We start from the raw sequence: 285,424 nt of genomic DNA, 5'->3' as shown, positions 1-285,424 counted from the left end.
CTAAAATGAAGAATGCATTGTTGGTATTTTTGAACATGTCCCTGCCCAAGGACCAATATATTTCTGATAGGATGAGTGTGATGGCAGCAGTTCTCTGGGACTTGTGTCTCCATCTGTTGCTGCTGTCTTGACTTAAGGTTTTCTGGTTTCAATGAGACAGTGGAAATCTGACCTCCCCGACACTGACCTCTTCATGTGCCTCGTGTCCTCCTCTGAAAGCCACACCAAAGTTCAGCCTCTGCCTTTCCTTCCAAATGCTCCCCCTGCTCTTGTGACAACCCCTCTCAGCCCAGTTTTGAGCTCTCAGCTTGAGATACCCCTTCCAGCTTGTGGAGTCCGTCCTGCTGCTTGGCTCCTCCTGCTCTGCCTCTTGGATACCATTGCTCAAATATTTTTCACTGCTCTTTGCAGCCAACCAGGTAATCTCCTTGCTGGGCTTTCTCCACAGCTGCAGAGCCTCGGCTCTGGTAGGGATTTCATAAATCCAAGTATGTTGGAGTACTCATGAAAATCTGCTGAGTAAGACTCTCAGGACAGAGAAGGAGGACATATATTGAGGAAAATGGAGATAAGGATGCTTAAAACCAGCCTTCATAAGCATCTCAACATATAATTCAAAAGTTTAAGGGTTCATTTAAGAGCTTCCTGACATGGAAGGCATCATAATCCCCTCAAAACTCAAAGCATTTGAGCAGCCCTTCACTGCCATAAAGTGAAGGTGAAGCAAATATTCAGCATGATGTGATATAAAACCTAAAATGCTGACATGTAGGATCAACAATGAAATTTTGTTTACATGCCCCCTTTCAGTGCCCATAATATAGCACTATTTACAGCTCTCTAATCATGATTAAAAGGCAACTGTAGCTTGGCTTCCCAAATGAGATTGTGAATTTTTTGCTGCTAGAATTAATTTTTTACTCTAATATTTTGCATCTGTTTAAGGTATTCCATCATGAGACTCCAAACTGCTTCAAAAACAATGAAAAACTCATCCCTGCATCGCTATGAAGTAAGAAAGTACCTATATTTTGGCATAGAAAAAAATGAGGTTAAGCTAAGCAGGCCTGGCAAAATTTTGTTCCTTACCTGCCTCAGAGCAGTGTTCCTTTTTTTTTTTTTTTTGTATAAAGAAAATAGCATTTAGTTTTTAGGGGAGTTTAACATATTTATGTTTATGGATGAATTTTCTTGTGTCTACTTCAGTAAATTTCAAAAATAATTTCATAAGGCTGATCCAGATCGATTGCTACCAGGCCCACCAGAAAACCTACTCTGATTCTTTTGCACTATCTATCAGAACACACCATGAATGTTAATGTTGGATCTGCGGTAAAACAGCATTCGTGCTTTTAGCTCAATCCCATTATGAATTAAGCTCACATCATACAGCCGCGACTCCTTGCAAATCAGCTGGAGCATCCTGAGTCTCATCATTGTGAAGACAAAGGAACTTGCTGTGTGCAAGATGACAGTGCCTATCAGATGGTTTGCTGAAAAGTAGGGCAGTAGTTCTCTTCCCCCTGGACTGTGATATCATAGTTTGATTCATACCATCCTTTTTGAGTGAAGGTAAGTAAGCTACTGAGGATAGGAAAGATGGTGAATTCTGGAAAATGAAAGGTTTATAATAAAACGAAAGAGTTATAATAAATTACCCAGTGCTGCCGCAGAGTGATCTCTTTGGACGTCAGAAGAGTGAAGCCTGGCTGACTGTACCGTAGTATAGGTGATACATCTGTTTTCCTTGCATGTAACACACCTGAAGAACAGTCTGATTAGAGAAGGGTCCATCAGAACAGTCAAGAGATGCACCTCTGCTCTAGCTGCATCAGAGACACCTTCTCACACAGAAGGGCCACAGCTTGTGAGCAGTTCAGACACAAGCACAAGTTTTTACTTTCCTTTTTTTTTTTGAACTCTAGTTAGCTATGCATGCTCGCACCAGCTGGTGAAAAGCAGAAGACAAATATTGTATTCTGCCACACCTATTATTGCCACGTTTGTTAACACAAAAGTCTGCCCCTCAGCAGCTTCTGGATGACTTCGCAGAAAAGGAGAGATTTTCACAGCAGGGCAGCACTTTAACTTCAGACAGAAATATTACTCGGTGGTGACCGGCCAGAGTAAGGTCACACCGGGGATCATTAGGAAAATGATCAAAACTCTTGAAAGCAGCAAACCAGCAGGGAGCTAATGCTTTGTGTAGAGCAGTGTCACGCTGCATTCACACTTCGCACAGGGGAGCAAGGGTCTCCCTTCTGCTGGGAGTCTTGTTTTGCAAGCAGTGTGGATGAGACAATCAGTCCTTGCCCCTGCAGGTCTGCTTGTAGATGGCCCAGATGCTGCACAGTAAGCACAGAAGCTCTGCCCCTTCCCTGCCCCATAGGTCCTCATTTCCTTCAGTGGCCAGAGCCAAAAAGGGGAGTCAGTGGAGTCTGCAGCTCTTGGCTGTCTCTCCGTGCCATGGCACCCAACAATTTTGCTATCTTTCACCTGTGTAATTCCCACCAAGGTAGGAAAGTGTCTGTTGAAAACCACCCAAGAAATGTCTGACAACAGCAAGTTAAACCTGTATCTCATGTCCTTAGTTAGGACTGTGACCACTTGGTCATTCTTTCTGTCTCCACAAAGGCAATAGATTAGCACATCGCTTTTTATCTGCCTTCTGGAAGGCCTCTCCAGAACATCAGTGTGAAGGAATAACAGGCAGTGACAGCCTTCAAGAGAAGGGTGAGGACTAATACTCATTGCAAAGATGGCTGTTCTTCCAGTACTTTTGCAAAGGGGTGCCAGGCTCCAAAAAAGAGCCTAAAACATTTTAATCGGAGGCAAATGGGTAACACCAGTTAAAAAGCCTACAGTCCGCCGACTGCAATGAGTTTTATATCCCCCAGTAGCTGAAATTCCTCCTGAGACGTTGCCTATCTGAATACATCACTCAGTCTTGTAGAAAGCTCCAGGACTGAGGGATTCTTGCTGTTAGAAATTGTATCAAGTAACCTTATTGAAGATAAATGGTTTTGAACTTTCATGGCAACAATGATGAACTGTTTCAATGTCCCTGCAATGCAGCCTGAAAAATCAGACCTTTTAGACTAAGAAGTAAATTTTTTCAAATGAAAACGTGAGATTCAGAGCAGAGTTTTCATGTGGTCTTAAAATCACTTTCCTTATTTCCACACACTGAGTGTGTGCTTAGCAGAAGGGCCACTTCACTGACCAGTCAGGTCCTTTTGGTTTAAGCTCAAGAGAAGCTCATATAGTCTTACTTTCTCAATTAAGTGAGATCAATTTTAAAAGTAAAGTAAACACCACTAGCATGAAACAAGCCTGAGGAGGATTTTTCTTTTCAGAATGGACTACCTGCCCAGCTGACTCTGGGGAGAGCGCAGCATCTCCTAACTTTTAAGGATGAAGCCAAAGCAATACTAGGTGTGGTATGGAGTTGCAAGCACTGCCTATGTAGACCCTTTCTTCATGTTATGATCCCTCCTTCACCTATTTGAGATAACATATAACAGATAGCTAGCTAGCTTGACGTTTTGGATGACTATAATATGGTTCTTTAAGAACCTACAGATATTGACTGTAGGTAGAGGTGGTTTCAGGGCATGAGCCACCGACACTCCAGTAGGCTCACGGGTGTGCATGCATGGGAGGGATGCAGGAAAGCCATACGTCTTTGCTCCTGTCTTTCACAGTAGGAACACTAGATCTACCTGCAGGAATCAGTTTAGCTCTCTCTCGATAAACCCTGGCAAATGACTGGACCACAGAACTAGATTTCCTCTAATCCTAGAGGCATTCGGGCCAACAGCAGCTGAAATCAATGCGAGTCCCTCCCTGAGCGTTGAGAATTAAAACAGGATCTTGTGCAGAAACATAAGACCCTTTTGACCCATTATGAGAGGAGTCCTGTTTGTGGATGTAGGTTCCTCTCTGGGTTCTGACAGTGATAGCAGGCTGCCATGGATGACACAGCGTCTATCACAGTGGAGCCCTGATCCACAGAAGGGTCTCTGGGAACTACAGAAGTATAAATAAATAATAGAAATGCATAAAATAATAATAAAGTGAGTTCTTATAGGGCTGATAGCATCGTTAAAAGTAGAGCTGATGCCAAAAGCGATCCTTACTCAGTCTGAATTTCAGGTAGTGCCTGTGCTTTTGCCTTATTGAAATGTGGATGATATCTGAAAGGTTGGCAGACTCACTCCTACCCTGAATATTCAAAGAAATGCTGAATTAAAAACGAAAAAAAAGAGCCAGAGAAGTCCTGAGTGAAGCAGAAATGCACTGCTGGTGCCTTTGGACAGCAGGTTCTTGCGACATGTATCCTTGGAAGAGGACTTCTAGTAAGCGTAAAAGGTTGAACTTTGGCATGCCATAGCCCCCACTCAGTCACTTCTAGAGTTTTTACAAAGAAGCGTTCAAGCAGGACTGCAAAAAAGAGGAGAAACATGCACCACAACGTGTGACCAGTGTGAAGGCTGCCTAAAAGATTTACTCAGCCTCCTCTGGGTAAGGATCCAAATGGTCACTCTTCTGGATTGACAGAAGACAAGGACAGCCTCAAGTCTGAGGAAGACTGGCTAGATTCATGACAGCCTGTAAACTGCAATTGCTGTCATACAGCGATTGCATGTGATACCTCCTGTGCTGAAAACCAGCAGAGATTGAACCCAGACTTTCCAGAAATGTGGGTCTGTACTGGCTGCAACTAATAGGCCAGGTTGCGAGTTATGACAAACTCACCTACCCTGTAGACTGTAACGTAGCAGGAATAACTCATGTTGACTAGTGGATATGTATACACTAGAAAGTAACATTTAAAAAACATTTCTGTATCCTATATATCCTTAGCGTATTGAGGGCAAGCACTTAATCATGCTGTCTGTGTTTGATCCTCTCTCTCCTGTGTGTCCCAGTTGTTCTTCTTCTCTCAGCTAGAAACGAGGACGAGCTAGAGTCTTGTTACTAGTGATGCAGGTGTCCAGGACACAGAGGTCAGCACAGAAACACCACAGGGATGCCTGTGCTGGAGGGCTCATCACTGTGTTTAAAGAGCAACTCCAAACAGCAGACCTAAATGCTGAGAAGGCCCTGAATTTAAGCCTTAAATTCAGAGATCTTTCCTTCCAGAGAGGAACATCAGATTTCTCTGCTGTGCTGGCACAGTATAGCTCTTCTCCAGCACTGATGATGCCTCAGGTATAGGCTTGTGGCAGAAACCCTATTTACACTACCCAGAATGCAGCCAACCACAAGCCAGAACGATCCTTTCCAGTCATAGATCTGTGAAGCTATTATGGTCACGCTGCACTGCTGTGAGATGTGGGACCCAGCCACACACCAGCTAGCACAAATATCAGAAGCTGTCCTGCCATACTAGTCCCACCACTTCATTGGGTTAAGTCAGCTGCTCAGTCACCTTCCAATACTGAAGCTAAGTTAACGCTACATATGAAATCCATCTGCAAGGCTGATACGCTACCTAACTTTGCAAACCCCATTTTCTGCACCTTGCATTCAGTATATACAGTAACCAATTCTAGAAACACATCTTACCCTTCACAGTTAAGAGCTACCCTGCAAGTGAAGGTTGACAGCAGGACAAAGTGGCACCCAAGTCTTAGTCCAGCGCAGGGAGTGGCTGAGCTCATTAGCAGTTAGAAATGAGAAGAAATGGGAGAAGCTTGACAAGGAGACTCTAGAGGTTACCTCCAAAGGCTGGGGACATGCACCATTACCTACAGCCAACAAAGTGTCCAAGTGCTAATGTGACAGAAAAAGACACTCTTAGGCTAGAGATCAAGAGTTTTTTCTAGAACAATCTTTAGTTTTGATGACAATGCTCTGGCAGAAAACAGACTCGTCTTGGGTTTCAGACCTGTTCGGCTGGGACGCAGCCAAGAGCAGCATTTATTTACTACACGTAAATGGAGCAAATTGCCCAGGGAAGAGAGTCAATAAACATGGAGCCTCACGACATCATTTTCATGGAGTGACCTTTGAAAGTATAATTACCTGTTAAGAGAATCAATGGTGGTCGTCTCTGATCAGAGAAATGCTAACCAAGCCAGCTAGGGCACTTAATTGTTATGAAGCAGGAGTGTGTTTGTAGTAAGCTGTGTAGTTCGTAGCTGCTTTTGGCTAGCTCCCATGGGAAAAGTCTCAACAGGCCTAAGATCAAGAGAAATCCTTCTGACTCCTGAAGTACACAAATGTTTGGTCTCAGTTCCTTTAGGGAAAGGCAAGACTAACAGTAGTGAAGCTGGGAAACATTTTCATTGTGACTGCAATGCCTATTACTGACCTCTTATTATTCAGTATTGATGACTGCATTCCAATTACTTGGTCCTGGGGACATTTTGATTTTGATTACGGTGACATGTGATCCAGAAACACTCTACAATCCCTCAGACTGCAGCCTGCAGACTGCAGTTCCACCCGAAATACCTTCTTAGATATTGGATCACCATCCTCACGACAGAAGAGCTGTCTATTCCCTAATCATCCTAACTGGGAGTGTGAAAATCAGCTCAGACAAAAAAATCAGCTCCGGTTCCCTCTTCCTCCCACGCAGAACCACTGCTGATGCTGAAGTCTGAGCCCTTTTGCTGCTACCATAACCAGATGGTCTAAATCCCACTTAAACCAGTGGGTTCAGTGGTTCCCAGTGACTGAGACTGGACCTTCAGAGGTACCTTTCTAGCAGCCAGAATTTGAAACTCCTGAACTAACCCTCTGTGACCATCTCTAGTCCTGAGGCTCCCATCTCACCAGCATCTAAGCAAAAAATCCCTTTTTCTAACTCCTCGGGTGCCAAAGATCCTCTGCATAATCCCAGGACCAGATCAGCAAGGCAAGTAGCCTTGCCTCCAGCCCAAGCCCCTACAAAAGTCTCCTAATTTCTCCACAGGTAGCAGACACTTCCCTTCTCAGAGCTCAAAGGCCCTCAGCTCAGTTCTAAGAAATGGACTTTCCTGACTGATAAAGTGTACCCAAACCTCCCCTACGGGAACGGCACTTACCAAGTCTTCACGGATGAGAAAAATTCAAATGCCTGTTGTCCCCAGTGGGACAACGTTTGTGCTAGCTAACACAATGTACATGTTAAATATATATTATCACTCTCTGTAGACAGGGATCAAGGAAATTTTGAGTCACTCATGCTTAACCCTGATTTTCACTGTTGAGGCAGAGCTTATCTACACTGAGTGCTAATAAATTTCCAGAACTGCACCATTGCTGGTGTGCAGAAAGCCCCAACAGCCCAGGGCACTACTAAACTGTGGGTCTGCTTCCCTCATGCATCTCTCGTCAAAGCCTTTTCTAGGCTGGCAGCACTGTTATGCCTTCCTTGTCTGTGTGACACTTGTCCCTGCTTTTTCTGCAAGAGTTTTTTTGGGAACTGGATGCGTTTGACTATATAATTGCACAAGACTTCACCCTCCCCCAGTGTTGGGGGGGCTGTCCTTTCAGCCTTGTGTTAACTGCCACATGTCATAACACTGTGTCGTCACCCTGGACAGACACATTTAACCCTAAGGCAAACTAGTACAAAGGACTGCAAAGCATGCAACAGGCAAAAGAAGGGTGAGAGACTGTGAGATGGGCTACCACTCTCTATTAATTAGAAAGAAGCATCAAGCAGTGCGAGAGCAAGTGCTTAGAATGGAGCTGGTGAGGTAGCATGGCCTTCACTGAAGCTAGCTCAGGATTATAGAGAAGAAGAGAGTTTTTCTGGAGCATTATGAATCCATGATTTAATTACAGTTCAGATCACTTAATCCAAATGCTTAGCTTAACCTCCAAGATGCTGAGTTGTTCCCATCTCTAAACATCAATGACAGTACCTTCAAAAGCCCTCTTTTTATTCTAATATTCAAACAGTATCACTCTGGTAATGCCTCTAGAAAAATCAGTCCTCTAAGAAACTGAATCTGTTCCATAGCTATGTACATCTATGCCAAAAGAGACGCTTACTATGGCAAAGCTCCTAAACAACAGCTTCATTTAAGGTCCAATGCATAGCAATTCTTTCACAGGACTTCAGCCCGGAGACCTAAGCTTAAGCATTTTAATCAACAGGGAAAGACTAAGCGCAGGGTTGAAGATAAGTGCGGATAACCTGCTTTGAACCCAGGTTAAGAATATTAGATTGGAATTTAAGAAAACAAAGTGGCATAGAAACAAGTGAGAAATTCACTGTACAAATCCTAGGAAGTGTTTATTCGTGTACATTGGATGACATAACTTGCTTTTGTTAGAATTCCTATCCCGCTGCCCCCCTCAAATATTTGACATTGACTTAACATTTTACATTGCATGAAGTGTTTTACTTTAAGATGCAATGACACCTCAGAGAGAATCGCTTAATCAGAATGAAAGAGCAGCAATAAACCCTTCTATTGGTATCTGTAAAACTTTTCACAATATCTGCTATGAAAAATGCCATTAAATCCTATTTAGTATTCTTGGCTTATATCGGCTGCTTGCTTTGAGGGCTACTTTTATGAAGAAGGTAGTGCATCATGAGAGGGTAGAAATGAAATACTAGAAAGAAAAGAACAATTGCCAAAGTGTGCTGCCTACAAAAGCTTGCCTTACAATTTATTATTACCTACCTTCTACAGTCACACTCAGTTTGAAAAGTGACACCATCACCACAGCAGATACCAGAAGCAAAAAAACAAGCCCAAATACGCTCTCTGTTTTTCTGCTGAGCTGGATTCAGCACCATCTGCATTTGGTGGAAGGAGCCTGAAAACCCCTGTGGGAATCTGATTTTTGCAGTTTAGTTCTGTGTCTAATCCAAAGCCAATAACGTGGGGAAACAAAGAAAGGGGTTATCTGAATTTTCTGATCTTTCTGTCATATGACTAAAGAGAAACAACATGAGGCTGCTCCTCTTTTGCAGGCTTTTGGGATTTATTTATTTTTTTCTTCATTTTTTTCTCAGGTCACATCTGACAGGAAAGTAGGGTTGGGATATTCTTTAGAGCTACCCCATCAGTTGTCAAGAGCCTTCATAGATTAGTTCTTTAATTTCAGCCTGGTTATTTGCAAGATCAGAATTGGGCAAGAACCTTAACCCGATTGCCTGTCAATTCCTTTCAACATCAATCTTTTTCTTTGCTTTCTTATTGCCAGAACCTGTTTCAGGCTCACATGAGGCTTGATAGAAATTGCCTTGAATAGATCTGAGCGATCAAAACTGACCAGATGTGCAAGATGAATATTCATGGTCTATCGGAGCAACCTCGACTCTCTTCTCAGAGCCGGGTATCTCCAGCTGACCAGCTATCTCTCATACAAATCACCTCCTCATTGCAACTCTTTCCTCCTAGATCGTAGTTGTGAGGGACATCGAGGTTGTGTTAAATAATTCAGCAAAAGAGTGAAAGAAAATTTTATCTGCTCCAGATTGAAGGCACCTGAAATTGCCTGCCATATGTACATACAAAAAAGGGACTAGAAGGAAGAAAAACAACTGAACTTTCCCCCATGGGAAGCATGGATGTCATCTTACCTGATTTTAGATGCCTTGAAGGTAAGCGCCTGCATCTGCAGTGGAGGGAAGGCACTTCGGGGATGTGACTTGTTTCACCTATTTAGAGACCTGCTTGGGGAGGAAACGAACAGTGTTCTGCATTATTTACATCAACCTCTGCTCTTTGGTAGGGACTCAAATCTCCAGGAAAACTAGAAACCTACCTCAAACGCAGCAGCCTAGGGATAAATGGTACCATGTGCTTTTTCTCGTGTTTTATGTTAACAATACTAAATTCCCCTTACCGAACAGGGGAATTAATTCATTTAACAGCTGGGATGATCAAGAAGTTTCCGGACAAGCATCCTGGGCTGTGAGTTATCATCATTCTCCAGTTGAGCATGCAGCACAACCTTAGGCTCTCTTCCAACAAGCTCCAAAGTGAAGGACTCAGCCTCTTTCAGGATAAACAAGACTCTTCATGGCAAACAGGAAAGAACAAGGTGATGATGGGGGAGGAAGAGCTGGCAGTTGATTTTCCTCCACTTCCCCAAGAACGAATGTGCTAATGGTTGCAGAGCAATCGCTAATTTGAGGATGAGGCTGTTGTGCCTTAAAACACGAGGTAGGAAGACTCAGGGTACATTTCATGGACTGAAGCAATGCTTGGGGAAGACGGTGTGGTGCTTCCTTTAATATAGCCAAATTCATGCACAGCGAAAACAGGGGCTAAAAATAGCCCAGCATGCTAATAAGAGCCTGGTGTGCACCACTTATACAATGAGATTAGGATTCCTTTTGAAAATGCAATAATCGAAAGAGTTGTTTCATTTTGTTTCTGTTTGCTGCTACAAAGTGTTCAGGAACGTGAGGCTATTTGAGTTGTCAATTTTTTCTCCTCAGTCTTCAGAAAATGAAATGTTAATGGACAAAGGAGAAAATGACTAAAAGCAAGAGTTGCTTTATTTTCCCAGAGGCTGCTCGCACGAGATCAGCAAACACGGTGGCTTAGGCAGTGGTTTCGTAACATTCCAGCAGGATTTTCACACTGCCCGAGATGGGGGGTCCAGGTACTTCTCACCCAGAAAATATTTGATTTTACTCAATTTGTAAGTGCTGGGGGCCAAGGCATCCACATTTCCTTTATTCAAGTCACAAGCTTAAACATGCATCTTGCGTAAGCAGTGGCTTGCAAGCTCCAGTCGAATCTCTACTCAAGCCTGGGACATTTCTGCGGTCTCGCAGCACCCCATCTTTCCCGGATTCTCCAGTGTCCAGCAGGAGCATGCGTGTGATGCAGGCTTTCCTCTGTTGTCGGCACTGCTAAGAGCTTTTGGTCCTCAGCTTGGTTACCAATTTTCCTGAAACCCACCTGGCAGGTCCCTGCTAGCCCAGGACATGAGCTTTCATGGGACTCCCAGCTTCCCGGCTGGCCGGGCAGTTCATGTGTGGGGTCTCACTTGGGCTTTCCCTTGCTGAGGAGAGCCACAGTAGCCAAGGGCAGAGGGAAGGACCTGCCCACCGTTACCCCCCAACACCTACGCGCAGCACAAACGCAACCGAGCTGAAACCTAACCTCAGACGCAGCTCCCAGCACGAACTCAGAGCCTCCCCCAGCTCTGACGCACCAGGAAGAAGCTGCCCAGTGGTTCAGGCATTAGTAGGACATGTACACGCAGCAAGGCTGCACAAACCACATCTCTGAAGGAAACCAGGCTGAAAATAAGAGCAGGAAGCTAGTTTATGAAACGTATCTTTTTTCCTGTCAGAGAAAGCCAACTACTGGCCTATCGGCAGCCTATATCTGTGGACCATAAAGCATACAACAGATCAGAAGCTGTTTTCTGGCACACACACACTTGTCTCCTATAAATACTACCCCAGGACGGAGCAAACCAGGTATTGTCTCTTAATGTCCCCATTAAACAGAGCCACACAGATGGTAATTAATGCATCATGACATAACTAAATTATAAGAAGAAATTGCTGCAACTAGAAGTCACCACAAGAACAGAAGACTTCAGATTAGTATTCATTTCGAGATTGACTCTTCTTTCTTTGCTTGAAGAGCTAGGGACCAGCTATTCCACATTATGAAAGATTTATTTGTCTCCTTTCCTGAGTTTCAGGTCATAATGCAGCTTTGTTATCGCTAATAGGTTCATGCATTCCTTCCCTAGTGCTTTGTTCAGTAATAATACTTACAAAGCAATAAAAGGGAAAAGAAAACAGAAAAAAAAAAGAAAAGATCCCCTGTGTCATCAGCCTGGGGTAGGTGAATGCATGTGTCTGTGTGTGTATATAGGGAAGAGGGGCTGTTTATTGCACTGTCCAGCACAGAATGAAATAATTTATGTACCTTCTACATGCTAATGTATCTTTCATTTAGCTAATAAACTGCATCCTTGTATAATTTAGCCAAACAATGGAGCTGTGAGAACACCGCTACCAATCTTCAGAAATCAACTGTGCCTTTTCAAAAGGGATTTTGTCCTTCTGTGAATTGATCAAACTTGACAAGTAATTTCAACCTAATGTTCACGGCTATCCTCTTCTCTCCTCGCCATCTGTAGGTGAGAAATCCTATTTTCTGGAAGTGACAGGGTAATGCAGGAGGCTGCAGACGTCTGTAGAAAAAGAAGTGGTTTTCCCAGAGCTACAGGCAAAATCAGGATATAATCAGGAAGGATATAAGCATGGCTTCTTTTCAAATAGTTGGTAAGTTCTTTGCACCTGCAATTGCTCATATGGAGTCATGATTTTTGAAGTCACCAGGCGTAATGAAAGCAATTAAGAAATTAAAATGTCTCTGTATTTAGAACATCTAAGTGTTTAAAACACAATGTTGGAAATGCTCTAGTGGAATAGCTTGTTCCTGTTAACAAATATAATAAAGACTCTCAGAAGATATTCATTCTGCAAACTTATTGCATCAATGAAAACTGCATTACAGGCAAAGAGACTGAATGTAAACTCAATTTGCTTCCAGAATTATTATAAAAATGTCAGCTTTGACTGAACGCTGTTCAGTCCTACATCAAACAATGTGGGATAAATTGGAAAAAGGGAAGTTATCATCCAGCCAGGGTCACTAACATGACTGAGATTAAGCCAAAGCAATTTGCGCAGCTGCAAGAGAATCTTGTGCAAATTTTATTTTCCCCCAGAAAGTACGATGCAAGCATCTCAGGGCCCTTCTGGCTGCAACACAACACTTCAGCGAATATAAAGCAGCCTCCGTGCGCCAGTCAGTGGAGATCCTGGCACCTCCAGGCCAAGAGTTCCAACAAGGAATATAAACCTGTCCTTGTGCAATCCATATAAACAGCACAATGCTGAGGGAGTCTTTCATTTTTTTTTCTCAGAGAGCTAGAGTCTCATTTGAAGGTGGATAGTAATGTGTGGCTGACAGGGCTAAGTGGTGGCCCACAGGTGAATTTTGATGCAAGGCCAGCCAGAGATCTGGCTGACCTGCATGATTGTGCTAGGCATGAGGGATGGCTGGAGAGTGACAATTCACCTCAGCGTCATGAGAATTTTCGAGGTTCTGAAATCTACTTTATTTTCCCATTAGAAAAAAAAAAAAAAATCACGACATTTTGAATGTTTTTGCAACAGGGAATTATGTCAAAATAGATTGAAAAGGTCATTCAGAAGATAGAAAAGGTCAGGTCTTTCTTTGTTTTTCCCCTTTGTTTTTCTCTCTCATGGATATAACCAGACAGTCCACTTCAAACTTCACTTCAAAGCATAATGGGAAAACAGTGAATATATAACTAAAGAGGTTTTTTTCAGAAAAAAACCTGAAAGCTGTCAAAAATAAATTTTTTTAATCATGAAAACATACTGCAACAATCCTAAGCATCTTTTCTTCCCAGACATCCCAGTGGGAGAAGAAATTAAGCCCCTTTATGTTATCAGGTAGGTGGAAATCGTGTTAGCTCCTGCCCAAGAAAATTATCTTCATTTCAGGGCCTGATCGCTGTTGGGTCATGAGGGCCATGGGATTTTCTGATTGCAAAAGCCAGAGTTGCACCACAAGGGCATCAGCAGCAGAAAGTCAGAGGAGCAGTGGCAGGATCCGTGTGAGCAGAGAAACAATATTTCTTGGTCAGGGAAGTCACCGGAGTGGGATTTCTGGGCAAGAAAAATGTTTCATGTGGCTTGTTTCTATTTTGATAAGGGGAATGGGATTTCATTTCCGTTCTCTGTAAATAAATAGTGATTTGCTCCAAATGTATTAGCCTCCACTAATGACATCACTCCTTTAGGTAAAGGAAAAACAAAACAAAAAACCCTTTATATTTCTTTATCATTTTTTGGAATCATCTAATCCAAGCAAATGCTGTTTTTCCCTCTGAAGCCATTGGTCATCCTGAAGTGAAGAGCGTAAGCTTGTGGTGAGGTCCTGAGGAGGTAAAAGCCCAAGTAACCCGGTGCCTTGCACATCCTTTCTGCTGTACAAGAGAGCCGTCTTAGCCCCTATTGCCGGTTGTCTCAGCCTAGGCATTTTCGAGAAGGAAAGCACAAGGCAAAGGGAAAGGAAGGGCTCTCATTAGTGCTCAGTCTTGTCTGGCAAGAGGCGCCCTTCGGAGCGGTGCTGGGGACAGGCAGCTATCCCCAGCACTGTGACGCAAGCTGCTCATCCTCCTGACCGAAGGAGGAGAGCCAGAGCACATGCTCAAATCACCAAATGACTCTAAGAAAACCCTAATGTTTGGCTCTCTCTGTTCTCTTCCAGGCCCCACATGTTCAGGGACAAAAATTTTGAAATAAGGTAGGAGATAGAAAGATACACAGCTCTATGCCTGATCTTACAGCAGGCTGAGCACTGACAGTTCTCATTGCAGGAATTTCATGTTAGAATGCACAATAAATCAGATTTTTGATGTGAATCATGTAAATAAATTGCTGTCTCATCTTCCCTTACTACTTCAGAGAGGCAGAACTCATTGATGAGGACGCAGCTCTCCTCTCGTCTTGTCTGTGCCTGCGTCCGTTTCACGCCAAACCTCCCCCGGAGGGTGGGATAGGATATTTGCTCAGATCAGGCAGGGCTGGAAACGCCATCTCCACAGCCAATAGAGAAATGTTCTTTCACTCAGTTCCTCTGATCTTCTGGATTATTAAGGGGAACAGGACAAGAGTCCCATTTCACGGAAACCTTCATTTTGCTCTGAAAAGAGGGGCAGCAGCCTAAATTACTGCCAGTTTCCATAAAGCCATAGAAGTCTAGCGCTATCGACAAGATAAGATTCAGTCCGAGGCTCCTCATTATTCAGAGGGATGGGAGGATATGGAGTCGCCAGAGTAATCTAAAGCAGACAGGGAAAGTCCCCGGGGCTCCTCTGATTAAAACTGCAAATCTTACAACCCTAACCCTAATTCCCTGCTGTGGGAAGGGGAGATTAGCCTGGGTCCCGGAACAGATAACTCTGTCTTCTTCTTAAGTTACATGTTAAAGTTCAGTCTCCTCCCAGGAGACAGAGTGAAGGGATATTGCTTTTTCTCACTCTAATTAGGAAAGTATAAGGGAGTAAACATTGCTGATTGCATAATAACTTGAATAGCAGATAACTTGAATAGTGGCTGCCTTTGTGCTGTCTGATTGCTTTATTAGCACGCTAAGCTTACCAGCACAGCTAAGGAGACTGAATGAAGGAGGCCTTTTCAGCTCCTTGGGGGTTATGGTCTTTTTCAAGATGCTGAAGCAATCTATCAGCTTCTGCTCCTTTTGCACTGGTGTAGATCTGCAGCAAGCTGGCTGGCTGCCCCAGGAGAGCAGCCGGGTGCCTGGGCACCACCGGGACATTTGCTTCCTCAGGTCCTGCACGTTCCTCCTGCCTCCCCCTTCCCGTCGACTCACTGGTCATTAGGAGCAATTTTTTTTTAATGAGATTATTTTCTGCATGATCTGCATGCACCAGGGGTGATTCTGATCTCACTGAGGATCCTGATTCAGCCAGTTCTTTGCTTCCAGAAAAGCCTACTTTAACGTCAGCAGGACTGGCTGAGAAGGCTGCTTTCCTGACTAGCCTCTCAGGTGGGAGCATCAGAGCACAACTCACCTCAGAGGATGCGTTTACATCTTTTGAAACAAAAAGCTCAAACTTTGCAGTCGGGATCTGAGATGACTTACATCCTCCCTGGGCTGGAGCAGAGGGAGACCTGTAACACATGCAAAAGCCAGTGGGCTAAACGCTTAGATGCTTAAATGTAGCACGTGCTTAAGTACCTTCCCCTCTGAAGTCTTCCTGGAGTCTTTCACTCCATTAAGTCCCTAATGAATTTATGCCTAGTTCACACCTCAGTGGCAGGGGTATTAAGCTTCTTTACACAATCGGTGGTGCAATTCAGTACCGGAAAAAACAAAGAGCATGGCCCTTTTCCAGCTCCCACTGATGTCAAGGATTTCTTCTCACAGCAAGACACATCCTTGATGAATTTCCCTCACTCAACTTTTCAAGGCACTTCAGAGACAAGTGAGGCTCAGCAGTGCCTCTGTAAAGGGCACTCTGCTATTCAGAAGGAAAAGGTCGGTTTCCAAGGACCAGGTAAGAAACAGAGGAGCCCTCCTGATGAAGCCCAGCAGGGACTGTGCCCTCAACCATCGAGCAGGGACCCAACACTTTGTCCTGGCAGAAACCCACAGCAGCGGCTTGGCAGAGCAAGCCCCACCGAGTGGCACCGGGGCGAACCTTGCACTTGTGAAACGATGCTTCACGGTGCAGCTCCCGGTAGAGGAGCCAAGAGAAGACAACGAAGAAGCAGGCTGCATTAATGTGACGCTTCTCTTTTGTCACGCAGGCTCTGACTGTGCTCAGACGGAGACAATAATAACTTGGTGTCATTTTGTTTCCAAACTAAACACGGATGATACCTTTGAGATCAACTGGGAACCCTGCTGATGCCTTTAAAACACATCCATGGGAGGAATACAAAGCATTATCAGTAATATTTCTTTTGCACAGCATAACAGTGTTTTGAGAAGGGGGGGGGGATGCTCATTAACAGCACAAATGTATGAACATGTGTTTTCAAGCTATTAATATAATGGCTAATGTTAATGGAAATATAATAGAATGAAATGCTTTTAAAAGTATGGGATTTAGCACAGTCAGAAAAAAAAAGACATTAATGAAATTTTAATGAGAAAATCAGCTTGCAGTAATTTTACAAGTAATGATTTATTTCCATCACCTGAATGGCCTGAATAGCTTTGTCTTTGGTGGGATGCATTTACAAGGTGTGCTCCTGAAGGCAGTGAACAAGGCATTACAGGCCACAGCTATGACACTCCTGAGAAAAGGACATGTTTGGAGGTTTTACTGTCTACCTGGAGGAAAGGCTAGAGCCTGGCCAGATCTTTTCCCCTGAAGAACGGGGAAGGATCTTAGACATGCTTTGGCAATTGGCTGCCAGTCACTCATGATCTCACATCTCGGCTCTCTCAGTTTCTCCTTGCAGCCACCTACCCTCCTCCTTGGAAACAGAGTTGAGGCTCTTGACTTTTAGGTAGTGCACTTTGTTCTCTAGAAGCATGTGCCTATTTATTAAGCATCTTATTAGGCACCCAGTATAGACCCAATAAGACATCGGACCTTATCATTGCACACACATACTCACACCTGTCAGAGGTTTCCAGTTTGCTATGAAGCAATGAAAGTTGAAGTCAATCACCTTGATGAAGTTACTCACCTCTGTGATGTGCTAGCACAGGAGGACTGTCGTAGCTTTTCAGCAGTGAAGCCAATGTGGAGACAGGGAAGGGTTTTGGAAACAGAAGAGATGGGATGGTGCTAACAGGGCTAGAAGGGCCAGTTTTCCCCCTGCATCAAGAGAGATGCGTCTCCGCCAGCTTGAGATGCCAACAGAGCAGTTGTTTCCAATTGAGCTGGCCGCTCTCAGCTGCCTGTACTGCCCCTGGGGAGAAACAGGCACATTTAGCCTCTGACTCATCTGACCTCTTTTGGATTTCTACGCTAGGAGGAGACAACTCACACCTTAAGGTGCCTATTTCTCTTCACAGAGGGTGAAGGTGACCATCTCAGAGCTTGAGTTCTACTCCACACCTGGCAAAATGAATCTGGCCAGACGTGGTTAAGCCTCACAGGAGCCTCCTGTGGAAAAGCCAAGTGTGTATATACATACACATCACTCTTTGCCACTGAGGGTCTCGAGAAGAGAGCAAGAGAAGCATATTTTCAGGGAAGGATCTGAGTGATTTCCATCCTGTATACTGCAGTTGCAACTTAGAGAGCTTGAGTGTGCCCTCTCTCTCGCCTATAGTAGCGAGGGGCTCAGAGGCAGGAAGCGGGGGACAGCATCACTGCATTCCTCTACCTGGTTCATGTCTCCCTGAACCCGACACTGTTTGAGAAGCTGTATCTAAATAGCATAGTCTTAAAGGACATAGCCTCAAAAGAGACATTTCTTACCTTTCTCTGAGTTTAAAGTCAAAAATATCTTTTCATCCACTCTCAGTCTTGCAGCTGTTACAGAGAAATAACTTCTCGATAAAGCAAATTGTCTCTGGTCTCCCCTAAAGTGCTGGATCATGGAGAAATCCCCCATGGCAAAGAGCTCCTCCTGTCTCAAAGCTCCTGGTGCCAGACACTGCCGGGATGAGAGTCATAGATTTTAAGGCCAGGAGGGAGCTAACTGTCTAGTCTGAGCTCCTTGAAAGAATAAAGTGCCATTCGATTTCACTCAGTAATTCTTACACTGAGCTCAAAACTCCTTGCCAGGCTAGAGCATACATTTTAGAAAGACTTTTTAGATTGCTTTCCGAGTTCACCAGCAAGACTACAAGATGTGAGAGTATTTAGGAGTTGTGTTGCTATGGTGCCCTCTTTTTTTGTACTAGTCACGCTTTGCAGCAAAAGTAAACTTCGACTCTGTCAGACTTAAATGATTCATTAATTTTACGTTCAGTGCTCTCTCCACACTGTTACCGCTTACTCAGACAAATGGTGTATAAGCACAGAATGTGGGTTAGGTACCTTGTCAGGCCAAAGTCCAAGCAGTATGCTATTACCCGAGTTTTTCTTTTTTATGTTTTTCCATTTTGGATTTAAAAAGGTTGAAGGGAAAATTGGAAGCTGAACCTTCATGCCTGAACCGCAACCATTGTAATGCACTGAAATAGCTCTTACCACTTCGAAATTGTCATACCCATGAAATCAGGTGGACGCCTCTAACGTTCAGAAGTTGCTCGAGCGATTCGCCATCATTTTCTTTTCCCCAGTGGATTTTTTTATCATTTGCTTTTGTTTATTTTCTCTCCAACGTACGAGGAACTTTAAAATTAAAGTACTTCTCTGAGGGGAAAGGAGTGGAGGAGATATTATAATTTATCTGAGCTGCAAAAGCGGAAGGGAAAAACACAGCAAAGGTATTGTTTGTAACCTGCCCTTTAAACCAGAGTATATCACTCTAAAAGGTGTACCATATTGTAAGGAACTGTTAGTGCCATTTGCAGCATTGCTTCAAGCTTGGTTGCTTATAACTTAATGTTTCCAACAATTTCTACCTAAAAGCAAATTGCTTATTAGGAAATAATGTGGCAAATATGGATCATGCTGAAGAACTTTTTAGCGTTGGCATAACATTCAGTCATGAAGGTGCACTGAAATTGTGGGGTCTTGCAGAGCTCTCACTTTGCAATGCATGCAGAACCAAAGCGATCAAGCAATGTATCACTGAATCACACCAATTTTCCTGCTATTTCTCCTGTTAATTTTGTTTCAGTGAAATGTAATCTCATAGGATTTCATTCTAGTCATTGCCATACATAACACAAAAATGGATTAGTTAAAATTTGTCTTTGTTTGTCTTTTCATTTCACCAGCTGAATTTCCAGTGGCGTGAACTTGTTTGCTTTAGGTCCTGATTTAGCAGAGTACTTAAACATGCATTTGATACTCAATGGGTTATTAGTAGAACGGTTTGTAAGCATTTGCAGGATGGAAACAGCATGTCTGCTCTAAATCTTTCCCTACAGTGATGGGAAACAAATGGAAATGGAAGCTGATCAATTTTTTGCTGTCCGTAGCATTTTTTTAAGTGGAAAGCTGGACTTTCGACCAATAAATTTCATTATACTGTGAGTGAGAGATCTCTCACCAAGCTGTATAGTCTAAAAGGTGGATGTTTGCTTCTAAACCAATTGTGGCTGCCTTCACAGCCAACGAAATAAGGTTTTCTGCAGTGCGGCCACCAGTTATCGTGCTAGGTGTCCTTGTTGTGGGTGCCTGTGCTGCACCCAGTCCTCCCCACGCAGCCACGGGGAGTGTAGACAACAGCAGCACAGGGACATTTGCAGCCTGCAAGATGCATCCCAACAACCTTCCTTAAGGATAAATCCATTTTTTCCTTGAAACTTGAAAACTCCACATTTTCAGCTTTAAACTCAAATGCCTGATTTCTTTTTTCAGTGAAAAATTGAAGCCGTTTGATGATAATAGGGCACTTCTTCCTTCTCAGTCCATGTGAAAAAGGCAGGTAATCATATCAAGTTGTTCAGCTCATGGGATTTATTTGTGTTTGCAGCACACTCTGAACCTTCAAAGTATTATTGGATCCATGTTTTAAAGACTGTCCCTCAAAAGCCTTTTTGTTGCATACTTGAGCTTATTGTTGTCCTTTGTAAACATCCATGAAACCTCTCTTGTGAGAAGTCATTACTTGTTCATTCCAATACCCTTTTAAAGGGTTTGTAAGAATAAGCTATATGCACACACACACACACACACACACACACACACACACACACACAAACACATATTTACGTATATACATATTTTTATATTTTTAAAAGCTTGGAATTATCTCAGAAATAGATAATCTAAAAGAGAATTAACTGGGCATGAATTGTGCCTCTTCATCTTCATTTTTCCTCCAATGTTTACATATGCACAAGAGCCTTGTTTTCAATGTCTCTGCCTGCATTAGTGACACCTCAGCCTGTTCCTACATAGATATGCGACAGCTAAGTCACAATGCTAAGGAAGCGAGAGGATTACTGTCTTCCCGAGTGACTGGGACAGTCACTGTCTGACTGCAGCAGTTCCTGGAGTATTTACTGACTGCACATGCTGTTTAGCTTGATAGCAGGACAGCCAGAGGCCAGACAGAAAACAAAGCAATACCGATAGATGAATAATCTGCCAAGAAACAAGGTCATTCAGGACCTGGGGCTTGGGCTCTCAGTGAGGCAGCCCAAGTCCCAGGACTCATTTCTCTAAGGCTAGAGCAGAGGATGAAGAAGGGCACCGAGCAGCTCAGTTGTTCTCTGAAGAGTGAGACGCAGTCATCAGGGAGCCAGGTCTCCCCGCCTCCTTCCGGGACAAGTTGAGCTTCAAGGTAAGACAGGCAGATCTTCAGACCTTTTTGCTTGCGTTAAAGTCCCTTTCATATTATGTTTAATTTCTGCTGTTCAAACTGAGGAACACTTCAGCTGAAGCTAGGTGGCTGCTCTCAATGTTCCTGTGACTGGAGATATCTTTTATCAAACCAGTGTAAAAAAAAAATCAGATAACTGTCTTTCATTCTCTGCCTTCACCCCATCTCTCTGAGACTAAGGGTGTTGCTGCCTGCCCGTCTGCTATACCAGGGCCTACATGGGAATAAGTCCTGGGGATGGCCAGTGGTTCTCTCTTATCCCTCTCCCTTTCTCTGCCTCCTTTCCCTGCTAAAACGTATATTCCTCTCCAGTAAAGTGGTGGAGGAAAAACAAGCAGTTATTGAGTCCACTTATGAATGAGAGGATGGGAGTGAATGAGGTAAAGGATTTGGGGGTTGCTGGTGGAGGGTGGAGAAGTACTTTGAAGGTTGCAATCCCTAGAAAAGGCGGTTGTCATCATGTTCTTCACCAAAATTCTCTCTTCCTGACACATCTGAAAAACTGCTTCATGCACGACCAGAACTAAGATGCCTTTTGCTTTTAGGAGGAAATGCTCTCTACAATCCATATGGGATTTGGTACATCAGTTTTGCTAATGTAGAAGTCTCCCTTTTAATGGAGAACTTAGATGGGCACAGACAACCATACCTGGCCGGGGACAGAAAACAACTATCGCGAACATCTGTTTAGAGAAATTACTGCAGTGCCATGTCTAAACAAGTCTGTTCTGCTGAGATGTAATAAAGAAGTTTCAAAGGAGAAAGCAGGTAGCACTAGCACCATACAGTCCTGAACCACTACGCCTCTGCGCTTCTGAACCTCAGCAACCTCATGCCCCACTGAGCTGGAGCAACAGATGCAGGACTGCACGCAAACCCACAGAGTTGCCTCAAGTTGCAGTGGTAGGAATCAGGGAGCTAAATTACTAAGGGGAAGCATTTCAAAAGGGGCCTGGCTTGGCCCCCTTCTTTTTGCTTGGCGATGCTTTTTGCCTGTAAAATTGCACCTCTGTTTTTTCTCTTGCAGAACACCTCTCTGTGTATTTGTGTCTCTCCCTGCTCTCCTTTACCTCAGCAAATAGCTGAAAGTGACATCAATTTTACCTGAGCTCGCATTTCAATTCCAGGTGGAAAGTGTCTGTGCGAAATGCAAGGCTGACCTTCTGAAAATGAGGCCCTGAATTACTCCTCTCTTGTATTTAACTTCCAATTTACCATATGGTGGGGAGATAAATTAGATAGGTTAATTAGAAAGCCATGGAATTCTGTTCATCATTATGCTATGCAATCATGGGTACATCTTGCCTTTAGGACTCCAGATATGCTGACATACCGTCTTTTCTGCATGCCAGCCTAACGGCATCTCCATCACAATAAAGAAGCGGGAGGGGGAGATGGTTGGAGTAGCCAAGCAAATCAGAAAAAACAACTAGCTAAATTGAGTGCTTTCTAATCTAATGCGTTTAAGTCATACTCAATAAAGCTTGCCAATGATCCCTGGCCTCTCTGCTGCAAAGATCACAGAGGCATCTGATTAGAAAAATGTACATTTTCTAAAAATCCTGTTCTAGAAAGACTTTCATTTCGGATAGCCAACACACGATTCGGGAACAGCCTTTTGCAAGTGTGAGGTGAAAAAGGCCTTCACCAACCTCACCCAGCCCCAGGAGTCCCACAGAAGCCTGTCTTACCCTGCTCTCTGCCTGCTGCAAGATGCCCTGCCAAAAGTAAAGAAGTGAAACCAAAATAGCTCTCACCATTCCTGCATTCAAATTGTTTTCTGAAACAAGTTCTGGACTGTGAAACACAAGCCTGGTTTTAGACATAAGCAACTGTAGCCACAGGTCCAAGGGTCCCCAGGAATCCGGTCCCTTAGCAACGCAAGTACTTCACATGTTATATGACTTGCAGTAACTTATCCTGGGAAAATTTCTTGGAGGTTAGGATGTGAGAGTGAGCAAGGATTTGAGGAGAGATTAGGAATATAGCAAGGAAAAGGGCAGCTACGCTGTCACATCATGGGCAGAGGGGCTGACCAAATTTGAGGTGGGCTGTCAGGAGGACAAAAAATTTGCATGGATTTTTTTGTAAGACTCATTTAAGTTTTATACCTGAATCTTGCGAAAACCAGGCCAGATGAAACCTTGGTTATATATTGTAAAAGAGTATAGGTCTTGCAACACGTGCTGATTGTTTGTGGCTGTTTATTTGCCTGGGGAAGAACAACTCCATGGACTGTTTGCATCCACTCTGTAGCTGTGTTTACTCCCAAGAGGAGCCAGGTTTTCGACTTACAGAAGAGCTGGCGTCAGTGCCAGAAAGCAGTGTTTTTCTTGGGCAGCCTTGGGCAACCTAATGCTCCACTGTGGGCTCTGGCGACATTCTTGAGCAGGGTCACTCAGTGCCTTGCTCCTTTCCCCTGTCTTGCCAGAGTACATCAGCTTGAATAACGGGCTGAATGAGGTGTCTGCCCTTCTAGAGGCGGGTTTTGTTTGCGTGTTGTGTTTCATATATGTTGTTGGAGACAAGAAACCTCTCAGGGTCTTTCAGACTGTTTGGGGATCAAGTTTCAGATACTCCTTCCTTTGGAAAGACCCAGCCCTACAAATAATCTTAGCTGCTGAGCACAACTTTACTTGCAGTGGTGATGTTCAAAGCACCTTCCACTATTACAGGCCAGCTTTCCAAACTGCTGCTGTCTTTGCCACCTGGAAGCATTGGAGGATATGTGAGTTATGAGATGTCACTGTTCAAGACATATCCTTAGGTTTGGTCGCAGAAGAACCACCAATTTACGTTAGGGAAAAGAAAAGACCCGAAGTGGCCTCCCTCACTGCAGCCAGCAATGGGCAGGGGGGCAAAGCAGAATAAAGGAAAGCACAGGGCCACTTCTTACTGTGTCCACTTCAGAGGTCACTCTCCCTTTGTCAGAGCTCCAACTCTGCCCTCTGCCCGCTTGCACTCAGGCCGGCAGGGTGAGATAACCTTCCTTTTTCAGTTCGACTGCTTTGGTGCCAGGCGAGCCCCTGCTCAGGCTTGATCCCCTCTCCATGGTGGATCCCATCAAACTGGTTCTTCTGGGCAGCTGCTGTCTCACTGGGCCCAGGGCACATGCTGAGGACCAGAAGATGAGCAAAGTCACATGGCCTGGGACTCTTCGCCCTGCACCCACACCGCCTGGAAATCCACCTGATGAGGAAAGGTTAAAGGTAGCTGAGAAGGTGCAGGGAAGATGTACAGCCAAAAGAGACTTTATCGTTTCATGCTAATGCACATGAAGAGCCCATAAAATCAGACAGGATTCTTCAGCTGGAGCTACAGCCCCCATATCCTTACACTTTCTCTGGAAAATTGGACAGGAATGACAACATGACCGGTAATATTTGATACCTGGAGAACCACTCAGTAGCCTAGGATCTGCAAATACGTTTAAACGAAGCAACAATCCAGCCTTGAAACCTGCTGCCAGACTCTGTTTTTATGTGCTCTGGTTAAAATGTTTCAGTGCAGCATTAATGTACACTGGTTTTACTGGGAATCAGACCGTAAACTTTAGTGCGGCATATGGTATTTTGTTGTACTAACAATTAGGTATTTACAGGCATGCAATTTTATGCCTACGGCTAGCTTCCTTCAAGTAGTAGTGGTTTGCACATATGGTGCAGATTTCCTATAAACAAGGAGCTTAAATGGAATAGCAGAGCACTGGCAGGTTGTACTGAAGTCTGATAGTACCTTAAAGAATTGCAATTTCTCCCTTGCTTGTTCCACCTTGGGGGCACGCAGCAATGCACTGCCTCTAACCATTACCTGCAGTGTGTCCCACAGAAAATACCTTTTCCATTCTGTTTATGGAATTAAATTAGCACTGCTATAATTCTTCCTTTACGATGTTAGAGAATATATAAGGAACCTGTTTCTGATCTCCAGCTGATGCAGATGCTGAGCACTTCCGCTATAAGTGAAATCTGCTCCAATCTTGGACGTGCTTCTTTGTTAAATGCTCTTTCACGGTGCCCATGAAGTCTCTGATTATTTAAAATAGTTAAAAATAGCTATGGGTGCAAAAGAGCACCTGAATCTTTCCTTACTCTTCCGAGAGTAATTTAGAGAACCTGACAGGGTTCATCATTCTATTCCTGATCAGTGTAATCTTTTACAATGTCAGCAGTTGAATATCAGCTAAACCAAGGGAAGATGACTACCCACAAGTTAGCTGTTGAAATAAAAACGCATTAAGCAATAGGCTTACACATAATTTAGTGCTGAACTTCGTTGGCTGAAATGTTTTCATATTTTAAGTGAAATCATGAACTATAATTATTAGTGATCTCTGAGACAGCAATCAGAGAAAGTGTTTTTTGCATGATGCAAGCAGCACAATCAAAAATGGAGACACCGCATGTCTCAAACAATCAGGCAAGGTCCCATTCTTATAATTAAATGTTACAGCCTTCCTTGCTTCTTCAAATGTGCTTCGCACTTTGTACTTCGGTATCCTCATGCCACCACCCCATCACTATTTATGGTACAACCACATCTGCCACAACAATGGAGGTTTTGAAAATGTTTTACCTGACTTTTAACAGATGGATGTTAATGGGATATTTATTTACAGAATAAAATTAAATCCAAGCTGAATCTTAATGCACAATTTACATAATCAGCTTTGTTCTGAGCTGGTGAGCTGTTTTCCCCAGCACTTGGGACTCTTCAGTCACAGCTGCATCAAAGAAACAGCCACTGAGAATGGAGATTAAACAATTTCCTAAAGCTAGAAATCTTGATGAGAATCTATTATTCCATATTAGAATCCCATAATTTCTCTAGACATTGCCACAAGATCAAAGATGTATGTTAGAGCTTTGGCATAGCCCAAGATCAAAAGAAAGAGATGTTCAATTTGCATTTAGAAAACATTTCTGTCAATTATACTTTTCTAAAAATGGAAAGTTCGGAGAGTTTACCTTGTGCACCCAAAACAACAAAAAGCCTCTTAACCCGGCAGCACAGAAGGGCTGAAAAGTTAAAGAGAACACATTTATAATGAGTTTGATGAGATTTGGTAGTGCTATTTGCGCAGTGCAAATGCAATCCTCCATCCTGTTTATGCTCAGCTCAGCTAGACTTTTGCCTCTGGCTTCCAGGAGCGCAGGATCAAACTAATAGACTCGATGATGAAAAACCACTCGGCGGTTCAATCCATAGACCCACAGCAGCCAAGGCTGCGGTGAATGGTTGTGAACAGCCAGGATCAGGCTCGGACCTCACCCCTATGGATTTATATCTGTGCTATCACTTTGCTTTCAGAGCGGCTGGTGCAAGAATTGGCCTGGGGGAGCCTGGTCGGTCGAGGGACTGGGCAGCTGATTTTGGATTCAGGAAATGAGTCGTTGCTGCCTGACTCCAACAAGAATGAAATAAGTAACCTCAGCCGAGAGACTTACCACACCTCCACCTCACTGTGCTTCTGTACTGCAAACCTGGCACTTTCCTGCTTCCCTGGGGTGTTACCCGGGTAAATACATTAACGGATGTGACCATCGCTCAGGCTCAGACTCTTCCCACCTAATCTTAGCCACTCTCTCCAGTCAGTGGTAAAAGACGAGCACCCCTGGAGAGTGATTCATCCCCTCTAAGATCTGAATTGCTCTCTGGGAAGCCTGTCTCTCTCCATCAGTAGCAGAAGCAGCCTCAGGTGGCTGTGTGCCTAAATTAGTACTCTCGTTTAAGTGTCTCCACTTAGGCACGATGAATCTGGGCTTTGGAAAGCATAGTAGCGCGCTCCCTATCAGATAGACAGCGGTCTGCTTTAAAACCTGGGAACAACGTCTATAGGTAATAATTTCTTCACGGAGCTTATAGCAAAGAATTGCTCAGCCCCACTCTTTGCCTCCCACTAGACAGTGGAGGCTTCATGAACATTGTGAGAAGTCTGCTTCCAAATCTGAAGGTCAAAAAGGAAAACAACCGAAGATTTTTGCCCTGACTCAGCATAAAGGTTAAGTGAATGAGTTCCACCATATTGTGCGTTTAAAAGTACTCTCATGGCTAATTCTCTGCTGAGTTGGGAGCTGGTAGCTTAGACAGGGCTGCCGGGAACCCAGACAGCCAGCACTGCGACAGAGAGGCTGGGTCCGTGCCTGTGCCACAGCTTTCAAAGCACATCCTAAACTTCATCAAACCACAAGCAAAACTCTGGGAACTCTGCCTTCGATGGGAACAGGAGCAAGCCAGGGGTCGGAGAGAAAGCTCAAAACACTCTGAACAAATTGCTAAACTGCTCCTTAGGGAGGAGCTGCGGAGACAAGTGCAAAAGGACAATCTGGGTGCTATATGAAGACAGTACAAAACCAATTGTATCAGACTGCCTAATAAGAAATGAGAATGGGAAAGTCAGCATTTGCACAGAGCCCAGCTACAGGCAGTAATCCAATTTACAGGGAAGCAAGAGGCGATGATGACCTTGCCAAAAACTCAGTTTTCCAAATATAGTACTGACAAATGAGTAGTGCAAAAATAAGTCCTAATCAGCAACAATAAGCAGAGAGAGAGACAGAGAGTTTGTCTCTCTCTGCAAAAGGTAAATCATGCAGCATAAGTGTGACATCCATCCATTTCAAAACAGAATAGTTATCAGTTTCCAGGAACTTGCAAATCAATGACCATCCTAGGCACCACTGAAATGATAAAAAATGAAGCTTGCCCTATTTTTCCCAAACTTGCCTTAATCTTGTCTTAATGAGTTGTTCCTGCAAATACCTACTGCCGCATTTTTCCACCACTCATACCATACATAGGCTGCGAGGGCTAGCCCAGCACTCCTCACCAACACCTGCTCTGAGAGGGGAAGCAGGATGGAGACATGTAGGATGCTGTGGCGGCACCGCTGAGGACAAGGAGTAGTAGCTGATGCCACTAGCTGGGAGCATGGAGCAAAGCCGAAAATGGACACCGCTTACCAGTGTCTCCGTGCAGTCCTGTGACTCTTTGCAGATAACTCAGCGAGGTATCACCATCTGTGCTCTCAATATCGGTCACAGGCTGAGCAATACCCATGAGCATCTGCTTTTCTCCCGTCATCAAGAAATGATCCTCCATAGTAGCCCTTAGCTCTGTACAGTGTGTGAGCAAATACGAGTAGATTAGAGATTTGTTACATTCTAGTATTGGAGTGTTCGCTTTTCCCATGGTTCTCCACCAGATTTGGCACTGAACGTAGTTACTGCCCAGCACAAGCATTGTTATCTCAGTACACGACAGACTCGAACAACCTTTAAGGCACGAGTCACTTCAGTCTTTCTATGAAAGATGCTAACAATGTATACCAGATCTAGACTTGTCATAATCAAGAAGATTACAGATCCAAAGCAGTGATCAAAGAGCTCAGAAAATCAAATTCCCTCAGGAACATTATTAGCATTCTGGAGGAGTAATATTTTCCCCTGAGTATTTTTCCCTAACTTTCTCCACAAGTGTTCTTTTGAGCTAAGCTCTGCCCAGGATTACTCAATTTTATTCACCAAGTAATAATTTTCCATCACAATGGAGAGATCTGAGCCAGCTACTTAATGAAGGCATCTCACATAAAGCGAACGCACAGCCTGAGGCTTGCAGCACAAGCTCCTGAGCTCATGCCACTTCCCCACACTGCCTTCGCTACCTGGTCACATGCCTCTTCCGCCAGGACTATCGCGAGCTCGTTACTCAGAGGGCAGGCTACATCCCTTCTCACTCACATAGCTCCAAACCAAATGCCTGTTTTGGAGCTAAGCGCCTTGATGGCATTTCTATAGGCAATAAACAGGAACCTCCAGCTAGTGACTCAGCTCATCCTAAAATGGATGTTGAAGATAGGTGAGATAAATCACAGCTTGAAAACATCTGTTTCTTTCTGCAGACTAGAAAGGGAGCCTCAGGTGACTAATGCAAACCTGGATGTCCAGCCCTGGACACCTAGTGTTAGGTGAGATGAAAGCTCCTAGACGCCTGGCAGAGAGCTGCATGCCCACTTTTCTCTCCTTCCTACGTACAGGGATACAGTAAGAGTCAGTGTTCATGCCACTGACAAAGGAGCAGTTTATTTCTTCAAACAGGACATAAATCACTTCGTTAAAACATGAAAACATGACCAAAGCTACTGACACTGTCACTAACTGCTCTCTGCAGCTCTGTATCAGGATCTTCATAAGTTCCCCCCGCCTGTTTTAACAAATATTACATCGAAACATAGCGAGACAGCTAGGAGAAAAGGAGCGTATCTGAAGGCACAGAAGCATGAACATGTTCCCACCACGGGATTGAGGTATTTAGCTACATTTATTTATAATCCTGTCATTAAGCGGGAGCAACTTACTGTCTGCACATCCTTTTATTAATGGTCGTTCTGCCAGGCCCTCTTCTTTTCTCCTCGTTCTGACGCACTCAGCACTCCTCCCTCTGCACTCCTGAGAGCTAACCCTTTACCTTTAAGGATGAGAGGAGGCTTGCCTCAACATCTTGAAGCCCTGAAAGCAGAAGAAAATGCTCCACACTTTAAGCCTCTGAAATAGACAGTATTTACCGGTATTTGGCCTCGTGTTATCTGAGTGAAATATAAGGTGAAAGATAATTCATCCTTTAAGTAATTTGGTGCCAAATCACTTAGAGACCTATAAACTATAGTGACAAGATATTTCTTGGGTTTTGTTGCAAGAGGTAAAGCTCACTGTAACCTTTCCTTTGCTTTACAGTAATGCTCCCTACAATTACACTGCAGAAATCTCCTTGCGGCTGTCTTGTTAGATTACGTAAAGATTCTAATATTCTGTCTGAAAGATTATGACAAATTGCTCTGTAGCAGGGGTGTCCAACACAGAGAGTTGAACACATTTCCAGACACACTGGCCACACCGGTTGAAACCGGATACAATTTTTTCACATCAGCATATCCATAGGCTCTGTCTCCTGTGTGAGCAGACCAATTCAAACTAGCATGTCCGTTCAGACTGTAAGCAGATATGCAGCCAAGTACCAATTAAGCCATGGAACAGCCACCAGATTACCACTTTTGGCAGGCTACTTGCTTGCTATGGGGCATATGAAAACCTGCATTGTTTGACAGTTTGGGAAACTAGGTGCAGATGATGTGGACCTGCTGTCTGATCCATTCACTCCTGCTACCCCACTGTGATGCCTGGGATGAGGGATCCTCCTTTATTCATCAGCACTTTGTAGCAGAGGGTTGGAGCATGACCGTGGATTGTAAGCTGGGACCAGCTTTTTTCACTGTAATCCTCTTGTGTCCCTCTTACCCTCCCAGGCTACAGCCGCATATGGCAATTCATCTGTGACAGAAAAACATGTCGTTGTCCCTGGAAACAGAGACCCCCCACAACCTAAGCAACTACGTGGAGTGGGAGACCTCTTTTCTCTCTCCCCCTAGATGACAGCATCACAGCTGTGGGCATACCTGTGACCTGCCTTCGTTATTTCTGGGCCTGTATCCCGAAGGCAGGTCCTGGTGTTGTGAGCCTTTGGTTAACGGTCCTGTTTTACTGAAGGAAGATAATGATTAGTTGTAGCTGTCCCATCATTTAGTCTGCAAACAAGACAAGTTGACTACTAAGCTGCACAAAATGCGAAAGTAAAATCAAAGAAAAGACATAGAGATGGAACTGCTGAGTTGGTATCAACGAGCAATAATTTGAAACAAAGAAGGGAAATCATCAAATATTCAGAGAAAAAGACTGTGCAAGGACAAGATATAAAAAAATTCTAAGAGAAGAAGCAGCGAGACCAAGGAGCAGAGGAGGCACTTCTCCACCTGCCCCACAACTGCCTGGGCGACTGAGCAGGGCTCAGTCCACTGGGTGACTGAGCAGGGCTGATGCAAGTATTATTTCTTAGCCTTGTAGCATGCTTATCCAAGCCCCTTCCTGTGCATCTGGCGATACTGCGGTATGCATGGTACTGCTTTCAAGTGTTCCTGTCCAAAGGAAGATGACTGAATAAAACTAACCCAAAGAGTGAGGATGATCGTGGTCTCTGGCCAAGATCCTGGATGTTTCCTCCTTAGAAACAGCCTGCCAGCCAGTCTGCATGTCAGTGAAGCCCCCTGAGAGATAAGACAAAGATGGAAAGAATAGGCATAAGAGACCTTCCTTAGTCTATATATGTCCTTCGGGAAGAGAAGATATTGGCAGTTAAGGTTCTCATGAAGAGAGAGAGTCAGGAGGCAAGATACCCTTTATCACCAACAGACACCAAACACTGTTGGGACTTGCTCTCCTCAATCAGCCGCACAGTAGGCAAAAAAAAAAAAAAAAAGATCTCAATGTCCTAGATACCTTCAAAAAATGCAGCCGACAGCAGACAGTGCTGCCTTCCTTGCATCAGGAGATGCCATGGAAATAACCCTAAGCTCTAAATCCTGAGATCTGGCCTCCAGCATGTTCTTTTACTACCCTCAATAACATCGAAAAGGCTGTGAAGAGTCAGGAAATTTGACTACGACATCACTAATCCTCTTGTTTTCAGAAAGATGCTTCAGATTCACAAAACTTTCAGGGGCTTTTGCTGCACAGGGATAGGCCATTATCCTTTCCCTTACGTTGTGATATGACTGAAAACATCAAGGCTTTTCGAGGCTAAGGTGTTATTAATGAGCTCCATTACTATACCTGTGCTGGTCCAAAAAGACCACTAAAGTCATTAGGCAATCTTCTTTTAGCAGTGAACTATAAATAAGACACTGAGCAGTCATTCCGGAAGTCCAATTTGTTAGCAAATAATAATCTCACTTGAAATCAGTAAGATTATTCAAGCGTACCAAAACAAGGCCATTTGAGAAGGATTAAGCCTAATTAAGATACAATACGATGGGGGTAATTTACAAATAACCGAGGCAGAAGGGGACGTGTGATTTCTGGTCAGTGATGTTTGTTTTATGGTACTGCTATACTCTGAAGTAAGAGATGGATTCTTTTCTTAGGACAAGTTTTAAACAAGAGAAAGAGATAATGAGGTAAGTGGGAATGTGGGAGCGAGAAAAGGAACTAGCAAGAACAGCGTAGGGTGCCAATTTTAGTGGAGAAGAGTATCCGCAGGAACTGCAGTAAGTAAAAGCCTTAGTTAGTTTCAAAAAAACACTTAGCATTTCCATTCTGAAAAAACATGGGAAGTTTTTACAGAAAACTCCTGTCAGGTAATGTCACTATTTTTCATTAATTGGAAATATTTCACTGCGGTTATGCTAGTATATAGTGCCTCATGGAAGAGGTAGTTTGGTTTTCTGTGTCCCGTTCTCTTCGATGGGCCTGTCTCCTCCGTGAGGCCACATTTCCCATGATTCATTGCTTAGCCTACGTGAGAAAGGTAAGGCTGGTGCATCGCAGAAGACATAGTTCAGCCACTGAGCTTGGCATCAAAAGAAAGGGACCAACAGGGCTCCAAACTCAGCTCCCAGTTGGAATCCTGGTTTTCAGAAAGTGCCTATCCCTCTGGTAAATATGGCCGTTCCAAGGTACCTCAGATTAAGTGAGAAAAGCATGAGCTATCTGTTGAAAATGTAGCCTTATTATTAGAAACTTTTAAAATATGCCGAAAAGCATGTTTTTCTGGGACTAGGCAAATTCATGACAGTTGCCCACTCCCATGTTATCAGAAGGGGAAACGCATCCAAGTGATACAAGAAAGTTTCAGAATAACACAATGTTCACCAGCTGGTTTTTTTCTTCAGATTCCACTGGGATTTTATTGAGTTCCTTGAAACAAGGAGAGGTGCTTTACAGGAAATTGAACCAGCAGGTTTAGCTGCAAGTTTCACATGTCTCCAAGCTGATATTCACTTGCCAGTATTTGTCCTGCTTCTTCGAACACTGGGGAAGTGATGGCACTGAGCTCTTTTTGCAGCATTTCCATTTGAGCTGTAATATCTGACACAGTGTTTTTCACGGCATTCAACTGCAGTCTCAATTTATTGTTCTCTTCTTGGAAGACTTTGTTCTCCTCCTGGAGAATCTGAATGTCCTTTTTCTCTCCAGAGGGAGCATAGTCCTCTTTCAGGGAGTTTTTCTCTCCAGAGGGAATATAGTCCTCTTTCAGGAAGACCTGGAGGGCTTGGTATAAGTTCTGGATGGCCTGGCCAATTGGATACTCACCCTGCATGGCTGGGGCACTCTTCTCATTCTGGGTTGGATTGGAGCTCCCCACTTCGTGTTCCTGCTGGGGGGCTAGATCAGGGTTACCTTCTTCTGGATCTGTGATAGTTTGAGTGTCTTTCTGAAGAACTGAGCTTGTGTCTTTGCTCTCTTCATGGACTGCAATGGCTTTTTTGTTTTTCCAAATGATGGGGAAAGCTTTATTCTGCTGCCGGAAGATCTCTAAAGCTCTGTTCTTTCCCCGGACAATCTGAAGAGCTTTGTTATCTTGGCTGATCTGAAAGCCTATGTTGCTGTCTGGGAAGATTGGGAATGACCTCTTTTCCTTCTGGAGGCCCTGATGAATAGTGTCATCATAAATGACCTTGACAGTCTTATTCTGCGCCTGGAGGCACCGAAGAGCCTTGTTTTCTTCCTGCAGCATGCTGTTTTCAATACGGAGAACTTTGTTTTCCTCCAGGAGTGCTCTATTCTCCTCCCAGATGCTCCATTCACTCTGTGTCTTCTTGCTGAAGTGCTTCTCGTGGGAAGCAAAGGGTGGCTGATGGTAAATTTCGTTCACCCATTTGCCATCAATAAAGATAAATGTCTCATCACTCAGTTTCACTCGTGGGGTGGTACAATCTATGTCAGTCCTTGTGCATTGCATGTTGTGGTTCATCAGATCACAAGCAGACATGGGTTTTCTTTAGTAAACTGAGTAAGTCTGTGTGAAAACACTTTCTCCAGGACTTCCACGAGAGGCCACTCTCCGTTGGTAAATGACACAGGGGTTTTGGAGAAGCTTTATCAGGACTGATAGAAAAGGGAACATAAATGCACGGAATTATTACCAAAATTCAAGGTCCAAATTAAATTACATTAGATAACAGAAACTAGCAAAGAAGTAAGTTCCCACAATCAACTGTGTTGCCTCCTTGACACTGGAAGGTAGGGAATACACCAGAAACATAGTTCATAAAATCTGAGAATACTGGCACTAGTAGATTTACCAGTGCTATGGCAACACCACGAGCTTTTATGCAAAAACCTTGACTCTCCTTTTATCCCTCTACCTCATTTTTACAGACATGTAAAGAGTTAAGATGTAAGAACACCTCAGAATTGTCCTTTCCTTGCTGACCAACAGGTAAACGAATACCAGAATCACAGGATGGCTGAGGGTGGAAGGGACCTCTGGATATCATCCAGTCTAACCCCCCTGCTCAAGCAGGGTCACCCAGAGCAAGCTGCCCAGGACTGTGTCCAGACAGCTTTTGAATATCTCCGAGGATAGAGAATAAATTAATTAATTAAAATAAATTATGGGGCTGGAGACAAGTTTTCAAAGATGCCTAGTAAGACATTTTTAAAGGATGAAAAAATGTCATTACTTTTGAAACTGGCCCTAAGAGCAGCTTTTTCCAGTGGATGCTCAGTAACCTTTGCTAACAAGAGGCCACAAAAATATGATGGCAGCCGTGTTTTTTAATCTTAAAATTGACAGCACCATCAATAGGAAGAACACAGAATGATATAGTGTGCACAGATAATTAAAAATCTAAACCACAGCACTGCGCCATCGGGACTGGAAGAGCTCTATTGCTCTTCACGTATTCTTCTGACAAGTTCCTATCAGCACGTTCCAAACACTGTCGCACTCCATACATAATTCTCCATCTTTCCTTCTCATTTCTCCACAGTTTCTCTTATCTTTGTATTCTTTGATAGCTCCATTACGTCTCTCACATTCTAGGTTTGCAATAGCAATGTGTCATCGCTTTTTTTACAGTTGTTCTGCCTCTTTCTCACATCACCAGAAAACTTATCACTTCAAAATCCATCCTGCTAAGTTGTACCTCCAATTCTTCTCATTTCAATTGCAGAAAACTCAGACTCATCTGTTCAATATCCTTTCTCTGTTTGTTCTGCCCAAAATGCTCCTGGCCAAATCACCTTCTAGTCATAACTAAACTTGGAGAAATGAAGGAATTCAGTGTGTTTTCATGAACACAAAATGCCAGATAAGTTTTATGCCAAAGAAAGTCTTATTTTCTGCAGTTCTCATCAAAATAAAATGTGTTCCCGTAAAAATAAAATACATGAAATTTTCAAGATGAGATGAGGTTAAACTGTTTTTTATAATAAACTTGTTTGAATGTCTTGTGTGTATGTATTTTTTTTTAAAGCTAAATCTCTGCAATGTGCCTTCTTCTAATTAGAAAAAAGAGGTTGGCTGTCAAATTTCACCTAGATCTACCCTCTTCCTCCTTGAATTCCTCCAGCTGCCTTACTGTCCCTTATGAAATCCAATTCTACCTGTTCAGCTGGTGAGGAGAATTTTACCTTCACAAACTTCATCTCCATACCTTTCCATAAAGTGTTAGGCGTGCTGTTGACACTGGGAAATGTAACTCACCAACTCCTCATCTCTTCCAGCTCTTTCATGACATTGTCTCCCAGCACCTCTGTCCTGCCATGGTCTTTCCTGTCCACAAAGTCTTCTCCACTGCTCTTTCCCACCCCTCTGCACTGTCTACCATGCTGCTTCCTGTTGTATTGTTTCTCCTAGCTCCATTTGGCTCCTGAAAGCCAGCATCACATAACTACTTCCTTCTCCTCCTCCTTCCCAAGTTTATCCAAAAATTCAGAAAATTGTTGGTGGTACTTTAAATCCCCAAACCCTTAAAGCGAGAGTGAGTTTTGGAGGGAGTTGCAATATAGGTTTGTTGCAATAATATGTGGTAGAGTTTGTTGTGGTAGGGTCTCAGTCTAGCTCTCAAGGTTGTCTTCTGCATCACTGTATGTTTTATCTCACATCAAACTAGCGTTTTCATTATATTGCTCTGCTAAAAAGGATTTCCCACAGTATGCAACAACCTTGCAATTTCAAAGTTCATTTTTTCCACTTGTGTTGTGCTTTCAACTGTGTATTTTTCCCTCTTACACTCCTCCACAGCCATTCCAACTTGCCCGATGTCCGCTTTCATGCTCTGGGAGCTCTGCACCCCTCTGCGGGAAGAAGGGTGGCGAACATGTCTCCCAAAACACTCCCTGACATGGCTCCTGCGATTTTGCAGGCCTAGGTTTTCATCAGATGTTTGCACCATCAACCCCAGGGCTGAAAGGAAAGTCAGCCAAGGAGAGAATGACCCCAGACGCCCCTAAATATCCAAATAAGAAACAGAAAATATAGGTATTGTGAGCCAAGACACACCTGCCAGTGAGTGGCTTGGGTAGGTGGCTAGAGCTGTTAAAATCACTTATATTTAAAGTGTTTATATGGCATGTTTTCAGGACAAACAGAAACATTTAATATATTCGGTATTGAAGGACATTATCTTGGGGACAATTAAACTTGACAGCATCTCTGTCAGCTCTTTTGCACTGCAGTAAAGATATTGACCCACGCTTCACAGAGGCATTTCAAGTTCTCTCAGGCTCTGTTATCATTTTCAAGTATTTCTGAACTAAATAATCCCGTAAAAAGGCTGGGGAACTGAGATGGGCAGGAAGGACAATTTTTTTGAGGGAAGCTGCACAAAATCAGGCTGAGCTAGGTAATTCAGCCGTAGTAAATGAAGCATTGACACATACTCACCTGCTTACAAAAGTCGGTCGTGTTCCCTTTCCCTGCGCTCTTGCCAAACAGCCCTGTTTCTAGCTGCTTTTTTGATTTGAGGCAAGAGGCTCAAGATTGCCCCAGCTTCTCCTCCTCCTAGCTGGTTCCCTGCCTGGTCCCGCCAGTGCCAGCTCACATGCATGGTATGTAACAAGGAACAAAGGCGCCGGACTGTGACACGACCAGCAGTCACCACGCACCGGGGTGGGGGTAAGGGCGGCAAGCATCCCCTGACGGAGAGTCGGATGCACGCAGATACCGCCTTCCCACAACTCACTTTTTGCTCTTTTGTCCTTGATTTTCCCCAGCAATGCACAGTTGGGTTATCTTTCACGGAAATGACCTTTCTGTATCTCAGCTCTCAAGCCCTTTCCTGAACCCAGACTTCCCTCTATCTTTGATGCTCATAACTGAGAGCAGTTTAAATAGATTGTTCTTCTATCACATTCTTTTAAAACATTTTTTGTTTTTATTCAGAATATTCAAATTATGTTTGCTGCTGAATTGGTACTGATGCTCAAAAATAACCTCCATGCGTGCACTGTGAGACCTGAAGTCACTTTGCAAAGAGAATTTGAGTCTGGAGTTTTTCTTTGACTATATGTTTAAAAGGAGAGTATCACTGAACCCTATTAAGAAGAAAACAGAATATGCAGGGCATCCATGCATTGTAAGTTTAGACGTTATTTGTAGCAGCTATTCTCACTTCTACATCTTTGCGTTTCTAATGATCTCATTTTCTTTGTTATTCACTACATCTTTAAGATGTAGAATAAATTTTTTTTCTAATCAAGATTCTTGAATAATAAATAGCGCTCTTAATTTCTTTTCCAATGAACATTACCCACCTGATATCAGCCCCAAGGTGAGTGTTATTGTTCTAGGAAGTTGCAGACGCAGTTCAGCTTTGGTGTTATGCAAAGATGATAAACTCAGGTATAAAATTCTTCTCTGTAATTTCTCCCTTGCTTTTTTTTAATCTCAGACAACACAGGAACATCACAGGTTACTATGGTAACTCCCCAGGGAACACTCTCTTCTTTTCAAGTTCAGGTATCCTGCAACGGAAAGCAGAAAAGTATCCTTAAAGGACAAAGGAAAATATTTTATCATAGGATGTTTGCGCCTAGTCTGCCATCAGATGGGAGCTCAAGGGTGCTACCTAGACGCAGCAGTTTTTAGGAAAGATGGCAATTTGAAATGGGTCATCTGTATTTTTGAAGGACTGAGACTGTGGGCCACTAAAACAGACCTTAGATGAATGTTTTAAGGTCTAAGAGCTGACTGGATAGTGAGTTAGTGGAGACAAGCACCGTGAAGTACTAATCAGAAGACAAAGCCCGTGTAATCCAGAACTACCAAGAACTCAGTTAGCAGTGTACCGTTGCCTTTTCTTAATTTTTCTACGCAGTATTTTCCGTAAAGCTGGATAAAGTTCTTTAGGCAAATCATTCATTTGCTAAAAACTGTGACTTCAAATACTAATGTATTTGGGCCAGATTTAGTGACCTGCATCAGACACATGTTCATGTATGTGAAGACATGCATTCAAATTGGAAATGCTGCAACAGTTCACTGCAGAATTTTTTATACCGGCTACGCAGATTTCTGAGCTGGACTCCCGAAAGAACTTAGATGTCATTCACAAAACTACAAAGGCAGAAATAATGCTGAGTATTTTCACCTCCCTGCCAAGATACAAATAACCCCTGCTCCAGGAGAAGGGTTTGAACCAACTTCCCAGCTGAGCGCTTTGTCCACAGCTTTAGACTTTTCAGTTTCTCCAGGTGAAGCTATTTCACTACACAATCAAATATTAATTGAGACCTAAGTCACGTCCCCCATCCTACTTACACAGCTTACACCAGACTATGGAGCCGTTCTTCCTTCTTTTCAGAGATTATCAGGTTCTGGGGGAGACCTTACAATCCCCACCTCACAATATTCTCCAGTTTCAGAAACAGCTCCCTGCTGAGCCGCAAGACGTCACAGTCCAGTGTGGGTCTCAAACGGGGAGAGAGGGAGGTCTGAACTGCTGTCCGCAAAGGCCTCGCAGGAAGGACGCTGCAGACCCTGTCTTGCCCTCCTGCCTTTCAGGAATGGGGACACCTACCCGTGGTAAAGCTCAGCCCTTTCTTTCCTTTGCTCTTGGGCTTAGAAGGACCTGTTAAAGTGCCTGCAATCGAAATAATCTGTTCTTTTAGTACAAGCAAAATGCTTCTTCGAAGCGGAGTACCTCCTCTCTTCCTCTCTTTTTACATGTTTTAGTCTGTAAAACTTTATTTTGATAAAACCAAAGAAATTCCCTTGCACTCTCTATCACCTCAAATGCATTCATGCCTCTAAAACTTTTGCCTCTGTTCATGTCCATACAGGTTGGTATAACTACACGTTCATCGATTATTCTCCTCAAGGCCATTACATCTTGAGGCAAATCCCATGGAGTTCCTACAAAGATTCTTGCATATTTCAGTGATTTTGAACCAGTTACTGACCTGGCTAAGTGGATAGAGAGTAAAAATGATGTTTTGTCTGTTTTGGAGACAAGTGAGGTGTCTGGAGGGAGATGCAGGGTCATCTCAGCACATTATTCTGCCCAGAAGCTGTGAACTTGATCAGCAGTGTGAAAGTCAGTAACGAAAACCTCCAGAACAGGATTTTTTTTTTTTTCAGCTGGAAAAATTGTTCGAGGAACACACCTATCATCACCTGTTTGGACTAATTGGTCTTCCAGGGACAGTATCGCAGCGCTGGTGTCAACATGCCTCTGCAACCCTCATGTGTCATGCTGTGCAAAACATCCTGATACTTATAGTCCGCTCTTTGCACACACGTGAACACTGGCCAGGGTGATGGGGTTGGCAGAAGGGTGGAATGAGAGGTGGAATTATCTCCTCATAAGCCTCCCTTCTGGTCCCAAATTCTTTGGGCCATTGGTCAAGTCATTTGTTTCCATGCCCCCATTTCCTCAGGTATTCAGTGAGTCTGAGATACTGGCTCTCTAAAGCGTGCTGCCAAGAGAAATTAATTCACGCTTGTAAACTGCTTTGAACATGAAGAGCACTGCAGCAAAGAAACCCCATGCACCACCCCTATTTATCCTCATAGTTGTAATACACAGAGTGTTTACAAGGTGAAGTAAAACATTTTATGTTTGCTAGTAAGGGACATCTTATAGAGGTCAGTTTTGGGTTGTTCTGTCTCAGATCTCATTCCCACCTTGCCTTCAGTCTACTTCAACTATGAATATTTTAAAAAGCATATCAAAACCATGCGCAGTCTCTCGGTCAATTCTAAGCCATTGCTTGTCAATGCTACTCCTTTGCATTATGTCTCTCTGATATATGGTCCTGAGCCTTGCCAAAAAATACTCACAGTCCAACTACTGTATCACCGTCTTACTTCTGCTTGATCAAACTTGACAGCACACTCCATGTTGCTGAAAAATCCTAGCAGTTGTTTATTCTTAAATAAGTACTTACAGTAATAATTATAGGTGTATTTGTTTCTGTTGTGAGAATCCTGGGAACCTCATCAAAGAGGATGGTAGTACAGAACTGACAATGTGCACATGGGGATAGTTCAGTCTTCCTCTCCACTAGGACAAATTTGATGGGGTAAAGTTGCCTCAATGTGCCATTTGTGATGCCTTAGGGTGCTCCACTGGCACTCTGAGGCATGGGTCTGCCACAGGTGCTGTGCCACATATGCTGGCTCTGAGCAGACATCTCTGATGCCGTTGGATGTCCTAAACAGCAATAGACACCAATGTTCAGGCAACTGACTTGAGCCCCTGTTGGCTTGTCAGGGAAGTAACACGCTCTAGGCTCTCATTACTGTATTGATTAAGTCTCTGCTGACAACTTGAGAGCTTAAACACTTCGCTAACCTGTAGATACCTGCGTGTAGACATCAAAAAGTAGATGTTTACAGCCTGGCGCTGAATCCTATCCTAATAGTCCCTACTTCAGTAGTCATTTGGCAAATACATTGAACACCTGATTAGTGCCCCCGACTCCCATAAGCATGACATGTTTTACTTCATGCCCTCTCCTCTCAGCTCTCTTTAAAGCACGAGATTCATCCCATCGGTTCAGCTCCCAGCTGCGCTTAGTGGAAATCACTCTTGGCCAGGGATGCCCACAGAGTCGATGGAGATAGGGCATCACCTCCTGAAGGCATGGGGACAGAAGCAGCCCCTGTAGCTGTCTCTCCCTGCATGGACTACGGATGAGTCTGTGGTGATTAACCTCCTAAATCAGGTGGGATGAATCCGGGTCCAGGACCCTACTAGAGCGCCCCAGTGCAGCTTAGTTCTGACATACACCATGCGAGGAAGGCATCGCCGAGCAGACAGCTGCTCTCTAGCCTTGGACCCCTAAATAGGGTCAGCTAAGCAGAGCTAAAAGACTCGTGGCTGAAAAAAATGACCTTATTCACAAAAGTTATGGTCATCTGTGCAAAATCCCCTCTCTCACAGCTATCCAGCAGCAGACTGCAAAATCTGAGGGGAAAGGAAAAACTAAAGAACATCCCATTTCATGTGCAAGGGCAGGAGCTGAAAGTCTCAAGGAGTGGGGCAGATAATGAGAGCACAAACTGGAGCTGTGATTTCCTGTAAACAGGCACAAAGTTTAGGAGCCAAGGGCATTTCGCCTCATTTTGAACATACTGCTTCTTCCAAATGACAAGCAGCACTGGAGGAAAAGTCTCACGGGGTGAGAGGAAAAGTTGTTGGTTCCATTTCTGACTGATAGGGAGAAAATTGAGAGTTCAAGCTTATTAAGAAATCTCTAATAGTGATTTATGGGATACTGCACATTTTAATCTAACAAAAAATTTAAAAAATCTAATTAGCTAAGTGTGTAATTCTGTATATTAATTGTCTATTAGTCACTTCTTAATTATAATGGAATGCTTATCAAATAACATGTGATGGCCACATAGTACTAATTTAAGTCATCATCAGACTAGTTCTTGCCTTAATAACGATATGCTTTTCTGAATCTAATCATTTAGTTATATTTTAAAAGCTGTAAAGCACAGGGAGTTAAGATCTTAAAAAATTAGTATCCTATTAGGATTTACTAGACAGTATACTATAAACAATGCTTCTTCTAATGTTGTTATGCAAGCAGACATGAAAGCAACATAAAAAATCCATTCAGGTACTAACCTCGTATGATTAAATGGTAGCGCATTGTGGAAACCTACCATGCAAGAAAGACATCTCTCATTTAAAAATGTTGGCAATCAATGCTGGTTTTTCCTGCCTCATGACTGACTTTACAACCCTAATATTCAATCCAGCTATGTACGTGTGTGTAGAATATCTGACATTTTTAAAGAAGGAGATGAGCCAAGAAAATGTGACTATATAGAACCACATTGATCTCTACATGCATCACCAGCAGGACTGAGTCTGCTAACATCTCCACCATTTGAGTTAAATAGGGTGAATTTCAGCAACAGCAATAATAGCAAGTTATTATTTTAAATACATGCATGCTGCAAGGAGAGAGCTATGCTGTCAGTGGGTTTCACTGCTGGTTACCGAGAAACCTGGAGATCCCAAAACCCTAAGTTCAGGTCTATCGGATGAACAATGTTTCCTAGTACTCTTCAGGCCAGCCCAGTTCCATCAACTGCTCTGCACCTCATCCTTGTCTTCCCTGGTCACTTCTTTTCCTGGCTTCTCCTTTTCCTGTAGCTCACAAAATACTGTTGCATTCTACAGATACTCTTTCCAAAAAGGGTGAGACATAGGGTCGCACTCCCTCCAATGTTAGCTTGTTGCATGCTCCCACCTATGCTTTGATTCAATTCAGCCTCTGCCCTCGCTACTCATTAATCAACTTGTTCTGCTCTCAACTCTGTCTATCAGCCACTGTTGCCTCATACTTCTGGAGTGTCTCAACATCAAATACTCATGTTTCATCCCTAAGACACTACAGCACAGCTTCTTATTCTGAGTTGTACCCACGCTGTAATGACAAACACTGCTCTGTACATCTCTTTGTCTTTACAATAATTCTTCTCCCATTTTGTTTTCACAGATTTGTGGGGGTAAATTTTCAATGGGGCACAGCAATCATTTGGTAATTCTGCTGAAACTCAGGTTTGCCTTTCAGAAACACTCTCCACCCAGCAGATTTCTGTAATGGTAGCTTTGTCAGTTGAATTTTCCAAGGAGCTCCATACCTAGCTTCAAGGACACATTTGCATGGTAAAATTACACCCAGGCTTTGACTGGAGCTAATAGGCTTGTGCAAAACAACTATCTTAATAATAATATGAGTAGCCTGAAGGATCTTTGAAGCCAATTGCTGGTCAGTGGCATCCACGTTTACTGAACCAGATATGCAAAATAGCTCAGTAAGAAATGAACATAGGGTCATAAGAAAACTCTAATTATAGAGTGGTGCTGAAATGAGACAATTTCAGGTCTTCAGTGCCACTGGCTTACCCTTTCTACTATGTATTGTGTTTTGATGGGTGATGGTGTGCTTTATTTAGAGGAACACAATTTTAACACCTGTTCATCCCAGGATTTAAATTGTTGCCAGAGTACTTTTTTAATGGCATGGCAGAAGAAGAGAGATTTCAGCTATAATAGAAGAGAATAAACAGTTATATCCTAGGTACTATTGTTAAGTACACCTAGGAACAGTTACACAGGCTATTTTGGAAAAGTTATGTAACCCTTAGGAATGATTTGCAGCCATAGAAACAGCTGCTTTTATTCATTTCCCTCAAACTTTAATCTGCAAAGTTTTTTACCAGTGAGATTGGAGGTTACAAAAGTTTCCTGTTCTTATAAAACTGCCTGCAAACATCTGTGCAAATTTCAGGTCAGTGTCTGTCCAAGTGCTTTGTGGTAACACTCCAAAATCAACTGGAGCCAGCATATGCGTACACAGAGAAATGCAATTAGAAAGAAGTAGGTTAAACTGTCTTCATACGTGTCAGGAGGATATCATTAACATTAATGTAGTCATAAAGCAGCACCTGCTGGCTCAAAGCAGCAAATCTTTGCCTGCTACCAATTAACTCTTCGAAAAATAATACAGAACAAATTTCCCTCTTCTCCCTCCAAGCACAATAACTTCTTTCCTGCTAAGCATTATTAATTATAATGTCTCTGCTTCTTTGCCTTGCTCAAACGAAGTCCCATCAGTGACATAAGCTTCATGGTAAGGTATAACTCAGCAGGAGCAAGTGCGAAGTTATTGGCCTCTAAAAAATATTATACCACCTTTTATTACCGTTGTTGTTCCTCACTGCATCTAGCTCTTTGTCCCTTAACCATTCAGAAAGAAAAAAAGCGTATAGATGACATCTTCAAAGCACAGGTCTCACCTCGGTGACAACAGAAATTCCCTGAAGAGGTTAATGTTACTATAATGTCAGTGATTCAGCAAGCAAAGTCTGAGAATAAGGACTAGGTGGGATGAGGTGTGTGATGGGGTGGGGGAGAGACACTCCTCAGCTACCGGTGTGATCAGTCCTGTATTGCTAAATGCAAACTGCCATGAGATTGCTAACACAACTGATGGGAAAAGTGTTGCAGGTGACTGTACTTCTGGGGCCAAGTGTAAGGCTCTGCGATCGCGTAGTGCTGTCTGCTACACCAGCACTTGGAGCCCATCTTCTCCAGGGCGTCCAAGCTATGTCAGCCACCCTCTTGTGCAAGGTTTCTGCTGTGGTGTCCCTGAGGTGCAGAACACCTGTAACATCCAATGGGCTCACCTACATATGTGTGAGATTTGGATCTCCAATTTGAAGTGTAAGGAAGGGACACAGCAAGTACTATGCAGACAGCCACATGACATCAGAACTACAGCTCTCATCTGTACGGTGTTTCCCGTAAAGTAAGTCATCAGAGCTGATGCATCCTTTGCCCAGCTGCTCGCCATCTCAGACACCATTAGGCATTACTCCTGTCCTACTCTGAACAACACTGGTTGTGCAAAAAGCAAAGCTAAGCATTTTCTGCTTGGGAAAAAAGACGATTCATCTCATTCCAGTTGTTAGCAGAGACGAGATGGCAGAAATACACAGTGGACATTAAAATGTTTTGCATGGTTATTCTCACATTTAACCTGAGTATTGTGACAGAAACTATTCGCTTCCCAGTTGCTTGTGCAAGGTACACATATAGATGCGACAGTCGCCCCATTAACTAAAATATCACTTTTCATGGTACAAACACTGAGACTGTATAATGTACTGATGTTACCCTTCCTATCTTACCAAAGCTCTTTTCTGCATAGATAGAGTATCAGGAACACGATTTACTGTTTAAACTTGTCAGCGCTCACCACTGAATGAACAACCAAGGAGGCTATTTCCCATATTAATAATGAAAAGACAGTAACAGGTCAATAGTGCCCGTCTAAAGTCAAATTGCTGTTAGTCCTTCGCTTGTGGAAAGCTGCACAGCTACTCCTCAAAACGTGTGCCTGCTTGCATGTTAATTAACAAGTTTGGACTGTACAGAAAAGAACAGTTGCCCAGGCTGTAAAATCGCTGCAAAATCCTTTTTATGAGACAGCAAAGCCCCTCATTAGCCATAAAATGCTTTGTATTACTCGCTACTGTGACTGTCACATCTTCTTGTATGTAACAAGGTACCTGGAGACTGTCCTCCTATTTCTAACTAAGATTTTTACCTGACACTAATAAGAAGCAAGCTGCCCAACACCACCTTTTCAGGGCAGAAAGGGGCAATCCAGTGGCCTGGGAGGCCTCATCTAAAACAGCTGAACTAAAGCCTGTCATAAGCTCACAGACAAGGTACATGCCGTCAGCCCGTATCTCCCTCACCTCACGCTCCAATATGGATTAATTTCTTCAAGTCTCATCCCAAGCACTGATGAATGACAGAAAAAGAAAGATATTTCTGTGGCTCTCAGTTCAATTTTATTGCGGTGCATCTTTATCTTCTTTGCCTGATCGATCAAAGATTTCGTTATCTGCTGTACTCTACAGTCTCATTGACTGAGTTCAGCCTTGCTAACCCCAAGCCTTTCCCTAATCATAAAGCTGGCTAAAAATAAAGATAATTTAAAAAAATAAATGTGGGGTGCTTTTCATTTGACCTATGGATTGTGAATCTTTTTAGAGGTCAAATTTCCTCCATACACCTGGGAGAAAGAAGGTTATTTTCCTTCTGATGAAAGCTGAACCTCTCTAACAAGAACATCATGCGAGTAGCTGAGCTGACAAGGAAAATGCCAGGTGCCAGGAAACTCATGATAAGGAAGAGCTGTTGGCAACAGGAAATTGTACTGGAGGAGCAGATTTGTTACTGGACTTGATCCAAACTGTTCATGGAATTTACAGTTTCTGTGTCAAATGATGAGTCACCTGTCTAATTATTTGTCTTTGTTTTGTCATATTTACTTTTATTCTGATTTTCTTCCCAGCAGGTCCTTTTCTAATAAATGGGGACTAAAAGTTGCAGGAGAGGGCCACACTTCCCAGCAAAACAGAAAAAAAGGACTGTAAGAACACCTCCCTAGCACAGCACACCTCCCTAGATGTTTTTCCCTAGCTGCTGCGATAGATCAAAGGCTGTGACTTTTCTATGCTCCTGAAACATCTTAGGTGTATACTGAGGCAGGAACTTAAGAGTTTGGGTCAGATTCTAGATCATTTATACACATAATTCCAGAAATGCTTTGTGCCAACCTGTATACCTGGGTTTGGATCTTCCTGCTTGCTTGCTCGTTACAGCCAAAAATGACATAAAATCCGTTTACGCTCACATGACTTAAAGTCTGGACATGTCCATCTGGGAAAAACCTAGACAGAATAGAGAAACCCAAGACAAAAAAAGAAAATCATTAGTTCACTTTAGAAGCTCCTTATGTATCTGGAGCTAGAGGACTGTGGAGCTGTGCCACGCAGGGTAACCTGTGAAGGTTTGACCGCACCTTGGGGGAATTTACGTGGACAGCCCTTACAAACTTATCATTTCTATTATCTGCCACTATCTCCATTTCTCTCCATGGCACCAGCATACACACCCGCCCCTAAACACTGAGCTCTTAGAAACTTACACCTCCATTTACACCTTTACTTACAACCTCACGTTTCCCTTTTAGAGGCAGCTCTAGGCAGTATTGCTGAAAGGCAACAATTCACATGCAATAAACATGCTTGAGCAAATGAGACCAGAAATTGCTTGCCCCACAGTTCAAATATGCCATTTCTGATGCACAACTGCCACCAAAGCATAGTCATATCTGGCTGATTGCTAGGGCTGAGCTGCTGATCTCCTGGGAAGCCTGCTAAAGAAACTACTTCTGCATATAAGGTACAGGTTAATATCAAGTACAATGGTATCAAGTAAAATTCTGTGGGATACCTGTGTTTTTAGGGAAGAAAAATATACGGCACTGGAAGTACAGACTCCCACAGAAATCTAAGGCAGCATTTCCTCCATATTCAACATATAAAATACCAGGACTTGGTAACGTTACACAGCTCTTTTCCAGAGCAACGAAACATTGAAAATCTTCCTCAGTAATAAAGGCAGAAGTGGTAGTGAGTTGAACTGAAATCTGGTCTGACCATGAAGTTTATTAAAAAGATACTTGTTTTAAATGCCTTGTCACTTGCATATATATATAAAAGAAATGAGAGAGTTGTTCTTTGTTATAGTGATTTCATTTTGTATTGTGCCAGGGAAACCACAGGCACAAGATCACATACATGTCACTGGGCAAAGCGCTTGTAATAATCATTTTCATGGGGAAAAAATAAGCACTTGCAGGATCATATATTTTATGTCGTAACTTCTGTTAATGCCCACATCAATCAGACTGTCAAAGCTGTTTACAGCCCATGCCTGGATATTTCCAGCTTTCAACATGTTATGTCAAGGAGAACCAGAATCCTTGAAACATAATTTTGTCTCTCTCTCTCTCTCTATCCACTGCTTTTTCCTCATCTTCGATTTCCCTGCTAAACTCTTTATATCATTTTCAGCTACTGCAGAATCCCACAGCCACCAGCTCATTAGCAGTGTCAAGATTACATTATTCCCCTTCTGAGAGACTGCCTTGGCTTTCCCATAAAACTTATAAGGACTGAAATCTAAAATACCTGAGTGGGTTCAGCTGCAAGTCCTTCCAAGCCAAGCTGCTTTGTTACCGCTTTACACATTACCTTAAAGCCTTTTTTTTTTTTTTTAATCTAATTCCTGGAATATACCATTCTTCTTACTTCATCTTTTTCTTCTTTTTTTTTTCCTTTGATAGCTCTAAGTTTGGCAAGCTATCATTTGCTGATTGTGAACTGCATCTCTTTTGAGGTTTGGTCAAAGTTTAGAACAAGCCTAAGATATAGTAGCCCATGAAGAGGTTGTGAGAAGGGTTGAAGCGTCTATATTTCTTCCTGTGAAAATTCTAAAGGCTGGAATTAAAAATGACCCTTTGCTCTGTATTTTTGCCCAGATCAAATTTGCTGGGAAATTCAAAGATTTATCTCCATGTATAGCATGTTCTATGTAACAAGGACTCAGGAGTCAAGTATTTCAGGCCACAAAGGCATAGCACTCTTTAATTGAGTACCTACTCAGCACAGAAAATTTCTAGGAACATCCATTGAGAAGAGACAAGCCCAGATATGTCTTTACACGGTATGCATATCACCATCACCAAATGAGGTTAACTCAGCGTGATGGAATGCCCTTAAGAGATGGAAACTGGACTTGACAACAAGCCAATGAAAAATGAATAGGTGCAATTTATTCAAAGGACAGAATATATCCCAGAGATTGGCAGGCAGGAAGGAAGGGAAATGTAGGAAGGAAGGAGAGAGGTCAAAAGCAATCCAAAACTTGTGCAGACAACCGAAGTATAAAAAACAAACCAGTACTACCCTGAGACCTTGATCATAAAGTTTAATGGCTTGTTATCTTTACAAAGCCTTCAGCCACATAGACAAAAGTGTCTGTTTTTCCTCACTTTACATCTTTACTCTTGGACACTTTCTTTTCCCTCTCTCTCTCTCTTTCTGTTTTAGTCTAAACAATATATCTGGTTTGAATGCAACTATAAACCAGACTGTTAACGGGGACAGAAGTGTATGCTGATTGAAAACAGCCCAGCTCCCAATCCCTTTCCAAGGTCGTTACCACTACCTGTTACACGTAACCACACCAAGCCTAGCACCCCTGTTCAGAGCAGCAAGGAGAGCAGCGATCAGCCAACTGATATGCTCTAAGGACAGCAAAGGGACAATACGTGTCCCAGAAATTTGCTGGGAATATAGAGATGTCTACCTGAGATCTCACGCCTTGGAGGTGTTGTCAAATATTGCCTTCGTTCAAGATTTCTATTAAACACTGGACAATAAAACGCCTTGATAACTTTGCATGAAGGGCATTGTGTACCTGACTGACAGTCTGATCAAATAAAGAAGTCAGAAAAACACTCAAAGTTTAGTTCTCACAAAAGTCAAGAAAAAGAATTGCAGTGCCTTCCAAATCTTGCTGCTAATAGGCTTTCCTATGCATTTAATGCAAAAAAAAAAGTGCAAATTCCAGTAGATCCCATTTTAAGTCACATTAGTGTTTTGAGATGCTTCATCGTTCTTCTCACTATATAAACTGCAGACTTTTTATTTCCCAGACTCTACTAATAACAAGCCCAATAATTAGGTACCTTTCCTTTGCAATCAGCAGTACAGCTTTCTGCTCATAGTAGAAAAATTATAGGGAGGGAAAACCACTCAAGAGCATAGGAAAGAACTGTCACTGGTGTAATGTGATTGGTTAACGGTTTCAAAAATGTTATTAGGAGAGAACAGGTCCTTAATTTCTGTAAGTAGCAAGCTAATAAAAACGTTCCTGTTCATTTGTCTGTCTGATTGAACCTCACTCAAGTTTTGGGTTCAAACTCATTCTCTCAGCCTGCAGTAGTTAAGTAACATATTTCTTCTGATTTCTTCCTTCTATACACTCACGAGCTATTTGTCTGAATAACTGGCCACAGATTGTTCCTGCTCATTATTGCTGGTCAAGATTTGGTTTCGATGTTTGATGCAACAAATGAATATAGAAAGACATGTCAGAAAGATTCTTTCCAGCTTTTTACACTCCTATTTTTCCCCAGTTTAGGAATGAAGATCAGACCATTACCTGCAGTTTGCCAGTTTCTGTTCTTTGATTTGCAATCTGAGAGGCCACTTGTCAGCAGGCAAGAACCAGGCTGTTATTTTGCTGTTTAGGAAAGTTATGGGTAGCGGCAGAAGGAGGCTTCAGTATAAAATCTTGGACCATTGAAGTCAAAACGATATCAGCCGAGTCAGGATTTTACATTTAAACGTATCTTGTCACTCTTATTAAAGACGCTAGAAAGAAAAGAGCAAAAATTGGATAATCCAATTACAATGCCTCCAGCAAGGCAAAAGTCTGCTCTTCACTGCCCAGAATGCCTCCATTAATTATTCTGTTGGAGTTCCTCTGGACCTGCTTTTCTGTTTAGAGAACTAATTTTCCCCACTAAGTTGCATTTGACTCCTTTTAAAAATGAATTTCATACCAGTGCAGCATCCCACTCTTCTCTCCAGTAAAACTCACTCTGGAGGGAGGAATGACAGCTCTCAGAGATGATCTTCTGCCTGACACTTACCCAGTAGTCTTTTCATCTTGGAGGTTTCAAAAGCCAGGCAGGTTATTTTCAGGGCCACATGTATTAAAATTAATGCTAAATCAAAAGGATTGCCTGCCGTGGAGCTTGATTGGATTTGGACAAAGAATGTTGTTTTCTGAAGTCAACCAGAGTGTAGAGCATTTTTTTCACCATCTAATCACGATCGTGAGAACATAAATCAGGAGAATTACAATGAGAGGGATTGATGAATGTGCACCACAGGAACTCCAGCTTCAATCCACTTTGAGGTCATCACTGAAGAAAGTCCTTTCCCCGAGCTGCGTTTCTACTGCCCGACACATCCACTCCTTAACTGAGCTCTTTTTGGTGAGATGAAAACTATACCACCTTTGCTTCTGTTTTGTCTAAAAACCATCTTTCCTTTCAACTATAAGATGAAGCCTGCTAAGTGCCTTTGCTTTAAAGGCTTCCAGTAATTTTTTTCATTCACTTACAGCCATGCTCTTAGTAATTGCATGTAAAGCAAAATCCTCAGGAGCACGGGAGCGAAGCCTGCAAGTGCATGGGAATTCAATCCTCTCAATATTTATGTTTAGCATTAAATACTTCATGCAAAAATAATGACTTTGACTCCTGAGGCCTTCCCTCTCTTATCTCAAAAACTGTTCATACACGTGCTCTGGGATCTCTATGTAAATATAAAAAGGGGATTAAGTTGTATGTGTAGTAAATTCTGCTTTTACATTAAATAGGTAAGAAGTAACTGAGGCCTTTGGATTAAAAATAGGTCCCTGTTTGCTGACTAGACCAAAGTATTCTTTCTGCTGGCTACCTGCCACGGAAGAATTGACATTTTCCTAGTGAGAAATTCAAGCCAATTATAAAATATATAGTATATTAGAGGTATATACTGTGCAATATATAATTTTGGTTTAAATTGCTGTGTATTAGGGAAGCCACCCGCCCCACAAAACCGCCCAGTGTTTTGCCATGGGAAGCCGAGCCCCAGCTCCCCATCTAACAGCGCCGTTGTCTAAGACAGGTTCTTCTAGATGTGTGTCCTCAAGGAAACTTCTGGGACGCAAAAATCTAAATTTTCGCCCTCTGGAAGAAGGGGAACACCGTGTTTTTGAGGGGAAGGGAGAAGGCCAGCTCATGGTGTCTCACGGCCCAGTACACCCCGGCTTGTGCCGTTTGCAGCCGGAGCCGGATGAGGATGGCGACCCCGGCGCTGCCGGGCTTCCAGCCTCCTCCCTTATCAATTTTAACTCCTTCCGATGGAGCGCAAAAGGTCAAACCTGCTGACATTTCGGTTCAGTTTTTATCGCTGCTCCACAAGGGCGAAAACCAGGCTGCGGCGTGGAGCTGAAGGGGGCGGAGAGCAGCGGGTTGCCTTGCCGGCAGCCTGGCTTTACCGTCACCCAGCTTGTCGCGTTTTTTTGTTTTGTTTCGCCAGTTGGCATTTGTTCCCTTCGAAGCAAAAAGCCGCGGCGGCACCGGGGAGCGCAACACGGCCGCAAGCCCGGCCGCCAGCATGGACAATCCCTGCGGAGCGTCGCCGAGGGGTGCGAAGAGACCGGCTGCGCGAAAACTAAACACCGAGGCCGCAGAGCTCGTGCCAACGCCGGCGCCTCTCGCGGCGGCTTTTTCCCAAGTGCTCCCTCGAAAGAAAGGTGGATTTCTTGCCCGGTGAATGAACCCAAGAAGCGTTTTTTTTTTTTTGCCCGCGTCGTTGGCCTTTGCGATTTCCCGAGGTCCTCAAGCCCTTCTAGCTCGGACGCCAGGATAATAAACAGCCTTATTTCACCGCTGGATGAGGGGACGGGGAATAAAAAAATACGATTCGGAGGGCAGCGGAGGTTATTAAACCCGGCCGCGGCCCGCTCGCGGGGCCACCCGGGAGCCGGCGCCCGGCGGGTTGCCGCGGCCCCCGGGAACCGCAACGCGGGCGGCTGGCCGAGCACCGCCGCGCCGCGGGGAGGCGGGCAGGGAGGCCACACGCCGGGTCTCCACCTGCCCCCGTCGGGCCCAGCGAGGCGAGAGGCGGCCGCGGGCCAGGCCGGGCCGGGCCGGGCCAGGCCGGAGGGGGGCGTTGAGGCCGGGGCACCGTTTGGGATGCTGCGGAGGGGCCGTGCGCTCGCCCCCTCTCCTAGAGGCTCCTTCCCAAAGAGGTAAATCCCACCCGGCTGGGGTAAGTCCCTCCAGCCTTGGGCTTCGTCGTGGGGGAGAGAGGTTTGGGGTGAAGCCCGGCTGCGAGTGGCAGGCGTGGGGGCTGCTCAACGCCACCACTGATTTTCCCTTTCGCCCCAGGGATTAAAACCAAAACACCACCTGAAAAATTCCCGGCAGCGTAATGGGGTTGCGGAGGAAGGTGAAGGCAGGACTGGGAAAACACGGTCGGGAGAAGGGAGAAATACAGGGGACCCTGCCCCATCCGGCTGTGCCTCCGAAGGGCCCAAGCTGGCATCGTCCGCCCTTGGCTTCTTTCCCGTTTTCCCTTTGTTCTGTGTGTTCGCAGTGGTTTATCCCTTTTTTTCTTTCCCTCTTTTTTTTTCTTTCTTTTTTTTTTTTTTCAGATTAGGCCCTTATAAACGTCTAGTTCAGAACTTGTAGTTTTAACCGACGCTCCTGTGAATATATCTATTTTCCCTGAGACTCACCATAGCATTTGTTGTTTCTAGATGCGTACCGTAGAGAGCACAGCATAAAAAAGAGGCTCAGTAAGTATAGTTTATTCTGTGGCGGGAGGGAGGATAAATCAGATGGGTTTTCAGGTCTTTCTCAATATGACTGCCTGTGAATCTGTGATTTATTTTGATGTAAACCTAGAGTAACTTGGCTTAGTTATTCAGCATTGCTGCAAATTTACACCATTGGCATTTCTCCGAGTACATCCTTGACTATGACTTTTAGCTCGGTGTTTAGGACCTGATGGGTTAAGCTAGGCTTTATGTGCCACATGTAAGAATTGCCGTTCTGATCTCTGCTGAAATATTTGGCTTTGGGGAAGAGCAGGGTCAAGCGCAGCGCTGCTCGGGCTGCCTTTTCGCGTTGCTCGGTGCGAAGCGAAGGTGCTTCTTCTAAAACCACCACCAGCGAACCACTGAAAGACCTCTGCGCGCTTGAGGGAATCAGGTCCTGCATGTAGAAACGAGCACAAATTATTCCTACCTGCAATTCACTGCAGTGTTAGAAATCAGAACTGCAGAGAGCAGTAACTTCAGCTCTCTGTTACCTCCAGCCAAACACAGTAAATCTCCCGCGATGCTGTTGGGCTAGTCCTTTCCACAGTCAGAGCAGGAAAGGGCTGGAACGGTTGGCAGCGTTATTCAGGCCTTTCTTTGCGTTCCGACAACCTAACTTGAGTGTCTCTTATGACGTAAATCCTAGAATATATGCTAATAAGCGTGATTTATGGCTTGATCTATTTCCTTTTATTGTGTCATATAATTGCCACCCTGTCGAACAGTGAGGCTTTCTGAAGAATATTCATGAACTGTAGCTCTGCAGTTGGGAGTAGAGCATGTGTCCTGCCTGTTACATGACCCAGGAGATGTGATCTGCTATGCGATTTTCAAGTGCCAGTGATAGAAGTTGACTGTGTGATCCTCCACGTGCCTCCTAAACAGGGTTAGTCTTTATGCCTATGTTATATAAATTTAAAGGAAGGGAAGTTACTTTTCTTTACTCTTCTAGTTTGCCTATGTTAGTGGCTGCAGACAGACGCAGACTGTGACTGCTGCTTACAGTTTGTTCTCATGTTTGTACCTGCAGGAATAGTATGCTATTATAAAAATTATAATCTTTATCATCTTGAGACTGGGCGAATTCACTAGGGCCTGGATCACAGTGTGTCTCCCATATTTTTACACATTTTCTATATGCTGGCTAATGCCCGCTGCTGGCTACAGACGCCTAGGAAGACTCAGTCTGAGCCAACGTTGCCATTCTGGTGCAGCCCAGCCTTTTGAATGCAGTTTTTCAAGCTGAAATACACTGCTGTGATGAGTCCTGCTGACTCTGTTAGACCTGCTGGTGCTTACAGGGCTTACTGGTGCACAATAGGCATAAGGGCTGCACAACGGGAGCCCACTCAAGAGTTTTCTGCATGATTTACAGCAACCAATTACTTTCCAAATGTCTTTGAAAGTGCAAAATGGAGTTATTTTAGGAGATCGTTTTTGCTACATGGTAAGGGCTAAACACAGAATTTGGAGATTTATTCTGGATACAATTGCAGTGGCAGCATTAGGTGAAACATTCTGTTTTCTTTTAACGGGCATTTTCTGTAATTAAAGTCTGTAACTGCCTTTCTCCATTCTAATTCCAGTTTTTTGTCATGAGAACTTTCATTGGAAATATATGGATGTTCAATGTATGTGGTGGTGTAATTAGGTGGGTCTAACTGTGTAAATATTTGAGCGTGAGTGTAAAACGAAAGCTTTCAAATGAATCTGTAAAAAAAAAAATATATATATATATATATATGTTTGTGTGTGCGTGTGTGTTTATGTGTGCATTTACACCACTAGGAAGTAGTCAACTACTTTCCTAACCATAGCCACCAATAGAAGAGCTTGGGACTCCTAGTTTTTTTATTTATTTTAGCATTGAGGCTGCCTCATCTTGAGAATGATAAATTAGGAAGTCTCCGTGGAATTATGCTTCATTTCTCGAGCAGGAGACAAAAATGATCAGTCATACTTTACTTTATATACTTTTTGGAGGGCGATTCTTTGTTTTTTCCGTTTTGCCCTTTGGCTTAACGTTTGCATGCTCTGCTCCAGAGAGAGAAGGAAAAGGCCCAGTTCATGAAGGAAAGTGAAGGAGATAATAACGTGAGAAGAAATTAGGCGTATCCTGTCACAGAGCTCCCTCCCTCTCTATTCTTTCCTTTCAAGAGCTGAAGATGAAACACATCAGTCTAGAACATTAAAGGATATATTAACTCTTCTTATGGATTTTCTTAGTTATCAGAGAATGTAGTGTCCAATGCACCTCTTCACCCTGTTTTATGCCATGCAGCTTCAGCCTTGCCGTTGGTTATCCCAGCGTAAATCTGCAGAAATGCCCCTGAAAGCTCTGGAAATGCGGGGGTTACTCCACAATGATATGGAGTGAAAAAAAAAAAAAGGAGAATCTGGCCCAGGAGAAGTCCCTTAGGGTGGAGTTAGTGTATTTAATGGACCTGCTTTTCCTTCAGCATTTAAGGACATGTGGAATCACACCAGCTCACCCGGTCTTTGCTCAGTGGCGTTAAGTCGTAGCTCTGTGCTTGTAACATTGCAGCGCTCACGTGTGCCAAGTGGCTCCAGCAAAGCCGGATGACCACAGTGACTGGAGCGCTCCTTCGGGGACCTCCATCCCTCCTGGGCAGTGGTTCCGCGAGCTCCTGAGACCAGATATTGCGTTGTAAAGTCCTGCTGCAATTTCCCATCTAAACAAAGAACAGGCACCATCAGATGTGTTTCATTGCAATGGACTAGAGAAGAGATTATAAATCCTGTACGATCAAGCAGGCATTGCTTGGAAGAACAGATTTCCTCTACAAGCACAGATATCTTGAAGATAACAAAGGAAAACAGAGGCTGACTAAACCTATATTTACCCAATGTTCTCTCTAGACCCACTGCAGTGTGGAAATTCCCCTGTAATGTCTGTATGTGAAAGTCTCTTTAGTCTTGTGTACATAACAGTCCTCTATCTTTTGGGATATGTGTAGGGAGCTTAGGATGAGAATTAATTTAGTTGACATTTCTCAGTACGATACGGAGTTTAATCCTCATCTGATGGAACTGCACTCCTTGCTTTCCACTTCTGTCTGGGGAGTTACAGTAGTGCAAATAATACAATTTCCCCTGGGATGATCTCGCAAGGAGGTTGTCATCACCACCAGTGTGCTCACAGCACTTGGCGGGGCCATGCCAGGGCCGCGCTCACCACATGTGAGCCACTGGGGAGCTTTTGCTGCAGGAGGTCACCAGCACTTTCCTGGCTGCTCCTTGCACCCAGCTGGGGACCCCAAGCCAAGGGCCATGGCAGTCCTGGGCTCTTGCTGGTGCCAGCGAAGAGCCAGGTGTGAGGGGGAGGGTTGTTACTTTCCCATGGCAGGAGGATGGCACGATAGCTGTGTCTCTCTCTTTGGGAAAAGGGAGACAAGGTCGGATCCTTCCACCATCCTCTTCAGTCAACAGCGACACCCTGCCATCACAGGAAAGTAAATTTGATTGGGAAAGGATGATTTCCACCAAAAGAAGGAACAAGGGTGTGAGAGTCAGGGATGAACACAGCTTGATTTTTACAGGGGATGACTGGTGTGCTCAGACTAAGCGAAACATGTTTTTTCATCCAAACTGGGCAGCTGTGAGGGGAATATACCCCTCAGGGGCTGCCAGGAGCCGGGTGGCTCCATTCACTGGGGGCTGTTCAAGCTCCCGTGAGCGCTCAGTTCCCTCCAGGCTCAGCTGCCGCTGACCAGATGCTTGTCTCTCGCCCCCTCCAAGGCAGGGCTGAGCTGACACTAACTCCACCGCCCAAAGGACCCGGATCAAATGAGGTCCTGCCACAGCTTCCAGCAAATATGTCATTTCTGATTGCCGTGGAGAATTGAAGTGCGCTAGTGGTGAGGCGGGGGATGAAAGCAAGAATGAAATAAATACAGGGGGCAACTATGCCAGCAAGGCAATTCCACTTTTATTAACATGAACATAATCATCACTCTTCCTTTGTCTCCTGATGAATCAGAGGAAATTGCTTCCCAAGCCTTTAGCCTTTCAGCTACTTCAGCTGTGTTTTGTATCTCTAAGATTCAACTATTCTGACTAGATTTCAGCATATTATTATGAGAACAGAAGAGCTACAAACTGAAGCTTCACAGAGGAAATAACCAATAAATGTTGCTTTAAATTCACTTGCTTTTTATAGAGAACTCTGATGTCAGGGACAGATATGGCTTTGGAGAAGATGCGTTGCTGTATTGCAGATGTGTTTGTGAATACTTAGTGGACAATCTCATATAACACTGTAATGGGCAGTTTAACATTATCTATTAGATTTTAAGCCTGTCATTTCAATGTGACTGATTTTTCTATTTAATATTGGTCTCCTGAACTATGAGCTTATAAAGCAAGAGCACTTTGCTTTGCCTGGTGGTAGTGTCTGGTCACATTAGGTAAATGTTTATTTACATTGTGCCAAAAAAGGTTGGCTTTTGTAAAGAAAATATGTACTAGGTCAAGTGAAACATTTGGTGGTTTAATATCAAAATCTCGGAATAGCTCACGCTGGAGAGGCAGAGGCAAACTTCCAAAACAGAAATCTTTAGTTCTGGCACTTTCAAAACATGGCATTTCATCCCTCTAATTAGCCATGGACTTTTTGTTTTGAGCATTTCTGTTGATGAAAGCCAGCATGCAAATAAAAAAACCTATTCAGAATTCAGTAAAATGCTTCATTTGATCCTCTTCAGTTTGCTGGAAAAGTTCAACATGAACATTCAAGTACTGCGTTTCTTCAAATTGTGGTGAAACTGCTGACCCATTAGTTGCACAGTTTTAGGGTGCCAAGTGCAAAGAGAGGGTCCTCTAAAAGCTCCTGTAATTCATGTTACTCAGTAGGACTGTCCTGATGAACGTGAAAGCTCAGCCTAGTAGGTACAGTACAAGCACAGAGTCAGAGGCTGCCACTCTCCTGAAGACTTTACCCTCTTGGATACTAGATTGCCGTAGAGGTAATTATCTCCTTTTGTGTGGAGTGGCACAGGGAGAATTTGAAACTCCATTTGACGTGCCTTTCCACCATCGGAAAATGAGTACTCTGCACTCGTATAAGCTGATTTTTTCTCTTTTGTTTTAGGGGATCAGGAAGATGAGGGGTGACAAGGAAACACAAATAAGATGTATATTAAGCAACAGATTCTGCCACTAGGCACTGCTGCTGTTGCATGGAGCCAGGCAAAAGGAAGGAAGATGAGCTAAGCCCATGTTCTAAGAGCTCTATCGCTCTTTCATTGGCTTTGAAATATGCTCATTTTGTTTGTGCTTTTATTAATTAAAATTCCTGGGGATTTTAGTCCTAAGAGAGCATTAAAAAGCCTCATTAAAACACAAGTAAAGGTCTTTAAAACATTCTTGAAAATGGAGAAGTTCAAGGATGGCAGCCAGCTTTAACTGGTGATGCTGTGAGACGTCTTGCCTAGGTGAAATTTAGCACCTGGCCAGAGGTGAAGAGAACGCACAAATGCAGGCCAAGGACCAGCCCCTGCCCTGCTGACATTATAAATGTGGCACAGGATTGCCCTAGTGCGCCCTCTGAGCTTGCCCAGATCCATGCATTGTAATTCAAGGTAAATGACAATTACAGGAGGTGAGAGTCGGGAGGTGAAGGTGATGCTAGGTTAGGAGAAGTGGCAGTTTGAATTGCTAGGTGAGACTTTAGTGTAAAACCTCAGGTCCTGGGAGGTGGTTAGTACTCTCTGATCAGCACTGGTGAGACTGCATCTGGAGTGCTGCATCCAGCTTGGGGGCTCCCCAGCATAAGAAGGACATAGACATACTGGAGTGAGTCCAGTGAAAAGCCACAAAGACAATGAAGGGACTCTAGCATCTCTCCCATGAGGAGAGGCTGAGAGCGCTGGAACTGTTCAACCTGGAAGAGAGAAGGCTTGAGGGGACCTAAGTGCTGTCTGTAGCTGTCAAATGGGAAGGTGAAGTAAAGACAGAGCCAGACTCTTCTCAAAGCTGCACGGAGGTAGGAGAAGAAGCAATGGAGACAAGCTGGAACACGGGAAATTCCAGAGAGCGATTAGGAAAAACCTTTTCACCATGAGGGTGGTCAAATACTGGAACCAGAGAGGTTAAATATCTCCATCTTTGGAGATATTTAAAATTGGACTGGACCAGGCCCTAGGCCCCCTGATCTAGTTGGGCTTACTTTGAGAAGGGGGCTGGACCAGACGACCTCCAGAGCCACCTTCCAACCTGAATTCTTCTATGGGTCCAAGACTATAAAGTCTTGGTACAAGAAGCAGAAGGACAGCAGGAGAAAGGTACGATCAGCAGACTTAATGACAACAGACAAGTTTTAAAGTATGATTAAGAAGCAGAGGAATCTTAACAACGTCGGTTTGTTACAATATAAATGATTGAATGGCTCATAAAAATGTAGAAATAGCAAACTTTTTCAAAAAACCTTGTTCTCCAAGGAGATGAAAACCAAACAATGTAATTATATAGTATGAAAATGACATATTTCCTGTCCCAGTAGCAGTGAAGGATGCAGTGTTAAACAGCCACTAGTAAAGACAGATGCTTTAAAATCAGCAGGTATAGATAGCTAGCCCAGATCAAATAGTGCAAAAAGAGACACCTTGGGGATCTCTCTGGGCCATTAGTATTGCTTTTCACAAATCCTGGATCAGAAGGAAAATTCCAAGGAACTGGTAAAAGTTGATACTTAGAAAGGATAACAGGAGAACTAAAGATGGTCACTAACATGAATCAACACAGAGTTAGGGAATATAGCTCTTGCCGGACCAGCTCAATAATTTCTTTTAATGAGAAGTATAAGTATGATGGACAAAGGGAAAAGTGTTGATACAATATGCATGTGCTTCTCTGTAGTGTTTGATTTGATTCTGCAGATATTTTTATTAAGAAATTACACTATGTCAGCTTTATGGATTAAAATAAGCCAATAGGCAGGTCTCAGGCTTATGGTCTTTAGCATAGAAGAAATTGGAACAGATGACTATTACCAGATCACCAAAACAGTGCTGGCTGGGAGCTCGTGAAGTCGCCTAGTTGGTGTCTGCACAGTGGATTGCACATTACCGCTCGGTGTTTCCACGTCCGTTCTTAGAGATTTCCAGTGATGGAGACTCCTCAGCCCTCTCAAACAGCCTGTTCCCATGCTTTTCTATCCTTTTGATGGGAAGGTTTTCCTTAAGTCTTGGCTGCATTTCCCTTAAAGTGTGACCACATCACCATGTGTTCAGGCTACCGTAGATGTAGAGAGTACACTAAAGCCTTTCTAAAGGGCTAAATTACTCCTTATTTTTGCATTCTTTCCATGCATTTCCTGGCACATACTGCCCCAAACCGTATTTCTTACTTTCACTGAGGCCTTCCTGAAGCAAAGCAGGGTGGAGGAATTATTGCCTTATATATGATGTGGCTGCTAAAACAGACACTGAGACTATCACAAGATAGCTGAAGTCTGGGTATTTCATGCCTCCTGCTTCTCCCCTTTCCGTAAGGCCTTTTACACATTCAAAGAAGGAAAGGAGGTTCTCTTGACATCATTTGATCCTGTCTAAACCCATACTACCTTTTTTTTTTTTTTATCCTTTTGCCTTCTAGAAGCCTTTCTAAACTTTCTAGGGGTCTGCAAATAAGTTGTTCACTTGCCTCAGTGTTTCTCAGAGAACTGAAGTTAGGCTATTGGCCTGTAACTCCCTGGCTCTATCTTTTTCTCTTTTTTAAAGCTGATCTCTGTTTGCCTATTTCCCTTGCTGATCCAAGTCTATACATGTGGCAGAGGACCCTCTCTGTCTTTTACCACACCACCTTTCGCACTGCTGCCTTCCACAAATGAAATGTGAGTCCCAAAGTTTAACTAACCTGAGTCTTGCTGGCAGAGACCGCCCTGCCCTTGAGTCCTAGAGACCTGTCTGTTGGTATTGCAGATTCACACCTGGTCATTGAGCAAGTTTCTCTACACGGTTCTGGTCTTTAAAAGGAGAATGCAGAGGCCCTAAATTAACGTTCTTAGCCACGTGCCCATGCAATAGCCTTTGAGCGAGATGTAATGCTACAATCCCAGCCAGCTCCCCTGTGGACATCCCACACAACAGGTGAAAAGTACGTTTGACTGAGCAGCTCCCTTAGCACCTGGCGAGTGTGCATCTGCGTGCGTGTGTGTGTATGTGCATGCACACATGCACAGTCACCTGGCAGAGATGTGGAAGGAGGGTGTTGCCATCACAGTACCTCGAAGACGATCCAGATGGGAGCCCCAAACCTGACATCCAGGGCACTGGCAGGTTTTTGACCTCTTATGTTGGGAAAACACCTGGAAATGGCACTCTCAGATTGTAGTTAGGCATACCAGAGGAAAATCATGCCTGATAAGAGCTGGCAGGGAGGGGTGGGCAAGTGAGGAGGAGGTTGTGAAACACTAGTTCTGCCAAACTAACCTTATTATTTACCCCTCCTTTCTGCTTGACATTAAGCAGGCTGAGTAGATGAAGGGAAGATGCAGACACAATTAACCAGATATTGCAAACAGCAGGGCGAGTTGCTTTCTATAACTAGTTTATATTTCAGACACACAACTGTACAGAATAATGCAATAACAAAAATAATGCAATATTTACGCAAGGTTTATTCAGTGCAAGTCCTTTGAGCACTGCTTTTGTTTGTCTTTATTTAATTGGCATGGTCGGATGGCCATCAGCAGGTCCAATTAAACAGATTCAACAGATTCCACTATATATTTTTATTTTTTTCTTCATCAGCACGTAGCATAAAACGTCCAAAATAATTTGTCTGAGCACTGGTAATGAATATAAAGTGCACTCTGTTCCAGCCTTCATACAGTAAATTTCAGCCATACAGCATTTTACAGCCAGTGCAAACTGGGTTAATAATGAAAATCACTGATGTAATCTTTAGTACAGCCTTAGAGGGGACTAGGGTTCATTGTGCGTTACGATGCAAGGTAAATACCTTGCTTTCTCATCTTTGGACCTATCTGAATACAGATAGTTTTCTGCACTATTCAGACTATTTGGACCTTTTTAGCTATCCTAAGCCTTGCTACTCAAGTGTTACGTGGAATCTATTTATCAAAATCCTACCTATGGGACTTAAGCATGCCCTTAATATTAGGTATTTGTTTAAGTGCTGTGTTGAATTGTAGCCTAGTAGAGCCTCCTGAAAAGAAAGTGATTTTCAATCTAATAAGGTTATCTTAGTGTGAACATTTTAACTACATCAATCAATATGCCTGTCAGGAGTAAATGACTAATGGGATTTCTCTTTTCTTTCTTTCTTTGTTACCAGAATGATGAATTGACTTTGCCTGTTGCTGAAGATTCTCATCTCCTTAATGCATTGCAGATATGTCTAATGGATGCAAGCTGTCAGGGTCTGGCAGTAGCCAGTCCCAACCAAAAAATTTTCCCCCTGGGAATATTTCATCTGATTCCAGCTCCGCTGTTCCGCTCCTCACAGTGGAAAATGTGAAAAAGCTGGAAAAGGAGTACACAAATTCTAAAGAAGTCTTCAATAAGCAGAAAATAGAAGATTATATTAAGCAGAGTAATCTTGCTCTCTCCAGCAAAGAGACAACTAGGAAAATTAGCAGCGAGCTTGTCTGGGATGAAGAGCCTGAAGGAGCCTCCTCGTCCTTTCCCACAAAGTGGAGTGAAGATCCCAAAGAAGTTCATTGGAAGATCTCTGAAGAAATTTCAAGGAAAGATAAGCTGTTAACAGGTATTTCACAGCAGTCTTTTAGTGGGAAGGAGAGAGAATTAGGCAGATGCCCTTGATCTTTTTTAAGTTTCTGTTTGCACACAGTAAATATGAATTTCACCCAGGGGCACCTAAAATATTGTCAGGGGGACATGTGCCTGACCTTCCCTGCCTGCCAGCAAGGGCTGCAGAGGTGTGGACTGATGGGCCGATTTGCACAGTGTACTTGGGCAAAGGTGCTGGGCTTTGAGAGCATCGTAAGGAGCACTAGCACCCAGATACAAATCCCATTTGTGGAATCTGTCAGAGAGCTTACCACAAACGCAAAGGGCTAGTCTAAGTACTCCGACTGGAAAAAAAATGGGATTTTATAAGTGACTTTATTGGAAGCATAGTGAAGCCAAAACAGAGTATATCTGGAAATCCTGACCCATTCGTTTTAGGAAATGAAGCAATACTTCCGAATTTCCAAGGTGTTCAAAATCTAAACACTGTGACTTAGAGTTATCTTGAAAGTCAGAGGTGCTCTGTTGCATGCAAATGCCATCAGACTAGAACGAGGTAATTGTTTCTTTTACTAGATATCTAAAGCTGTCTTTACATTTTTTTCCATATACTCTGCTTTTCATAATATTTTATAGCTCATTAAGCAGTCCAGCCAGCTTTCAGAAGCAGATAGAAGAGATAAAAATGTGGATAATCCATAAAAAGGATGAGCCTCTAAATTCCAGAAAAAAATGTATTTTCTAAGCACGGAAGAACTCGTCCCATTTGGGTTCTGGCTACGTGATTCTCCAAGCAGTCATAACACCGCCCGTCTCCTCTACTAGAATGTAGCTTGTTGCTGTATGCAGGACAGGGACACAGCTGTCCTCAGGGAGTGAGTAAGGAAGGGACAAGTGGTACAAGTCAGAATGGAAAGGTCCACTGGAAAGGGGACCATGCAGCGGCTGTGGGGAAGGGCCACTTATTCCCTACGTTCGGGAAAGCTGTCTTTATACAAAGGAGACTGGATCCAAAACTGGAATCCAGACGGGACTCCTTGGCCTTATTCTAAGTATCAATCAATTTCTAGAGGAAAGATTGGACTTTTTCCCTATTTCTTCTTTGAACGTGCTTGAACATGGTGAGAGGCGTCATGGGTTCCGCCTGCCTTTGGAAGGATAGCCTCCAGCACAGCCTGCCTTGGCACAGTCAGAAATGCACAGCTGGCCTGAAGGATTCAGCCTAGCCCTTAAAACAAAGGGTTACCTATTTCCTACAGAAGTCATGCATTATTCCTCTTTGGGGCTTGGCCAGCAGAACTGTTTTCTGCTCACTTTTGCATTTTTTTCAGCGTAAATCTTGCCCACCTCTGAGAATGAGAACAATTGACTGCACACACAAGCTTTATTTTTGAAGAGTTTTCCATATGGAAATCAAATATTCTTAGCAGATATTCATGAGCTGAATCCTTGAAGATAAATCTACCCCTGCAAGAGGCTGAGGATCTGAAACAGCCACGAGTGACTGTAATCGAATGCATGCAGAAACCTCTCTGAGTGCTATCCCAAGGAACTGCATGTTGGATTTCCACACCTTTTAACATGAAACTTAAAATTCAGATGAAATATAAAGTTTATTTTAGCCTATTCTGGTTCAGGGCTAGTATTTAGATACAAGTAGATTTGCCAAGGAAAATCAAATATAACCTTGGGAATGGCTCGTTTTGGACCTAGAGTGAACAATTAATGTGTCTCCAAGTTCATGGGGCTTCTTTGGCCTTTTTCAATCTCTTTGCATTGTTTTCAGTCTTTCGTAAGAGTGGCTAGTAAAATTAGAGCTGAAGCCTTTTGATGCTCTTTCTGGCTTCTTGTTACAATTGTGCCTCCCATTTTTCCATGTCTCTAATATACTCTTCTACATTTTCTCTTCCACCATCTCCTGCTGCCACCTTACTGTGCTGCACCAACATCTCTTCCTTCCTCACGTATCTCCATGCCCAAGCTCTTGCCCAGGCCTCTGTGCTCCCACAGACACCTCTCCTCTCTTGCAGCAGCTTTTTCAAACTCCTGCCCTGAATCTCTCCCTCTGTCCTCTCTGATTTCTTGAAAATAAATATACCTGGGATTTGGGCACTGAGATACTTTCAGTGACTATTGTTTTAGCTGGTAGAGTATTTGAGCTGAATGCAAATCTCTACCGATTAAGAAATACAATCACTTCTGTAGATGGGGATTGAAACACATTTGCTGTGCTCTGCACACAGAGGGAAACGTTTAACGTGTGGCCACTGAATTAATGCAAACTTAGAGGAAAAAGGTGCTGCTCTGACGGCAAGCCCCCTCAGGACACTTCATGTGCCTGACTGAGGTGTTTGGGCCAAAAATCCCAAGTATGTCCATCGCTCATGTAGCATCCTGACCTTCCTGCAGAAGGACAGCCTCTGGTCCCCTTCTCTCAGCAACACTGACAACAGCTGGAAGTACAAGAGAAAACAGCTGTGCAGTTCAATTCGGTGTCGTTACCCTTGTGCAGGCACACCGGCATAAGCGATGAAGGTGAAACGCCCATGGGAATACATCTTCCCAATGACTCAGTAAAACTAGGAGACCCAGAGAGCTCACAAATGAAAGCTGAATGGAAAGGCAAAGTAAATTAGCTTGTAACTCTTGTCCCTTCTTCCGAAGGGCCTGTCCTCAGTCTATAGCAACTTTTTCACAGCTCATTTTTGCGAGCTATTTTTTCACCTGCCTACAATTTATTGTACCATTAAAACAGATGAGGAAAAATGCTCCCCGTTGAGGTGGGAAGGCTTTATCTGACATACAAAATAATGCGATGGCAAGAAATTTCGAGGCAGAAAAATCCTGCTGTTCTACAGAAAAAATAATCTTTATTTTAAAGAAAGCTTTTTCTCTCCTCTCCAGAACTGGCGACAGATTCCCTGTCGGCTCTGCCCATTGGTTCTAAGCTGGAGGAATCCAAGTAAGGAGAGTAACTGGTAACATTTTTCTATATAATTCAGTCAAGTTAAACTGTATTTATGCTGTATGTAGGCTCACAGCAGGAACATCTAACAATTGGAGATTTACAGTATGTCTGAGACATCCACAACCTGGCAGCCTCTGCTGTATCTGCACTATTAATAATCTGGAAGTTACGTCTGTCTAAGTAATTATCTTTGGGCCCCTCGTTGTTTGGTATATTAAAAAGGACACTGTTAGCCTCTGTAGATCTAATTATTTTTCTTTTTTAAGACTGATAAATCCTGTGCAGCATTGGTAGAAATTGCTGTGATGTATGATTTTTATTTTGCAGAATGCGCTTTTATCTAGGGAGGAAAAGTAGGCCCCGATTCCCCAGCCGAGGTAAATCAGCGTAATTCCACCCTTCACTCTGCCAGTGTCGCTGGAACGATGTTGATTTACATCAGCCAGGGATGTAGCTCACTTCTTTTGGCTGTCCAATATAAATGTTAGACATATCTAATCTTTCTTTCAGGCAGAGGGGAGGAGAGAGAAGAGAAACTGAACAGAGATGCTTGTTCAAAAGACAGGAAAAGACCAAATTCTTCTGTGGTGTACTTTAAGTGGCTCTCAGTTCCTTGACAGTATTCCTTATCTGAGGATTTGAGGGATGTTTTGGCTTTTTTGCGTAAAGGTGTTGCCACAGCTGCTTAGCACCAAGGGGAAATGGATTTAAGAAGCTGTTTAAAGGAAGGCTCTGGTGTATTGCTACATGAACATCCAGCGAGATTTTTTTTCGTTATAGGGCTATAAATTTGTAACTTTCAACCTGAAGGAGTGTGGGCTCTATTTCTTCCAAAATTACTAAGTGCTGTGAAAGTGTTATGGTCTGAGGTAAATTCTCCACTGTGCTATCAAGGGAAATTGGTCGTAAGAGGGCTAACAGAAAGTCATTGGCATAAGCAAATGGGCTGCACAAATGCAAGAAAAACATTACTGCCAACCTATCTGATAGGTTTATGCTTTCCTGCAAGGCATATAACTAACTATTGCCTGCGGCTGGATGTGATCCAGGCGGCCAGCTCAGCAGTAGGATGAACCGAGCCTGCTGTTAAGGAGCCAGCTGTGATTTGGGCTGTCAGGATTCGAGCAGCCAGCTGTGTGCATGACTCCCAGCAAACGGCTGGGGCCATGCCCAGACCCTCGCTACGGACGTCTGCTTGGCCCCAGCACGCTTTTCGCCACCAACTGTCCCAGGAGCAAGAGTCTGACGAGCCGGGTAGTGGGCAGCTGCTGCCCTCTTGGTCTCCAAAACTGGGACTCCCGTGACATTTGGGTTCGATACCTGTCCTGGCTCCCCTAAATATGGTACTCCCCGGTTCTGTTCTCCACTCGTAAGACGGAAATGATGATGTTTTGCCACCTCAGCAGAGCTGGGAGTGTAAACGCACGAAATGTTCTCAAGGTGCTCGGATAGGAGGGCGGTGGAGGCACTGGAACACCTCAGCTCCCTTTATTCCTCTGAGGTTTTCATCCACAAATGCATTAATTTGTGTGTGCTGTGCCCAGAATCCTTTAAAATTCTTAGGCAACTAATAAAAAAGCAGTGATGTGTAACGGCCTCGTTGAATTACTAATGCAGATAAACAAAAAAATCAAAAACCCTCCACTCCTTCCCTTGCATCAGATCGAGTCCAGCCCCAGTGGCACTTGGTTCAGCATCATTTTTTTCATACTTTTTTTCATTTACCAAGACCACAGGCATCTTTAAATTAGTATGTCAGAGGCAAACAAAAAAATTCTCCCTGCATTGCATGGATAGAAGTGGCTGGAAACCTTGATAGCTCTGTGTCATAGGCTCAGAACAATTTCATAACTTGCCAGACAACTTCAAGTGAAAAGGAGGATTTCCAGAAAGCACCTTTTGTTGCTGGACATGCTGTGATAAGGGAGAAGTCTTTCTGCTTCCCATGCTAGAAACGGCACCAACGTAGCCACAGCCTGTATGGGATGCAGAACAAATGCCACAGTGCAGAGTGGAGCAGAGCAGACTAATCCCATCTGCAGAATCATGTAAGCGGAGATGAGCAAAATATGGAGTTTAGGACTGATACAACCTTGTTTAGTGTAAAGTGCCTAGTGAGCTAGAGGTAAGGAAAGTGGTAAGGCTGTCGAGGCTTCCTTGTACAGTCCCTACCAAAACTCCTTGTCTATTTTCGGTGCTGAGGCTGACAGTTACCCTGCTACCCTCTGCTGCCCTTAGCTTTGTGAGTGCATCTCTCCTCGCCACGCATTGCAGAGCCCTAACTTTTTCATTTTCTGAAATATGGCTCCTTTAAGGTGACTGATGTTTTCTGCCCAAAATAATGACAGCAAGAATAATCAGTAACTGCTGGAAAGCCTTGCCTTCCTAAATCCGTAAGCGCTCTTCTCCTCTGGCCGTAAACTGAGTTTGAGCATCCCACCCAGTGTGCCCTCTTTGCAGGCAGCATGTCGATGGCTTTCCTGCTTCCTCGCGCAGCAGTAGGCAACATGTCGAGGACATGACGACTCAGACAGAGTGGAGCTATTCCAGTAAATCCCTGGCTGCCGGGCAGGACTGTGAGTTAATTTAAAGCAGCCTTGTTCAACATCCTGAGTAGCTGGCTCTCCAAAAGAGCCAGTTTTAGAGAAACGAAAATGTAGGTTTGTCCAAAAAAGTGACTTTTTGGCATAAGTTTATTTTAAAAAAATACTCAAAAAGTAGTTTTTATTCAGCTGAAATGCTGATCTAGTTGTAGCACTTTGACAGGAGGACAAATGCCTTTCATAACCGATTTCCTAAGTTCTATCCCCTTCCTATTAGTCCATGCAAATCATCCATGGCTTTTTTCCTTACATCCAGATTTGTTTTACTTTCTGCATTGTTAGGGATTTCATGCAGAAATTAGCCAAAGTAGAACTGTTGGATCCAGAAACAGATCCAGCTAGATGTCAGTGAGAATCCAAGGTTAAATCAGGGCCATGCTCAGCATGTCATCTGATGAGGAAGTAACTGAAGAGCATCAGTGAGAGTGCCCTGAGCCCATATTAACAAAGACTGCTCAGTCAAGGCCCATCGAGAGCTGATCTTGGAGTGAGCTGAGGAAATCACCCAAAGGCAATTGTGGCTGTGTTAAGATTATAGCAGCTCTGGCAGTTAAGCATGGGTTTGAGCCTGCCCTTGAAGTCGATCTTGCCCACTGTCACCATGACAAGTCCTGACCTCGAGAGACCTGGAGGCACCTTCCTGCCTCCTGCAGCCTAGAGGTTGCTCCTTCTGGTTGCCACCAGCACGATGGGTCTCTGCAACCATTTAAGGTCACCCTTCAAGGCCAGAGTCTCCTCTTAGGCTAAGGCATCTCCTCCATTTCCAGCTATCCAAGTTCAGAGGGACGCTAAAGTTGCACTGATTTCCATGGGCACATTGGACACCTAAACGTTTTAGGGGATCCTAACCAGATTGTTTATCTGTGAGAGAAGCGCTACCCCCAGAAGTCACAGCACCCAGGAAAATACCCTTTCCAGGTCTGCCCCTCAGGCCACTGAGAGCACAGGACAGTGTTGTGGTCCTGGGCATGTGCCAAGAAACATATTGTCACCAGGCTATCCCAGGCCATGAGAATTTACTAAACGCTTAGCTAGCAAAACAAAAGGCATCAACTTCTTGGCTGTAGCTTTTTGCCAAATGATAGGCAGGTTGTGCTTCAATGCAGATGCCTTGGAAAAAATGTACAGTGCATTAGAGAGCTGTGACTCATAGAATAATTATCCTCATTTCTCATAGTTTATTAATAATTTAAACCCAATCTTGGTGTTATTGATCTATCATTGAATCGGAGATTTATTTCAAATCTGTAGTCACAGAAGCAGTAAATTTAATCCCCCTTCCCCTCCCACCTTTCCACCCACTAAACTCACTTTATAACTAAAACATGATGTTTGGGCTGTTTCAGTAATAGGAGAAGAGGAGAAAAGCTCAGACGGAGCAGAATGGAGCAGCCTTAAACCCACAGACGATCAAGGTGAGCAGCTCTAGTGTCTGGATTTTAATACATCTTTTGAGACCATACCTTCCTCTGTGAACGGTCTCAGTAGATGCTGAACAAGTCACAGGTGTCACTTGCTGGCATAAGCATCCCAACCAGATCTTAAACGAGTTTTGCCTAATTTTTAAATGGGTGCACTGTGATGACTTCCCAGGGTAACACCAGCTTTGCACATATCCCAGTTGTGGATCCCAGCCACACACTTTATCCTCTGGAAACACAGATATGATCTCACTGAAGTAAAAGCACCTGCAATGCATAGGCTGGGAATTGTGAGGCACACAAGCTAATCAGGCCTGGGCCTGATTCTAATCTTACATAAACTGGTGAAAATCTGAAGCAGCTGCCCCACTGTCTCAGGAGTATTGTGGCTGTAAAATCAATTTAAGTGTGTGCAGGATCAAGCCGAGAAACTGTAATGTGAAGGCTCCTACAGCAGTGCTCACTTGGCTGTAGCATCTGTCCAGGGCGTTCTCTGATATAAGCAGCAAGACCTGGCCTTTTAAAGGAGGCCAGAAATATAAAATAGCATGCTTTATATTTGTAAAGTGCTCAAAACAGTGATTTTTGTAGGCAAATGAAGTACATTTTTATTAGACCAATTGTTGTATGTAGTTGGGGTAGAAAATGTGCCTTTGGAGGCACCAGCGCTTCCTTGGGTCCAAAAGAAAAGAGCAAATGTGCCCAAAAGCTTATCTATTTTTCCCCCTATGTTAATGGATGCAACAGAAGATATTACCATCCCCTGCTAGCCCAACCTCACTGTTGTCCTTAGATCATTGCAGCTGTAACAACAGTGGAGTGGGGCTCTTGGCCATGGCCAAGGCTCCTGTAGCTATGGAAGTGTGTGATGGGGCCAAGCCGTCACAGCATTGCTCTAGAAAGTAAACGTGACCTCAGTATCACCAGGCAGAACACAGGTATTTGTGGGGTAAAGTGCTGGAGGGCACCAGTAAGCATGGGTTCCTCATGTCAGACGCTTCCTGTCCCTGTGGGAAAAATTCTGAGATGAACGGCAGGAAAACAAAACAAAATAAACTCAGTGTGGTTTCTAACTGAGTTTTCCAGAGGTGTCGTTCTTAATTAAATAGTTGTGGAGCTTGATTTTCTTTGGTTTTGATTTGAGGTTTTTGGCTGTTCCGTTTAAATTAGCTAAACATAGAATAAGACCAGTGAAATGCTTCTCTCCGATTAATCCCACAGGACAAGCGATGGTTCAGGCAGTAACTGGTTAGGATGCAGGTGCTGGGAGCTGCAGGGTAGTTTGGAGGGGAGCAAAGCCAGGGAAATTGGGGGCCAGAAATCTTGCGCAGCACTTGGCTCCCAGCACTGATGGGACTGTTGCGATCGCCTGGTCAGAGCTCCTGCAAAGCCCAAGCTTTCCTGCATCGCACCTTTCACTTCTGCTACCCCCAGGAGAGTCATTTGGCCACGGTTTTACCTGAAGCTGTAAATTCTTAGAAATTGTGGCTTTTCTGCACTTACAAACCAGTGACCCTCCTTCCTCCCCTGCCTCAATGAAATAGGTGGAGTGAGTAATTGCATGCACAAGTACCAATTACCAGTGCACGTGTTTTGAGTAACCATTTGTAAAGGAAACAGATTCAGTGCCTCACTGAATATTTAACCCTTCCTCCCACCATTTAGTTTCAAACTGTCAATTAAGAGAGTATTTTCAGTACTGAGCGTCCATTCAGTAGAGAAATTGAATATCTCTACAGGGTGCAGGTCAGTCCTACTCAGATAGCTCATACTTTCTGAATGAGGTGGTTACACAGCCCACATCCTCATTATCACCCAGCATATGACATTTAATGTATTTAAGTCTCATTGTACCCCAGTAAGGTGAGGAAGTACCTTTTCCTACCCCTGTATAAGTGAATAATTAGAGGATTTTACCCCCATCTCATCCCACCTGAGTCAGCTGCAAACTTGCCCTCCTCTGAATCACTTGCTGGAGGTGCCTGGTTGTTGACTGTATTATCGTCCTAATTTGGGCACAGGCATGAAATTGAGCCTCAGTAACCTGCTGAAGTTCACGCAGGTTTCTGGGCTCATGGGGCAGCATCCTTCCCTCTGGACCTGTCCGCCTGTCTCAGCCTTGGCCACACTGACGATGGAGGATCTTGAGCGCAGTCATTTGTTTTTAGCCTTTTCACCTGCACAGGGTGCTCATCTGCTCCTGGTGGCTCTCCCCAGCCACTACTGCTGTGGTGTCTTCCTAGGGCCTCCACGGGTGACTGTTGTTTCAATGCACAGGAAAGTAGTGGGACAGTTTTCTTATACTTCTTGTTATTTCTCAGCCAAGTGGAGTTCTTGACAAAGGAAGATGGAGGCCATGCTCACTGCCAAAAAATGCTCTGGAGCAAATCGTGTAGCAGGATTCAGATGACAGCTAGACATTTGATATTTATAGAAATTTAACAAAAGTTAGAACAACCTGCTTAGGCTGATGCGCTCAGGTTCCCCCCTAGGACTGGGAAATAACTTCTACCCTCTCATATTTCATAATTCATGTCTAACTACAAGATAGGGGCCTTTTTACCCCCTCAAAATGTCCAGGTAATGTACATTCAGTGGGCAGGATGAGATGGACCATCACCTTCTTCTGCCCGGGCTGTCCATAGTGCAGGAGTCCGGTCCTGGCTCCACGTGGCTCCTGTTAGCAACTGCAGTGGTGCAGGAGCTGTTTCAGCGCTGTATTCTCACACTGTGGGAACTTGTGCTTTTTTCCTCCAGACTTAGTGGAGTTCTTCAGTGATACTGAGAAATACTCTGAGAGGGAAGAGGGTAAGGAGACTACTGAAAATGAGAAAGATGCAGTAGGTGAAGAAGGAGAGGAAAATAACCAAACAGGACTGTGTGAGCAAGGTACAGTGTGATCTTTTCATTAATCACAGCAACTGTGAATTAAATCTGAGGTTTCTAAATGCCCAGCTTTGAAAATTACAGGCTAAAGCAAAAAACATTTTGTTTAGAGGAATAAACAAAGCATTTAAATTCCTTCATTTGCTGCCATGGGACAGAGACTGGCAATATTTGGTGGTAATGGGGGACAAGTGATTCTTTCTAGTCGTATCAGCCAGAGCCGTAATAAGAATGAGAAGGGAAATGTGTATGGGGCCATTTTTGTCAGGACACTGGAGGTAGCCTCCAGGAAAGGGTCAAGTAGATGACTGAGGTTCTGCACCTTACACTGGAGGTGGCCTGTTGGAGCCCTCTTCTTCCCGTGCTCTTCCTCCTCAATTTCAATGACTTTCAATTCTGCCGCATCTCAGGTGGGTGGAGTAGCAGATACCCCAGGAGGCAAGAAGAACATGTCGTTTGGAGAAAAAAAACATTGGGAAGGGGGTAAAAGAAGTAAAACTGGGAATCTGAGAAAATTAGCAGGAAATATGAGATCAAAGAAGGAAAACTATCCATAGCTGTGGGGTATAAATAGGAAAAAAAGAAAAAAAAAGTAAGACCCCAGGGAGGAAAGGAAAATGAATAGGAAATAGGAGAGAAGCAGAGAAAAGAGGAGGGGAAAGGTGGAAAAACAGAGGGAGAGAAAGTTGAAAGGGGAGGTGGACATGAATTAGAAGCAAAGGAGGAGAAGCAGAGGGAAGAAGAAATTTAGATGGCTAGCAAAGCAAAAACTGAAAAGTAAAGAAGGATCCGCTTCAGAGAGCTGGGGAGATAGATTCAGAAAGTTAATGTTCCTTGCCATTCATTGAAAGTTTGGTGTCAAACTATTACAGAAAATATTACAGAAAATATTCACTTTCTTGTTCTGTCTGGATAGCTACGGTCCGCAGAGAAATCAGACTGTGAAAGGCCTGGGATAGCAAAACACTTCCTTTCTGCTTGGGATAGAAAGCATTCATACTGGGGAGAGAAGGGGAAAGGTCAGAAAGATGAGATTCTTGCTTTTTTTTTGTTTTGAGTTTTTTATTATCACAACGCTACCACTGGCTTTCATGCACATTTCTGCACTCGTTAGGTAGAAAGGAGCTGCCCGAAGTAGGGAACATGCTCTGCAGTGGAATCTGCTCCAATACTTGCCAAAATAAATTGGCAAAGTCAGGGACAGAATTACAGACAAATGCTTGCCTGGGTTACTGCCTTTTGCCAACCCGAATGTCTTGGTTTCCTATCAATGGGTGCAGCAGCTTGAAATCTGCCAGAGGAGAATTCCTGGAAACCCCGCTCCGTTCCTTCCCCCAGCCCTGCAGCTCATTGCTGCATCCTTACTTTTGCTTGTCAGGCATTTATATAAATAGGATTAACATCTGCAGTTGCACTTAGCCAGGCTGCAAATTACACAGGCTATCAAGCCTTGTGCTTCAGGGCATACACTGATTACCATTGGAGGGGCAAAAATGAGTTTTTTCCAATAACAGAATATAGCATGATTGACTGGGGATATTATGGGACAGAGTGGATTAGCCTTTGCCATCAGTATCAGTTATATGTCATTACTGCCTCGAAGTACCAGACTAAGCGAGCCACTTCCATTCGGGCAGTGCTGGAGGTGGTTGGGTCCAGAATAGTAGGTCTGGTTGTTACAAACATAACTGTTTCCTAAACCTGCTATAAAATGTGTCTCCAGCAAGTTATACTCCCTACTTCTGCTGCCCCTCTCCTGGAAAGCGTGCTACAAGCCATAGGCTCATGGAGGAGCTCTTCCTCCCCTCCCTTGCCCTCCTATGGCTACACCCAGTAATTGCCATTTTTATTATAGGGAGTCCAACCCCTCCCATCTCCCTGCCCCTGAGCCCTCTGCTTTCCCCTAATTCCAATGATATACCTCTGGCAGTGGTTTCTTGACTGTAAGCTAAGGGCCAAATCCTGCTCTACAGAGCATATGCTGCAGTCATAAAACAACATCCCACAACTTGATTTTTCAGAAGCCCAAATCACACACAGGCTCTTGGAGTTCCCCATCACCACTCTGCTGTTTTGCAGTCAAAGTAAAGGCCATGGCCTACAAAAGCTGGAGTGTCTGTAGCCATTCCTGACTCTCATAGGATCAAGAGGCATCAGAGGAGTGCTAGGACTCTCACAGCACAAGGAGGCTGGCAGATGCGGAGGTGCTGGGGTATCTGACTGCTCTAGTTGCATTTTTGCATGGGCACAAAGCTGAGCTGAGAGCAGCACATGCTAAGACACAGCTGTATATAGAAGATAATATCGTCTTGACTGGCTCCAGCCAGGATTTTCCATCCTGCTGAGATTATGACAGATCAGCAACTTGTATGGGCAAAGGTCAAGGTGTTGGCCAGACAGTACGTTTTCCTTGGGAGAGAAGTGGAACAAGTCTCTAATCTGGATAGAGGCATTTCTGATGATTTGTGTCCTGGGAGTTGGGAACTCCTAACTGAAGGATCTCCCAACTACCGGACAATTCTCCGTACATTTATGGTGCTTCCAGATACATGTGAGAGAGAATTGAGGTCCGCATTAGTGCTTTATTATATATGAACAGCTTTGCCGACCCTTAACTTTTGGAACATCTCATTTCTTTTTTCTTGGCAGCAAATGATTGTCTCATTTGAATGGAAGTAAAGAGCTAGAACTGACAGAAATCTAAAATAAGAAACATAATTAGCAGCAAAACTTTTAATTCTCCATTCTAAGTCATTTCTAAACGTGTTGGTGCTTATTTATTGAATTTGGCTTGACGTTTAGACAGTTCCTTTTAATACTAATAGGGTTGATTACCACATTGAATCCTACTGCTTTGAGGAAACTGCTGCTTAATATTCAGAGCTGCCAAGTTCCTCCTGCACAAAAATACCTGCCTTTCTTCACAAGAAGGATGTATTATTCAGAGCAACCACATTAAAATAAGGCAATCGCCGGAGCTAGGAGTCTGAGATAACGAGGGCTGCACCCCCAGCCTACTGAGGCTGTGCACACCAGGTGGCCATAGGGTGCCCTGGCACTGCTACCCTCCACACACCTTCCCACACAGGCCTGCCTCCCTTTGCCACCTGATCAAAAGCCCATTTAATTCGGCTGGTTTCCATTTACTTCAGCAGCATTTGAATTGGGCTTTCTGATTATTTCAAGGTGGTTTTCTCTGTCACAGTCATCTATCTAGTGCTACCTCTTGAATTTCAAGCTTGTTAAAGCAGGGCTTGCCTGGGCTCTGCCTTTTTGTGGCTTCCAAGACGACTGTGTAGCCAAGCAGAAGTGATGCATATGTGTTTCATACAATTTTGGCCTGTAAATATCAAAAAGCAGCTTGACCAGGGCTGGCAAACTAGACTCCTAGGTGACTGCACCAAGAGAAGGAAGATCTGCTTCGTGTATCTGCACTTTCATCCTTGCCCCAGAACATCTGAGAAGTCTCCTCTGGTATCTGACACTGAAACCACCACATTAAAACAAGCCTCCTGGACTTTCAGCGATGACAGGACGAGGCCAGCCCAAGCTTCAGCACACTGAGAACCAGGATCTGGGCTTTTGCCTCGTTCATGTGCTTTACTTCACTGCCCAGAGGGGCACTCTAGGAAGACTGTGTTTGGTGAAGGATGGGGAGCACTGAGGAGGATTAGTGGATAAAAGGGGCAGCTGGAACAGGGGAGGAAGAAGAAGAGGAGAGCAAGGAAGCTGCTTGGCTTCCCCATGTTGCAGACAAGAGAGAGCTGGGGTTTCTTGCTCTTGTCCACTTGTGTTTTGAGCTCTACAGTCAAGACTTTCTTCCTTGTCATGTGCACTGAGCCAAACACAGCAGGGACCCCTTCTTAACAGAAAATCAGGGCCCAGAAATGGTTTTCTTCATAACAATCACCATCAGAGTTTCGTCAATGTGTGTAATGGAGCTTTTTGTGCTCCCTCCTCTGCAGATCAGTCAAACAGACAGATATCTGACTGTCCTCCTGTGTCAATGTATATCATCATTATTCCTTCCAAGCTGTTGCAAAAGAGCACAGGTGTCAATAAGAACAGAATTTGGTCTTACATTTACTTTAAACTAAGTTTTATAGGTGAAAATGGTAAGTTTTCAGGAAATCAGCATCACTTCCACATTACTGAGTAGCAGTGTAAGCATAAGGTTGCCTGGGAGATGCAGCCAGCCACCCAAAATACAGCAGGCTGGTAAACAGTGTGAGTGGCAATAACCTGACAAGCCAGTCTGGTTTAACAAGCTTTGCCAATAGCTACTGAGTGCAAGGAGAGTATCATGATCCCAGGAAAACAGATACTTGGGATCAGCAATTTCCCCCAGGGGGTGATTATCTTGTAACAGCCACTGCCCCTCATGCTCATTTCTTGTTGGAAATAAGGAACAAAGTTATGCTACTAGTTTCTATCCATCAGCTGGTAAACAGACAAGGTATGGCTTTTAAGGAAATCTTAGAAAGGTGCACAAGGACATAAATGTAAATGAGGTCCTGTTATTAAAGTGGTGTGTTTTCAGCCAAAAGTGGCACTTGCATATCATGTCATCAGCGCGTCCCAATGTGTATTTATAATTTACTAGGGGAAAACTGAAGCGAGCCACTCAGATTTGGATTGACCACTGAAGCCTCTGCTGTTTATTTTCTTTTTGTCGCTATCCCATCATTTGTATCCATGAATAATAAGCAGAGCAGGAGCAGTTCTCTTTGAATGCGGCCTTGGAACGATACTAAACAAGGTGATACAAGCCATGCTGAAGGAAAGCAAGCTTATTTTCATATAAAACAAGCTTGTTCTGGAACATAGCCACCGGCAGGTCATGTTTTCACTACAAAACGAAATGCACATTGAAGGCCTGCACGTAGCATTTGGTGCATTCCTTGATTTTCAGTTGCATTTCAGAATTACTTGGCCAAGGAATCTGTGGAGGTGACTTGTCCATGCAGGAAAGATGGACTGGATAGGTGTCCTCAGGTCCTTGTAATGGGAGGAGGCGGTTTGAATCTGGTTTCTGCAATGCGTGCCTTTTGTAACGTGTCACCGTACCAATAGGGGACAGTCAGGGCTCAAGTAACTTGAGGCTTTCCTCAGTCACTAGGGTTTGATTGAGGACTCTCACTAACATTCACAGGAAGGACAGAGCTCACTGTTTTGTCTTTCACAACACGACCCCAGCGGACTGCAGGGCTGACTGCTGTGATATCCTGTGAGTAGGGGTCACTGCTCTGAAGTGACTGGCCTGGACAGCAGATAAATGATATCCTGCTAGTTGCAGCTCCCTAACTTCTCCTCTACTGAGAGGGGTAGAGACTTTTGCTTTGGGAGTTAGAGAAAAAGGGGATCTAGGTCACTGTGGTTCTTGGCGGAAATATGTTTAAGACAAAAATCACGCCTGGGGTGCTTAACCTGGAATTCCACCAAGCAGCTTTATCTCCGTGATGCAGGGGGCTGCATGAAAAATGATGACAGGCAGCAGCAAAAGACATCCTTGGGCCATGTTTAAGCTGCATCGCCTTAATGTGAGAAATGACCTGGCGTGAAATGCAGGCCATAAGAATGGCTGCAAAGGCTCAGCCCAAAAGCACATCTTATCCCAGCATCCTATCCTGGATAAAAGCCAGCAGATGCTCAGAAAGAAATACAAAAATAAAGCAAATATTTGTTAATATTTCCCTGAATACTCTTTTATCCTCTAGCGATCTATGACTCAAACTTCATGAACTACAGATGGTGTCTTTGCATTTAATAGCCCTTGATGGATTCTTCTTCCATTGATTAGTTTAATCCCTAGTGAACCAATGTAAACTTCAAACATCCACTGTAGTCTATGTCAAGGAGTACCATAGTTAAAAATCTGTCTTGTTCCTTTTGAACTTGTCACCTAATAGCTTCCTTTGATGATCATTCCTTTTTTTTTTATTTTGAACAACACTGAAGAATGTGAACAGCTGTTCCCTAGTCATGCCACTCTTCCCTTCACAAAACTCTGTCATATTTCTTCTTCAGTCATTTTTCTTCCAGGATAAGAAGGCTTAATCTATTCAGTCACTCCACGAATGGAGGCCCTTTTATGCCTTTGATCATCTTCAATTGCCTTTCTCTGTAACTTTTCTATTTCTTCCATATTATATTTGAGATTGGTGAATCAGGAGTGCACAATAGCATTCAAGAGATGGGAGCCCACGGATTTATACAGCAGCATGATTTCCTCTGTTCTGCTCTCTATTCATTTCCTAATAATTCCTAGCTTTCTGTTTGCTTTTTTGATTGCAATTGAGTGTTGAGCTGACATTTGCATAGAGCTATCTATTATAACCCCAAGATTTCGTTCCCAAGTGGAAATAGTCAGCTCAGAGCCCGTTATTTTGTACGTAAAAATAGGATTGTCTTTTCCCATGCTCATCACTTTACATTTATCTACATCAAATTTCATCTGTGATTTTATTACCCTTTTATTCAGTGCCGTGGGGTCTTTCTGCAACTCTTCACAGTCAGCCCTTTGCCTTGACTATCCTGAATATCATCAGCAAACTTCCCTCAATATTCACTTCTATTTCAAGATTATTTATGAATATTTTGAAAGAATAGGGCAGTCTTTAGGCTAATTTAGCACCTTCCTCTTTGAAATTTGAGGTGCCAGGCCCCAGGAGAGGGAAGAAATGTAAACACTCAAGTTCTTTGGATGGTCATTGGAGAATGCAGCGTGCCTAACTGTGGCATCTCCTTCTCCCTGTCACACAAATAGACGAGGGGGGTGATGCAGCTTGCTGGGAAATGTGTTTGCCCCATCTATCAAGACTATAAGACACCGGCAGGAGACCCTCGGCTCACTCTTTCCCCTGCTGAAGCTGAGGCCTTGCTCAGATAGGTGTGCACAAGTCATAGGGCCTGAGGAGAGCAGGCAGGAGGAGAGTGATGGATGGAAAAGCTTCTTTCAGAGAAAATTGCCATGCACAAGGTCAGTACCCACGGCTTTTAATTAATAGGAATTAACTGGCAACTTTTCCTTACTATAAGCCCTGTCTGAGCCTGTTGACTTTGCACAAAGAAGTCCAAGGCCGGAGTCAGAAGATGAAGTGTCATCCAGGGTGCACAAGCACGAGCATCATGGGACACTGACTGCCCTCTGCGAGGACGAGGTGAGGTCCAGCTGGGGGAATAACAGCAAAACTGCCTGCCAGTTAGTGGGAAGAACCAGGAATTTCTCTGTCAAGCGCTTTTTTGTTGTTTTTTTATGGAGGAGCACCATCTTGCAATACTGCCACCTTGGAGGTCCCGGCTGGCGGAGCCTGGCAGTGGGTGCTGTGACCGTCACACTCTCAGGGGCCTGGGAGTAATTAGCTCAGTCCTCTTTATACTGAGCACCCACCACATTTAAGAAAGTAACAAGAAGGAGGAAAATCTTCCCTGTTTGCACACCATTTTCACAAGTCTCGTCCCTGGAAATCTCACCCATTCATGTATTCCCCCAAGAGGATAAAGGTGCTGCTGTTTGCAGAGGAGCGCTTTCTTCCACTTGGTGCTGAGGCACCTTTATTTGGGGGCAGAGGCTGGAAAGTTGCTGCCGTTATTTGTAGATAAAAGAAGTACGGTTGAGTGTCAGTTCACCACCTCAGGCAAGCACTAAATTAATTCACCGAGGCAAAAAACAAGGAGAGAAGCTGAACAGCTTCAGCAGACAGTTCTCCTTACCTGGCAAACAGATAAACAGAGGGCCAAACTTGTCACTGGTGCAAATCTAAGCTGTAGGGTCACACCAAGCGTGCACCTGATTGAGTGGATCTCAGCGTGTCAAAAATTTGAAAGAAGGGCCTATTTCCTCCTCCTCCCGAACCTTAGTCATTTCATTTTGTTATATTTAAAGTCAGGCAGCATATGATTTGTCAGCAATCTGGTGAGATGCCTTTCAGAAAAGACACGCAGCTTCCAGAAAACTGTTCTCTTGAGGTGGTTTGAAGCTGTGAGTGGTTTCCAGAGAAAGAGAGTGAGATAAAGTGTTTCTTTTCTGATACTGGAGCAAAAATTGCTGAAAAGTAGAGGTTCTCCCCTTTAACAGACTTCAACTTGAGCATCAGAAAAACAGGATCTGTTTGGCAAGACAAGAAAAGAGTAGATGTCAGTGACTCACACACAAAGTGTCTCTTGGGCTATGGTGCAGGCTGTATCTCCTGGCAAGAAATGTGCAGGTACATGATGTACCTGCTTCCCTACTCCAGGCTTGTTTCACAGCTCCTCAACGCAAAAATAAAGCTTCAAAAGGGGACTAGTGTCAGACCCCCTGCTATTCTAGCTATCAACCCTCATCTCCACTGACCAGGCAATACACTCAGTCTTCTAAACATTGAGGCAAAAGCTTCCATTTCCATTGGCTGATATCCATTTTTGTGTTCGGTCCGGGAATTAAAGCAGCAGAGCAGTGACGCTCGGCTTTGGGCCACTTGGCTATACACCGAGGCTCCCAAAGCATGGCCAGGACCTGCTCCCAATGCACAGAGATCCGGCTGCACCTGGGGAGCAGTTTGGCTCAGGTCTTCTGCTCTTGGCCAGACTGTACTTTAGCGACAGGGACTTCTCTGGCATGGCAGAGGGTTTCAGCTGTGGATTCATCCCTAACTTGCAGGCTATTTTCGTTATAGCTTGATTGAAAAAGTGTTGCGGGCTGATGATAGACAGAAAACCACGAATATCCAAAGTGAATGTTTCTCTCTAGAGGGGTGGGGTGAGCATTTGAGAAAAGTGGGTGTGAAAACTGGTTGAAATTAGTTTAATATAAAGACTTAGCTTGCCTGCAGAGCAGGTGCATCAGTCAGGGAGACTGCAATGACAATCTAATGAAAAACATGGAGAAGGCTTCACTGACAATTTTGACTCACAATAATAAAGGTAATGGGCTATATCAGCTGTCCTAGAATCACCTGTAGGCTGGACCAGTCTACTTAGGAATGCTCTTCTGCTGTACTAAAAGCTACTCCTTGGTCACAACCCACTAGTGTTACAATCCACAAATCCCTTCAAGTTATGACACAACCTGAGAGAAGCAAAATCAGTCAGTTAAAAAAAAATGTTAGAATTGTTTAAGTGTAAGATCTGAGGTTTGAAGGACTGAGTGGTGTATCACGTGCCAGCAAACCGCAGGTGAATTATACCAGCTTGGTCTTCCTGTCTGTATGGCCCTTGTGTAGCCATATGGTGCAAAAAAGCAGTCCCTTCAGCTGCTATTAAAAATTCCCCTTTTCATTCAAGCAAGTGGTTAGCTGGTGGGTCTTTGCCTTCCTCTTTCAACTGGAGGTCTTTGGGAGGAACGAGAAATAAATAATATCCCTTCTCATCACTGGCAAGGCTGATGAAGATTGTTTTCAGGCCTTGGCTATAATCAGAGCAGATCCTCTGTATAAGCAGTAATGGCAGCAGCCTGTGTAGTTGGGCCAGCACAAACTTGCAATGCATATGAAAAAAAAACAGAGTACAATACGAAAATGGACAGATGCCATTTATCAGTCATGGTGGCTTTCCTTCTTGCACAAGGGTTTGTGCTGTAAGCCAGCTAACCCAACGCTTGGGCCTGCAGCTGGCTGATAGAGAAGGAAGTCCTCCCCAGAAAGCAACCTGGGGCAAGACAGGGTGTCTTTAGGTAGCATCATTGCTCATAGTGAAAGGCATTGGAACAACTACTATAAGTACTGCAGAGAGGGGAAAAAGCCTTCAAAGCTAAACCAAACTTAAGCCGCTTTTGAGCAATTGACAAGATGGAACAGAGCTAATCATGAATGTTTCCATGTTAAAACGCAGGATTTTTCTTTCCAAAATGCAAACATTCTCGCTTCCTGAAGGTTTTCAGTATCAAGATTGTCTTAAAAACCGAGTGCGTCTTGTTTTTCAGTGTAGGTTTCTGAGGAGTTTTGTTTTCAAAGAAGAGACAGGAACTGTATTTCAAAAGTCTTTCTTTTTTGCGCTTTTTTGGTCACAGTATGGGTATTTCACAGGATGTTAAAAGAGAATCACATTAACATGTTCATATATTCCCATGAAAATCAATTCATAATTTCCATTGAGCTCTTAGGAAGGACCAGTGAACATGAAAACTGCATTTATTTGAGAGCATAGATAATTAAATATAACTTGAGTTTCCTGACATATATATACTTACTGAAAAGGAGGTTTGGGGTTACACTAAATGCAGTGGTTTTGTTTACTTCTATGGAAACGGTCTAGATTTACACCAAACATATTTCTAAAAAAATTAACGAAGTTGACAATGAATTTCTTTTGTATTTTGAGGAGAATATCTTAACTGAAGAATGCACAAAGTGTAAATTTTGCAGTGGTCTTGAAAAGCCAGTCCCAACGATGGTGGATCTGAAGGAACAACCCCATCAAAACGTGAGTAGCCTATACTATAAGCAGTCTTTTCTTGGCAATACTGTGGCAGCTATACAACAGCTAATACAATAACATGGGTTCACGATCCCTGTAGTAAAGCAACCTAACTATCAGATAGTCAAAGAGTGGGTTAGCGATCATGGGGATCATGGGAGAACAGTGGCAGGTAGGACTTTGATCAAATAAAATATCTGAAACGAATAGGCTACCTTTCCTCCTTTGGGTTCCTGCTGGCATGAGAGGAGTGTCACATGATAAGGTTACACCCAAATTTCGTCTGGAAAGATCCATAGTGAAAGTGGGAAGCTTCTCTGGTACAGTGCTCAGATGAGACATGTGAAACCTCTGACCCTTGTGCCCTTCCCCTGATCATTTCAAGGGCATGCTTTGTAAAAGAAGCCACGTCCTCGTTCCTCTCAACATTAACTTTTCCTCCCCTGTAAGGGCAGAAGGAACACTGTCCACAGCACCCTGTGGACCTCGGAAGCAGCCCAGGGAGAAAACCACCTTCCAAATACCACAGTGTTAGCAAGTGCCCAAAACAGAGTGACCAACTGATGCCAAAGGCAGAGAGAAAGAGAAGAGGGCCATAGGTGGAGAGGAGCTAAAAGGTGTTGGGGATGAGGAGAAGAGGGGTTGGCCGCAGGGGGCAATTTCATCAGAGCTGAGGCACTCAGCAGGATGATCACCTGGGGAAGAGCTCCCCGGGGAGCAGGGCACCAGGGAAGTGCACTCACAGATGGAAGGAGAAGGTGGCATGGCGCAATGTGAGCTTGGGTCTCCTGGAGGTGGATGCAGGTCTCTAGTTTAGATCTGCAATTATATCTCAGCTACATGAGTCCTCAGTAGATAGGACCTGGCTGGCTCAGCTTGGTGGTCTCATCTTAAATGATAGCCCAATCAGAAGGTCTCATTTCTGCACAGGGTCTCCCCAGGCCAGTTCCACCACATCCTCACATGTGCTGTACTTTGTAGTTCTTCTGCTGCAGGAGCTATAAGGAAATATTTGACACTGTGATCCAAGAGCTGATGAGTGAAGATGAAATAGAGAAAGAGATTGACATCGCTCCTCATGTTCACCGGTCCCAAACAGAGCTGCAATGGGACATCAAAGCAGAACTGCTGCGACAGTAAGGCATCAGGGAGAAATTAATCTGAGCTTCTGGTGGGAAGAGGGAAGCCCTCATTACCAGTTCCAGTCTCAGGGAATAAGGTGGGAACCTGTTTGTGATGTCCCACAGTAGGTCATGTGCATGGACAAGCACTGAGGCATCTGATGCTGGGCCTACAATGGTACCACTGGGAGGAAAAATCTATCACCTGACTCTGGGGAGGACATGCTCAGCAGACAGCAGCACTGACTGTTTTAAATATAAAGCAAGGATGGATCAGTGCTGCCAAGGCAATACTTCCTGCAGTTCCTCATACAGCTCATCTTTGCTACAGGGCCCTTAAAGAGGCATTGGTGGGCTTGATGAGGAGAAGCCAGAACTGAGTGCTCAGAAGTCATCAGCTGCTTCATCTCTGCTATCCTTCCCTTGAAAGTTTGACACTTGCGCATTAGGAAGCTCCCTAGAGAGAGGACGGAGCAGACACTTTCCCAGTTTGAGTTCGAAAAATGTATTTCCAAGCAAATCTCCAACTCAGCTTTCCCTCCCTCCTTTGAAAATATTTGGCTTAGTTCTGGGCCTCCCACCCACTGCACAGCCCCTGCACGCGGTCCCACCTAAGCCATTTTGATCCCTTTGCACAGCAGCCTTGGTGGACATGAAAATTATCTTCCTTTGTCTTCCAAGGCTGCCCAGCGGGCACAAGGTAGGATCAAGCTCTTGTTTAGCTTCCCGGGGAAGCGGCAGCCCTGGGGAGCACCTATGTGTGGCAATGGCTGAGGCACAGCAGCCTCACCATGCTTGGTGCTGAGCAACTTCCTAGGGCTCACAACTTTATATGGCAGGCAGAGGCTGATGTATTCATCTTTCATTGTTGTTTTCCCTTTTTTCCCAACTTATTGTTCCTCAGGGGTCTCATTTGTAAGTGCCAGTGTATCTACGGGAGTAACAGTCTGCACCAAAATTTCCCTTAGGTGAAGAGGGGTCATACAAGGCCTAAATGTCACTAAGGCCTCATATAAGGTCTCCAGATAGAATTTGATTTGAGCCTCTTGGGAAGGGTCTGTCTTCTGGCTGTATATAGGGCCTAGCACAAAGGGTTTCTTACCCTTACGGATTAGGGCTGTACATGCTGTCACGACCAAAACAGTGTATTTGGTGTGTAGCTCTTGGCCCAGCCTTCCATACAAGCTGAATTTCACCCTGAGGGAAGAGGGTAGGGTCTCAAGAACATGACATGCAGCTGATGCAAGGCAGGATGTCCCACCACATGTGTGGATGAGATGTGTGGGCAGGATGTGGTGAGGGCTTGGATTCATCTCACCTAACATCTGGCTCTTGCAAGCAGATTGCTATGCCTTCACCGGTCACCTGTAGCTCCCTTTGCTCCCCAGGTAGAGAAACAGGCATCTCTACTGCACCATTCATCAAACTTGCAATAAGATGAATCTCCCATTTCTCTTCTTTGGCTATAAAAGCTGCCTATGGTGACAAATTCAGATGCAGACATCTGCATTGCTTCTGGTGAATGCTCCTGATACAGCATCCTATGATTCCCCTCCCCCCCCCCTTAGATTATGTGGGTAGTGTCCTTAGCCAGCAATTTACTTATTTTTAACTTCTAATTTTTTGATCTTAGGTTAAGCGAGGAAGGCTTTGAGAACTACAGAGAAATATTTCAGCAGTATCTGAGATTTGCTGCCTGTGAGTACCTTTGCTAGTGAATCATTGGAATAGCTGGGTCTGATTTGGAGCCAGAAGTGCATGAATAGCATCAGGGCACTCAAGGGAGAAACAAAAACTGCAGCCCTTTGCATAGTAAAAGGTATGAGAATCCTAATTAGGAGTGGTCAGAGACCTTTCTAATTGCTCAAAACACGGGTCTGGCTGTAATTCCTTGCCTATGAATCCTGTCTTTTCCATGCGTATGTCTCCTGGCTTACAAGAGTTGTCTCCTGGTTATGGAGGAGACTTACTAGTTCACATCTAGCCCGTCCTTTGCTATAAGTAGTTCCCAACTACCCATGGACTGGCCTAGTTTCATAATCTTAAGCAAGGATAGCCCTTACTTCTCTTAGGAAAACCATCCTACCCTATTCTATTTAGGTTGAATTTTCCCTTTCCACTGGTTTCTCCTCAAACTAGGCAAAAGACACAAAAGTTCCTCCACACCTCCCTCTGTTAAGGGAGGTATTAGCAGTGGCCACCTCTGGCCGGCTCTGAGACCCAGGCCCAGCCCGGTGTCCCCAGCTGATGGACATGGCTGCTGCTCTCCCATCGGCAGGTTCAACCAGTGGCGAAGTTGAGCACGTACCCCAGAGACACATACACACACCCACCCACACTCCCAACCACCCACCCACCCACACACATACACACACATAGAGAGGACATGGACACAGCCTGCCACAGGCAAGGAGCTCCCCATACGATGCTGCCAGAGCTCACACAGCACGCGGGCCCTCAGACACCAGCTTGGCCCCTCCATCCCTCTGGCATCCTTGCCCACATCTGGGGCCCTTCCCCGTGACACAAACTCCTTCTCATGGCTCATCCAGGTGGACGTTTATCAGCAAACTACCCTCCACTCCCATGCACACCAGGTCGGGGAAAATAAAGACATTTTGGCCCCTGAGGCAGTTGCCCAGGCACATAGCACTGTGGCCTGCAGTCCTGCTCCATTGCTCAAGGTCTCACTTCGGCTGCTGCCCCATATTCACAAACTCTGGCTCTCTCCAGTTGCTGGCACCTCATCCTTGCAGCATTCACATACGGGGACATAGACCGAGATTACACAGAAAGATAGTTAAGAAAGTATTCAATAAGAAGATAGGATAGACTGCGGTCTACCTTCCCCCAAATTTCCTTAGGAAATTTCGCATAGTCCCACCAGCTCCCCTCTTGTCTAAAAGTCTTCATGTTCATCTTATTTCCTCCTTCTTTACAAGTCCAGGTTGACCGTGTCTGCAGTTTCTAATGGCCCAGCAGTTAGAGACTGGAGATTCTTGGTCTCTGTCATTGTCTCCGTTATCCCTTGTCTGTCAGGTCCATGGCTCTGTGTGTTTTGTTTATCACTCCCCCCTTTACTTATTGTCCCCTTTGCACTGAAAAGGTGTGTGATCAGGTGACATCATTAAGGAAGCATATGCTCTCACATTCCCCACACCCTTACACCCTCCTTCCCCTGCCCTAAATAATCTACAATACAAAGCTTGGAGAAACAGAGCTGCTTCACATTTTCCTGAACCTCAGCCTTCTAAAACTGTTTCAGGGGGCAAAATTTCATTTAGACTCTCAGAAGAAAATGAATACACTGTTAGACCAACGACCACTCCTTCCAAGAAGCATCGACCAACGTCAGCACCTCCAGAAGACCTGCTTGAGCTGGACCGTGATTTCGTTGCAGAGCACTTGAAGGTGTGTGGTAGCCTGTTGGATCTCTTCACGTTGCTTGTCATACAGGATATAAGGGGATTATATAGACAGCCGTATTGTGTCAGATATGCTTATACCCCACGAGAGTCATGCAGGTCCAGTCAAGCACATTTAGATATCACTTATCAGTTACCAAGAAGGTCCTGATTTAGCAAAACATTAGAATGTTTATCAGTGGGCACACTAAGTCGATGGGACATGCATACTTGTCACTGTCAAACGATGGACTTTGTCAGGTGTTCAAGTACACAGCTGAACTGAGAAGCTGACTTTGGTGTCCCTGGGGTTTTACGGGGATTGTGCCTGCGTACAAAGGGTTTTCCTTTAGGAACAACCTGTGCAATATCAAGGCTGAACTCTACCTGCCAGCCATCTCCTTGGACTCAGACCTCAGACACTGCTCTGCTCAAGCCTGCTTCTATACCACTGAGCTCCTTTACCCTCCAAACAAGGCAGTCACATTCAAACCACCGAAGGGGGATGGATCTGGGCTACTAAACTAGGAGCTGCTTGGGGGAATTCAAGGAAAAGGTTTCCCTAAGATATTCCAGCAGGACATGGCTCATGAACCATTAAGGTTGGCAGGGCTGAGGCCATTAGCAGCTGGACTCCATGCAGGACTCATCCTCTGGTGCCAGTTCTCTGTTGTTTGGTCTGTTCTCACTGCATTTTGCAATATCTGGCAGTGATACAACCAGACTGAGGAGCCTCTCAAAGACAGGGCAAATTTGGCAGCGCTGCAGCAGGGCTGCCCCAGCCCTCCCCTACCCTAGTGCTTTCTTTCTCTCTCCTCTCCCCCTCCTCTTCCTCTCTTCTCCCTCTTTCTTTCCAAACCAGAACGCTTTGCAGGTTCTGCAGACATACAAGAAAATTACCTGTGATTTATCACACAATCAGTGATTTTGTTGGCTTTTTTATTTTAGACATAGAAGTGCATTATACTGCTTTCCTCTCCTGAAATATAGGGGTAGCAAATCCTCCTGCCTAGGACTGCCTGTCTTGTTTAGCCTCATAAAAATTCTGAAAAATGAAAGCAGGAACAAGATTGTTAGTTTGTTGCTTTTTTGTTTCCCTCCATCCCTTACAACCAGGACATAATTTTTAGCTATTTTGCAGAGCCAAAACGTACATCTTCAGGTTATAAATTAGTGCTGCAGTTATGGCTGAAATCAGTCACTTCACATGTAAGAAATGCCTCCACCTTGGAGTTGCTGTGGACAAGTCCCTCTAATTCCCACAACAGAAGATCTGAGCAAGGCCTCTTTCCACATATGATAATTAGCTGTTGCTTTTAATGATAATGTTAAAAGGGAAGAGTAAACTCCCTGTTTCTCCACTCTAAAATGAAGCAAATTGCTATCCGTTCTTCTAGGATACGCAGACGGTAACGCTCCTTATTCCCATTAGGAAAGCATTAAACCCAGCTCCCTTGTAACGCTTGGAGCTAAGCCCTTAGTAAAGAAATGTTTCTATTTTTCCTGCAGCCACTTGTCAGTACATTACAGGATAAATTACTCACGTATCTGATGGAAAGAGGGCTCTTGGCAAATTGTATCATCACAGAGCAGCTAATAACATAAAATAAGGAGAGATGAGCTTCATACATGAAATGTGGAAACACAAATTAAAGGATAAGTTTTCCTCAGCTATTTAAAAGGCTTTAATTAAAAGCAAGCAAGCAAACAAATAAACAAACTTAGGCTAGGTGGAAAATGCAGTGTTGTGAAGGTTTTTGTTGATGGTCCTCTCACTTTGGCACCATTGAGGGAAATGGCAGAATTGGAGGTAGAGCAGGTAAGGAATTGAAGCAGCCACATCTCCCATGCCTGGTTCTCTCCTGGGGAGTAAGTGCTGGTGCTGCGCCTTCCTGGCCATAGTTAGTTAGCATGTCCTCCAGCATGGCAAGTCTGCTCCTGCCACCTGCCAAGATGTACACACGCACACACACCCGGCTCGCCCTCACCATGTCTGCTTTATTCCTACAGCACTGCCACTCTCTCGAGCCTGTTAGAAGATATTACCCTGATGGACAGACATTTCTTCTTCTTCTTCCAGACGGAACTGGTCAGGTTTAGTATCCAACAACAACTTATCTTACATAGGGAGGCAGTCATAAGAATATCCTATCCTTGGGTTATTTTCACCATGAGTTTCCTCCCTTGGGTTGACCAGGCTTGGGTTGTTTTCCCCAAATACCTTCCCACAATATTTTCTTGCAAAGTATGCTTTTGGTAGGCTTTAAATAGGCTCTTCTTTCCTTAACTTTTTGTCAGTTACCCATCAGGCAACATGGCCATTCTGATCACCTATACCAAGGGAACCCAGTTTACATACTTTATCCTCGAGGACAACAGGTACACGGGGATTAGAGCTTTCTTCGCGAACCGCGGCCATGCAGCATGCTGCCACTCTAACGGCCACATCTGGTAAGTGCAAGCACTGCGAGGGCCACCCTCCAGTGGCACCGGCGCGCCACAGGGCAGCAGGACCGGGCTTCATTTTTTCATTTTTGGGGGTTTTCTATGTGAAATACATGAAAAGAAGCAAGGGTTGTGTTGCAGCCCGCCAGAGCAGTGGGTTTTGTAGTGCTGCAGTAAGGCAATGAGTGCAGACCCTGGTGTACAGCGCAAGGGGAATAGCGCCTGCAGGGATAACGCGTGTTTTTTGACCCAGATGCCCTTGTCCAGATGCCTCGCAACCTTAAGGGAAGAGCTGGAGGGGACACCAGCTCCTTCCTGACCTGCTGGGGAGGCTCCACACGCTGATCCACTGCATCGCTTGGCACTGCGTTTCTCGAGCCCCCTGGAAAGCATTTCCTCGAGTCCAATTGCCCGATCTCTCCTTATGCCATCATCCCTTGTAACAGCCACCAGACACAGAGAACAGGCTCATTCATCTGTTTCAGGCAGCAGCCACATCTCTGAAGACTGTTAACACATCACTCTGCATTGTTTTCTTTTATCTGAATAACCCAAGTCTTCCCACCTTTTCCCCTCAGTCGTGTTTTCTAGGCTTCTCTTGTGGCTCTCTCCGGCCTGTCTGGTGTCAGTCCCTGAGTCCACTGAGCCTTGTCAGGGCAAGGTGGCGTCCTGGGACTGCTCCATCCTGCTTGTTGGCGATGCCCATCCAGAGACCGTCGTGATCTTGTCTGAGGTTAGCCACGCGGTGATGGAGGTGGCTTGGCAAGAAAACTCAAATTACAGAACAGGAAGAAGGGTGTATATTCTTTTCTGTCCTCTTAGGAAGTCCTAGGTGGCCACATTTGAAAAGCATGGGCTTATTATTTGTATGTGAGAGGAAACTGCAACAGCCAGAGTTATTTAGCTTGATGTTAGTGTTGCTTTTGGTTTGTTTCTCATATCCTCAGACTGCTCCTGACTGTAAGAATGACTTAGGTGAAAAATTTTTTGCAGCCAAAGTGATAATATGTGGTGATTGATGGCTTTCAGTAGAAACCGCTGCTTTTTGAGCTATGAAATTCTAATTTTTGACCCCCCCCTACTTTTCCCTCCAAAGTTTCCCTTTGGAAAGCCAGAAGCTGGGGGAATCAGTAAATCGTTTCTCAATTTTACAAGCCCTTCCCATGTTGAGACTAATTAGCGGATGTATTAAATGTCTAACTGGCTGTTACAAATCATTGTAAATAGCCTTTGCAATAACACTTCCATTAGACTACTGCAGCCCTGCTGTTTGCCTGCAGACACGTTGGTCTTTCATCCATCACAGAGAGCGTAGTTTTTACAACACTACACCCAAGTGATTGCTAGCAGCAGTAAAATATCATTGACACCCCCACCACTGCCTAACCCCATGTTTTGTACTTTTCCCTTTCACCCTCTCTTGCTATCCTTTTTTTTCCTGCCGTCGGTCTCTCTCTTAGTCTCTCTTGTCAGCAAGGGTCGCCACATTTTCTTGAAAAACACAGCAGCAGCTCCACGCCTTGTTAGGAAGTTTCCATCCATTAATTCTCCTTCTTTATTTGCATTTGCTGTACCCGGGCACTCCCCCTGCTTTCGGTCTCTGCAGCGTTGATGTGGAGAACAGCACTCCCTCCTTTTCGATGTCCACACTGGTGGCATCACCCCACCTCCCGCCCACACTCGGACATGTCTCTGGCAGCCTTTGGACTGCAAACTGCAGCTGTGCACCAAGAAGAAAAACGCTACGGTGGAGCAGTAAATCCCAGGGAGAATTACGCGCCGTGGTGGAAGTCCCATTTGCATCACACAAACCAACTTAGGGAAATGCTTGGGCTCGGAGCACTCTTAGCTCTGCCTGACCACATGCTTCCTACTCCACCATCAGGCCTTACAATTTCCCTTGCCGTTCTCCTCGTGTCTTCTGCTATTACCTTAAAATTAGCACCTCACTACTGCCTGTTCTTCCAGAGAAAGACAGCATGCAAGAGCAGAGGACAAGGGTTGGGGGCAAGCATAAAGGCAGGACTCATGCTGCTGCTGCTGACCAACGTTAGCCCAAACAGGCTGCCAGCTGCACCAGGCACGTTACTGCAGTGCTCCCTCGGTGTCTCCCAGCAGCCGTCAATTAAGGGCAGTGCTGAATACACGACCGTTCTTATATATTTATAAAGAGAATCCAATAACTTTGACTAGAAGAAATCACAAAATAAGCAATCTGTGGGTAGGCCATCTGTCCTGAACGCAGACCAATCCAGGCACGTCTTCAATCCGTGCTCCAGCACATCAAAGCTCTGATGTTAGCTATTTTTTTTTTTCCTCTCATTTCTTCTGAGCTGCAGTACAAGGTAATAGTGGGGGAGAAGGAGGGAGACTGAGCCGCTCGCAGGCATTTGCTGTGCTTGTCAGGGCTGAACAGCAGCATGGTGAGAATCAACTTCTTTACACTTTGACAGGAAACATTCAAAGTGACACATGCAATGAATGACAAAAATTCCCCTCCTTCAGCATCTGGGGGATATTTCAGCTCCCAGAGCCATCTACCCAGACTGTTACGAGATGGGGAGTATTGATTTGTATTTGTATGCTGTAGATATGGGCTATTTCCCACGTACGCCTACACTTAGTTTCTCTCTTTTGCTCTTTGGCAAGGCTGTTTCCTGCACGCAGCCACACATACACATGCACACAAACATAATCTATTTTTAGTATAAAGGTTGCCAGAGCCGAGGCAGCAGCCATGTCTGGTTGTTTGACAGTGAAAACTTTCAGAAGACATAAAAGTGCAATAGGAAGAAGGAGACCCACACGCATGCTCGGCCCATGCTCTACTTGGTTATTTTTTTTGCCCTTTAGGGACTTACTGTTTTCCTGGCGGCAGGCTAATTTCTGTAGTGTGTTTTTACTATAGGAGAAAACCTATTAAGAAAGCAATGGGGCCAAAATCCCCTCCTGCCATTTGTTCAAGCGCAAACTCACTGCCGGAAACTCCCTCATTTAACCATCGCACCCGACAGCAGTGACGGGTCCTCACAACCAAAAGCGCATGAGGGACATGAACGGCAACACGTTAAAACTTTTTAATTGAACTGTGAGACCACAGTTCTGAGCAAATGAACGTTTCCTTGCTCAGACTGGGGCTGTCAGCTCCCAAAAGCATAACCCCGACCCCGTGGGAAGCCCCACAACGGGCCTCCTGCAGGAGCATGCAGGCGCCATGCCAGATCTGCTCTCCAGCCCTGCTCAACAGGGCTCAGGTCCCTTGGGTGGCCTCGCGTGGTGGGGCTGGGGCAGGAGGGCCGTCACACTGGCCACGCGCCTGCTGCAAGCCTCGGCGCAAGGTGCTGCGTTTGTCCCCAGGGTTGCCCTGGATCTCTGCACCGGGATCTGCTTTCACCAGGAAGGGACGAGCCAAAAGCGCTGGAACTGGTGGGACTTCAGCCCTCACGTTCACAGCCCTCCTTTCCAGTCCATCTTCATGAAGCTGAACAGTCACATCACCATTAAAATTGTGGCTCAGGATCAAATTTGCTTAACGTTCACAAACCACAGCAACCGCATTCATTTCAATGTGGGCACCCGGCTCAAGGTGAGTCCCTACCGTGTTAGCGCTACCTAGCCAGGTCCTATTTACCAACTGAAAGGACAGCAGCAGCAGCAGCAGCAGCAGGGAAATGGCTCAGCTGCAATAAACCATGTTTGCTGTGGCCGCCGAATAGGACCGGTCACAAATTTTCAGGTGGAAAAAACACCATTTCATTCAAATTTCCTGCCTGTGTGAATCTTAATGAAATTCCCTTTCAGGAAAGCATTTAGATAAGATTGAAATGTTGTTGCTGAAGGGTAAGAACAGCACCTCTCTCAAATTCATTTTGAAACACTATTTCTTTTCAAAACATTTATATTAAATGTCAATACAAACACAAAGCTCGTGATTTTATCTAAAAAGCATTTCACTTAATATGAGCGGGGCATACAGGGAGAGGAAAGCTGAAATCCTTTGGTATTTGTTGCCATTTGAGTTTCCAACCTCTGACCCTTCCCTGGAGGTAGAAATGCTGTTTCCGCCAGAGCTCAGCCCTGCTCAGTGCTGGTGTGACTGTCCCAGCCTATTAGTGTGCATCCACATCCTCCGCTGGATGCAAATGCTACCGATCAGCTCCGAAATGCGGATCTCACAACACTGGCGCACGCAGGGATCCCCAAGAGCTCACGCTCAGCAGGGGGTTGTCGGCTCAGGGTGAAGGATTCAAGTTGTCTTCCCGAGTGCCAACAGAGAGCGGTTGTGACTGGCCTCAAAGCAATACTCTCACAGGCGACCACAGATTTATTGCTAATGGAAAGAGCCATTTAGGACTAGATCTGCAAAAGGGTGATAATGCCTTTCGCTGCCCAAAATCAGTACTTGGAACCGTAAAGAATTTGGACCTGGACTTCCATCCTCATAGTTCAGATTTCTTCCCTAGACCCACTCACCACACGGTGCTGTTAAATAAGGAGGGCTTTTTCCTTGCTACATTACTTCTGCACAACCCTCTTCCACTGAAGGAGGCTGGAGCTGTGAGCTTGGTCCCATCATCTCCTGTGCGCGTACAAGAAGTACGCAGCCCCTAGAAGGGCATCCACGGGGTTTGTATGCTCAGCGGGCACCCGAAAGGAAAAGACAGCCCAGGACACATGCAAAAGGTCAACTACAAGGGCAAATTTAACTCTGTAAGATAAATAGGTCAAGCAAGGGTCCAACAAGCACTTCAGACTACCACAGCACAGCAGAACATAGTTTTCTCGGCCTCTCTTCAGCATTAATGCTCTTCTCTTTACATGGGCTCTCTTTGCAGTTGAAAGACCCAGAGACAAGACACTTACTTAAATGGCCAGAAAGCGAAGAGGAGCTCTTCCTTCAATCCAAGAAGATTCAGCTCAGGAGCCTGCTATCCAACATACAAACAGGGTTGCATCGCTTTTGGCACCCCCTCCCTCGGTGAGTTCACTCCTTGTCTTTTGTCACCCACTATCTGCATGAAATGCTGAAACGAAGACATAAAGACTTGGAGCCACGTTTGCTTACACTGGCATTTCAAATGAACTTTTTCTTCATCAAGGCATTAGCAGTCACTTTGCTGTGAAAATAAAGCTCCTTTCTTCAAGTGCACAGTACCTATCTTCCTGTTTGCCAAGTCCCTACAACACCAAGCCCGTCTGTTTGAAAACACTTGATGGACTGCAGTGGTATTATAGTGAATGCACAGGACTCTGGAGCAGGAGATGGCTTCCCTCCTACAGCTGACAAGCTGAATTTACAGAACCACCTAATACTGACCCTGATCCATTGAACCTTCTTTGTCTCTCAACTAAACACATACACTTGTTGATGGGGAACGAAAAAGAGCAGTATGGGTAGAGGGACCAGGGCTAATCCAAGAGAGTGCCAAGATGAGGAGCCTCTTGGGTATCAAGTCTCTGGTTCTTGGCAGACGGTCAGTCTCGTGGCTTAGTGTCAGAGTCACAAACCATTAGTTTCCCGATTGAAAGGGACAGAATGATTTTTATTTATTTAAAGTTTACCCCTGAGGGTTTCTTCACACTGTTAAGGGGTGAAAAGATAGTCTCTAGCAGAGCCCCAATAAAACTAGAAAGAAGCCTGTAACAAGCTAGAGACCTCATGTGAGGGTTAGCTGCCAATTCTAGGCTTTACGTGGAGGAGACCACCATAACAGACTACAGCACTTCTCTCCAGGGGGTCAGCCAGCACCCGGCCATGCTATACTCCTCAGCCTCCTGCTGAGGTGCTGTTCCCAGAGCAGAAAACAATATAATTGGGAGACGACGGTTTGAGAGAGCACTCCGCTCACCTCACAGTAGCCCAAACCCCCCTTTTTGCTTTGTAATTTTATTTACTGGGCTCCTTTTTAATTGGGCATTGTCAGACCTGGGCCTGCTTAATGTTACCATATAATTTATTTTTCCCTTTGAGTATCTTTTGCTTTCAGCTGCGTTCTCACTTGCAATTTAACTGCTTAGTCTCAATTTGTTATTTCCTGATGAAGTTTTTAACCTCACTAGGCCAGTTAATTGGCTGTTACCTTGGTTTCTGTGATAGAATTTCAGTTTTCTACGCAAAGGGCAATGCCAAAAGACTAATTTAAATGGATCTGGCATCTTGCAGTCTTACTTGCCATCAAATCATTCGAAGGAACTGAGACCTCTAACCCACACTGCCAGCGCTCCTGTTGTACAAAAAAAGTGCGAAGGCCTGGGCAACTGCTTTGGCATTCACTTAATTTACTGAGACACAGAGTCCAACGGGTGAAATCTCTTTAGGATATCCCAAGCGTCTGGATACCAGTGACAAATTGCTGCCCACCCCCGTCAGCAAGGAAGAAGCCAAACCCACAAGAAAGCAGGGTCTTTCCTTGCAGTAGTTCATCCAAACGCCAACGTGAAAGCCAGAGGAAGCTTCCTACTGAGGGTACAAGGAACAAATCACAAGCCGCCGGAAGATGTGTTCCTATGAGACCAAGAGCCAGAAGAACAATATCTGGTAATGAGAAAGTATGCGTAGGTGAGCCTGTGAGTAACCAATCAACCAGAACAGCTATCATGTAAAATAAGGCCTGAATAATACTAGGGTTTTCTGCCATCAACTCCCAAGTTTACGCTTAGTAACGGCCAACTAGTTAAAATATGGTCTTGTATTACAATTGTAGTTTATTCCCCTTAATAAAATTGCAGCAAAGAGACCATTCAGTCACACAAGATCATTTTTTCAGTAAAGAAAGTACAAATTTCCTTTTATTATGACCATAAAGAGGGATTACTTTAACAATTAGCTGTACGTTCAGCACTCAGGGATATATCTATGCCAGATAAAGCCAATTCTCTTATTGCTAAAAAAAGGACATTTTTTTTTCTAATAAAGCACTGTGTGTGCTTACAGAACTTTTATTGTCTTTCTATTACAGTTATCTTGACAGAGAAGCCTCAGGATACAGAATAAAGCTTTACTCTTGGACCAAAATAAGAGGCAACATTTTTATTTAAAAAAATTAAAAACATTACGTTTCTAGTCAGATAATATAAAGCATCTTAAATTAATCTTTTGAAAGTATTTACACTATTTGTAAACGTAAATATCTGAAACTGTACATGTTTAAACAAATGTTCATATAGCAAACAGGCTGTAAAAATTAACTGCCCTTCTAATCTTTCAACCAGCAGGCCTAGAGCTGTCTGGGTGCTCTAGAGGTGAAAAGATTCCACACACGAGAGACTACTGTAATGGTTCACCCTTCACATCTTTTCTGTACAATGTATTAAATCAGTCATAACTCTGTACAGCGATCATGCAATCCTTCTGTAAAACTTTATAAAAACCTCAAATATACATATATTACAAGGCATTGGACATTATTTTACAGCCTATATTTCTACATAAAAGTAAAAAGAAAGGGTAAGTTTTCTTCCTCGTTAGTTCCTTTAGTTAATTTTAAGGAGTTATGGAAGGTCCTATAAGTACCATTTATGTACCTCAGCACCATTGCTGCAACACTTCTCTTGGTAGCTTTAAATCCTAACATTTGAGTCTCCAGCCATTTGATTTATAACAGCAAAACTGTTATATCAAAACATCACTAATGTGCATGGAAAATTCAACATAATTCAAACTCTAGAACAGGTTTTATAAATAAGTTAAAAAAATCTGCCAGGTAAGTCACCATATTTTTTTTTTTTGCAGTGCTGTACAAGACAGACTTATGCACTGAGATACTCTAAAGCCGCTTTTAATGTTTCATTCTCTTAATGGACAAACATTTAGCATTCAGCTTTCTGAAACAGTGTACCAATTAATGTATACTGAAACAAACACAGTGCATTGTTTACCAGTTACTGAGTGTTTCTCTTATCCCCCTGTTCACCATGGTGATTTGATGGTGCTTTCACATTTATTTCTGGCATCCCCCCACTTGTATTAACATTTATTCCAGCATACAAGCTTCTGTCCCATCCCTGCTCCACCGTGACGACAGCAGCCCACTTTGAACACCACAACACACCGTTTGATCTTCGGTAAGGCAAAGGAAAAAACTCTAACCTGAAACTGCAGTGCACCTGAGAAGCTCAATGCTTGCCTTTACTGTAAAGAATCTGAAAACACAGTTCCCTCAGAAACAACAGAGATTATATTGCACAGCTTTCCATTGCAAATCCCAGGCATTTGAGATTCTTTACATGGAATAGGTTAGAGCATGACCCTTCAGGTCAGACCTCACAGCTCCCCAATCACGAGAATATAAAAAGAATTAACATATCAGCTGTTTCAGGAAGTTCATGGAAAATAAAGTCTTCCCAACTAACAACCTCTGAATAACGTTCAAGCACATGGTGGATTACCAGGATTCTCAGAGGGGTTAAAAAAAACTGGAGCATGCCTACAAAAATCAAGTTGACATATCCAATGTGTTTATCTCTAAAGCCCTGCAAATACCTACTCCCTTCTCCATTTGATTTCCTGCACTTTATTTACAGTGTCTTTGAAAAGTGCTGCTTTTCACTGAATACATCAGCTTATTAAAGGAAAACATGAAAGAATTTTTTTTTAAAACAAACAAACAACAGAATTCCCACCTTGAAGATTTCTGTGACTGGAAAAGGCAGTAATTGAGCTTGCACAAGAATGACCAGCAAAGGATCCTCCTCTACTAAAGCCATCAAACAGCAAGACCATCAAGGAGTTTAAAGAACTAATTTTTTTCCCCCCCCGTAAATCAGAGTTAACCAGCAGAGTTTTAATGCAGACTGGACTGCACAGTGGGATCCTTTGTTTACTCCAAACAAACATCTTCACATCCCCTTCACTGCTTGGCATTCAGTTGAAATTTACTTCAAGCAGCCTCACTGTTGGGCTATTTAGACATCGATAAAAGTAAGTTCACCTAAAAGACAAAGCGAAAATCTAACATTAGACAGAACACGTAAGTTCAAGAGCTGATGTCTGATGCTTTTATCTTTAAAAAAGAATCCTAAGAAGCGCATAGCGATTTAGAGAAACTAGGAGAACCATTACAAGACAACTGTCCAAAATTTCCAGTCATGTCCTTACTCACAGGCTTAATATGCAATTGTTGATCATGCTGACTAAGTTCTTTCAGCAGCCACAACCTATTGTGTTAAGCCTTCTAAAAGAAGGCATGCATTCTCAAGGGATTCAAGAAAAAAAGTACACTAGCAGAAAACGACAGTAACTATTTTCTTCGGTATTTAAAGCACATCCAAGATCCTTTACAATACTTGTTTCTCCACAAATTACAGTATGGTTTTCTATGCACTTCAGTTTGTAGGAAAAGTGACCCTAAGGATCAACAGATAAATAGTGTTAGAGGAAGCCAACTCCTCTATGACAACCTCACCTCTTTTCAGTGCATCACTCCTACTCTGTGCTCCACGACAATTATCACGCTTCTCTATTCCTACACTCACGGCAGACAAATTCCTCTTAACAAAAAGTTTATCTGTTTAAATATTGGCAAATCGGGATAGTCATGATCCTATCCACAGTCACTGGACCACTAAGGTAGAACCTACTTGGTTTCCGTCAGAGCATCCTAATACAGAGAACTCTTAACCTCAGCCATCTCTGGGACTAAAGACCTTATTACACACAGTTAATTTTCTGTAAATATCTGTACATTTTCCCAATGCTATTTACTTCAAATGGACCCTTATAATATATTCCCACTGCTTCCTATATGCAAAAGCTGCTGCTTCTCATTTGTCAAAAGTAAGACTCTTTTTTGTATGTGCACAGGTGTAGGGGAAAAAAAAAAAAAAAAGCATATTCACTATCCCCAATCCCTCCCCAAAAAGATAAAGCCCAAACACAGATGAAGTCTTCCAGGTGATACTTTGCCAAGATATTGCACAGCCCAGCCCCTCAGCAACATCAATCACCATCTTCAATTTAAAAACCATCCTAACAGATTCATTAAAAAAAAAAAAACAAAAACAAAAAACACTTTTCACTGAGAGTTTAGAGTTCAGATTAACCCGGATCATCAAACCCAGGGCTTTAAGGGGATAAAAAGGAAAAGGATTCTGAACATCAAAAGTATTAAAATTAAAAGTTAATATTTTTTCGCTTTATAAATAAAGCCAGTTATGCGAAAGAGGGACTGATAAAACAAGGAGCTTCAATATATACCTGTTCCATTGAAGGACAAGCTATGATCTGGAGATCTTCATTACTAAATTCTTCCTTTAACAAAGCATGGAGTTTCTGGAACACGTGCTGAATGTTATTCTTGTAAAGGGGGACGGAAAAAGAGAAAAAGAATCAATATTGAAATAACTCAAAACACATCTCAAACATGAGCTAGAGTAAGCATGATGTACATGGAATAGCTATTAAGCGACCAGGCCAGGAGATGTGGCAGAGCTTTAAGGGGCTTTCCTCTTAAAATAAACCCCAGAATAGCAGCAAAGAAATACAGCTGGCTGTGAGACAAGAACTTCAGCTAAGATATGCTAAACTGAAACATTAAGTCCTACAGACTTAAAGCTTAAAGAACTCAAGCTTGCTTCTTCGTGAGGGTTCACAACGGGTCCTTAGTTGAATCTGCATCACCCTGCTTGCCACCAGTGCTTCTGCCCCTGCACAACCGACCAAGCTTAGAACAAGTGGGAAACATGCAGAATGAACAGTAACATCTCCTTCATAGGCTAAATACATGGAAGAGCAGGACAGTGGGTTTTTTTAATCTATAAACACACCATTTGTTTTTCGGGGAGGGGCAGGGGGGTTGTCATATGCCTTTTCAACAGGCTCTTCCCATCAGAGGCACCACGCTGACTGCAACGTTCTATTCACTGCTGTGTGTGCATGGCATTTATCATGCGTTTACTGGCTGCACTGCTAGCCTAGAATAACTCTATGTGTGTACATATACACACACACAAACAAGCTGAATGATCCTACAAGATGTGTTTAAAGTATTTAACTAAATTAAGACCCAACAGCTGCAGAGAGACATGCTCATGTATATCTAACAATACTCACCCTGACTGGCTTAAACAAAATGAATTCCGTATCTTTATTGGACAAGTATAATGACATGCTTCGTAACGTTGATGGCAGCTTTGTTTTTATTGTCTTGTAAGTGGAAGAGACCAGATCATTGACCTTTGCTGAAAGTAAAAGTAAACATGATTAATAGATGAGGATGCCCTTTCTGCTAGATGAAATCTACGTTCCAGAAGATCACCTCCACTTTACCGGGGCTGATCATAACCACAATGCAGACTGAAATGGAAAGAGATGGTGACTGGGCTGCACAGCATCATCCCATCATATGACCACAACACGGCAGACAAGGCTCCTTTCTCAGGATCTGCTCAAGACGTGATCCTTCTTTCCCTGCAGTAAATCCATCCAACCCATTTCTGCCAGCTCCCCACAGCCTCCAGGGGTTCCTGAAGTTGCAGCCTTCCAACAGCAACAATGGTCTACTTAGGCTTCCTTCTAGAAAACTTCCTTACCTGGAAAAGCAACTGCTGGGGAATAAATAGCGCTACTAAAGACATCAGCATATCACAACTTCTCCTTACTGTCCATATGCCATGTCTGAAAGAAAAAAGGCTGCACGGCCATCTGGATTATGAATTAACCAGACAGGAATCCTGTCTCTTGTTTCTTTACTGCTAACTATTTTAATGGTTTTACAAGGTCTTTGCTCAAGGGGTAGGCAAAATACATATTTCATAGCTTTAAATCCCCAAAGTTAATATTTTATTTGTTTCCTAAATTTCTACAGTATCTAAATTTTTTTCCACCTACTCCTACTTCCCAGATAAATGACCCCAAGAAATAGCACAAGCTCTGCTTCTATCTGCCTCTACACACATAATTATCTCCAAACAAATGTTAAAAATACTCCTGAACAAGCAGGAAATAAGCAAGAGCTCAAGTTAGCCCTTGAGATTGTCTGAACTATGCAGCAGCACTGAATTATGAATGAATATGGCTGGCTTTGCATTTTAAGAACACGATGGAACACAAGGCTCCAATGTACGAGCTGGAACAATAAGATTTCTCAGTGCCACGCGGAAGCACAACTTTGCAACATGAACAGTGAAACAACCCAGGAACACCTTAACTAGGCCACACTACCAAACATTCCTACAAAACATTTGCATTTGAGTTCTTAGGAAGAGAGAAACAAAGTTGGATTCCATTTTCAGACAGTCGTAGAAAAACTGAAGAGGAAATAGTTAACAACCTTATGGACAATAAAAGGTTCAATATAGACTCATTTTTTCTTATAAAAGCAAAAGCCTTATCTTAATGTAATCAAATAATTCCTTAGGCACACTCTGCTTTCAGCTGTGGAAATGCTCTTTTCATGCAAGAACAGTCACAGCCTGAGAAACGCTGAAGTCATTCATCTTCTGCATCAATTAAATGCATACTCTGAAGTTTGCCAGAGTTTGATTTAGAGGAATCTTAAGACATTTAAACTAGAATACAGGACAAAATGCAAGCCAAGATTTTCAAGAAAAAGGTAGGGAGTTCTTAGGTACTCAGAATTTTCCAAATCAATCACATTCTCAAAATCCGCACTACATTTCCCAACTTTTCAGCGCATTACTTTTTAGAAGTCACGCACAAAAGCATACATAAAGACGAATGACGTTCTGAAATACTTTAGTTTCCATATAATGCAGCTTAGATTGCTCTACCAAAAACGATGACTGGAAGGGGTCTTTTCTCCATTTGAGAAATTTTCAGTAGTCTCAAAAAAGTAAATGTGTGTGGCTTTATTAGCATACAAGCATCTCGGAGGTAACATGAAGAATGTAAAAACAAAGCAAATACCTGGCTGCGCCCAAGGTTGCTGGGAAAGGCTGTACTTGGGACCTCCTTGCGTGGCCATTGTTTTTAAAGCAGCCACCTAAAACAATCACAATCAACAAAATGGTACGTATTTCTTTCAGTTGAAATCACAACAACATGACCCAGGTACAATTGTGCAAGTCTTTCATGCAAGTCAATACTTTATTGAATCTTCCCCGCTCTCTCTTTTCTGTGCCTTGGCTTAACAATAAAGAGGGGAAGAAGCTTGACAGAAACGCAATTCAAAAATACAATCATGATCACTTCTTCAAAGTAAATTCAAAACGAGATGAAATTTGCAAAGATACATAGGCACGTAGAGAAACCTCAACAGGGATTTATGCGTTAAAAGTTTAGGCAAACTCCCCAAATTGCCAGTGAATAAAATCAGGATCACTTGGACAACTCTATCAATCTCACCAGTTATCAATCTATATTTTAGGCATCTTAATGGTCCCTCATCCCAGTACTACAGGCATCAGTAAATCTAATTCTGCAGTCTTCTGAATTCTCAAAAGGCAGCAACTGGCACGTTTCTACTATCCATGCAACACTATAGCCCCAACTTCTGAGATGTTATGCTATAAAACCACTCATGCTCAGTACACAAGCTTCAGTTTCCAGAACAGATCCTGCTGTGTGATTTTCTCCAGATGTCTAGGAATCTGGAGTTCTAGAGTAGAGTCTAGGAAGAACTATATTGTAAAGCGATGCCTTTTTGTTCCTGGCCCCTACGATGTCTGATCTTTCCACCTAAGTCTTGTCAGGAACTTCTGTTACAAACAGGACTTAGGAGGAAAGTCCTGCTCAGCCAGCATCTTGCTGGTCCGAGGCTTGCTGAAAACTGACAACCTTTAACAAACGTAACAGCCTTACTTTAAGACCTCCCTTGAAAGCTGCATGACCTGAGACTGTTTTTGGAGGCTTACAAATTCAGTAAAAATTGGATAGTAGGCTTCCTTCTGTCAAATTTCACAGACCTGATTCAACTCAGTGAAACAGAAACATCTTTCTTGATGAAAGAGTATAAAGAGTTGCTTTTAAAAACAAACTGTGTCTCATTCCTTTGATCCTTCAGTCTCAAAAATGCCTGGACAATTCTTGTTGAAATTTAAAAAGAACTATGACCTTATAATGGGAAATGCAATCATCTTCAGCTAACCAGAAAGTACTAGCAGCCTCTCTTATATCCAATTTAAAAACTAATTCCCTTGACCCACCAGTTTTTCAGTTAGATTAATAAACACACAACACCTTTGTACCTTTGTCATGAACTCCTCCAGCTGCTCTATAAACTGCTTGGTCTGCTGCTGAATAAACTGCTCACAGGCTGATTTCAGATGACGATCTACATCTTTTTTAGAGTCAATATAATGTTCTCTGATTTCTGGAGTACCCTTGAAGAGAAGACAACAATTCTCCCCTTTTTATTTGCCAGAGATCATCGCCCACTTTAATGACTAGATTTTTCTTATGCAGTTAAAGACTCCGTATTACCTCCAGTAAGAACTGTATCAAGGCGTTGTTGCTGTTTAGCCTAAAAAATCTTGAAACTGTCTTTGGGTTCAGGATTTTAAATGCTGCATCTGTGAAACAAAGTCACTCACATTGTAAGCAGAAGGCATTGAGCTACAGGCATTTAAAACATTGATCACTCATTTACTCATTAAAGTGGCATAGCATAATTCCCCCCAAAAACATCAGGGATCCCACTACTGTTAGGTGTGCATGCACAAGTACACACGCACAGAAATGCGCAGACACCCACAGTTTGAGCCACTATTTTCTAGTTGTACACGGTTCTGAGTATGGTAAACCCAGTTCTAGTGGTTGCACAGTCTAAATAGATTAATACATTACCTAAAGCAACAACTGACTGCTACTAGTCGTAATTCTACCAGCAAGAAATTCTGCAAGCCCTCTTCCGTTTGTAACTCTATCTACAAATGAAAGGGACTTCACGTAAGTACCCAGTTAAGCAGTTAAAGACAGACAGGCAGAATTTGGCCCACGCTGCCTTGGAATACCAAGTATGGTTGCACAAAATAACCTAGAACTGTGTGATTAATTTCTGTAGTTAGGACTAAACAACAAAACATCTAGGCTGATAACAAGTTCACGTTTATGGTCTCTGCAAAAGTCTCAAAAAGGAAAAGCAGTAATGTCTGCAGCTAGCACAAGACACTAAAATTATTCCTATAGTGTCAGAGGGATGTCATCAACTTTAAATCTAGTCAAATTGGGGTGGAGGGGGGAAATATCAATACATATCAATACAGTTTCAGTAATACCTGTGGCCCCAATATCATTCATTTCTCATCCTACATCTCAAACTGCTTTCTAATTTTAGTAGTACTTCTCTGCCCCTGCTGCTGTATAAAGCAATGGGAGGAAAAACAGATGCAAGACTGAAAGGAGCGCTGCCAAAGGCATTAAACAACGAGCAAATACCAGGCACGTAGGCTTGGCACTAAACTAAGACTCTGCACTCCTATGTAGTTACAGGAGGCAGCAGAGGAAGATTCATTTCCTTCTCTGAGTTACTTCATAGAAACTACACCGATTCCAGAAAGAGCCAAAGTTCTTAATTAGATGCTTAAGAGTTAATCAGTGTGAAAACCTCTCCCCACTGTGTTTTTCAGTTACAACTACCTTAGCATTATACTATTAAGAACAAAAAAAAAAAAAAAAAAAAAAGTACGGAAGCTTGACTTTTACATTAAGCAACGTCCCTTCATCTATAAATACCAAGTTATATCTACGTGCAGAAAGTTTGGCTAGAAGACAGAAAAATCCCTGTCAACCACGTTATTTTACTTCCACAACTCAACAGAAATATAAAGTCTTTAGAGCCCTACCAGCCTATGCTATACTATGTTAAGAATTAAGCACAGTTTACATCTTATCAACCCCCACACGCAGCACAAAGTGTTTTCCATTACTTACCACCACCAGCTGCAAGGCACTGGCTGGCACAAAAATTTATTCAATTAAATAGAGAACAAACTTGTGTGTCAGCCAGGCTAAGACACCAAAAGGATGTATTTACCCTTTAACCTCCAGACAACTAGAAACTACTCAACAGGTAGGAGGTTTCATTGATGTTCAAATGCAACAGGTGAAATGGTTAGTGCAAGAATTTCTCATTTCAAAGTTAAAAACAGCAGCATATTAGATAGCGGAAAAGAAAAGTTACTTCTTCAGCTTTCCCTTCTGGAATGGAAGTAAAACTTGACATGCTTCTGATTACTTTTCCCTTTATCTTCACAAATTTGAAAATTCTGCGACCCTTCACTTTTCCGTTGACAGGTTTCTTCATGCATTTCACAATGTAAGCACAGTACAGTTTTAAAAGATAGGGCCATTGTTCTGTATTTGCCCTTCCTACAAGAGGCGTGGTTGCTTCGTAAAACTGTTCAACAAGGCTGCTTATTACATGTGCAACAAAAGAAACCATCCTAAATCAACTCTCTCAGAAAAGTCTGGAAAATCTTAATTTATTCTAGGCAAGTCAGCTATGTATTTTTAAATTAACCTGCTAAACAGCAGTAACAAAAGATACTCTTCTTTTAAAAAGTCAGCAAAGGGGAGAAACATCTCTTTGCAACGGAAATGTAAATTACTTCGCTGTTCTTAAAGACTGCAAACATAGGTCAGATCAACAGCAAAAAGCACAGTTAAACGCATTTCACACAAAAAGTAAAGAACTTGTTAGATACATTTTGAACTGTCCTTAACAGAGGGCTTTTTTTCATTTTTTGCTTCAGAAAAGAAGAGAATAAAGCAAGAGATTAAAACATGCACACAGGTCATTGCAGGTGAACATAAAATAAACCCAAAACTTCTGCTAGCACATCAAGGGAGGACAATCCCATCCCATTTTGCAGCCAGCAACTGTTCAGTACCTCTAGTTTTCTTAAGGTCCAGGGAAATTTCCTTAATGGTGAATTCAGTGTGGAAAGGAGCAATTTGTTCACGAAGAATCAAAAGATGTTTTATTAAGAAAAGTTGTCCATCAACCTGGGTCTAAAGCACAAGAAAAAGAACATGCATCACATGTTATTTTTTAAAAAAATTAAATGAACAGCAGTTTCAATATCTCCACTTTTATCAGTTACTTATGATAACAAAATTAAATCTAATAATCTTTCTTACAGGTTTTTTCCGACAGTCTGCAGCACCATTAACTATACTCTGGGACCAACAAGTCCCACTTCTGTACTAGCCTAACACATTTAGTTCTAGTGAAGCAGACTTTACTCACGCTCCTTAGAAGAATTATACAGCTGTATTACCAAGTCCATATTAGGCACAGGTTTGAGAGATTATTTGAAATATAACTTAATTCTTCATAACTTCGTTACTTCATATAATTATTTCAATTAATTTATAACTTACAGTTGAAAAACATCAGGGTTGGATGATTAGAAAAAAATCAGGACAGATAACCAAGGTTATTGCAGAAACATTGACAGCACTGTTGTGCAAAGGTCTTATGAGGCATTTTTCTCATATCATTAAATGTAAAGCCTAGTTAATTTCTAAACAGTATAGCAAAGACGCAAAGAATAAAACAAGGCCAAGTTCTCACCACTGCCACAATCGGTTTTGCACTGCTCGTTATTTTAGCTATGTGGTTTATACTGCATGCAGCTTTTAAAGTTCATGGCTCACTGAGGTAAATGGAGGAGGATTCGAGAAAACTTATTTGCTTTGCAAGCTGGAAGAGAACTTTTCTTGACATAACATTGTTAAAAGAGTAAAATGAGTTTTAAATTTACAGTTTTAACAAATAAAAGCGTCACTAAAAATAAGTGGTGGAAGGGTTTTGAGTGTCCTTTTGTTTGTTCATTTGTAATTCTTACATGCATTATTTCAGCTGATAATATTAAATTAACATGCATCAAGAGCAAAGGGATACAGATCCCAGTCCTGGGCCAACCTGTCTAGAGCTCACTGCAGGATGAGTTTCAGACTCTGCAGTCAAAACTAACCTGATGTTGAGTGCTGAGATGAATAATTAACTGTAGAGCTCTGTATCAATTACATATGAATGGGTTAACTGCTCAAGTTAAAGGAAATGTATGGATTTTTTTTTAAGATACGCTTATAAGATTTCGTTTTTAAAAGGACACTGTCAGAAGAAGTACTTCAAAACAATTCTTCACTTCTAATAGTAATGGAAAAAAGTTACAGCCGCTAAGTGTTTACTGTTTATTTCAAATTATCACATTTAGCCTATTAAGACTTTTTTTTTTTTTTAAGTATCAATTTCACTTCTTGGCTGCTAGGAATTAGCAATTTGGTACATTATTTTAATTAAAGACACTGCAGCAGGAAAAAAAGGTTTCATCCAATTAAAGTTACATTTAAGGCATAAATACGTTGGTGAAACTGCTTCAAAATCTGAGGAACAGATGAGAGGATACCTTTTGACTATAGACAGATCTGACCAATGAATACTTATCAAACCTCCTCAAAGTTGTTCATACTTAGAAAAATACTTGAAAACTAAAAACACAGGAGAACGGGGTAACAGGCAATGACAACGAAGAAAGATAAGGAGCAGAGATTTCCAGCAGAATTTTTCTTTAGGTGTCACCTGACTGAATTCCTGTCAGTTACAGCAGCCTGCAACCACGATTTGCAATTCTGCTTTTCAGACGGGCTTGCATACGAACCTTTATCTTTGTTTTGTTCTTTGTTTTGTAATATCTTACTATAACTAGGGCTAGCAATTCCTTCAGATCTCTGGGGACAGAGTAACATACTTTAACAGAGATTTCAATAGAATTCTGAAAAACTACTGAATTGCTTTTGGTATACACGGGGAAAAAAAAATTACATCCAAAGCACAGATATTATATCCAAAGCACACCTTATTTTTGCTGATAGAATCTGCAGCTCCCAGCAGCGAGTGAATGCAGGCAGATAAAGCCTCTTGCGATAATCCCTGAAACACTGCCCTCTGCAGGGATGAAAACAGACAAAAAAAAAAAAAGTGTTCACAAAGCTTAAGCAGAACTCAGAGTTGGGGCTCGTGAAGTATATGCTTACAGGAAACAAAACTACAGGGTAATTCACTAAGAACACATTGGCTAAATGTAGTAAAACAGGATGGAGCCTTCAAATATAAAAGCTTGCTACAGCACCTAGTTAGACTGGATACAGGTATACGCTTAGGCAAGCCCAGCTAGTGACATGGTCAGTGACACCCAGTGCATTCACAGGTACCTGCACAAGTAACGCTCACTGGGTAACCCTAGATACTTCATGTGTCAGAGCAGCGGCGTGTGCAATTTAAACTTGCAAGAAACGTGAGAACATTTGAGTGAGCTTAACCCCAAGCAAAGTCAGATTACCTCAAGTTTGTCACAGGTTAGTAAACAAACACGATAGCTGCCATGGCCCAGTGACACAGAATAACTCATTAAGCTGCAGCGACTAGATCATACGGCTGAGCCGTAGTGTCAGCACAGCTGGCCTCCTTCTCCCAGCAGTCCAAGGCAGCAGTCCTGACTGTCCCCAGAGTTGCCAGTACTTCATTCATTCATTCCTTCTCCTCTCGAGAGGAAGCAGGCAAGCCATACCAATTCCACTAGGATATCCCAGGGCAAAGGGGAAAACAAAAACAAAACTAGACTCTGCAGACGCACCGCAAATGAGCTATGCAAACAACTCAAAAAATAGCCTCTCCTCCAAAGGCCTGGTCAGAAACATCAATGGTAAATACTCATTTACATTAACAAGGCCCATATATTAAGTAATAAGGTATTATTTACCAGGTAAGTAAGGTAATAAGGCAAATATTTTCTAGCTTATTTTTAAGCAAGTAACACCTTGGCAGCAATTCACATAACATCTCTCAACAATATTTTGAAACGCATTAACATATATTGAATAAGATAGAACACATAGAAAAGCAAAAAACACTTGTAGCGAGTTCGTCAGAGGCTTACTAGCCTTTTATGCTGGTAGGTGACAGACAAAGTCAGATTTTAAAGAGAAAGTCTCGAAATACTGGTGAAGCAAACACTGCATTTGATGTGCAGATTCCTACTGCCTCAAACACTGGCGAATGTAAACAGTTGTTTAGTATACACATCAGTTTCCTAAATTTTTTAAAGCTGTAAAGATGTGCCACAAAAAATGGAAAACATTTTGAAAATGCAGAAAGAGAGTTATCATTTTTAATACCAGAAACATCACTTAAGTGTGACGTCCTGCAAAGCATATAGCAAGAAACACATTCCCCCAGTGGTTTCAGAAACAAGTTCACTCTCTGTAATTGACCTAGAACCATCTACTCTTTCCTGTCTCATTCTCTCATCTCACGTGATGAGTACCTTAAGCATCAGAAACTGAAATATCTCTGTAATAGCAAATGTTATAGATATATAAACCAGTGCCTTTTTTCTAATTCTATAAATACAACATTGTCTTCGAAAGCATGACCTACATTTGTCAGTTTACTTGTTTTACATAAAGATAAAGATACCAGCAAAAAGACTAATAAGAAATAGCAGAGGCCAGTAGTTTTCCATTCCTAATTTAGATTAAAATATTTAGAACTGGTGCTATGCGCTTCATGACTTCACTTGAAACACTAGATAAAGAAATATTTGCGTACATCTATGCATCTGTACAGTTTGGAGAGGCACACTAGAGTCCTTCTGACAGTAGGATACCACATCCCATGCAGATCTGCTGGTGAAATCGTCGTCTGGTGCCTGGGATTAAGAGATTCCGCCGAACCTATTTAAAAGTAAAATGCACACAAGAAAAAGTTATCCAACTGTCCTTTCAACTGAAGGAGACTGCAATATGGACTGCACTTTATACTGACCCCTATATTAGCCCCCTGTAATATTACTATATTACATATTTTATTGCACCAAAATAGCTTAGTTTTTTTTTTTTTTTTCCTTCTCAGCAGGTCAGAACTAGATTCTGTGAAAGACATGAATTTGCTTTCAGGGATGCCCCACCTTTACCCTCTAATGAATTAGTTTTACAAGCATGTCTCCAATGACCCCCCCTGCCCCATTTAGCTCAGCAGCTGAAAACGGTCAGACAAACAATTTCTGACAAAAGGTGCATAGGAGAAAGGGGAGTTCCCATGGACTCAGAAAAAAAGAACAAAAAATCCCATCAGTTTTACTTCTTCAGGCTTTTCTTTCTGCTGTGGATGACCTTACAACAACTGCAAAAGTGCAGGGTTTAGATATCATGTTAATAAAGTCAAAAATGATTTTGTCATGGGGTTTTTAGCAAACATTAGAAGAGCCCACCTCCTGGACAACCTTTAACGTCTCTGTACGCTCAGAATGAATTTTCCCAGAACCTGACAGATAGAAGTATTGTATTATTCTCATTTTCCCCTTGGATGTTGGGAAATGGCTGAGTCAATAGCATGATAACTTTGATTCCTATTTGCAGCCATTCAAAAAAGTTAAAGTTTCACCTACTGAAGGGATAAGCCCTTGCGTGGTGTTTGTGTGATCAATGTGAGAAGTGTCTAAAAATAGTATCTTCTCCCTTTTGCAACAAAAAATTTATTGCCACAGCCATGAGAAGGCCTGTCAGACCCTGGGTGCTCTGTGTGAGGTTCCTAAGCTACTTGCCAGTCACTTCAGCTCCTTCTGCAGGCACTGAAAAGGCAGAGGCACACCTCTAAGGGGTGACTAAACCCAATCGTCTCAGACATCTTAGAACGGAGTGAAGGATACCATATAGGTTCGTCCCTTCTCCTGCAGGCAGATGGGGTCTGCATGACTTGCTGCCTGCCTCAGGCTGGGCAGCATATGAACCCTGCTCATCACAGGGTCTGTGGATTCGAACTAGAAACAGGAGCAAGATCTGTGCAGGCCTTGCAAGCCAAAAAGCAAAAAACTGCCAAGTAATCAAAAGGAATATGAGAAACAGCTGAAAGAGCTAAGATAAATGCTGCTGGGAGACAACACCGTCCTGATAAATGACAAAATAAAAGGAGAAATTCTTCATGGGTCTTAGACAAATATTTCAAGGGTTGTAACACTCAAATGACTGACGTTAAAAGAACCAAATTTCACGGCATTTGCTCCCAGTTCACTGTAATTTACAGACATGTGGGTCACATATTTAAGAAGTCAAGGACTGTATCATGAATTATTGCAATAGCTAAACACATTCAAAGAAAAAAGTCACTTTCGCAATTAAAGGCGCACACAAAAGAAACTCCTGAATACCCAAAGTATTCATTTAACAAATGAATTTTGCTTGACAAACCAAAACCACCCTTCTTATCTTAGCACAGCTAACAAACAGGAGCATCCTTAAGTACACACCTTGGTGGCAGGGACATTTTGCAGTAGAGAACATAGAAACTCACTTTTATACAAAGTGTTATAAATGCTATCAACTACAGAAGCAGCTGCTTCACAGAATGGATTACACTATAGCACCCAAAAACATCACAGCCACCAAAAACTAAAAATAAGTTGCTCCTCATTCCCAAATGTTAAGAATCCTGAGACAAAGTTTACTTCTCAAAATCTCTTCTCAAGTGCTCTGGTAAATTACCCATTTAAGATACATGCAAGTTTCTCACTGACGGTTCAAGTTAATGCTCACTCACCATGAGCTTTGTGCATTAATTTGGCAATATGATAAGCAAATATATCTCAAGGCATACCAGATTTAACTAAGCTGCAGGACTCCGGATCTTCTAGCCGGACATCTGAAAATGAAGCTTCAGATGGCAGCTTCTTCTGTTCATCTTTTAAGCTCTGTGCAATTTGCTGCAAAGGAAGACATCATGTAATTTTATTTATTTATTTATTTTTTTTTTTTAAGAAGCAGCATTACACTTCTTCGTTTAAATTGACAAAGCGGTATTAAATTGTAAAATAAGTCTCCTACACTCAGATCAACAGTATTTTAGAGAAATGAAAACACAACAAAGACAGCTTCTAAAACAGTAGCAGAAACACGTTAACAGCAATTTAAGACTGAGAAGCGTTGTACAGATCTGTGTTAAGTGCAGTTCTTTCCATTTTGCCCATTTTTACTGATCCATAAAGATTAACCAGTCAAGCCACCTAGAAACACAAGCTCGAACCAGGGGAACCCAATTCAACACTTTCGTTCAATTGGATTTCATATAGATAATCTCCACGGTGGCTTTACTCCCATGAATGTTATGTGCAGACAGCCCTGAAGTGCTCTCCAGTTTACTCCCTGCAGGAGTTCAGCAAAAAGCTTTCCTAACATTGCTCAACATTTTTATACTTCAACCTTTTTCACCAATTGGTCTGCTTCAAAGCAACTACAGGCAGTAAGAATGAGGAAAGAACTACATTAATATTTGAGCAGAACAGCATAAGCAATAGCTCTGCCCTGTGCTTTTAACATTTTAATAATTCAGTTATCCAGACAAAAGGTCTCTCTAAATAGGAAAGTTCTGAGGCTTCAAAGCGATCAAGCAGCAAAACGAATCCCAAACAAGGTAAAAAACAGTCTTAGGAGGACATACAAAGAGTAGCGTACTTCTCTTTCTACAATGAGCTGTAAAACTCATTTTCTTCTTCTCCTTAACTGAACCGTTATAGACTCCTAATCAGACAATAAGGCCTGGCGTAGACGAGGATGCTGCATTGCTTGCCTGTACAGGGGTAACTAATACAGGTTCTCACAATAATTTTTTCCTCCAGCTAGATTGATGCAATTTTAGCAAAAAAACCCCAGCAGTCCTAATAGTTTTAATAGTATAGTTTTTGGTCACTAGCCATCACGAACAGACGGATCACATCTAGCTGTATTTTGTGTGGTGAGCTTTTCAATTACTTGTTTTCACTTTTCCTTCAAGAACTTTTATTAGTCATTAAACTTTCAGAATAAAATGCATGGATTCCATAAAACTCACTAACCTAGGGATTAGGCGCTTTCATAAAAACCTAGGAATTTCATTTATAATCACTCAAACATAAACCGTTAACATAACAACAGTTTTAAACATAGACAGACAAGATTGTAACAATATAAACTCAATACTGAGAAATTTCTCACAATGCCTGTCAGGTTAGAAGCAAGAACTGAAAACAATAAGGTACAGTTACACAATGTCCCTTTCTTCAGGAACACAGCCAATATACATAAAACAAGCTTTATAGGTAAGGAATGCTCTGATTCTGAAGTCAAACAACAGCTTCTCTACTGACTGGTCAGCTGCAAATAAATTCTACAATTTTCTGAGCACCACCTGTTATTCTGGTGGATAAACAAGGAGCAGAACAGAAAAATGAAGTCCAAATCTTACTAGTAGACGCTGGAGTTGTCATTCTTACTCAGCTCAATCCTTCAATAGCTCAGGTCTCTTTTTATGAAACGAATGGCAACTGTTGCTGTTCTTGGGAATTTCTATTATGTCTAACCCCTTCCATGTAATACTAACTTTCAGTTGCATATCAAACACAGCTTGCTCTAGTCAAAGACTGAATTAAAGACTTCTATTAGCACTTCTTTAATTCTGCGAGTAGCTTCATTCTGAAATCTTTTATCACTCCTATTATTCACCTTTTAAAATAAGTAAAATTACTTGGATTCCTTTCCATAGGAACGTTGACTCAGAGGACTTAGAATTTTCTGACTGCTAAAGTGGCTAATAATAAGAGCTTGAAAAAGGTTACTGGAACCCACTGCTGATCTGTTAAGTTATCTAAAGCTACAGTCAAGCCTCCTCACAACATCGTCTGTGTACAGGGTGCACGCACGCATACCAAACACTAGCTGACCAGTAATTCTGAAAATACACCCGTAGCTAACTGCACCTAAGCTTCTCTCTCAATAAATAAATAAATAAATAAATTTTTAAAAATCTAGTAATAACTACTACTTACAAAAGTAAATAAAAATTTTTTATTATGAGAGGAAGAATTAGAAGCTACTAGTTTAGATAAAGTTGTGAAACGTGAGAATTACAGCCAGTTTTGCTGAGCTGGATGTAAAGTGTCCTTTGACACTGAGTTTGGGATCATAATTTAAAATCAGCAGACGCCACTTTGATAGTGCCAGTAATACTACGTACGCGTAAAAACTGAAAAAACCCATCTGCAAAGCACTATACTACACAACTGTATATGCTAGCTATAAAAAGAAATTCAAATTAAGGATAATAAATAAACTGATACCTCCATCATTTCCAACTTGTCGGGATATGCAAGATCCCCTGGAGCTGGCTTGTAGCCTATGATATCAGTCTGAATGTAAATATGCGTCCTGTAGACAAGACGCTCTTGTACATCCTCTAACATCTGCTTGACACCAGCAGCAAATGCACCCAGTTGTTCAGCTGAAAAACCAAACACACAAAACACCCACAAATTGAATTTCATTACAAAAAGAATTCTATGACTGTAAAGGTTTCAGTACCTCATATAGAGCTGTCACAAAAGTGATTTGCTGCAGAAGTCAGAAAATCTCCGGAACAGCAGCACGCAAACAAATTTATGAAATATCAGGAATTACAGGCTTCGTTTGGAGTCACTTCAGCTCTCTAAATCTTCATCAGACTGGGGAAATTCGATCTCAGACTGAAAACCTCCACCACCATGTTAAGTATTCTGACTATTTGAAAGAGTTGTCGGAACTAGAAGCAAAAGAGCAGCATTTCTGCTTGGATACCAAACCTACGTGCTTCTTTGGTTTTATCACACCCAATGTCTACAGGGTCCCTGGCAAGACTCGAGAAGCAAACTCATCTACCTAACCCAACAGAACAGATGACCCAGAACAGCTCAAGTCCTGTTTTAGAACTACTTTATCAGCCTAAACTTAAGGAGTAGAAAGTCTCTCCTTAAGATTAGCCTAAAGACTATGCTAAGACTTCTGCCTCATGCCCAATAGTGTTACAATTGTACTGTCAGGAAAATGAACAATTCACGATACTGGCACAGTTTCAGAGATAATGAGTTTCTCCGTTTTGTATACCAACCACCAAGTATGATTTCTATTCATTGCTTGTTCAAAGTTAGGACTGAAATGATTCCATTACGCGTTGGTAAGGCTGAGAAAATGAGTTACCAGACTTTTTATGACGGTCAACCCACTTCTATGAGACCACGAACTCTGACACTTTCTATGAACTACATAAATTCCTCTGCTGTCACCACAATTTTTAATGTGTGAACTGCTATGCCAAGGAGAGACAGAGATAGGAAGAAAAAAAAATTAAAAAAGCCCCACACATCACCATATAAGTTTGCACTGTTTTTGTTTCATCATCGTTTATACAGAAGGCTCTATACGAATGAGTCAACCGCAGCAATTTATTCACTTGAAAAGATCCGTTTAAATCAATCCTGGTACACGTATAAGCCCTGGCTGCATGGGTGCTTACATTAGTACAATCTATACGTAACAGGACTCTACAGCACTAGTGTATTACTTTAAACAAAATAAAATACAAACTTTGACATTACAAGCCTCTCTATTATAAATAGAGAAACTATTTATTTAAAATAACCTTGCCTCATCATTGAGATGTTTAAGATCCATTAGAAAAGAAACAAAAAAAAATCCAGGGAGTTATGAAATTTAATAACAATTTTTGTCGTGAATTAGGAAGACAGTTAAAAACCATCAGATTACACCTATGACCTACCATTGTTTTGTACATGATCTTCAAGCATCTCATTTTTGAGAATCCCACAGAGTTCAGACAGAGTCTCTAAGTGAATAACGTGGATGATCATTGGCCTCAGAACATCATATAAGGAAAGACACAACTTCTCCAAGAGTTCACTATGAAGAAAAAATAAAACACAGCATGACAAGCCACACTTTCAGGATCCCAAAATACTAAACTAAAATTATATCACAAACTGATTCTTTTACGGCATTTTTTTTTTTAAAGTGAGGGCAAGAAAGCAAATGCAACAGAGTATCACAGAGGTCCTAGAAAGCAGCTGCTTAATAAACAACCCCCCGAGATCCTGACAGCTCTTTTAAGAGAGACAGGATACCAACTGCTTAAAACCGGGGTAGAGTTTTGAATTCATTAACAAAAGGAATGCCTGACCTCTCACAAAGGGAAGATGTTGCAAACTGATTTACCTGGCTTTTGCATAATGAAACGTCCCTGCTGAGCTCAGAACCATCTCCCTGTTCTCCCCTTGAGAAAAGATTCTTCTGATTCCAAGTATTCAATGGTTTATCAGAACCAGGAACACAGGAACAGAAGCTTGGCAACCTCTACTGTAAGTATTCTCAGCATCTACTGCAACTATTCTCAACACTGTGGCACACACTTTCCAACCTAACTGAAGTTATCAAACCTGTACAAAATGCAACAACATCAAAAATTCCCACTTCTGTTTATTCACTGAATACTCCTTTCTTGTTCAAAATGATGTGTAACTAAGGACATGTGTCATATTCACTCTCAGCTGTATTTGTCACTCCCAATGCTCCCTTTACTAATCATGTATTAGCTGATAATGCTGTTGACATTATATGAAAATTTAAATCATCTCCAATCAAACAAGGAAGTATCACGCAGTAAGGATATTTAAGTATTTATAGTTTGGTACAGTTTTTGGTTTACCACAGTATAAACAAAAATCCTTAACTTCCTTGTTTTGTTTCATTCTTTATGCTCCAGAGGAATTTCTGAAAGGGACACTCAGTTACTTTCAGAGCATAAACAAAAAATGAATGTTCGTAGGGAAAACATTTTGAATTTGTCTCTTCTGTCTTTCTACAGCTTTAGGAGCAACTTGATAAGATAGTAACCCTCCTCATGTTAAAAGCACCAACCAAGAAGAAAGTTTCAACAGCCTAATTAAACAACACTATCTCAGATCTCTTCTCTTGTCCAGATTTTGGTAAGCTCTTAGATCTGTATATAGACACCTAACTAATAGTCCTTCCGAGCATCTCATCATTTTAGAGGAAAGAGGCTATTTATTATGCACCTAGGAATAGCCTAGTATGGTACCTACTTTTCAAAACATTCCCTTCAGAATAAAAATTCAGATGTAGGCAAAAAAGGGGAGTAGGTTGTTATGACAAGGAATATCAACTTTCCATCAAGATTCACAAATTATCAAAAGTCTATTATTATTCTTGGTTTGAAGTGCAACAGTGATGAAATTTTCTGCCTGAACAGTATTTTACACTGACTTCAATTAAGGACATTTACTTCAGGAGTTGGATTAAGTTAGGTGAAATTGGGTTCTTCAGCCAATTCAGTTAGGTCACCTCAAAACCATTAGCATGTCCAGCATAAGACCTCAGTTTTTCAGAAAAGAGCTCCTTCTTAAATTGAGCAGGAAAAAAGAAAAGGCAGCATCACAATCACAGCTACTTATACTCCCAATAAAGGAGTGACAGAGTTGAGGGTAAAATTACTTTTATCTTCTTGAGATGTACTTTTAAAAGTAATCACTTAGCAGATCCTAGCGGCAAGCATAGCATAGTTCTGCTCCTCTGAGCATCCTAAATTAGTTCCTCCATGACTGTTTTCATATCCCCCCTCCTCCCAGGCTCCTATTTAGAGGAGTATTCCTCCAAGCTCCACTGAATTTCTTGGCCTTGGAGTCAGTCGTGGGTTTTGGCTATCATTTAGATCTCTAGCAGTATGGCTCATTTCTAGTGAGCCTCTATGCGTTTCTCCTTTTCTTTTAGCTTTAGAGGACAGGGAGGATAGCGAGCAGTACTTTTTCCAGGTTACACTTAATATCAAGGCGGTGACGCTTGAGCTGAGTAAGATAATACAACACTCAAAGCCGTTGTCTCAGTCATAGTAACAAGAATATGTTTTATTTATGAACTTCATAGCAAGGGAACATGACCTGACCAAATTTTAAAAGTAAATGCCATTAAAACATATCAGCAAAATGGAGAAGGGGAACAATCTACTCAATCGCAATGGAGCTTTGAAATCTGAACAAAAAAAAGCTCATCATATTTTTACAGTATAATTTTTATGCAAGGACAAACACCCTGTCTCTCTTCCAGATCTAGATCCAGATCAGATTCAGATACCACCATCCCGAGAAGTCTGCTACCCTGCCTTTAGTTCAGGTGATAGACAGAAAAACGCAAATATTCCTTGTCTGTAAAGTCCGCTCACTAATCCTAAATCCCCGATGAAAATAGCCAAAGTTTATCAGCTTAATTTCACACTCAAGTAGATGAAAAGCACTTCTGCAATTCACTGTGCAAACCTTGGCATGGAGACAACATGAAAACAGCTGAGAGCTGTGCAGCACTGTAAACTTCTACGGCTATTTCTGTGTGCCTATCTCTTTCGAATCATCCACACTATTTATGGATAATTTAAATTACCAACTTTGAAGAAAAAGAATCCCAAGAACATCAAAATCCAAAGCATAAAGTAACGTAAGTTCTTTTTCTTGCTAGTTCTTACCAAAAAACTGCAATACAACTGTATTTGCCATATAACGCTGACTGCTATTATCACAGCATAGTAAACACTAAACACAGTAAAACAAAAACAGCATGTACCACCTACTCCAGTTTTGGTGTTGGCTTTGTGAAGAACTCATTGTAAAGCTGGTGTTCATCCTGGCATACGTGGACCATAAAGGCACAACCACTTCGCACCTGTATTCAAAGAAATACAAATACTTGATTATTAAACGATTTTCCTTGCACCAATTCTAAAGGAAGCATTACAGATACTATCAATACAGCTAGGATTAAATTGAAGTTTTGTGAAATTCAGAATTACTGAGATCAAGTAGCAAACTAGGGACTTAGAAGATTTTACTAGTCAAAAAAAAGGCTCATCGTGCAACTTCTGTTCCTTTTTGTTTCTGGTAAAATTTAAGTAACCACCATTTATGTTTTTGCAAACACCCTTCTGTAAGGTTTGTTTCACAACAGACACAGAAGAATCTTCCACAAAACACACAACATTAACAAAACTGAAAATATTAACAAGAATATTAACAAAATATTAACAAAATATTTTCAATATTAACAATGAAAATATTAACAAAAAAATTCACATGACTTAAAACCACCAATAAAACTGACAGTTCTACATGTAAGTGGTTAAATTAAACAAACGAATTTTGCTGAGAGATGAAAAAAATGAAAACCTAACATAACCCCCAAAACACACTCCGACTTTTCCTACCAGAGCACAATGATCTCTGTTGTTCTGACTGGTTAATTCTGTAACAGTGCTAGCGATACTTGGACCAAGCAAAAGCTCCCTCTGGTCAAGGTAACACTGATGGATTTCATTGAGAAGTTGTTGATACCTGGCCAAACAAACAAGAAATTAAAACAGTAACTGCATACTGAGGCTTATTTCCTGCTAAACACAATATTCATCATTGTAGACTTGAAAGAGGAAATTGTAATGTCGACTTGAAAATTTTTATTTTTTTATTTTAAATTTTTAAAACTTTATTTTAAATGAAGTGTTAAACATAGCATTATAACAAAATATAAAGAATTTGAAAAGTTAAAATATCTGAACAGAAATTACATAGACATACTCACTCTGGCATTTTCTCAGATCTTTGCTCTATTTGCTCAATAAGAGTCTACTCAATAAAGAGAAAAAAAGAATCATCAGTAATCAAATTTCTCTAATCACTGGAAAGCAATTTGGAAAATTTTTTCATGGACAGCTAATACGCAATGCTTGCGTTCACTAGTAACAAACTCATAAACCCATTTTCATGGCTTCCCTATTAGCAACTAGTTCCCAGTCTACTTACTCTGACTTTGGGGGCAGCTGCTCTGAATTTCACATAAAACAGTGTGAAGGCGTTATCAGTATTTGGCACAGCTGAAGGATCCTAAAAGAAGAGATGAGTAATTCATTAAAAAAGAAAAAAAGCTGTATTTGGCTTCTAGTAATAACTGGCTCAGATGATTAGGCTCTAAAACAGGAAATTGGTTCTTTACATTTATATTCTCAGTTGAATAATTCTTCACTGCTTTCCACCCAGAAAGACATGCTTGTTTCAGAACCCGGATAAAGCCAGATGGAAGAGCAGAACCAAAGACTAAAAAGTCTCACTTTTAGAAGAAGTGTAGAAGTTACACTTTCAGAAATTACTCTATTCTCCATTAGAGATAATGGCTTTCCCTGGACCTGCTACACTTCCACAGATAAACAGCAACAACCAGTAGAACTGAAATAGGACAGAAATCGCTCTTTTATGCATTAGTCTCGGAGCTGAGAAGTAAGTTTCAAGTGGAATGCCAGGTTTTGAGGCAGTGGCCCCTGCAGCTCCTAAACTTAGCTAAGTAGACCACTAAAACTGGAATAGATTCTCGCACTAACAAAGCAAGCACAGACCCAATTTAGCCACCAGGCTTTCTTCTCGTTATCCCTACTAACCTACAGAGAAACAACAGCACCTCTCCCTTTAAACACAGCGAGAACAGAAAAACTCTTTCACCGCTCCTCTTTTCATCCTACAATCAACCTGACTATCCTCTTCTGCAAACACAGATCAAAATTCCCAGATGCTCACACCTACAGAATAGCAAGGAATGCCAAGACCTCATCCGCCCCTCTGCAGTCCTCACCAGACCTCTTTTGTGTTCCAGTAGGAAATCACATCACCTGCTCACAACTGAAATCTCATTTGGTTCAGTACTGCACTTCCAGCAGAAGTAAAAATTAGATGTTTCAACAAAATATGTAAAACACCCACATAAACCCATGTAGATAGGAAGGGGGAAGCAATCTGTCTCCTAACAGAGGTTTCCTCCCTAACTTTTAACAGCTAAGCAGCAGTTCAAACCCAGAAGTGAGAGGTTTAATTACTTTCTGTACACATGCCTAGAGATATCCAGTCTTCACATGAACTCAGCTCAGCCATAGCAACCCACTGCCATCAAGCCAATTCCTGCACCAACAGCAACAAAGTACAATATTTTTTTAAAAATTAGAAAGTAGTTTTGTACCAAACATCAAAAACATTTAGAGCCAATTAACCAAGATCTTCACTCCAAGAGTATCCTTTAGCAACAGTTTCCATGAATGTTGTCTAAAAGCTCTTTATTTGCATCAGTTCTCAATTTCACCACCTTTCGGTTTCACTGGTTATCCCTCACAACACTTAAACTTTGAGTTATAACAGGACTGAGCACAAAGCATACAACTAACTGGAAAAAAGAAAGCAAGCTGGTAGAACAAAGTAATTCACTCTCCTCCTTATCCGCTAAGATACTGCGGCACATGATTAATCAAGTTTTGACGAGACCAAAAAAAAAAAAAACATTCCTTCTCTTCTCCCACTGGAGTTAGTGGGAGTCAAGCACCTACCTCTTCCCCGTAACTCTCAAACATCATCGTTAATATTTTAAAACTGACCGAAAGATACTGCCAAAACCAGTAGGAACTTGTCACAGTTACTCTGCAGCTAGCACAAAACATTGCAAACTTATCAAAAGGAGATATTTAAGTGATTAAGAGCATCCCAAAATGCTTGCCGCCTGATAATCAGAAAAGTCATGTCATGAACTCTCAGGTTTTCACTTTTAAACAGGTTTTATCCTACAATTCCCCTGCTCTTGCCTTCATCCTTCAAGCATTCCCTGCAATGCTCCATGTCTCCTGCGCTGCATTCCCAAAGCGGACCCCTCGCAGTATCCAAGTTTTTCTTGCACGTTCCTCTCATTTCGCAGCACAGGTAGTTTAGACTATGGCTAATGCACAGTTACCAGTGTGCACACTGCTGCAGGCAAGCATGCTCTCTGGACCAGCTGGTTGCTGCCTCTCAGCAGTTTTAACTTAGATGCTTACCTATTCCTGGCTTTCGGGGAAGTTGCTGCTCATCTGCCAAGCCTTCAATTTGCAGGAATTTTTTAATCTTGTACTCATCATTATGCCTCTGTCAGATTTGGCTGAAACTTGGCCAATCAACATAAAAAACTGCGGCATGGAAGATAGGACTGGCCTATTTTCACATGCCACTGACGACACCCTCCTTCCTCCTCCCTCCCTTCCCCAAAAAACAATAGAGAAGAAAACTGTCTGTATTTGAACAGACGTTCCAGTACAGCTCAAGTTACCATTTACTGATTTGCCTTACCCTTTTCATTAACTGGCTTGTGAGGTTCTGTAGTGTGTTCACAGTGTACGTCTTGATCAGGTGCATAGCTTTAGAAAGGCATTGCTTAAACTTTGTCAGATACACAGGATAATCTTTAAAATTTGGCTATAAGAAATAAGAAACCAATTTTAAATATGAACAATAACAGATAGTCGCAAAATACAGCGAAACTTAAGACACTTTTTTACTAGCTAGAAACGCAGTTTGTACAAACTGAAAGTGGTATTTCATAAATATTAAGTAGAAGAATAGTAAGTATAATCAGTTAAAACACCTCAATTGTATAAGCTGCCATCTTTGCTTTCTTACTGTATTTAGCAGAGAGACTATTTTACAGGAAAAGAACACCAAAAAGTTTGAATAGATAGTGTTGAAGCAATACTAAGATTTAACTAAAAAGAATATATTGAATTACTTACATGTGAAGAAATATATGCAATACAATCATCAAGCTTAGCCAGCATGGGAATGAATCCTTCACTGTTCACAGATAGCGTAGGGGAGTTCAATTTCTTTGGAAAATAAGACAATGCATCAGTTGCAAGGAACCAAAACAACTTACTTTTAGTCAAAGTTTTAAAGATTAGTATACTTTCACTTTTTAAGACTATTAAAAGTGAAATATTACTTACTGTGCTAACATTTTCCAGCTCATTAAAATAAGAAAGTTTCTGCTGGATGTTTTCAGCCAGGTCTACAAGTTCTGACTATTCAAAAACAATAAAAAAAGATAATCAGTAACTCAGCAAGTAGTTTAAAATTTTAAAATAAAGTCTTCAGCCAGAGCGATTTTGGGGAGAGGGACCCCAAAGCCGAGACAAAAAACTCTCAGCACACATCAGTGTTAACTAACTCTAAATAACCTGCATCTAAATAAGTACCAAAAAAAATGGCAGAACGTAGTAGTAGTCTCTCTCATCAGAGAAAGACATATTACTCTGCACGGTGTCTTTAAAGATGTATATTCTATATGTTTTTCAGCATTCCACAGGTACTGTTGCACACAAATAGCAGGCTTGTCACCACTACAAAAAACTGATGAAATCCTGTATTTCAGTATTGGAGCCTTTAAAAATTCTCCCTCAACCAGTTTTGAGTACCTCCCATAAAAACGCAAAAAAAGTCCATGCAGATTTTCAGAGACAGTGACTTTGAAGACTTTAATTTACTTGCAAACCCTGTTTCTCTGTGCATCAAAACAGCACTCCTGAAAACCTGCTGCATCCAGCAGACCCTGCAGAGGGTCAAGAAGCATGCAGAACAAACACTGAGGATGGTCAAAAGCTGTTGGGATTATATTTTGGTCTGTAGATTATTTTTGTCCTAACAAAAATGTCTGACAGCCTACAAAAGAGAGGACTTTACAACCGATTTCAACGTTGTAGCTAGTGTTTCTGATTATGACTTAGGAGTTTAAGGCCTTTCTTCTATCCGTTCACCTAGAAAACTGTTTCTATTTCCAAGAAGACGGATAGTTACCACATAGCTGAGGATGAAGGCAGCACATACTAACAAAAATTTGCTCATCTCCATTGTCCAAAAAGACAACAAAAGCATATTCTCTAGCATCACTCTGTTACACGTTATTTATTTTTTAAAAACATAGACTTGTTCAGATTTCGCTATGATTTGTTAACAGGTTAATTCCTACCTATTAAGCATGCAATGTCTCTGCTATTTACTGAGTGCATTCTTCCCATATTTAAAATGATTAAACAGTTCATGAGTAAGAGCAAAGATAAAGTTCTACGATTCTCCGCCCCGCACACGGAAAAGCAACAATTAAGATTGGTTTTGGAGCAGGATCATTTATGACGAAAAGCTCTCAAAAGCTCAAGATTTTTATGTATGCTGGATCATGCTTCAACAGCCTTATGTTACCAATATTTTGAGACCTAAACAGGCATCTTCATTATACTACTGTTGGAACACCTCATAAGGAAAAAGAAAATACCTAGGAGATAAGCTGGTAACATAAAAATCTTTCCCCTTGCAAAAATCAGTGCAAGCAATATGAATTACTAATCTCAATACAGTTTGTGCTTGTCAGGCATCAGTTACAGAAGCCAACATCAGCTAGCTACCTTCTTGACTGAAGTGTAAACCAGCACGTACTGAACAATTCATGCACAGAGCCTGACCCTCCAGCCGGAGGTGAAACAAACTGAAAAGGCAGTCTAGCGCAAAGGAGGGACTGTCACCACAGCTCACAGGTTTCCTCAGCCTAAGAAAAAGGAATTTTACTTTATGGTACCTGAGAAGCTCCCAGTAACCCTCCCAGTAAAGATTACCTGCTCTTTCAAAAGTTGTTCACAGGCTTCGTGTAGCGTTCCTGTCTTTGTGGACACAAAAAGATACTGCTTCTGCAATGACTCCAGATGCTGGAGGGCGCTATTCACATCATTCAGTATAGCATCGCACTGCTCCTGAAACCCAGACAAGTAATCCCTCATCTGTCTAGAGAAAGAGAACCAAAAGACAACAAAAGTAAAATTTCACATTCTGTATTTGCAAATTCAATGGCCTACAGTGACACTGGCACTACCTTTCCCTGGCAGAAACCAACTCTCTAGGGAAAAAAAGATCACTTGCACGAAGCGAGTGTGCGCAATAAGCAGACATCTCCAGACCTGCAAAAATAAAGCCATAGGATTTGGAAGAGCCACTGTAGTAACTCCAGTTCCCTGACATCCTTACAGCAAGTCTACCCAGAAGCAAGCAGCACGCACTGTAGCTAGTCTAGACACGAGCGCACACAGTGTCTAACTGGACAGCACAAACATGCTGACTACTGCAGCCTACTGCTACCAGCTAAATTCTACCTGCCTCGCTTTCAATAGGGGTGTTAATTTGGGTTTCTTCTTCTACACAACTTTCAATTTTCACTTACAAATGATTTCTGCTCTCCTAAAATAGCTACAATTAACCAGAGGGTTCAAAAGCTGTCATGAGGATTGAAAGAGGCTTAGATCAAACAGATTCAGTATCTGATGTCACCAAGTCTGTCTAAAGCTCAATGCAGATATAAACTCTAATTGATTATTAAATATTTGCCAAGCATTATATTTAAATAAGAAGTAATTTGAAACGAATTACTCCTGGATGTCAGGTGAAACGACCGTGTTCTACCTTGCCATGTACAAAGCAGTATGTAAAACCACAACTGTCTTATACAAACCGTTAGTGCACAGTTGGCAGAGAATTAACTCATTGTCCTCCTGCTCCTCTGGCCCCCTGCAGCTAATTACAGAACGGCCAACCTACGAGCCACTCTGCACCCACGATACACCAAAGTATCTATGTGCACTACAAATGGCTCAACTGCCAAGTGTACAGGTGCCCTTTTTTATTTAGGTTGTTAATGATCTAAACTCAGCATAAGCTTAAATCTCCGCTTTTAGGAAATGCCATGTGCTCAAGCGTCAAAATAAGAGAGGAAAAGAGAGAGCACGTTAAACCACAAAAACAGGACAGGGGAATACAGCAGGGTCTCTTTGTAGCCAAGGACAAGTTCTTAAAGTTTCAAAATACAGGCCATTTTTCATAAAAGCCATTAGCAAATTCAGCTGAGCCATTCAGCCACGCTTCAGATAAGACTCTTGAGAAGCAACTGCGAAAGTCAGTGGAAAGGCATTCTTCCGGGCCTAGTGGAAGAGTTAGTTAGACAGAAATAGATGAGAATGCCGTGCCTCAAAAGCGAAGTTGAGCAACATGTCAAAGAACACTGGAAACGTGAATACAGACTCACAGACACAGCCACCGGTGAACTAAACTGTGGCAGCGGAAATTATTACCAGCCGCACCTGTTTACCCAGTCTCTCCGTCACAGGATGCCATTTCAATAGCGGCTGTTGAAAAGGCATGCGATAGCCCTTAAACTGCCTTTGTCTACAGCCCAGCCTGTAACTCAAAACTAATTTCAATTTGTCTTAAGGTAGCATTGGGCAGTTCCGAAAGAAAGCTGTGCTCCTTTTAACTGTCCTGCCACAAGTCCAACAGCCTTCAGGATGGGACGTACAGCTGTAGGAAGAAAATACTTCAGCTGTTCCAATACATTTCCCGATAGTTTAATTTGAACGTGTGCTAACGTTATATGGACAAGATGAAGGTCTTCAAGGTTCAAATTGTTTACAGTGAAAGAAAACGAGGCAGAACACATACCTGTACTTTGCACCTTCATCTTGATCCATCTGCGTCTGTAGTTGAGCAAACCAGGAGAAGAACTAGAAGAGATTTTACGGTGTCAACATCACAGATCTTATGTACAATAAATTAGGAAAAAATAACAGATCTATGAAACAGGAATTCAGAAGATAAACTGCATTATTTCTCTTGATAAAGATAGTGAGGTTTAAGAACTTAATTACTAACCAAGAAAGCAGAAGAGTAACTCCAACACTAAAAGCTAAAAAAGGAAAGACTGAATTTCATCTGTTCTTATTCGCATAAGAACAAGGCTGCCACATTAGCAATCGGGGGGGAGGGGAAGGGGGACTGATATTTCGTCTATTATCAGCAACATCACCTTACTGCAGTGATGCCTTACCATCACATAAGACTCCACTCAAAAAGGGGAAAGCATCTGCTACTAAAAAGCTAAGACTTCAACTATTTTGTTTCAAGTTTCTTCGTATACCTTGAATACCGATAAAATAATTTAACCACCACAAGCTACGCATGAGACCCATAAATTCCAATTCTTTGAAAAAGATTCCAGTAACTTTGAGGAAATTCAGCACAATTTACTTGCTGTGCTGTTTCAATTCTTTCATCCTGCTTACCTGCTGTGCTGTTTCAATTCTTTCATCCTCCATCCCCAGTATGGCAAATCCTTTCATAAGAACATCCTCTGTGGATTCTGGCACCGCAGCTGTCAGCGTAACAGTTAGCGACTGCGACGTCAGACTGCACAGATCCTCAATCGGAAGCTGCTCATGAAAATCCAAACTTTGGTTAAATAACTTACTAAAATAATTATATTCAGCTCAACTACAGTAACTCAGTCCACAGCATCAATTTTCAAAAATCTTATTTTAGTTTAAAAAATAAATAATAAATATAATGGGCATTTTATAAACCTGTGCAACAATAAACTAACAGCCAGCATACCAATATATTCAGAAATACCTAATACATTTCTTCAGCTACACTCAAAAAACACAAATACATACTTATCTAAATGCCATGTAGCGTAAGAACTGAAACTGAACGTACAGATATCTGACATTCTGACAAAGCACACGCCAATCTCCAACTGAACTATATATCCAGACAAACGCACTGAAGTATCCGAATACATAAGAATTCAGAACTCATGTAGAAGCAAAACCAAATATCATTATTGTTTGCACTGGGCACCACCACCGTGGCACAGGAACTGTCAGATTTTTCTGCCAGGTATTCAGAGAAAATTAAAGGCTTAACAGCGCTAGAACTCATTCAAGACATTCATATTCTTTCAAACACTTCTTAATGAAAAAGTTAAGCTAAAACAAAAGGCTGTTCTAGAAAGGCTCTGCTAAATAGGCATTATTAGCCACAACAATATTTTTCAGCTGGAAAAATAGGGGAAAAGGAACTTCAGGGTAATCTTGTTCAAATATAACTAGAGACTGTTTATTAGTTTATATTGCAAAACGAGTTCAAGAAATCAAATTGTGTTATATCGTTTCAATTAGCATACTACTTTTTGATTCACGGACAATTAAAGGATGTTTTCTCTATTGCTGAGAACATGAGTAATAGGAAAAAAGAAAATACTTAAAAAAAAAAAAAGTAGTAAATCCTTATATATCTGGAAAATTACTCACTTAGTAAAATATTCATTGCCTGAGAATGTTAGTCTGACATAGAAAGAACGATCAGCGTTTCAGATATTTGAAGACTTGACCTATCTTTTTCAATTTCCACATATACCCTCCAAAAAATATATCTGGATTAAAAAAACAGAGTCAGGATGAGTAGTCACTGATAATGGAATTGAGATTTCAATTAGATTTCCATAAGTAAAAATTCAGTAGGCAGGACCCTAATTGTGAAGTCAAGAATTGATTCTCTTATAACTACTATAGAGAAACAGACAAGTCCATCAGAGCGCAGTCTTTCAGAAAAGCTGAGAGCCACCATCCCAATCCACGTCAGCAGGAGCCAAGACTGGTTGGAGCCCTAAAACCTCCCGAAATTCCAACTGTCCTAACTGTGCAAAGGTGTTTCAGATCCTTAAGAACATCCTCCAATAGCAGGAAATCCTTCTATAGTTATTTTGGATGTTTGCCAGTATTTACTTTTCTGCAGTTACAAACAGCTTTCAGAAGAGAGAAAACTGGAAATTAGGAACAGAAGAACAGGTTCTGAAACCAAACAAATGTATTTCAAGAAGGAATGTTTCCCCCCCTGCTTTGTTATTTAAACTTTCAAACACTTGTTGATACCCAACTTTGTTAACTTTACAGTACTATAACTTACGTTACAATCCTATTCAACTAGAAAACCCCTCGCAAAAAGAGATAAGTTATAAAGGCCATAAATTATGTCTTCTAACAGCAAATCAAGTAGTTCCTATACGTTTACATAGCAGATCTTAAATATGCTATTGAAAGTTTAATGTGCCTTTTTTCTTTTGGTAAAATAGTTTTTTCTCACTATTTTGATTTACATCAAGAAATTAAATAAAATCAGAGTGGTGTATCTTCTTAGCAGGATATTAGCAGCGCTTAAATACACTTTGCCACTAATTTTCTACAGGAACCAAGGAGTAAAGGAAATACTATAATGTAAAAATATAGCTTAACATTGGACTGAGCTGCTTAAATAAAAGCAGCTCAAATTATCTTTAATTTAAGAGGGGACTTAATCTAATTTATTAAACAATTGTTTCCCAATGCAAATCCATACAATGTTGATTTCAGCACGGCTAAGAAACGCAAACACTTCATTCCTCCTCCCCTTGCAGGGATCACAGCCAGGAAGCATTCATAAATAACTCACCAACTTGTTAGGGTTTCTTTAATATTTTATAACTGTATGGGAGATCATGTCTTCTATTGCAATAATGAGCAAACTGACTCTTAACAGTACTACTAGTTCTCTATAGCACGTCGATTCATTCTTAAGTTGTTACAGAAAATAACATTGGAACCAGGAGTTGATTTGGATGAGAAAGGTGACTCAGTGGTTAAAGCTCTAAACTTCAAGAGGACAAACTCTGATAAACTAAGAGAACCAGTTAGTGAACACAACCAGTGCAAGGAACCCATGAACGCTCTTTTTTCGTTTGTCTGTTCGTTTGTTTGTTTTAGGAGAAAAGCTGCAATAACTCCCTAAGAACCCTCCTGCGAGGGAGGGTGGTCGGGCACTGCGCCGAGCACCGCTGAACACAGCGCCTAGGGAAGGGGAAACGAAGAGAGCGAGCCTAAGGAAAGGGGAGAAACGCTGGCGACGAGCGAGGGAAGGCGGCTTTGGCCACCAAGAGGGGAGAACGCGCTGAAGTGCCGCTCCGAGAACAAGGCTAGAAGACAAGATACCCTTGAGCCGTGTGAGGAAGGGGGATGGCGCTGGGGGCCGCGCAGCGAGGCCGCGGAGGGCAGCGAGCCCCCGGCCCAGCCCCGCGGGAGAGGCCCGGCCCGGCCCGGGCAGCCCCGAGCACCCCCAAGGCCGGAGCCGGGCGGGCCCCTCGGGGGGCCGGGCCGGGCCGGGCCGGGCGACGTGGCGCCTCGCGGCCGGCAGAGCGGCCGACAGGGCCGGGCCGGGCCGCCGCCTCTCACCTCAGGCGGCACCGGGAGGTTCTCGGCCGCCGCTTTGAGCTCCAGCACCGAGTCCGTCTGGCGGTCGCTGAGCGGCGCCGCGGGCTGCGGGCGGCGGTCCCAGAGGCTCAGCTTGTCCCGCGTCTCGCGGTCGGCCAGCTCCGCGGGCGGCGGCGGCTCCGCCATGCTGGCGCGGGCGGCGGCGGCACTTCCGGCCGCGTCCAACGGCGGCGGCGGCGGCGGGGGGGGGGGGGGGGGGCGAGGAACGGGGCGGAACGGCCCGAGCGCGGCGCCGCTTCCGGGCGGGGGGGGGCGGGGGAGACGCGTTCCGCGTCGCGTGGCGGCGATGTCATTGGAGGGGAAGAGAAGTGCGTCACCGAGGAACGGGAAGGAGGGGGAGCGAGAGCGGGCGCGCCCGGCCGGCGGCGGCGGCGCTCAGCGCCCCCTGCAGGCCGGGCGGGGCGGCTGCGTCGCCGCGGGGGCGCTGCCGTGCGCGGCCCGCCGGGACCCCCGCGTGATTGACTCAGCGGTGATCCTTCAGCGCTGCACGCTGCCACAAGGCTCGTTAACTCCCGCGGCGCTACACGCGTCAGCTCCTGCGCTCAGTTACCCACGCGGCTATAAAGGAGGGGATTTCTTGTAACGATTCATTTATCTCGCAGTCCTGTTTTCTGCGCTGCACTTCAGCGTCCTCTCACAGACGGAACTGATTCCAGGATTAAGGTCTGTGCCACTCTCCTTACGTTTTGAAGACAAATTATCACTTACCGACATGGTTGGGGAGGTTTTCTCCACAATTCCTTCTACAGAGACCTTGCCATCCCAGGAGTTATCACCAAAAAAAAAAAAAATGCATGCAGCTTCACTTGGGACAGAGGGGACAGATCACGCTTGGGACAAGCACCCACCAGCTGCACTTGCTGCTCAAGCCCTGCTGGGCCCAGCAGCTTTAACGAGGCGGGATGCCAGCCACGGGGAACAGGCCAGACCCCACTGATCCTTCCTCCTGCGGTGCCTGACCTTTTGCCTAGGTACAAGCCCCTTGGCAGTGTTTTTGATCTCATTTAAGCTAAAGCAACAACCAAACTGTCTGAAATAGGAAAATGACACGCACTAGCATCTGATGTAGTTTGACACTGCAGTTGAAGCCGATTTAACAGCTGTCTGGCACTGAAAGAGGCAATTGTTGTCTGTCCCCTATTTCTACCCTTCCCTTTTGTCAGCATTGGCATGCGTCCAGCCTTGAAGTGGGCCAGTTCAGGGAGCCAAACCGGCAGATACTGCCAAAATGTGAATTGTTAGCTTTACTGGCACACCCTCAAAGGGTCAGGAAAGCCTCAACAGTAACACAGAGGCAGGTAAATAGGAACACCTCACCCTTGCCTTCGATTTTGATAGCATCTTCACTACAAACCACAGTACTGGAACTGGCTCTTACCCCATTTTCCACAGCATCACCCATTAGCTCGAGCTGCTTACTCACCATGCTGCACAATACTTTGCTATTGAAGTAGACTCCCTTATCTTTTTTTTTTGAAATAAACTTAAGTCTTTTATCATTACATATCCAATTACCTAATTAAGGCATGCCTGAAACTGAAAAAAAAAAAAAAAAAGAGCTGGAAGAAATAGCTTGAGGTAGTCTCTGCAGCAGTCACCTGCAGGTGAGGTGCTGAACTCTTCAGTTCCCTAATTGGATGCCTCTGGCACTTTGCAGTTTATTTCACAGGCCATCTTGCATCTCCAACTTCCTTAAAGGGTAACAGTGCAGTATGTTATTGTACTGTTGTTCTAAAGCAATGAGACCTGCCAGTTCAGAGTTGTTTGTCACAGACTTGTTGCTATCAGTCTAATAGTGTATGAGGAAGGAGAGCACCTTTTATTCTTGCTGTGGCTATTAACCATATTAATTATGAGCCCAAGAACCACATACCTCCATCCACATTGGCACACAGCTTTACATTACATTAGGAAGAGCCAAGCTTGCCGATTGAACAAGCTACTGCTCAGCCTCCCTCTTTTCCTGCCTCCCTCTCACTGATCCTCCTCAACTACACTATCCAGGCATGATCATGCTAGAGCCCAAGCCTGCCACCTTCTCTTCCCCCCCCCCCCATCCATCTGAGCTTTCCCACTCAATTCTGCACTTCAGCTGCAATTCGATGCACCACTACCTGCAAACAGCCAAGATGGTAGCAGAGTTTAAACTTGAGCATAGGCTCAAATGTATAATTAATATCCTGAACAAAGCAGTATGCCCAGACTCCTTAAAGGAAGTATGAATACTAGAAATCCACAAAGGCTACAAGTGTAATATTAGCAGTAAACATTTATCACTCAAGTAATCAACTAGACTAAGCGCTATCGTATAAAACCAAGTTAATTGCTCTGCTGAGGACTGAGCAGTCTTCACTGAGTGGGAAATTATCTTGCAGTTTAAGACACATGAAAACAAGGAAAGCATACAGTTAATGCCTGTTATTCAGCTAGTAAGCTGCAGGAACATAAGCTTTTAACTACAGGAACTGCAGTCTGACTTGGCTAAATAACCAATTACATCATACAGTTTAATGCCAGCAATGGTTTTCCCTTGTTATCTTAAGTATTTCAAGAGGCCCCCTGGTTTTGAAACTTAGAATTTGAAAGCAATTCTTCAGAGTGATTCGTTACATAAGTTGTAAAACTTTTAATAGGCTTAAATGCAAAACATATACTTTAAATCCTGTACAAAAATATTTACAAATATTTCTATTAAAGCATAGAAACAGCTGTACAGAAAAACTAAGTGCACATGAGCATACCCATATACAGAGAAAACATTTTTGTGCCTTAGGAAAAAAAGTGCCTTGTGCATTTTAAAAATTCACTTTGTGAATTCAAAGTTAGCAATCCAGCGACAACAGCAATTTTGAAATTGCAATAAGATTACTTTAAGTGGAATGTATAATTATACAATATGCTTTAAAAGACATCTTAATATACTGTGTCACAAAAATGCAAATCTATGCCCCCTGCTTTGCTACCTTCTGTAAACACAGCAGCAGCATCCTACAACTTGCATGTCATGTACTCCTTTGCTTGGCACTCAACACCTTAAGAACCTTGACAATAACTGTTCAGCTAATGGCACTGAAGTTCTGATATTCATTTAAATCAGAAGGTCATGTTCCAAGGGAGTCGTGATCGATTTCTACAGAAAGTTTAACTTGTATGTAACAGTAACTTGGGCCTGTTTGCTAGAAAGTGCTCAAGAGTTCTGGGCTTGGGAGTTTTGTTTCTTTAAAAAGGAAAGTAGCCTTTGCATTAGACTTGCTTTTTTCCTGGCGCTTTTGATTTTTACATAGGCACCCCCATTAATCAGCATGAGCAGCTCAGTGCAAAGCTTGCATCTTTCGAAAGATGCATAAATAGCCAGTAACTGTTACAAGTCATTCTTCCCAACAATGGAAGAAACATGGAAATTTTCTCTGCAAGACACAGATGAGTATGGACTTGTTTAAATTTCATTCCTAAATAAAGATTTATCTAGGAATGTTCAAGACCCTCCCCCTTATGCTGAAAGCCAAGAATGATGCATTTGAAAAAAAAAAGAAAAAGAAAAAGCAACTTTCCACCACACTTTCAAATGAAGTTGGATTACTCCCAGCAAGTTATGTTGACATCTTAGAGTCAGAATACAGTTAAGCTCTAAAATCAGAAGCAGATTTTTTTCTGCAGCAGGTATTTTGCTAAACTGAATAGCAAAGATGTCTAGCAAAGTTTATATCTTTGGAGCTTCTAAAGAGCCATTATTGCAGCCACAAATATTACACATTCAGAAGACAGGAAAAGCCCTGTTCCTTGGCACTACCCGTCTACCTTCAGAGAAAGATTGTTCTTTCCCATTAAAAAAAAAGACCCTAAAACAAGCAACAGCAAGAACACTTTCAAGTTGCAATGCAGATCTTCACGTTCAAGAGCACTTAAACAGTTGACAAAGTATTCCAGTAAGTTTGGTTCAGTCTTGGAAGTAGTGCACAGCATCCATCAAACCATGTGAGAGTTGTTACAGGAGCCAGTGTTTGTCTTGAAGTCACTTCTAGGAAGTCCTAATTTACAGTAATCTTGTGATGAACTTCTTTTGCCAGCATCTCAGACAGAGAAGGTACTCAAGAACAATTTAAGTTACTCTAAATTCAAACAGCACAAACAGAATTCATAACAGTTCAACACATCAGAAGTCTAATTTCTTCAGCTGTTCATATGTCAAAAAGAACTGAAGCAGTTAATTAAGGAAAAGTTTCCTATTTATTCATCACTCAGTGCAAAGTACTCACTTCATTCTAAGAGACAGTGACTTGTGTGTGAAACTTCATTCTGCTGTTAGGTCCCTTGCATACAATGCTGTTGACTGACCATGCTTATTATGCAATACTCTGCAGAACAATGAAACTTGCCTCAGGGCACTGCTGTACATTAAAAGCTTCAAGGCTAGTGAATCCAGTTTTGCCCCTTCCTGTTCCTAAGGATTTTAAAGAGAACTGAGGAGGCAGGAGGCCATATTATACAAGCATTAGATTCTTGAGTCACTCAGCTTTAATAGCCTAAACCAGGTTTGCTTACAGGAATGGTGTTATTACCACCAACTCATTTAGCAGCCAGCTGCTTAGAGCCCTGTGAAATACAGATTAACAGCTGTGCGAGACAGACTGAAATACAGAAATATTTTATGGCCAACTGCCAGTTTTACCTGTCCTGGAGGTAACCCCCACTCCTAACTAGTCTGGCAGGAAATTGAGAAAAAAAGTGTTTTGCAAAGAGATAATATTCCACCCTGTGTAATGCATCACATACATGGAATCTGATTGAAAGCAGTTGACTAAGGAAATAATGAACTAAACATTCCACTCAGAGAACATTTATGGTAACATAATTTCCATATGAAATATTATCTTCAATGATCTATTAATACTTGCTGTTGTACAGCTAGTTAAGAGTTTTCACATACCTTTGAAAAGGATACAATAATATTCCAAGGACCAAGTCTCAACCAGTTTGGCCAAAATCCTTTATATAAAGCAAAAAAGCCTTCATTCTTCCACGTCTGGAAAAAGCAAGATCAAATAGCACTTACAGAATTTTGCACTACTGAGAAGTCTAGATAGCATCACAGATAAAGGGAGCCTGCACCACTGAAGGAAGCCTTAGTGCCACTGATCTTAATGTAAAGATGTCGTCTGTTCAGATAGGAAGTGTTTCACTTTGTAATTAGTAACGCTTGCAGCATTAGTGTACCCCAGCAGAGAGAGAGGCAGTCTCACATTTAGTACCCAATCTGAATTTGTCCAAATCACATCCCTGGACTTCTCTATTCAAAACCTTGAATAGAGCTGCATATAAGCCTGCTGCTTATACTAGGCATCCTTGTGAAAGATTTTAACTTGTTTTGTGGACTTCAGAGTCACACTGGGCAAGTTAAAAATATCTACTCCAATGCCTCTTCCTCTTTTCTAAGCCAGACAGCTATCTCACACTGCCATTCAGAAGAATAAGTGCCACAGTTTATGCACATTTATCCCACCTCTTGCTTTAAACTAAAAGGGGGAAAGAAAAGGACAAAGGGGGACAGCCAGGGCAGTTCCACTCTCAGCTTGCGTGAGAGTAGTTAAAAAAGTTAGTAAAAACTTGTATGTGCAAGTAATAAGATAAGTGACTGCAGATTTGGTTTCCTGCATCAAGCTTCCCCTAACTTGGCTCAGGTTTCTTTACTTTTACTGCAGCATCCCGGAGACAGGAGACACGCATCCAGCCCCTTCTCGCTGCTCATCCCTTCCATTTGACTGGCAGGAGCTTAGCATGGCAGCATCCTATGACGCTGCATAGCAGAAGGAACGCTATTGCCAAGCAAAGGAGGTATTTTGCTAAACTGAATAGCAAAGATGTCTAGCAAAGTTTATATCTTTGGAGCTTCTAAAGAGCCATTATTGCAGCCACAAATATTACACATTCAGAAGACAGGAAAAGCCCTGTTCCTTGGCACTACCCATCTACCATATGGGTACATTTACCATAGTAAATAGCCTTCAGATACTTTGCAGAATAGTGACTCTCATCATCCAGAACTTCGTTTTCTTGAAGTTCAACCCATTAAGTGCCAAAGCCAAACTTTCCTTTTCCTGACAGGATTTTCTTCCCTCTACCAGCATCAAGGAGCAGTCAAACTCCCTAACCATTAACTAAAGCTTCAGCTTGTGATAGGAAGAGGATCTGAACAAAACTTTCCCATAAAAAAGGTTTAAAGTCCGTGTGTTCTGCAGTCTCCTTTGTTTCTAGAGAGAAGCTTCATAAGTCATGACAAGGCAGGACTGAGAACACCAATTTACAAGCAGGATTTTTAACTCGTCTGATTCCTTTACACACACAAAAAAACCACACACCCTGTTTCTAACTTTCCCCTCAGCTAGCAGTAAGGTTTTTGCAGCCTTTATTCCCATGAGGGAATCTAGATCTCTTGCTCTTTTCTGCTTTGTCCAGTCAACAGCTAGGACACCAACAGCTTCCTATCGACTCTTCTCTATATGCAGGACCATGCTGCTCCCTTGCTTTTACCTCATACTCAGTTCAGGGACTGAAGAAGCCAAGGCAAAAAAAAAATCTTCAGAAGACTGACATTGCTTTCCATTATCCAGAATGCAACAGAAAATAATCAGATGCCCCAGAAAATGGTGTTCAAGAACTAAGTATGAAGTAATAGTTTCTTATAGTGTTTTAAGAATGTTAAAACTAAGTAAAAGACAATACCACCAAGAGATTCAGTCTTCTGATGCAAGCACCAGACAGAAATAAAGTGCACCTGCAGTACATACACTACACCAACTGCCTTCCTGCCATTCTGTCAGGACAGTAGTGACTTTTTAAATCAAATGCATTATTGGCAATACAGCCCTTTTGAGGGCAAGTTAAGTTAAAAAAGCATCTTCAAGTGTTACATGCATTAATTTCTAGAGGACTTTAGAACAATTTCAAGTTCCACATCAAAATTCTTGCTTGATGATACAAGCTTCTACTTATGTTGGTATGCTAACTGTACTTACTTGTAACAAGCAATCCAAAGTACCCTTGTAGCTTGAGTGTGTCCCATTTCGTTGGCTTTGCTGATTCATCATGCGTGTCCTCACAACATCAACTGGGTTAGATGCAATGGCTCCAGCTAATCCACACGTAAAACTTGAGCTAATGAAAGAAAGCTTTAATGAAGCTTGACCTACCACATTTAAAGATGCATAAGAATTCCCCAAACAATGCCAGAATAATGAGTGCTTTTAATGCTTTTAGTTAAAAGTTATATCAGCTACTAGACACTAAAACTAGTCTTCATTTACTATAAAGCATCGTTCTGAAGTCTTGATATACAGACCTTGTATACAGTTCTGTATGTTTGAACAGATGTTTATGCATCTGAGAAAAGCAACCATTCAAATTGAACTCTCTAATCTGAATTTGCACAGCTTAATGGTTCAGATAATCTATAAAACAAAATTCTGTATTGATTTTTCAAAAAAAAAAGCTTCCCCGTTACATGCTACAATTTGGGATACCACTGCATTAAGAAATATATCAGAAGTATATTTACATCTGGTTTGACAAAACATAATTGGACTGCTGTTTTATCTTCCGAAGAGCTCAAATTTAAAAGATTTCTTTCCTACAGTGAATGAGAACTAACTAATGGTGAGTTATGCAACAGACCAATGTAGGCAGTTACAGCTATACAAACTTACACGAAGTGAGTATATACTGTGTCTCCCATAAATCCAGACATGATTATGTGCTTCTTCATAAGATCATACACTGGCAGCTCCACTCCAACAACGATAGCTGCTCTCTGTGCTGTCAGGGATACTCCCTGGCAAAAAAAAGAGTATAGCTGAAGGTTAAAGTAGCCTCTGAAAAGCCTCGCTTTTCTAATACAAAGCATATACCAAAGTGTGTTAACGCATTTAAGAACGTTGTAAATTCAAAGACCTTGATTTGGCACAGGTCTTAGACACATGTGCTCATGAAACGTTTAGGTTCAAATTAATAGGTAAAGCTCTTTCCCACATTGAATGGCAATTTCAGTTTCTTATGCTACTCCATCTCTGCTTAGCCTCTAGCTTTTCTTATATCAATGATCAATCAAGATGAACAGCCAGGTGGTACTAGCTCTCCTTACTTAGTCAACTCTTCCATTAGTGGTAAGGAAGATGAAGGGAAAAGCAAAACTGAGATCACTATACTTTTCAGAGAAAGATACACTAATAGAAAAATATTTGTTTTTTTAGCTGTTTCAGAACAATATTCCATTATTGCACTCTTCAGTTGTCATACAGTCACTGACTGTAATTGGCATAAAAAACCCTATAAGACTGAGAACAAGAACTCCTGCGCTAGGAGGGATGTTCATTAGTACCTTACTTCTAAATGCTCTTTAGTATTTTTGAAAAGAACAGAACATACAGATGGAGAGGCATTTTACGCATGATTCCTGAATTAGTCCTACAGATCATTAGCCTAACTTAAGCCTCCATGTTTGTTCTCCTTTTTTTTAGAAGTAGGAGCAATACTTCAAGGTAAGACTGACAGTAACCCTCTGTCAACAGGCACCGTAACACCAGTGGTAAGACAGTCATGACAAGCTACATACATCTTGGCTATTGCTCTATCCATATTTTGATTGGAAACACTGCAGAAATACATAAAGTTCAGTTAAGCAAGAATTAAGAAAACACAGGATAATATTTCAGGATAAATACTTCAGGAAAAATAATTCAAAAAACTTGCCTTCCATAATCCTTTAGTGCCTTCCTTTTGGTAGATCTTTATAAAGTTGCCCATCATTCCTCCTTGTATCATACTACCTTGGGCTTGCATTCTGATCTGAGATTCATTTGAAGATCAAAATAGAAAATAACTTTGCAAAATATAAGATCAGTAATAGTTTAGTACAGTTTTATCATCATTGTGAATTACTATCTTAAGTGAAGTCCCCTTGAATACAAACTGATAGCTGATATTACCATAACCATGAAGCAATCTTTGTAAATCCGTTAGCTATCCTCTGCCTGCAGCTGCTAATTTTGAACGAGTATGTGGTGTAGTTCTTAGCTGCATTAAGTCATTTCTATTTCTATACTCGTCTCCATTTAGACTAGACCAACAGATGGATTCTGCAGGATGTCCTTTATAACATTCTCACGGGAGTATCTTAAATTGAAAGGTTAAGAAGATTAAGGTTTCAGCTAGTAAGAACCATCTTTGGTCTTTTGGATTTCTGACAATGTCCTTAGGAAGCTGCCCTTTTAACTGTCAAATATATATATTTGGTGACAAGCAAGTCGGAATATAGACATAACTTTGGGAAATAACTAGTTGAAGCCATGTTTGAAACAAATGAAGTTATGACTAGAAGCAGCCACATAAGTCACACGTTAATTTGATAACTTAAATGTCACTAACTCCCTTTTGGTAGCTGGAAAAAGGTCCTCCAGTATCATTAAACTAACAGATTCTAAAGAGGTAACGGTTTCACAGATTCAGTTCAAATGAGTGATAACTACTGAAGCACTATTTCCAGGGGCAGTGCACTACAAAGCCTCTAACAGAAACAAAAAGAACTTGACCTATCAGATTTTCCTCAAGAATCAAACCACCCAAGCACCAATCACTGGAATTGTCACCTCTGAAGCGGTCTTTGCATATTCTAAGCTCTGGAACCATTCCAGAGTAACAGTATTACAAGAAAACTAAATTCCCATATGAAAATATGCAGAAGGGCTTCCACACAAACGCTGTGGCACAAAAGTTACAGTAACAGCAATCTTAATGATTTTTTTCCAAAAAAAAAGCACACAGATCCAACTACCTCCCTAGCCATGAGTTTCCCAGGACATACTTCTAAATAATTAGTGTGGACCAGAAGGAGGTTCCAAGAATTCAGGACATTAAACTACTTTTTTGAAAAGGCAGTAAGAGATGAAAATAATTGATGTTACAAAACAGAATCCCACATGCATCAGCAGATTCCACATTTCTTCAAGGAGAAAAGGACAAACTACTATTACCTTTAAGACATCTGTAGGGTTGGCAATAGATGATGAAATTACTCCCGAAAGAACACCACATACAACGTTTATTGTCAGGGTTTCATCTATTCCATGAACAGAGAAAAACAGTTTAGTTGCAGATGTATAAAGCATAAAAGGTATCATGGCAGCATGATGCTTCCCCTCCTCTAACTAGAGGGACAGCTGACTACAGAAGTCTTAAGATCTGCTCCGAGACAAGTTTCCCTTGCTGGCTCACTTTGTTGTATTTGGTACATGGCATTTCTTCTCATAAGACTTATTTAAACCACTGCAATAAGACAACAGAAAAAAACACCTTCTAGCAAACCAGTCTAACTAGAATTGAAAAAAATCCTCACCTTCTGGATGCTCAACAATCATTCTTTTCAAACTTTGGTAAGTGCCTATTTTTATAGTTCCATATGAAGCTTGGCGTAGCATTGCAGGTGCAATCCTGTAAAAATATGCAGTAACAACATTTATGGCTTAAAATTGTCAAAGATTGAATGATTAGCAAATACTTTAGTGTGGGGGGAGACTGACCCCAAGACATCTACTATTGAAAGGTTTGTTCATTTAAATTTACAATTTAAACTCATTGTAGACAAAACAACTGTTTTATGTAAGGACTACAAGAATATGAGGGAACAGTGGAAGGATTATTTTATAGCAAGCCTCAACGTGTGGTCTATAAAATAGCAGGCAAACATGTCTGAAGTAACTTCAGACAAGTTTTTGTAAGAGAAGCGCATGCATTTAGTCACATGCAAAACAGAAAAATGGGCTGAATCCATGTTCATTTACTCTTCCTCCTAACTGAAAATTAGGACTGCAGCAACTCTGCATAGAATAACTTTATACATATGTATATATAGTTAAGCATATGTGTGTATATATCTTCTCTATTTTAAAATAACGAATTTCTGAGCTGAAATGCCAATGTAGAATGCAAAGACTGAAGTATTCTAAGCTTGAGCTTTTAGTTTCTTAATTCTTTGGGGAGAACATCATGTTTTCTCCGAATACCTTGTAAAAACTCAAACTCAAGAGTTTAAGTACTATGACTTATGCTCATTATCAATAGATTGTGCAGAAACCACTACCATAAGTCAATTAGTTTATTTTACCCAGAGTACAATGCTTTCAATCCTTCCTCTTTGCATATTCTCACTAGTGCATGCACCATTCCACGGTAGCGGATCTCTTTATATTTGGCATCATTAACTTGACCTTGAACCTGCAGACGTGTCTTGGTCAGATCAATTGGGAAAGTACCTTAAAAAAGAAAATTGGGGAGAAAGTCTGTTCAGTTAATCAAGTTCTTAGCTAACCACAGACAAAAGACACATGAGAAACTGCAGCCTCTATTACATACCAAAAATATATAAAATTGCTCCTGAAAAGGGAAGTACATCATCGCTATTACCAAGGCTTCTTGTTGAAGATTGTTAATTCTATGTCACCTTGTTTTTCTAAGCCAAGATCAGAAGCCCCACCTGCTTCCTACCCATTTGTTTTGCGTTCAGAAAAGCTATTATGTTCTCAGGCAACCCAGTGTTGCCTGGTTATAAAAAGCCACACCAAATGGGACACTACAATCACAATCAATCACAGAATTTGTAATCTTTCAGTGTCTTTGAGGAAAACTTCATTAAAATGAAAGAAATAGATACTATACATCAAGCTATACAGATTCTAATATAGGATTTGAAAAAGCAATAGCAGCAGCACACGTTTCTACTACTGCTTTTCCAGGCCAATGCCATTGTTCATATTCTCAGTCTTTCCTTTATAAAGCCTATAAAGCACAAGCACATTCCACCACAGCTTCTCCTCTACTAAAGGACCACCTCAACATTCAGTACTCTCACCTAAACACAAAGAGGAATCAGAATAAGCCACCTCCTTTCTAATCAGGTTTCTCAGGAAAGCATGGCTTCCATGGATTGCCCATCTTCCCCAACAAATTTTTTGCACTATTGGCCACTATCAAGTCAAGTAAGGTCTCAACTCAAGTTTGCACAAGATTCATGAAAAGAGATGAGGTAGAAGACAAAAAACAGAATACTAGTTTTACTTAGAGAATAAGTGCAATGTAAATTACATCAGACAGACTCCGTCTGTGAGTCTTAGCACAAGACATCAGGCTACTTACGAAAATAAATAGTAACTGCTTTAGGAAAATACAGTTTTCCTTTGTTTTCATATATATATATTTCAAGCAAGATTTAAAATGATGTTAGTATTTCAGGTTTGTCTTTAGATTTGACATTTAAGTGTCAAATGCATTATTTCACCGTAACTATTCTATGAGATACCTATTCAAGACAAAGGAACATTAACTGCAACGCAGCTACTCCAAAAAGCTAGAAGAACAATTTGACTAGCTAAGAGCTTAGCTTATGTACTCCAGCAAAACAAAGGCTGCATAGACTTATGAGCATTGTCTCTAAACAGATCAAACACTGAACAAGAGAGGGAACAAGCCAAAGGGCAATGTTTGTATAAAAACAAGACTGATGAGTTTACAGAAAAGCATTTCAACATTGTAACAGTGTTCTGAGCAACTTTCCAATTGGTAGTGGAGGAAAAACTCCTATGTTCTGCTCCAAAGACAACCATATCATACAGGATCATTGATTGACCTGATAGAACCAAGCTTGTTTTAGAAGGGACCCTCTGAGTTAAGGAAGTCATGTAAACAGTTAAAAGAAATGCTTACCACATTCTGCAGTGATTGATGCTAAACCTCCATAGATGAATGGCTTCCAGTTCAGTGCTGACATTACTGATTCTTCTTTCTGTGAAAGACAATAGTGATTTAAAGCTTCTACTAATAAAGGTAGCTTTATGTAAACACATATGCATCTGCAACATTTGTCAATCACAGCACTAGGTGGGGTGCATAGGCTAACATTTAATATAACTTTGTGCTTTATTCATTTAAGCTGGACTTTCCAAACATGCTAAGGGTAACAAAGTATTTATAGTACCTTTGACAACCAGAACAAAGGTAACACTACTGCAGAAAGGCATCTGGGTTCAAATCAGTGTCTCTTGTCTTTGGGCAACCGTTATCCTCATTGTGAAATGTGAAAGTAATTCATCTTCCAGACATGATCTTAAGGAGCATTGCAATGAATAACTTCCAATAGTTTTGACCAAGCTTAATTTAGCTTGATTACATCCTGGAATCAAGTGGAATTTTAAGACAGTCATTACTACACTTCTGTCCTTCTTTCTGGTATCAAGATTAACATGTACAGAAATTATGGGAATACAGTATACTCTGCTTCCATTAAGGCATTCATTCTTGCTAATGTTTCATGAAACTAGTGTGTGCAGATGCAGAAAGCCTTTTAAAGTAAAAAAAGGCTCTTCCAACTTACAAGTCAATGAAGTGACTTTGAGAAACAAGTGACTGCAAACGGTAAGTAATCTGTGATATATGCAAGAGGCTAAAGTAATCCAATGATAATCCTGGAAGAGAGATGAGAATTATAAAACCAGATTAGTCCAGCCCATTCAAGATTGCCCTTCCCACAAATCAGTAGGTCTCTTCACAGCTTCTCTTCCCCTTACTCACACACACTCTCCACTTCCATTTTCTATAATATCCTCCTACATCCTCGGATTCTACAATCTTTTGCCCATGAATTTCACAGAATAGCTGTATTTGACACTGCACTTTGATGGCACTTCCAATTCCTGTTACTTTTACTCAGCTGTACCACCTAGCTGAAAAGAAGTCCCAGATAAATTAACTGGTTATTTGCCACTGCTTATTCTAGGGATGAACCTTCTTTAGCCATTTCCTCCAACCAGAAGAGCCAATAACAGAGTGTCCAAATTAAGTTAACAGAAGGTGCACATACTGAGCACACCTGTAGTTACTGTAGAACTACTTTTCCTCCATTATCTTTATTTTATGTCAAAAATTACTTAGTCTTCAGTCTGACACTCAAAAAAAAAAAAGGATACAGGAACTCAAAGCACACATTTCAGATACTCAAACATATCAATAGAAACTCAGCTCACTCTTCAGACTACTGAAGAGAAAACCACCGATAAAGTAAAAAAAAAAAAAACAAAACAAAACATACACACACAAGAAAGGGCAAGCAAGGGCACTCGCTATATTGCCCAAAGGGGAGCAGCACAGAGATCAGGAACTACTGGCAGACTATGCCAGCTTTCAAATATGAAAGCAGTAGAGCCACATCATACTGCACCAGCAGAGGCCACTTCCAACTCCAAGTACCTTATATTCCTCTGTGCTGCCATGATTTATAACGGACCCATGATTAACAGAGACAGGGGTAAACTCAGTTTTCCCTGCCACCAGCTACAAACATACCCCTTTGCTTTTAACAGGCCTTATTATCTAAATTAAAAGTACCAGTTAACTTTTCACTTTCAACACTGAGATTTTCTGTTTATATAGATTTACTAGTACTAGCTGAATGAAGCTCAGATACACATAGGATACCTAGATACAAACATTTTTGGAGAGTACCTTTCCCTTGACATATCCCAAGATTAAAACCTTACATATTTGCTGTCAACGTTTTACCTCTGAAGGCTTACAATACTAGTCTTTGCCTGTCATTTTAGGCCAAACCAGCAACTTTGAGTCTTCTCATTTATTTCTACCTTCCATCCCTTCCATACCTACAGGAAGAAATGCAAAGTGGCAGAGCTTATCTCAAGCAAAAAAAAAAAAGAAAAAAACCCACACACCCCCACACACAAACAGCAGCTTTGCTCCTTCTCCTCAGCTGTCTTATTTGACATTTTTCCTCTTACCCAGAATTTCTTCCCTACACTGGTAAGAAAAACAGTCAGCATCTCCTTAGAAGAATTTCATAGTAGATGCTTGAGTTACAATAAATTTTGAAAATGGAGTCCAGCCATCACTATAGAATAAATGGATGTACCTAATTAATTAGAAGGAAAAAAAAATTGGTCCTTACAAAAAAATACTGTTATTCCCTGAAGCTAAGCGGACCCAGCAAGGTGGCAGAGTAATACTAATCCATACAGGATATTGCATTAGATTAATGCAGGGAGTCCTCCACACACTCTTTACAAAAGTCAATGCTACTTTGACTGCTTTCACTTGGCAAAATGATAGAAATAAAATTCAAAGTTCAAGTTCAGTAAGAGAACACATTACTGAAAACAAATAGAATCCTGTTAGAGAATTGACTTCGAAAGTCTAACACCAAGTTCTTCACTGGTTAACCTTAAGGCTCACAATATCACTCATATTTTGCACAACATTAAAATGGATTTGACCCTTGAATGCTACAGAAGGCTTATGTTAGAGTTATTACTCCTAAAGAGTTAGTATCTGTAATACGAGCATGCCTATATAAATATGATTAAAGACTACTTTCTGACAGTGCAGCTCACACTTAGCAAAGGCATAGCACTTAGGCGTCCTCAAACCTGATGCCGTCAGATCTAAAACCAGCGGCGACTAAACTAAGCCCTAACAAAACACGAGCTTCTGTAAAGACATAGAAGTCAATGAAACTCCCCACAACCAAAGGCATTCCCCGAGAAGCACTGCCCATCTATGAACACCTGTAGCCAGAAAGACACAGCAACAGCTTCTAGGAGATGAAAGGCAATAACTAGCACGTCGATTAACTTCCTTTCGGCGATGAACAACCAAAAAAAAAAAAAAACCGAAGCCCACCTTCCTCAAGCGTGAGTACAAGCTCAAGGGCATCAGGAGAGCAAAAAAGAGAAGCGAGCGAAGTTGTACGTCGCTACCCGGGAGAAGAGCTGGGAAAACCCTGGAGGGTGCCAAGCAAAGCTTCCCCACCCCCACAAAAAAAAAAAAAGCTAAAGGAGGCTCAGGCAAACTAACATGATACACATGGGGCGGGGAAATGCCTCTGCCCGGTCGGTGAGGCGACAGGGACCGGCGAGGCGCACGTGGCCGAAAGGCCACGTGCGCCTCGCCGGTCCCTGTCGCCTCACCGACCGGGCAGAGGACAAGAAGTGACACCCAACGTCCCTTCTTCCCCCCCCCCCCCCAAGCCTGAAGAGACGACTGCAGCCACCTCCACACTCACCACCGAGGCCCGCCCGCCCGTCCGCCACCTCCCGGAGCAACCGCCGCCACAACGACCCAGCAGCCGGGCAGCGCCTCACGCCTTAAAAAGTCCTGCCCTCTCCCCCGCCTCCGCCGCCGCCGCGCCTCGACCCAGCCGTTGGGCCGCGCCCCCGCCTCGCAGCCGTTGGGCCGCGCCCTCGCCTCGCAGCCGTTGGGCCGCGCCAGAAGCCCCGCCCCGCCCTCCGCGGCCGTTGGGCCGCGCCAGAAGCCCCGCCCCACCCCCCGCGGCCGTTGGGCCGCGCCAGAAGCCCCGCCCCGCCCTCCGCGGCCGTTGGGCCGCGCCAGAAGCCCCGCCCCGCCCTCCGCGGCCGTTGGGCCGCGCCAGAAGCCCCGCCCCGCTCTGCTGGGTCGGGGGAGGGGAGCGGGAGGGCTCACGAGATGGGGGAAGGCGGCGCGGGATGGCAGGGGGAGGCTGAGGGAGGGCGCGGAGCCGTGGTGGTGAGGGGTGGTTTGGTTCTGGGCGCCGCGGGGCAGGGCCGGGTCGAGAGGTGCCTACAGCCTGTTGCCGTGAACAACGTTTCCTCCTGCCTACAGAGCGGGAGGAGGGGGCTTGGGACGGGCAGAAAACCCAGCTAGTGAAGTCCTCTTGGCCCTTCTTCCGGGGCGGCCAGAGCCAGCGCTGAGCCGTCCTGGCAGAAGTTTGTCTCTGCGTTGCTGGCCTTGAGAGGCTCCTGAGTGGAAGGGCAGGCGGGTTTTTTCCGCTCGTGTGTTTGACGCTGCCGTTCCAGGCGACTGGAACTGGCATCTCAGGTATTTCGGTGCTGCTGGGTTAATGGATAGGTCACTCGCCCCTCAGGCTTTCTCCTTATCATTCACTGCAACAAATTGATGCTGTCCTTCGGTTTACAGCTGTACCGCCATCTGTGCTGCCCGGTGACCCTACACCATTTTTCTGGGTTAAACTTCCTTAAATCAGTGTAGGAACCACAGACACATGTCCTGCAGAGGAGCAGAAAGAGGGAACGCAGGTTTAAACAGACAGCTCCTTTGCTCTTAGAAATACCCTCTTGGGTGTTTTTAATTAAACAGCTCCTCAGATGATTTTTAGCATGGGGCTTGCGCAATTCTAAATATGCTTCTTTGCGTTACCACCACTGAAAGTGTGCGCACAATACCATAGCTCTATGCTGCATTGCTTAATATGATTATATATCTGGTTCCCTTCCCAAAAGATCCCTATGCATTTTACCAAACATCAGCTGTAGCCACCATAGTGCAGCCCTGTCAGAGGAGGAACGTGGGGGCTATTTAAAAGGGTAGCTCTCAGCCTCTTGACAGGCGGCAGTGACCCGTTCCTTAAGCCTGGAAGAGAACCAGCACCCGCCCGTTCCCTTGGTTCAGAGCCCAGCACTCCCTGTGAAATGGCTCAAATAGCTCTTTCCCCGCTCCACCAGCCCTGCCCCAAAAGGCAGTCTGTTCTGACAGCTCAGTATTTTTCCTTTCCTGACTGAAGGGAAGACATGCCGGTGGGATCTACCTGGATAGCGCAGCCCCACTGCTGCTGTCACTCAGCTGCTTCGCAAGTACAGGGGGATGTCTTTCCCCTGAAAGGGAAAATTGCCCTTCGGTACTGCTCCCTCCACTAACCTCCAGATAAGGCTTGCAGTAGAGGAACTTTATTTAAGCTTGCCAGCTGGTGGAGGAAGGGGGTAATGCCCATTCAGCTCTCACTAGGAAGCTTGCTATGGCCTCACAATAATCTATTCTTGTCAATAAAGGTGTCAATCCAAAGTGTGCAGTATTTCAAAGTTGTCTTTGCAGAGGGGTCTCACAGAATACCGATAAAACTCAACCCCCAGAATTGGTACTCCTGTTCATACCCACTTCTGAAACTCCGTAGTAGCTTTACTTTCCAGGTGTTTTTTATCTACAGCAGAGTGGATCTTATTTGAAGTCAGTTTCGAATGGCTCCTTTCTTTGTTCTTTTTGCACAGACATCATTTGGACTGATTCTAACTCTGAAGGATTTTGCAGGACTGCCGCTTCTGTTTCCAGACGTACTAACTTTCCGTCCGACTTCCCAATTTTCTCCTTTTGAGAAGGACTTCAACTCCAGTTTGACCTTTAGTTGTCCCTGGCATTTAGCCAGCTGCTTCTGGGGTTGTTTTTTTTTTTTTTCAGCTTAGATGCAAACCGGTTCTTGCTCATATTTTACAGCTTGCATCCAGTGACATTTCTTAAGTATCTGTTAGTACTCCGCCATGTACTTCTGACAAAAACGGAATTCAGACCAACCTCTGCTACTTTTAGTGACTTTTGTAGAGGTCCTCTGAATAACCCCCCTCCCTGTGTTTCCAACCCCCATGCAATGAGATACTTAGTACTTTTTTCAACAGCCAATAAACTCTTTCTGGCAAGCTGCCCTGGAGTCTGACATCAGAGCCATATCACTACTAACTGCCCAGTAGATGACTTTGGTGCTCAGCATCTTTTCACATGTCTCTGTGAGACCCGTGTGAGCTACAGGTCACCCAGTCCTACAGCAATTTTTCCAAAAGCCCATGCTTTTCTGCTGAGGTGTGCAGGGCTAAGGTTTGATTGCACAGTTCCCAAGCCCCTAATCTTACTGCTCCTGAGTTCCTGCCCACATTTTTTTGTTTCTGTTTTAAACAAAACAGGGCCATCCTCAAACAACTCCACCAAAGAGCTCTGCTCTGATTCTTGCTTCACTATGTTTCATCTACTGCCTACAATGGAAAATCATTTCTCTTCTGCTCTCTGCAGCGGCGAAGACAGTTTTGCCTAGAGTCCTACTGCTTAGATGAATAGTTAGTGAAGTGATCCAAATGGTTACAGCCATTATTCAAACTGGCTTGTCGTTTTGTCACCCACTCATCACTACCAGTTTCCTTTGTCCAATGGAAACTTCTATACGTTATTAGTCAGATAATTCATCTGCTTTGTTCATGTCACATTGGCTGCACAGCGGAAACAAATCTGGCGCGTGGAAGTCAGTCGCTCCCTGCCCTGGCACAGCTTTTCCATCTTCTGTGTTTGCACTCTCTGTCTCCTGCTCTGACCAGCTAGTATTTACCAAAAAGCCTTTACGTTTTTGGAGCTGACTTCCTGCACTACTCCAGATTGTCAGTAGACTTTGGTATCCCAGTGTTTACTATCCATTTGCCAAGAGTTCAAAATCTCAGATAATCAGTGCTCTGGTACAAACAAGCACATAAAAAATGTTGTCTCTGGATCATCAGTTTTTCTTGTCTCATGCTGGGTCCTCAGAAGCCTTGGTTAAGCCTTCATGGCAGGCCAGGTGCCAGTAGTCTGTGCTGCAGTACTGTTCGTGGTCCAGACCTTCATCGTTCTTCTTCAGTCTATAACCAGACTGATCTTAGCCAGCATTTCATTACCTAGGAATAAACTCAGATGATGAAACACAAGTGTTTGCAGACTGAGTCCTGCAGGTACTTCCCTTTTATGTTTACAGAGATTGGCCACTTCCCTCACCTCACTCTCTGTTTGTGATTCTCTATGTTTTGAATATAGTGAGATTCTTCCCGTAAGGCAATAAGATATCCAACAGTCATTTCATCATAGTAAATATAGCTGTCTTCCTCCACCGCAGAGTGCTGGCAAGTTAAATATATTGTATTTTCAGAGAGCAGTAGAAAGTTAACATGTAGGGGAAAATTTAATTAGAAAAAATGTAAGTTCACATGTAGATAAGAAAGGAAGGCACAGATACAGGATAGGGAACAACTAGTTAGGGAGCAGCATGCAGAAAAGGGGTTAATTTGACTCTCAGTCATGCAGCAGATGACATTGTTGGGAAAAAAAAAACGCAATATGCTATTGGCATGTATAAAAATATAAGACATGTTAAATAATCCTTCCACTGTATTTGCCACAGGCAAAGTCTCAGGTGGAGCACCATGTCCAGCTCCATGTGATGCGTTTCAGGAGGGGTGTAGACGAGCTGGAAGGATTGCAGAGAGGAGTTAGGAGAATGAGGAGAGGGCCACCAAACATGATTTGTGAGAGAAGGTTGAAACAAGGAGGCTTGTTTGTTTCCAAGAAGAGAAAACTGAAAGTAACCATCTTCAAGCATGTGAAAAGTGGCCGCACAAAGGAAAGGAATAATCTGTTCCCCACAACTTATATTAGACATTAGAAAAGACTTCCTAATGATATGGACAGTGAACTGCTAGGAGAGACTAACTGGAATGCTTGTAGAGCCTTTGGCATCACAGCTTTTAAAAACTGTCAAGGCAGCTTTTTATCAGGAGTGGCAGTCTGGATGATCCTGCCCAAGCATAGGGACAGATTTCCTTTTCCAGCCCTTTTTTTTTGGTAATTCAGTGACATGTCCTGCTCCAGCTTCTAGCATGTGTCACAAAGGCATACAATGCCAATACTGTCTCAGAGTTTCTAACTGGTAACGGACTCTGCTACACAAAGTTCAAGGTGAAAGGAAAGTGAAATCAGGAATAACAGTAAATGCAGTTGCCTAGCCTTTTTGTCAATAAATATTTTTGAATATCTGATTTGGGCTCTTGCGTTGGCAAAGTCTTTGCCGTGTCCTAGTTCTGTGGCTACAGAATGAGCATGGTGTTTGCTTTTAATGTTTAGAGGTGATGTATAGGTAATGTTTAGTTGAAAGTGCTGAGGATAGTTCTGGGCTTTAAGTGGAAGATCGAGTGGGACGGCATGAGTTCCCAGCAAGGCAATTCTAGTTAACGTAAACCTGTAATCCACATGAAATTTTCTGAAAGTGTTGCAATCTTCCAGCAGGTCCCAGGAAATTGATTTTCCTTCATTTCTGAGACTCTCTACAGACATAATAATTTCTGTGCGTCAGGGAAAAGCAAGGGCTGGCTTCTCCGCAAAGGAACGTGAGCCAGGCCTGGAGCACAACACCAAGGCAGGTGTGAGCAGTGACATCACGGGCAAGGAGCCGGGATGTGGTCAGGATCAGAGCCAGAAACAGAGCTCAGAGTCAGACATGGCCCACGGATCACCCAGCACGTCCGTAGTGATGAGCGAGGTCCAAGGCCAAGCCAAGAAGCCAAGCTGACAGGTCAGGGCCACACATGCGGAGGTCTGAAACTAGGCACAGACATAGCCGCTGCACGCCTGAGATGTAGCACAGGTGGGGGCTGGCAGCACAGTAGCAGCTTAAAAGCAGTTCCCAAGGGCAAGGAGAGGCAGGTGCTCCCTTCTAGTTTTCTTCACAACAGCTCGCACCAGTGAAGGAGCTGACTTTGGACACAGCCCACTAAACTCCTTAACGTAGCCAATGAAACTCCTAGAAGCGGCATGCACTTTGGGCCCTGACACTATGTATGTCAGAGTGCTGGATCTAAGAAGTTATTTGAATGAACAAATGTTACAGATTCTTAAATGGGAAGGCACTGCAAAAGACTTATCCACAATATTTTCTAACTGCAACAGGCGATCAGAAAAGTAGGCCGTTGTCCTCTGACTGTTTGCCAAATAAAGATCAGTCACAATCGCTTCACAGAAGCTTTCATCCAGCGTGGCACTGTGGCTAAACAAGTAGCAGCTGGAAGAAATGATGCCAGTTTGAATGCTAGCAGATGCAAAACAAAGAAAACCAAACATGTTTTTATGCCCTACTAAAAGCCAGGCAGCACATGACACAAGATACTGATCTAAACTTTCCCACAGTTGATGATCCAATGTTGAATGAAGGATAGAGAATTATTACTCCAAAGTATACCTCAAATTCCTTACTTGGCAGTACTCAACAGCCTGGGTTAATAGGAAGCATCTGCTGGGTGAAATATGCATTTGTGCTTCACAGTCCTGAGAAAGTAGCATTGCAGCTGGAGTAATTTTGCAATAGCAGAAATGCTACTCATACAAGACAATGGACAGTCAGATGAGGGAGCCGGATAACCCCATGCAATGTCCTTCACAACGCAGAATTAGGCTGATCAAAACACAAAAAAAGCGAATAGGAGGATTTCAAACTTTCAGTGCTGTTACTTTTTTAATTTAAAGCATGCAAAAGAGCCTCACTATTCTCTTTCCTGATGTCTAACTTTTGATAATATTCTCACAGTGCTTATAGTATATTTTGTATTAAATCATTACCTAAATGATCTGGCTTTTCTTCTGTTTACCACAGCTTGGCTTTAGGTAAGCCAGGTTTTCCTATCAGCATGTGAATATTGTTTCCTTTTTAAATTTAAAAATGTACTTTACAAAATGATGTAAGATGCCACGTTTCAGCAGCATCAGGATCTTTTGGAAATAAAAAGCTTTTGAAAAGATAGGGCACTTTTTAGAAAAATACTTTATTGCTTCATAAGCGTGCTGATTCACAGCATGAAAACACCAGTGTCCCAAAACTAACACTGTTTGGCCAAGATAAGCTGATTGCCTTAATTGCTGATTAACCTTGCTGGAGAGCAGGGGAAAACAGCTGTAGGATTTTGTCCTTACGGTAGTCATTTGTCATCAAAAATACATCTTGGGTAAGTCACCCAGGATCTCTAGTGTGCACTGGGATTCCTTGCTGATGTCAAACTCTTGCAAGGCAGCACCCACAGGTAGGACTCACATCTGCGCTCACTTGCAGCACTGGAGCCTGCCATAGTGTGGAACTGTGCTCTTCCAGGGGCTGAATGGGTACAGACTGAATTGCTAGGTGGCACTGATGGAAATAGGAGAGCTGATATGCATTCAAACACCTCCCTCCATTCCCCGTAGCTGTCCTCCTCCGCAAGGAGTCCAGTAGATGCCAACTTTCGGATTCACTCGTGGCTTACGTGGCAGCCCCAGCTTGCGTGGCAAAGTGCCTCGCAGCTGCAATGGGGGTATTCTGCAACATGGCAGCACTGATGTAACATTGCCAAAAAGAAAAATAGACCTTTCCCTTCCTACATCTCCCTCCTCTTCCCGGACATGGTTCTGGCCCTTTGCACACACCTGTGATAGCTCTTGTCTGCCTGGGACTCAGATGCAACTCGCTAAGTGTGCAGAAGGTACCCATCCAAAACCTAGTCCTTTGCCATCTGCGTGAACTGAATTGGCTTTACATTGGCACCAGAGCCAATATAGCAGAAGCAGCCGAGGTGTGTGACCTGGAGTGGGTCCACCCTTTTTGGAAGCATCAAACTATTAGATTGGCTCAACATCTCACAGGACGTAACCATATTTTGCTGTGCCTGGCACAGCAAAAACATTTCAGCATTGCAGTGTGCATACTGCCTTTGCAGCCATGTCCTGATATCTCTGACCTCCCAGCTGGCTTGCAGTGTGGACAGTAGGCAGCACTAACCACTAGCCTTCACACACAACACTCTAACCTTCCCTACCTTTTTCAAGGTGAGAATAGAGACAGCAAACCAGGCAGAGCCACTGTGCAGCCCAGGTCCAGCCTGCATGCCTGTGGTTGGATCAAATGTAGAAGATCGTCAAAGAGCTTGGGATGGACTTCTTCAGTACAGCTGAAAACACACTTAAGAGTCTAGCTAATTCATGCAGGAGATAGATTGGCCTTATTTAAGAGTTAAATTCATGGGGAATCCAGTCCTGTAGGATCAACAAACCAGCCTACACATTTCACTGTTTTTCATTTCAAGTGTAAAGTCAGGGAGAGGGTGAAGAGAGATAAAAAATCAATTGAGAGAGATGCAGACGAACAAGAGAAGACAGTGTCAATGAAGGCTGGGACAAAAGACACAAGGAGAACAGACATGGATAAATTGTGCCTAGTCTTACATTGGCAGAAATGAAAAGAAGGTTTTCGCAAGTGAAAAGAATAAGGGCTCTTTGGAAAACAGATGGATTGCTGGTTCTGTAATGCTTATGACATGAAGATTAGGGCATTTAGGTGGCCTGTTCTAGAGGAAAGCACTACTGGGGAGAACTATCTCCCTTGCCAAATACTGAGAGCCAAAATGCTGCAAGGAAAGTACCTGGAGGCTGAGCTGAACTTCTTGGAAGAAGTCCCAAGGGATCTAGGAAAGTGGCAGCACCATGCTGTCACACCTCAGGAGGCCCAGGGTGGACATCCGTCAGCCCCACTTGGAGAGCAGACCTTAGCAGTAGGTTATGTGTTGCCCAGATGGAGTTAAATTTGGGTGAGTTGTAATACCCGTAAATTTTATGGGAAACTAGCCCAGCTCTTGCAGTTCTGACACATCCTGATTTCATATGGTTCCCAAAGACCTTCTATATCCACTGCCTTTATTGTTTTATGTCTTAAATTATAGTACACAGTCCCTATCCAGAAAAGCTTCTGTAATATATTATATGTGTATGAAAATTTGGTAAATATACAGGCTACACAACTTTTTTTCGTCTGCTTCTCAGTAATACACAGGTGATAGCACTTTTGCTGATGTGGATTGTCACTGCAGACTTCATAGTAACACTGAATTTTGCACTTTAATAAAGAGGATGCTCTGTATTTCTAACACCTTGGAGTGTGGAAGTGGTTCCAGAAGCAGGTGAACCCCAGAAGATGGCCTTTAATCAATATGTGTACAGTATCGGAAAGAAGTGGAGAAGTGCATTAGCCAAGAGAGAGCAGTGAGATGTACAATATAGATGACTGATTTTACTCTCCCTATACTATCTGGCAGATAGTACAGGGGCTTAAATGGGGTGGTTACAGACTAGGCAGGGAAAAGTCACAGCAAGGTGTAGACTCCTGCAGCTCAATCTGGTTTATCTGAACAGGGCAACAGGGCTTATTCAATTAGCTCAGCAAGTCTCTAATCAGCAAAGAAGATCTTAGTTTAACCACTGCCTGCGTCACTACTGCAGAAAGATACAGCTCCCAAGCTGAGCTGTCCTCTCATCCAACCATGCTAACACATAGTTATGTGTCAGCTAAATGCTAACACCCCTAACTTCAAAGGATATCAAGTGACAGATTAGTTGTGTATGAAAAGCATTATAAGCTTAGCCAGACTTTTGCACTGGATACCTGCCCAGAATGGTTCTAAGATTTTACTTAAGCCTCTATGGCCTCTGCAGCACTTCTGCGTTGTGCTGTGATCCCATACAAAAAGTGATGCAGGACAGAGCTGCAGCAGTAGTTAGACCTCCAAAACTTCCCTTACATGTTGCAGGAAGGCAGCGTTAGGATCTGAATACCTGGCATGCTGTTACGAGTGTAGCACTTCTCTTAACAGGAAAAATCAGAATCAAGACTCTTATGATCAAAGTCGCTCTGTGCCACAGATTTTTATTTTCCTGTTTTGCATTAGAAACAATGGGAGCATTTTTGTAAATAACATTCTTGGTCAAAATTGATCTACCCAGAACGTTCAGCTGAACAGTTTCTTTGCTTCTTAATTCTTCTAAAGCCTCTTCAAAATACATCAGTTCTCTGGAAAACGATTACCAGACAGGCCACAACATTTTTTTCTCCTGTCCAGTGGTCTCTCTCACAAGGGTTTTAGCAACTCTGGAGCACATATGCCAAGTTTGGAGACATTTGTCATTTGCTAACCCGTGGCAATGGGATCAGGTTCTAAATCTTCTCACTGTTCATTCAGAATACACTTGAATGCTCTCATTTTCCCATTTTGCTTACTTCAGCTGCACTGAAACAACTGGCAATGTAAACGTTAATGAATGCTAGACTTATTAAACGGACCTGGGTTTGCCTCCAAGCTTTAGCTGATCTCTCTTGGCAGTGTACTGCAAGGATGATTGGGAAGCCAGACCTTTGCTTAAATTGGAGGGCAGAGGTGGAAGGTTGATTATTACTTTGTAAAGTTCCCAGGGCAGACGTTTTAGTGGAGAAAATAGGAAAAAACTTCCATATCTTGAATGAAAATCAATGGCAAAGTAATATCCCTCTCAGTTTTTTGTCAGGACACTAACAACTACTCATGCTAAACCAAGGGTCTAACCTCGCTTCTTCAAAGGGGGAGAACATTATGGCTAGAAACCATGATGTGAAAATGCTTCACATGCACTGCAGAAGATTGAGCTGAATTTATAGAGCAGCTGATCCTTCCTACTGTACATTAAGCCTAGAGACATGGTGTTAACACCAAGTATTGCACTATAAAAATAGAAATGTAGGTTCGAACTTTGCTCTGAGCTCATGTAGGCTTTACTCTGTCTATTCTAGTTGACCATGGCCAGTGGGGTGAGGAGTCAAAGACAGCAGGACATAATAGTAGTCACTTTGAAGTTTTGATGACAGAGACTGGCAGGTTTTATCTTACTAACTCATTGGGCCATCTTAGCTCCAGTGTTTCCATTTCAAAACATTCTCCAGCATATACTGAAATGTTTGCCATCATTGAATGTCAGATATCCAAATACAGATACTCTCCACCCCTCTCCCAACCTTACTTCATACTTGAAGAAGTGCTTGCAAGCGTGAACTTTAAAAGATTCAGGCTTCCGAGGGCAGTCAGGAGCTCTGTGGGATGGGTAAGAGTATATAATAAATCTCCCTTCTCAGAACTGCATCTCATCTCTCCCTTCCCTTGTTTTGAGCCCAGGTTTGAACGGCTGAACTTCTCCCAGAGTAGCACATGACAGAGTGACTTTGTTCCAAATTCCAAAACTGGCTTCCAGAGACCTCTCCAGACCAGAGATGGGAGCCAGTGCAAACAGCATGACCTTACTGACGGTCACTCTGCACTGGTATATTAAGAAGTAAGCCTTTTCCTTTCTGCTTGGCACCTCCATAATTACATTAATGGCTTCACGTGTGACTTATTGCAAGCAACGTAAAGAGGAAAAAATACAGCACCTACAAAATAAACGTGTAATCACAAAAAAAATTGAAGAGAATGCAAACTAAAGCTGTTTTTATATTTGTAGAGAATGCACAAGGGCCTGTAGCAAATATATCATGACTTTTGGTAATACAGTGCTGTATTTTATATCAACTGTACATGAATCATGAATACTTTTTAACATAAACCTTGTCTGTGGAATACAAACTTACTATGCCTTAACACATTCCAGACATTCAGCTCAAATGCTCTTCCTTGCAGAGCAAGCATTGAAGAACAAGCAGGAAACCATAAAAAACTGTACCCCAAATTTTGCAAGTCTTCAGTGGTTTGGTTGATTTCCGATCATTATACTCCATTATCATAAGAATATGTTTGAACGCAGTCAAAATAAAGCCCTGGTGTCACTTGCTGGAGCATGCAAAATAAAACATGGCATTGTAAACCTCAACTCTTGTCTTTCAAGCTGCATGATTAAATAATTTAACAGTTACGCTCAATATTACTTCTGTATCACGCACCAGACAAAAACAGAACACAGATATTCACCATTCCTTACCTCTCAGATTTCTACTATACATTCGCATTAAAAGCTTTAAGTAAGCTGATCACTGGTACACTCTCCATGAGTTATAAATGCAAGTCCACGTGTGCAATACACGCAGGCTGCAGCTTTCATTTTTTTAGTAACAGAATTACATATGAGCTAACATCAGTTAACACTGTGTGCGCATTAATATAATTTTTAATTTCTTGAGATAGATCTATGAATGATAACAGTATTGTTGAAATACTGTGGGAATAGCACAAAACTCCCCTTTGTACCTCCTGGTAAATCCATGGCTATTCCTTGTCGCAGTTTTTTAAGCTAGTAGGTCCTCTATATTAATGGTGTAAGAGGACAAATCAAAGACTTCAAAATTCAGCAAGAACAACAAAAGGAATCATATTACATAACCTTTCCATGCTAAACACCTATTTTACAAATACTTTCATAGGTACTTAAAGAATAGATCGATCTACTCACAGCAAGTAAGTAAAAGGCAGGCATGGATGTTACACAGAGGTGCAAGTATCCAAGCTGCTTGTCTTTACTTATTCAGGTTAGGGTCTGGCTGCAGTAAACTTCCAGAAGAAAAAAACGTGGTTCTGTCTGACAGACTGAAATTGCACTGATAGTGAAAAGAGGCTGGAGCAGCGCCTGTGTTGTTCACATCTGTACAACTGGGCTCAAGAGGGGGGAGTACAATTCTTACGGGCTTTGTAATACTCAGCCCTCTTTCTCAAGGCTTTGGAAAGGTCTCATCCCATATACTGCACTTCAGTGCTGCTAGTAATGTGTCTTCACAGGACTTTTGTGAGGTCAGACTTGCTGCCTGCAGGCCCAATTTATGAATAAAGGGACTGAAACCAAAATATTGAAGCCCAAACTGAGTGCAAAGATCAAGACCTGAACATCACAAGATGCTTCTACCACCTCTGAGAATCAGAAATAAGTTACCGAGATTCCCAAATACAGATTTATAAACTCAGTACTGAACGCCACAGAAAGCAACGCTGCTGCAGCAGGCCTGGGACATGGAACTTCCAGGATGTCATTCGAAACCCAGCCCTTTTTCCGTACTCCTCGTCCTGAAACGTGTCTATGCGGGGCCAAATGCCAGACTCTGAAAACAAACCTTACAACTCTAAGAAAATCAGACTCTTGTATTGGCACCACTGACATATTTTATTATGGTAGTATCTCAGGTTCTCGTTATCCTTGTTGAATAACCATGATCTTCTCCATATCTTTGTTTCCCAACCTGTGGAAGAATGTATTAATAATTTGTCACAATTACATTAAATCAAAATGGAAGCTAGAATAAAAAGCCTATGTAGTCAGTATAGCTACCAACTGTAGTGGCTGTTTCAGGAATGGAGAATACCAGCAAGAATCAAGGACATGATGAACAGTAATTTACATGGCGCTTAATTTTAAGTGGGCCATAACAACCAGAAAGTCCATCCTTTGTGTTTGGGCTTTTCATGTGAAAGCCTCAAAATGAATGGCAAGTAAAAATCACTGCCACTGAGCTTCTGTCTATGTGAAACTCCAATTAGTACAGACACATTGTACCCACAAGGCTGTTTCTCTGGAAAAAACTGACCCTCAGGGAAATAGCTTCCTTGTAAGCCAGGACTGTGTGCAAAAAAGTGACATGAGGCCTTTTGTGTTTACTAGCAGAAGGACTGTTCAGTGAAGCAGCGGCGAATCTTTTCTTTCTGTCAGCGCTAGTCTTAGATGAAGCATGTGAGTGTGGGCTTTGGATAAAGGCCAAGTCCTTAAATAGCACTGGCTGCCAGCAGAGAAAGCTAAAGGAGTAGATAATAAACTCAGATTAACAGAAGAAAGAAAAACTGTCTGCATTTTCATGGCATTACTCTTAAGTGGCTCACCTCCTTTCCTTTGCCCTACCACACAAGAGTCCTTCAGGAGTTTGAAAGCAGAGGGCAATTTCTGCTCTGCTCTCCAGGGGCCAACCATTGCTTTGGACAGCACTGGCACACCAAACTCCCTCCCAACTCTAACTGTGTGTCTGCAACACCCACTGTAACAGAACCCAACTCCTTAAATTCTCTCTCAGATGTTAAGCACAAAACCATTCATGAATGATGAGGAAATGCACCAAAAGACAAACAGAATAATTTACATACATTTGATGCTCGGCATACTGCATCTGGTGTGTGGTTTTCATATTCATGCTGTTCTCAGTGGAGAATCATTTTGCTTTGTGCTATAAGAGCATATGCCCCTAAGCCTCTTTCTTTTCTCTGTGTTCTCTTGCTCCTGTAGATATTCATTATTTCAATGGGATTTCTTCCTGCCCTCCCATCCCCACAGAATAATAATGATTTGCTCTATCAACCCTCACAGTAGGTGGATAAACATTACTAGCCTCATTTCATGCATGGGGAATCTGAGACAGAAGGTTATGCACTGACTGCAGTCACAGAGAAGAGTGGCTGTAAGTGCCAGTTTTGGCACACAGGAATTTCTTTGTTGCCTCCCAGGTGCGTGCTGTGCTCCCGCCAGCACTTGTTGAGCTTCTTAAAACTGAAGGACAGCATAACCTTTTAGGAAGAAAAAAACCAAAAGATATCAGCCAGCATGTGCAGCATTGCCACAGTGATTTTCATTTACAGCAGAAAAATATGCACGCTTAATTTTGGATGTGCGAGTATGTCTTCTCACCCCTGACACGCTTTGCTTGCTTACAGGCATCTAAATGTTTGCAGGTGGAGTCGGGCATGTGTGTGTGGATGTCCCTGACAGGAATGTTGCTGTCCTCTAATGCCCAGTGAGCCACAGGTAGAGGAATACAGGACTTGAAAGTGTTACAGAGCAACTCAGAAATAACATAGAAGGGGCTTGTCACTCTCCAAATAGACTGTGAAGGGTAGATGTGATTTCTTGGCATGGCTGATACAAAGTAGCCTGACCTCACAGCACCTCTATAATCCTTTGCTTACCCAGGGATATCCAATGCTCCCTTGGCTGGGCACTTGGTCAGCAAGGAAGCTGATGGCAGCAAACGCACCTGGCAGATGTCGGGGTTTGCTTGCTCTTTCAAATGTCAAAACCAGGTCAGAACTATGAGACAGCAAAATTAGGCCAGGAGAAATACTCAGGGCAGCAGCTAATGAGATTAGCATAGCTGGTAGCTGGTGAGGCTTAGTGGGCAGAAGTCCTCCCTCACCTCAGCACGGCACCACAGCTCTCCAAAGGTTATTTCAGGCCAACAGCCGGAGAAACTTTCTCTGACTCCTCACAGCCTTGTTACCCCCTCTCCCTTCCCAGAAATTCAGATGTCCCTCCCTGCCCCTTCATTTGATTGATAAGTTAGTAAAGAGGATTCAAGGATACAGGAGATCACTTCCAAACACATTACCAAACTCTACAGATCTACAAAGAAGAAGGTATGTTCTGTCAGGTCCATGTGTTACCCCTATGCCTGCAGCAGCTGCTCTTTGATGCTTATTTATGTGATGGTAGCATCTACTGGGGTTCTTGTAGACCATGATTCAATGGTGTCTGTAGAGTCCTTGCTCAACTGTGCATGGAACAGTGATACTGGACCAGACCAAATGCTCACGTAACGCAGTCTTCTGCCTCAGACAACGCTCTACAGCAGATGTAAAAAGGGGGGAAAAAAGGAATAGGGCAAGCATATATGAATATTTCAGTGTTGTGTTCCCCAACCTCCAGCAGTCCTTGGCTGAAGGGCTTTTTCCTGAGCCAGAAGTGCTGAATAACCCTTTCTACATTTTTCCAATGACTCTTTATAATTGCTATTGCAATCATCTAAACGTTTGGCATCCACAACATCCTGGAGCAGTAAGTTCCACAGTGTAACTACACACATTGTGGGAAAAGGGACCTCCTTTTGTTTGTTCTGAACCTGTCATCTCATAATTTTTGGACGTTTCCATAATTCCTGTGTGCTGAGAGGTAGTGAAGTAGAACGAGGCAGGCTGAGGGATAAAAATCTAAGCATGAGATGGAAATCATGGAAATCACTTCATAATCACTTTACCGTAGGTTATGAACCAGGCCTCTATCTACAGCACACACAGGGGGATGGGAGCACCCAGGCCCCAGCCCCTGTTCCAGTAAATGTTTGCTCTGCAGGGGACATGGGGAATCTCCATTATCAGGGGTCTGAAGAACAAGGTAGACAAACATCTCCCCAGAGTGGTGCATGTCTAACTAATCCCCCTGAAGCATGGAGACTGACTGATGGACCTCTCAAGGTCTTTTCCTACCCTAATCTTTACATGCTTAAGATTATCAGCCCTCTCACAAACACACACCCCTTATTTTCTAAGAGCACTTCTGTGGGAGACAATTTGCAAAGCACTTCTCCTATAGTCCTTCGCCATCCTACAATAATGCTGTACCATTCTAAAACAATATAAAACAGAGCAATCCAAAATCACTCAGAAGCTGGGTGATATATCTTAACCCTCGGAAACATCCTTTGTCACTCAAGTCAATTTTTGATTTTCACAGAAGGGGGGATAAAGTAGTCACAAAATCCTTACTAGAAAATAATAAATAATGACTGTCTTAGGATCTGGCCCTGAAAAGAACAGCAGGCTTGTATTGGCAATTGGCAAGTATTATGAACTTCAGTTACCAGACTGCAGCTTAGGAAGCTGTTTTCCAAAATGACATCTCTTAGACCTGTTGCCTTCCATATTTTAAATGATGCTTTGCACAGCTGGGAGGCCAAAAAGTTGATCCACCTATTTACTTATAATGACACCTTTATTCCTGACATTCACCTGGAGTGTCTGCAGCAAGGTTTGTTTTATAAGCAAAACTGAGGGGATTCCTTATCTACTGCCTACAACTGTTGGCAAATCCACTGCCAGCATTTTAGGAATGATACCGTAACATGCCACATGCTCCGAAGATTATCTTTTCTTTTGACAAAATCTCCTAGAGTTCGCACCTCATAAGAACAAGCTAGAGAGCATGCAGCAATGGATTAAAACTGCAGAACTTAATTTCAGGCTTCAAAACTTCTGTGAAGCAAATGCCATTCTGAAAAACGGCAACCTAGAGAGTTTAACATGGCAGAATTAGCCCCTTTAATGGTTAAAAACTCAGTAGACCCAAGCAGTTCACATGGGAATGCTAATTATCTGGGGAGAATGGTGTCTGTGTGCAGCATTGGACTGGCCAGGAGCCCAGAAAGGTTGTATCAGTTACCAGCCTAGGATCAAACTTTCCTGGCATTGGTCCTGCGGCATTTCAGGTAATACTGGAATGCAACTAGTGGAAAAAGCTCTGGCCTCCTACCAGCGACAGCTTGAGCAGTGCCCTGCCTGCCATCAAATGGCACCTGTCTTGCCACCTAGTGGGGTATCTCCATATATCGCAGGCACCCAAATAAGCAAGAAGCGTTGTATCTGGAGACTGAATGCAGGAATCTAGTGGGGGCAAAATCTTTTCGTAGTCCTCTCCATGGGGCTCCCCAAGTTTACTGAGGCCACAGTTCAGCCCAATGTCTTCAGGCAGAAAAGTAAGCAGGGGTTTTATTTGGCCTTAGAAGAAAGCTATTCAATTTTAGAGGAGCTTCTGTAGATTGCAGCCTAACCTTGGCTCAGGCTGCAGGAAAAAACAGCTAAGGTGGGAGATGAGCTGTGAGCAGCCTTGCTGTGGCCCTCTTCCTCCCGTGGCTTGAGAGTCACATTTTTGCTCAGGCTCTTCCCCTGGTCTCAGCCTGAGTTCACTGCAGCAACGTCTGGCCTTGTACCTCACTGATCCCAGCCCTGACCTGCTGACTGAACTTCCTGGCTTGACCTTGGACTGGCCTTGTCACTGTGGGCCTGAGTGGTGGTCACTGGGCTCTCAGCTGACCCTGATGACTGAACCTGGACCCGCTCTGCTCACCTTGCATGGGGAACTTGTCGGTGAGGTCTGTGTCCTGCCTGCCTCACCATCACCTTTGGCTCCCAGCTCCCCTTCCTGTGCAGAGCGGCCCTTGCTGCTCCCCGCCATGGGATTGAATTCACTTAATATCTATACAGTATCATGGTTGCAATAAATGCAGTGAGCTCATTTTACAGACATTACTGCAAAAAGCAAGTCCTCCTGTCTCAAATTCTTTCCTTCTGCCCATCTCCTGCCACATATTCTTGCTCTTTACTTGGTGCTATCTCTAGCACTTACCGGATCCTTCTGTGAGCTGATTCAGCTCAGTAACTTTGCAGGAAGCTAACACAGGGAGTGGGAGAAAAGGATTAATTCCTGTTACATTAGTGAGCTACACTGGCTTATGGAAGGATGTGCAGAGTGCCAGGGCCAGCCCAAGGAAGGGGAAAGGTGTAAATGGAGCAAGACCTCCCCTTTCTGGTATCTAAAATACAGTGGATAAATCGCACTATAGAAATGACCGTTTATTTCCAGTGACTACAAAGGAATCTAATGATGAGTCATCTCTACTGTGGATATTAAACAGGATGAATTCCACCCTTTTTTTTTTTTTCCAGAGCAATTGAACCAGTCAGGCATGCTTTTGCTGTTGTGGATGAATTCATAGCTCTTGCATCACGCTGTAAGAGCAATCAGAGAGACTCAGGCTCTGCACGCACAGGTTAAGCATAAGCAGAGTTTGATCACTGCAGGCGCACCTCACTAAACCACTGCTCCCCTTTGTCTTAGGTTTGGCATGGAAGGAGCCCTTTCTGCAGTGCATCTCTAATTTGACTGAAGGGACTGTACAGCACTGTATTCAAATAGGACTAAAAGTAGGGGATTGCACAGGATTAAAGCTTTGGACACTGCAGAATTTGAATACTGCACTCCGTGTACACATGTGAATTCCACACGGACGCATCCCGCCAAGCGGGACAATGAACGCATTCCCCTCTGATAACGTCCCTTTTCCAAAACCCTCTTGTCCATTCTAATTAGGAATAAGAGGATATTATTTTTATCCTAATTACTCACCATTTTGGACAGGTGTAAATGACAGCACATAGTCCACCTAAGAATCACTGGTCATGTAGAATAGGGCTGAAAAGGACCTAGAGACAGTCTGTTGCAGGGCAAGATGAAATGTGGCTACACCTTCAGGTAGCATCCTTGCTTTACAGTTCTTATCTTAGCAATTCCAGTCCTGTTTTTCCTGAAAAGCAATAGTTACAGTGCAGGTCAACGTGACACCCTCATATATCCCCACTGGCAAGGCTCTAGGTAAGCTAACTAGAGCAGCTAATGTCACAGATAGAAACGTGGGGTTGTTTTTTTTGCTATGCAGTGACATCTCTGTCTGTTTGAAGAAGTGCAGCCAGCTGTCCTCAAGAGAAGTAAGAGCTGTGGGTGTAAAGCAATACAAGCAGCAGAGGATTTTCAGGGATTCAGCTACAACGGAAAGTATTGTAAATACTGTGAACAGCAGGGTAAGAACATCTACGTTTCTCTTGAGGAGGGAAAGCTGAAGACCTTTCTTCCATTCTAAAAAGTGATGCCTTTGGTTGGGGTATCTTTATCTACCTAATCTAGTCTAATATACTCCATTATTTGTGAATAGCTCAAACCTGATAAACTACAGTGTTCATCAAACCTGAGCTTCTTCCAAGTGCTAGTCTTGGGCTCCGGGATTCTGGCTTAATACACTGCCAAAATAGGTCTAAATTACGAATTTTGTTTTGAGATCCAAAAGTCCCCAGTGACCGACAGAGGCAGGAAAGCTGGCTGTATTGTGCAACCTAAAACTCCTTAAAGAGTCAAACTGATAGCCTGGTTCTCTGGGGTCAGTTCCCACTGACCAGCAAGGGAACAGGGCAGGCCAAGACAGCCAGGGCCAAGGGCAGCCCTGAAACCAGGGCATCAGGTATCTCCATGGGGAGAACAGGACAGGAACAGGCCAAGGCCAGGGGAGGCCAAGGCTAGGCCAGGAAGTCAGCTTGTGGATTGGGGTCTGGATCAGGCCTGGTAAGGGTAACCAGGGTCAAACACAGCCCCATGATGACCAAACATGTCCTCGCTGATGGCACCGGGACAAGGCCATGCCAGACAGCCTGCCTGCTGGTGGGGGTCCAGATCAGTGGGGCCTGTGGCCAGGCAGGGGCACTGCTGTGGCTCTGCTGGAACTGAAAAAAGGCACTATTAGGGGCTGCCAAATCTGGCAGTCTGGCAGAGGCAACACTGCTGCAGCTCCATGCATCCAGGTCTAACCAGTAGCGTGGCTGAGCACATATTCCCCACAGGCACACACACACACACATCTACAACACATACATACATAGACACACGGCCAGTCACACAGATTGACACAGACAGAAACACTCAGCACTCACACCAAAAGAAACAGCACGAACAGCCTCACTCTGTTCCCCACTCTGGCTGACCACAATGAAGGGCTGTTAATGGGAAATATATACTTATATACAATGTGGATATATACAATGTTGATACAAGGTGGTCTTAGACATGCAGTCTGTCCAGCAGCTGGCTCTTGGATCCCAGGTCTCCCCAGCTGCTGGTACCTGGGTTCATGAGCCCCTACGACCCTACTCCAGTTGCTGGCACTCAGACATCCTTGCACACACCAACGCATACACAGACATATGCACTGGCCATCCCTCCAGACATGCAGTCCATCTGGAATTTGGCTGTGGAGCCTTGCTCTCCCCAGGTGCCTTCCATACAGAGACACACACACAAACATGCCTCTCAGTCGACCCCCAGACACCATGGTCTCTCAAGCAGTTGGCCTGGACCCTCTAGTCCTTCTGGTAGCCAACTTCTCCAGGTGTCTCACTCACAGACACACATGCCTGACTCCCTGGACACTTAATCTACTTGCTGGCTAGTCAAACTTGATATTTGCTAGTGATCACAGCTGGTTTATGCACCCTCACTCGCTCCAGTTGCTGGCACCCCAGACACACAGCCCCGATGGCCCCTGTGGTCTGCCTCCAGTTGCTGGCACTTAGGCCTCCACACATGCAGACACCAAAGAGCCCCTCACCCAGGAAAATAGGTAGAAATGGAGTTTAATGAGAAGATAGGACAGATTGCACTGATCAGGTGCAGAGCGCGGCCAGACAAACATACTGATTAGCAACCTTTTCACACATGACCAGCTCCTTTTATCCCCTTATCCTTTTCTTTTTCCACACTTGTTCTTCACCGAACCACCTTGATCTCTCTCTTTCCTCACCTTTGTTTCCTCTGCAAAACATCCCATAATAAGTCTGGTGCAACCCTGAAATGCTCTTCCCCTGCATCCCACAGCAAGTCCCACATCCATATGCAGTAAGCGTGCAGGGTGGTCCGGAGAGCCTCTCCTATTGACTCATGGAGATGGATGTCCCCCTCACGCCAGCACCTGGGGCTGATGCTCTCCTGGAACAGCCCTGGAAAGAGCCAGGTGGGGGGGTCTCCTGTGATGGGCCTGAGAACAGCCAGCCAAGAGCATTATTTTGGTTGCCTTCCTGGCATTGTTCCTCTGCGCTCCTTTGCATGCGTGTGGAAAAGCTTATCACGTAACCTAGAGGCACACCTGCAATATAGCTCAGGCAGGGACTGGGTGATAAGGCTTGAGCTGAAGGGGGGCGTACAGGCAGGGTGTGGGGTAAGGGTCCCTGGTGAGGCTGGTCAGCGTCATTAAGGCCCTGAAAGCAGCCTCCCGTCCCAGCAAGGTGTGCCCTCACACCTTACAGAGGCCTGGGCTCAGAAGGAACTTGCGGTGGGCTGTCATGGGGCTATATTAAGGGACACAGAGACAGTGCAGGGACAGGGAATGGCAAAGGGACATGGCTGGGAGGACTTGGATCCAAGTGAGGTTAGGGGGGTTTGGTAGCCCCTAGGGGGCAGGGGCAGAGGGTGGGCAGGCTTGAGGGTAAGGAGGATGTTCAAGCTGCCCCTGGGAAGTCCTGGAAGCCATGTGTTCTTGGGCGGAATGAGCCAAGCTGCCCTTAAGGAGCCCCAGAGACTGGGTGGGCTTGTGGGGGTCCTGGGCAGTGTGGGGGGGAGGGGAACCAGGGCAAGCTGGGCAGGGCCCCACTGCCACTCCACTGTGAGTGTCTGGCAGTCAGCCAAAGAGGATGGCCTGGTGCCTCTGACACAAGGATCAGCAGAAAGGCTGCGCTGGTGCAAATTGGAAGCTACTTTCAAGGCAAGGCCTGAGAGCCCACACAGATCAGCTGACCTAAAGAGGTGCTGGGAAGTCCCAGCTCCTGGGGAGCTGAGAACACCCTCTTACTGCAGACCCATGTCTGATACAAACAACCACAGGGAGTGCCTCATTTGGCTTGTTTAATTTATTCTTCAAGTTGTCAATGTCTTTCCGTTGGGAAAAGGCTACCTCTTCCCCACATCCAAAAAATCATGTAAAATATTTTCATGACTACATGACTTTCAAAGCCTCCTTGAAGGTTGGGGGAAGACACTGCTCCTGTACCTTACCTCACTGCCCAGCCTTGTCTCTCTTCCTCCTTCCTCATGTTTCAGCCATTTCCACACAATGGACCTGACAGGAGACTCAGCTGCAGGCAAGATATTCTCTCCTCCCTTCTCATACAGTTCAATGGGAGTTGCAATAATGGGCAGAAAATATACTGTTTACTTGGTGAAAAAATGGCAAACTAACAGCTGTCATCTGCCATTTTAAACCAAGGCACAAATATTAGTTGAGCACAGTCATATCTAGATACTTCTATTTGATGGAAGTGAATAACACTGCAATAATCCATGACTAGCTGAGAGGCATCTTCCTGAGAAAGGCTTCTTGTGAGAATCTACAGACCCGTGCCTAGAAAATCCTGCTGAAATGATATTAAAACCTCCATCCAGAAAAACACAACTTCCATCAGTCCACAGGGATACACAAGTCTCCAAGGATGAGGTGCGCTGTCAGGAAAACCTGTCACAACATTTTAGACATCAGCTGGCATCTAAAATGCCCTCTGCTGCAGAGGAAACACGTTTTTAAGCAATCACGTTGAAATGTATTAACCCTGGCTCATTGCCAGAAATGCTTGAAGGGGCTGCTTGCACAAAAAGCAGCTGTGGAGCACTACATTTTTCTTCAAATGATGCTGTTTTCTGAAACAAATGATTTTTACTGTATTTTCTAATCTATCCATCACAAGGTATCAGTTCATGCCATATAATTACCTGTTAATACAGCATCACAGGAAATTCTCAGCAACAGTACCTCAGAGAAGTGCTTCTTGCAAAGCCCACACCAATTAAAATATACCCAAGATTAGCCCTGGGAATTATTCAGCATTGTCCGAATTTAAATCGGCTTTAAAAGCAACTCAGTTAAAGGGATGCAAAAACTTGTCATGTCAACATTCTTAATTTAATTTAAATGTTTTTAAACTTGATATTGATTTAGCTTAACTCCAAATCAAATTAGTGTTCAGACAGGAGCCTTGACCTATTTAATTAACTTATTTTTAAATACTATCTCCCATTTCACAGCTGCAACTTTCTGCAAAAAGCTGCAAAAGACCAAAAGGCAAAGCAGGCCATCTGCCTCACCAGTTGTGGCTAAGGGTTTCTCCCCTAATCCCAGTAAATGGAGTCAAGCACTGAATTTTTAAGTTTCAATATTACTAGGGAAACATTCATTTTTTCTAAAACAACGTCTTCAGAATAAAACCAAAAGAAGAAAATCTATGAACAGGATGTTTTTAGCTGCATATTACACTATAGAGAAGGAGACAAATGTTCCCTTGTCATTCAACCCACTGCTAAAGATGTAAATTCTTCTTTCCCCATGGTGGCAAGGCTTATAAGAAGAGAGAAAATCTTTATCACGGCAGCTGATATGGGGGAAAAAAACATATGCTTTTGGGCAGAAGCCCTTTGTTCAGATCCAAAATAGCAGTAGCAGTCTTAAAAGTGAAACCTAGTAGATTATGCTAATACATACAACTAGATTATGTAACCAGCTAGATAGTCTGGGGAAAAAAAGCACATTGATATCTATGGAGCAAAGGAAGGGATAGCAGAGGAGGAGGAGATTAAACACTAGCTCCTCTGAAATATACAAAGAAAGCAATGCGTAATTTATTGCCTGCGGAGGGGTGAGGGACAGGAAATTGTATTCTGTGTCCCAATATCATTGTCAGCTCTATAGTTCTTGGCATTCATTATGCATTTTAAGTTCCATGATGTCTTCTGAAAGCATTTTCTCAATCTCCCCTAGGAATCAGGGTTCAAGGGAGGACTATATTTATTTTCAACTGTAACAGGCTGTTGCAGAAAGATATGTGGAAAGGGGGAAAAAAAAAAAAAGTCATCTAGGATATTACCTTCCTTACTGTCCTTTTGCCTTTCATCTCAGCTCCTGATTGCTGGGCCTAATCTCACTAATCACTGGAAGTATAAGAAAAATGCAGCTGATTTCCTTTCCTGGCCCAATCAGTCCTTCAGCAGGTGGTGCCCCTGAGCCTATCCTACTCATTTTATCTGGAGAGCAATAAAGGACAAGTCTCACAGCCTCTTAATTCTTTGTCTATTAAAAGATACAATTTGCTTGGAGAAGGCATGAGTCTCAGCACGACAAATACATGTAATGCCCATAACTACAAGGTATCAGGAGGATATCAAGGTATCTATGTCCTGGCTCACTGAGAGAGGGGGAGCACAGCCAACATTGCAATACTCCTTACAGATGATGGAGATCATGGGGAGACACTCTGCAGGCGAGCAGGCAAGAGCTGGAATTGGGTCAGGACTGCCGATACATACATTATCGGGCTGTTAATAGCGTGAACACAGCTGACAGCATGGTGGCATGATTAACACCCCTGGCTGCTGTGGGAGATACCGAGCAGCACTTGCTAAAATATGTGGGAAGGGCTCAAAGCGTTTCTCCTTGAACAATGAACTTGTGCTGAGGACAGGAATGAGATTCACGCCCAGATCAGTGAAATACCAGCATGAAGAAAAAGGCTAGTGCTGCTGCGCAATCTGCAAATCAAAGCACACAGAACGCTACTACACTGATAAACCATCCTCACCTCTTGACACCTGGTTTTAGACATAGCATAAGCAGCGTTTGCCCTGAACTTCAGCAACTGGAAGTGCTGAAGCTCCTTCGCAGTGTTTTATGTTAGACGTTTACTTTACAAATTAATGCAAAACAAATGCTGCATCCTAGCAATTCGCTGGGTTCCTTAGAGGACTACTTGCAATCCCCCCTCTCTCTCTCTCTCCCCACCATACAGATACAACAACTACTCTTTAGGGATGGTTCTATTTACGGGTGCAGGAAAGCGATGTATGCTCGCAGAAAACTCCCCATCCGCCAAAAGGTGCTGGCTACTTAAATGACTCCAACGGCGTAATTGCAGTGTTGGCACTTAAAACAAGCTGGCAGTTCTGCAAGGGAATCCCTTTGTTCTCTGGCTGCCTCTGCGTGACAGCACTTGGAGGGGGCAGTGCAGAGAGAGAGCCCTTCTCCGCTGCCAAGACGGAAAAACGAGGGTTTCCCTGCAACTCCCCGACGCCCTCCTGCCCTCCATACCCGCAAGCCCTGCGCACGCCCCTCCTGCGGACTCCACCTCGGAAGGCGCCCGGCTCCATGCGGCGGCAGAGCTGGCAGCGGCAGCCTCCGCTCGGCCACCCCGGCGCCCTCCGGCATGCCCGCCCCTCCCCCGCCCAAGGGCCACCCCTAACGGCCACCCCCAACGGCCGCCGGCGCCGCGCGGGGGCGCCGCGCGCGCGCGCGTGCGTGCGTGCGCGACGTCACAGCGCCGGGCGCGCGGAGGCGCGCCGCGGCTGATGACGCGGCGGGGACGTGCCCGCTATATGAGCTCCGCGAGGCGCTGACTCGGCCCTTTCCGCCTCGCTCCCGCCCGCTCTCGGGTCGCTGCGCAGAGACCAGCGCCGCCACCACCGCCCCGCCGCCGCCATGATCATCTACCGGGACTGCATCAGCCGTAAGGGCGGGGGGCACGGTTTGGCGGGGGAGGGGGGCAGAAGGGAGCTGCGGCGGGGCCGGGGGTGGGGGGGAAGCAGCTCTCCGGAGCCCGGGCCCGGCTGCTGGGGCCTGGCGGTGCCGCGCATGTGCAGTCGGGGCTGCCGCGGGCGGGCGGGGTGGAATGCAGGGAGCTGCGGCGCGGGGGGGGGGGACGACGGCGGGCCCGGAAGGCCTGGGGTGGAGCGCCGTGGCCTGGAACGGAGTGTTGGGGCCCGGGACGCTGACGGCCGGAAGACCCGGGCCTGGAGCGCGGAGGCCGGAGCGGAGCGTTGGGGCGCGGTGGGCCGGGGAGGCGGCGGCGGTTGACGCGGCGGCGCCCGGCTGTGTTGTCCCCGCAGAGGACGAGATGTTCTCGGACATCTACAAGATCCGGGAGGTGGCGAACGGCCTGTGCCTGGAAGTGGAGGGGAAGGTGAGTGGCCGGCCGGCTGCCCGGCCGCCCGGCGGGGGGTGGCGGAGGAGGGGGGCGAGGGGTGAGAGGGCTGGGGCTGGGCCCGCAGGCGGGCTGGGGGGAAGAGGGTCCCCCGGCTGGGACCGCCGCGGCCTGGGGCAGCGCGCCCGAGCTGGCGGGGGCGTTCAGGAAGCTTTGGTCAGACGCCAGGAGAGCAACGCGCCTGTCGGAAATCGGGGCCGCCGTCAGGTTCCTTTGGCTTAGCTGTGGCTCTGGCGCCGTGCCCTGCTGCCAGGTCGTAGATGCGTAAGAGCAGTCGCCTCAAGGTTTGTGCAGAGCCTTTAAGTTTTTTGATGTCTCTAAATCTAGATGGTCACCAGGACAGAGGGTCAAATTGATGACTCTCTAATTGGTGGCAATGCCTCTGCTGAAGGTCCTGAGGGAGATGGAACAGAAGCCACGGTCATAACTGGTGTTGATATAGTAATAAACCACCATCTTCAGGAAACCAGCTTTACAAAAGAATCATACAAGAAGTACATCAAGGACTACATGAAAGCGTAAGTGCCAGTAGTTTTTTTTTTTTTTTCCTTTAAACCAGACTGCAAAATTTCTAGGTCGTCAAGATTTTAAAAACAGCATTGGTGAACTTTATCCCTAGTAGATGTTAGTTGTGATGCAAGTGCCGAACTGTCTGTGAACTTCAGGAATGTCTTAATACTTGGCAAAACTGGAGCAATAAAGGATTGATACTGGAATATCTAAGTTTATCTTGGCTGAATTACAGTACAGGACTCGGTCATGTGCTTTGGATATTATTTGTAAGCTGGCTGTTGTCTTTCTGATTCGTTGATGCCAGACCCTCATGTGGAGGGGCATACGGTGGCAACAAAAGTTTCCAGAAACTTGCCTAACTCAGTGCTTTAAATGTCCAGGATAACGTGTATGAAATTCAAAGTACAATTTCTTCTGCTCACCTCTCATTTAAAGTGAGGTGAAGACACCTTCTCTGTTACCGTGATCAGTACTCTTGCTGCTGTGCAAATGACTTGCTAACATCTATCTAGCACTAATCTAAGTGTAAAGTGAGCCTGATGCAAGTGGCAGGCACTGATCTGCTAATTCTCTAGCAAGGCAAGGTTGAAATTTTGGGGGCTCTTAGAGGGATGGGGGAAGCATAGCCAAACTGAACAGTTTCACTGCTGGTGACTCTATTTCTGGTATGAAGTGATGCTGTACAGTGAAGTTAACAGGCTAGAAGATGTTTTCAAAGAAAATTCTTTTTCTTCTCCTAGAATCAAAGCCAGACTTGAGGAACATAAGCCAGAGAGAGTAAAGCCTTTCATGACAGGGGCTGCAGAACAAATCAAACACATCCTTGCTAACTTCAAAAACTACCAGGTAAAAAAGCTTATGTCCACTTAAAGCAGTATTGCAGTGATATGAGCTGAAAGTGGATTAGTTGCTGACCTAGCTTGTTGGATTTTGAGGGCTCCTGTTGTAAGGGCATCTAAGGTACCCTCCTCTCAGAGTATTAGAGCCCTGAGAGGTAGGGAGGAGAAACACTGAACGGCTTCGAGGTTCGTGAGTCAGCTGCTAGCTTTCAACACTGCTTCCCATTTGTAGTTATCAGCATTTAGCAACTGTGAAGATGTAAAGACTTGACAGACAGGTCACTTAGGCCCCTGCTCTATCTTATTCTGCTGTTTACAACAGTATGTTAATGTTGTATGGTGCTGAAGTGGACTTGAGGCTACAAGTTGCAGAAAGTAAAATCCCTGCAGCTGGTCAAGGAGACTCTTAAGGTGAACTTGGAAGTAGATTAGCTTCCTTGTGTGATAGGACACCGTCTCCTGCAATAACTCATTGAATGTCTCAGCAACACGTTTCTTTGAAGTTTTTTGTAGGTGAGAACATGAATCCAGATGGCATGGTGGCTCTGCTGGATTTCCGTGAGGATGGCGTGACCCCATATATGATTTTCTTTAAGGATGGCTTAGAAATAGAGAAATGTGTAAGTACTGACCTAAATCAAATGAATGTGCTTAACTACATGGTTAACTTTTTCAACTCATCACTTGTTTTACTGTGTTCCTGTTAGACTGTTTAAGTTTTTCAAACTAGTAACTACTTTTAAATCTTAATTGTTGCTGTATATGTGAAGTGGCTGAAACTTCCTTTCTATACTACAAAATTATAGTAAAGGGGGACATATTTTTCACTGCAGTGATTTATAGTGACTTAATGGCTAAGAAATGCAGAAAGAGCCACCTTGGTGAGATATGTATAACCGGCAATGGTTTTAAGCTGTTAGTTTAAAGACGATGTCCTCTGAAATGGAGCACTTCTACTTTGAATTCCTCTTGTGTAGGTTAGTTACGGAGCACCTTAAATGACTGTGTTCCATCCTCTTTCACTTAATCTGATGATGCCCTTATTTTGTTATGCAAGAACCGTCTGTTTTAATATTGCGCTAAATTTGGGAACACGGTGATACTTGATGGAGTACTTAACCTTCTTTTACCTGGAAGCTCCAACTGTCTGAGCTCAGACAGGTCTTGTCTGCTTTCTCTGAAGTATTTTGGATTTGAATGTGGTTGCAATGAAACAGTATTCACATTTTGAATACTTGAATATTCTGGCTTATTCTGAGAGCTATATCATTCATTGGTGACTAGCAGTGTGGGATCACCAGTCTTGCCTTGCCCAGTTATTGCAGACTTACAAAGCCTGTTTATAGCCAGCTAAATTTATCTGTTACCAGTAAGCATCTTCTAAGCTTTTTGGTATGCAAGTCATCTAAAGGCGAACAAACTTCTAATTTGACACAATAAGCCACTAGAGGAACATAATTTTATTGGCAAAAAAAAGACATACCAGCTCCTGCAGCCTGACTGAAGTGAGGTGTCTGTCACGGTCCCTAGAACAGGCAGTAACCTAAAAGTATTTCCTCTGAGCAGAAGCTTGTGTGCCTCTCATACTTGGGCAGACCTTTTGGATGTTCAATTAAGATGTCCCCGTTTACTTTTGGATGAGTTAAACGATTAGCAGCAGGTCATTCCAGTGGAAAGAACTATTATAGCTGCTTGATACAACTCGCATAAGAGGCAGCATGTATATCATAAGCTTTAATACCTGTTCAGGACACGCTCTTATTTGAAAGGAAATCTGAAGCTTGGTGTATCAAGCAAGAATGATGTGAATGAGCGTTCCATCTGGCTTGATCAAAGGCTGATTTTTAGTTGCTCTGCATGGTCGTAAAAGCGGTCAGCATCCTCTGATAGACCATGAGCAATTTTCCTGTTGCTCTCTGGTTTGCACTGAGATGCAAAAATAACTTCCTTGCGCTTTCTGCCTGCCTGACTGTGTGGCAGCTCAGATTGAATTAGGGAACACACAAATAAGTTGCAGAAACTTACCACAATTGTCATGATCTCTAAGTAACAATTGCTACTCTTGTTACAGTAACAAACCAAACGGTATGATTTTGGATCACCTGTCTTCATAGCTGGCTGCTGTTACTTCTTCATCAGCACAACACCAGGACTCAGCAATGTCTAACAACTGGACTGATGTCATCCTGAGCTTTATTCACTTATTTTGACCCTGATTTGGAGTGGAGGCATTGTTTTAAAAAACAAAACAAAACCAAACATCTGTCATGTAGGTTGTCTAAAATAAAACTCATTTAAACCCATTCTAGGTGATGCCTCTTGGTCTAGTGTGTTTCTTAAGGTGACTTTACAGGACAGGTTGCTGCAAGATCTTTGTCCAAGGATCTGATAACTGTCAATAGTATAGCCTGGTCCTAGCTCACTACAACTTGACTGTCTTCAGATAGACTTCATGCAGTTTCTACCTGTGGCATTGGAGTGCAAGAGCAGGCTGAGGTGAATAAGGCAAAGCTCCAAGAAATGTCATCATAATGAAGTGGACCTTCTTCATCTCTCACGATTGTACAGAGACTTCTCTCTCTGGAAGAGATACCAAAATTAATAAAAAAAACCAAAATGGAATATGTGCTATTCAAGCTGAGTGCTGGCTGAGCTTCTTTATCAGACAAGGATATTTGAGTCTGTCCTCAGTTATAGTATGACTTCATCCGTCATCCTCCCTTAATCTTGGAGCAAGAGTCCAACACCAGCACTCTGCCTCTGAGCACAGGTAGTGGGAACGTGGTTGGGGGGGGGGGGAATTACTAGGTTTTCCACCATTTAGCCTGGTTGTGGCACTAGCTCCTTTTGTATTTGGCAAATATTCAGGAGTGGATTAAATAGAGCTCATCCAAGTTACAGGATTTTGAGTTTCTGCCCTTGCCCTCTCTTGAGGGAGAGAAATGGCTGAAGGGCATAGAGCTCTCCTGGGATTATTAGCATCAAAGAAGGGGCATGTCTGGAGTTCAGATTTACCTGAATATTTATAATTTACTGTTCCTGCTGTGTTCCCCCTGGAAAATGCATCTGTTTGACAGACCTGGAGCAAATGTCCATTGCTTTTCTGGTTCTTGCTGAGATGCAACAGTAATGAATTCCTTGCGCTTTCTACCTGTCTGGTCTTGTGGCAGTCTGGATTGAATAAAGGCATACAAATGTTTTCATGTAGCCTAAATTGGGAAAAGGGGGGTTTGTGTTGCTGCTGACACTTGACAATAAGGTTATGCGTGCCTGCCCAGAGCAAAACTAGCCTTATTTAAGGGGTCATTGCCTTGGATTGCAAGCCATGAGCTATCATTTTCTACTACAGTGGTAGTGCTATAGGAGATGAAGGTATCTAAAGGGGAGGGGTTTGACCCACTCATTAGCTGTTGATATATGAGGCCTCAAGCCTTGAACTTGAGTGGACTTTTAGCATCTTGGCTGACTTTTATCAGGTTTTTGCTGCTGCTGGAGGGTTGAGGTAGGGTAGGTTGCTGCAGGGGTAAGATAGAGCGGAGGCAGCAGGGTGGGAGGAGTGAGATGCTGCCTGTGGAGGTGGGAGCAGAGTGTGCCCAGAACAGTTACCGCTGAGGTTACCATCTGTTTTAAACACACCCTATTTTAGTTCTGTGAGAACTTAATTTACATATGTATTTCCTTTAGCTTTCACAAGAAAGGGTCTTGAGCCAGCTGTACTTCTGGCTGTGATACTATTTTGGTGTAACCTGTGCAATGCGGATGAAAGCTTCCCCCATCCGGAAGCAGCTGAAAGGCAGAGGGGAGATGTGTTCAAAGTCCAGATAAACTCGCTGTGAGCCAGTTCTGAGTCCTCTTACAGAGGGCTGGTTTAACCAGGCCAGGTGATGAGGGTGTGATCCTACCTCTCCCATTCATTGCACCTCAGTTAGAAATTGATAGCTTTAAAGGATGGCGAGAGCAAGCAGGCGCTTGGCTGGTGACACACTTGCTTCTCACCAGAGTAAGTTAGCATGGGCAGAGCAGTGTCTGTGTGGCTCCTGAGCTAGCTGTGTGGTGCTAAGTACCCTACAGTTTATACTGCAGCTATATACAGTTTCTACTCCCGTTTCCAGTAAGTCAAAAGTGCTTAAAACTTAGCAGAGCTGCAAAGTGTGACTGAAAGCAGCTTGCCTCCTACCTGCCTGCTTGGCTGGTTCTAGGGGGCTATGACCCTTAGGCAAGGCTTGAGCCTGGAGCAAATGAGTGTGGCAGCTGTGTATGAATGGAGTAGGGGCTGCTTTGACACGCAGGTGGTCAAGACCATGATGAATGCAGTCTTGCTGCCAGGGTAAATGGCTAACGGGAACTTGTGCGTCATCTTGTCTATTTGCACTTCAGTCTCACTGGAGTATTTAATTGATACACATGCCTAATGAGTGGGTTAACAGCTCCTGTGAATCTCATATGCTCTTCTGCATGAGCATCTGAGGAAAATCTTTCAGCTGTGATAACCTGTTTTGGTTAGAGGCTGTTGTGGGAAAATGTTTGTCTCTCCAGCGGGCTGTGAGAGAAGTGGTTTTCCTGTTGGCTGCGCAATACTTCCCAAAAATGCAAGGCTGGCTTCCATCTCTCAGGGAAACGGGCCAATCTTGCTGCTCTGCGGTGTCGAGGCTGCAAATTTCGAGGGAGGAGAGGTTCAATGATGCTTTATCCCATGGGAAATGCTCTGACAGCCATGAGGCAATGGTCTCACTTAGCTGCTCTGCCCCTTAATGGAAGGCAAGGGAAAATCAGGCTGCTCTTCCTGGAGGTAAATAGAAGAGTCGCTACAGGCTTTTAAGTGGAGCTCTGTTGCCAATAAACACACTGATGAACTAACGCATGACGCTAACTGAGTTGGCAATCGGAGTGTGCAGCCAGGTATCCCAGTCCTTCCTCTGGCTCTTCGCTCTCCTTTTCTCCCGTGTGGCTCTCTTTCCCGGTCCCTTTTCTTCATATCGTGCAGCTGTTTCTGGGGCTGAGAGGCTGAAATGATTTGGTCAGGGAAGTTTATAGTAGCATAGCACCACAGCTTGGGAGTTACTGAACTGATAAAAATCCTCAGTCATAACAAATTACCCTGGCGTTGCTCAAGTGTAGGCTGAACCGAAGGACAGCTTGAAAACATACCCGTGTCTTGTTTTAAAACATGGGCTTGTTGGGCCTGTATCTCGCATTCCTGGACGGATATTTTTTTGCGGCTAGAAGGGCTCTGGTGCTAGGAAGGATTCAAGTAGCCTTTCTCCTGAGCGTCAAAGAGCGGGTTAAACGGCTCAGTGAAAATCTCCTCTGGTTTCGACAGCTCAGGTTTCGGGCCCCATGGGCTGGCGGGGCTGGAAGAGCGCTCGCTCGTGCCCCTCTTGCGTTCGGTCACGCAGCAGCCGAGAGCCAGCTGCTTGCCGGGGAGGGAAGGCTGGTTGGTGAGGAAAGAAAAGGAAAGGAGAAAAAAGAAGTCCTCCCTTTTCTGTTTCGTGCTTCTCGTGCTTATCCGTGTGACGGGTCAGGGTCGTAGGAAGAAAGGACTTTGGTGGGCGCGTGCCCTGTGGTCTCCTTGTCCCTTTATCGGCCGCTCAGCGGCCGTACCTGCCCGCTGCCTCCCTCCAAAGCGTGTTTTCTGAACGGTTTTGCTACTCCAGCTGTGTCTTCCTCACTGTGGCTCAGCCCTCTACGCATCCGCCCTTTTTCGCCCTTTTAAAGCTCTCCTCTCTAGCCCGCGGCAGTCGGCGCCGAGTGGTTCAGCGGGTTAAAAAACCCAAGTTTTTTAAGCTAGCGAAAAATCCCGGCTCCCATAGGCCAGCGAATGTGCTGTGAAAATCCGCGTGCCACAGCAGCTGTTTCTTGCTCCTCCGCCGGCCTGCTTGGAGGAGAAGGAGCTCAGGCTCGCAGCCGTTTCTGTAACGGAGGGAACGTCTGGCGTGCTGGCGTACAAGCCAGGTGCCCCCATCACCCCCTTTAGGTACCCAGCTGCGTGAGCTCGGGCGTAGGGGACTCTGTGTTGTTTTGGTTTGTTTTCACGTGGCTTAGGTCTAGGCCAGGCAGGACTTAGCGTAAGCCTAGAACACAGTTGTTGCCAGGGAAGGAAAATTTAGATTATTTTTTTAAAGGGGAGGAAAAAAAAAAAAAAAAAAAAGCCACAACTTGCTCCCCACCTATTAGTAAGTCAGGGACAGCTGGGCTGTGTCAGGCCGGCCCCTTGCAGGTCTGGCAGTGTTTTTAATGCTAGCTGCCTAGGGACGATGCTTTTATTAAATAACAATAATTTAATCTGCATCAAGACTCCTCAGCTTTCTTGCATGGCTATTGATCGCTTTTTAGAGCAGGTAAGAGGCCTCCCCCTGCTCCCGTTAACCTCCCCGTGCTTTTCGGCTCTGGAGCCAGTTCCCCTGGGACGTGTCTGCAATTGTAAACCGGGATGTTTAATCCTACACCAGTCAGCAAATAAATCTCCACATCGCCGCTAGCCCGCAGCGGGAGAGCGGCAGTTAAACCCTGCATTAATGTACCTCGGAGATAAATGTCGCAGTAGGAGTCAAAAAAAAAAAAAAAAAAGACCACTAGCCAAGCCTGGAAATCTTTGTCATAAAACGGCCCAAAATGCATTGCCGGGAGTGGGAAGTTGCTGGACCGTGGTCTCAGCTCCGGCGGTTTCGTTTTCTCTTGCTTTCCCGGTTGCTCCTCTTGCTTAGCGGGCTGCCGCGCTGAGAGCTGCTCCAGCGGCTCCTGCTGCCGTACATGAAAAAGAAAAGGCCGCTTTCTGCACTAGGGTGCTTGGCCCCCTCTGCACTGATCCCTCCCCTGTGCTGGGACCGGCGGGTTTTGTGCTGGCAGCGAGCCGGCGTAGAGACCTGGCCGCTGCTTTCCTCTGCGCTCAAGGGAAGGGGTCTTTTGGGGGGGGTGTAGCAGTCGCGTGCGTCGGCGGGCGATTTCCCTCCGCGAGGGTCGCGTTGGCCAGAAGGGGCCGTCAGTGAAGTAGGGGGTCCGCAAGGCTCGAAGGCCGTCTATCTATCTGTCTATCTATCTCAGCTGGCTGCGCATACGGCTGCGCTGAAGTCAGCTGCCCTCAGCTCTTCTAGGCGAGGGAGGAAGCGAGGATTTCGGGGCAGGAGGAGACGATTTTGGGGGCCCCCCTTGCAGAGGGCTGTTGGAGGCGGCAAGAAAACGGCCTGCGGCGTTCGCATGGCGTAACCCGTTTGCAAAAGGCACCCTTGCAAAAGCCGAGTCACCTCCACGGGCCAGCGTCACCCTCCTGGTAGCGGGGACCGAGCAGAGGACTCGGAGACGTCACCGAGGGACGGCGGAAAGACGCCGGTCATTTACTTACAGGCTGGAAGCGGCTGCTGCTTAGAAGCTGCCGTATGTATAAAAGGGGGTTGTGAAGCAGCAGCGGCCGCTCTCCCGGCCCGGTCCGCGCGGAGCAGGAGGCCACAGAGCCAAATGGCAGCGGAGGAGGTGGGAATTGGCCTCCTCCTGCCAGGAAAGGGCAGGGAAGCCCTGGACCGGGCTGGCTGCGGACCCGCCGCTCTGGGCAGCAGCATTGCCCAGGAAAGACCCCCAGAAAGGGTTTTTTTCCCCACTTCTCGCCTGTTTGCACCGGAGCGATGGTGGCAGGAGAGATGGCATCCCAGGTTGGGGGGGAGCGTTTTTTTTTTTTTTTCCCCCCAGCTGGTTTCCTCGTTTTGCCTCTTCCTGCGGCGCCTTTCCTGCGGTGCAGAGGTGGCAGGGGCGCCGCGGCGGGGTGAGCTGCCCCCCTCGGACGCGTGATTTTTTTTTTCTACATGAAACCCAGGGAGGTGTAAGAAGGCCGGGGGGGGGGGGGGGGGGAGGAGGCGGGCGTTGCGTGGTTTATACGGGGCTATGCATTGCTGGTGGCGGGGGGGTGCTGGAGGCCCTGCCCAAGGGACGCTCACTTATTGCAGCCCACGTAGCGAACTGCTTCAGGAAAGGCACGGAGGAGGAGGCCATCCGCGGTCTCTACTGGCCGAGGCCGTTGGGCGCACCTGGGTCGGGAGAGCCCCCCGTAGCCTTCCCGCCGGCGGGCACGCAGCCCTGGCGGCCCTCTCCGTCCGCAGCCACAAATAGGCTCTCCCCAGGGCTATTCTTGGCCGGGCCATGGGATAAGGCTCTCCAGGAATCCACACTTGCTTTTATATGAGCCCTTCTTGGGGGAGGGGGAAAGGAAAAAAAAGAAGACCTTAAATTAGGGTTGTGATGCCCAAGGACACGGCTGGTTTTGCAGGTCAGGAAGGAGGCCAGCAGCAGGACACGCTGGTGCTGCCACCAGCTGCCTGGGAAACTGCGGTAACACCCGAAAAATGTGCTGCTGGGTGACCAACTACTGCCGAGCTGTGCAGAGCCCTGGGGAGCCGCACCAAAGCTTGAGCCCAGCCTCGGAGGAAGACCCGCGCGGACCGGGGGCAACGCGCTGGCCGGGCGCCGCCACGCTCCCGCGGCCAATCCTGGCGGCGGCGTCCTTCCCGCGGGCGTTCGGTGCCGCCTTGAGGACCAACGCCACGGCTCGCTCGCACGAAGAAATCCTCGCCTCTGCCCTGAACAAAAACCATCGCAGTATCAGCCACGAGCTATTTTAAGACGCAGCCTACCGCAGCTGGCTTCATCCCTTCCCTCACGGAAAGCCAACGCGTTTCCGGGCAGGAGCTGCTGAACATGTCAGCAGATGTCGGCCAGGTCCCCGTTTTCGCCACGCTAGGTCTTCAATGACATTACCTGCGTTGCAGCTGTCTGGGCTGGTTCGTTCGCCGAAAGCCGCCGGTGGAGCCACCCGCCCAGCTCACGGGGGCTCACGGGGGCTCCAGCCTTTTCCTCCTGCTGCTGCTTCTCAGTATAGCCCCCGTGCGCGCGTTGGGTTCGTTTTAGCCGGTGCTGAGAGCAGTGTTGCTTAGCAGTGGTTTGGCAGAGGCCCAGCTGGCTTAGGGAAAAGGATTCTCTGTTGCTGCTTTTGTCACTTTAAATCAACTCTTTGCCCCTGCCTATTCCTTTGATATTGGGTACCGGATTACCTCGTTGCCTTGCCGGTGCCGAAAGCATCGGAGAAGTTGCAAGGGACGTTCCCAGGCTCCGACTTGCCCCGTGAAAGCCGAGCCGAGGCTGCGCCGTCCGGTGTTGTTGCCAAACGCCCCGCAAGACGGCGGCGATGCACGGGGAGCCCCTTGCCTCAAGGCGCTCAAAGGCAGCGGGGCAAACGCTGCTCCCCGCTGCCTCCCTTACTCTCAGATTTGCCCCCTTCCCTGTTTAAATCCCATTCTGAAGAATGTGCTTCGGCTTCAGAGGGAAAACTTTCCTAACAGCTTACAGGTGAAAAGAAACAGCGGTTCACTTCCTTCTGCGACTGAAAGCCAAATACTGCAGTTGCCCCTCGCTCCCATTTACTTGCCGCCTATTGCAAACATACCAGCTGCAAAAGCAGAAGCCGTTGCAAGTCCCTCTCCGACATGTTCAGAATCAGAAAGCCCCTCTCTCAGCAGGCTGGACTCACTCAAAGGGCGTATTTTGGCTTTTAAGACCAGTATGATCAGTACCAAGCTTGTGCTAGGGTTTGCTGAACTGCGATGGAGAACAGGGTGGCTCCAAGTTCAGCTGAGGGTGCTTCGCTTGCTCCTCACACAAGCTCTAAGCGAGGTTAGTGGAAATGATGCTGAATAACCCCTGCGTTCATCTACCCTTGTCTTACGGGTATCCACTCTTTCCCATCCTAACGAATGTACATATTCCCTGGTCAAAAACGGGATGAACTCAAACATTTTTGAGATTCTCAGTTAACAAACAGTTGGCTAAGGAGACCTCCCCCCCTCCCCAGTATAGCCATAACCCACTCTGTGGTAAGAGATGAAGGTGGAAATCTTTGACCCACTTGAGCCAGATGAGAGGTCTGAGCCTTCGGGCGCTGTTGCTGCACTGGGTGCTGGAGCAGCGGGAGACGAGACCTTCTGGGGAGGTTCAAGGTTTCCTGCTGGAGTTCATGATGATCTTCACATGAACCATCAAACACCCCTGGAGAAAGGCTGACCCCAGGGCCTGGTAGCTAGTACTGTCAATCTTGGTTAGAAGAGCCGGAATCAGGACCTCCTCAAGCAAAGTTTTTGATATAAATAAAACAATTCCCACCAGAGAGATGAACAGAGGTTGGTCCCAGCACCCCAGTAGATGAGGGCAGGCACCGAGGAGCTCGAAGGAGGCCGAGGCTGAGATGCCTGACCAGGCCCGTGACTTCAGCTTTGCCTCCCCCGCCGCATGTCTGGTGCCAGCAAGTGCTGGGAGAAGCTGGAGTGGAAATTGGGAAGGTAAGCGTGGGGGCAGGGTCCCCCCCCTCCGACCAGAAGTTCAATCCTTGTCCAAGTGGGGTGGACATCAGCTAATAAAAGCAGCTTCTCACGAAAGCCAGGCCTGCTCTGGATGTGCTGTTAGGCCGCGGGAGTGAGAAACGTGGCGGGTTGTACCCAAGCAAGGGGCAGAGCAATCCTCCAGGTGAGTCTGGAGAAATGCTCAGCTCCGTGAACGCATCGGTGAGCAAAATGATTTGTCAGGAGTCAATAAATATAGTGAGTAGTGAAAATGCCATCTCAGCACCAGGGACGTGTGAACGTGGGTGCCCACAACTGGGAGCCACGTGTTCGGCTGGAGCCAACGCCAGGCAGCTGGTGAAGACAAGACGCGGCTGACATACATAGAGCACGGCAGGGAGCGTCCGCTGGGGCCAAAGCGGCGGGCGAGCGTGGCTCCCACCCCAAATGACGACGCTCGCCTTTTCGCGTCAAAGCCTCGGTGTTGGACGCGTGGTTCTCGCAGACACGGGACTCTCTCCTGGCCTGCTGCTAATAGTCACGCGTTGCTGCCTAGGTGCAAAACAAAAGCAATAATCTTTTTTTGCTCTGAAAGACAAGACGTTTCAGGTCAGCCTCTTTCTGCTCGGTACTTTCTGGCCCTTTCCTCACGCTGTGTTATTCCGGCCTGTCTCGGCAGCCGGCAGGCGGCAAGACGTCAGGGGTGTTTCCATCTGGCGACGATGAGGCGACAGCAGAGAAAGGCTGATATGTAGACCCACACGTCCACCAGGTCTGTGAGAGAAGGGAAGGGAGCAAAGGCGCACTGGGACCAGCTTGCAGAGGACATTTAGGCTTTTTCAGGTTCAAATCCACCCACTTTCCCACTTAGCAGCAGCCATCTCCAGGCACTTCTCTTTTCAGCTGCTCCCAGCCCATCGGCATTAGGGATTTCTGTACTGGGGGAACCGCATCACTGTCGCCTTACACCAGCTTATGTCCTTGCCTGTACCAGACCGGGCATTTACAACAGCAAAGCTATTTTGGTGCAAAACCTTTCATCGGCGGCAAATTCTTGTATTAAAACTGTCTAATACAATTAGTCCTGTTCCCTAGGGAAGAGACTACTTGCTGATCTAGCACCAGCACTAGAACAGGAGCTGAAGCGTTGCGACGGCTCCCCCCTCCCAGGCTGCGCTGCAGAGCGCGGCTGCCGACATTTCAGTGATGCCTAGCGCATGTTTCTGCACGTGCAAGCCCTGTGCCTGCAACACCATCCCAAACAGCGGGAATCCCCGGCGTTACCCCACCTTGAATCTCACCACAGCGAAGAGCTTCCCTTCGCTCACGTCTGCTACTGCACTGATTGCTTGCAGTCACCCCACGTAAAATTTCTGAAGACTCAAAGAATGGCTCGATAGGGAGAATTAACATTAGAGAGTAGATGCACTTTTAATTTCATTTAACAGCACTTAACACATTGATGCTACTTCAGCTAGCACCTACGGGACCGGCTGCTGTGCCAGTGTTTTGACCAGTAATATTAAAGAACATCTGCACTAGCAAAGAGTTGGACAGCGTTCAGACAGCAGCACATGGGAAGACCAGCAGGGAATCAGCCTTCATCACTGCCATGAGTTCAGAGCCTAAATCAATAAAGTTGCGGGGGCTGGGGAATCAGAAATGAATGCCTACAAGCCTCCTCATCTCTCAGCAGATGGCAATCCTGTTAATAGCCCTTGCAGAACAAGCAGGGCAGAACTATTGAGAACAGAGATTTTTTGCTGGTTATCTCAACCTTTTTGTTCCCTGTTGATTTGAAACTCCGCAACTAGTTTACTTCTAGCACTTTCCATATTTTTAATGATGCTCATAAAAATTAATTTGAGGTACAGTAAAAACCAATGTACTCTATAGCCTTTCCTTAATACTAAGGAAAGCCTGTTTACCCTGTCCAAAGGCACTCTGCAGGTCAGTGAAACACCTGCTTTTACTTAGATCTTCACGGCATTTCGTGATGTTTTGACTAACTATGCCCCTCTCAACTGAAGACAAGTTGTGAAGAAGTGAACTCACATAAAAACAAAAGGTATACCCAAAAACTTTCTTGCTAGCTTAATCCTACTGGGATTAATCCTACTAACGGTAATTTTTTTCCCTCTGAAATGGCACAGTCGTTCTTACTTGTGACCATGAATAACAGCATTGCTAAAGCAGAATTGCACAGCATTCCCCCGCATGGTTTTATCTGAGGAGCAACACAAGAGAGAATCCAATCCAGACTTTCTTTGCATCATAGCTGCTCAAACATGATATCAATGCAGCAGCGGGGCCTAACTCACTAAAAGGAAGAGTTCTCAGCCTATGCTGCTCGGGAACACGAGTTTCCAGAGGGCTCGAACAGCACAGGAAGGACAGCAACGCGTGCAGGCTCTGGCTACGGCTGGGGAGCACATAACGTACCGTAGCTAAAAAAGGACGCAGACTTCCCGGGTTCCTTTCAGCATCTTCAAATATTTCCCGCAGCAGTTACAAGCTGGATACTGCTAGCAGAATCTGAGGAGACAGAAGTAAATGGCAATACGTATGAAAGCGCACGCAAATCCATGGCATGTGACCTCCTTTTCAAAAAGACTCCGTAGTCGATCTACTAGGGACTTCACAGCTCATGTCAAAGATGGTTGCGAAGCAGCAGGAAGCACGTGGGTACACAGATACTTACACGAGCAATTCCAGGTAACCGCGCCGAGCAAAATGAAAATGTGTGATTTATACACAAAAGGGTCAGAGTTGTTTTATCAGCTTTCTAAGGCATTCAGTTCCTCTCCTATGCTTTTGTTGCTTCAAAGTGTACCAATAATGGAATGTTTGCTTTGAAAATACACCAATTATTTTATTACCTTGTGCATAAGTGATGCACACATCTGAGGGACATGAGAAAATACGGCAGTTGTGCTATGAAATCTCACTTTCTATTTTGTTTACAGGTTTCCTTGAGTAATGGGGCTTTCCCCACGCTGTTCTCTGTGCTCGTTTTTTAGCCAAAAGTTTAAGACATACAATGAAACCATCCTGTCGCATCTCCTCCCTCCCTCCCAAAGGATTCTGAATACATGACCCTTGTAATGCGCATTTCAGAAATGGGGGAAACAGAGACACGGACACATTGAGCAATCTTCCGCAGAAGACCTGGAAAGCCAGTAGGAAAGTCAGGGATAAAAACAAAGTTTTCAAGAGAGTTTCATACCTACACTATCTAAATCGTAACATGTTTTCAGTCAATAACACAGATCATTCCTTGGTACAAATTAAAATACTGCTTTTATTGATATGCTTAAACATAAAACATCAGTAACATTTTTAAAAAGACAAGAAATAAATCTGTTCCTCGATGTACCTAATAGACAGACAATTCATCTTTTCCCTCAGTAATCATGTGGAAGAGATTGTCTTCTTCCTCACTGACCTACATGTCAAACAGCCTTTGCGTTTGGGTTTTTTTTTCCTGTTCATTTGTTCCCATGAAGTCTGCAGACTGCGATGAGCACCGTGGCGGTGGCTATTTTTCCTAAAGCCCGATCTGCAAAGGAGCATAATGTCCGCAACTCCCAAGCAACGTACACAGGATTGTGCATCTTTGCAGCCTTCCAGATCGAGCCCTTAAAGGTCACAGCAGCAGTGAGCGTATTAACTTGGTACTACTGGAATGCAAAAGCACAAAGTCATGGCATCTGCTAGGACATGTTCTCCTTCAAAGTTATCAAGGCTTAGAAAAACCACAAAGCCATTAATAAAAAAGGAAAATCAGAACTCAGAAGATTTCTAATAAAGATAAATCTAATACCAGTTTATTCTATAAATATATTTTGTCCAGAGACAAACACTTATAGAAACTTACAAGAAATATTCCTTTGAAAAACATGAAGCTAAGGAAAATTACAAAGTATCAGTTGTTTTAATTTAAATTTAATCTTGTAGAATTGAGCTGCGCTCAGTCCTGTCTGTAAACCCACAGCGGTTCCCTCAGTGCAATCACTCTAATCTATAGTTCTCTTTTGCTTCAAAAACAGTTTTGTTAATCGCTCTTATCTTCTCCTTGATAATGTCTGTATTCTGGCTTCAGCTCCCATGTGTTTTTGTGGGTCCCCTTGACGTTGTAGATGCCTATTTCTCTTAAAATTTCTTTCAAGTATATCTGAAAGGAAACAAAATTTCAAATTATAAAGACAGGCAATTACCATAGATCTTACTTATAACATGATGCCACAAGATCTGCCAAATCACTACATTACTTTGTTAATAACAACGGTAATGAAATAGCCTGACAGACAGCAATAACACGTACGGTTGAATTGCAGTAACTTCTGACATGCCACATGATTAGTTATGTGGCAATTACTCTCTGCTTACATTTTAAATGAACACATGACAGATTTTAAATCCTCAGACAGCGATACAGATTAAAGCAGAACTGGTTTAAGAGTCGAGCTGGGGGTTGAGAAGGGAACACCCGAGCCCCGGATCCGAGAGCTCACGCGCTGGCCACGGGCACAGTCCTGCCAGGGCGCCGAGACACACGTCCTGGAGCAAGAGATGCTCCAAGGCTCACCGAAAAAAAGCCCCTAACTTCTCCGCGAGGATGATTCAGGGCAGGTCATTACAGACCTGCAGCAGTAACACCTACTGGTAAGTTAGCAAGCTATATGCTACAGCTCTGCTCTAAAATTGGGGCACTTGAGAAATCAAAAGGCTGAGACATGTCCAACAAACCCAAAGCCTTAGACACACAGTCGGTCTACAAATCTGTGTACTATTTTATTTCTTACCAAACTACAAAGGAGTGGAGGTGCTGATACGCTTTCTCTTCACTCCTGCAGTAGACAGTTAACTATGCAGATGGCAATTTTATGTGCGTGGAGTTGCCGGAGGTGGCTGTAAGCTGTCTCAGCCACCACAGCCCCCCGGATATCCTGCTGGCTCGCACTCCACGGGCAGAGAAGCAGTTAAAACCAACTCTATCACTTCTAAGCCAGAAATTATAAAATCTCACTGTTAAGGTCCTTAAAACGATCTTGGCTCTTCTCATCTCAGATTGTACTTTGCGTGTGCACATCTTCATTTGTAACGGCTTCCACTGCCCTTTGGTGTGAAATTCCTACAGCCAGTTTTAACATAGCCACTCTACACTTTTGTAAAATCTCAAGAGTTATCTCAAAGACCTTCTTCGTCCTGCTGGAAATGCACGACTTGAGCTAACACCGCCCGCCTTTTCCGCAGGGGGGCCAGCTGACTTTGGACTTTCTGCACTCTGAAACTCACCGTCTTATTCTGATCCCACCAGATCCCAGGCTGTTGGTTTTCAGGCTATTTTGCAACGCTTTAAGTTTTTTATTATTGCCCGTTTTTAGAGGAACGCTGAGCAGGTGCCAGAGGATTTTTGAATATATTCAGATATTAAGGTCAGTTAAGAGAAAAAAGAAAAAATAAAAAAAGCCGTGATAACCGGTAGTATAACCTCTGACGCAAGACAGCGCACAAATACCACTCTTTACTCTAAACACCAGTCATTTGTTTATCCTTCTTTTAAAGAACCATTTGCCTGTTTGTTTGTTTAAATATTAATCAGTGCGGTCTTCAGAGGATTGCCACGGCAACCAGAGACTACCGTTTGAGAATCTCCACATTAAATTTAGAATCGCTTCAGTTTGGGCAATTTAATCCTTTTCGAGAGCGTATACTGGACTGGAGTTACTGGAACCTTTGTGTTTTCTGTATCTACAAGTACACTAAATGATACTATCAACTTAGCCCAACTCAGAAAAAAGCAGTTATTTGTTGATGACATAGCGTTAAAAAAAAAGGGCTGATCGCCCAATCTCTTCTTTACACTCTTCTCATTCTTCGCCAAACAGAAAAGTCAGGAAATAAATAAAATTATACTAGGCTATGTCAGTCAGTTAAAAAAAAAGTTCTCTTTTAAAGAAACTGATAGTTACTCTAGTTACTCTACTCTTCCTGTATCATTTAGACTTGTGTAGTAAAACAACTCTAAAAAAATCTACCCCACAGCAGTGAGGGCTATTTAAAAGATCACTTTGTCTTCTGAGTAAGAAAAATCAGTAGAGCAGACTGCATAGGCACACTGTTTTTTTTTTTTTTTTTTTCCTAAGGATCTTCTCTCAATTCGTCAAGCAAAGTGGCCGAGCGCTGGAGCAGAGCACGGGGAACGGGGTGCTCGTCTTGTCCCGCAAGCATGACTCTTCATGCCTTCGACAGCAACCCCAGCAGGTGGCAGCAAGAGATCAATATATATCTTCTAGCACCCCTTACCGCATCTGAGCCGAGGCAGAGCGGCTGTCACACTTGACATCAGACAGGCTAGTCAGAGGGCTAAGACAAACGCACTCACCGAAACAGCCATCAGTGCGCAAACGTTTGTGCACAACGATACTGCCGCTGCCCAGCACGTCCGTGCAGAGGTGATCGAGGCAGGCAGAAAAGCCGTGTAGGCATATGAGTACGCGCACATGCACGGCTCTGTTTGCCATCCTTGCGCATGCATGCGAGACAGCTTTCCACAGTGCCACTGACAGACACCCCAAAATATGTCAGAGCGCATGAAGAAACGTGTTCAGATTCAGGATTAAACTCTGCTCTGGACCACAAGCCCAGGTTCATGAGAATTCAAAAAAAAAAAAAAAAAATCCCCAAATACCAAAAGCAGCTGAGACACATTAAGCACATCCACATGCAGCCACTGGGCTGGGCGGCTTAATTGACATTTTGGGAGGCAGGTCACAAAGCGTGACCATACAAAAGGGCAAAACCCTTCAGGCTACCGCGGTGGGCAGCTGCCAGCAGCACTGCTGCTATTTGGTGGCAGTACCTTTGGGGGGCATTTTCCACTACGCAATTCTCATCTCCAGCTGCTTGCTCAGGCCTCCAAACCACGCACGCGGGTACAAGAGGGCTACTTTTAACTGGACCCCGTTCTCAGACCCAGCCGCTGGGCAGTCCCGCGTCTCTCCAAGAAACAGCCCGGACCTTCCAAGAGCGCAAATTCAACAGAATAACAAAACTGAACAAAACTAACCCAAATCAGTGATAATCCTACACTTGCTCCCACTTGAGAACAAGCGACTTGACTAGATGAGGTCAGGGGACATGATTTTTCCTACAAGATCACTTCTTCCAGGAACCAGGTCCTCCCACATGGTTGCGCTCCACTGCAATGACTGCCCTGTCGGATTAGACTATACTTTTACACAGGGACATGTAAAAGAATGGAGCTATTAGGCCATTTTACAACAGGAACGCCTGTAAATTGTTAATACTACAAGTAAGAGGCTTTTAAAATTATTTGTATTTTTTTTTGTCTGTAATGTCACTGTAAGTGATCAGAGGCCAAGACTCTCGGGTAAGAATTTGGGATGAATTTTTGAAGGACATGCTTGAGGGTGTTAAGCTTAACAATACACTTGGAGTCTGCTTTAAAGACTGATATTGAAAAAATTACAAAGATATGTCAGTGAATTCACTGCAGCGTTGCAAGAAACAGAATATATATATATATATATACACATTTGCATCATTTATGTATACACGCTAGGACAAAGAAAGATGTGTGGGCAACAGACAACGTTTTGAAGAACATCTTAAAGTATACTGCCCAGTCTGATACTATATCATCTGTCCATCAAAAGAAACCGCTCATTTCCACTTATTTCACACAAGCCAAATACTGCATTTTGGACTCTGGTGAACGTTAAACGGGGATCCACGGTCTCATCTGCAAAACGGATTCTGGATGTTTATATACCACTCCGAAACCCAGCAGAGGGAGGAGGAGGAACCCAAACACCACCACATTTAGGATAACCCACTATTTAAAGCTTAAATGTAACAAAAAACTGCAGACAGGATAGGTTATTTTGAAAAGACACAGTTCAAATTAGACCACTGGTTCCATTCTTTATAAATATTTGATTGCTCACGTAAAAAGCATATTCGGTTCTCAGCCCAAATCTAGAATTGCTGCAATGATTTCTGTGGAGCACTCAGCTTTTACCTCTGGGTAGGTGACAAGAGATTTGCCTACTACCACAACTGTATTTTTTTTTTTGTTAAAAACATACAAAAACAGTTTTCCCTAACATAACAGTAGTTTGCATTCAGAACAGAGTGACTTGGCGATTCCAGGATCTCAAAAGAAAGATGGTAGCACCTTCCTGTGTAACCTTCAATTCGTTCTGTAGCAAGGAGTCCATTTACTATTTACATTTATTATTATGCAAGAGAAATGTCCTTGTTTATTTATTACTTTACTAACCAAGATTTTGATTCCTTTAGAAAGTCTGTTTTAAATACTAGTAGCCAGCGGCGTAAGCATCTAGAACTTCATTATCACAGGAGCTGAAGAGACAGCAGCAGTACATTTTTTTCCCTCCATTTTGAAAATAACCTCAACATTGAGAAATTCAGAGGAGAAATTACATACCCAGAAAATCCTAGACACTATGACAGAAGATAAAGCAGTGAACACTTCAGCAGGGATTAATTAACAGCCAACCCTTTTCAGCACGGGGAAAGCAAGCCTATTCAGCCTGCTGGCATTTAAATCTTTTTTATGAGGTATAGCAGCTCTGTGAACAATAATGTCACAGTGGGCATCAGGAACAGATGCAGATACTTTAACAGAGGGTAAAGTCGGCAGCATCAGGAAAACCTGCACGCTGAGTGAAAACTGGCGACGCTGCAGGAAACTACGGCTAGTATTTTTAAAATGGAAATGAATTCCACTAGCAGCTCCCTAGAGAAGTTTTGAAAGGGAGCCCAGGTGGGAAATTACGATAGCTTTACATGAGTGGTAGATGATGTGCTGAAAGATAATTTTAAATTAACCGCCATATTGGCTGTCAAGCGAACAAAGAAACACGGCAGGAAGAGGATTTAGTTCATTTCACTTCTCCAAATATCCGGGTATGAGGAAACGAGAAGGGCATAAACACCTATGGCAAAAATCCATCTGGGAATTAGCAAGGAATCAGTACTCTCACGCACAGGGCGAGACTGAGACTGCACAGTCCACTCGGGGGAAAGGATTTAACTGTTCAAGTAATCTCAGGAGCCCCCAGATAAATAAGAGCATATGGGCTGTCATCCAGACACTGCCTAAGCAGACGGTGAGAGACCCGTGTAAGGATCAGCGCAGGTACAGAGCCCTTCCAGCTGCTGACTGTCAAACTTCGGGTTTTTTAGCCATGCCTGGAGACACTCAGATAAGAAACAGAGATGCAAAGATACAGCCCAAATAAAATGTGATGTTCGGTCAAGTTAGTATACAATTTCCTTTTAACGTTAGGTGCATTACAATGATAGTTGCTAATAATGGTTAGATTTGCTCAAGTGAAAGTACATAAAATAGATCCACTATGCTATGGGCAGAATACAGTTATTGAGGAGCATATCATGAAAACAGCAGCGAGCATATAGATTGGTATAGAAATTTATCAAAAACGTAATAAAAGTATTCATGTGAGGTATTTTGTAAACACAGAAGATAAAATTACCCTATACCATCCAATCCTCGAGGCAGTGACCGAGACAAAAAACTGATTCATCTTGTCCAACTTTTGGTGCTAAAGAAGCAACTTGTGTCAGAAGAACAGTTTCTCCAGCATCCTTTGAGTCAATGAAGAAAGACAGGTACATCCAAGAAGCAAATCACTACACAGGAGGAAAAGATCTTTTTTCCCCCTCTGATGGCTACATTGGGAGTTGAGGGAGACAATATTTCCAGCTGGCAACCCCAGTTACATTAGATGGAATAAATCTGCACCTACTTACATTTAAAGTGATCAGGATAGTGACTTTAACACTGATCTTCTATAAAAAAAAAAAATCCTGGAATTCTCTTGCCACTTCCTCCATATGTTCCTCCTATTCCTTCCTCCTCAGCTTTCCTGTCCTACAAGCTTTCCCTGCCACACGGATAAGGAGCTGACTCATTAGATAAATAAATGAAAGAAATGAATAAATTATTTGACAGTTTATGCTAAGGTACTACAACAAAGTGAACCTACAGGTTTCTGAATTGGGTAACGTCTTTGTGCAGCTTCTCAACTGAATGCACTGTGCATTTATATTATTCAAATCCTCTCATACAGATCCACTTAATCCTTTATATGAATTTGGGCAAAACTGGTAAGCGTCTCCATTTTTTCCTGTCATTTCCAAAGGAATCAGAGTTTCTATAATCCAGCTGTCACTGATCCTTCACCTGCCTTCCCTCTACTTTTGAAATTGTTGGCTAATTTAAACCGAAATATAATTAAGTTCCTTTAAGTCTTCGGAAAACTGCAGCTGCATTGAGGACAGATATCAAAATCAGTAGCGGAAAAATCAAAAATATTAAAAAAACCCCCAAAATCACAGAAGAAAACAAGCAAAACCAGCTGTTCAACAGAAGCCAGCTGACCAATAACCACAATAGGAATTTCACACAGGACAGCAGGAGCACGGGAGGAGGGCTGGCATATTAAGGTGGGAAAACAGGTTTTGCTAGTCCTACAAAATAAGCTGTTTATTAAAAAAAAAAAAAAAAGATTCTACAAACTCTGAATTTCTCTGTGTTAGAACTTTATCCCCTACAGGTGCCGATTTGTGATAAAGCAAGCAGACAGAAGGAGATAAAGACACTGGTAATAAGGTTTCCTGACCTGCTGTCCCATCTCTGCTCAAGGACTACAGCTGCTGCAGCTGCAGTTGGTTGGCAAGCAACGGTCACCCATTTCATGTGTCACTGCCTCCCCCCGCTGCCGCCTGGCCTGTTCAAGGAAAATTTGAACAGGAAAAGAAGGGAAAGAACTGGGAAATCGGGGTTCAGAGATAAAGGACGTGGCAAATACTGCAGGATAACGTTAACCATCACGTGAGCATAGGTGTTCAACGCTTTTCCCAGTTCAAAACAGTGTTTAAAAACAACACAACGCAACTCCCAAGCATTAGACCCCAAAACTTCTACTCTAAAAATCCTTCCATCTGTAAAGGAAATCAATTGATTTTAGGGGTCTTGGCACAGTCTGAGCTCCTGGCATGGATAATGTGTGCATTTAATACTAATTCTATGAAATCTGAGACCACACTACCTTTTTCTAGACCCACAGACATGAATAACTCCTCTTGCTACGCTAAGGTAAAGGTCAGAGGCTGATTGAAGGGCTGACCACCTACTTAAGTACCCTGTTGATGACAACAAGACAACTAGGTTATCACTTCAGTAAGAACAGGAGTAGTATCAGAGACATCAGAGCACTAGAGAATTTGATTTCTAATATTAAACAGAATCAAAATAAGAAAAAGACCTTTTAAGTTACTTGAACCCATCCTGCCAAGGGACAGCAAGCTCATGCAACGCTTGGTATCCTGCACAGCTCTCCAGAAGTGAATTATGAAGTGTGATGATTTCCATTTGTTGTAACATTTAGAGAGCTCTTTCACAGGCATGTGGTATATATTAAACTATTTGCTATATATAGAAAATATACAGAACAGTAACTACTGAAAATATTTGTATTACAAGACTACTAGTACATACCACCGGCTGTTTGGTTATGTCCACCAGGTCTTTAATGTTGTAATACTGATGTTTCTCAAAGGCTGAAAAAAGCATGTCCAACACTTGCTGCTTATCAGCTCGAGCCCGTTTTCCATCTTCTTTCTTTTTCTTTTCATATTCAATCTATCAATTAGATACAAAACATGTTTTATAGACATTCATATGTAACACTGGATAATTTTCAGTGCTAAACATTAAGACATAAAAAAAACTATTTAATAAAACACTACTGAACGACTCAGTGCTTTTCATCTGAAAATTTTTCTTTTAAGCACTTAAATACTCTTTTATGAACATAAACTAAGCATTTTGTCCTCAGCACAATAAGCTTTTCAGGTAAGTAAATATCTCTGCTTTAACCAGTTAAAAAAAAAAAAAACAACAGAAAGAAAGTCTGCAAAATGTGCCCAAATCTAAAGAGAGAATTAACAACAGTACAGGAAACTGAACTGAGCTGGTATTTTCACTCCACCTCTCTTGATATCAACTTTTGAAGTATTATCACAAATATTAATCTCAGTAACTTACAAATCACCATATTCGGGAAAATCCAAAGACCGACACAGCTATATCCACAATCACTGCAGTAACTATCCAAAGCACACTCAAATATCCACAGTGTACAGCCGGGCCTGTAGATACCACCTCATCCGTTCCAGAGAGAACATCAAGACAGCCACTCCATCAATATAAACAAAATCCCCATCACATACGGACACACTTCTAGCAAATGCGTGGTATCTTTTCAGGAGAAATCCGAGTACCACAGACAAACTTATCATAGTCCAAGAAGAAAACTCCAAGGACGTACAGGCACCTCCTTGGCACCTTCCACCCTATTCTAGAATGTATATGAAAAACTATTAAGCTACTACAATCTGCACAAAATGATAGTATCTTAAATACATTTTTGCAGAAACTTCTAGCCCCACCAGCTTCCAATAAGACTTCTTGCGTTTTACCAAATTCATCATCAGAAAAAAAGATTTTCAAAGACAGCACACACCAAACAAAATCCAATCATGACAGAACAACAGTACATCTCTCCAACCCTTGCCAATACATCTCTCCAACAACCTCAACAAATACCTTCAATAATAGAATCATCAAACTCCAAGGAGAAAAGACACGTGTCCCAGGATTTAATATATTTCATGTAATCACCAAATGCTTTCAGGGACACTACAGGGCTGGATCCAAACTAGCACAACACAACATTTGCACAATCAATAATGGTCTGGTTGTCAGGGGGACAATATTTTTGTAAATGAATCATTCTGCTTCTGATGTCTCAGAAATGATCCTCAAGGAAAACCTTCAGAGAAGAAGCCTAGAAAGGAAAACTCATGGTTTTATGGGATGCTAAAAATCATATTTCTCACAGAGACGTTAGTTTTATGGTACAATTTAATTTTTCCCATAGCTCATCTCCAGCTAACTTCCTCCTACTGTCTGAGTGGTAACAGCCTGTTTTGGTCTCTGTCCCAAAGAGGCTAAAGACTACTACCACCTTTACCCTTGCTCACAAACCTCTGGCCAGCAACCTCCTGTTTCAAATTCTGAAACTGCTTTATGTCATCAAATGGAGCGAGAACAATTGTTCCCAACCTGTAGCTTGAAGTTTGTTGCTTCTGCTCACAATTTGAAGAGGGGCTTGTGTGTCGAAACACTTGTCTGATTTTCCAGCTTTATGACAATGCAATAATAGACACAACCTCTCTGCACATACCTCTCTGCACACAACTGATTTTCATCAAGTAGTATATTTTGGTGGTTTATTACATTGCAATGATTCTTTATATCTCTAGCTTCTGTATTAAAAAAAATCATTAAAACAGTAACAGCTTCGTAACAATAGCAAACTGTAGCATCAAGTAACACAGCTTGACATAACATCATCTTAGGTGCCATGACCTACAGCAGAACAGCTACTCTGCACAAACTAGAGTAGAAGCATAAGTCTAGGACATTAGCTTTACTATAAGTCCGTTCAAACATTTCCTCTCTTCTGAAAGTCCAACAGACAATTCATTAGGACTCTCTGTTGACCTTGAAAGCATTTTAATTGTGAGCTTCAGAAGCCCTGATGTGGACTCCATTTCTTTTTCTTTACCGGGATAGTGTCACTATTTACCCTTAAATAAGTACAATACAAGCCCATTGTATCGAGTTGTAAACACACGCAGTATAACCACAATGTTGCTAAAAAACATCTGGACAAGTCTACTCAGCCAAAACTACAAATCACAAACACAATCAGGAACCATTATTACAACAGCAAATCACTACGCAGATAAAGAGCATAATACAGGAACATTTCCTGACCCTACGCTGAATCCTTTACCAAGCAGCATGGCCAGAGGTGTATTCAGGGCTACCTGCCTTGCAACTTCACCAGCAAAACAGTCGGCTGGCTCTCTACTGGGTATATTTGCATAGTCATACGGGTACCAAAGAAGAGAGGAAAAATCTCAAATCATCTAAAAGTCTGCTAAGACTACAGGCTACGTTTCAACAGGGAGGAGACACTGCTGAGTCTGCAAAACGCAATGGTACCCACGTCCTGGCAGGATAACAAGGATTTCTGTATGAAGCACCAAAAGAAATGATCCAAAGACTGGGAAGGAGGAGGAGACCGACCCTTTATTGCATGAAATTTAAGACGAAACGTGAGATATACGATAGGCTAAGCGCCTGCCTCTTCTGCCACCTGCAACATAAGCAGTATACTCTATCGACCGTTAGATTGCCAAAAGTTCTGTGCGTTTCATTTTCAACTGATCTGACATCAGCCAAAGTTTGCAGCGGTAAAAATACAGTTAACTTGCACTTGATTCAAGTGAGAATCTCCTAGAGGTATATGCTGAACATTTATATTTTTCCCACCTGAGAAAGCATTTCTCGAGAGCAATTATCTACTAATCATGCATCTACCACCGTCATGCTCTAACTTAATGCAAAAGTGTAGGGACTTGCTGCAAGGATATGGGTGCACCCTGAGGACAGTGAGGCATGCAAGCTTCAAGATACGCATTTTAAATTCATGGTGTTATGATAACTGTCCTTTTAGTCTTAAAAAAAATGCATGAATTTGTCACATCTATCTCAGCCTACAGTTTAAAGTTTCTACTTCCTGCTAGCATTGGAAAGCACCTACTATTACGATCAGAATTTCATTTCACTGTACATTTTGGTAGTCTTTTCTTTCGGCACATCACAGGGAAAGGCAGGAATTACTGCCCTGTAGGATTAATTAATATAAAATTTGGTGGAGAAAATCTTTCATTTACACTTAGAGAGGTCCCACACTGTAGAAAGGATTGGTCTGAGATGTTTGTGTATTTCTTTGCACATAGCAAGGAAGGTTAAGAACTGCAACCTCATGGGGTCCTCTTCAAAAATCAAGATATTAATACTCTCTTTTCTTGGAAGCAGAGTTTTCTCAAGTTAGCCACCGCATTCAACTGCAATGGGCTTTCCTGAACCTGAGTTTTCAATCTTTTTTGACTTATGGACTCATAAAATTTTCCAGTGAAGCTATGAATCTCTGTCCCGGCTAATACCATCAAACAGCACTGTACCGACTTCACAGTAGGCACCTATTACACTCAAGACAGTGGCTGTGGGACACTGGGGCTGGGGACATTAGCTTGATAATGATGTTTTCAATGTATGCACGTGTTAACGTTTTACAAGAGGAGGTGATGGATTATCCGGCCTTAACTGGTTGCCAGAAAGGCATCTGACGGTTCCAGAAGATAGCCGGAAAGATGATGCCCTCTCTATTTGCAATGCTTGACTGAGCTCTGGATTCCTGCAAACATTTGAGGTCACTCTTCAGTGTTAAGATCTGTGCATCTTTTTCTGAGGTTGGTATCTTTTCTCTGACTCAAAAATACAAGTTGAAAGATGCGGTGTGAAAGCTGAAGACAGCCGGTTACAGGATGCATGACTCTGCCACGAGAGCAGCTATTATGCCTGTTCTTACCAACCTTTCTGCAATTTTTTACCTCTCCACACAACAACAGCACAATGAACAAGAAGAATAAAAACAGAAACAGAAACCAACTGTAACCTCCTTAGGCGGAAGGTTAAGCTGAAGTGAAGGAAGAAACCAATCTTATCCTTTTTTGTTTTTTGTTTTCTTTTTAAGGAGCAAGAACAAGAGATAAGTAATGAGGCTATTCATTCTGTATTTAGCAGACTTATGGGAATAAAGGGTAAATAATATGGGAATAATGGGAAAAGTTACAGTGACTGTCAAGACAATCTCCGAGAACAATAAAAAAACCCAAAGTATTATTTGTACCTCTTCATATAAGATACAGTGACAAATCTGCTTAGCTAGCAACTTACCTCCACATGGAGGAAAAAAAACATTCATGTTTTAACATTGATGCTTCCTACACAAAGGAACAAAGCAATCATATGGAAATCCTCAAAATTATCTTCACTGATGCTAAGTCTCTGACAGGACTGTTTCATCATTGGGTATCCAATCCTAAAGATCTGAGTAAGAGTCTGCTGGGAAAAAATATAGTATTTTTAACTGAAGCACAGTCTTTATTTGCTAGTAAACCCTAACGCTCAGCGTTCTTCTTTCTCTGTTATGTTAGCAGCTCTGCGAACTCTTCCCAGCAGAACTTTCTATTTTACATTCTCCGGATTATCTAAAATAAATTGAAGAGGACTGTTTGTATTTCCTATATGACTGCAATGTGAATATTCTCAGATTCATAATTCCTCAATGTATAAAAACAACTCACACATAAAACTGATGATCAAACCCTCCCTTTGTTGAAAACAAGGAACTGCAATTGGTGCCCCAGTTGCCAATATTTTAATTAGCAACGCTACTATTTGCCTCCAACTTCAGCAACAGCTCCCACTGCTGTCTAAAAAAAGAGTGCATTGTGAAATGCTATTAAAAAAAAGCATGGTATCTGTTGCCGCTTTCTTCTTTTGTCTTGTGAATACACCGTTCGCATCAAGTTACAATGCACCCTTTCATTTTCTTCCTTTCTATTTTCTTTGCAAACAAGATGTTTTATGCAGTCGGCTCAAAATACTTTGGGAGAGTCATGTTACAGAATGCATGTACACTGTAAACTAATTAGATTTATTTAAAATAGTGTAGTTTTTAAATTTAAAAAGTATTAAAATATGATTTGATTTCAAGGAAGGATCATTTTAGAACAAGCTGTCAAGAGTAGAAGTTGCTAGTTTATCCCTGCAAGACTTCATATAAAAATTAATTTCTCTTTGTTTACCTGCAGAGTATGTTGCTAAGCTTGCTGAAAAGCTGCCAAAATTGCCTTCTTGAAAGTATCATTAACACAGAAACTATGCATTCCACTTCTCTGACAGACAATTAATACAAAGGTGATAAAGACAGCATGACAAGTGAAACTGGAAAGTTTCATCTGAAGATGTCTGAAAGACGTATCAAAAGGTCTTACATTCGTATCAAAATTCCTTTTTTTTTAAAGTGGGATTTACTTGATAGTGAAACCATTTTTGTGCCTTCTGACAAATAGATCCGGATCTATCCAAAGCAATGGCAACCATATCATGAGATACAGGAGCTGAGTCGTCCTGGTCAGGACTAATTGGAACTGGGGGTGCAAAGCCTTCTTTTCTAAGTCTGTGCCCGGAGAAAAACATTAACCTTACTATGAGATCCATTAGTAAGCTCACGATGACCATCACTATCAACACTATAAAGAATGACCAAGGTGAAAAACCAAAATCCACATCATCAGGTAAAGCCTTTGCCACGATGAAGTTTTTCTGAACAACTCTTCGTATTGTGACACATCACCTACGACTTCTGGCCTCACGGACAGAGCTACATGACATCAAGGAAGATGTAAAGGCTCTCACGCTAGAAGGCTTCTGAAGGAGTGTGTGTGCAGCAGAAGACCAGAAAGAGCAGTGAAAGAGCAAAAGCAACCCATCAACAGAACAGAGATCTGTAGGGGACATCTGCAAAGTCAGAGTAAATGGTATGAAGCAGGGCTTCCTGCTAACTAGAAAAAGAAGCATTTACATAAGAAGAGGAACTTGCTACAGAGGCCACTTTTTAAAAACCCTCTTCGACTCACTGCTGATGTTTACTGAGTAAGTGTAACTTTACTTTTAAAAGTGTTGTTTTTAACTTCTATTTACAAGAATGTGAAATTCATGTGGCTTATTGTTCTGAAGACCATCCCAAAAAGGAGATGGTGATACCTGTCTATCTCAATATCAACTACATCTATACGTACAATAAATCAATGATATCTGGTGCTAAACCAAAGATAAACAAACTTGCTCCTACCACCTGGAACACAGCTACTAACCTCTACAATCAGAGGAAATGAGAACAGGGGAGAACATAAAGAAGCAACCTCTGAAGGGGTAACCAGAACCATCCTTGGCTTGACACTGCTGTAAGGATTATGCATGTAGTGGTTACAATGCAATTACTGTTACCACAAGGCCTTCTTCACCCAATTTTCATACCGTGCCATCATCCTGGTTTCTGGTATTGTACCAAACTGAGAGGATCCTATCAAGTATCTCTTACTCTGTGTGTACAGGGTAACTCTGTACCCCAACATGCAGAAAGCAATCTACATGTTAAAATTTGACAATCAGGCTCAGACTTCACAAAATTGTATTAGCATGTTAGCCATTTAAAATGAACATTATCTTTACAAAAGCTTCTTTACAACAGCAAGCAATACTACAACTCTAGATGTTAATCAGGTGCTCATTAGCTCCACAGGCAAAAGTTTCTGCAGGGTTTGGTATATGTCTTCAGGAGATTTCAGGGTAATTGAAAATAACAGGAGATACTCATAATTTGATTATACATTCCTCCAAACATCATTTTTCTATAATTCTTATTATGGTAAAAGTATTTGGAAATGGTTGGATAAAATCAATTATTTTGTTCCCTGTAAAGACATAAATATTCTATGCTACACTAATACGATTTAAAAAAAAAATAAATATGATCATTGCCTGCATAATGACTCAGATATTCTGTTTATTTGCTGAAAGATGTCATCTGAAAGTGAAAGAAGGACGGCCCAGCTGGGCCCAGAGAACTTTTCTGCAGCAGTATGAAACGTAATTAAGTAATAGGAAGATTCCACCTGCAAGAACATTAACATGTGTTTATCATTTCCAGATATAGAGAAAACGAAGGTCCCTTTCTCAGAGAAGAAGAGCTGAATTGTAATTATGGTATACCTTATAATGGAATTGTAACTTCTACTAATAAAAATACAGCTTTAACATAATTTTTGAAGAGAAAATATTCACTTTGCCTTCCCTTACTAATGGCAAAATTCGTATTCAAACAGGCTATTGCTATTTCCCGCCTACGCGCCTAATTCCTCTCCTTCCCCTAATCTTCACTTAGGGGCACACGGGGCAGCCACATTTAAACATCATTTAATATATTATCTTCTCTTCCTTCAGGAAATTTTACCTCTTTCTAGGTTAGCAGGCACTGATTCCTTCCTCAGAAACTCCCTGGAAGATGACTGAACCAAGTCAGCATGTGTGGCAATTTGTACCGTTTTGCTTTTGTCTTGTGATAAGTCTTGTCCCCAGCGGAGCTTTCATATAATTAGAAGCAATGCAGTGCATTTTAAGAAAGCAGCTGCAGCTTCAAAACATCAGAAAAACAAAAAGCTTGTGGACTCGTTCTCCCAATCTCCTGCCCTTCTAGCCGTCTAACCTGAACTTTGTAACAAAAAACATAATGAGAGGAAAGGTGTTGTAGGAAATTGTCCTGCCTGGGTCTTCAGGGTCATGGGAAGGCCAAGATGATTCATGCACAAGCATGACCTATTAGACTTTTCCCATCAAAAGGCCTTGAGCCCCATATGAAGAACAAACATGGTGCCCAAAGACTCCCATTAAATGGATAGTTATGTAACCACCAAAAATATTATCATTAGGATGCATAAGCATCATAATTTTTTAAAGAACCTGGTTACACCATTATCTGTTGTATCTTGCACAAGATTCACAGATTGTCTACAGGGTACAGTTATATTGCTAGTGCCAATGAAACGGCAGAGCTTCCCAGTATAAAGAGAATTTGTACATCGTTATAGCTTATTCTAGAATTAAAGAAGGAAAATAACAGTAGCATCATAAAGCAACCATACACTCATATAAAATTGCAATTACATAGCAGGACATACTGGTGTGACTACTTTGATTAAATGTCGTTCCCTTAGCTGAAATTGTTATATTGGGACGATCACCCATGTATAGATCAGACTTTAAACAGTAACTCCTCCAAATAGTCCCATGAGAGAGAAATGATTATTTTTGGTTCTGTGGAAATAGAATGCCTTTCAGAGTAATGCTTAAATATCACACAGTATATTGTCATTTGTTTTATGTAAATAAAATCTTAATAAAAAGTGTAAAAGTTTAAATGACTAACATGGTGACTCAGTTTTAGTATGACTTAACATTCCTCACATTCAAACAGTAACAGTGATTATATATGCGTACATACAAATTACTAAGGATCTTTAAGAAAAAGGACATTACAGTTTGTATGTACATCAACTGATCTGGAACAGCAGCGTGGGTGTATTACTGACAAAGCTAATGATGCCGATAATACGTACTATGAAGGTATGAAACTGTACAAAATTATCCGTTGTTATTCTTTTCTTTGCAGGTCAGTCCCTGCAAAGGACTAGAAACAAAAGATTCTTTTCTAGTCATTTAGCTGGCTCTACGTGATACTTTATTTGACCCAAAGGAGTGCTTCCACATCTCACAGCCCAAAGTCAAAACTGCCTTTCATCCCAAAACTTTAAAATCACATTTCCAAAAATGACCAGAGGAAGGATATAACAAAGAAATCAAAAAAGGCTGCTGTAAGGGAGATCTGCCTGCCACCAGGTAACTCAAGAGAGTTAGAATCAGTAGACCTTGACCCCAAGGGTGATGTTGGTCTTGAGAGAGAAAGAAGATATCCAGAAAACAAACTAAAGGGAAGAAAAAAAAACAGGTATTATGGACCATTGCTAGTGATAACAGCCTGCTAGTGAGCGAAAGGACTGCAGAAAGTCTGGACAGCAGTCCCATAGAGATGCTGAAGCCCTGAGAGACTTGTACTGCCTAAGAGAAAATGGGAAAATATTAAAAGTTACTTACGTTATATTGATGATTAGCCACAGGTTTATAGTTGGTGGTTACAGCTTTGTCCAGCTGCTGTGATAGCCTTACAGGTTTTGAAGATTCTTCTATCTGTAGCCTTCAAAATAGAAGAAAAAGAGAATTAAGAAAAGCTTCAGAAAAGCACACACACAAAATGGTTTCTAAAAATCTGCAAGTACAAATCAGCCCTTTTCAAAGATCAGCTGCAAACAAATAATAAAGCAAAACAAATGCACTTCTCTGAATTAATTTTGCTACTCTATTTTTGCTTGAAAACACCATGGATTATTAGGACACTGTATGTATACAGAAGATACTGAAAAACTGAAAATTAAGCAAGTATGAAGGGAAGAGAAAACTTACCAAAAACTGTTTTTGAACACAAATTTTATCTCAAAAGCTGTCAAGCTTCTCAGGTGGAAGAGAAGCCCTTGCTCTTAAATAAAGACTAAAACCAAACCAAACTAAAAAAACCCCCAGATCTCCCAGATTACTCAGCTGAGGGCTGAAAAAGCTCTGTTTACCTCTATGGACTTTCGGAAAACAGTGAACATCAGACTTACAACTCTCTCTATTTTAATGTAAAAAACCCAGCAAACAAACAAACAAACAAATAAAAACTAACCTATCTTTTGGCATTATAATTCAGCAATAGAATACAAATAACTGTTTGAAGAGCACTTAAAAAAAAAAAAAAAGGAATACAGAAAACTCCATCCAGGCTCAAAACAACGTGCAACCAAGTCTCAACAAAACAGTTAACTAAAGGCGACCCTTACTCCTACTTTGGAAAGACTATGAGAAGGTTAGAGGTTGAAGAAATTTAGCTAAGTTCATCCCTATGTAATTTAAAAATTACTTAGGACGGTTCAGACAGAATGCTCCATGTACTTCAGTTTTAGCACTGAGGAATTAGTATTTGAAATGAAGGCACAAGAAACCAGGCTTTAGAAAGCTGCAGGATAATGTCCCTTCAGAGAGAAGGTCTTTATGACACATCTCATTAATATCTAGATAAAGCTCAATTGTTATCATCAGTGAAGTAATTTTGTTTCCAAAGGGATATTTTATAGGCAGAAGAATCAATTTTCATTAGACACAATGTCAGACTTTTATAGCAACAATTGTAGAGATGTTTGCTTCTTTGGAAAGAAAAATAAATATGGGGGCATTACTGCAAACAATGAAATGTTTACTAATGTACAACACAAATGTGCTAAATCAGACAATACTTTAATAAAAAGAGTAGAAATGTTAGAGCTCACTGATCCCTTTTTATTTCAGTAAAAACATAATGTATCCAAAAAGCTCTACTTAAATTCACCACACTTTTGACACTTGAACAACCTAAATAAATCACATCTGAAATAAGTGTTAAATTCAGAAGTAAATTCACTAGCTATAGCAACTGGAAATAAAACCAGTCTTTCAAAGCTACTATATCTCTGAACAAGAGTTGCCAGCAGTATTTTCTTGTACATAGGTATATATCTGCTTCCTTTTGAATATTCGTAAAGTTGTAATTTGTTTTACGGTTTTAACTACGCTTGAACGACCACTGCCCTGTATTCCAAATCTGTAAATCAGGAGAAGGTACGTCAATGCTTTCTTCTGTCCAAATGTAGCATGTTTTTTCTTAGCTTGAAGGAAAAAATCGATCTCTGAGTAAATGAGCAGTGAGCTCTTTTTATCACTGATCTGGTAAATAAAGGTGAAAGTTTTTATTACAAGGGTTTATCTTTTGGCCTTCAATCTAATTGAACAATTTTACAGATTTTATTGATTTTGTTACCAAAGATCTCCCAAATGCTTAAGTTTTGCAAGGAGAGAAGCATCAGGCATTACAAGAAAGCTAAATCAACATCTTCTTTCCAAATCTGTGTTTTCCCCCACTTCTTCACTGCTTAATTTTTTTTCCCCTTTTTGTTTCAATGACATCTTTGTATTTATTTATTTATTTTTATAAAAGCCTCATTTGATAGTTTTTTGTTTTTGTTTTAAATCTCCTCTTGCAGTTCTTCACGTTTTTCCTACTGTTTTGCCCTGGGGAGTTTTTGAGCCCTCCTTCTTCCCAACTGTATCTATCGTTCACCTCACTTCTTCCCTCTCACCATTCTCCGTTCAGTAAAGGAAGCAGGCATACAATTCCTGCTAAACCGTTCCGCTGGTACTGCTCCTGTTCATGAAAGAGTTAGGAGAAGAATTAGGCATCTATATCCACCTCGCTCTGAAAGCAAAGGAAAACTGGATAGATGATCTGTCATTAGACCACCGAAAAAACCTACTGTAGACCTTCTGGCATTCTTCTTTTTCTCTGATTGCTTCCATTCCTTTCTCTTGCTCTGTTCTTCCCTCCTGCCCTTTGCCAGCTGTACAAGGTAGCCCTTGCGACAGCGGAGGACAGCGGCCGTGCTGCTGCACGTTCTCAGTGAGCCCCAGGACATCTTGAGCACTACTTGCAAGTGCCAAGCTACAAGCCCTATTTATTACTTGTAAAGACTTTTTATATCTAACACCTATTTATTAATGACACCTATGTAAGGCTTTAAGTTTCTCTTCCGATGTGAACTAACGTAGCCTAATGACCGCTCATCCCACGGATATTCTTCACACCCCAGGGAGCCTGAACGGCTCACGCAAAGCCGAATGGAGCAGCTGTGCCAGATTAAAACCACAGCTGGAATACCAACAATGTGGACTGAACGCCTCGGACCGTTCTCAGAAGGAAGAGCTTGATAACGGCTATGGCAAAACCCCTCCATCTTCTTAATAAATTAGAAATTTTAAACAGCCACGCAACTGAGATCTCTTTAGCCTAGAGCCTGTCATGAACTTTGGAGCACTGAACGTTAAAGGTCTGTCCCTGTTCTGGCATTTTAAAATTAAAATGCAGGAAATCTCATTGCCCATTTCAGTGCAATTTCCATAAATTAATCTTTTTTGCATAAAAGAACATCAGCAATTTCCCTCTTAACATTTTTTACTCAAAAAGATTTGCTATGCAGGATACGCAGTCCAGAGTTTTTTTTTATTGTCGCCTATACACTGCTAATTTCCCAAAGAGTAGCCAACACCACGTGTAGGAGAGTTAATACATTTATGAGAGACCTTAACAGGTTAACGACAGTGAAGTTCCCCAGAACCCAGCGCTGAAAGCAAAGAAAATCTTCTAGTCTGATCAGGAAACAGGATGGAGCCCTACCGAATGGAAATGGAAATCTACGTTTGTTTGCGAGATGCTCCCGTAACTGCATTGGCAACAAGCTCTGCAGTCGGACTCCCCAGAACGCACAAATACAAACGAGCGAAGGGCACGACAAATGTGGCCCGCACCCCCAAACCAGTAAATGTTTACTGTGTGGATGAAGCGCTACAATTTCCTTAGTGCATTACAGGCTAAAAATGAACAGCCTGTGATCTTTTAACCCAGACTATGTCTTGGTACAGACACTATTTGCAGTGCAAACACGGTGCAGAGTTTTTCAAAAACCTGCCGTTCAAAAACGAGTGTGTTGGGGGAATACAATTGAGTTTTAAAACTTGTTATCGCTGTTGTTTAAAAAAGTTGACCAAGTATGTATTTACTTATTCTAGTAGTTAAACACTCAAAAATTTACAACAAAAGTCACGCGCCTGGCATTGCATCAGCCTGTTAGACTGATGTTTTAACACGACACAATTACTTTAAAAGCAATATTAAACGAAAAATACCATGAAGCACTATAAAGATTTTATACAGGTTTTTCTCAGAGTGGCTCTGCTGAATCCTAATTGAAACTGTTGGTAGGAATAGCAATAACAAAAAAAAAAAAAAATCAATAGACATTCTGAGTCACTGCTGACACTGATTCAAAGGAGCAGTGGCTTTTCACCCTATTTCTCTTTATTATGATTTCCATGAGTGTGACAGTTAAAAGTCTTCGTTACGGATCACAACTATACAGAAGTCTCTGAGGATTTAAATTCTCCACACGACTCTTGTAGAAAGAGCTAGCACTATACTTCATGCTAATATCTGGCCTGAAAAATATTAACAGAATGCAGACTTTCTCCAAAACTGCCAATAAATTAACAACACGAAGCAGCCACCAGCTTGCGCGCGCTGTAGTTTTCTCTTCCACCCCCAAGATCAAATATAGCTCCTCTGCCCTGAAATACAGCAAGTAATCAGCAAGGAATCAAATACACCACAGTCATTCCCCAGTAAAATACATTTTATACTGCAACCCTGATTTGTCACTGTGACTACAGATGAAAAACGGGGGAAAAAAAACATTCATGCAGGTTAGAAATAATTGTACAGTACTTGTCAACATGCAGCAGACTCATAAAAAGAGACAGATGAAGGCAATATGTACATTCCTATGAAGAGATGCTCATTGGCTTTTTAAGACATTAATCTTCCAGCAAGGAAAAATAAAACAGAGAGCTTGAGACTAGATGATTTCCTTTGCTTAAACTATCACAATACAAGAGTTTCCAAGATCGGAAGCAGGTATTAATCAGAAATGTTGCTAGAGCTCGAATTCTTGACATTTCTGAAGAAAATGTCATAAAGACAGGACTGAAAAGCTTTAATACCTTCTTGTGCTTGGTTTTATTTACACAGGGCCCCAGTAAACGAGGACCCAGCCTTACTGATGCAAAAAAGCAAAGGCTGATCTGCTTCTCTCTCCCTGCAAAAATCACACGACAGAGACACACTGTCATCTCACCTGAGAAGAGTAGGTCTGCAGCCCAGTGCTTTGGAGGGCTAGAAACACAAACTCTCAAGCTCCGCACAATTCTGCAGTGCCTTCTTTTTTTTGGTCTCCTCACTGACATTCCCAGCATTGTACAAGAGGACCGAAAGTCAAGGAGTAATGCTCTTTTAGTCCCCTACTCAATAATTTTGCACTTGAACCACATACAGCATACTGCATTACGCGATGCTTCAGGATGCCTGGGAGAGCAATAAAGTCTTTTCCTTTGCCTTTGTATTTCGCTAAGTGGCCCACACATGAGAGAGGCAGGCATTCAGCCTCCTTTTCCTGTAAAATCACTTCCAAAACAAGCTAATAAATTAAATACTACATCTAACAGCTTCAAATACATAGCTTCAAACCCACTCCTCTTGTGTTCATTTGGATTACCACACCTCACAGGTTCAAGTAGCATCTTTTCTGACTGTTTTCCTAAGCAAGAGAATAAACTATGTAACAAATGAGCTGATGACAGAGATGCACATTCCTAAGAGATGCTGAAACTTCTCCAAGTTTTCATAATTCAAGGATAATTAAGGGAATTCAGCACTCTGCTAAGCACATCCTACTAAAACATCTCTATGAAACAGCCCAACCACAAACTGCATAGGAAATTACAACAATGACTTCGAAGGTAAAAATGCAGATTAACTCATAATAATCGAGACAACCTGTTGCTGAAGTACAAAGCGCTTCGTCGCACACTATGAAATGTTAAAACGAGCAACATGCAAATTAAGCAAGCTTTGTTTCGCTGCAGAAGAAAAGTCCTATTGTCTCATTCTCAAGGAAGTGGATTAATTGCAGCCCGTTGCACAGACGAATCTAACAGTTTCTTTCAGACATTGACTGTTACCCCAGCACACACGCTAAGGCGAAGCAAGTGAATGCATCTCCAGTTATAAGAAATAGGGACAGGCAGACAAGCTGAATGGAAACGGCGTGAAGTGCATTTGCCAGCACTAAATAACCAAATGTTTCAGATTATTGCTACAGAATATGATTTGTAACTAATTTAAGTCCTGAAATCCTGGCATTTCAAGAAAAGTGCTGCAATTACTTTGTGTTCAGGAAACCTATTAGTCTTTTCTGAAGCTGGCATCTTGTGTATGTTGAAGGCTGAGCAATGAATCACTTGACTATGTGATATGTTCAGATCTAATATTGAGACAAGCACCGTAGTGATAACTGTAGACTCGAATTCTATATATTTTTCTCCAATATAACACGAGACGAATGTATGACAATACAACACATGAATGACAATTCAACAATAAGGAACAATTATCTTATGCATCTTATTTTCCAGTTTGATAAAATGGGAGTAGTTGATTAAAACCACCAAATTCCCGTTCTTCTTTCTGAGTTTAAGGTTACAAAATACTAAAAGGATTTAAATCCTTTTGAGTGGAGAATGTGAAGATAACTAATGCAAAAAGAACACCGACTTAAGCATTCTAGGAGTGCCAAAGTTGAACAATAACATTCCCTAATGTTATTCACTTCAGTGATGCTCTAGTGCAGTTAATATGAAGAAAATTATGGGACCTGCTTGGCATCATGGATATCTTTAACCACGCTCACATGCGACCAATGGACGCTTCTGTAGAAGGGATCTGATGCTACCAAACTCAGGCTCTAGCAATGACTGGCCCATTCTGCGGACACGGTGGAGGTTTGTTATTCAAGGATGAGCTTGAAAAGGAATTGTAATTCAGAGATATCTTTTATGCAGTGTGACCATTCACCTTTGTGAAGCAAGGCAGCCACACAGTAACTCTGTTATCTTCCTTGCCCTTCTAGGAGGGCCTGGGTCGATCCAGTGGAGTCCCTGAGCAGGATGAAAAGCTCCTTACATAGGTTGCCATGCTATACTTCTATGGAAAGGCCAATCACAGTCAATCAAATTTATCACAAAGAAATGAACATTTTCTTATTACAGTTCACATACATTGGAAGAAGAGAATTTTTTCAGTTCTGCAGTTGTGGTAAATGTCAGGATTTTGCAGTCCTTTCCATACTGCAGTCATCATATTCAATCTCGTAGCGCCCAGAAGGGAAATGAAACCTTCTGCATTGGCTTCTACTGCATTTGCAATGTTTTCTTATTAATACGTACACTGCAAATGTCTCTGTTCTGTCCAGTTTTCAGTCTGACACAACTCCTAACACAAGTGAAAAGATCACATTCTGGAACAAACAAAAACAGAGCGAGAAGGAACAGTCTTCTGTGAGACCCCAATCAGGGTGCAGGTGCTCCATTATATACAACACTCGCACACTGAGCAGCTCATCTTGATTTCTAAGTGGGTAAAACTGCAGGATACAGTCATATCTATACCCGGGTAGCTACACGTGTGGCTCATTCCCATGACAAAACAAGATCTAAAACTAAGTTTAAATAAGATCTGAAAGTACTTTTGTGTTGTCTGGTGCATGCAGGCTATCTTAAGCAGGCACTTAAGGCATAAAACTGGCAGTTACAAGGCACACTGAGGGGAAAAGATTAGGCAGAATGGCTGAACAAATCAGAACAAAGGTAAAATTTAGGAGAGACCTGTGAAGAGCCACAAGAATATACACGAAACACTTCAGTTTTACGTGGAAAAAAAGACTGGAAGGTAGCACAGAAACTGGAAGACAAGCATGGCCAAATAGGAATGGTAGGACTGGAAAAGGATTTGGGTTGACATAGTCTGGAAAAATAGGAAGGGAAAAGAGAAGGTTGAGTCTAGTTGCCTTTAGATTTATTCAGCTAAGGTTTCCACGTAGGAAGGATCCATCTAACCAAACATAGGCCTCTACCCCTGAATCATCCCACATTTTCTTCATAGCAATCTGTACAATACACGCAGATGTCTCTATCTTAAATGCGGGTAGGCAGGAGTACACAGTGAAAGCGCTTCTTTGCCTGGAAACTCCAGGTAACTCACAAGACCATTACTAATACTACAGAAGGTAAAGACTCCAGATCTAGGAAAAGCGAATCATTAGCCATCTAAGTAAGACAGAAGAAGTACAGTCCTTGAATTTTAACACAAAGATTACCCTCTCAGATTAAAAACACACAAATTCACTTAGGAAGAATCACATACAATTTTAACTACATATATATGCGTGCACCTATATTTTGGTTGTTCCTATAAAAAGAGAGGAAAAGATCCTTCAGGAAACAATTATAAAATGACACATGTTCCTCTTTTATGCTACTAGACAACTTAAAAGGTAAGCTTGAGATGGAATAAAATGACCAAATGGCTTTGGGAGGAGTGAGACTTTTTGAAAATGTATAAATGATCTTAAATAATGCAAAGACAGTATTAAGAAGTGTACTTATTATTTTTAAGGCAAAGAAATACCAAGTCTTATCTCCTCTACTGCTGGTTGAAGACTTCTTCTTGCTTCACAGCTGTATGTCAGGAGATCTCTTACCTCTCACTAAACTTATCTCTCACTATCTCTCTTCACTATTTTAGATCTTCAACAAACAAAGCAAACAACACCAATGAACTAACCAATAAATAAAATGCTAAATATATGTTTTTTGACCAAGTATTTGAAATACTGTTGACAAAACTCAGAGTGTTGAGCAAAGACAGCATGGGATTAATCCATGACAGAAGGGATTAAACCCTGCCAGTGCTGAGCACTTGAGTTTTGATCCAGGCAACAAGTCATGCACGTGCCCACAACAGGCTGACAAGATTTTTCAACAGGCAAGTGGCACAAGACATCTTTAAAGTTGAGCACTGCTCCTATCTCCGCACCGTGTTATACGCACACCTTCCTGAACATCACCCCAGTCCGGCATCCTGGTCTTATCCAGCCTTCACAGACTATCATACAGATGTTTTGGTAGGATGCCACAGCTCAGCGTGGACGGCTGGGAAAAGCGGGCACGCAGCTGAAATAAGCTTAGAGGAAAGCCTGTGATCTGCGCAGCTCTTGCTCTTTTCTTCTACGGTGCTGATGGACAACCATGGCGGAGGTCTGCCTCCAGCAAACGTCAGGGGTTGCTCTTTGCCACGGCTCGAGGGGCAGCAAGTGCGTTACGTGACGTTGGCCTTCCCAGCTAAGGTAAGCTAAGGAGACTTTCTCTGGGGCCGCTGGACAAGGTCCTGTATTTTACGTCTGTCTTGGCTACTCTGCTGTGCCCACTCTCTCACCAATCTGCCTGTGTTGAAAGTGAGTGTGCCTGTCCTCAGCAGCTTGCAGGACTGAGCTATAAATCACTTCCTGTTTAAGAAAAACTTCAACTTGAATAGCTTCTTTGATATCTTAAACCAATTAGTTCCAATATTATACTTGGATGCCTGACTAGATAAGAGGGAAGAAAAATGTTTTTCTTCCTAATGTAAAAAGCAAGACAAAATAGATCTTTAAAAATGAAGTTACGTTCAGTGTTTATATATTTTAAGGACAGAAATGACCACTATAGTCATCAAATGATAATTTAAATTTTCCTCCTGTGTATCACTGACTGAAGAGTATCCAGCGATACTTTAAAGCTCATAATTTCAATTTTATTGTGCTATATCATTTACAGAAAAATATCCTGTCATGATTCAAAAAAACACAAATGAAGAGTCACCGTAAGCCCAAGCCTTTCTTCTTGTATTTTTTAAAGATATAGCCTCCATTCCCACATCAATTTTCAAAGATGCGGTCTCCTTTCCTGCTTCCGTTTTCTTTAGTCCCCAAATTGCTCTGAAACAAATGTAACTTTCTATTTGTTAGATATTATTTCAAACGATTCAATTTTAGAAGAGGAATTTTAAATTTTCAACTACTAATTATTCCTAAGATTCAAACAAAAAATCCCAGTCTCCAAACCATTAAATCTGTATTTTCTTGCCAAAAGTAATCTGCAGTGCTTGCTGTTGCTTTGAAAACAAATAAGAGGGACTGGTAAGTCTAGTCAAGAAAAAACAAGCAGTTCTTGTCAGTGTCTGCAGATCCAGCAACGGTGTAACATTATGCAAAGGGCAACAAGAAAGGAGACCTTCAGGAAAGAGTATGCTAGTCAGAAAAGCCACATCTTTACCAAACACCAAAAGGCCTGAGCCTTGAGGCATTGGTAGGAAGATGGATGACTTACAAGCTCAGCCAATTTGCTCTGCAGTTCTTTTGATGCAACTGCTCACGTGGCTAAAGATAAGCTGGAAAGAAAGAGGCAGGCTGCTCGCTACAAGTCCCACAATGAAAATAAAATCTGCAGCGTCTCTGCTAAGTCTCCACGATGTCTCAGTCTGAACCTCTCTTCAAGTGGTACTCACACCACCACTCCCCCTCTCTCCCAAAGCATCTTTAGGGAATTAGAGCTGCCAGCGCCCTGCCTCTGGCTATGCACTCCCATCTCTACGCCTCCACTTTCCAGATACCTCCCGGCTCCCCCCGCCCGATAACTCTGCAAACACTGACAGCAGCTGCCTCCCTTGTGGATCTCCCACTTGAAATTTATTGTAAACAATTTAACAGTTTGTGGCAATCTGGGAAACATTTGGAATACTTCCCCGGAAAACTGAGCTGCCTCAAACTCTTAGGGTTTTCCTCTGCCTCCTCCTGCCTTAGCCTGGAGACCCAAAACACCGGTGCGCAGAAGGCCCTTCTGAGGACGTCCACCTCCCTTGCACTAAAACAAACTTGGAAGCAACCAGTAAGAGACTGCTGCGAAGGGCATTACAACGTGACTGCTTACACACAGCACCGCGCAGGCATATGTGTTAACGTGTCAATGACTGTGTATCGTCGTGTTTAGCTTAAAGGGTAATCCTGCACAGTTCATCTGCTGTTAGACGGCTCAACCTCGCGCTCACTGAACTGCTGACTTAACCCACCCAACGCTCCCTCCGGCAAGCAAAGAGAAACAACTTGCTGCGAAGTGGACTCTGACACCATACTTAATACAAACCAAATTAGCATTAAGTGAACAAGAAAAGTTGCTGTGCAGGCTCAGCAACTTGAGGAATCCTACGCTATAAGCAACAGAGCAGACACATAAAGGTAAAGAAACGCATTTTTCTCCTTAGTCCACGTGAAAAAGCAGTCTTGCTGCTCCTCCAGCTGGAAAACTGAGCAGTTTCTGCTGCTAGCTGGAGAAACAAAGAAACCTAACACAGTAAACCAAAAAGAGCCAGCTGAAAGATGTATCTGTCAAAGCAGACAACATATATATATTTTTAGGTTTGATCATCATTCTTTCAGCCAGCTGTATTCCCTTTGCCAACTATACAGCGCTCAACAGCTGTGCTGTATTTGTTCAAGTAGCTTAATCGTATTTTACCTCCTCCTATTTTGCAAAACAAACGTTCCCCAGCTTGGGCCCCCAACAAATTACACACCTGCCCCCCACCTCGAATCTGAAAATCGCCTCAGCGACATGATCAAGCTGCACGTTAGGAGGGGATCGAGCTCCGACAAGCAGAGTGAAGGGCTGCGTGAAGCCGGAGGCAGGTAATGGCCCTGTGGCGGGAGCCCCTGCTCCGGAGCCAAACAGCTGCATCCCTGCGGACCTTATGGCCGGGAGGCGATGCCGTCGCGGAAAGCCTCGGCTCCAGGCACCTTCACCCACGTCTAGTCTTTGAAAGGCTGCTGCAGAGGGAAAACGTCTGTTTCCCGCTCATTTTCTTTAAAAGCCTGCTTTGCTTTTGTGTATCATCTCCGGGGCTTAAGGTGCCAGTCACAGGCGTATAGTCCTTCGCCTGTGTAAGAGCCCTCACTCAGTATTTTGACAACACCTTCAGGATCTGTATGCGGTGACCCAAGACTCGGCTTCAAGCTCTACTAATAAACAATTCTTCTCACAATCGTTTAAAAACACGCTGATGACCAGAAGGCAGAACTAAGCGATGGCTACGTTTTGAAGCAACTGAGCACAGCCGTGCAAGTTTACATTTTGAATTTTAGAAGTGCATTTTTAAAACGAACTTGACCTTTGCTTTGGAAAATAAAACCATAACTTCGGTAGCTCAGAATATTCTCTTCTGAATGTTCCCAAAAGAGCTTATTTGTTCAGAAATAAACTTAGCCCCGTGCACCTCTGAGTTCTGCTACATTAGTATTCTCCCCTCTAGAGACTTTCTGTAACTTGTGGATAGGATAAAACTCACCCAGGCTTTGCAAAGCACTACCTATTCTGTTATTAAATAAGAAATCCCCAAAGATTTGATTAGAGATTCATCTGGCATAACAAGGTCCAAAACCAGTTAATGGCTGCAGCACAAATGTTGTCGAGCTTCCCTAACAGGAAGCTGTGTAGTTGGGTTTGTGCATAAGATCTGTGTGAAAGCTGTCTCCACGCGTGTGTAGTTTAGTTGAGTAAGCCCTCCACAGAAGTAAGGCTTGAAAGAAGCTTCAGGACCTTTATGTTTTGAAGCCTGCATAATTTTTCTTAATGACATTTACGGCTGCAGATAAAAAAAAATATATGAGCAGAGATGCTTTACACAAATTTCATTAGTTTGTCATAAAAACTCACGGAATCAAACTAGACAATCAGTTATCTGAACGTGAAGTATAATATCCTGTAAAACTGATTTTTGAGGAAAATCAGAGTGAAGTTTTCCAAAAACTTCCACAATTTTTAATTCAATACGCACAGATGTATCAAACAGCAGTGTACAAGAGCATATCTTAGAAACTCTAATAAATTTTTAACTGTATGAAAAGTGTCTTGGGATTAGAGATTTTAAGAGTTGCAAATTCTTTAAAAACATATTTAACACTGATGTGGCAAATACTCTGTACCGAACAATCCACAAACTACTGTCTGCATCGACTGTTGCAGCAGTAAACGTAGGTCAGCTCACAATTACGTGAAATGCACACATTATACATTTTTGGAACAATCATTTTATATCACAGATAGTTACCACTCATCAAAAAAAAAATCAGTCTTTCCTTTCTCAACTCACACATTTCCTATTAAGTCCCATTCTTTTTCCACATTCCTACCACCCTACAGTATGTTTTTCTTGCGCATTCATTACTGGTTTAGAGCAAAAATAAGAGCATCTCGAGGACAACGGGGAAAACAAACCATCTTTTGTGAAAGTCACAACATTTGACAGCTTTGGAGTTGGTGGGCAGGGTTAAATTGCCTGGGAGAAGACGAATTTTTAAATTCTACCCCTAAGCCCTCAGGAGGTAAGGATCCTCTAGGGAAAGAGCTGGGAAACAGCATCACTTAAGAGAAACAAACAGAGGTAGCAAATATTTCTTTCTCAAATGCTAAGAATAGCACAGCAATCACTCAGAAATGTAAGAAGCTTAACATGTTGCTTCCAAATTGACACATTTGTATCATGGCATTTCTGCAATATTTTTCAGGCTACTTGCTCTGCTCCACCACACACCTTAATTTTATTAACTCCACAAGACTTCGGAGATTCTCAAATCCTTCAGTGCAGAAGGAAATGGAATATAAATTACCTATCATTTTCCATCTTTATTGCTTGCAATATCTGGGGCTGCAAGCATTTTGTTTTTGTCCTAAGGAGAGAGAAGAAAGCTGTCCCTGCTAGCATGTTTCTTAAGCTATACAGAGGCTCAAGACTTCAATGACAATTCATCATTTCATCCTAAGAAGCTGCTGTTTCGGGGGTTGCAGAATTGGACTGAACTGGAGGAGACAGATACTACCTATTGTATTCTTTTCTGCATTTGGCTCAGCAAAAACAGAACACAAACAGCTCTTGCTGGTTTACGGTCTTGATTATTTTAGGAAAGCCCTCCATTCTGAAAAAAAAACCCAGGGAACTTCTATTTTACAATGGGAAAAATGCCAATTTAGGAGAAGTTCTGTTATAATTAGTTTGAAGTTCCTCTCCGCTTCCCAAATTAGGGAAGTAATTTGCCATCATTTCTTCTCCAGGGTAAAGTTTGTTAATGGCTGCATGAAAACTAGGTTTGCAAAAAGGACTGGCAGTATACGGTTTTAAACGGGGGGGGGGGAGAAAAACAGTAAGAAAATATCAAATCACAATGAACAGAATTTTTAAACAACATGCCTTTACAATACGGTATTCTGGGACGTGACACCCAGTGTAACACGTGAAATAAACACCTTTCTGTAGTGAAACACAACCTGGAGTTGGACTTTTCCCGTTGTACATGTTCCATGACAGACGGTACTGGAGTGGTATTTGCTGCAAACCAGATGAAATCAGTTTCAGAAACTGAATTCCATCGATGAACAGATCGCACCATCTGCTTCTACTAATGTACATTAAAGAATGTGTATTTTCCATATCTGCATATTTATACCATAATCGGAAGACTCCAAGAGAAATAGGTATAGCTTAGCTACCTAGGCTGGGTATAATTTAGAACGACTGAAGAGCATTGTGGATTCCAAGGCTGTAGATGAAAAAGCAGTTAGGTTACGTGAAGGCTGTGTGATGAAGTAATGGAACAAAACTGAGCAAAAGAAAACTAGGGATACTTCTAAAAATACTTACAATGATGAGAGAAAAACAAATGCAAAAAGCATAGATGAAATAAAGTTTCTAATTGATAACATGCAGAAAAAGAGAGAAATAATCTCCCAACTGAAGTGTTAGGTAGAGCTGGCTTGAAATTCAAATTTTTATTGCATGATTTTTGTGTTTTCAGGAAAAAAAGACATTGCATCAGGAGGTAAGCCAACATTTAAATTTTTCACAGAACAGGAATCCTTCGAAATTTTGTTTTGGAAACCCAAACAGGATGCTCCCAAAACAAAATATGCTTTCCCAGTATCCTCAGCAGCTGCTGACTGAAATTAATGCAATTCCTGTCATCTCACAACTGCTATTTCAGGGGTTTGCTGTGATGACAAAAATGAGAAAACGTATGCTAGCCTGCAGCCAGCACCTGCCAGGGTTTCTGGCATGGCTTGTCTCTGGAGGTCCAGCTGCCTGAGCTGCCCTGAAATCCCAGGGCCTGGCGGCTCCCCCAGTTACCAAGTGTCAGGGCAGCCGGCCAGAGGAATTCAGAGATCCTGATAACTCCTACAGAGGAACCCGGCTTACAGGCAGCCGAGGAGCCAGGAACTCACCTGATTAGGAACTCACCTGATTTGCCAGCTTTGAAAAATGAATCTGAACTAAATGCTTGAGAGCCCAGGGTGAGATTTCAACGTTTTTATTCTGTTCACTCTCAACTAGTGAGGATGTTATATTCTAAGGCCAGTAAGATACTACAGTTAATTAAATGAAAGATGGTAGTCGTCTTCGTACGCACAGTATAGGAAATAAGAACAGAACGCTGTTATGCCCCCCTATAAACTCACGGCGCACCGGAATGATCAGCACAGTTCTGGCTCCCTTTCCCAAGCAGGATATTTTAGAAATAAAAAGGGTTTAAAGAAGGGCAGCAAGAATGATCAGAGGTATGGAACGAGTTATATTACAAGGGAAAACAGGCAAATTCGGTCTCTTCAAGGTGGGAAAAGAGACAAACAAGGGATAAACATATGGCTGAGGTCTATAAACTCATTTGATCCACAAAGAGAGTAAATAGGGAACAACTGCACTATGTGACTATCAGAACTAGCAGACATTAAACAAAACCAGAAGATGCGGAAATTCAAAGCAAATACAGGAAAGGAGTTCTTCACACAACTTGTAAATAAACCAGGGAACTCCTTGCTGCAGGATGTTAGGGATGCTAAAGACATGTAGGGGTTCAAAAGGATAAACTTCTAAAAGCAAACTGCATTAAGGGCTATTAACCGCCAAGACACCTCAACTTTTCTTGAGGTACAAACTACTGGAGACTCGGAAATTATGCTGAGGAAGTATCTGCAGGCACTTGCCCTGTTCTAACGGTGTTCTTCAAGTCCCCCGTTAGTGGTGACTAGCGGTGACAGGATACGTGGTGAGATGGGCTTTTGATCTGATATAGCAGAGTTATTCTCAAATTCAGGCCTATAACATGTCATATCTAGTCACAGGACCAGCACAAAACAAGCTGGATTTGCCAGGAAAACGGGACAGACTGCCCTCCCTCCTTCCCTTGAGCAGCGCAAGAGCATGAGGTATGTACTCGGGTCACCTAAAAGCCTGTCCACCCTTTGAAACTACAGCATGGCTACATTCAAGTGTGTAAGAAAGAGATGAGTATGTGGATGTGCTAAGTGCATATTCCAGCTAAATAAAACTGACAACGGAGAGAGAGGAAACGTCCAAGACGCTGTTGTGATTTCTTCTCACTCAGTTGTAATGACAGTCCTGAGAAATGTTAATTACCGGGACAGTAAATCAAATGCCATAAACCGCTACAGTAGATTAGGGGGGAAAAAAAAAAAGAATTTTAATGTCATTCCAAGTATGTGGTGGGTTTAATTAGCTTCTGCGCAAAGGTGTCTCACAACAAAAGCATGGGATCCAATACAGAGATACAAAGGCATATATTGTAATCCTATTGTTGGAAACAAAGAGAAGAAAAATTAAATAGAAGACTATATGAGTTGAGTAACTATCTTTTCAGAAGCAAGGCTCCGGATTTTGGGATCTCAAAGGGAAGAAGAATCTCATATGACCAATACAGACGGAGAAACCTGCAAACTGGATTTTGCATGAAGTTTGAAAATGATGGTATCATAGACATTCTGGCTATGCAGAGGAACACCATCATTTCACTCCCCAAAGCTGAGCTGGTCAGCTTCTCCATACATCTGCTTCCCCATTTGAAAGCATGCCATAAAATTGACACTCTAAAATGCAATTTCCCTCATGACCCTTGAATCAGAAACATTTTACAGAGTATTAACGACCTCCACTGGGCCATGCCTCGGATATGCGAATAGACAGAGGTACCTTTTCTGGTCAAATTGCAGGCTGAATGGGCAAGTCAAACATAGGCAGAAGAATTAAAAAGGGAAATGTTTGTTCCTACTGGAAAATGAAACTGCACGGAACTTAAACTACTTGCTCAAGATGGAAATCCACAACAAGGCTGGATATGATAGAACAGAAAAGATACGATACGATAGAAAAGAATGAAATAATTAAACGTGTTTGGAAGTTACTACATTTAGGTAGGATAAAGTAACATAAGCATGACCTGATCAATATGATAGTCTAAAGCAGGGAAGCCTATGTATCTGGCACACCTGTAGCTTCAGATAGGCTAATCTCCTAAAGCTAGAGAAAATAAAGAAGAAAAATATAGACAGAAAAATGTTATAGAAAATTGGGAGCGTTTTAGGAAAAGTTTTTTAAATAACCAAGAAGACCCAATTCTATAAAGGCTAATTTCTGCTAATGGGAGTAATGGCACAACATGGAGGAAAGAGGATATCCAACAAACAGAGAAAGAGGGCAAACAGAGAGTGATCCTAAGCTATTAATTTTCTATATTTCACATAGGCAACTAGGAACAGCAGATAGACTTCTGTTCCTATATTACGGGTCCTTAGCGAAAACAGATCCTTTTGTAGGATAGAGAAAGTGAAGCTGCTACTGCCATTTAAACTCCACCCAGGAGTCAAAACACAGCATCCTGAAGCTATTCTAACGAGGAACAGAAATTGCTGACGGAGTCAAATATTTCTTTCACGTAATCTCGCTTCTTAAAGAAAAATGTATACAGTGTCATTTTCTTTGGACTGGCTATAAGCTGCTTGCTTTGAGTCATTAACTGCAGCGGAGTTGCTTCCGAAAGGCTCCTATCTACTACAGCCAGAAACTATGCTCGTACAAGATGATTCTCTTGTCAGCTGGCTTTTGTCTAGCTAAACCATCTAAACCTGACTTTTCTTTCTCTTCTTTATTAACACTGCCATGAACTGGAAGCACTTCTACGTCTTTCAAAACCTTCAACCCTTCATTTTTTTTTCCTCTTAAATTAGGAACATTCTGAGCAAAACCAAATTCTTTTTTTTTTATTTTTTAAATATATATATTTTTTATTTTTTTAAATGCTCATTCTTTGAATGGAAACTACTGATTTCTCTTTACAGAGGACAACCAGGGAGCATGCAATAATTGTTTGGTCTCTGAGAGCTCAAATCAGATGACTGCTTTGAGCCTCAATTCCTTTTACAGAGGATTCTCAATTCACATTCAAAACCAAAGACAAAGGCAGGTTCAATTTATTTCATTCAGACAGTAACCAAGTCCAGGGCACTTGCTTGTGTTCCGGGTGATCAATGAAGGGAAAAGACATAACTGTCAAGCCAGCCTGAGCAGCCAGGTTCTCTGAAGAGCACTTGGGGCTACAGAGAAACTCTTAATCATCCTGAATGCGGAGTTACAGAACGGGTGGCCTCAACCTTGCATTTTGTTTCAGGGGGAAAATAAATAAATAAATAAATAAATAAATAAACCACAACAGTGAGAAAAGCCAGAAGTATTATATGACCACAAAACACAGTTCAGACACTAGATTCTGCCTCGCCGTTAAAGGTTACACTTAATAGCTGTGGCAGCTTCCTACTTGATTTGATAGGCTTCAGAGATCAGGCCCTAAAAGCTCCTAATAACCACTTGGTTGATGTAACATGTCACGACACAGCAGTTAATTCAAAATGTCACTTAATTTTTCCCTTTTAAATTTTGCCACGTAAATGTCTTGCACGTGAGTCACTTTATATATAGACACACAAATACACCAAAAAAGCCTATACAAACATCAAAGCTGATTGCTTAACAAGATTTGTTAAGATTTCTTCCTCGCTTCTAAAAAGGACATGAATCTTTCTGAACTAAGTAGGAGCTTGTGCGCTTGCTTTCTAGAGATCTTTCAGGCACATCTACTAAGTATTACTTCTATTTTGCATTTGTCAGGTCCCCCAAATCCTTAACTTGAACCTCCCATTTATTCTTTTATTCAAATAATTGTATGAAGCATTTGAACAAACTTATTTATAATCGTCTCTGAATTATATATAGGACATTTTTGCTTCACTTATTAGTTTCTGAAATTCATCTACCCATAATTTGTGTAATTCTAAGTTACTTAATGCAAAATTAGGCACCTCCTTGTTCTCATTACTCATGTTTACTTCCCTAATATTTACACAGTGCCAATCATACAACTGCCCATGCACAGACTAGAACACATCACCAGTTACATATGTTTGATGTAGTCGTACTCCTCTACGTAAGAAAACATTGTTTTCAAGCGCCTTGTTGCATCCTCGTTACCCAGATGTTCGGGGACCAAGAAATCACCGAGGTGTATAAGCTCATTTGAATTTACTGACCCTTTCACAAAATAAAACCGCAAGTAAAATATGCGTTACATTTATTTCCTAACTTGTGTATATCTATGTCTAAAACATATCATCCTTGATTTCTTAAAGCTGGCAACATTATACCTGTGATTCCCCACGTACTGTTTTACAATTTCCTGTTTAATTACAATTTTAAAAAGTCATTTGTCTATATTTTATTTATTTGAAGTTTGAAATCTTTGTCGGGAAACAGTACCAACAGGTCAGTTTGTAATTCATCTGCTTTTCTCTCAGCAGCTTACGTGAACAACTGCAGCCTTGCTTAGGCCAAGCAGCCTTCGCAAATCATACTTCACTTAATATATCTTAATTCCCAGGATATACACAGAAGATAACAACGCTATCCCATTTATTTCCTCATACCTTTATCTTATCTTCTATTTTGCCAGAATCGACACTTTCATAAATTATATACTTCAGTAACTAAATCATGAGAAACCGCTCTTCCAGCTATACTATGCATATTTATAGGTGTGAAATACTGCATAATCGAAAATAAATTCTTAAGATCGAAGTAATGAAATAAAAATTCTAATACTCTCATCTATGTTCCGACAAATTTGATTATATAGGCACAGGTTATACAGCAACTAAAGTACTCCCCTGAACACACGAAGACGCAGCTCATTTTCCACACGCACTGGTTCTTGGGCATGCTCAGAAACAAGAATCAGGATACGCATACGGTATATCATTTCCTACCCTAATATTTCATTTACGTATAACGTAATGAAATTAACAAAATTAATCCTAGCTACTGCTATATAACAAACATCCTTCTTAGCAGAATGCAAACGAATAGCCACAGGACATTCAAAGTTAAGTTTTTTAAAAACAACAGAAAGCTATATTAATGGATAATTCTTTCTGTGCCACACCAAGCAGTTCTAAGTGCTTTAGGGTAGAGAAAGGGAAAAGATATGTTTTTATGTGCGTAACAAAATGGCTTAAATCTGAAAGAACAATTTTGCTGGACTTGTCCTTGCTAAGGCACCGCAAGCTAGTGTATTTTGTGGGAAGCATCTTCCCTCCGAGAGTGAAGGGATATTACATGGGATATTACATTTATCTACTACTGCAAAAAAGAGCAAAAAAGAGTTTGAAAAGAAGGAAAAAAAAGAAATAGCAATAAAAGCTGTTTTAATAATCTACCATTCAGATTGTGTGACTGAGTGTGAGCTAATAGAACTTATGCCGTTACTCCTATTCCACTCATGCATAGCTACGCTGTAGATGCTTCTCCTCCAGCTACCCAGAGTATCTTTCCTGGTCTACGTTACAATAGTAAAGTGCATTTTATATTACCTTTGACTTGGGGTAGAAAAATAGGGGAAAAGGTTTTAAGCATAAATTTTGCTTCTGATACATGGTTAAAAGTGAAGGCAGGTGCTTTCATTCTGCAACGGTTTAATAGAATATATTTGAATGATTCAGTTTCACAACATGTGTGAATATAGATCCGCAGGGATTTAATTAGCTATATTTTATCATAAATTGCATTCCCATAGACAGATGCTGCTACTGCATCATGCTGATAATAACAAAGACCAGCTGACACTTAAGACAACACCTGAAATGTGTTTTTCTGAAGACATTAGGTATAGTAAGAGAATCATTAAACAGTGCTGAATTAAAGTACTGATGGTTTTCCCAATTGGTTTACCACAACCATTTGTAGGGCAGTTTATTTGATACAGTATAAACAAATTAGTCGTCTTTGGTGTCAGGAAGTTATACATCTGCAAATAGCTTATATTTTCGATATGAGAAGTCAAAAAACATATAAGAAAATTCTTAGTTTGCTGTATCCATATTTGTGCTTTAAGAGAGCCTACATAAACACCCACTTGTTTTGAAAACCATCATTTTGATCTATTAACCGCTTGTCAACTAAAAGGTCATTTTCGCAATATGGCCCTTTTTTAGTGCATTAAGCATTTTCATCATAGATTCAAACTTTTAATATGTAGGGCTTATTCCTTCAGCTTTATTTTTAAGTAGGAACACCTACTTGTCAAGGACTTTGCTGAAAAGTCCCTTTTCAACAAGAACCATCAATTGCGAAGTAGTTAAACGATCTTGATTTTTCTACTTAGCTCCCAAAGGCCACAACAGGAGCCAATGTCTCAGCTGGAATTAGAAGTCAAAATGAAGTGATTATTTGAAGTTTTGAAGTATTATTGGCAAATTATATGATTTTTTTTTTCTTTTTGAAAAGTATTGCATAAATGCAGATCCACTGCACATTTACCACTTAGATAATATCAGATAACATCTCTAGGTATGTGGACACATACCAGTGTTGATTTCCATGTTGTCTGCTATTTTTATCGTGCATTTTTATACCCCCGCCTACACTCATACTGAAATTTCAAGATGACTTCTCAATTCAAAATATATTCCAGAAAGCTGGGATTTTCTTCTGTTTTTTTACATAAAGAAATCTGGCTATGAATATTTTGGGTTCCCACTTCTTCTGTCTGTTTTCCAGTTAGTGAAATGGAGTGAGCTACAATAATGTTCAGCCCTGTAACAGGTTTTGAAAATAGGATATTTTTAACCTCATAGATGGAGCTATAGTTAACACTGTCGGAGAACGAGATTCTTTCTTTTCCTTCTTTCAGATAGGACACAATTTTTTTTTGGTGAGCTTAGTATCCACAGTATGTGTCTACTTGCTTCTATCCCCAAACAAGCAATTTTTACCAAAATGATTTCACAAATTATTCTTCATTTTCCTCTGCTCTTAAATTTAAAGCAATTGCAGCGCTGAGGCTGTGATGGTCTAAGGATTAACAAGAGTCTGGATTCATGGGGAGACGTTAAGATCTTGTAATAGTCTATTTTTAACATTTAGATTCTCTACATTAAAACTGTCGTGTATGTACCTTCTTCTAACCTGAGTTATCACAGTTACAATAGGTTCTGCAGAAGGAGAAGTCCATTTGTGTCTACCGTCTGTCGGCTGGAATCATAAAGTCAGAGCTGTACGTTATTCATAACAACGAACCCTGTAAAACCGCAAACTTCTCTGTGCCTATTAACGAGAGATCTGTACAAAGACTCAGAACTGAATACTGTCCAAGAGCAGAAGGAGCAGAGGAAAGCTCATTGGTGAGCTGCTTCTTTTCCTAATTCATTACTATTTCTTCTTTTATCTTCCTCTTTGGCAAGATCTCAGTCAGTACTCAAGCACATACACACAATCTGAGGGGACAGCAGGACAGTAATTCAAATTTGCATTACATGTTGCAGGGTACAGTTCCTCCAAATCTGACACTAGCATTAAAAAAAAGGTTAGCTGGGTACTTCTGCAAAAATAATGAAGTATTCAAAAACCCAGTATAGATACTTCATTGGCGCTAACTTCAGCTATAGCTAGAGGAGTCTATTCACACCTCTCTGTTAATGCTTCAGAGAATGTCTTTGACCAGACAGTGCTGTATCTGTTAACTTCTGGCCGGTCTTTTTGCACCTGCAGTGAAAGAATGAACTCTGAAAAATTTGCCAGGACGGTTAAACTAATGCATTTATGAAAGTTGGGAGTTTGGTATCTCTGCTACAAATTATTTGTAAAATAAAATCAAAAGTTTTTTCGATAATACATTTTATGAGGTAAGCACAGTATTACATTGCTTTATAACTTAAGCCTGCTAGTGAAGAAAACCCCTGGATAAACTCACATGTATTTCCAGCTAAGTCAGACAGGGCCACCCTAAACTGCTATCAGCAAAACTTCTACATTGCCAGCAGAGTATAGTTAAACTCTGAATGAGTTAACTGGGGTGGATGAGAGAGGGAAAGGAAAAGAGGGAAACGCAAGAGACAGCAAGAGTGAGAGAGCAAGGGAAAAATCTGTATGGTCTCCAAAACATCCCAGTTTTGGTTCAGTCTCCTGCTGAAGGTTTCACTGCTACCTGCCTTCACCTTGTAAACATAAGTTCAGGTCTGTACAGGTAGCGGTTTCTAAATTGTCCAGAAACGGCCAAACTGCCAATGGCTTTAGATAGCAAAGTTACAACATCTTGGCAAAGAGAGGTATCAGCAGGCATAGATAAAAGTCACTAACTCAGCAGAAAAACAGACCCAGTTGGGCACTAAGACATCTAACCAGTATTATAATGACTCCTGATCAAATGAAATTACGTCTATCAAAAAAGATACATCTACCTCAATTTTTGTTGAAACTGGAAGTTTAGCTTTTGAAGAGAAAAACGTACATACTTAGGCATTTCTTTTTTCAAGCTACATTTAATAAAACCTTTTTTTCCCCCCTTTGGTTATTATGTACCGTGGAAGAGAGGTTTTAGGAACATCCGTTTCCCACTGGGTATAATGTACAATCCTGCATTGCTTCCTGCTCCTCCTTAAAGGTTCCTGTGTAGTGGTGACATTCCTATTCAAGGCATGCAATTTCTGAATTTTTCTAGACATAATCTACAACAGCCATTAAAAATTAGTTACTTACTCTGCAGTAACTGTTTTCTTCCTGTATGTTTTGTCTACAAAAATCTCGCTGGAAACGTGTGCATTTTATAAACAGTTAGGTTACTGTTGACATCACTTTCCCTTGGGCCTGCATCCAACCTCCGGATGCTCTCAAGGTGCACATCTTAGGGCATAAAAGAATGGAGATGGCCTATTAGCCTCATGTCTTTAGTCAAAACACAGTCCTAACACAAATGCACTCTGCAAAAGTGGGAGAGGAGGATGGATCCCAGAATCAAAGCGGACAAATTATCTATTTCTCTACCTTCTACGACACAAGAAACCTACTCCTCTGCGTATTTGTGGATATGAATCCCAGTATAGTTGGCTGATAAGGAGTTCTCCTTATGAAGCTTCTAGGAGGAAATCCAATAGAGACTGCAGGACTGCTGTAACTAGGCATTTTATCCAGTAGATGTGAGAAGTAAAAGAAAAATAAAGGTATGCATTCTAAAATGCCTGACCTGTAGCTCTCCAGACATCTCCTAAACCTGTCTTTAGCACTACTAAGCACCTAGTCCAGCTTTTGGAAATGTTTTGTTCAGTGGAGTCAAGATGTGGAGTCTCCTGTTAGCTGCAGATACCCAGGTAACAATACATATGGCTTGCAAATACCTGAAAGATGAAGGAGTTTGCAATTCTCAACTACGTGCATTCTCCATCTAATGTTATAGTTGGGCATCTCAGGTTTTTCTTGAGGTATTGGGAGAAGAGCAGGTGTGTCACCTAAAACAGTCTCCTCCAAAGCAAAACAGATCTTTAGAATTCTTTTGGCATTTCTGCCTTCACTTAATGGGCAGGAGTTCAGTTCGTTATCTTAGGTGTAAAATTGATCTCTCAGTATATTATAAGAACTTAACCCAGCTTTATATCCACATACCACTTCTGTAACACACACATAATACAAAAACAACCATATAATACAAAACTAAATTCAAATAAAATCATAAACTAAAGTAACTTTAACCCTAGATCTTAATGACCACAGAGTAGTGAGCGGACAGCTGCTCAGTTTCAGCTTGCCATCACGGACAACGGGAAAGGAAGGAAACGAGTAGCAGCAGGTCCACAGAGCTCACCCCTGCAAGGGTACATCATGGCATTCAAGGCACAAGGATAGCTTGTGCAGAAAAACCTTTGGATGTCATCATCAAGTATGGATAACATATAATATATAAATGTATATATGTATATATATAATATTTTTATATATATAAAAAATACAACAAACAGCTACAGCCAAATTCATAATACGCTTTCTACCAGTGCAGAAGCCTATGGGTTAGGCCCCACTGATGACAGTGGTCAATCCTATAGCGTAACATTTTCAGTGAAGTGTAACGAACAGTGGACTGACAGCGATTAAATCCCAGCCAAAACCACTAATTGCAAACAAAAGAAGCAACGGCTTGGCAGAAATATTATAATACATCCTAACCAGAAAACCCAGGAATCGTACGATTATTGTCTCCAAGGTTCATTTAAGAAATGCATTTCATTAAAAAGCACAAAGTGACTTGCAAATTTCAACTCAATGCAGACTCAAAACGAAGTCATATTTAATGATGTGCACGACTAATATTTGCATTTAAGTTACATTTTGTTGAAAAAATACCATTTAAAAGAGAAACCAGATCATTCTCTCATAGTCATGTTGATCTTGCAATGGTAATAACAATAAAATAGCAGTAGAAGTTTCTCTTAAGGTAATAAGCAGATGTGTCTATATTTAAATGCAGGCTTAGAAAATACAAAGAGTTTGAAAAATATTTTTATAGAACTGTTAAATTTGTGCATGTATGTGAACGCATGTAAGAAACGTGTTTTAGACAGTGATCCCTTCTATTGATTTTTACTTCCTTCACGTTGTAGAAACTAACATTCTGAAAAGGGGCTTTTATGAAAAATAATATTAAAAATGATTTGCACCAGATTTTGCAAAGTAGAGAAAACCCCCAGGATTTTAAAATTCTTTTACAGTATTTGCAACTCAAGTACAATTTGCTGGCCTCTAATACTGACAGCCTCATTTTCACTGTGCAGATAATTCAAGAGATTGAAATTGGAAGAATTTTACATACATACATACATATATATATATATATATACACACACACACACACACACACACACACACACATACTTTTACACATACACAAACAAAAGTGATTTACTCTCCCTTTTCATTTTATGGTGTTCATTTGAATTCAACTCCCAAGTTATTAAAAAAACCCAACAACAACAAAACAGACCCTGGCATTGGCAGGTGGCTGCACAATATTCTGTTTTGGAAAATATTTCAGGATTGTGGCCGAGCGCTAACTGATGGCTGCAGCGCTTCAATATCTTGTATGAACATCTGATATATCTAGAGAATGAAAGATTCTCCTATAAAATTTAATGCTGTGGTTGACTTCTAAAGCTGGGATCTTTTCCCTCTACAGAGCCTGTGAGGAGCACACCACATATCCCTATTAGCTTCCCCATATAGTGTAGCTGGCCCGATGGATTTCTAGAAGTTAAGCCCCTGCTGGGACTCTGCTCGCGTCTTCAGGAATTAAATCACTCACTGCTCAAAGGGAACACCAGTTTGACAAGCACTGAAGCTCTACAGATATATTCCTTCACCAAAAAAAAAAAAGGCAAAAAAACAAAAAAGAGAAATAGAGGAAGGATGGCCTGTCATCTATGAACTTGTTCTGAACTCGGCTATAAACCAAGCGCTATATGGAGAAACATATATACACCTTGTCAGCCTTCAGATAATTTTAAGGTCTCCTTTGAGCATCGAGGATTTCAGAAACATTTCAATAATCCAGGAAATCAACACACCACCAACAGAGCTTGCCACCTGGTGATTCTCATCTTTGATTCTGCACAGGCAAACTTTTAATACTCAATGATATCATACAATTTTTGGAGTTACTTGGCAGCAGGATAACTGTTGGATGATACTAGTCTGCTGATCTCTCACAAGCTGCAAATACCATCCGTAGTATGTGAACAAAGTTGCTTAAAAATAGAAGATGTGCTGTGGTGCTGACATTCTACATATTGTGTAAATTTGAGCTAGTCAGTCTGGTGGTTGCCAAAGCAGCTCTGCAGCAACCAGAACACCCTCAGTATTCAGCCTGACTATAGCATCTGGCATGGTGGCTAGAGAAAGCGAGATCCATGAGCTCTTCTCTGCAACCGGGAAAATGAAGATTTACATCCAACTGTATCACTGGTGTAGAAATGGCCTTGTAGGTATATACATACAAGTAATCCCACCTTCCCTGACAGGGTCAAGCATGATGCTAAATTAAAAGAGCAGAGGGTTATGATGGCTAATAATGGGGGATAGGACATGACAGTTAAACTTGCATTCTCCTCCAGAGGCTTCCATCCAAGGGAATTATAATGTAACTTCCATATGTTTCAACAGAAGATGAAAAGAAGGAATTATGTTCCTCAGATGGTGCTGCTGAAGTCCTGGGAACAGGAAGGATGTCCCTAACTGATAACGCCAGTCAGTACTAAACAAGTACCTGATTGAAATCCGGAAAGCACTTCATCAAAAGAGACATCCTTGTGTGGCAGGCCTGGTAGGTATGGTAGAAAGACCAGTGCTTTGGAGCACTGTACAGCTCCAAAGACTTTGGTTTCAAGAGAAGGAATCTGTGCCACCGACACCTAGGATTACTGAAAATACAGGTACCTAGAACTATGCCTGGAGCCTGAGCATATTACAAACTGCCTATTTTTAGCCTCCTACCTTTCAGTAGATAAAAAGAAAATAGATGTTTCTTAGGCTAATTAGCACAAAGGCAAACTAGATATGTTCATCAATGCAACACTTCTGATAGCAGGGGAAAGGAAGCAGGGCAACCAGCAGAAGAGGAACACTGTCTTAGGATGTCCGTTTTAAAGAAACTGGCCAATGAGAGGAAAACTCCTGGGTTACAACTGTTGCTGTCCTTCCCCAGGGTATAAGGAAGAATCCACATAATATTTGCCATAAACCCTTCTCAAATACACGTCCCTACGCATCTCTACCCTGCTTGAGAACAGCTTTCCTGCTGGGCGCTTGGAAACAATGTGCCTTTCCAAAAGGCACAGAAAACATTCGGTATGCCCACCAGTAAGCACAACAGCCTCCCAGAAGAGAAAATCGTTTCTGTATTATGTGTACGCCAGAAGAGCAAGCCAGACAGGGACCAGGATGATTCCAGGAGAAACAAATTCCAGTTCTATACATGTATTTTTGTCTTATCACAGGACTCCAGTTCCAGAGAAAGGCAGATGTGCCTCTCATCGGGAAATGATAGTATTTAAAAGACAGAAAGGAGGGAAATTTCATGCCACACCATAACAAGGCCATTTCAATGTAAAATGAAAGGGAAAGGGAAGGTAGGAAGTCTGCTTCTTTCACGTTGTGTCTCCATGCATTTTCAAGAGGAAGAAAACTCAAAACCAACAATTTATACATGCAAAATCTCAAAGCATCAGTTTTTCATAATTAATGTGATCCATATGCTAGGAAGCACTTCCATTGTGTAGAACAATGGAAGTGTTTCATGTTTTGGTTTTTTTTCCCCTTCCTTAAAGTAGCCTGCATACACCTGGCTACTTATAGCTGAAGACAACACTGGGACAAAAGGAGATAGTAATCTTAGTATTTAACTGCAGTTGTAAGAAATACACGATAAAAGTACAAAGAGGCTGGATTACAAGCAGCAGGTTATTCCTTATTTATTATTATAACGGCCAGAAGCAGTGACCAAAATTAGAATCTTTTCACCTCACTGTGCAAAAAAGCATGATAATACACAGACCTATTAAAAGACAGTCTCAGAACAATACCTGTAAGAACAGTAAGAGAAGACAGGCAAAATGGGAGGGACGAGAGACAGAGAAAAGAGGCTAAGATCACAAAGCAATAAGCAGCAAACCAACAGAAGCAAGTCTCCCAACCTCTGAAACCAGGGATAACACTCACGCGTGCTGCTGAACTCATCTCACTTTAACCATATTCTTTGTACTTGCTCCTCTCCCTTACTCTATTCCACAAATGTGGAAAATGGAACAAGAAACTCAAACACTTAAGCACTTACTGCTTTGCAGTTCAATTGTCCACAACTAGAATGGTATTTGTTTTATTTGTAAAAACTGACTGATGTCCCTGAACGTAAGGGAGATGCACAATACATCTCTCATCATTAGAGTGTAACCCTTATGAACATGGTTGTTATATAATTTTCTGCAAATTGCACACTATTCTCCAGAAAAAAATTAGGAATGGAAATATTTTCCACACAAGGAAAAATATTTTTTGTACTTACTGACAAGTTACTTAAAACTTAGTTAACTTAGTTACTTAAATCCTAGCAAATGGCTTTTTATATTATGCTGAAATGTATTTCAAGACAAAGAAATTGATCTTGAATACTTGAAATCATGGTTGCAATGACTGACAACGGATGCACTCCCGGCTGAAGTTAAAAATGGCCTCCCACTTCAAATGAACTGAACAGCATTTGTGCAGTATTTTGTGGAAAATGCATGAATTTATTCATATATATTTATTTTGGAAGAGAATTCATAGCCAACTAAGTATATCTACAAAAATACATAAGAAGCGGCATGCTGGTCAAATTATTCATTTTCTTTTGCTAGTGGGGGCATTCGGAAATAAGGAGGCATAATGTTCATTTTCAGCAATACGCTGAAGTGTCAGTCAGTCAATACTCTCAGAGTATTTTAGAGAAGATAAGCAGCTAGTGTAACTAGTCCTCATTAATTGAGCTTCATGTGCTTCGCCTAGACCATCAAATGTCAGGACTTTCACTGGCCTAATTAATACGACTATAAAGAAATGTGACGTTTCGAAATGTGGAACTTCATTAATTATTCTAGAACGGCTTACTACCCATTTCTCTATCATGCTTGTTTATTCTAGCAGCTTTTTCTAAGGGCTTTCACGATATTCTCTGTAGAAAACTCAGACAGAAAAAGCAAGAACACATACAAAATTCCTCTGCTTTGTTACAAGCTGTTATTTTAGTAAACGCCATTTTCACTAATGACACTTCAAGATGTATTTTTAAGTTACTTCAGAGAATGACAGTGGAGTATCAGCCTCACTTTGGTGACGATTACAAATATCTCACCTGTCTTAAAAGTCAGCTCTTCCAGGCCTCCTGAATTTTTTTTTTTTAATTTGGTGGACCATATGTTCAGTAATTCAGATTATATTTACTTGAGACAAAGTCTCCCAAAGTCCATTTCTAAAGGCTACCAGCATTTCAGGAGAATTTGAGAATGAAACAAGGGATCTGATTTTATCCTAGCTTTTACATGGCATCCGCTACCCTTGGGGAAGCATCAAACACTGCTTCCAACAAATACTTGAACTTTACAGATCAGTAAGAACGGACTCTGCACGTGCCTTCAAGACCATCTTCCAGAACTGCTAGCCTGCTAGCCAGCTGGCCACCTCTCAATCGACCTGAGCAAACCTGAAGAACTTGCTGTAGCCACCAAACCGTCCGTTTGAATCAGAGCTGTGCTGAAGTCTCTCCCAGCGATATATATATATATTTTTAACTTTTCCTCCAAATGAATTGTAGTTTGAGCCCATACGATACTCTGCGTGCTCAAATTATTTCTGAAAAAGAGATTACCCAAATAAACGTTGTGTGTGAGGACAGGGGGAAACAGAAGCAAACAGACTGGAGAAAGGAGGACTAAAAAAGAATGGAGAAGGAGGACATTTAGCTACAGTCTGAGGGAAAACCAGAAGGCATGGAGGTGAGAGGACCTGCCCAGGAATGGAAACAGGCAGAGGGAATCAGAGACGGGTTCATGCCAGCCCCCTATCTTCTCTCTTTTGTGCAAAACGAAAACCCTTCAGGAGTATCCACATCTTTTCCTCATCTCTCAAGTGACCTAGAGTCTGATGAGATCCTGAACGTTTGAAGGAGTCCTCCTTCCCTGAGCCCCCTCATACCCAGTGCAGTCTAACACCTTGGAGGATCTCCCTCTTCCGGGGTCCTTAACTCCAAGGGGATTAAGTACTAGGACCAGGAGATGAAGGCAACAGAAATAAAAGTCTCTTTAGCCTCAGAAACAGATAATTAAGGGACAGATTTCAACTCCTTGTGGTGGAAAGCTGACCACAGTGAGAGGGAAAAATGATCTAGTTTGGAAGGGGCCACCAGGGTGGACTTGGAGCCTTGCCTCCGGCAGCTTGGAGGAAACAAGGGGAAGGCAGCCTACCAAGATGACACCCATGGTGGGGGCATGAGACCGGTGCCAAACACAGCACAGGTGGTTTTACAAGCCACATGTGCAACCCGGTCTGTGATACACATCCTCTTCTTATGTGCTACAGGGGCAAGAAGGGAAGTATCGACTAGAAAAAGTAGCGTAGGGAAGGTATCTTCTGTGACCATCACACAGTAAAACTGTCCACAACCCAGGACGCAGTTTCTGTCCATTTTTTTCACCGCATAGTCCGAACATTTTTAGGCAGGACCATGAGACCCCTTCCCACAATAACCAAGTGGACAGAAATTGGGACAGGTGCTTGGAAATCACATCCTATTTTTCTAATAGCTGCAGTAACATCACCAGCAATAACTACAAACGCGTAACTAATCATTAAAATGTTACAAAGAACAAATTCGTTCTTAATTAAAAAAAAATCTAGGAAATTCAACAACGTGAGGGTTTACTAGTGCAGGACTGCAGATGTTTCACGGTATTTGTTCTTCTTCCAGAACTTCAAGTTCAGCACAATTTAAAAAAACCCTGCCAACAAAAACTCCAAAATGGAAAATACTGAGTGAAGGTACCTGGGTGCACATTTGTTCTACCTTTCTCACTAGATATCCCTAGATACACATTTGTACCTTGCCTTTGCATTGAGCACAAGCTGTCTACACCTTTTCTGCAATCAAACATTCAGCCTGCTCCTTGGGGGAAAAAGAACCCTACAACCTGCTACATTTGACAACACTTTCACCCATCAGTTCATGTCATCTAATCCTGTGCTTTCATTAGCCATCCTTAAACCCACATATCACACTTAGCTCCCACCTAACTGCTGGCAGTCCCCACGACAAGATCATCGCTTTGTCCGCTCATTGAAACACTACAATGCAGCGTGAAAATCAAATGCTACACCACGCAAGGTATCCATCAACCCATTTAGGTGGGCCAGGTACAGGGGGCAAAAGAGAAGGGATCCATATCTGCATTTAATACCAGGGAGGCATATAATTGCTTTTGGCTACTGCCAGCTTCCAGAAAAAAATGAGTACAGTTACTGCAGTGTGCAGCTTAACTTCATTTTCTAGATCTTCAAAGTTTGAAGCAACTGCATTTGTTATTTAATTTTATTTCCTTCCTGAACTCAATTTACTATTGCAGCACTTAAAGCCTACACAACAGATTTGCTGTTTTATCAATATTATCAATTCCACCTTTGGAGAACCTCTCTTATGCAAAGCACAATAGTAAATAAAAAAAAGTGAACAAGAAAGGTTTTACATAATACGATTCCATAACTTATGCAGTTCATCTTTAAAGCTCTTATTTATTTTTAAGCACAAATAGACACTGCAGCATGCTGAGGGTGGGAGAGCGCAAAGGGAGCGAAGAGAAAAGTTAGATTCTGCTACTCAAATACCAGAACCGTTCTTTGGACAAAAACCAAATTCTTCTGAGGCTGTGATTGCGAGATCTGTTAAATCTCATGCTGACTTCTACCAGATGAGACTTTTTTTTTTAAAACTTGATGGTGAAAGACAGAAAAAATCTCTAAGAGCATGAAAAGCTGAAATCTAAGCATACACGGCCTGACAATATTTCTCAAGGAAAGCAGAAATAACACTACTGTCAGTTTCCAGACTCCCAGTGCTTCCTAACACAAAACTTGCTTTCATGTTTGTATTCTTGTGTGCTCCTACAGGAGCTCAACATGACAAAATGGAAATTCAAGAGGGGCTGCACGCATGTGTGCCTGACAGAAAGAAAGCCAACAAATTTAAAGTTCGAGTAGTATTTCATTAAAGCTGTCAGCTGTTTTCGCCTCCTGCTGTGGCCTTCCCACAGGAAGCTCATCTGATCAATTAATAGAAGTCTGCATACAAAATCCAAAAAAGTGCTCAGATCAGGCAACTTGTGATTAAAACAATTAGGAACTAAATACATTCCACAGACTATATTCATATACATTTAAATTTGCCAGATTCAAATGACTCCTGTTCTAGTAACATCGCATTTGGCTCATACTCCATTTCACACTGATGACAAAAGTCATGAGAGCAATTCCAAAACACAGACTGAAATGAGTTCATTGTATATGAGCAAATATATGGCACTGATTTGCTAACAGCTATAACGTAAAGCCTGAAAACCGAATAACGACAGTAAGGAACTATTGGAGCAGTTAAATCACAGAGCAGATTAATAAAGATTAATAAGACTCCATAAAAGTAGCATATGATACAAAGAAAACAGATCAGGAATTGGGAAAAATCACTTTGCCTTTTCTGCATTTTTCTGGTGGTCCTAATACTAAGTCTACATGGCTGATGATTCCCTTTCTGAAATTTCCTGCCTTGCATTTTTCTATTTATGACAAACTCATAATATAAGAGGGTGATTTAATTAAAACAAACATGCTTACAATACATAAGTATGTATTTAATATAACGCACGATTAAACTCCAAATCTCATTAATCGAGAGCATCGCCAAGTTAATTACCCATACAATCATACCATGCATCGCATGGTGAATTCTAGATGTATTGGATGAAATTTTCAAAAGTCACTAAATTATTCCATTTAATTTATGTCTTGTGGTTTCCATGTCACTTCTGACAATTTTTCCCATTACCTTTTCTAGCAATTCCCCCCATTTAGGTCTAAGACTCCTCTCTAAACTCCTTCCTATTTGGGGCATTTTAAATACCTTTTTCAGAGGTGCTCTTTATCTAGCACAGTACAATACTATGTTAAGTGTATAGTGGAATTCAATTTGGACAATCAGCATGGACACCTATAGGCCAGAAGTTTGTCCTACCAAGGCCAATGTAAACCTTTAAGCTCTCTGTAAATTCTGCTTTAATCACATTTAAATATACAGACACACATTTAGACACGAACAAATACAATGTGTACTCTAGTAGAAGTTACATACGTGATGGAAATCATCCCACCAGTCAGTACCAAGGGGGGAGGTACAATTCTCACTCCAACCTTCATTCCTTCCATACGCTAAATCTACCCCAAAAGGATGAACAGTTCCAATCCTACATAAATCCTACATACTACCATGATAATACCAAAGTCATCCCTCCCTAGTAAGACAATAATAAAAGCACCAGAATAAGATATCACAGACCCATTTGTAACAGAAGAGCCCTACCTTTTCAGTTTCATATAATTTTCACTAGCTGCAGGTCTGCATTCAGCACGTTGTACCACTATTCCTTCCAGGGAAAGCTTATCTAGAACGGAAACACAAAGCAAAGTTGCACATTAAAATAAAGTTCACCAGCAGAGTCAGCGTCTGAATTATTTTTCATTACGTAGAGTTTAGTAAACATAACGCAAGTTCTCAAATCTCTGCTATGTAGATACTGAAGAAGAAAGCACAAAAAACACATTCACACATCTTGTATCCCCCATACATCCTTGTTTCGCCATTAGATGTTTTACATGTTATAAATTAATCGCAAAGATCAAATTTTTAATAAAAAGCTGGTAACCGTGTAGTCCTCTGTTGTTGGTGCTGCATTCAGCTTACCTAGGAACTGTCTTCTAGAAATGTGCATTGAATACGGCTAGCATTCAATGAAAAAATAATCTACAAAGAGAACCCAGTCAAACTCACCAAAATTAGTGGAACATAAAATGAGAGCAAATTTTGTTTTTACCCTGTCTGACTTCAGTCAGAATAATGGTAACCTATTGTCATTTCTATAACAATAACAAGGTATTCTTCACCAAAGGAGCGTAATGCAATAAAATAATAATACATATGCTAACGCCGAGGAGAAAAAAAAAATCTTGCAGTTAGCAAACTAGAAGTTCGCCTACGTAAGAAAGTTTTAGTTAACACTGTTCTCTATACATCCACCTCTGTAACAGTCACTTTGCAAGCTGATCTCAACACCTTTTCGCCTAAAGCAACGATGTACCAGGGCAGTACAATAGTACCAGCCTCTGCCGTAAAGGAGGAAAAGCCTAAAAACTGAAAGTAACCTTACACAGAAAGCAAGCAATAGTGACCTTGGCTAAGCGCTCATTTTTCTGCTAGGATTTTCTAATACATAGTGAATGAGTGGGGTCAACTTAACCCTCTCTTTTGGGCACAGACAGCGCAGTAAGTCCAAAACATACACCTCTGGAACAGCCATGTGTAACACAAAAGGACGAGCTCCTTCACGTTAATGAATTGATCAGCTCTCACTATTTAAAATGTCCTTCCAAAAGAATCTCATCCTGCTATTAGTGCAGAGTACAACATTGCCACTGTCGCTTGCCACTGACGCTGTCGCAGAAGACAATAGAAGCGCTTAGAAGAATTGAGCCAGGTAACAAAAGGCACTCCTCCTGTAGGTGCCCCTGATTTTTCCAGTGCCTTGGAGACTGTACTATTACATCTGTAAATCTAAGCCTGCTCGCTCTCTGAATAATGCAAAGAACAATTATTTTGACACCAAGGTTTTACAAACGATTTCATTTACACTTTCTTGTTTTGATTTAGAAATTAATGAAGTCCTTTATGGGAAGAAGAACAACACACTTTTTTTTCTGGCAGTTTTCAATATATCAAAGCAAAATTTTATGAAAATACTTCTGTTTTTGCAGATTCGTAACGGTTTAAAGCCAGAAGAGAGAACTTAGTCTACTTACCGGACCTCCTGTGTACCATAGAAAATTAAATTGTATCCTCTTCTGTGAAGAACCTCATAACTTATGTGTGACTAAGGTGCTATTAACATTGGTGTTTAATTTCTAACATGAATCTGCCTCCAGTTTCTAGCAGTTGGTTCATTTTTCTGTACATTGTTAAAGAGCCTTTTAGTACCCGGCATTTTCTCCCTATGAAAGTGCTTACACATTGTAATCAGGTCACTTCTCAGTCTTCTTTACAATAAATGAAGCAGTTCAAGCTCATGCATTATCTCACCATAAGGCATTTTATACCACACTTAAATCAGTTTCGTGGTTCTTATCTGCACCTTGTTCCATTTTCCAATATTTTAAGAACATAGGCTCCATAAAGTAGATGTAATACTCCTGTACAGAGACATAATAACCACACAAGGATAAAATAACAGCTATAGGAGAAGAGTTTTTACATTCAGTCTGGAATTTATCTCAGCTCACTTTAGCCATCTCAAGGTTATTCAGTAAACTCTCTGAATTCAACAGAGAAAGGGAGGAAGGGAGACTTTCATAAGACAATTGATCCCATCTCTTTTAGGATTCAACAAACTGTCCTCTGCTGGTGTTTTTTTTTTTTCCTCCACTGACTGTGCTCTGTGTTTAGATGGCTAAAACTGGGTTATGATCAATTCCTCTCTAAAATAAAGCTCAGAGGCTTGATGGAGCTGACTCTCTATTATGGCCTTAATACATCTATTTTGAGTTTTTTCCAAGCCTCACATTGTACAGTTGCATGCCCTGTTCCTAGGTATATATTTGCCTCTAGCTTGGTTAAAATGCATTTTATTTAAGCAGATTCTGTGAATTAAGTGATCCAGGTCACACTATAACAGTCCTGTCATAGTTATTCACTGTCTGACCAGCATTTGTGTCAATCATGGCACATTTTATGAGCAGTGATTCCATCTTACTGCCGGCCCTTGCTAATCCTGGAGGAAGCCCTTCAAACTGCTACCTGAGAATGACTTCCTACTGATAATTACTTTCTGATAACTGTCAGCCAGCTCTTCATCTCATTCTGTGTTTGCTGATTTTTTTCTTTAACATAAATCAGAAAATCACAAGACACTAAATTACGTGAAATATGAAATGCTAACAGACTGCAACCATGCTGTTACTTCATCAGTCAAGCTCATAATCTCAAAAATAAATGAAATTATTTGATCAGAAAATCTTTACGTTAAGCCACGCTTGCCAGTACTCCTCAAATTTCTGTTCTTTCCTTTCCTTTTCTACCCCTTGAACTCCATGACCATTTTTCCATTAGTTTGTATGGCATAGGTGCAAGGCCTACTAGCCTATACTCATCTAAGTCATTCAGCCTACTTGTCTGAATGCTGACATGTCACTATCAATCTCTTTGAGCTGCAGAATTTTGAAAATATTCTTAAGTTTTAAGAATCAGCATCAGTGAACCAGGTATCTCCCACATTAATCTTTTAGAAAATGAAATAATAGATGTTTGAACCTTTCAATTAAAAATGCTTATTCCTACTAATATCTTATGATTTATTTTGTCTTTAGTAATATCCTCCTTTAATTACCAATGGCCTGGACTTCTTGAGTTTACCATTCCATTATTTCACCGACTGCTTCAGCATACAAGACTGTCTACAGTCTCTGAGATCATAAGGCCATAGCTAACCTGGTCTGCTGTCAAAACTTATCCACTGTCCAGAAGGCAAGGTTCACGTCCTACTGTTCTTGGACCCTCCTGGGGATTGTAACACATCCAGAGAACTATCAGAATAAATTTACTCCGGCAAAGATGCACTAGCTCTCCAGACGCAAGACTGGAAAAGGAGAACACAGTTTTTATTCCCTTCACAGCCTAATTAGTCTTCATTCACCAAAACATCATGTATCTGTTTGTTAACTTCAGAAACCCAGATCGCTTTTCACCTGCTGCAGGGCCAGAGCTGCAATGAAGACATCCCAAATGCTAGATGTCTATCTGGATATGTGATTTTTCCACAGTCACATTAACCTGGAACCCAAAGGATGAATAAGGCGTGAAAGCAGCAATTTCCCACTAAAATACCTACTCAAAATAAAGCAGACAGAAATACACAGAGGAATAGGCTAGAGTCAGGAAGGCTAGCCAAGTTCGTGATTACAAGGGAAAACAGAGAGACATTTCCCCAAGCTCCTCACACTCTGAACGGTCTTTACATGAGGGGAAGATACAAGCACATTGTGAATGCAGCTTTAGACAGGCTGGCCTAAGCAACCCATAACTGCTTTGCTAGCTGCCAGATGTACACTCACCCCTAAATCCCTGCCTGAGCACCCCAATGTCTGCTTGTCTAGGAATTTCAACCGTTGACTCTTCTAGTGACAGGGGAGTGATGTGTGCTGTGCAGGTACCAATTCCAGCTTCAGCTTCTGCTGACAAACTCCATCAAATAAATGAATGTGGTTAAAATGCTGAAGGCGATCTTAATAAACAGGCACAGGGGAAATTTACTGGGACTGTGCAGAAAACATTATTGACAGGGTTTCCTGAGAGAAAGAAAAGGAGAAAGAGAGCGAGAGATTGTCTAGGAGATTTTAATGTGCTAATTCTCTAGTCTGACTGCACCTGGCTCCAATTTACAGCCATCGGGTCTTGTTAGACCTTTGGCTGCTAAGTTGGAGAGCCTGCTATAAAAGCTTTCTGCCCATCCAGGCACTTACGCACTCTCCCCCTTTTGTGAGCTTAATAAATAATGTTTTCTGGACTTCTATTAGGCATGTTTTTTCCAGCTTCTTGACCATTCCGATTGGTTTTAGAAGGTCCAATTTACCAACATCTCTCCTCCACTGTGGGCCTCACGGGCAGACTTTATGGCCTGTGAGGCAGGACCTGCTGTTTGTCGTGAGAGCTGATGGGAAGAGGCACACAGGAAGGAGGAGATGGAGACCCACCTCCGAGGCTGCCATTCCCAGGAAGATGTGAAGGTGAGAAAAGTGCGGCCAAGACAACCGCCATGCCAGGCAGTGAGCTCCAGCTCGTGAGCAGGTAGAAAGTTGGGCCGTTTCCCAGTCGGGAGCCTCAGTGTTTCCGCTTTCCCTTGCCCCGCTCGCTGCTCAGGCTCCTGCAGTTGAAGGCTGGATGGGGGCCTCCCTGCTGCACCATCTCCTTCCTTATTTACTACACCCTTACTCTGTATCGCCTTCAAACTCTATCAGTAATCATATTCTTCTTGGTCACTGGTCAAAAATAAATAAATATATAACCAAGAACCAAATCACAGCAGCATTTCAGTGATAATTCTCTGCTCACATTTACCTGCGTGAGACCTAGCAGATAATTTTTCTGTAGAGTTAAATGAAAGGGAAACTAATATACACGCTAATTCAAAATGACAGATAGGGCCTACTCACAGATTTAACCAAAAAATGCATTACCTCCTTTGATCAAACTTGTAACATAAAAAAAAATTTACATTGAGACAGTTCATTTTTCCTACACCCACACTGATGATTATTATTATATTACTCTCCCTTAATTTTTACCTGGCTGACCCCCAAGTCAGATTTGTTATTGTTTTGTACACAGTGTCACTTTTCATTTTTAAATACTTGGGTTATGCACTTTATATTTTAAATACTGGCACAACATTTGCTTTTTCAGTCTCGTAGAACTTCTGTAGTGCTCAAAAATTATTGAAAAAATCAATAGTAACTGTCAACAGAACCTCTTGGATAGCTCTCTCAAAACTCTTGAATTGTTCAGACTTGCGGATTCAAAAATTTTAATTTTAATTAGCGTGTAGAGCTTACCTTCAATAGCTGCTCATCAACATTCTTGAGTTATTATTGGAATGAGAATGTCTATGCTACTAATACTGTAAACCAGTAACTACTAAATGGTTTAACTGTCCAACAACCTGGCCAGTTTTCTGTGTTACGACATTAAATGACGATCAAACTGCTTAGATAAACTGAACAATTCATCAGCATAGCTTCCTAATACACTTCAGAAATTCTCTACCTCTTTTAGCTGTAGATTTCCCCTCATATCCCTTTGCACTGCAATAAATAAAATCAGCTGCTTTCTGTAACCCGGGTCACTTTCCCTGATATTAGACTCTCAGTGAAGCTGATGCTGTTCAGATGTAGGACAAGCTGAGCCCTTGGAAAAGCACAGACTCTTCTGTGGTGTGCTCTAGTCCTCAGGTTCATGGCATGGTCAAGCTTCACGAGGTGCTGCTTCCAGACCTGGTGTTTCAGGAGCACAACGGAGGAGCAGGATCATCCAAAAGGAAATAAGAAAGGCAGGATGAGGGACAGATCCCTTGTCCTTTGTCTCCCCGGTCCTTTGCTTTCCTGATCAGCGGGACTGTACTTCCGCTCCCAGGGCAAAAGACTCTAGGCTCAATTGCAAGAGATGCATACCTTTACCAAATCAGACTTTTAGACAATCTTTCAGAGGAAGGACAGAAAGAGACAAAAACGGTCATTCAGTTCTTCAGTAGGCATAGCTACACCTTCAGAAAACAAGGAGCTATATACAGCCACTAAAATAACTCCTACCTCACTGGAACTACTGCACTGCAATACCTCACGTATCGTTAAGTGTTTATGAGGAACGAGGACTGTTTGGAAAAGTTATTCTGTAGCACAGCACAGAAAGTGGAAAAAACTCACAAAGATGTGTCAAGTTTAAATTTTGTCCTACAGATGACTGTCAGCTGCAGTGAAGTAAAGTTGCATGGGTATACGGTGCTGAAAATTTCACATCAAGTACACATTTTTCTAGTTTCAAAGGCTTAAATGTAAATGTTCTTGATCTTCACAGAGTATATTTTCTGCATCAAATAAACTTTGAATTTTTTATCATATGAACAACTAAAATGATTTTGCATGAGCTTTCAAAAAATACTTGTTCATGAAAGTGGAAAATTTCAAGTGCAAGTGTTAGAATATTCAGAAGATTATCAGCATGTAAAACTAAACGAGTAGATGCTGTTCTGTAACTCCTGTCTCTTAAAATGAAGACAGTTTAGTTTGCCATGAAAATTTTCTCATCCTTTACAAATCCCAGCTTTCCTTGGAAAACCCTACCTACCTCTGCCAGAACTTTCCCAGTTCATCTTCAAAAAAACTTCAAGCGCACCATGCAAGATGAAAGCCCCACAGAAACCGTTCTCTCAGGGTTTAACGGCCACTAGCATGGTTCAGCACTGTAGCTATATACAATCTCAGCATATTAACTGAATTTGCCATCATTTGACATTAAAGTGAATTTGAACAGAAGGCTCCTGTAATGCCAAAACACATCAACCACGCTTAAAACTATTCAGCTCTTTCATCTTCTCAATCATATACTCAAGAAGTGTGAAAGGGGTTAATTTTGAAAAGGTCTAAATGGTTTAGCATCACTTCGACTGAAGTGATGCTAAATAGAGTGATGGCATCAAAGAGTTAAAATTAAAACCATGACTAATCCCTGATAAATCAAATCTAATGAATAGTACCTGTTTAATGTATCACATACAGCAGCAGAAAAAATTAGTGTGTCAGTGCTAGGCAAAGAGAATAGCAAGCCAAAAAAAGTACATTTATTTCTACTAGATTCAGTTGGCAAGTAATAAAATATTATAGTGATGAATCTATATCACTGATTCCAATTAATCTTACAGATAACGGGAGCTGTATGAATACAATCTTGAGAGACAGAGCAGAAGGATTTACAGAAGAATAATCCGACTTTTCATTGCTAACTGGCCAAAGCAAGAGGCATCTACCTGTAAAGTGAAAACTACATTTTGGGGAAAAAAAAAAAAAAAAAAAAATGGAGCGTCCTTTCGAGGTCCAGCCGCAGGTAAGCGCTTGCCCCGACCGGCTTTGGAGTGCGTGCTGCCTACGCTGCCCTCTCCACCCTCGGGCCCTGCGGAAATGCACGCATCCACGGCGGGAGAGCTTCCCCTTCCCTGCTCTGAGCTGCAAGCGTTTAAAGGGGAAAATCTTTTTTTTTTCTTTTTTCTTTTTTTTTTTTTTAAGGCAACTGAAAACGATCCTCAAAATCACGGTTGCACGGAGAGAAAGACGACAGCCATTTGATTCAAGCGTGCTCTGCCGATGTCTCCCCCCGTACTGAAGTGTTGCTAAGCTATAACGTTATGCGCTGTTCAGAGGTATCTGTAGGCACACTAACCCTTTGTGCCACAGGGCAGCAGAGCTGTTACTATTGAAAATAAAATAACTGACGCTAGACAGCCATGGTGACTTTGCAAACATCACCAATATAAACCGCAAAGATCTCTCTGCTCTAAATAGTTTTTTTTTATCTATGGCAGAGAAAAAGACAAAGCCCCTAACCTAATTTGGCTGCAATATTTTGCATTGGTGAGGACACTTCCATCAGCTGAAAATGGAAGCTTTCACCACAAACTTAAGTAGGTGGACCAACAGGTCCTCTTTACCCTCACTTTTAAGTTACCTTCTGGGAAAACATCATATGACTGTGCCCATGTTCAATACATGAGGAATACGTGCACATGTTCTAGAAATGATACCTTACTGCACACACAGGGGCAGCTTTACTTCCAGTGCTGTCCTGCAGTATAAATCAGGTACCGTAATCAGTATAGAAAAAAATCTGAAAAGATACTTTGTGAAAATTAAAATCCTTGAAACATAATCCAAGCCATCTCTTTAACACCATAAGCGCTAAATATGGTTGACTAGTTGATCCTGTAAACACATTCTAAGGCGTTAAAAATATGGCGACGTTTAAAATAGTATTGTTCATTTCTGCGAAGAACTCGAAAACAACGCAAACTTCCTGGACTTGAAAGACAGAGAGTGTTTACACTGTTCTTCCCTTACACAGTTAAATGCAAATTCTCCTTTACAGTCATATTCCTGATATCTCCCTGCATACATAGCCGATACGCCACCTACTGCAAAACTGAGCTGACAGCCCGTGCAATGCCAGCAGCGCTTCCACTCCAACACCGTGCCGGAGCTGAAGGAAGGCACCTTTAAAAAAAAAAAAAAAAACCCCGCACAAAAATCTCTTTTCAAACCAAAGGGAACACAGCAAGCTAGCTGTCTTTGTGTCCTGGCTTTGATAATGGAGCGCAAAACAAACAGAAGAGAAAAGGAATACGAAGAAAAACACAGCAACTCTGAAGGCTCTGAACAAGACAAGGACTGTAAAACGTCTCTGGTTACACTGAATGTTGGTGGCTATCTATACATCACACAGAAACAAACACTAACCAAGTATCCAGATTCTTTTCTTGAAGGCGTGATAAACGGAAAAATAATGTGTCCACTTGATGCAGAGGGTCATTATTTCATAGACAGAGATGGACTTCTTTTCAGACACGTCCTGAACTTCCTACGAAATGGAGAACTTCTTCTACCAGAAGGGTTTCGAGAAAATCAACTTTTGGCACAAGAAGCAGATTTTTTCCAGCTCAAAGTACTATCAGATGCCGTGAAATCCAGGTGGGAGAAGGAACAGCTAGCATCCAGAGAGACTACTTTCCTCGAAATCACCGACAGCCACGACCGTTCACAAGGTCTTAGAATCTTTTGCAATGCTCCGGATTTCATAGCAAAAATAAAATCTAGAATTGTTCTGGTGTCCAAAAGCAGGCTGGACGGATTTCCAGAGGAGTTTTCAGTATCTTCAAATATTATTCAATTCAAATACTTCATAAAGTCGGAAAATGGTACACGACTTGTGCTGAAGGAGGACAACACCTTTGTCTGCACCCTGGAAACTCTTAAGTTTGAGGCTATAATGATGGCTTTAAAATGCGGATTTAGACTGCTGACCAGCCTGGATTGTTCGAAAGGGTCAATTGTTCACAGCGATGCACTTCATTTTATCAAGTAATTACAAAGGCAAGGGAAACGAGCATGCAGCCACTAAACCTCGTTCAACTACAGCGTCCTGGCATCACAAATAACGTCTCTAACTAGCCTTGTACCACAGAGCTCTGCTGCTAATCAATTAATGTGAGCTAATGGTATGTAAATCTCATAATGACATCTCTCTCCAGGTTACCTAAGCTGAATGAAGATTTTATGCCTAAATTTAATAAAAATGATCTGCTAAACACTGTAAACAGAGATTGAATGCTTTATGCTATTTGTAATATGTGTTTTCTTCATGCTGCCTTTCAACCAGAGAGTCTAGCTGAATTTTTGTGTACTTGTCTGACTAACACACGTAAACCTAATTGCTCTGCTGAACAGCAGGGAGAGTATTTTTATATAATATGCAAGCTTAAAATATGTTTTGCTTATAACAAATTCAGAATGGATTTTGACTGGAATAAATGATTTTGAATGTTCATTAGTGTTTATGGTAATCTGTTTTACTGAATTTGCAACATCATGAGATTGCAAGAGGGTTTAAAATTAATCAACTTGATTTTAGAGTTAAACAAATGACTTATCAGCTCACTTACTCGAAACCAAATCTGCAGCTGTATTACTAAATTACTAACGATTTCTAAATACATCTAAAATAGCAAAATAATGCCGAGGGGAGGGGAATTAGTTCCATTAGTAGAAACGAGTTGAATCTGCATAGAATGTTAAATTTTCTAGTTTTTCTTTTATATGTATATGTATTTTAAAAGAACATATATATCAAATGGCTAGCAAAGATGTTTGGCATAAAGTTTCATGGAACAGGTTTCCAGTAATGACATCCTACAATGCCAAAGTCACTATTTCCAACTAATCATTGCCGTTCATAAAGGGAGGCAATTAACACAGCCCTTGCTTTGCACAATGGCTTACTTTAACAGCAAGTAGTACTATTAGTTTTGAATAGATCACTTGCTAGCATTTAAGATGCAACAATATAAGTAACAGAATAAGTATCATCTTCCTTCTCATCTTCCCTATTTATCTAGCCTTTTCATTCATATTTTCAATAAACTGTTAATATCTTCTATGGAACAACTATAACTAAACCAGAAACACTACAAACCAGTCATTCAGCAAAGGTGGACACAAAAACCATCACATAAGGCAAAATGAAGCTGCACCAGCTCTAAGTTCAAGTTTTGTTCGTCATCAAATCCAAACTTCGTTCACAGCTCAAACGAACCCAAAATCCAAGTAGAACGCTATTAAAGAAAGAAAAGCACCAACCAAGCAGTTTCTTAACTTTCCTACAACACTAACTTTCTATAGAAAAAATATTAAAACGTCAAAATGCAGTACTACCCATGCCAGAAGTGATAACTGAGGAAAAGAGCAAACACAAGACAGGCTGGGAACAGTTTGGTCTTGGATTTTAGAAAGAACAAATCCATTTTCAGTAGTGGCTGGGAGTACAAACACAATGTCCACTCAGCCTTCAACATGAAGCTGTACTTCACTTGTAACATGCAGCGACTGTTGCTCACTGGGTCCCTTGCCAGAGACGATTTTATAATAGAGACAGACACTAGATCTCCGGACCAGGCAGCGGTGACTGAAAAATATTCCAGAATGATTTTATCAAATGGGAAAATCCAGCTTTTCTAGAATGCCGCTACAGAATGAATACGTTGACTAGAAACCATGAAGTTTTCTATCCAGTCACCAAGTTACGGACTGAAGGATCATAAAATGTAGTTTTAAACGGAACTTCTCCAAACTAAACTATTTAAAAAACTGACCACTGTAAGTTTCAGGCATACAAACTGAAGAAGGGTTTGTATGTCCCAAAGCTCTTCTGAGTTTGTCCAAATGCATTAACCATCTAATAATGAAAAAATATATAGTAAAATATAATTCTTTATATACTCACATCTTTTATATTCCTATGTTATCCCAGCTGGAAGTCTAATACTACATACGTAAGGGTTTTTTTTTTCCCTCCAGATAAATTATTTTCTAATTGGTATCTTCAGAAATCCTCATTAACCATTAATCTTGTACATACAACAATCTCTAGAACTTTTGTGAAAAGTCAGTGTGAAAACTCACCTGAAAAATTCAAACCCTGTTGATTACCTAAGAACTAGAAATACTGCCGCACAGCACAAGCACACAAAAAATCGTTTGTGGACTTCCTCCTCTACATGAGCGAGAAATACTAACCAGACAATCTGAAAAAGCTCCGTAACTGATGTACTAGTTTTAAAGAAGCAGGCTCTCGGTGCTGTTAAATACATGACCTATAAAAGCACAAAGTCTGGAGGAGGCTGTTGCTCCTGAGATGTCAAATCATCCATTTGCTCTTAAATGCTTTTGGTTATAACCTTCAGTTATAATGAATACTTGACTGAGATTTAAAAAATCTGTAGTTTAAAAGAAAAAAAAGGAAAAAAAGAAAAAAGAATCTCAATTTCAAACAATTAGCAAAAATACACTGTGGTGGTTTGCCTTTCAGCTGGACTCTTAGGAAGCCGAATACCAAGGAACGGTTAGCAGTTTAATATCAAAGAACACTACCAAATTTTCATCGTAGAATGACTGGACTCACGGAAAAGCAGTACAGAACTTGATGGCTCTACATTTAATACAGAAAATGCTTTTGCAATAAAGGTATTCACACACCAATAATCTCAGGTAAAGTCCACACCATCTGAAATATCGTGTAAGAATATTCTATAGTTATTCTTAAAAAGTTCATTAGAAAGCTTTTATTTGCCAGGCCTCTAGGTCAGAGTACCTACTCCCCTCTTAACCTCTAAAAAAGAAAGAGCAGTTGAACTTGTATTTTCTGTAGTGAAAAATGCTTTTATTTAAGCAAAAAGAATTTCCTCTGCTGCTGTATTTTTGGTTTTTAAAATTCAATGATGCCTTACATTAAACACTTTTCACTGTAAATTTTTCTATTTCTGTGTATATTACACTGACATCAATGGCATTCATGTTAAGTCGTCTGTTGTAATACTAGCTTCAACCTTGTCTGCCTTTCCGATTTCCATGAGTGCTCCTGTGTTTGTACAAGTGTTAGGGTTTGAAATTTTTATGTGCTATCTCTGATCAAAGGCACCTCACTCAGCTGTTTGATTTGCACAGCAGAAACAGAAGGCAGATGGGGGATAAGAAAATCATTCTCTCCCCTATTTACATTGAAAAAATCTGCAAATATGTTGAATCATACCCTATCAGCTGCAATCTGATGCTTCAAAGGAGTTATAAACTTAAACAAATTTTCAAACCAAGAGGGGGTCCTCCTTTTGGATACAAACGAAATGACCACGTAGAACTTCCATACTGTGAATAATAAAGTTTCCTTTTTAGCCCGCAAATGCTCACCAGCAAATATATTTTACATATGTTCACAGCTACCTAAGTGCATGCTTCTGCTCCAACACTGTAGGCTGTGCCAGGAAAGGCAGCAAGTTACATAGCACAGTTATTTTTTCTGTCTTTAAGGTTGGAAATTGCACGCTCAATGCTACTCTGACAAAGGTAAAGCTGCAGAATCAAGTGTATAAGTTAGAAATACTAACGGTTGTTCTAACTTTGCTTTGAATATTATGTACATGCCAAGTATTCCTCTTCCTCTCATTAAGAGCTAGATCACAGAATAGCCCTACAAGTAACAGAAAGGAACTATAATTTTCGTAATATCTCTACTGATCTTCAATTGCTCAGGTAGGACTAAAAAGTCACCTTCCCCGCCCCCGCCAAACTAAGACTGAACTTGCTCCCTTGCACTAGGTCAGCTCCACTAGCATGAGAAAAAGGGCAATCAGATAATTCAGAAAAAAACAGAGCGCTGAAGGCATGACTAACTTGCATACGCTGTGGAGAAAGAATATCCTTGTGTCCCATGAATTCCCTGAATGAGTGCTTATTAGAAACGATATATACCAATTCAAAATCGACCAAAAATATTCCTTCCCCAAAATACTGCTTCTGCCCACACTTGTATGCCCGTTATTTCCATTAGTGGTGGAGAAGCCAATGGCTGTTTCATCACACTTGGCAGTATGCTTTCATAGCTATCACCTATTTGGCTTATTTCTACGTAAAAACAAAACGTTAAGAGTGGCTGCACTACTTCAGACCACAGGTTAAGTATCCCCTGGTGACTGTCAGCTGTATTCGCATCCCCTGCTTCTTCCTATCTCTGGGCAGAATCCCCATTTTTGATCCTTTGACCCTCACATCCCTTCCCTTATCTTGTTTTCCCCTAGGATCACACATCTTTGCGTTCTTCTTTTCTCTTATTGCCTCCCTTTCACAGAGAGGGCTGCGGGGCTTTGGTAGGATTAGGCATCAGCCTGACCCTAACAGGAGAAATCAGTTTATGCCCTAGGTGGGAAACAATCATGCCACCATTTGCCCCAATCACTGGCATTGTTGCTTTCCCCTCTGACTTAATAGCATGACACAGTTTACATTCAATAAAATGGGAACAGCTTAAGAAATTTTTCTTCCTCCTTCTCTCTCCACCAGTACACAAGCAGAATGAGGACAGACAACAAACATTACAACTTAATAATGGCAGCGTCTCATGCAAGAATTTGTTTATTTGAGTAAAAGGGTCAGGCTGCCCTAATTATGTTGAATAATAAATCAGGAGTGGGAGATGAACCTGGGTGTATGACAAAATTTTTTTGGGGGGGAGGGGGCTGGAAACATTTCAGCTTTGCTAGATAACTATTACCTAACCTCTATTTAAGTCTCCTGTCCTACAAAGCAGGGCAAAACTGCTTATATTGACAAGAAAGTGACTACATACTAAAAAAAAAAAAAAAAAGGGTATTTTCATATGAAGATATAGGCTTATGAAAGCCTATAGGCTTACAGGCAATTTACTAGTTTGAAACAAAGCAATCAATAAAGTAAAAGAAATTTCAGATCAGTAAATTAATATTACGGTTTTAAAATACTTTTGAAAAAGACATTCTGTAAGTGCTATGGATTGGTATATCACGCAGAACATTGTCTTGAAACACTGCCTCTATAAATCATCATTTACAATAAAGTGCCACAAAATGAGAAGGCAGGCAAGAACTAAAGAAGGTAGGAGGGAAAGAGGAAAAGGTATGATAACACCTGAAGAACTGAGGAGCCTGGATGAGCAAGCAGTCTGACAAGGAAAACGTAGCTGCCTTCTAAAAGAAATTGCATAATATCCTGTACAACTAGATCGTAGATTTCTTTTCCCGAAAAATGTGTGCAGTAGGAGTACCACATAAAGCAACAATCTCCAAAAAAGCTGTTTCTGTCTGCACTGGAAACAGTTTAACATCACTGCCATTATCACTTAACACCACGTCTGCTCATTTTAAACTTCAGAAAAGAATACTGCTCTGCTTTAGAAACCAAAATGTTCACAAAACGGATACAATAATTATAGCAGTAAACAACAGCCACTCATTGAAAATATTATTAGAACATGATGACATTCAAGTTCAACACGTTAAGGTTCTAAAGTCTAGCAATTAGAGGATGACTGTTAAATATCAATCCATCTTGAAGATCTCTAGACTTCTGATAATGGTAAGAATGACTGCAGTATTGCCTTGTTTTCTGGTGTGGCGACTTTTGGGGATATAACCTAGGTTTACTAAGGGTTCACGAAACCCATGATCTTTTTGGATATTGAAGCGAGACTCCACTTCTTCCCACCCCAACCGTTATTTCAGTTACTTCCACAACCAGCTATCTCAGCTTTTCCAAGACACATCTTTTTTTCCTTTAATCCCCCCACAAAGTCCTACCTAGTTTATTTGGTTGTTTTGTTTTTTTTTTTTTTTAATAGCAACAGCTGCTTGTTCCTCCTGGCCCATAGGAGGAGGCAGGTCTTCTTGGTCACACCTCTTGAAGGGAGAATCAGCGTCCTGTGTAAGGGAGGACTTCACCAATTGCAGCAGCTAAGGGGAGTACCAAGGAGATGAGAATCCAGACTTCAAATCCTACGACTGCAAAGCTCCTGCCCCAGGAAGGTCTGGATCCAGGGGCTTGGTAGAGCCATGGGTCTGAGACCTCAGGAAGAGTGCTGGACTCCCCAGAGTAGTGAGGACAGGGAGGGAGCAGTGCAGCGAGAGAGGTTACAGTACCTGAGCACGAGGAGACGAGGAGGAGGGTAGAAGGACTCCATGACAAGTGACTGTCACCTTGGGGCCTCTGGGTTTACGGAGAAGGCACAGATGCCCACACAGGGCAACATCGAGGCCATACAACACAAGCGATCGGTCTAATTATCTCAAAACTACTCAAAAAGATATCCCTCCTCTGACTTTTCATGTGACAAATTTCAGAAAGGCAACTTGCTTTGTTTTCCTAGCAGAAGTCAGAGGGATGACAACATGCACATTTTTTGTTTGGTAATACAAAATTCCAAGCTACAGATCCACTGCTGCAGCTACACAGAAAGCTGCTTGTTATCTCAGAAGAGGTTTTGGGTTTGTACCACGGTGAACAGATGAAGAAAAAAAAAAAGAATAGGTCAGAGGTGGGTACAAACTCTCTCAATTAGGAATAAAAAATTAAGCAAACAAACTAGCAGTGAACAGACTAAGCATCAAAAAATGTAAACAGAATAAGCAACTATAACACCAAACCTAGTCATTTATTGCCTCTCTACTACTTAAAGCCTTTGGCAAGTATTAGGAATAAGGCAGTACATTTTCGCAGTGCTGAAATTGGGTAATCTTGTAGGAAACAAATTAAAGGTCCTGCAAGCCAAGCTGATAAAAATCAGCAAGACAGAGAGAAAGGCATTCCCGGGGTACTATTCTTATCAGTACTAATTTTATCTAAGGCCTGCAGCATTGGCAAGTCTTGTCATATTGCTAACACATTTTCTAAAACGTACAACAAATAAATGTTCTTTCCTAAGAGTGCACAAACCTTAACACATAGGCTATTTAATGCCTTATCATGATATTAAAAAAACTCTATGAAATTCTTCTACCATGCACAGATGATGATTTTAGGCCTCACCCATGGGGCACAGTGCAGAAATCCCAAAGACAATCTGCATCAGTAAGACAATACGCTGTAGCACAGCTATGTGCTGTTCTTGCTTGTGTATCATCAGAGATGTTTGCAAGATCCTGGTGCAGGAAAAGCCCTCCAGCTCAGGAACGGCAGCAAGTGAGCTCTGCTAGACCGCTTCCAGTCTTGAGCATGCAGAAAGCTCGGGTCTTACCATGCTGCAGGCTCCAGCACTCTCACATCTGTGGTTAGCAAACGACAACATCTTAGAAGGGCTGCCCTTGCCTTAGTCTTCATTGCTGTCCCCTCAGAAGTTACTTTCATGTAGGATCCACTCATTCTTTTGAAGTTGCTAAGGATACTAACGAACGCTATGTTTCTTTTTAAGTAGTTAAGGCTATTAGGTTATGCTAAGTTTCCTTTTCCTCACTATAAAGTGCAATAAGCAGTTTGTGGTGACCAGGGACAGGGAGGAAAAAATTGCTAAGGAAAATGTTTATTACTAGCTCATTATGTAAAGATACAAGCAGAGGCTTGGGAAGTAAATACATCATCACAGAACTAGATGGAGTGATGGTAATATTGGAGTAAAAAAGTCTGTGAAATGGTTAAAAAGAAGAAACTTCAATTATCCATGCTGTCAGCTGTGTAACAACAGTACAGAACTGCTACCTAATTAAAAAAAAAAAAAAAAAGAGAGAGAGAGAGAGAGAAAATATTAACAGTATTGGGTAAGATTAAAGGCCTGCCATGCCCAGCATCTTGTTTCCAGCACAGCGACCAAAAGTGGATACCCATGGAGAAACCTAAAAACAGAGCAAGCACATACGATTCTCCTGCTGAGTATGTATTCAGCCACCAGCCATTTGTGGCTTGGGGCCCCCCTGCATGAGATGTGCTTTCCATCTCAGTAACCTTCACTGGATTTCCTTTCATAGATCTCTCTGGCCTCCTCTGAGGTCATGTAAATCTTTAGCATCTGCCACATCTTCTGGGAAGGTGTTCCATTGCTTAACTGCATTTTGTGTGCAGAACTACCTCTGTGTGTTTACTTTGAAAATGCCTCCTGCTAGCTTTACATCTGCTACACATCAGTCTTTTACTGGCCAAGATGGCAAGCGTTTGATCTCTCTCTGTCTCCTTTGATCCGCCATTTAAAACTAATTCGGTCCTGTATATATTTAAAAAGGTTGATGATGGAACCTACCTAAGGTGATGGAGCTGGTAGGTGGCTGAACTGCAATAATCTGCAAAATCCCTCGCAGAAGGCAAAAACAATTTGTGAAGTCAGGATCTGCAATTCCAGGCACGGTCAAAATTCCTGGAATTTCGCAGAGAGACAGAAAGGAAGGCCAAGAACTCTGATATGTGTCAATGGCTGAAGGACGGACGTAGGCTCATGGCACTAACTCCCACTATTTTTTTACCGGGCTCTGTTTTCAGGATAGAGATCACATAACAAAACTGCAAGTCTCTAGGGAACGCTCTGAAGAACTTCACAAGATATATGACATTTTTAATTTATTTTTTAAACTGGATGGCATTTGAGGTAAATCTGAATTGCTACCAAAAGAAAGACGACTGCAACCTAATTACATCAGTGCTGCTCAGTCAGACAGATAAATATTAGAATATTCATACAATACAATAAATAGTGGTCCACTAAAGACAACACTTACATAATTTTTTTAAAAAATTAGCTACAATTAGTGACCTATACTAAATCCACGTTCTTTCTGCTGTTCTATCAGTGCGACCTCCTTGAATGTCCACAAAGTTTATTACACCCAGTGTAATAGACTTTGTCTATATACACACCTTAAAGCAGGAATGGTTGCATCTGTGTGTATTTTAACAGCTACAAATGGAGCTTCATTACCGACTACCATTCCCAGAGAGCTACTGAAAAATTCATTATGTAAATGTTCATTGTAATTTTCTGCCAACAGAAAGCAGTTACATTTCCATGACAAAAACTGTTTCTACAGCTGGAAAACAGCACATTCCATATCTAAATTACCTTCGACACTGAGGTTTGAGCTAATATTTAAATTGAGGATTACTGCTTTATTCCTCCTGATCATTTTCCCTCTCATTGTTAGTTTTGCTTTAGAAGTATAATTAATATTTTAACCACTTACATGGAAGAAATCAAACGTGAGCCTAAGAGCAGTTTCATGCAATTGTGACATAATGTAATAACTCCGTGCCTTTGTCAAAGAAATTGTAAAATGCACTTCATGCAATTCAGTGTTTATGGAAGTGCTTACACTGAATTTCAAGTATTCCAAAACATATAATCAACATCTGAAATTTTTTAAATAATTATCTTTATTGCAATATCAAAAAAAATGACTAAGTGTGATCTACAGACAGCTCAAATGTTACGTATTTGTGTTCACAGTCACACATGTATATTTGCAACTGGCAAAACTTTAATATCAGGTTCATGCTATATTGGCTGCGGCACCTCAGATAATTTATTCCTTTTACCCGAAGTCAAATAGGAAATAGGAAATGCCTCACCAGAAGGCATTAATATTACTTGCTGACAGGTTTAGGGAAAGGAATGACTAATACCTTCCCCAAAAGCATGTTAAGTTCTGATGGCTGCTGTGCGTCGTGAACTTATGCCAGACTAACACGTGAAATTTGGATTCAATAGCAGAGCACTTTGTTTGCAGCATGTCCAGGTACTTCAACGAGTACGGGAACATAACATTCCCTGATGTACACATTCCTGAAGAAAAATATGAATCTGTTGAACTCTGTGGACAGAGCTGATACATACACACGCATTTATGAAAGAAATATTACACTTTCAAAATTACTTTTGCAAGGTCTAGGCAACATTGTCATCAATTGCTGCCCATGCAACTTCAATTTATTACACTTCCACAAGGACAGTACATCACCATCCCTACTTATAGGGAATCTATTTCTTTAACAGTACCATTTTTAACAGACTACAGAGGCTCAGGGCAGCAACCTCTGGATATTTTTATTTGGGTAAGGGAGGGAAACATGCTCATCCCATGAGACCTGCTCATTGCAAAGCCTTTCATAGAGTTGCTGTTTATCTGGGGTGCTATTACAATCACAGTCAGCAGGCTTTCAGCTAGTTTTAGCTGCCAGATGTTTTTTTTTACAACGCCTGACGCTGTACATACATCAACTGAATAATTCTCATCAGCTGTGCAAAGACATTTATCGCCGTCAACACAGAAGTTAAGACAAGTAGAAGGCCTGCCCAATGCCACACCAAACCTAACAGCAGAACCAGAAGTAATATTTTAGGCCTCTTGGACTCTTGCCTTCTACTGACTGCTGCAGATCACACCTTTAATTGATGAAATTTTGTGGGTTTCGCAGCTTCTGCCACCACTGATAGCACTTACAGGCACAACTTGTCACGGACATGCAAAAGAAGCCACATGCAAACAGGAGACACATTCACCTGTTTGGATTTAATTTCCTGCTCAGCATCATACAAGAACTGGTAGAAACAGTTCTCCTCATTTCTTTTTTCCTTTAGCTGACGCCTAACTCACTACACTCCTTTTACACTGAACACCAAACAGCCTTCAGATACAGCACAAAATTGGATGAATCCCTGAGTGCTGTTTATCACACGCATTAATCAAACAGGATCTCTGTCTGCAGTTATCAAACAGTATATACAAAAGAAAACCACATTTAGTTTAGGTAAACTGTTTCAGATATGTCTTTAATTCCTGACCTTTTTGACAGCAACCTTAGCATCATTCGATACTTGATGGATAGTAGAAGTTTAAACGGGTTCAGAAACCAAGAGACTTCTTCTATTTCATAAAAGAAAAATCCATGAAGGCCATTTAAATAAAACGACATCATCTCTAGCTCTGGAGCTCTCTGAGTTGCAAACCAATAAAGGCTGGAAGAAGTATTTTGGGGAGGTATCACTATTCGCTTTGTTCTTTTACTCTTCTCTAAGCATCTGCTATTGGCCACCTCTGAAGACAGATGGATCTTCAGTCTGACCCAGTATCGTGCGCTCTCTCTCCATGCAGTATCAAACTGGGTGACAACACTGGTAACATCCTGCCTTTTGCTGAGTGGCTCACAACTCTCCCCACAATAAATGTGTTTAAAAATATCACAGATGAAATTTGGAAGAAAGACAGTACCCTCTTAATCTAAAAAGATCGGGGAACTTCTTAAGGAAGTAAATCAAAGAATTTCTGAAGGTTATCCATAGTCTTCTAATACTGCATCTGTCTCATTCACTTCCTTTCTTTACTTTCTAACTACAAATAAGCTTTACGTATTTTTATTACGGTAATACCTAAAAGCAGCCATTTTGGTCTTGCTTAGACCCAAATGCTTAGCTTAGTATTTATCCTAAAATACTACACAGATACATAAAGGGCTCATTTTTGCCTCTAAAGTACTTGTTGTAGGCCAACATAAAGTAGGTAAATAGTGAAATGGGAAATTTAAGCTGAATTACACAAAAGGTAGTCTGGAAAAGGTCATCCAAGTTCCATGATGGTTTTCAGAGAAAAAGAACAACTACTGATCACTAAGATTCTTCCTTTAAACGCCATTAAATCTTCCTTTACATCCCCATTCTGCTGACTGAAGCAAAATACAGACAACATTCGAGAAAATGCTTTATTTCTTTGACTTTTGTACATTCTGCTGTTCTGGTTAATACGCAAGCACATGGTCATCTTGCATGATTTAACCAGGACAAGAAAGAGAGAAAGAGTAAAAAGCAGACGATCCAATCATTCAAAACAAGCAAACAAAAAAATAAGGGAGAAAAGAAGCTAGCCCTTTATTACCTTAAAGTCACACCACAATTAAAATATAATCAGAGTGAACAGATTTTAACAAGTAACTGAAAAACATTTCAAACTATAAAACACACCTTGGATTCATTACAAGTCTACAGGCTATAACATCTCTACCACTAGTCATAAATCTCTGGGCACTCGCAAGCCACTGTAACAAAAGGCATCTCAATATTAAAAAGAACACACTTCCTCCTCCAAAAAAAAAATTCTACTCACATCCATACACAAAATAGGTATATGCTTTTGACAATCTTTGAAGTTGAAATGCAACTCGAATGGAAGCAAAATATTAGGAAAAAAAACCCAGACATCTGTATAGAGTGTCTGAAAAATTATATTCCATAAATCACTTTCAAAACCCACTTGTGTTAGGATCGTGTTTAGGGATTACTTCTGAGAAAGGTGGGGATATGAGACTCCCTCCAGCCCATCTACTGTCTCTACCACTACTACTTATGATTGTCAGCCCAGTCCCTACTATCCTTAATCTGCATGCATCATAGGTAATCCTTCTACTAACAAGACCCAGTATGTATTTTGTGTTAGCTATGTCTAGTTTCCCAAGTTCTCAGGCTCTTGCTAATACCATCACTTATTTGCTCAAGTACATTAATGACATTTTGGAAACATCTCTTTCTTTAATAAAAGCAAAAAGGGAACTTCTATTAAACAATACCTGACACTGTAAAATTCTCATGCCATCATGCACATATCTGGGAATGTCATTCAGGTAAGCCCAAAGAATTTAGCAGAAGGCTCAGACCACACAGCCTCAAGAGAGCTCTACTTCAACTGCTGGGGAACTGCACTTGCACGAACCTATCTTAGAATAAGCCAAACACTTGCTGGAACTATCGTTTCCCTGATCGTAAAGGAGTTCTGTGCACATTAGCTCAGACCTGGAAATAAAATCTGTAGATTCCCAAGCTTATTTGATACAAGCGTGTTACTGATTTCACAAATAAAAATAAGTATCAACAACCTGAAGGCAATACATATTCAACTTTCATTTGCTTCTTTAAACACTGTAAAAAATATTTCTATTTTAGCAATTACAGTTTTCAGCAGCGCTCTTGAAATTTTTAACAGTACTTAACAGTACCAAGAGATTTCGGGCCTAACTAATAGGTAACTGGCAAGTAATGTCACTAAACTAACAATTCTTCCTCTTGACTCCAAAGAATTTATTAATCTTTCACAAGCATTAGGAAAACCGAATAAAATACAATACCAGAACACTGTTTTTCTGACTGCTTAGCCTGTGTAAGCAAAATGAAATACCTACAGCTTTAGAAAACTGCCACAAACTTTCCAATCAAGAGGAAAGAAGTAAAAATATCGAGACGCAAGCAGATAATGAACTTAAAGAGACCAGAAATTCCAAATCAAAAGCTAAGAGAGTCTAAAAAATTACATTTTGTAAAACTCTCCTCCATCATTATATTTTTTTCATTTAAATAAGACATATGAATAATTTAAGCCTTTGGCTGTATCAGACAGTTTATTAAGTTGTTTTTCAATTTTATGATGCTCTACCCTAGAAATACAACAAAAAAGACTCCAAGAAATTGGTAGGTAAAAAAAATGAAAACAAAACTGAAAAACTGCAGTCATAACTCATTTCTTAAGTGTTTCAAAGAAAGTGTCCCACACTCACCAGCACCGCTGCTTTCAGATTTTTCTTCTGGTTGGCTTTCTGGAAAAAAACAAATGAACAAAAAAGGAAACGTAATGTTTCTGTGTTGTTTATTTTAAATTATATTTCAGAAGTGGGCAGCAAAACAAAGAAGAATTAATTATGATAAAACCACAATCACTGGGTTCACTTAATGCCTATACGTCTACTTTCTGAAGAATAACCTGCCACAAGGAGCAACAAAAGTCTCCTTTAGTGCTCAAACTCGCCTCTTAAATGAGAAGATTCCATTACACCTCTGACTGAGCTCTGCATGAACGAACTTGCATACGCATACAGAATCAGAATTAGGGTTACGCTTAAGCAACGAACAACATCTGTTTATCTCACTGCTCTCTAGTCAAACGAATATTATTTTGCCCATTTAAAAAAAATACAAAAATCAGGATTCTGCAAAAGAATGCTTATAATTAGCATGACGTGAATTTTAACTCAAGCAATCTCTTCTCCAGCTTTTCTGTGGCTTACTAGCTCACGTAAGGATTTCTTTTTCCAACATTTTCACTTTCTGATCTTTGGCCCTCACATGTTACTGCTGCCCAACTTGCTAGGTACAAAAAAAATATACAGAATCAGACACACGACCTGTTCAACAGAACAGGGAATAAGAGTATGTAAGAAGGAAGGAAAGAAAAGGGCACAGGTTGTCAAGTGTCTTGCCAAAAAATTACCAACTCAGTTCAATAGCAAAGTCCGAATCAGAAATCAGCTTTCTGAATTAGATCCCAAGTCAGCCTTTTAAAAGATGAAACCTAATGGATGTATTTTCACAAACTCAGTTCTAAATACGTTAAAAAAAATCTTATGAAAGCATCTCCCTACACTAATTTGTCAACCTGAAATTTGACTGCTCCTTATTTTTATATATCTTCTAAGGTAGAGATTAAAAAGAGCATTTTCACTTATCTGAAATATATTCTACTGTTTTGAAAGCGTATTTGTCCTTAGCTTTCAATTCAGACATATCACAGCTACGATTATAGATTATTTACTTACAGCCAAGAGTGAATTATTGCTGTAACTCAGTGAGCAATTTTTGAGTTCAGCTGGTCTGATCATTTGTGCTGTTTACAGGCTGGGTACTAACAGAATTGAAAAGGTGACATATTTCACAAAATCCTTTTCTTGGCCACTGGTTCTTGCTGGCTTCCACGGCTGAGGGCACTACACTGTCAGTGAAAAGACTGGCAGCCTGAGGATCAATGTAAATGGAAAAAACAGTGTCTTACAGATCTCTCTTTTGGACACTTGTTGTTGTTACTCTTAGCAGCTGAAGACATGTGTTTACTCACTGAGAAAACACAATTATACACAGCCTCTTCCCACCCATAAGCATTCACAAAGTGAGAGAAGATCCCTGGCAACATTCAGATATACTTGCAAAATAGTCCTGCTCAAAGGAAAAGATGTGTTTTCTTACTCACGTTCTTCTTGCGTATTTGGCACACTTACAGTGTAAGTTATAACCCAAACAATATCCTAACTCAGATGCAACTTATTTACACAAAAATTCACTAGATATACAATAAGCAAATAGGATTTAATGAAGAACGCGCAAGCATACTAAGGTATCAGACCCTAATTGGACCACGATATAAAGAAGCAGTTGGATTTTAAAGTTATTACTTTTTTTTTTAAAGCTATTATTGTTTTCAGAAAAAACCCTCTTGTTACAGACCATATGCAACCTGGAGCAGGTTGCCCAGAGAGGTGGTGGAATCCCCTTCTCTGGAGATATTCAAAACCCGCCTGGACGCGATCCTGGGCAATGTGCTCTAGAGGACCCTGCTTGAGCTGGGGGGCGGTTGGACTAGATGATCTCCAGAGGTCCCTTCCAACCTCAACCATTCTGTGACTCCATGATAGCCCAAAACTCGAACAATGAAATATCTGATACCTAGGCAAGACTACTGCATAAAGAGATATTACACTTAAAAATCCCTAAAGGCATCTTTCATCCAAATAACAATATACGTGTACGATATCTACAAGTGGTGTGAGTGTATTGGCCCGTATGTAGCAACAGAATCAGCAGTATAAAAAAATAAAATTCAAGCCTCACAAAGAAGTGTATTTTTCTTCTCACCATTAGGCAATTTATTTTTATTACGTTTAGGTCACATGTCTCTGTCTTAAAAATCTTCTCAATACTACTACATGAAGAAAGCAAACGAAGTACTATAGTATTCTGTTTACTTTATATATTTATCCACGCAGCGTATAGCTGTTCTGCCTCCTCCACAACATGAAAGATTCCCACATATACATCAACAGGACTTGACATTTTTACTCATACATCAGCGAGACTGAAAAAAAAAAGCCCCAAAGAACAGAGAAATTTAAAGTCACTGAAGCAGACATAAAGCCAATCCCATTCCAATCGCAGTGAATCCATTCTAATACTCCGTACATTTTGTACATGATATTCGCAAAACAATTTAAATTCATACAAGAATTAAGAGGCTATAGTTGTAACAACAAAAGTGAAAAAAATTAGGAGCTTACTCCGACACCAGCTGAAACCCACTGTACAGTAATTTGTTAATCACACAACACTCATATGCAGCAGGTAAATAAATAACCTGTTCATTTTTAGAGATGAAAAAGAAAGATGATATAAGCAGCTGCAATTGTTTTCTAACGGACTGCGTGTCATAATAGGTATGACAGCGCGACCCACTAAAACGCTGTCTGTGATCAGACTTGTTTGAGCAACACATTCTGCCTTTCCAATCATGGGTTGCATCTTCTTTATGATCCTCACCGATATTTTGAAATCGGCATAAATGCCAGAGAACTGAAAGGCTGCTCTTGCTTCCCTTTCTCTTGATCATGAGGCTGCCAGTCGGTTTTCCTCTGCTGCTGCTAGCAGGACAGGAATACTCCACAGCCAGCCTGTAAGAGGCTGAAGTACATAAAGGAAAAAGGAAGGATTAAACGAGACCTCGAAGCATTCTGGAGACTAGAACGTGTGGTTAGGTGACAGTCTCATACCCACAGAGACACCTGGAAAGCACTGTACAAGTAGACAGATACGTCAAAACTCCTCAACAGCCAAATCTAAGATGGCAGAACGATGAGGGCATTTATTCCCTAAATAGCAGTTTAATGAGTAAATTGAGAAATCAAACATCACTTAATGAGATTGGAAGTAAGATCACAAGGCATTAACATTCTCAGCACTAAGTATTTTACTGGAAATAATTAAATGTAATTATAGCAGTAACTGCTCTAATGGAAGAACGAAACATTTTTTCCAAGAGTTCATTAGTGAAATCTCCCCTCTGCATTTCTTCAAAATGGCTGGATACAGTTGGTATTTCAAAGACATAGGCCAATGATGATAAGCTCAAAATACAAATTCTGAATATTCATTTTGACCGGAAGACAATAACGCATTATAAGTTATGCAATGAGTGTGATTCACGCACAAGCTCAAAAAAGGTTCCTTTCACATACCGGAAGTTGTATAAAAAAAAAAAAACAAGGGAGAATATTCATGGGGAGTGGGAATAAAGGAGCTATTCTAAGGAATACTGGAACAATTACCTATATTATTGAATGGAAATACACGGAACAATGGATTTCATGAATCGAGATTCTGAAAGAAGAGGAGGAAGAGTCAGAAAACTGGACAAAAATGTGATGTTAACAGCCAGAAATCTTCTGTGACTCTTGAAACAATGAAACAATCCATGCACGAACACCTGGAAACCTCTTGTGACGTTCTGTCACATAATGGAATTCCCAAAATACTTTTTACCCATGTATCAGTAAGACGGAACAAGTAGGAAGGAATTTAAAGTCACTAAAATAGGCATTAAGGCAATCCCATTCATGAAGGGTGAGTTGTGAAGATAAATTCCAAATTCCAATAAAATTAGTCATCTCACCCAACTTTACAGAAATATCTTACACTCGATTTGTGCCTACAGTGTAAAATCTTTCTCTCCACCTATCCCTTACAGTTAGGGACGCAACTGCCTGCCAAAGCGCGTTTTCCCAAGTCACGTTAGTAGCACATTTTACCAAGCAATGTTCCCAAAACTAGCTCAATAAGAAACCTTTCTCATCATATATAATATAATGGGGCGGAGGGGTTGTTTATATTTAAAGCCAGTAATCCTGAACTACCTGCTGGCAGAAAAAATGGTCCAAGAGGCAATTACAGCAGTGAGAGAATTAATTTATAACCACAATCAGAAAAGTCTACTGTTAAATATTCAACAAAAGCACATTCCCATCTTTTCAAGCAGGACAGAAACTGTTAAATTATGCCACCTTCTTACGCCAGGGTCCCTGCCAGTAGGAAGTTCAGAAAGAAAAAAAAAATTAATCAAACACATCCCCTATCAAGTCCATGATTTTCCCTAAATAGTTCTTAGCTATACAGGCATAAGAAAAATTCATTTTGTTCAAAATAGCACACCGAAATATATGCAAAATGCTCTCCTTTCCTCCCGCCTAAAAAATTACAACTGTGATAGCTGATGACAAAGATAAGATAAAATGACTGGAAGCACAAATAGCATTGTTGCATAGCAACTGTTGATGTACATATGGCCATGTTTATGGAACAGAATGTAGTTCATATTTAATGCAAAAATAATACCAAAATCAGCCTAGACAGCAAGACCTTGACAGCAAGAGACAACTGTGCCTTGGATCCCACTGCAATCTTCACAAGTCACACCTCCCCTTAGCTTTGTTAAAGCAGTCCTCAGGATCAGCGCTGCAGCTCTTCGTGATTTACTCAGCGATGGGAGGCTACACAAATGTCTCGCACATGCAGCCACGCTTGCAAAGGGAGCCAGGAGAGAAAACACGGCTGCGCAAGATCAGTCAGCCGAAACCACCTTCTGGGAAGTGGGTATCTGTTCCTAAACTGGACCAAACTCTTGCCATGTCATAATTTCTTCTGGCTGTCCAGTCACCAGTTGAATGTGGTATTTTGCACCTAGTATTTTTGGAGTGTATAATACTACTCTTTATTATTCATTAGAGCCATTTGAGAATACAGGAACAGAGGGTAAAAAAGTGAATGGTACAGAATCCTAGAGAGAGTCTATACAGAAAGCACAGTGTGTGAAAACCAGAAAAGACCAGATTTGTAACGGTACCTGGGATAGGATCCACTTTATCTAACTATAAGCTCAGATCTAGTATACGTACTGCAGACAAGACCAAGAAACTGCAATTCATTAGACTTTGGACATAACACATGGCTCCTCAGAAGTGCTTGTTTCTGTCCATTAACTAATATGGGACTACCTGAGATGCAGAGGTTTACAGCAGAAATACCAGCATTTGGGTAGAGAAGTCCCCCTCCCCAACTGCTACCTATTACACATGAAGGAATCCAGTATCATCCTCAAAAGCATCCAAGCACCTCACTACCTTTTCATAGATTTACTCCAAAAGGCAGACTTAAATTCAGAAGATGGCCCCATATGAAGAACTAAAGTAGTTTCTTCTGACTACAACAGATATTAGGAGCCAGTTCAGTTAGAAAAAACAAAAACCACAGGAAATCTATTCAGCATTCCAGAAACTAAATCATGCAGAAAATGTTAAATTATCCCTCAAGTTTCATCCCTTTTGCTTGGTCTACATGGCCTGAGAATTCACGATAAAGTGCTGAACTGGCCAGAATGTGACAACTCGCTGCAGCATCATCCCTGATTACAAAAGATTTCAGATGCAGCTCTGTCACCCCTCATGCACTTTCTGAATCGATAAGATGGTTACCACAACATAAGGATCCTAGGATTAGAGGACAGCAGACAGAGCAGATCTTTGGGCTCTGAATATGCTCCAGAAAAATGGGGGTGGGGACTATATAAAAGCAACTGAATTGTTTTACGCAATTTGTTTCAACTTAGGTAAGTTCAGTCCCCAATATATTGACTGAAAGCAACAGTACAGGAAGCACTGTCTATCCTTAGTTCATTCACATTATTCCTCAAATGATCCTTCCAGATTTAACATTAGAAATGCTATTTGCAATTCTCTATCAACTTAATCTTTGGCCCACTTTCAAAATCAGCGTATCAGTTCCGTTATATGGTGCATTTCACAAAAGAAAAAGGAGCAAGATCACCAATCCATTTCACAAGAATATGCCGACTATAATTTGGAAAAAAAAAAGTTTTGCAGATGTAAGAATTAATGAATTTTGATGTCCTATGACTGTCTCTTACCACAGATGTTTAAAGAGGTGAAAGCTTTGATTGAGTCTCTTCCTATGGTTGACACAATTATAATGGTTCTTTTCCACGTGGATTCTGGCATTAAATAAGGTTTGAGCTCATATAGCAGCCTTTCTTTCAGCTAGAGTATCCATATAGTTTTGTTTCACTGTTCAGATCACCTGTTTACACACTAACTCTAATTCACTGTGAAATTTGCTGAATTGGCCATGGAGCTCCAGACTTATTGGAGATACTCATTTAAACACAAGAGCATTGATGCATGAACACGACTTCTGTAAGAAATCAGGCTGCGATCTGGGATACATCTGTCCTGCTCATTTTTACAACCAAAAAAATCATGCAAGAAAAGTACATTAAAAATTTATTTTTGATCGTATTGCCAATGCCAGCTGTAATACAACAGCAACACGTTTTAGTCATTTTGCCTTTATGCAAGTTTCATGAAAACTCCCTGACTGCACGTTGTGCTTGCTAATCTCAAGCCAAAACAATTCTGACAAGGTCTATGATTATTCAGTGCTTCACTCCAAACATTTCTCATTTCAGTAACTATTCTTTGCTGCGGATTATAACTTCTGCTCCACAGATTCACGGTCCCTGCATAATGCTTTGTAGTTGTTAAGAAATACCAAATGTTTTAACTGATTAAATAAAAACAGAACATATTTTAATTAGCTAGTGGTCTCAAGACACTGGAATTAGAGATGATAAAACAGAAATAAATAGGCATCTTCAAGCTATCCCATCATAATGACTTTCATTCTAACTGATGACAAATACTCCACATTCAAATTACACATCTGTACTCACCGCAGCTTAAGTTACCACTAGAGGTTTTTGAAGTAAAATTTTGTATATAAAAAAAAAAAAAAAAGAATGTTTTGGAAAGCAAAGTCCCATGGGATAGCAAATACGCAAAAATCACTGAATACATGCTCTAAGAATATCTTCACATCTGAATTCTTTCAAGTATTTCACAGTTCTTTCAAGCATTCTAAGGCCAGGGCATAAAGAAATGAGAAAGGATGGGGTACCACTGAAACGCTTACAACTTCTTGAAAAGTTGCTCAGCTATGATTCTCCCTCACTCATCTGATAAAACATCTCACTGCCATCCCAACAATTACTTGCCAGCCTTAGGATCAGAAGGCTTCAATGGGATGCACAGCGTGCTTCTCCCCAGAAGAAATTGCAGCTTGGATAAGACAGTAATATGCAGCCATTTTAAAAAATTAATTTAAATGGCACATGCCCTAAATATAAATAGAAAGCACAGGTAAAGGCACCCAAGAGTTTGTTTTTCCCTTTAAAAGCACCTCTGCCCTTACTGAGTTCAAAACTAGATGACACTACAACTGAAAAGAAACATAGCTAAATTCTGACACCATAAAATGCCCCTTTTTATCAATACATTTACTGAAACGCTGTACAATTTAATAGAGTTAGCAGCTTCTTGCCATAGGAGAACCAGGACACAAGTATCTTAGATAAGCTGTTGCAGTTCTGGGTTGACATTAAAAAGTGTTTTTCGTTTTCGTCTTTTCGAATAGTTGGCCTCAACCGGTACTATTACATATGTTTATAAGCACCTGTTTTAAAGACATTTCTGACAGCAGGTCAAATTGCGCAGTTTTCTGCCACACAGAGGGCAAAAATATCAAAAAAAGATTTGTGTGTCTCCCGGGGACACCAAAATCTAAGTGCCTGGAACTGAGATATCTTCTACTAAGCCCTGCAGCCATCTTACCTTCCTCCTCTCTAACATCCAAAACGAGGCTATGTAATTTCAGTACAAAACCTTACAGCATATTGGAGGTATATGCAGGGTAGTCTGCTATGCGTATTGTACTGTGTAACACTACCAGGTATCTTAAGTTTAACATGTAATGTAGGATACACGATCTTGAATATGTTAATCACTCATTATGCACAGCTACTGAGCTATACTCAAGGCAGGACAAACAACTAGAATCCAGTGAGAAAAATGATGGTAACCCTGCTGTTGCACTGTTCAGTATTATGACCTGATTAAGCTTAAATCACAGATTCACTTTGCAAAAGAAAATCTGGTGAACAGATGTTTTGTTTATTGCTAAAATGGATCTTTTCAACTGAACAGAAAGAGAATTATCATTCTTATATAACCAAATTCATAGTAGAGAGCAAGTCAAGGAAAAAAAAAAAACCCAAATCATTGTCATCCAAAAAGCATATGGAAACACAAAAGATTTTTTCCGCTGAATACCCTAAAAAGGGGGCTATACAATGTATTGCATTCCATACTCTTTCTGTGTTCTCTTCAGCAGACCCACAATTGAAATCTACAAGATAACCCTATCTGGAGAACTTAAATGAGCTGCTCAGTCACATGAATAAGAGGGGCGGCCACAATGAAAGAGTAATACGGATGCAGATAACCACAAAACAAAGGCAAAATCTCACTTCTGCACGTCTCCCAGCCTTTACAGAACCTAGTTCATTGAAATCATATATACTGGAATTGTAACAAATAACTTTAATTCTAACTTACCTATTGAGCTTTCTGTGAACACTGTTAAGGTTTGTCCTCCCACGCTTTGCAAAAGAAATGGATGTTCCCTTGGTGCACTGACTGAAGCAGGTTTTCCTCCAATATCATTGATGCTTGCAAGCTCTTCATTCAAAGTAAATGACACCTAACAGTCACAATTACCACAGTGTTACTAAACAGACTAAATTATACAGCTCTTCAGAATTATGGGGAAACACAAATGAGAGAAAAGACAAGCAGCACAGCACATTTCTATTTTAAAATATAAAGGGTGAGAAAAGAATCTTAATATATTGATCTCTTGTTGAAATACAGTATGCAAAATTTTATGTACTTAATGTAATTTACTGACCTTTTATAAATTTTACACTACTTCCTCTTGAAGTTAGAGAATGATTTTGTTTTATTCATGAAAAAGTAAGTCATAATAGGTTCTCAGACAACATTCAGACCAGTGCTTTAAAGTGTTTCACATAGCAGGTTTAATTTCTGAGAAAGTGCGAATGTAGCACAACAAGTGTGGTCAGCCTGGGACTCCTATTGCACGCAGCCCAGAAGCAGTTCAAATATAGCTCATTTGCCATGTTTACATCATATGCTCAGCTAAAGAACTGAGGAGGTACCAGGGCTGTCAGATAACCAAAACCCTTAGCCATACGACAAAGCAGGAATCCTGCACAGGGAGTGCAGCACCAAGTGCAGTGTCTTCCTGTACATCCTGTTTAGGCTCATTCCACCACACAGCAATAGCATCCCTGGGATGCCACCTGTTTTCATCGGGTTCCTCACTCCTCGGCTCTACAAAGTCTGCAAAATACACTGTTTGGCTCTCATCCACATCAAGATTTTGGTGTGGGGCTCACAAAATTAGGAAGGTTGGCCCATATTCCAGCCTGGAAAAGTCTCATCGAACTTTGAAAACTCCAGAAGAAGTCTCTCTACTTATTCTAAAAGGAGTTTGGCCAGGTTCTCAAATGGCTAATGCAACCTGCTTCTCTGCAGTTTTTTTTTTTTTTCCCCAGAGTTTCTTCCAGTTCAAAGTGACAGATCTACTTAGTATTTTAAGTAATTCTTACTAATGCAACTTCCCTTAACTCCCATAAAAGATGCATGAAGTTACTACTATTCACTGAGCTGCTAATAAAAGTAGTTATCTTTGCATGCAGAAACACCTTCAAGTTGCTTAATGCTTTATATGTAATAGAGCCAACAAATTCCAAATATAACATGGAATATTTTCTGAAATTGCACCCCTCCGTTTCCAGCTTCTATTTTATCATTATCATCCTTTGTTTTCGCACAGCCTTTTGCAATAAAACATCTCAAAACGTTTAAAGAGAAGGTTATTACTGCGGTAGCTGCCTATGGAGGGGTAAACAAACACAGGGAGATAAAGATGTTTGACGAAAGTCCCACAGTAAACCTGTGGGCAGAGCTATGAACAGAATTCTGTCCACCTGACTCCTTCGTACGCTACTTCATTACAAGTATAACAAAAAATAATCTGACATTAGCAACCAGTGTGTTCTAAACAATTTTTAGAACTGAAAATACAACACATTCACAGCCTTTGTATTTAGTAATTACTTACTTCTGTTCTTCCTTGATTTCTGCAAAAGAAAATATTTAATGTTTTAGTTTCCATAATCTATTTCCACAAGTTTAGCTTTCCTGATAACAAAGCAAATTCAAATTCTAGTTTTGTTACTCATCTTCACTCCTGAGCTGCTCACTTTCTCTTGATGCTGATGCCCAAGAATAAATGGGAAAAGTCAGCAGATGAGAACAGAAGCAGCAAAGTAGCACATAAATAAGTTAAAGGAGATTCTCCAGTTAGATGTGCATATTTCTTGGGTCTATGAACTCAAGCATCACATTCTGGGATACAGCTGCTCCCCATTATAATTTCACATATTGATCTGTTTATTATGCATATATTGATAATCCCTAGACAAGCAGGTATCTTTCAGTTTTCACAGAAATATGCACACAATGTTTGCAAGAAACAGGATTATGTAATCTAGGAGATGCAACATAATCTATTTTACTGCAAGTAACTTGCTCTATACAATGTCAACAGTCTGAGATCGTCAGCAGCAAAGGTACAATAAAAGCTTACTTGGCAATCCTTAGTTTCCCCACTTCACCCCGTCCTGAAGCTTTATTCCACTGTTGTGACAAGTATTTGGGAACCTAAAAAAGAAGAGAGATTTCAAGAAAAGCAGATTTTAAGATTCAATATAAAATGTGTACATAGAATGAAAGCTTTTAAAATATAGCTTACTGCTTCACTTCAGACTATAGTACCATCTAAACATAGTAGACAATATATTCTATTAGGAAGGGAAAAGAGAATAACATAGCATAAAAATAAGTATGCACAGTATGTTTGTCCCAGACGAAGGAAAAATCCTATAGTATGTTGACTCTCAAATACTATTTGCTAAACACGAACTGCAAAGAGGATCAACATTGTACTTGATAAAATTATTAGTACTTCTTAGTTTAGAAGTACAATTATAACTTTTAAACGTTCATAAGCAATTCTCATCTCTCTGGGTAAAGAAAAAAAACATCTATGAGAAGATGGACAGTTATGATTCACATCGATTACAAGTTGCTGTGAAGGGAGGTTTACAGTTTGGGAACCTTAGACATATTGCACAGCAAACTGTAGTCCTACTCCTACCGATCTGCATTTCTTAGGCAGCAGAACTAGCTTAGGGAGACTTGCATCCCATCACTCATTCTTGTCACTCTGCTGTGCTGGAACAAGCTTTTGCGCAGCTGTGTAATATACTGAAAGAGTGAAGGGATGTGGCTGGGAGGTGAGGGGGATTTCCGTGTTTTGGCTGGGTTGGTTTTATATTTTGTGGGTGGAAGAGCCAAATCGGGGAACTGGGTTGGGAAGCTGAACGGCTGCACAATCTTTGTTCCAGCACAAAGCAAAGGGCAGAGCAGGGACAGGAACAAGCAGCCACGTGTGGGAGATTGTTAAATAGCCCTGCTTAACCTGATACGACCGAGGAGTAAAAGCTTGTGCACTGGTATGGACTGAGAGTTTTAATGAAGCCACAAAAAGCGTTTGTCTAATCTATACCCACGTTCCTTCAAATACAAGGGTTTTGGCATCTGCAGCCTCAGGTGGCCGAGGCTCTCGACGGACAGCAAAGTTCCTAACCAACGAATGGGAAGCTAGTTTTCCAAGCAGAAATGTTTTTCTTCTTTTCTCATCAAGGTAGCTGAAATTATGGCCTGCCTCTTGACCCTCTGGCCAAAAGAGTACCTGATAATTACCGTCAGATAAACTAGACTCCAAAACCTGGCACTTCCCCTGCCAGCCTCAATGCCTCATTGCAGGTGCTGTGCCATGCACTCACACTCTGCAAACTCCCAAACGTGTCCCAGCATACAGGCCTGGGCGTGTCTGCAACAGCACATCATTTTTCCAGAGACAATTGTTCCAGATAACACGTCTGGTGCTTGTCAGAATTACCCGGATCCTCTTAAAGATCAGATGAGGTTAAAGATGACAAATAACTTTGTTCTAGGAAATCAAAGGGTTAAACATCCATTTCAATATACTACACTACCTCTGTTCAGTTGATAACCATCTGTAATCTCAGCACTTATATGAAGGTACAGTTCCATAACATTTTAGAAGATGGTCTGAGTTGGTGCTTGCCACAACTTTGCCCCAATGATGCGTTCCCAACTCAATCCTTGCATCAGTGCATCCAACCCCGGCTTCTTCTCCCCTGAGCGCTATCAGTCCTTCTGTCCACGTCTTCTCTTGCAAGAAGTCAAGTGAACTGGTTACAAACACACAGTGCAATGTTTTGCAGATCACATAGCATAGCTTTTCCCCTCACTGTTCAGCAATTATGACTGACTTTTGGTATGATGGTTTTTTTACAGAGGCTGACCATGACACATTAGTCCAACAAATGTGAGACTGGAGCAATTTCCCCCTACACACATGCCATTAGGTACAGAAGTACTGTGTCATATCAAGAGATGGAATATAGACCTGAGACAATAAGGACAATCTCATATTTGACTGTGTAGAACTAAATCGTAAGATGTTCAAGCGATACGGAAATCAGAAGATTTTTTTCGAAAGGAAATAGCTGAAAGCTTGCTTCTTTCTAGAAACTGCTCCTTTCTAATGAGAAAGTAGCAGTCACTATGAGAACATTATCCCAAAGAAGTAAAGCAGTCTCAGTGTCTAGCACAACAGCGAACTAAAAGGAAAAATCATTTTACTGCTCCAATGCCATGCACTAAAAAAGTATTCAGATACAAGATTTCTGTATCTTTCTTCTGTGTATGCTCATGACACATCAGGACAAATTAACATAGCTTTAGTTCACATTACTGGCACAGTAAAGTTCATTCTGGCCCACACAGTCCACGGCTGCTGACAACACCAATGCCCACTTAGAAAAACCTACAGGTAACGTAGGTTGCGAGAGACAGCCAGGGAGAGAGAGAAACATATTAAGTTCTGTTGCATTATGTCCAGGCACCAGAAGATTCTTCTGTTTCAAGCACCAGAGGGGAACTTTGTAGTCTGATTTTTGACTGGAGTAAAACAAAATATAAAGCAAGTTCTAATTCACAGCTGGGGAGGCTAAGAGTCTATCACAGAAAACATGTGGACAAACAGTAACCTAGTAAGTTACTATAACTCAACTGAATTTAATAACAACCTCACATTTTTCTGTTCTTCAAAAAAAAAAAAAACAAAACATGATATTTTTGTACTGGTGCCTAGCACTTTCCTTTAGTCTCACAATGTCCTCATAAAGTTCTATGGAACAGATAGAAAATCCAGATGTCCTCCAATTACTCAGCCAAAATAAACACCAGTGCAAGTTTCCATAAACTCTTAACACTAGATCAAAAATGTCTCAAAGGACAGACAGCAATTAATTGGCACCATCTACTGATTTACATTGTTTCACAGTTTTTGAAATGGTAACTTTCTACAGATTTCATGCCAGACCAGATACCATTTTCTTCCCAAAACCCGTATAAAACTAAAATAAATGCTGTGACACGTGCTCCGGCTCGTTTAGTAGAAATATTACCACATGCTCCCACCTAATCTGGGCATAATTTATACTGCCAGGCAATAAGATACACACACATTCAGGATCAGCGAGCAAGGAACCAAGGACCCTCACGCTGTTAAAATCACTGACTTGCTATACAATGTAATCAGACAGGGAATTCATTCAGATTGGGACATTGCATATCAATCATACTTCTTTCAACTGCAGGGGAAACAGTCTCAAAGAGTGCAATTAATCTCCTTTTGCTAGCCTATCTGGAATCAACGGTTATGCAGAAAAAAAAAAGAAAAAGGGCTATGATGGACTGCAATCGAAGGATTATTTCAATCTATACACCATTACTTGAGTTAAAACCAGATGGCACTACCCAAACCACAGGCTAAAATCTGTAGCTCCATGCTAATGGCTTAAGCAATCACAGAAAAGGTAAGTAATGTCTTACACACTGCAGACATCTTACTTGACCGTTTTCTTTTAAATTTTTGCATGATAAGAATCCAATTTACAGAGAAAAATCAGTTTTCAAAATCTTAACAGTCCTTGAAATAACGCACAGAAAACAACAGTGACCTGCTTTTAGAGAGCACAAAGAGTTTCCAAAGACTCTTAGGATTTTGGGAGATACACACTCACTGAAAAACTGACTTGTAGGAAGCATATAATGAATGCCATAATGAAAGGCTACTTAAAATTCTCAAGATAAGTGACAATTTATTCTGGGATACGTAGGTAAGAAAACTCTTCTCTTTAGGTAAGAAAACTCTTCTCTTCAAAAAACTTGTACTTAATCACACAAGAAGAAACCTCTAACATATGAAGTAACATCCTTATAAGCTAAATACTCCCTATGCAGTGCCTTTTAAGATTGATTTTTACTTCTTACTACGTACGCTGTATTAACACCAAGGCTCTAACACTCAAGGCACCCCGTAGATTGCATATGACAAGAAGGCCCCTGCTTCATACATCTTTCAGCTTATTCACTACTTTCTACCTACTGTGAGAACAAAGCATGCAAATAACCCCCACCTATAATAAACTATCATCTTTTTCTAAATATAGATCAATGCAGCAGATTAAATCAGAAGAAAACATAAGAATAAGAAATTAACAGTTCAGAGTGTGGCTAATGTTAAGTAGGCTTTACTTTACACACACGTGTATAACTAAGAATTCTGATAATATTTCCCTACCCTAGTTTTCCCTGAAAATACAGAAAAAAAACTATTCAAGTTGCTTTCTAGTTTTGTACAAAAGAGACTCACCCTATCTCTTGTACTTCCTCGTACTGCTCATGCTCCCAAACTACTCATCACTATGGTTTTTTATTGTCTGTTAAGTAGTCTCTCTGGAGTACTTCCTGGGCTAGCATAATACAGGCTAAAAGGAAATTAAATAAGCTTTTTTTTTTGGAGTAGATGTTATTGCTTTCTCCCTCAAAGCAAGGATAAATTCAGCCTAGTTATCCTAACTAGTGAAGAGAAAAAGTACCGTTGCTTCCAAGTTTAGATCCAGAGGAATCCAAAGGACAAAAACCTGCATGCACCTTCCTATGGTCTACCAACGGTATTGACTTTGGAATTTCTTTTTTTTTTAAATATGCCAGAAGACAGCCAAATTGTAAATTCAGACCATGTGCATGCATGGTTATGTTGAAAGAATATTAGACATCAACTTGGAAGAACAATAAATATTTAAGGGTTCTTGCTAGCCCAGCTTTCTCATTAAACTAGGCAGCATCCTGTGCTCACAGAACGATATCCCCTATAAGCACAGACATGCCTGAAAACTCCTGGCTCGCTTCAAAAATGACTAACCCATGCCAGACTAATAGATAATCAAGTTCAGTACCCTGTCTCCAACGTGGCCAACAGCAGACACTTCAGGAAGAGCAGGAAAACAAGAGAAGAACAGGTATTTCCCCACTACGCTCTTCCAATTTCTGCGGGTTTTGCCTCAGCACTTCTTGAGGAATGGGAACATCTCCACTTTTAATATCTCAGTACCCTTTTCTTGCATAAGTCGGCCTAATGGTTTTCTGAGCCTGTGCAAAGTTTTGATGTTCACGCACCCTACTGCAACAAGTTCCCAAACTTAATTATGTATTGTGCAAAAATGCTTGCGTTGAACCCCCACCTAATGCATCCCTAATTTGACACATTCCTAATTCTTGTGTTAAGATTGATTCTTCTCTATTCACCTTCTCCTTGCAACTCCTGACTTTATAGACCTCTATCAGACTTCCAGATCCCTCATCTTTCCAGCCTGGATTAGCATATTTAGGAGGTCTTTGCAGAGGCACGATTCCTCGTGTCTCTGATCATTCTTGTTGCCCTCCTCTGTACCTTTTCTAGTTCTACCATATATTTTTCACAATGCGGAGGATAAGAACGGAACCGTATACTGTATTCATGCTATATAAGGCTAAAATAATATGTTCTGTTTTGTTGTCTTTCTTTCCTAATAATGCCCAATGTTGAATTTGCTTATTTGACTGCCACTGACATGACAGTCGCAGAACTATCTTTATCTATTGTAAACCCAAGATCTCCTTTCTGAATGACAATAAGCAGATGAAACCCAGCCACTGTGCAAGTATAATAATTAAAATAATTTTTCTCTATGCATATCATTTTACTTTTTTCAGCTTTAAATTTCATCTGCCCTTTCATCAACCAGCCACTCTCGATCATGATATACTTCTGCAGCTTTCTGCTATCAGTTTTCATTTTTATTGTTCTGGGTGCAGAGTTTCACAAAACCAGACATTCAGGTATCACTATGAAAGAGGAAGCCAGATGCACTGACCTACCAGATGCACCACCACCACCACACTTGCTTTGCATTGCAGGACTTCTGAAATTCCCCACTATTTTTTCAAGAGCCACAATAACAGGTTTTGGTAGTTGAAGAAAGATGCTGTCACACCCTTCCCACCACCCAGAACCAATATTTTGGTCCTCCCCTGTCTCCATGGGTTCTCTCATGCTGTTCTGGGCCTGCTCAAGTGGTCCCCAAAGGCAGAAGAGAAGGATGTTACCATTTCTTCCCAAATGCTGGTCCAGAAAAATGGGGGTACCCCTACAAAGGACCAGAAGGAGGCCAGGGCACATACTCCCCCAGTGGCTAGCGAGCCTCCTCTTTCCTGAGCCAATGCTAGCTTGCTGTCGGCAAAAACAGTCAAGTGATTTAGACAGATGGACCTTCCAGAAAATAAGGCTGATGCCTAGGAAGTGATGGCCTACTTAGTGTCAGCACACACAAAACTGGCCCTGCTGCTCAAAAGGTGCTTGTTTTGATTCGATGATCTTTACGCCAGCGCTCTCTTCCCTTTCCCACTGACTCTGCTAAAGCTTCTCTCCTCAAAGGTGGGCTGTAGTGACAGGAGCAACATAAAGAACACAGAAAAGTTCCCTTTGGTTTTTAGCCAGGATATAAACTTGGAAGTTCTCAATTTCATAGATCTGAGGGAAAATAAAAGTTAGAGCACCTTACTTATGATCCTTAATAAAACTAAAAGGCAGTTCTTAGGTCACCTGCTTTTCCTTAATTCACCTCAGCACCCACCTGGGAAGCGCTCTCTTGCTGAGTCCCCGCCACCCCAACCCTCTCCCCAACGAGGCGGCCGAGCCCCAAACACGCAGCGCCCGCGCGGCGCCCCGGCTCGCTCCCGCCGCTTCCCCGGGACCCCTCAACCCCCGCCGCGGGCCCGAGGCCCCGCTGCCGCCCGGCCCGGCCCGGCCGGGGAGGGCAGGGCAGGGCCCGGCCGCCACAGGCCGCGCGGGGCCGGGGGTGCGCCGGCGGCCTCTCACCTTCACCAGCCACATGCCGGTGTTCTGCTTGGCCCCGGTCAGGTCCAGCTCGCCCTTCTCGCTCATGGCGGCGGCGGCCCGGGCAGTCCCCGCCGACCGGAGCGGCGCCGGGCAGCGACGGGAAGGGAAACGGGTGCGCGCGCGGAACGAGCGGGGAGGCGCCTTCCTGCTCCCGCGCTGCGGGGCCACCGTCCCCCGCCGGACGCAGATGGGAACCGCACCGCGCCGCGCGCAGACGGTGGCTCGCGGCGGACCAACTTCCTCCGCCCGGCGTGGCGTCAAGCGCAGAGGGGGGCGGGACTCCGGCTCCGCGCTTGGCGGAGCCGCGGGTTCGAGTCCCCGGGCCGGCGGCCGTGCGGGGGGGCTCCTAGGCCGAGTGTGAAAATGTCGCGGGGAGGGGGGGCAAAACGGGAAAGGCCAAGGCCGTAAAGGAAGTGGGCAAACGAGGGACAAGAAGTGATGGTCAGAGCGAAGGAAAATGATTCCCCGCGTTTGTGGTACAAACGTGACCGAGGAAGCTGGTGGCTCTCCCATGAGCCGAGGAATAAAACTGTCTGAACATGCCTCTGACAAAGCTGAACTGCTTAAAAACTGCAGCAGGTTACCTGGAACAGGACAGCAACCCCGTTAGCAGTTGCGGTAATTAAAAAATAAGGTACTAAGCTGAGATAAAGCTGCGTGGTTTCAGATCGTCCTGTCCCACCGAAGGTGGTCCTGGCTCATGAAATCTGCCATCGAGAGCAATTGCAGTCGCCCAGGAGGGTGGGTGGGCGGGCAAGCGCAGCCCCGGGCTTTAAAACAGGGGGAAGGGACGGTCACAGACCTGCACACGTGGCTTCGGTTTCTGGAAAAATATTAGATCTCTCAAATAATGAGAGAAATTATTTGAAAGGACCTAGAAGAAAACAGAGACGAGAAGCGGTTAAGATGGACTGGTGAAGAGCAACATGTCATACCAGTCTGATTTCCTTCCGTGACGGGGTGAAGTGACAGATGTCGAACGTCTCCACCAAAGTCAGACTTCTGATATTAAACCCTGTGACATTTTGAGAAGCTATCTGGAGAAATCGGTCTAGATGAAGCTGCTATCGATTGATGAAAAGCTACTCGGAAAGACCGTGCAGCGGGAGAAGTTATTAATAGATGACTATCAAAAAGAAACAATATATGTGTGGTGCTATCCTCGGTCTAACTTTGTTGGGCAATTTCATTTTTGACTTGAATGATGAAATGATACACTGGAGGATGCTTATTAGACCTGTAGATAACATGAGGCCGGGGAGGGGTTATCGCAGCAGGGTGGAGAGCAGCGTTAGCATTCAAAATGATCATTTTTGTGACTATTCTCTCATCCTATGCAGATGGAGGAGGTCCTGTCCAACTCCCCTGGCTACCACTTGCTTCCCTTTCTGGGGTTTTGCGATGCATACCGTGCATTGGCACAACTGATGGGACAGGGCCGGGCAAGAGGAAAAAGGCATCGGTAGCTTAAGCCTGGGTTGAGACCAGATGCTTCATAATAGGACACCGCAGCCTAACGGTGGCGGGGGAAAAGGGGGGGAAGAACATGTTAATAACCTTCACATATGGAAAAAGGACAGATGAAAAGGGAAGAGGGAAGTTTGTTCGCCATATCTGCTGTGGATAAAAAGTGGAGTATTAGGCCTAGACTTCTGCAAAAGGACACTTACTTCAGTGAGCAGCAAAGCATTGGAATAGGTTGCCTGAGCAGGGAATGGAGTCTCATACCCTGTGAAAATGTCTTAAGTCAGGGTAAAAAAAGCATCTGCCCAGTGCAGCTGGCTCTGCTTCGAGACAAGGCTAATGGACTTAGATAGTCTCTGTATATCCCTTTTAGCCCTATTTTATGATTCTGTTCCTATCATTAGGGAAGTTTTCCAAATCTCTAAACTAATTTTCCCTTGTTGCAGTTTAAGCTCATAATTTCTTGTTCTGCTCACTGCGTGTGTGGAAAGCATTTTATTACCTTTCTCTTTGCAGTTGCCCTTTACTGCTATGTGTCCCTGTGGTTTCTCCCCGCTGCACTGAACAAACCTAATTCATTCCATTTGGTCTCCTAGGTCATATTTTCTAGACCTCCAGTCGTTCCCATTGCTTTCTGAATTTTCTCCAGTACTAGTTTACATCTTTCTTGAAGTGTGGTGCACAGTAACAAAGCTCATACTCTGTCTGAGAGTACACCAGCATCAAGTAGAGAATAGTTATGGTACGACACGCAAGATCTATCTCATGTGGCTTGCAGAAAACAGTCTCAGTATTACGTCTTGGGTATGATAGTCTTGCTTTCTAATTATAGGCAAACATCTAGGTAATTAAAGAGGTTTCTGCATGCCCCATCCACGTCCTCTCATGCCAGCCTTCAGCCTATGTGCCATTCCCTACCCTGCCACAAAACAACTCGATGATGGATCTAGCAGAAATGAGGCACTCAGCACATGGCAGAATTGGACCTGATGCGATTTGTCCCTAGGATAAACAGTGCATTAACGACAAAGTTATCCCTCTGCTCCGAGTTTTAGCTCAATCTGCATGCTCAGGGCACACTTGCCACCACTTGAAAAAAAAGAAAAAAAGAGGTGGAGTGAATTTTTCCAGCACAAGTGACATTTCCAATAACGCAGTGTCACGGCTGGTTGGTTCAGCGCACGTCACCTTCACACCGGAAGACCGGCAATGAAAGAAGAGGAATGCAGCTTACCAGGGGCGCAATTGCACATAAAGGCAACGTAACTAACCAGTTCGTGACTTGCTAGAGAAGTTGTTCTATGAGAAATCAGCAGTCTTATCCAAGGCATAAATCACAATAGAGAAAACATCCCTAAAAGCCTGGCAATTTCAGTGGCTCAGCTGGCAAACCGGAGCGGAGAGCAGCGAGGCAGAGATTTCCTTCTCTGCTACTCCCTCCAGGCAGCCTTGCCAGACCTGTTTCCTTGGAAACTAAATTTAAAGGGACAACAAGAAGGAAAGGAGGGTTTTCATTAGTTCCTCATCTGAAATCGGAACCTCATGTTTGCCACTGAGATGTTTAGCGCTGTGGCTGAGGATCCGGGGGCCAGTTGCCGAGAGGTGGAACTGCGTGTCAGTCACCAGTTTTGGTCTTGTTGGCATGGAAGGAGGTGTGAGGTTGGAGGACATAGATGGCAAGATTTAGCCTTGCAGAGCCTTCCTCTCTCCTTTATTCACTCAAGGAGGTGAGACCAAGAGGCTGCAACGCAGTCAGCAGGTGCAGACAGTTTCTCTTAAACAGTTTTAGGAACTGCCCAATAGCTGCAAACTGCCAGCTCTGATTTAAAAGCACCACAAAAAAAAAAAAAAAAAAAAAAAAAACAGAGGCATGAAAGGCCTGATATTGTCCTGTTGAGGTCGATGGGAGTTTTGTCATTTTTGTGCATGTGCTTCCCTTGAAGCCCAGAGCAGGGCAGATGCTCCCTGGAGCGGGCGCTGGTCCCACCCAAGCTGTCAGACGAGGACACCGCCAGACAGTTTTAGCTGAAAGTGCTTCTCAGGAATAGGACGGAGTGTCCAGAGATTAAAAAAAAGACCTAGTGGGAAAGGGAATTGCACAAGAGTGCTATAACCACCAGGCCATGTCTTTTGTGGGGGAAACCTGATTTTTGCCGTGACACCTAGGCGTTATCTGTAGCTCCCAGGTCCATGTGCGTTTGGTGGCCACTCTCTGGGTGCCTGCTGGGGATGTCAGTCGCATGCATACTGTCACCATTCCCTGACTCACTGGCTCCTGCGGGAAGGACAGAGACCTGGATATGCGGGCAAATGCTGCCCGGCTTGTCCGAAGGATGGTACCAGCACAGCAGGGCTTCATGCAACACACCTGCTGCCTGGCTTACAAGCAGCCTCTCCCTGCCAGTGAAACCAGATTTCAATAAATAGAATTTCTGGCCAACAGATGTTCCTTTCTGAGCAGTGCCTGTCTAGAGGCCCTGTAGGAAAGAACAAGACAGCAGAGAAGCTGGTGAAGGAGATGTTCTTGGACAGCACCACAAGAAATGTGGCAAGCGAGGGGTATGTCAGCCTTGAGGGGACATGTGGCCTCGGTCTCCTTCAGCTGCTCTTGACTCAAGAGCTCCACGTCCCTGTTGCCAGCTTCAGATGATCTCCTTGGTTGGTACGGCCAGCTGTGGGGGCTGACAGCATCAGGCTTGGGCAAGAGACACTGAGTGCGATCTGGCTCTTGACCTCCAGTTAGGCCTGGAGCTGAAGCCAGCTCCTTGCTCGTGATATTAGTTGCGAGATGCTTCAACATAGTTCTTGTTCTCCACCTGACATGAAGAAGTCATGGGATGATGACAGTTCATAAATATGGGAGATGCTGATGAAGACTACATTCCTCTGCATTTTTCTTGGTGTAGAGAACTCCCTGGGGAAGCAAGGCAGGCTGTGCACAAAAGGAAATAAAGTGGAGCATATGGTAATTAGTGTGCTATGAGCTCATACAGCACAGAGATCCATAAAGTTCTTTATGCAGATGTCCCCAAACCTTCTCCATCAGGTAAAACAGCAGATGACAAGCAGTTTTCATATGCCTGATCAAACAAATCAGCTGTAATAACACAAAACTGCAAGTGCTGAATTATATTAAGCAGGTGCGTGTCAACTTGTATTTCAGCTTATAAACGAGGCAGAGTGCGTGCATGGAATTTTAACAAGAACGACAGCATTTTGGTACTCTGGTGCATGGCAACAGAGGAGAAGACCCTTCCTTTGAGAGACACAAAAATGGAGCCCCAGCCCTTCCTGGCTTCATTTCACCACTCTGCTGCCAGCGAGTTTGCAGACCCTTTGAGCTTTATCACCTTCCCCATGGAGGATAAGTTAGCAAGGTGTGTTTCTGGCATGAGGGGCCATGTGAGGAGCAGAGGGACGGAGGCTCCTGGATACCATCTTGTGAAATTAAGTTAAGCACTAGAAAGACCCTTCCCGCCTTGACAGCTACAGCTGCCTTCTTGTTCTAAGACCTTGCACTTCAGACATGTGGCCAAGCTAGCCCTACTCCCACGGAGCAGGAGGGCACACAGCAAGAGGATGGCTGCTGGTCCAGTGGCAGGGAAACATGAAGCGAAACAGTGAAGTCGAACATCACACATGAGACAGGTCCACAAGAGCAACTGTGGGGCCACAACAGGCTTTGGGGCATGGCCAATGAACCCGCATGCCTTCATGATCCTCTTGTGGCTGGGGAGCAGCCCAGGGACACACAGGGGTGAGAAGAGCTTGGGACTGCCCAGGTTAGGTTGGCCTAAGAGTTAGGCAGCCCTAAAAGTTGGGGGTGACTACCTCCTTCCTGTGTCCACTTGCAGCTCTCCGAGCTCGCAGCCCAGAGGGAAGTATCTAAGACCAAAGGGTTCTCTCAGATTCGAGCAGCAAGAAGACCCCATTTTGATGATTTCTCGCTCTTTCCTCTGAAAGTCTGACTTCCCATCTACTCATGGGATAGCTGGTGGGCCCATACACTACTTCTGCCTGCTGATGCTGAGGACGTTGCAAGATCACCACCTCCTCGGTGGTCACGCTTGGCATCTGACAGAGGACTGTGCCATGCGCAAGCAACTCTTGCTGGATTTGGGATATTTCCACATCTAGCTGTCCCCACGTTTCCAGAAGGCTTTTTGCCAAGACGAGGTGATGCACCACAATACGGTTTCAGCTGCCCTTTCCTGTGGATGTGGCAAAACTCCTGCCCACGTCTTCTAACTTCACCACGTACTGTAGAAGCTGGGTGCTCCTGATGTCTGGATGCATTCAGAGCTTGGTCACACACACAGGAGCTACGCTGAGCCTCCCAAGGGTGGAAGCGCTTGGATTTGGATGTGGGGCTGGACTCTGCCGCCAGACACTGGCAGAAGCTGCCTGTCACTCAGGAGTCTTTTACCAGAAAAGAGGCTATTGCACCAACTGCTAATGCTCTGACTTCATTCATTCATGTCAGCCAAATTCCTCATTAACAAATTAAAGTGAACGCTCATTTTGGAAGAGGGGAAAATGGAGTTAGACTGAAACA

The 285,424-nt window shown here is 42.3% G+C and overlaps 7 protein-coding genes, 1 long non-coding RNA gene and 2 other non-coding genes across 23 annotated transcripts; 5 read left to right on the top strand and 5 right to left on the bottom strand.

The window, feature by feature from the left end:
* Positions 1–32,704: 32,704 nt before the first annotated feature.
* On the bottom strand, positions 32,705–33,972 carry CBY2 (chibby family member 2). Its single transcript, XM_009682903.1, has one exon. The coding sequence runs from the start codon at positions 33,719–33,721 to the stop codon at positions 32,705–32,707; it is 1,017 nt and encodes a 338-aa protein (XP_009681198.1). The 5' UTR covers positions 33,722–33,972.
* A 28,417-nt stretch (positions 33,973–62,389) lies between these two features.
* ERICH6B (glutamate rich 6B) lies at positions 62,390–95,141 on the top strand. Its single transcript, XM_068932440.1, has 15 exons — positions 62,390–62,762; positions 65,651–65,708; positions 68,175–68,289; positions 69,654–69,732; positions 72,496–72,627; positions 76,590–76,739; positions 79,663–79,784; positions 82,858–83,025; positions 84,001–84,155; positions 85,774–85,838; positions 87,406–87,551; positions 89,555–89,643; positions 89,843–89,995; positions 93,347–93,575; positions 94,825–95,141. Exons 1-15 carry the CDS (start codon positions 62,390–62,392, stop codon positions 94,969–94,971), a joined length of 2,181 nt encoding a protein of 726 aa, XP_068788541.1. The 3' UTR covers positions 94,972–95,141.
* Positions 95,142–97,004: 1,863 nt separating this feature from the next.
* Positions 97,005–131,030, bottom strand: COG3 (component of oligomeric golgi complex 3). The gene is made up of 23 exons (XM_068929779.1): positions 130,723–131,030; positions 127,741–127,887; positions 127,121–127,182; positions 125,251–125,416; positions 123,592–123,666; positions 123,379–123,471; positions 122,939–123,064; positions 120,608–120,688; positions 120,387–120,430; positions 120,016–120,142; positions 119,386–119,477; positions 116,512–116,651; positions 115,040–115,200; positions 112,546–112,651; positions 110,503–110,627; positions 108,751–108,840; positions 106,778–106,898; positions 104,370–104,458; positions 104,135–104,269; positions 102,855–102,930; positions 101,040–101,167; positions 100,185–100,283; positions 97,005–98,919 (listed from the first exon to the last, which is right to left on the bottom strand). The coding sequence occupies exons 1-23, from the start codon at positions 130,885–130,887 to the stop codon at positions 98,890–98,892; spliced, it is 2,478 nt and encodes an 825-aa protein (XP_068785880.1). The 5' UTR covers positions 130,888–131,030; the 3' UTR covers positions 97,005–98,889.
* Positions 131,031–133,248: 2,218 nt separating this feature from the next.
* On the bottom strand, positions 133,249–147,046 carry SLC25A30 (solute carrier family 25 member 30). 10 transcript variants are annotated; one of them, XM_068929769.1, is made up of 11 exons: positions 146,873–147,005; positions 144,176–144,266; positions 143,509–143,587; positions 141,914–142,061; positions 141,146–141,240; positions 140,784–140,869; positions 139,504–139,599; positions 138,462–138,586; positions 137,775–137,913; positions 135,704–135,784; positions 133,249–134,956 (listed from the first exon to the last, which is right to left on the bottom strand). In XM_068929769.1, the coding sequence occupies exons 3-11, from the start codon at positions 143,570–143,572 to the stop codon at positions 134,915–134,917; spliced, it is 876 nt and encodes a 291-aa protein (XP_068785870.1). In that variant the 5' UTR covers positions 143,573–143,587; positions 144,176–144,266; positions 146,873–147,005; the 3' UTR covers positions 133,249–134,914. The 10 variants fall into 10 exon arrangements, with proteins under 10 accessions (XP_068785870.1, XP_068785871.1, XP_068785872.1 ...); XM_068929770.1 differs by having other exon boundaries at positions 133,366–134,956; positions 138,462–138,582; positions 139,500–139,599; positions 146,873–147,004; XM_068929771.1 differs by having other exon boundaries at positions 133,366–134,956; positions 146,861–146,969.
* A 10,599-nt stretch (positions 147,047–157,645) lies between these two features.
* LOC138065575 (uncharacterized) lies at positions 157,646–171,776 on the bottom strand. 4 transcript variants are annotated; one of them, XR_011138605.1, is made up of 5 exons: positions 171,641–171,761; positions 165,100–165,277; positions 161,586–161,764; positions 160,538–160,712; positions 157,646–159,403 (listed from the first exon to the last, which is right to left on the bottom strand). It is a non-coding gene; the product is annotated as an uncharacterized lncRNA (long non-coding RNA). The 4 variants fall into 4 exon arrangements; XR_011138606.1 differs by lacking the exon at positions 161,586–161,764 and having other exon boundaries at positions 171,678–171,776; XR_011138607.1 differs by lacking the exon at positions 161,586–161,764 and having other exon boundaries at positions 171,641–171,766.
* Positions 171,708–176,184, top strand: TPT1 (tumor protein, translationally-controlled 1). Its single transcript, XM_068929766.1, has 6 exons — positions 171,708–172,055; positions 172,435–172,508; positions 172,857–173,047; positions 173,783–173,888; positions 174,385–174,501; positions 175,953–176,184. The coding sequence occupies exons 1-6, from the start codon at positions 172,028–172,030 to the stop codon at positions 175,953–175,955; spliced, it is 519 nt and encodes a 172-aa protein (XP_068785867.1). The 5' UTR covers positions 171,708–172,027; the 3' UTR covers positions 175,956–176,184.
* LOC138065875 (small nucleolar RNA SNORA31) lies at positions 175,756–175,887 on the top strand. Its single transcript, XR_011138920.1, has one exon. It is a non-coding gene; the product is annotated as a small nucleolar RNA SNORA31 (small nucleolar RNA).
* Positions 176,185–176,941: 757 nt separating the features above from the next.
* Positions 176,942–177,077, top strand: LOC138065876 (small nucleolar RNA SNORA31). The gene has a single exon (XR_011138921.1). It is a non-coding gene; the product is annotated as a small nucleolar RNA SNORA31 (small nucleolar RNA).
* A 10,401-nt stretch (positions 177,078–187,478) lies between these two features.
* Positions 187,479–279,672, bottom strand: GTF2F2 (general transcription factor IIF subunit 2). 2 transcript variants are annotated; one of them, XM_068929765.1, is made up of 9 exons: positions 279,385–279,652; positions 272,614–272,687; positions 272,086–272,104; positions 270,495–270,639; positions 261,714–261,752; positions 238,840–238,921; positions 204,971–205,070; positions 195,773–195,916; positions 187,479–188,371 (listed from the first exon to the last, which is right to left on the bottom strand). In XM_068929765.1, exons 1-9 carry the CDS (start codon positions 279,448–279,450, stop codon positions 188,252–188,254), a joined length of 789 nt encoding a protein of 262 aa, XP_068785866.1. In that variant the 5' UTR covers positions 279,451–279,652; the 3' UTR covers positions 187,479–188,251. The 2 variants fall into 2 exon arrangements, with proteins under 2 accessions (XP_068785866.1, XP_068785865.1); XM_068929764.1 differs by lacking the exon at positions 261,714–261,752 and having other exon boundaries at positions 279,385–279,672.
* KCTD4 (potassium channel tetramerization domain containing 4) lies at positions 247,276–248,667 on the top strand. Its single transcript, XM_009680488.2, has one exon. It carries the CDS (start codon positions 247,432–247,434, stop codon positions 248,203–248,205), a length of 774 nt encoding a protein of 257 aa, XP_009678783.1. The 5' UTR covers positions 247,276–247,431; the 3' UTR covers positions 248,206–248,667.
* Positions 279,673–285,424: the final 5,752 nt, after the last annotated feature.

This window comes from Struthio camelus, chromosome 1, assembly GCF_040807025.1.
Source record: "Struthio camelus isolate bStrCam1 chromosome 1, bStrCam1.hap1, whole genome shotgun sequence".
In the NCBI taxonomy this organism is placed as follows: Eukaryota; Metazoa; Chordata; class Aves; order Struthioniformes; family Struthionidae; genus Struthio; species Struthio camelus.
Note: the sequence above shows the minus strand (reverse complement) of the source record. Positions and strands in the feature narration are given on the sequence as shown.

Excerpts from the sequence above, each read along its gene's own strand:
- SLC25A30 (XM_068929768.1), bottom strand. The coding sequence starts at position 143,572 with ATGTCAGCACTGAACTGGAAGCCATTCATCTATGGAGGTTTAGCATCA. Across the intron at positions 141,241-141,913 it reads TTGAAAGCATTGTACTCTGG|GATTGCACCTGCAATGCTAC; the intron begins GTAAAATAAACT and ends ATATTTTTACAG. Across the intron at positions 139,600-140,783 it reads ACCCTACAGATGTCTTAAAG|ATCAGAATGCAAGCCCAAGG; the intron begins GTAATAGTAGTT and ends AATGAATCTCAG.
- ERICH6B (XM_068932440.1), top strand. The coding sequence starts at position 62,390 with ATGTCTAATGGATGCAAGCTGTCAGGGTCTGGCAGTAGCCAGTCCCAA. Across the intron at positions 84,156-85,773 it reads AAAGCAGAACTGCTGCGACA|GTTAAGCGAGGAAGGCTTTG; the intron begins GTAAGGCATCAG and ends TTTTGATCTTAG. Across the intron at positions 89,644-89,842 it reads GACGGAACTGGTCAGGTTTA|TTACCCATCAGGCAACATGG; the intron begins GTATCCAACAAC and ends ACTTTTTGTCAG.
- GTF2F2 (XM_068929765.1), bottom strand. The coding sequence starts at position 279,450 with ATGAGCGAGAAGGGCGAGCTGGACCTGACCGGGGCCAAGCAGAACACC. Across the intron at positions 238,922-261,713 it reads ATCTGAAAGCAGCGGTGCTG|ATAAGCTTTCCCTGGAAGGA; the intron begins GTGAGTGTGGGA and ends TTTCCGTTCTAG. Across the intron at positions 195,917-204,970 it reads TGGCTAATCATCAATATAAC|ATTGAATATGAAAAGAAAAA; the intron begins GTAAGTAACTTT and ends TCTAATTGATAG.
- CBY2 (XM_009682903.1), bottom strand. The coding sequence starts at position 33,721 with ATGTCTGCTTGTGATCTGATGAACCACAACATGCAATGCACAAGGACT.
- TPT1 (XM_068929766.1), top strand. The coding sequence starts at position 172,028 with ATGATCATCTACCGGGACTGCATCAGCC. Across the intron at positions 172,056-172,434 it reads CTACCGGGACTGCATCAGCC|AGGACGAGATGTTCTCGGAC; the intron begins GTAAGGGCGGGG and ends TTGTCCCCGCAG. Across the intron at positions 173,048-173,782 it reads ATCAAGGACTACATGAAAGC|AATCAAAGCCAGACTTGAGG; the intron begins GTAAGTGCCAGT and ends TTCTTCTCCTAG.
- KCTD4 (XM_009680488.2), top strand. The coding sequence starts at position 247,432 with ATGGAGCGCAAAACAAACAGAAGAGAAAAGGAATACGAAGAAAAACAC.
- COG3 (XM_068929779.1), bottom strand. The coding sequence starts at position 130,887 with ATGGCGGAGCCGCCGCCGCCCGCGGAGCTGGCCGACCGCGAGACGCGG. Across the intron at positions 127,888-130,722 it reads ACCTCCCGGTGCCGCCTGAG|CTTCCGATTGAGGATCTGTG; the intron begins GTGAGAGGCGGC and ends TTTCATGAGCAG. Across the intron at positions 120,431-120,607 it reads CAGCTGCCCCCAAAGTCAGA|ACTCTTATTGAGCAAATAGA; the intron begins GTAAGTAGACTG and ends TTTATTGAGTAG.